Source organism: Salmo salar, chromosome ssa04, assembly GCF_905237065.1.
Source record: "Salmo salar chromosome ssa04, Ssal_v3.1, whole genome shotgun sequence".
NCBI classification, from domain to species: Eukaryota; Metazoa; Chordata; class Actinopteri; order Salmoniformes; family Salmonidae; genus Salmo; species Salmo salar.
Window position 1 is genome coordinate 83,505,416 of NC_059445.1, and position 288,358 is coordinate 83,793,773.

At 42.1% G+C, this 288,358-nt stretch overlaps 14 protein-coding genes, 4 long non-coding RNA genes, 4 other non-coding genes and 1 pseudogene across 33 annotated transcripts; 13 read left to right on the plus strand and 10 right to left on the minus strand.

The window, feature by feature from the left end:
• The first annotated feature begins 1,583 nt into the window (after window positions 1-1,583).
• On the plus strand, window positions 1,584-12,342 carry pitx1 (paired-like homeodomain 1). Of its 3 annotated transcripts, NM_001123681.1 has the most exon segments (5): window positions 1,663-1,760; window positions 2,900-2,954; window positions 7,905-8,057; window positions 9,263-9,465; window positions 11,095-12,339. In NM_001123681.1, coding segments are annotated over 4 exon segments (951 nt in total). In that variant the 5' UTR covers window positions 1,663-1,760; window positions 2,900-2,908; the 3' UTR covers window positions 11,644-12,339.
• LOC106603966 (cation channel sperm-associated protein 3) lies at window positions 11,780-40,253 on the minus strand. 2 transcript variants are annotated; one of them, XM_014198262.2, is made up of 7 exons: window positions 39,406-40,253; window positions 38,986-39,225; window positions 38,643-38,825; window positions 38,023-38,163; window positions 19,131-19,250; window positions 17,766-17,911; window positions 11,780-14,840 (listed from the first exon to the last, which is right to left on the minus strand). In XM_014198262.2, the coding sequence occupies exons 1-7, from the start codon at window positions 39,487-39,489 to the stop codon at window positions 14,726-14,728; spliced, it is 1,029 nt and encodes a 342-aa protein (XP_014053737.1). In that variant the 5' UTR covers window positions 39,490-40,253; the 3' UTR covers window positions 11,780-14,725. The 2 variants fall into 2 exon arrangements, with proteins under 2 accessions (XP_014053737.1, XP_014053739.1); XM_014198264.2 differs by lacking the exons at window positions 38,643-38,825; window positions 38,986-39,225 and having other exon boundaries at window positions 39,406-39,559; window positions 39,813-40,245.
• Window positions 40,254-42,778: 2,525 nt separating this feature from the next.
• pcbd2 (pterin-4 alpha-carbinolamine dehydratase 2) lies at window positions 42,779-57,088 on the minus strand. 2 transcript variants are annotated; one of them, NM_001141852.2, is given in 4 exon segments: window positions 42,781-42,944; window positions 44,016-44,096; window positions 53,056-53,187; window positions 56,804-56,928. In NM_001141852.2, coding segments are annotated over 4 exon segments (408 nt in total). In that variant the 5' UTR covers window positions 56,903-56,928; the 3' UTR covers window positions 42,781-42,848.
• Window positions 57,089-58,123: 1,035 nt separating this feature from the next.
• On the minus strand, window positions 58,124-62,557 carry txndc15 (thioredoxin domain containing 15). The gene is given in 5 exon segments (NM_001141366.1): window positions 58,124-58,766; window positions 60,213-60,343; window positions 60,654-60,817; window positions 61,410-61,858; window positions 62,403-62,557. Coding segments are annotated over 5 exon segments (1,038 nt in total). The 5' UTR covers window positions 62,500-62,557; the 3' UTR covers window positions 58,124-58,569.
• Window positions 62,558-68,837: 6,280 nt separating this feature from the next.
• On the minus strand, window positions 68,838-70,628 carry LOC106603976 (UPF0461 protein C5orf24 homolog). Of its 2 annotated transcripts, none has more exons than XM_014198293.2 (2): window positions 70,365-70,628; window positions 68,838-69,700 (listed from the first exon to the last, which is right to left on the minus strand). In XM_014198293.2, the coding sequence occupies exon 2, from the start codon at window positions 69,695-69,697 to the stop codon at window positions 69,086-69,088; it is 612 nt and encodes a 203-aa protein (XP_014053768.1). In that variant the 5' UTR covers window positions 69,698-69,700; window positions 70,365-70,628; the 3' UTR covers window positions 68,838-69,085. The 2 variants fall into 2 exon arrangements, with proteins under 2 accessions (XP_014053768.1, XP_014053769.1); XM_014198294.2 differs by having other exon boundaries at window positions 68,838-69,703; window positions 70,365-70,619.
• Window positions 70,629-71,160: 532 nt separating this feature from the next.
• Window positions 71,161-95,643, minus strand: ddx46 (DEAD (Asp-Glu-Ala-Asp) box polypeptide 46). Its single transcript, XM_014198249.2, has 23 exons — window positions 95,390-95,643; window positions 94,528-94,719; window positions 94,288-94,407; window positions 94,106-94,193; window positions 93,839-94,007; window positions 93,467-93,699; window positions 93,202-93,312; window positions 92,784-92,949; window positions 89,983-90,103; window positions 87,781-87,956; window positions 87,396-87,517; window positions 84,285-84,363; window positions 83,144-83,226; window positions 82,813-82,977; window positions 81,138-81,300; window positions 80,478-80,671; window positions 77,364-77,501; window positions 76,923-77,072; window positions 75,355-75,576; window positions 75,057-75,275; window positions 72,209-72,353; window positions 71,990-72,063; window positions 71,161-71,715 (listed from the first exon to the last, which is right to left on the minus strand). The coding sequence occupies exons 1-23, from the start codon at window positions 95,404-95,406 to the stop codon at window positions 71,668-71,670; spliced, it is 3,195 nt and encodes a 1,064-aa protein (XP_014053724.1). The 5' UTR covers window positions 95,407-95,643; the 3' UTR covers window positions 71,161-71,667.
• Window positions 95,644-96,187: 544 nt separating this feature from the next.
• Window positions 96,188-100,548, minus strand: camlg (calcium modulating ligand). Its single transcript, XM_014198248.2, has 4 exons — window positions 100,243-100,548; window positions 97,961-98,436; window positions 97,726-97,791; window positions 96,188-97,593 (listed from the first exon to the last, which is right to left on the minus strand). Exons 1-4 carry the CDS (start codon window positions 100,379-100,381, stop codon window positions 97,393-97,395), a joined length of 882 nt encoding a protein of 293 aa, XP_014053723.1. The 5' UTR covers window positions 100,382-100,548; the 3' UTR covers window positions 96,188-97,392.
• Window positions 100,549-103,485: 2,937 nt separating this feature from the next.
• Window positions 103,486-105,294, plus strand: LOC106603960 (proline-rich extensin-like protein EPR1). The gene has a single exon (XM_014198246.2). The coding sequence runs from the start codon at window positions 103,486-103,488 to the stop codon at window positions 105,292-105,294; it is 1,809 nt and encodes a 602-aa protein (XP_014053721.2).
• Window positions 105,295-105,458: 164 nt separating this feature from the next.
• On the plus strand, window positions 105,459-108,767 carry LOC106603962 (uncharacterized). Its single transcript, XR_001328547.2, has 7 exons — window positions 105,459-106,175; window positions 106,732-106,815; window positions 107,118-107,162; window positions 107,381-107,423; window positions 107,678-107,695; window positions 107,929-107,985; window positions 108,510-108,767. It is a non-coding gene; the product is annotated as an uncharacterized lncRNA (long non-coding RNA).
• On the plus strand, window positions 106,957-107,023 carry LOC123742591 (small nucleolar RNA SNORD49). Its single transcript, XR_006769745.1, has one exon. It is a non-coding gene; the product is annotated as a small nucleolar RNA SNORD49 (small nucleolar RNA).
• Window positions 107,230-107,304, plus strand: LOC123742601 (small nucleolar RNA SNORD65). The gene has a single exon (XR_006769754.1). It is a non-coding gene; the product is annotated as a small nucleolar RNA SNORD65 (small nucleolar RNA).
• LOC123742602 (small nucleolar RNA SNORD65) lies at window positions 107,500-107,574 on the plus strand. Its single transcript, XR_006769755.1, has one exon. It is a non-coding gene; the product is annotated as a small nucleolar RNA SNORD65 (small nucleolar RNA).
• Window positions 107,771-107,845, plus strand: LOC123742600 (small nucleolar RNA SNORD65). Its single transcript, XR_006769753.1, has one exon. It is a non-coding gene; the product is annotated as a small nucleolar RNA SNORD65 (small nucleolar RNA).
• Window positions 108,768-123,852: 15,085 nt separating the features above from the next.
• Window positions 123,853-127,548, minus strand: LOC123742363 (uncharacterized). The gene has a single exon (XM_045716267.1). It carries the CDS (start codon window positions 126,934-126,936, stop codon window positions 123,853-123,855), a length of 3,084 nt encoding a protein of 1,027 aa, XP_045572223.1. The 5' UTR covers window positions 126,937-127,548.
• A 26,754-nt stretch (window positions 127,549-154,302) lies between these two features.
• LOC123742504 (uncharacterized) lies at window positions 154,303-155,509 on the minus strand. The gene is made up of 2 exons (XR_006769688.1): window positions 155,121-155,509; window positions 154,303-154,894 (listed from the first exon to the last, which is right to left on the minus strand). It is a non-coding gene; the product is annotated as an uncharacterized lncRNA (long non-coding RNA).
• Window positions 155,510-172,068: 16,559 nt separating this feature from the next.
• LOC106591345 (uncharacterized) lies at window positions 172,069-175,032 on the plus strand. Of its 2 annotated transcripts, none has more exons than XR_001325276.2 (3): window positions 172,069-172,206; window positions 173,651-173,790; window positions 174,418-175,032. It is a non-coding gene; the product is annotated as an uncharacterized lncRNA (long non-coding RNA). The 2 variants fall into 2 exon arrangements; XR_001325277.2 differs by having other exon boundaries at window positions 174,422-175,032.
• A 6,248-nt stretch (window positions 175,033-181,280) lies between these two features.
• LOC106603987 (verrucotoxin subunit beta-like) lies at window positions 181,281-192,675 on the plus strand (annotated as a pseudogene).
• On the plus strand, window positions 191,793-194,286 carry LOC123742364 (uncharacterized). Its single transcript, XM_045716268.1, has 3 exons — window positions 191,793-191,800; window positions 192,103-192,475; window positions 192,578-194,286. The coding sequence occupies exons 1-3, from the start codon at window positions 191,793-191,795 to the stop codon at window positions 193,997-193,999; spliced, it is 1,803 nt and encodes a 600-aa protein (XP_045572224.1). The 3' UTR covers window positions 194,000-194,286.
• A 9,503-nt stretch (window positions 194,287-203,789) lies between these two features.
• Window positions 203,790-215,137, minus strand: LOC106591344 (uncharacterized). 6 transcript variants are annotated; one of them, XM_045717419.1, is made up of 5 exons: window positions 214,969-215,132; window positions 214,256-214,306; window positions 213,745-213,897; window positions 211,105-211,209; window positions 203,790-208,557 (listed from the first exon to the last, which is right to left on the minus strand). In XM_045717419.1, the coding sequence occupies exons 4-5, from the start codon at window positions 211,196-211,198 to the stop codon at window positions 204,863-204,865; spliced, it is 3,789 nt and encodes a 1,262-aa protein (XP_045573375.1). In that variant the 5' UTR covers window positions 211,199-211,209; window positions 213,745-213,897; window positions 214,256-214,306; window positions 214,969-215,132; the 3' UTR covers window positions 203,790-204,862. The 6 variants fall into 6 exon arrangements, with proteins under 6 accessions (XP_045573375.1, XP_045573374.1, XP_045573371.1 ...); XM_045717418.1 differs by having other exon boundaries at window positions 213,745-213,901; XM_045717415.1 differs by lacking the exon at window positions 214,256-214,306 and having other exon boundaries at window positions 213,745-213,901; window positions 214,969-215,137.
• Window positions 215,138-223,016: 7,879 nt separating this feature from the next.
• Window positions 223,017-224,894, plus strand: LOC106598766 (uncharacterized). The gene is made up of 2 exons (XR_001327282.2): window positions 223,017-223,218; window positions 224,283-224,894. It is a non-coding gene; the product is annotated as an uncharacterized lncRNA (long non-coding RNA).
• A 1,693-nt stretch (window positions 224,895-226,587) lies between these two features.
• On the plus strand, window positions 226,588-230,276 carry LOC123742365 (stonustoxin subunit beta-like). Its single transcript, XM_045716269.1, has 3 exons — window positions 226,588-226,808; window positions 226,982-227,086; window positions 229,813-230,276. Exons 2-3 carry the CDS (start codon window positions 226,993-226,995, stop codon window positions 230,274-230,276), a joined length of 558 nt encoding a protein of 185 aa, XP_045572225.1. The 5' UTR covers window positions 226,588-226,808; window positions 226,982-226,992.
• A 16,916-nt stretch (window positions 230,277-247,192) lies between these two features.
• On the minus strand, window positions 247,193-259,252 carry LOC106597247 (neoverrucotoxin subunit beta-like). The gene is made up of 4 exons (XM_045716270.1): window positions 258,523-259,252; window positions 254,654-254,758; window positions 249,086-250,878; window positions 247,193-248,692 (listed from the first exon to the last, which is right to left on the minus strand). Exons 2-4 carry the CDS (start codon window positions 254,745-254,747, stop codon window positions 247,193-247,195), a joined length of 3,387 nt encoding a protein of 1,128 aa, XP_045572226.1. The 5' UTR covers window positions 254,748-254,758; window positions 258,523-259,252.
• Window positions 259,253-274,991: 15,739 nt separating this feature from the next.
• On the plus strand, window positions 274,992-278,827 carry LOC123742505 (uncharacterized). The gene has a single exon (XM_045717421.1). The coding sequence runs from the start codon at window positions 275,002-275,004 to the stop codon at window positions 278,266-278,268; it is 3,267 nt and encodes a 1,088-aa protein (XP_045573377.1). The 5' UTR covers window positions 274,992-275,001; the 3' UTR covers window positions 278,269-278,827.
• Window positions 278,828-288,358: the final 9,531 nt, after the last annotated feature.

The window sequence follows — 288,358 nt, forward strand, 5'->3', positions numbered from 1 at the left end:
CCGTCATTGAAAATAAGAACTGGTTCTTAACGGACTTGCCTAGTTAGATTTTTTTTATTTTTTAAATGGCTTCTATATTGTGCTCTTGTTTATTTAGGCCTACTAATTGACACTTTGGCAGGGGTAATAGATTAGGCCTATTAATAAATAGGACAAAATACAACAAAATAACCACATTACAGGGAATAAATGATGTCACCAGAAAATCCTATTTGGAGTAACAAGGTCTACTGACCAAATAAGCGACAGTAAAATGACGGAAGTCAATGTGTTTATACCTATTCAACATTCCTTAGAAACTGTTTGTTGGATATTTTTTCGGTTGTGATTATTAGTCTCAACAGAAGACACTGTGTCCAATTAGCCTGTAGATGCAATCAGTAGGAATCATGAAGTAGGCCTGTACTCTATGCATACGTTACTGTATATTCTTCTCACGCGTCTGTATATCGAATGTTTATTTCCAACAGGCAACAATCATTTGAATACGAATAGCTAAATTGGGAAAGCATAGGAAATACAATTCAAAATATAAAATGTAAAATAAATGTTCCTGCTGTTTATGACTAATAAATAAACTAGTTAGGCTACATTTCATTGGCCTACAGTTAATCTGTTATTTTTTTGGTTTTTTTTTTATACTTTGAAAATGTATAGTAACAAACAGAATCATGTATTTAAATGTTTCTGGTAGAAAACATTTGATGCAGAAAGTGAATATGTTTACGTAGCTTGACAATAGCCAAGCCGAGCTTCGTGTACTTCATTAAGGCTATAGGATATTTAAAGTATTAATGCTCAGCAAGCGTTTATTTTCTAGGTTAGACCTATTACTTGTTTATGGAGCGAAAACAAGAACGGGCTGCAACTAAAGCAATGTTGAGCGTAAAGTCACATAAACACAAATACCATTGGCTAATTTTAGATTAAGGCCTATAAAAATTGAGCAGCTAGCATAAATTATGAAATTTTGCGTTTTGAACAAGTTTAATCAAATTAAATAACGTATTTATCAGCGGTATATAGTGTGTGGTTTGAAACAGAGGGTAAATATTGTCTAATAGCGTTTTGTTTAAATATATGCAACTGAAAAATTCAGCTATAAAAGCAATATGCGTATCTGCTCCAAGCATAATTGCTTTTAATTGAGATTTGTGCTTTATTGAGGAATTCTAATGATAGCTATATGCCTACCCAAACCAAAAGACCTAAAACACTTTTTTAAAATTATTGTTATTGTATTATCTTTTCAAAATTAATTGTAACTGCTTGCATAGGCTATATTGTTAGTATCGCATAATATTTTGTCCAACATGTAGAGTAGACTACTATATAAAATAGAAAGTAAAACCCCCCTAAATATTTTACACACGCCGAAATTTCTAGCCTATATCTTTTTCACCATAAATGTACAAAAAATAATAAAAAAATAAAAAATGTCATCATATATTCCACTAAACATATTAATATTCTTAACCATTTATTTAGGCTGTTCTCAGGCTTCCAAAAGACCGGTTTGCTTGTACACCCCCCTCACGTCACATGCGCATCCTGTATCGAGTTGCTGTCGAGGATTCGCTGGCGTGACGTCACCGAGACACGCGAAAGGTCTCCAGAAGAAAAACCCGGAGCAACGCGGAGAAGCTATCAAAGCGCATATTTGGACACAGCATATGCCAGCACTTATGTGGATATGTTTCACACCTGCATGTGGACATATTAACGACTCATTTTTTTCTGTCTTTGCTGGGAATTAACTGGTGAGTAGGCTATTCGAGTTGTGTGGAAAATATATGCCTTTCAATGTGTTTACTATAAGAACGAACGATCTGGCTGTGAGCATCTGGAGCGATATGCATTGAGAGCGTTTGTGTTTGCGCGGCAGTTCTATAGAGTAGACAGTTGCGTTTTACAAATGGCATTAGATAGTCTGGGAGATCGCTGAACATAACCATCCAAACGCTCTAGCAATAACGCAGTCTTAACACATTGGTGGACATTGTGTAGCCTCTCCTGTCCGTGTCAAGTGGATAGATACATCGAGGCTTCGAGTATTACGCATTGTCATGACATCGCTTTCAGGGTGGTTACCTGACTGTTGCAGAAGAACAACCTTGGCAGGGTATATAGGGTGTTGTTGGATATTGAAATAAAACATGTTACATTTGATGATATTTTCATAAGTGCATGGATGAGAAGACTTTAGGCTATGACTGTGTTTAGGCTATGGCCGTCTGAAAAAGAACGATATCGCATGAGAGGTAAAACGACAGAAGTAATGCGCCCTCGTATCATTAGATGTAATACACATTTTTACTTCTCAAAAGCCTCTTAATGAATATATTTTGTGTATGTGCTCTTGAATATGTTACTAATCTGACATATCACAACTGTGTGTGTGTGTGTGTGTGTGTGTGTGTGTGTGTGTGTGTGTGTGTGTGTGTGTGTGTGTGTGTGTGTGTGTGTGTGTGTGTGAGTGACATCGGTGTGAAGAATGGGAACCATGTATTACGTCACGATTTATTATGGACATAAAGCGAGCAAAGGGATTCCTGAAGATAAGAGAGGTTGTGTGTATACATCACGATAAAGACTTTTAGGCAACGGTATCTCTGAACGAAAGGTCAACATAATTCCCATTGGTTAATAAGTGCCGCCAAAAAGGACTGTATTATTGAACGTTAAGTTGTGCACGCATTTCTTTCGTTATATTTTCATGTAGCCTAAGCAAAGGGGCAAGTGCGTGCACGCTATTCACTTGGGCCAATATAGGCCTGTTTTATGTCTGTTTTATGCCTGCTTTAAAATGATTTATCAATAGAGGTAGGAAGGTTACAATGACGAACCTGTATAAAAGTGAATGATGTTGAATGCACCGTTGTTATTTTGTTTTTTTCAGGCATCTGAAATGGAACTTAATTTGTCAAAGAATGTAATCTCCTGCGGAGATCCAGGTATGCATGCTTCACTACTTCTTTCAGACTTTGGTAACAATTTACTGGTCAAACGTGGTTTATTCTGCATTCATAAAGACGTGGTAAAGGCTAAATTAATGCATTGTCAGTACACAAGCAGATTATAAATGAACACGGTGTTTGAGAACGTATGCCTAGTTGGGGTTTTTTATGCACCATTGACAGCTTATAAATGCATAATAAAGCCTTTATTATGCCCGTCGGCTACATATTATATTTGTGTAAGCTTCTTGCATCTGAATAGTTCATGCTTGGTTATGAAGGATTTGTTATTTGCTTTGTTATACCTTTATTACGCAAAAAAATATAGGCTACTTTTATTGTTTGCCTAACCGTAGCTTAAATAAACTTGTTGAAAGCATGTTGGGATAACAACTTAAAAAATACCACAACAATAACGTTTAGAGATCTAGGATCTTTAATTGGTTTCTGTCGTGTATGTGTAATAAGGCGGTGAATGTGAAAAACGAATGATAGCCTTAACTGATATTCCATATAAAAGGCTATTTGACACAGAGCTTGAATCTGTAGGCTGTGCAAACCACGCGAATAAATTCAAACAGGCATTTTTGAACAATACTTAGCCTGTCCAATCTATAAAGTAACGCTGACCCTGGAATTTAATTATAACGATGTAATTTGCATTTACGCAATCAATGGGTTAGGCTATATTTGATAAAGAAATTGATATTGTAGCCTACCGATACTGATGAGGACTTCACTTTTGAATTGGCCTATGGACTGTTGAATAGAACATGTGGCAATAGTGATATAACCTCAATTCACCTCAAGCTATTATGAACCAATATGGTACAAAGTAGCCTAGTATCCATTCATTCTAATATCCATTCATTCTAATATCCATTCATTCTAATATCCATTCATTCTAATATTCATTCATTCTAATATCCATTCATTCTAATATCCATTCATTCTAATATCCATTCACTCTAATATCCATTCATTCGTAGGTGAAATGATGGAGACATTTCGACTGAAACACTTGTTCAGATGTCAGGGTGGTTATCGGGAACCGGTCACGCAGACCTTTGACCAAGTTTCCACTGTAGATGGCCAAGATATGACGATCACTGAAGAAATAATGTCTTTATATATCCATACCTTTTCCAATGACGCAGCCTGTCCAATTACATTCAAACCCCATTTATTTATTCCCTTTGAATCTAAGGCAACGTTTATTTTTATGTTTTCGTTTCCCCTTCGGTAGTTTGTTTTGGGTACGACAAATAATACAAATAAAAAAAAACATTAGGCCTTGCTTGAATTCCAGTTTTTATTTTTTGTTTTGTTTGTGATGATTAACGACGGTCGTTGAGTTTATTTTCAGTCCTCCGAGAAAATATGAGTGTTTATCTTGCCTCTGCCCTGTAACCCGTCTTGGTGAAGGAAAAAAAACTTCTGTAAACTATCCGTCACGCAAGTGCCTTATATTTGAAAACGCATTATCAGACCACGCCGAGCCAACAATGCCGCAGTCCAATATGAACGATAAAGGACAAAATTGACATGATTGTCCCTCTTTCACCGTATATGCATGAGATCAACAGATCTAGTAGGCCTATGACATAGATTGTCAAGGAGGTAACAGCACCAGTCCAGTCTCGCCTCTAACATACGAGCCAAAGCCCAAAGGGATGGTGACAACATCTCTATTGGTCATTCATTATGACGAGCATCTTCATTTGGGTTGTGCGTAATTGCGCGTATTGTAGGCCAATTATGTCACGCCAAGGGCACTTTAATTGGGCTTTTTAGGTGCCCTCAAAACTATTAGATAGTAGGAACCTACTACTTTAAGTAGTAGAGATTAGCTTACATGTCTTCATTCACTGAGACGCTTGTGTGTCAAATGGTGTTTGCCCTTGATTTTATGTTCCTATCTCAGTTCTTCACTATTACCAGGATCGAATCCTTTCCATCCACGTTCCAGTCAACTCGGGAGAGTTAAAAGTCAATAGCAACATTAATTGAACATCTTTGGTTTGTATCTGGATTAGTTTAAATTCAGTTGGCCAAGACGCACAGCCAAGAGTGCACGAACCAATAAGGAAAGCAAATACCAAAGCACTTTGTTGGTTTATATTATTCTACTTCTAGGAATGGGTAGACCTGTAGGCGTTATTTCGTGTGACAGCGTGGCGTGCATTCAAGTGCTCAAGAAAACTCATTTTACAAAGCGGGTTCAATAACATAAAAACAATATTACATTACTCTTGCGAGGAAACAGCACAAATGAATGAAAAAAAGAAAGTGATTGTTGAGAGGTTGCACAATTGCCTTCTGAAAGGCCCTGAAGGAAAGCTTTACAGTTCGACGGGGTTCTCATGTTAAAAGTTAATGTCATACAATGACCTAAAGCGTTTAGGATTGGCGCCGGTGACATGGCTTGGAGACGGTGCACAGCGGAAGCTACATACACTACCTGGCCAAAGTCATTATAATACTGCATTGTTATTGGGACCATTTGGAAGCATGGAATAAAACAGGCCTAACATCAGTTACTCATTATTATTAATTTTTTTATTGACGATGATAAAACGTTGAATCCATAAAATAATTCAAAAATAAATAATGAATGCAGATATAGGAATCCAGGTTGACACAACAGGGCGGCGCGCCTTGCCTCGTCTTCATTCCTTTACATTTACTCGGCTATCAACTTAAAAACGAGTTTGCATTGTTATTGCATATTGTGTTGATAACTACAGTGACAGGTGATTGATAATGGTGTTGATTTCCCAGTATTGTTTTACTATTTTCTATTTATTGTAACGCTGCAGCAGTGACATACATTTCGCTTAAAGGACAGACGAATATATGCTGGCCAGGGATCATCAACTAGATTCAGCCGCGGGACGATTTTTCCTTGAGCAGATGGTCAGGGGGGACCGGAACATAATTACAAATCATTTGTAAACTGCAAATTGACCGCAAGAAGCCCAAACGGAAAAATAATATTTAACTAAAACAGAATCATGTCAAACATTGCTTACATTTTTTTTATGATCACAAACTGTATATCTCTCAATTATGCGTTGTAATACTTTGGAACAGACTTCCAGAATTAAAACCACTTGGAGCTTATTTGCTGATGTTTTCAGTCTTTTATGGCCACAAATAAATATAAATATTTTTTGGGGCCAAATAAGGGCCGCCAGTTGGAGAACCCTGGCCTAGTCTATATATTTCTTTAAAAAAAAAATGTTTTATTTTTTATTTAAAATATATTGAAATGATTCACAGAAAATCAATTCAAGTGGCCGGTGACGTTTCATCTCAGTCATGTCTTACCAGCAGGCGCCGCTGATTTACAGTAGGCCGGTATGATTGTCCAAAACAGTCTCTAAACTCAAGCAACTCAAACTCGATGCCATTATTTAGGCAATGTGTTTTTTTTAATATCAAGTGACATAAGGCTAGTCTATCTGAATGCAAAATATAAATCGTTAGTTCCAACAAATTTAATAAAGTTAGAAACTGTCACGAGACGAATTTATGTGTAGAGGCCTATGGCCTAGTGTATCTGAATGCCATAGGCTACCGTTACTGTTGTAAGTAGCACAAATCGGTCGAGTAAACGAGAATATTTCCAGTAAAAAAGTTTATGCAAATATTTTAGTACATTTGTATGTAAAAGATTATAATTTCAGTTTTTTGGGGGCTTTATCCGCTGAGAAATGTCATGTGTCATATTTGTTCATTCAGTGTTGTATTTAGAAGGACTAACTAAAAGATTGATAGTGCTGCCATTTTTTTTTTTCTTCATTAACATCTAAAAACAAATAATTGCTTAAGACATAGCTATGTAGTTAGTATATGCAAGTTGTTATAAAACTATAAATAATAGTTAAATCAAAGTGTACAAAATGAAAGCCTCAAATAAATATAAAGGTTCTACACGCATCATCATCATCATTTGTAGCCTACTTTATGCAGTCATTTCTCATGAGGTTGTAATTTTCATAGTTCAGATTATTTCTCTTATCTTTGACAGTTACAAGTAGCGAGAGATGATTGTAAAAGGCTACACGCGAAGATGCCTGAATCAGTGCAGTGACACGCGCGCGCACACACGCACGCACACGCACACACACACAAACACACCACTTCATTCTTTTGACACAAGGTCCACCTCACTTGCTTTTAATCCGTGATTGTTTAGAAGACCTGTAAAAAAAGAGAGGTCATTAAAAGTGCCCCATACATGAATTTATAGACTATTACGGTACACAATACACTGCTGCTGCATTAAGCTTCTTTCATATACATACTTAAGTATAAATTAGGTACTTTCCATTTATATTTGGCCTTGAAAATAACATGGGCAGGTCTATATTCAATGTTTATTCAGCTCCTTTCATATCCGAGACATACATTGTGTGCGTGTGTATATAAGCGCACCCAGCTGTCGGGCCGTTCCATTGCGTTGGAGCATATTTCAAACATGTCTGAATAAAGGGCCCATTTTCTTCCAAACTTTCCAATGCAACTCAACTCGCCGTTGCCTCATGCGCTCCCCTGAGATAAATCCCCACCAAAAATCCTCTCCTGTAGTCAGATTGAATGCTCTTTGTGGGTGGGAGGGACTCCTGATTTCGGGGAGGTTTTAACGCAGAAGATGGGTGGGTCACATCCCTTGGTTCTGCTGCGAGCGCTTCCATTCGGTCACACAGGGCATATCCGCACCAGCGGAAACTGAAAGCATAACGCACTGTCACTGCTGCGACGAAAAGTGGGTTTGTTTTTCCGGAGAATAAATTCGTGGAAGTCTGTTTTAATATTATTATTTTTTTGCAATGGCAAGTGTTTTGCTACGGATGGAAATCTAAGAATTCGTGTTGAATATTGAGAAAGCTCGAATATACAGGATTGAATATTTATTTTTAATACGGCATCATTCTTTTCAAGGTGGAATGAATTTGGACAGAATTGCAGAGACCGTGAGACCCCCACCGACGCGCGACATGCAGGCTTCTACGCTTCACTTGCCGAGAACTTCGAACAACACTCGAGAAACCTTAGAGAACTCGAGCAGCGAGTCATCCGATACTGAAATAGCAGGTACATTTACGGTGCAATAGCATTGCATTAGGCCTACCTACTATCATTGTCGCTAAGTATAATTAAAACACGGCTTTTCCTGTTAAACTTCTGTGCGTAAGGTTTTCGATAAAAATAAACGTAGATATGTAGCATGCAGCGTGCCGAATGCATTGAGTTTTGGACTAAAACACACATAGACCATAGGCTATATGAAAGAGAAGTGTCCCACTGTTAAAACAAACTGCGTTTTTATTTGTAAAAACTTGCAGGTAGAATGTGCATTTTACCCAATATGAATGAATGGGAATTCTTCAGCGTCATATTATTCATTTCATTATTCATTTCCGTAGACTAAATGTCGTGTCTTAAAACGCTTCGCTGAAGTGTTTGCCTATATCACCGCCATGCTATTAAAACATTATCGAGCATATTCTCAAATAAATACTTTTTAGTGTTTTAACACTTTCCACAGGATAACAGGAAATAGCCTACGGGTTGATGAGTTTTTTTCCTGCTGCAGGACGGTGTGTGTCTTTATCCCACCTCTTCATCAGTCATACTAAAGAGATGATGAGGACGTAGGCCTAAGGAGAATAGCGCTAACCAATACAGTCAGCTATTAAAATATGGCGAGTTTTGTTTTGAACTGACCCCTTTCTTCTTAAAGTATTGCCCTTCTTACGTCTAGCTATTTTCAAGGTATAAAAACAAGCATTGGCAAGATAATGGACGTTGGATAAGACTGGACAAACGTTGCAACAAAAGGGAATGTTGGTTTATGCAGGTAGAGGCCGATAAATGTTTACTAGAGCTTCTAAAATAATCGATATTGAACCAGGAGCAAATCCGTAAATGTTTGACGACCACGAGCACGTGATACTTGTGGTGTTTTTAATAGGCTTTTGAAACTGGTCATTTACTTTAGTGATTTATAGACACTTCAAACACTGCTAGGATTATCCTGCCAGGTACGGCCTGTTATGCGTTTCTGCTGCAGAACTAAACTATTTTATAGTTTGTACAAAACTGTACATGTTTTTTGTTGTTGTTGTTGGCCTATCTAAACTAATGAGTTGAGTTGGACTGAGATTGTACAGAACCACATGGGGGTGGGGGGGCGGGGGGCACCCCTCTATGTAAAAATGTAAGAATGTTTGGCTCAGTATACGCTACATTACAATAATCATAATTTATATATATTTTTTTGTGGGGTTTTTTCGCAGAGAAAGAGAGGATCATAGAACACAGAAGTGACGATGGCAACGCAGACGACCCCAAAAAGAAGAAAGCGAGACGGCAGAGGACTCATTTCACCAGCCAGCAGCTGCAAGAGCTCGAGGCCACCTTTCAGAGGAACCGCTACCCGGACATGAGCACAAGAGAGGAGATAGCCGTGTGGACCAACCTCACCGAGGCCAGAGTCAGGGTAAGTCTCTAGGCGGTGGGGTGTGGGGGCGGTGTGTAAAACATACATAAAGTCTATTCAGAGGGAAACCATAAAGATGTGAATGAACGGATTCTACAGTAAAAACTTTTCCGTTGAAACTTGTTCGGGGTTTTATTACTTTACTTCAAGCCTACACTCGAATATCACTTGGATGATTTCGTCGCAATAATTACCAGTGATTACTTAACGTTATGACGTGGAACTGACGCCATAATTCTCCTCCCCCAAGCGTTTTAAAGTTGCTCATTGTGATCCCCACTCAAACTAACTGGTTCTCCCACCAATTACATTTTCGCTAGCATCTTTCGGGGGGTGACAAATGAACACAAATGTGTCCACTTTTTTGTGACTTTGCATCTACTATGATTTAAGTATAGCCTGTAGCCTGTACCCTATATATACTGCGCCAATCCATTTATAAATATTTATTTCGCTTAACAGTTTACTTACATGTATTATTAGTGCTGTAATGTGTATTGTTCGACTACACTCCACTGTAAACGTGTTACTCTAGAAACCTTTTTACAGCAACAAAATGTTTAGTGAAGTGCAATGAGTAATTTACATATTTACTATACATATACACTCCTCTTGCGAGTATAATTTCACAGTAGGTCTATTGGAAACCCTTTTTGCAAAATTCAACCTAAACCACCATAAACAAATCAGGTGTTTTATTTGTAATATAGGCAAGAAACAAGATAAGCTTGAGTTTGTGTCCTAGGCTTACAATTAGGCGTATGTCCATGTGTACATGTATCAATATTTTCAAGCCTACATATCCAAACAACAATGCACCCCAGTTAGCAACAAGTCGACATGATGTCAAAACCCAATAAGAGATGTTCATTTCGTTTTTCGATGGCAAGAAGATAATATTACTATTATCCACAGCCTACGTCTGTATAATACTTTTAAACAGTTTGAAGAAGATCACAAAGTGTTAACTAACGCCCAATTGCAGTCGATTATCAAACTGTATCGTTGACTTTATTAGCCAACAGTACGGATTTACTCACACACTCAATAGACGATTAACATCATATTTTTTTTAATTCAGTGGTCTCGCGAAGGGGCCGTGCAAAAAAAAAAAAAAAACGTATTGATAATACAACTGTTGATAATAATGAATGTGATAATTCGACTAGTAGGCTTAGTTAATATGCCTAAAATCTGGTTTATTTTTGACATATAAGGCCTACACCTAAAAGACAATGACGAGAAGACGTTTGTAATTATATAGCCACCGACAATTTATCATTAGCCTACAACCGTGTACCCCGGAACATAGCCGCGGCACCCCCAGAAAAACCGACAAAAAAAAAATCTATAAATTATTTATTAAATATATAATACACCGGATGTTCCCATTGTAAAGTAATTACGAGGTGTTTCTTATTAGACAAACAGAGCCAATTTTGTCAATATTGATATTCTAGGATTTCCATCATTCATAGCCTCGTTATGCCTAGCTATATATTTTACATCGGACTGTTATGGATTGTATTGTGCATGTGGCAAATAATAATACAACTATTATTATCATTAAATTACATTATTGTTATAGATATGTTGAATACATCTTTTTTTCCCCCCTTTGATATTTAGGTGTGGTTCAAAAATCGCAGAGCCAAATGGAGGAAGCGTGAACGCAACCAGCAAATGGACCTGTGCAAGAACAGCTACCTTCCCCAGTTCAGTGGGCTCATGCAGCCCTACGACGACATGTATCCCGCCTACACCTACAACAACTGGACCAACAAAGGACTGACCCCGGCCCCTCTGTCCACAAAGAACTTCACCTTTTTCAACTCAATGAGCCCACTCACATCCCAGTCAATGTTCTCGGCTCCTAACTCCATCTCTTCTATGACTATGGCCGGAGGTATGGGCCACTCCGGTGTACCGGGGATGCCGACTGCTGGCCTGAACAACATCAGCAATCTTAACGGCATCGGCACCTCTACAATGAACTCAGCCATGTCCTCCTCCGCATGTCCGTACGGACCTCCCGGTTCCCCTTACAGCGTATACAGAGACACATGTAACTCTAGCCTGGCGACTCTGAGACTGAAATCGAAACAGCACCCAACCTTTGGATACAGCGGGTTACAAAGTCCCGGGTCTAGCCTTAACGCCTGCCAATACAACAGTTGACCGATCAGCCGCGATGAAAATAATTTGCCGACAGCTGTGGGCCTAGTGGGCCTACCTGCGAATGGGGCGAAAGACAACTAAACTGGACTAGTTGCAATCATTTTTCAAATGGATTATGCGGGTTGTATGTGTTTACCATTGAACTTGCACAACAATTTAAATGCTTTTTTTTTTTTGATTTAAAAAGTGATGAAGACGTGTTACATTGCAACATTGAACATAAGAAACAAAGGAACTTCTGTGTATTTTTCGCTTGCTTGCTTTGAGGACTCAAACCAATTTTAAACGTGACTTGTATAGGCCTAGGCCTATATACTCCTGGTCTTGGATTAGGAACAAGAAGTGCAACAAAAAGGCGTATCCAGACTCGGTAGAAAAATAATTATATTGTACATAGCTTATATTGCTCATGTGTGCTTTACCGTCTATGCAGGGGGTGCCACGGGCCCGGTTATGTGTCAATTCTTTTTTTAGCGTGAATTTCATTTTTATAGCCTGCTTTGTCTGGAGTATTTTCTCATTTTTTATGTGCTGAAAATAGAAATCCCGCATGCTTTAACTTCAGTGCAACGTGTTTTGTACAAGTTGATAATTATGTAAGATAAAGCAAAGTCCATTATACTGTATACAAAAGGTGATTGAAAAGTAACTTCATGTGTTTATGATCTGTTTGAATACAATAAAGCAGATAGTAGTTTATTTCAGGTATCTATTTAATAAAGGGAAAAGGTATAAACGAACACAAACATTTTCCAAGTTTATGGAATAAAATGGGAGTTGGTAGTATTTTTTTATTTAACCTTTATTTTGGCAGGGAGTCATGACTCATGCTAGTAAATAGCCTATACCGGCTTAGAATACATGATTTAATTGATGACAACTCAGACCAATCTTGACCTGTTTAACACAGTTAACATCCATATTCTGCCAGTCAATGAGCATTCCGACGACTGCTGTCTGTGCTTTCCGTTCGACTGGATATTTCACATTACAGATCGTATTCTGTTGACAATGCGTTGTGGTTTGAATGATGTGGGCTGAACCACAGATGAGAAGCAGGCTACTGCAAGAGCATTTAGACCAGGCAACTCCTTTAAGTAATCAAACTCGCTATGATGAAAAGCTGAGACTTGCTACTGGCGAGCGACTTGGCATCTCCCCCCCCCCTTCCAGCTTGGTTTCTTCATCACTTATTTTTCAGCCTAGGCTATTCGTTTTTAGACTTTTCTTTTTTACTGTCGAGAAAATGCTTCAGCGGGGATATACACTCATACTGTTAGGCTTACGAGCTGGAATTGGATATTGTGAGGCCAAATTCTCACAATATCCAATTCCAGCTCATAAGCCTAACACACTTTAATACAGGCCCCTACCAATATAGCAAAATTAAACCGCATCGCGGAATAACTGTGATAACGCGAATAATCAGCGAGATTTTACAACGACTATGAGTGTTTGCAGTTGTCAAGCGAGATGTTTTTTTCTCTTTACAGTTATTACGAGAGGAATCAATACGATATCTCCCAGGTTCACACCTTCAGCCAATCCCATAACTATAGTACTGACCCATTAGGATGATATTCACGCCATACTATCCTGTAACTACAATGTTTATGTACTTTCAATGATTGATAATCTGCCTTTTACAGGGGTCATCGCGTTTTAGTCTTTCTTCATTTAAAAAATAAATATATTATTATTCTACTTTTATGTCACTGGTCACAAACATCAATGTATTATTTTTGAATGCAATAGGCTATATATAAAGAATCAAATAACTTATGTAAAATATTATACAAATAAATCAAGATACAACAAATTACATATTGGCAGAGTTTGCTAAGGGCTGATCAAGTGTTTGACGATCAGATAACACCCATGGGCCTAACCCTTGACAAACGCTTTCCTAACTCAAAGCGTGTAAACCAAGGACTGATGTCAATGGGAGATTCATACACCCGTTGTTTGTTTGTTACGTTGTTCATGACATCATAATAAAAACAAGACACTGTCAAAAACAATCATATATTTTCCCCGAATTAGCCCACACCCCAGTCTTTGTATATCATTGAAGAGCAAATGCTAAGGTTTTAATTTTTATAGCCTGTAAATATTCAAACAGGTATTTCTATGCATAAAGGGGAAGCCTATTACTGGGGAGTCTACTTCCCTCTGAACATGTCTTATAGCAATAGTGTCTTACTACTCCAAAACAGAGAGAAATGCATTGACAACCAATGCTTGTACCAAACAGGTTTGCAACTAGTGAGAAGATAGTTTACATTTTAGTCATTTAGCAGATGCTCTTATCCAGAGCGACTTACAGTAGAGTGCACACATTTGTCATTTGAGTCATTTAGCAGACACTCTTATCCAGAGCAACTTACAGTAGAATGCATACATTTTTATTATTATTTTTTTTAAATACTGGTCCCCCGTGGGAATCGAACCCACAACCCTGGCGTTGCAAGCGCCATGCTCTACCAACTGAGCTACAGTGGGCCTATAGTTCATGACCCATGTATTGAGTTGGGAGAATGAATCATCCAGAACTCCATATAAAGTCCCTGTGTAACAGATGACGTGTTGTGCCTGTCTGTGGCTGTTCAGACAGAGGGGTTACATGGGCCTCCAGATTCTACAGATAGTAGTTTACCTCACAGTGGCCCCAAACCTCAGTACAGACATCACTATGTGGGCCATCTGGACTGGACTCTCCCTGCCTGGCTGACAGCCTGGTCTGGGGGGTGCATCCCAAACGGCACCCATTCCCTACTTAGTGCACTTATTTAAACATGGTCCTTGGGGCTCTGGTTAAAAAGTAGCGCACTATCTAGGGAATAGAGTGGCATTTGGGATGGATCCTGGAGACATTTTGAAGACCATTGTCTGCCAGCTCTAGGCTAATGGACTGGACATCACCATAGCCAACCCACAACAAAGACAAAAACCCTGACAGACAGACAGACAGCTTTATAAACGTGCCAACATATGTCCTCTTTTTAATTTGAATACCAGTATGCAAATGAACAAGGATTTCAGCTCTCAGTAGCTCTCAGTCAGATCCCTGTTCCTGTACCTGTTACGCCCTCATTTTGATGTTACTCTCTCTCAGTGCTTTCTGTTCCATTTCAATCAAGTCTTCTTCCAGTAAGTCACTCAGAATCAGAATGGCCTCAGAGTACAGCTGCTGCAGCCTGCAAGAGGGACGCTCTTTTTTTAATTGTATATCTCTCTTCATCACACTTTAGTTACCTTACTTTTCATAATTATAGCCTCTAGAATTACCAGTCATTACAGTAGCTAGATATCAGCACGCACACACACACACACACACACACACACACACACACACACACACACACACACACACACACACACACACACACACACACAAATGCTTTCTTTACAAATGAGATATCACCCTTTCATTTGAGAATACATAAAGCAGCTTTATCAAGGCCTTATATCAACTGAAAGTGTTTTTACTATAAAAGACATAAACCGTGTGTACAGATTTATGGTCTATAGTCATTTAGTTGTAGATTTCTTAGGATGTGGTTTCATGATTTGAACCTGAAACAAAATGACAACCAAAACTGTTGGTTGTTTGGATGGTAAAAACGTGTAGAAGACTGGATAACGATGGTGCATGTTGTTACAAGCCCTACACCGACAAAACTACTATAATCACGCAGGTCCAGAGGAAAAAAATGTAGTAATTACCCAAATCATCATCTTTGCGTCAAACATAATTTTTGACGAAGTTGACACGTGACATTCATTTAAGGATTATGGCACCAAGTCTACTATCGTCAGGATGAAGCTTAGAAAAACATGAGACTTCATTATGCAAAATTCACATCATTAGATGTATCCATTTCTAAACTGGATATTCTAGAAAAACAGCTTAGAAATGTTTCCATAACATCCAGGTTTCTAGCATAAGACAAAAAAAACATAGTTCTGATTTGAAAAGTGACTCCGGTCCATGTATTGAAGAAGAAAGTCAATAACAGCAATTCAAACAGAGTTTTTAAATGGACATGTGGAATGTTATTTGTGATCCCTCTATCTCCACTTCATGGCTGTCATAAACCTCTCTCTCAAACCCTATTCTCTTTTCCTACTTTGCACAAACACTCAATTGAGTAAAAAAAACAAAAAAAGCAACAACATCTATCTGTCTTTCTAACTCTCGTTTACTGTCTGTTTGCCCCTCACAGAAGAATCATTAACCCTTTATAGGAGAGAGTCTGTTTGGCTGTGACCCAGATAGGACTCTGATTGTGTGTGTGTGTGTGTATGTGTGTGTGTGTGTGTCTACATAAAAGGTCTCTGAGACAGACGTTTGGTGGTAAGCTAGCTCAGTTAACAATACATTTAGTGCTTGGTTAACTGGGTCCCAAATTCCATCATGCACTATATAGGGAATAGGGTGCCATAGGGCTCTGGTCTATAGTAGTGCACTATATAGGGAATAGGGTGCCATAGGGCTCTGGTCTATAGTAGTGCACTATATAGGGAATAGGGTGCCATAGAGCTCTGGTCTATAGTAGTGCACTATATAGGGAATAGGGTGCCATAGAGCTACTTGTTCAGACTGTAGGGTGCCTACTTGTTAACATTGTAGGATATTGTAGGGTTCCTACTTGTTCAGACAGTAAGGTGCTGTGGGTCTCCTACTTGTTCAGACTGTAAGGTGCTGTGGGGTTCCTACTTGTTCAGACTGTAAGGTGCTGTGGGGTTCCTACTTGTTCAGACTGTAAGGTGCTGTGGGGTGTCTACTTGTTCAGACTGTAAGGTGCTGTGGGGTTCCTACTTGTTCAGACTGTAAGGTGCTGTGGGGCCTCCTACTTGTTCAGACTGTAAGGTGCTGTGGGGCTCCTACTTGTTCAGACTGTAAGGTGCTGTGGGGTTCCTACTTGTTCAGACTGTAAGGTGCTGTGGGGTTCCTACTTGTTCAGACTGTAAGGTGCTGTGGGGTTCCTACTTGTTCAGACTGTAAGGTGCTGTAGGGATCCTACTTGTTCAGACTGTAAGGTGCTGTAAGGTGCTGTGGGGTTCCTACTTGTTCAGACTGTAAGGTGCTGTAAGGTGCTGTAGGGATCCTACTTGTTCAGACTGTAAGGTGCTGTAGGGTTCCTACTTGTTCAGACTGTAAGGTGCTGTAGGGTTCCTACTTGTTCAGACTGTAAGGTGCTGTAGGGATCCTACTTGTTCAGACTGTAAGGTGCTGTAGGGTTCCTACTTGTTCAGACTGTAAGGTGCTGTAGGGATCCTACTTGTTCAGACTGTAAGGTGCTGTAGGGATCCTACTTGTTCAGACTGTAAGGTGCTGTAGGGATCCTACTTGTTCAGACTGTAAGGTGCTGTGGGGTTCCTACTTGTTCAGACTGTAAGGTGCTGTGGGGTGTCTACTTGTTCAGACTGTAAGGTGCTGTGGGGTTCCTACTTGTTCAGACTGTAAGGTGCTGTGGGGCCTCCTACTTGTTCAGACTGTAAGGTGCTGTGGGGCTCCTACTTGTTCAGACTGTAAGGTGCTGTGGGGTTCCTACTTGTTCAGACTGTAAGGTGCTGTGGGGTTCCTACTTGTTCAGACTGTAAGGTGCTGTAGGGATCCTACTTGTTCAGACTGTAAGGTGCTGTAAGGTGCTGTGGGGTTCCTACTTGTTCAGACTGTAAGGTGCTGTAAGGTGCTGTAGGGATCCTACTTGTTCAGACTGTAAGGTGCTGTAGGGTTCCTACTTGTTCAGACTGTAAGGTGCTGTAGGGATCCTACTTGTTCAGACTGTAAGGTGCTGTAGGGATCCTACTTGTTCAGACTGTAAGGTGCTGTAGGGTTCCTACTTGTTCAGACTGTAAGGTGCTGTAGGGTTCCTACTTGTTCAGACTGTAAGGTGCTGTAGGGTTCCTACTTGTTCAGACTGTAAGGTGCTGTAGGGATCCTACTTGTTCAGACTGTAAGGTGCTGTAGGGTTCCTACTTGTTCAGACTGTAAGGTGCTGTAGGGATCCTACTTGTTCAGACTGTAAGGTGCTGTAGGGATCCTACTTGTTCAGACTGTAAGGTGCTGTAGGGATCCTACTTGTTCAGACTGTAAGGTGCTGTAGGGTTCCTACTTGTTGGCAGTGGTGTCCTGGTGATCCAGGGTGGTCAGGTAGATGTCTATGAAGGACATGCTGGTACACAGGTCCTCCATCACAGTGTAATCAGTGTGACGCAGAGACTTGTTGAACTGTTCCACTAGCTTGGTGAAGTTGCCTGTCTGTATGGAGGGAGGAGAGCAGACTGGGGTTCAAACGCTATTCGAAATCTTTAAAATAGCTTTAGCATTTCCTTTAGCCTGTGACTAATTATATTGGTTCCATTGCGCCAGGCATGCTCAATCGAGCCCAGATTAAGTATTTTAAATGATTTCAAATAGTTTTTGAACCCAGGTCTGGAGAAGAGCGTGTTAAGTAGGTCATGTTTGGATGTCTGTCGCAAGTGTCATTCACAAAATGGCTAGTGGTGTCAATCACTCACAAAATGGCTAGTGGTGTCAATCACCACAAAATGGCTAGTGGTGTCAATCACCACAAAATGGCTAGTGGTGTCAATCATTCACAAAATGGCTAGTGGTGTCAATCACCACAAAATGGCTAGTGGTGTCAATCATCCACAAAATGGCTAGTGGTGTCAATCATCACAAAATGGCTAGTGGTGTCAATCACCACAAAATGACTAGTGGTGTCAATCACCACAAAATGGCTAGTGGTGTCAATCACCACAAAATGGCTAGTGGTGTCAATCATTCACAAAATGGCTAGTGGTGTCAATCACCACAAAATGGCTAGTGGTGTCAATCACCACAAAATGGCTAGTGGTGTCAATCACCACAAAATGGCTAGTGGTGTCAATCATTCACAAAATGGCTAGTGGTGTCAATCACCACAAAATGGCTAGTGGTGTCAATCATCCACAAAATGGCTAGTGGTGTCAATCACCACAAAATGGCTAGTGGGGTCAATCACCACAAAATGGCTAGTGGTGTCAATCACCACAAAATGGCTAGTGCTCCAGGATGTGGGCACACAGGGTGAAAAAGTCAAGAATCAAGTCAACACCTGTTAGTGCATGCATCGGTATCCCACAACGTAAACCAACCTTAGTCCTAACTAACATTAGGGGCTCCTGAGTGGCGCAGCATTCTAAGGCACTGCATCTCAGTGCTAGGGTATCGGCACTACATACCCTGGTTCGATTCCAGGCTGGGTGGTGCACAATTGGCCCATTGTTGTTAAGGTTTGGCCAAGGTTGGTCGTCATTGTAAATAAGAATTTGTTCTTAACTGACTTGCCTAGTTAAATAAAGAGTAAAATAAAAAATTAAATAGTCTCACCGTAAACCTAACCTGCATGTCCCAAATACCACCCTATTCCCTTTATAGTGCACTCCTTTTGACCAAAGTACACAGTATAGGGAGGGGACAGAGTGAGTGTCACCTGGCTCTGGATCAGATTCCTGATCTCATTCTTCTGTCTCTGGATGATGGCGTGTTTCTTCTGCGTCAGCGAAGCCTCCCGTTCACTTTGTACCTCATTCTCGAAACGCTTCGTTGTATGCTGAAGAAAAAAACACATGAAAAAGTATTGGATTCCTAGCTATGATTTTTACAACTGGTTTTCAAATCTGTAAATGCATAATTCCTAGTGCACTGTATATTAACCCCTAAAAGTCGATTGCACTTTTAATGCATGGGTGTGTCATAGTTCATATTAAGACCAACACGTACATGAATTACAACATTATTTGAAATACAAATTGTCTTTTGTTTTTTTGCATTTAAGAACTTTTTCTATATAAAAACTGGTAGCTTTTTCCTTAAACCAGTTGCTAAAAGCCGTCCACGGAGCTTAGGAGCAGAGGCTAAGATCCGTATTTATTTTCAATTACCTTGTTATGTTTATTCAGAGATCCATTACAACCAGCACCCCCCCCCCCATGTTAGAGGACGGAAATAACACTTCACACACTAGCTAAGAAATAGGTTACATTATCACATTATAGCAGCTACCCAAAGGAAACCCAGAGGGTCTCCCTATCCATCCATCCCCTCCCATCACTCTGGATGTGTCCCAAACGGCACCCTATTCACTCACACACACACGCACACACATGCACACGCACGTCAAAAGATTGGACACACCTACTTATTGAAAGGTTTCTTTATTTGTAGTATTTTCTACATTGTAGAATAATGACGAAGACATCAAAACAATGAAATAACACACATGGAATCAGGTACTAACCCCAAAAAAAGTGTTAAACAAATCAAAAGATTTTATATTTGAGATTCTTCAAAGTAGCCACCCTTTGCCTTGACAGCTTTGCACACTCTTGGCATTCTCTCAACCAGCTTCATGAGGTAGTCAACTGGAATGCATTTCAATTAACAGGTGTCCCTTGTTAAAAGGGAAGGAAATACTCCACAAATTAATGCATTTGAGCCAATCAGTTGTGTTGTGACAAGGTAGGGGTGGTATACAGAAGATTATGGCAAGAACAGCTCAAATAATCAAAGAGAAACGACAGTCCATCATTACTTTCAGACATGAAGGTCAGTCAATGCAGAAAATTCCAAGAACTTTCAGTTTCTTCAAGTGCAGTCACAAAAACATCAAGCGCAATGATGAAACTGGTTCTCATGAGGACCGCCACAGGAAAGGAAGACCCAGAGTTACCTCTGCTGCAGAAGATAAGTTCCTTAGGTACCAGCCTCAGATTGCAGCACACATAAACACTTCAGAGTTCAAGTAACAGACACATCTCAACATCAACTGTTCACAGGAGACTGCACAAATCAGGCCTACATGGTCGAATTGCTGCAAAGAAACGACTATTAAAGGACACCAATAAGAAGAAGAGACTTGCTTGGGCAAAGAAACACGAGCAATGGACATTAGACCAGTGGAAATCTGTCCACCGGTCTGATGAGTCCAAATTTGAGATTTTTGGTTCCATCCGCTGTGTCTTTGTGAGACGCAGAGTAGGTGAACAGATGATCTCCGCATGTGTGGTTCCCACCGTGAATCATGGAGGAAGAGGTGTGATTGTGATTTGCTGGTGACACTGTGATTTATTTAGAATTCAAGGCACACTTAACCAGCATGGCTACCACAGCATTCTGCAGCGATACGCCATCCCATCATTTGTTTTTCCAACAGGACAATGACTCAACACACCTCCAGGCTGTGTAAGGGCTATTTGACCAAGAAGGAGAGTGATGGAGTGATGGTTTGGGATGAGTTGGACCACAGAGTGAAGGAAAAGCAGCCAACAAGTACTCAGCATATGTGGGAACTCCTTCAAGACTGTTGGAAAAGCATTCCATCTGAAGCTGGTTGAGAGAATGCCAAGAGTGTGCAAAGCTGTCATCAAGGCAAAGGGTGGCTACTTTGAAGAATCTCAAATATATTTTGATTTGTTTAACACTTTTTTGGTTACTACATGATTCCATATGTGTTATTTCATTGTTTTGATGTCTTCACTATTATTCTACAATGTAGAAAATAGTACAAATAAAGAAAAACCCTAGAATGAGTAGGTGTGTCCAAACTTGACTGGTACTGTATGTATATATGTACACAGTGCATTCGGAAAGTATTAAGACCTCTTTCCATTTTAAACATTTTGTTACAGCCTTATTCTAAAATGGACTAAATAACAATTTTTCCTCATCAATCTACAGACATATTTTTTGCAAATGTATTAAAATAAACAGCAATACCTTATTTACATAAGTATTCAGACCATTTGCTATGAGACTCGAAAATTGAGCTCAGGTGGATCCTGTTTCCATTGATCATCCTTGAGATGTTTCTACAACTTGATTGGAGTCCACCTGTGGTAAATTCAATTGAATCGACATGATTTGGAAAGGCACACACCTGTCTATGTAAAAGGTCCCACAGTTGACAGTGCATGTCAGAGCAAAAACCAAGCTGTGAGGTCAATGGAAATGTCCGAGACAGGATTCTGTCAAGGCACAGATCTGGGGAAGGGTACCAAAAATATTCTGCAGCATTGAAGGTCCCCAAGAACACAGTAGCCTCCATCATTGTTAAATGGAAGAAGTTTGGAACCACCAAGACTCTTCCTAGAGCTTGCCGCCAGACCAAACTGAGCAATCGGGGGAGAAGGACCTTGTTCAGGGAGGTGACCAAGAACCCGATGGTCACTGACAGAGCTCCTCTGTGGAGATGTGAGAAACTTCCAGAAGGACAAACATCTCCGCAGCACTCCACCAATCAGGCCTTTATGGTAGAGTAGCAAGACGGAAGCCACTCCTCAGTAAAAGGCACATGACAGCCGGCTTGGAGTTTGCCAAAAGGCACCTAAAGGTCTGTCAGACAATGAGAAACAAGATTCTCTGGTCTGATGCCAAGCTTCACATCTGGAGTAAACCTGGCACCATCCCTATGGTGAAGCATGGTGGTGGCAGCATCATGCTGTGGTGATGTTTTTCAGCAGGAAGGACTGGGAGACTAGTCAGGATCAAGGGAAAGATGAACAGAGCAAAGTACAGTGAGATCCTTGATGAAAACCTGCTCCAGACCTCAGACTGGGGCGAAGGTTCACCTTCCAACAGGACAACGACTATAAGCCCGCAGCAGAGACAACACAGGAGTGGCTTCGGGACAAGACTATGAATTTCCTTGAGTGGCCCAGCCAGAGCCCTGACTTGAACCCCATCGAACATCTCTGGAGACATGAAAATAGCTGTGCAGCGATGCTCCCCATCCAACCTGACAAAGCTTGAGAGGATCTTCAGAGAAGAATGGGAGAAACTCCTTAAATACAGGGGTGCCAAGCTTGTAGCGTCATACCCAAGAAGACTCGAGGCTGTAATCGCTGCCAAAGGTGCTTCAACAAAGTACTGAGGAAAGGGTATGAATACTTACGTAAATATTTTCAATACATTTGCAAAAATGTCTGAAAACCTGTTTTGGCTTTGTCATTTTGGTGTATTGTGTGTAGAATGATGAAGGGGGAAAAAATGCTATTTAATTCATTGTAGAATAAGGCTGTAACGTAACAAAATATGGAAAAAGTCGAGGGGTCTGAATACTTTCCGAAAGCACTGTATTTTTTATTTTTTTTATTTAACAAGGAAAGTCAGTTAAGAACAAATTATTATTTACAATGACGACCTACACCGGCCAAACCCGGACGATGCTGGGCCAATTGTGCGCCGCCCTATGGGACTCCCAATCACAGCCGGTTGTGATACAGCCTGGATGTGTGTGTGATATATACAGTGGGCTCCAAAATTACTGGCACCCCTGACTGACAATGCACAAACAATACTTTAAAAAATATAAACAATATAATTATAGAGATGAACTCAAAATACCAACGTGAGAAATACTGTACTTTATTAATGTTTCAATGGAACCAACCAAAATCATACAATTCTTTAATACAAAATAAATTTAACAAAAATCAAGGTTTCATAATTATTGGCACTCCTCATTTAGTACTTAGTGCAACCACCTCTGGCAAGGATAACAGCATGGAGTCTTTTCCTGTAATGTTTGACAAGGTTAAGGAACACATTTGGAGAGATTTTGGACCATTCCTCTATGCAGATCCTTTCAAGATCCTTCACATTCTTGGGTTTGTGCTTATCAACTGCCCTCTTCCACTCAGCCCACAGGTTTTCTATTGGATGAAGGTCCGGCAACTGAGATGGCCATGGCAGAACATTGATTTTGTTGTCACAGAACCATTTCTGTGTGGATCTTGAGGTATGTTTTGGATCATTGTCTTGTTGGAAAGTCCACCTACGGCCAAGTCCTAGCCTTCTGGCAGAGGCAACCAGATTGTCAGCCACAATTGCCTGATACTTGAAGGAATTCATTATGCCATCAATCTTAACCAGTGCCTCTGGACCTCTGGAATTAAAACAGCCCCAAAACATCACTGACACCCCTCCATATTTCACCGTGGGTATGAGGTTCCTCTCCTTGTATGCATCTCTGTTTCGACGTCAAACATGCCGATGCTGTATCTGACCAAAACGTTCAATTTTGGTCTCATCTGACCAGAGCACCTTCTTCCAGTCATAATTGAAATGACATTTGGCGAACTCCAAGCGCTTGCGTCTGTGTCTTGGGGTCAGAAAGGGCTTTCTTCTGGCAACCCTTCCAAAGAGCCTGTGGTTGTGGAGGTGGCATCTGATGGTGCTTTTTGAAACCTGGTGACCCCAAGACGCCACCAAGGCCTGCAATTCTTTCACAGTGATTCTTGGGGATTTTGTTGCTTCTTTCACCATCCTCCTCCCTATCCTGGGGGGGCAAAATGCATTTGCATCCTCTATCCGTGAGGTTTTCAACTGTTCCATATCTTTTGAATGTTTTTATAATTGCCCTGACAGTGCTCAGTGGTATATTCAATCGTTTGTGGATCTTCTTGTAGCCATTACCAGATTTATGAAGGTCTACGACCATCTGTCTGTTTTAAACTGCCAGTTCTTTTGTTTTCTTTATGGTGTTGGATGACAGCGGGATATTGCATGTGTGTTACCTCATTTTTATACCCTAGTGAAACAGGAAGTGATGTAATGGCTCAATATAGTTCCTTAAGACTTAGATAAACTTAAAATAAGTGGAATTTAATTTGTGGTTTAATTTTGGTAGATGTTATTTACAATAATCTTTAAGGGTGCCATTAATTGTGAAACCTTGATTTGGAGAACATTGATTTTTAATTAAATCAATAAATAATTTTGGTTGGTTCCATTGAAACCAGCCATTATTTCTCACATGTTGGTATTTTGAGTTCATCTCTATAATTATATTGTTTATATTTGTTTAAGTATTGTTTGTGCATTGTCAGTCAGGGGTGCCAGTAATTTTGGATCCCACTGTATATATATATATATATATATATATATATATATATATATATATATATATATATATCTATGGGCCCTGGTTGAAAAGTAGTGCACTATAAAGGGAATAGGGGGCTATTTGAGATGCAACCAGCCAGCCGTGTCTCACAACCAGGAAGTTCACTGGACATTTTATGCTTTAGAGAATTATAATTTTTCTATGTAGAGGAATAAAAGAAGGTGGACAATGTTAACTCCCCTGCCGTCCTCTACCTCTTCTCTCCTTCTTCTCATTCACACACACACACACACACACACACACACACACACACACACACACACACACACACACACACACACACACACACACACACACACACACACACACTCTCTCTGGGGTATTTGGATTGCAGAGTGCTGGCGGTGCAGTGCTATGTGAAGCTGAAGTTGTAGGGAGTGAACAAATTATATCCTGAGGCCGCATTCATTGTAGCTGGGGACTTTCCGAATTTCCTCCTGAAATTCTATCAACACATCTCCTGTCCTACACGCGGAGAGCATACGCTTGACAATTGTTACTCTCCCCTCCGGGACGGCTACAAGGCCCTCCCCCCGCACTCGCTCTGGCAAATCAGATCACGCTCCATCTTGCTCCTCCCCTCCTATAGGCAGAAACTTAAGCAGGAAGCACCAGTGGTAAGGACTGTTCAACGTTGATCTGACCAATCAGAATCTATGCTTCAGGACGGTTTTGATCACACGGACTGGGAAATATTCCCGGGTCGCCTCTGAGAATAATATAGTAGGACTCGGTTCATCAGGAAGTGCATAGAGGATGGTGTTCCCCCTGATGATTAGAACTTATCCAAAACAAAAACCCGTGGATAGATGGTAGCATTCGTACAAAAAACTTAAAGCGCGAACCACCACATTTAAAACACGCAAGGTGACTGGGAACATGGACAAACAGACCAGCTATGACCTCCGTAAGGTGATCAAAGAGGCAAAACAACAGTACAGAGATGATTTGATTCGCAATTCAACAGCTCATTTACATTTGAGTCATTTAGCAGACGCGCTTATCCAGAGCGACTTACAGTAGTGAATGCATACATCTCATTTCATACATTTTTTTTTCTGTGCTGGCCCCCCGTGGGAATCGAACCCACAACCCTGGCGTTGCAAACACCATGCTCTACCAACTGAGCTACAGCTCAGACACGAGACCCATGTGCCAGGGACTCCAGACAATCATAGATTATAAATGGATAGCAAGCCAAGTCGCAGACACTGACGCCTCTCTCCTGGACAAGCTTAACACCTTCTCCCACTTCGAGGAAAACAACACAGAGCAGCCGACGTTTGCCCCCATCGCTCACGAGGAATGTGTGCTCCCGATCTCCGAGGTTGACGTAAGAAATTCAATCTTGTTAACCCTCGCAAGGCTGCCAGCCCAGATGGCATCCCAAGTCGCGTCCTCATTGCATGTACAGACCAGCTGGCTGGAGTGTTTACGAACATATTCAATCTCTACCTATACCAGTCTGTTGTCCCCACTTGCTTCACGATGCCAACCATTGTTCATATACCCAAGAAAGCTAAATGTAACTGAACTAAATGACTATCCCCTAGTATTACTCACTTCTGTCATCATGAAGTGCTTTGAGAGACTAGTTAAGGTTCATATCACCTCCACCTTACCTGACACCCTAGACCCAATACAATTTGCATACCGCCCCAACAGATCCACGGACAACGTAATCTCCATTGCACTGCACACTGCCCTATCCCACCTGGACAAGAGGAATATATATGTAACAATTCTGTTCATAGACTACAGCTCAGCCCTCAACACTTCAGTGCTCTCCATGTTCATCACTAAGCTCTGGGCCCTGGGTCTGAACCCCTCCCTTTGCAACTGGGTCCTGGACTTCCTGACAGGCCGACCTCAGGTGCTGAAGGTAGGCAATAACACCTCCGCCACACTGATCCTCAACATGGGGGCCCCACAAGGGTGTGTTCTCAGCCCCCTCCTGTACTCCCTTGTTCACCCATGACTGTATGGCCACGCACGTCTCCAACTCAATCATCACGTTTGCTGACGACAACAGTGGTAGGCCTGATTACCAACAACGATGAGATTCCTGGAAAATAACCTCTCCCTCAGACGACAGCGTGGTGAAGAAGGCGCAATAGCACCTCTTCAACCTCAGGAGGCTGAAGAAATTTGGCTTGGCCCCTAAGACCCTCACAAACTTCTACAGATGCACCATCCTGTCGGGCTTTAACACCGCCTGGTACAGCAACTGCACCACAGGGCTTTCCAGAGGGTGGTGCGGTCAGCCCAACACATCATCCAGTGCACACTACCTGCCATTCAGGACATCTACACCACCCGGTGTCACAGGAAGGACAAGAAGATCATCAAGGACCTCAGCCACCCGAGCCACGGCCTGTTCACCCCGCTATCATCCAGAAGGCGGAGACAGTACAGGTGGCATCAAAGCTGATAGAATCTGTTTATCTCCAGGTCATCAGATTGTTAAACAGTCATCACTAGCTGGCCTTCGCCCAGTATCCTTCCCTGAACCTTAGACATTGTCACTAGTCAGATACCAGCCAGTAATCTACCCTGCAACTTAGAGACTTAAGAGTCATTAAACACTGGACACTTTAAATGTTTACATAATGTTCACTGAGTACTGCCCCTATATATAGGACCATCCACCCCTACCTGGGATATGGATGCATGAAGACCTGAGGGTGGAAACGTTGTAACAATAAAAAATAAAAAAAATCACCTGGGAGCATGAATGCATTCAACTGAAATGTGGCTTCCACATTTAACCCAACCCCTCTGAATCAGAGAGGTGCAGAGGGCTGTCATAATCCACATCAACGGCTTTGGCACCCGGGGAACAGTGGGTTAACTGCCTTGTCAGCGACAGATTTTTACCTTGTCAGCTCAGGGATTCAAGTCAGCAACCTTTCAGTTACTGGCTCAACGCTCTAACCACTAGGCTACAGCAGTGTTTAGAATTTTCCATTTAATTTTCCATACTGTTTTACCCACTTTATACTGTATGCCTATACTGTTTTCTAGTCATGGCTCCTCCTATATAACTGCTGCAGTAAACACATTTTCTATTCACATACACACCATTCATATGCATCGGCTGTCCCCACTAGGTATTTTATTTGTATTTTTTTGGTATTTGATTAGGATCCCCATTAGCTGTTGCAAAAGCAGCAGCTACTCTTCCTGGGGTCCACACAAAACATGAAACATAATACAGAACATCAATAGACAAGAACAGCTCAAGGACAGAATGACATACATTTTTTTTTATAAAGGCACACGTAGCCTACATATCAATGTATACACACAAACTATTTAGGTCCAATAGGGGAGAGGCGTTGTGCCGCGAGGTGTTGCTTTATCCGTTTATTGAAACCAAGTTTGCTGTTTATTTGAGCAATATGAGATGGAAGGAAGTTCCATGCAATAAGGGCTCTATATAATATGGAATGTTTTCTTGAATTTGTTCTGGATTTGGGGACTATGAAAAGACCCCTGTTGGCATGTCTGGTGGGATAAGTGTGTGTCAGAGCTGTGTGTAAGTTGACTATGCAAACAATTTGGGATTTCCAACAAGAAGTGATGCAGTCAGTCTCTCCTCAACTCTTAGCCAAGAGAGACTGGCATGCATAGTATTTATATCAGCCCTCTGATTACAATTAAGAGCAAAACGTGCTGCTCTGTTCTGGGCCAGCTGCAGCATAATTAGGTCTTTCCTTGCAGCACTGGACCACACGACTGGACAATAATCAAGATTAGACAAAACTAGAGCCTGCAGAACTTGCTTTTTGGAGTGTGGTGTCAAAAAAAGCAGAGCATCTATTTATTTTACGGACAGACCTCTCCCCATCTTTACAACCTTTGAATCTGTATGTTTTGACCATGACGGTTTACAATCTAAGGTAACGCCAAGTAATTTAGTCTCCTCAACTTGTTCAACAGCCACACCATTCATTACCATACTCAGCTGAGGTCTAGAGCTTAAGGAATGATTTGTACCAAATACAATCCTCTTAGTTTTACAGATGTTCAGGACCAGTTTATTACTGACCACCCATTCCAAAACAGACTGCAACTCTTTGTTAAGGGTTTCAGTGACTTCATTAGCTGTGGTTGCTGATGCGTATATGGTTGAATCATCAGCATACATGGACGCGCATGCTTTGTTTAATGCCAGTGGCAGGTCATTGGTAAAAATAGAAAAGAGTAGAGGGCCTAGAGAGCTGCTGTGTGTTACACCACACTTCACATGTTTGACATTAGGGAAGCGTCCATTAAAAAAAAAAAAAAACTCAGATCTATTAGATAGATTGCCATATCGTGGATTCAGAGCTGAGGTTGAAAAGCCATAACAAGTTTTTTTCAACAAGTCATGGTCAATACAATCAAAGGCAGCACTGAAATCTAACAGTACAGCTCCCACAATCTTCTTATTATCAATGTCTTTCAACCAATCATCAGTCATTTGTGTCAGTGCAGTACACGTTGAGTGCCATTCTCTATAAAACATGCTGAAAGTATGTTGTTAATTTGTTTACAGAGAAGCATTGTATTTGGTCAAACACCATTTTTTCCAACAGTTTGCTAAGAGCTGGCAGCAAGCTTATAAACTCAGCAAAAAAAGAAACGTCCTCTCACTGTCAACTGCATTTATTTTCACCAAACTTAACGTGTAAATATTTGCATGAACATAACAAGATTCAACAACTGAGACAAACTGAACAACAAGTTCCACAGACGTGTGACTAACAGAAATGGAATAATGTGTGCCTGGGTCAAAATCAAAAGTAACAGTCAGTATCTGGTGTGGCCACCAGCTGTATTAAGTACTGCAGTGCATCTCCTCCTCATGGACTGCATCAGATTTGCCAGTTATTGCTGTGAGATGTTACCCCACTCTTCCACCAAGGCACCTGCAAGTTCCCGGACATTTCTGGGGGGAATGGCCCTAGGCCTCCCCTCTGATCCAACAGGTCCCAGAAGTGCTCAAAGGGATTGAGATCCGGGCTCTTCGCTGGCCATGGCAGCTCCAGAGTACAGGCCTAGGGGTAACGTTCATTCCTTCCTTATTTGGATTTTTACGAATTATCTTTGAAAGACAGGGTCCTGAAAAAGGGACGTTTCTTTTTTTGTTGTTGCTGAGTTTAGGTCTGCTATTAGAACCAGTAAAGGCCACTTTACCACTCTTGGGTAGCAGAATTACTTTTGCTTCTCTCCAGGCCTGAGGCCAAATACTTTCCTCTAGGCTCAGATTAAAAATATGACAGATAGGAGTGGCTATAAAGTCAGCTACCATCCTCAGTAGCTTTCCATCTAAATTGTCAATGCCAGGAGATTTGTCATTATTGATCATTAACAATTTTTCCACCTCTCCCACACTAACTTTACAAAATTCTAATTTGCAATGCTTTTCTTTCATTATTAGTTTTTTTTATGCATGAATATAATTGCTCACTGTTCGTCGTTGGCATTTCCTGCCTAAGTTTGCCCACTTTGAAACAAATCATGAAATAATTGGCAACATCAAATGGTTTTGTGATGAATAAGCCATCTCATTCAATGAAAGATGGAGTTGAATTTGTCTTTCTGCCCATAATTTCATTTAAAGTACTCCAAAGTTTTTCCCCCCCATTATTCTTTATATCATTGATCTTGGCTTCATAATACAGTTTCTTCTTCTTTTTCTTGAGTTTAGTCACATAATTTCTCAATTTGCAGTAAGTCAGATGTGCAGCCAGACTTATTAGCCACTCCTTTTGCCCCATCTCTTTCAACCATACCGTTTTTCAATTCCTCATCAATCCATGGAGCCTTAACAGTTCTAACAGTCAGTTTCTTCACAGGTGCATGTTTATCAATAATTGGAAGAAGCAATTTCATAAATTAATCAAGGGCAGCATCTGGATGCTCCTCATTAATCACATCACACCAACAAATATATTTAACATCATCCACATAAGAGTCACAGCAAAATCTTTTGTATGATCTCTTATACACTATTTAAGGCCCAGCTGTTGGAACTTTCCTGGATATAGCCACTATATTGTGATCACCGCATACAATGGGTACGGATACAGCTTTAGAACAAAGTTCTACAGCATTGGTAAAAATGTGATCAATACATGTGGATGATCTTGTTCCTTTAGTGTTTGTAAAAACACCCTGGTAGGTTGATTAATAACCAGATTACAGTAAGACGTTTCCTCTTAAGCAGACAGCTTGATGAAAACCAGTTAATATTCAGGTCCCCAAGAAAGTAGACCTCTCTGTTTACATCGCATACACTACCAAGCATTTCAGATATATTATTTACATACTGACTGTTAGCACTTGGTGGCCTATAGCAACACCCCAAACGGAAAGATGTGCCAAGTGAACCTGCAACCACAACACTTCAATAACACTTGACATAAGATCTTCTCTAAGCATTACAGGGATATGGCTCTGAATATATACAGCAACATCTCTCCCATAAGCATTTCTGTCTCTTCTATAAATGTTATATCCTTGTATTGCTACTGATGTATCATCAAATGAATTATCTAAGTAAGTGGCTAATATATGAATGTTATCTGACGTTAGCAAGTAATTGATTTCATGAACCTTATTTCTAAGGCTACATATATTAATATGGGCTATTTTCATCCCTTTCCTGGGTAGCTTATCAGATATAGACATACTACTGAAAAGAGCAAACAAAGCAAGAGAAAGAAAATACATTCAGCAGTCCATTAATCAGTTAGTGTGTGTGTGTGTGTGTGTGTGTGTGTGTGTGTGTGTGTGTGTGTGTGTGTGTGTGTGTGTGTGTGTGTGTGTGTGTGTGTTTGTGCTGAGGGGTTGAAGCTATGAACCCAAAGGCTTGGCTCTCTCATCCCTTCCAGGCTTCTGGGAGGGAGGGTGAACAATGAGCCTGTCATAGCAGATGTAAGCAATGTCCCCACGCGCTCTGGCAGCTTTCATGGCTGGGATCAGTTCTTTCCTCTTCTGGCACACAGCTTCAGGATAGTCCTCATTGAGGAAGATATACGTTCCTCTCGAGTTCTTGGCGCTTTCCAGAACAGCTACCTTGTCCTTGAACCTCAGGAACTTGACCACTATCGGCCTGGGCCTGTCACCTGGGCCGGTGGTGGGTTTTCCAGTCCTGTGGGCGGGCGCTGCACCTCAATCTTCCTATGGTTCATCTACAATTTCTCAGAGATCATTTCTCTCACTTTGTCCTCAGACTCCGTCCAGGTCTCATGTGGAGATTCTGCAATTCCGTCCACAACCATGTTGTTCTGCCTTGATTGTACCTCGAGATAGTCTGATTTATCTGTCATTGTTATCATGGATTAACACACAGAACTGATGTCATCTCTCAATGACTTACAGATTGCTGTTATCTTGCCCTTCTGTTTCAACTCATTGAGCTGACCCTGGGAGAACTGCAAACTGTTCTTCAGGTCCTGGACCTCTCTGGTCAGGTTGTCCATTCTTTTATTAGTAGAATCCATGGGTATTTGGACTAAACTCTTGAAACTATTTTCTTGTTGTTGTAACAACTGCTTATAGGTCTCTTTTTGTTTGTTTAAAAGATCCTTCACGTGTGATAGAGAGATACCACTGTCCTCAACGGTTCTCCCACCGGCTTTGGTCTTTGTCATGGTAGCTAGCAACGTATGTTAGGCTGTTACTCCTCTCAGTTCCAGACAGGGCAGGTCACGGGGAAGATTGAAAACAACAAACAGCAGGGATCTAGACAGCCACAAACCCAAAACAATCCGCGGTGCCAGCCACAATTGTTAACCTCTCTAGGGTAGGGGGCAGTATTTGCACGGCCGGATAAAAAACGTACCCGATTTAATCTGGTTATTACTACTGCCCAGAAACTAGAATATGCATATAATTGTTTGATTTGGATAGAAAACACCCTAAAGTTTCCAAAACTGTTTGAATGGTGTCTGTGAGTATAACAGAACTCATATGGCAGGCAAAAACCTGAGAAGATTCCAAACAGGAAGTGCCCTCTCTGACCATTTCTTGGCCTTCTACCCTCTCTTTATTGAAAACTGAGGATCTCTGCTGTAACGTGACACTTCCTACGGCTCCCATAGGTTCTCAGAGGGCGCCAGAACGTTAAATGATTACTTTGCAGCCCATGGCTGAAAAACAGTAGCGCATTTGGTAAGTGGTCGATCTGAGAACAATGAGACGGGGGCGCGCGTGCACATGAAGAGTCCATTTTAGATTTTTAGTCTTTGAACGAAAACAGGGTTTCCCGGTCGGAATATTATCGCTTTTTTACGAGAAAAAAAATCGCATAAAAATGTATTTTAAACAGCGGTTGACATGCTTCGAAGTACGGTAATGGAATATTTAGAATTTTTTTGTCACGATACGCGAGAACCAAACCAACATTTGTTATTGAAGTAGAAGTCCTGGGAGTGCATTCTGACGAAGAACAGCAAAGGTAATCCAATTTTTCTTATAGTAAATCTGAGTTTGGTGAGTGCCAAACTTGGTGGGTGTCAAAATAGCTAGCAGTGATGGCGAGCTATCTAATCAGAATATTGCAAAATGTGCTTTTGCCGAAAAGCTATTTTAAAATCGGACATAGCGATTGCATAAAGGAGTTCTGTATCTATAATTCTTAAAATATAGTTATGTTTTTTGTGAACGTTTATCGTGAGTAATTTAGTAAATTCACCGGAAGTTTGCGGTGGGTATGCTAGTTCTGAACGTCACATGCTAATGTAAAAAGCTGGTTTTTGATATAAATATGAACTTGATTGAACAAAACATGCATGTATAACATAATGTCCTAGGAGTGTCATCTGATGAAGATCATCAAAGGTTAGTGCTGCATTTAGCTGTGGTTTGGGTTTATGTGACATTATATGCTAGCTTGAAAAATGGGTGTCTGATTATTTCTGGCTGGGTACTCTGCTGACATAATCTAATGTTTTGCTTTCGTTGTAAAGCCTTTTTGAAATCGGACAGTGTGGTTAGATTAACGAGAGTCTTGTCTTTAAAATGGTGTAAAATAGTCATATGTTTGAGAAATTGAAGTAATAGCATTTCTAAGGTATTTGAATATCGCGCCACGGGATTCCACTGGCTGTTGAGTAGGTGGGACGATTTCATCCCACATACCCTAGAGAGGTTAACCACATCGCAGGCTGCGTACAAGAAAACCCAGCTAGCTTGATATGCAGCTAGCTAGCAGCTAGGCTAGCTGCGAAGCCAAATAGCTCCTCAGACCCGTCCTTGGTCGGCAGGATCACTGGAAAGATACAAGCGCTCCCAGCAACTGATTCCAACTGCGTTGCTGGTTCCAAACTAAGACGCTAGATAGCTACCAAGGACCTTCCAATACACTTTCAAACAACAAACTTTTCAAACAAATAAAAACTGAGCTCTTCGGTTAAAGAAGGATTTTAAGCCTTAAGACAATTGAGACATAGTGTGCCATTCAGAGGGTGAATGGGCAAGACAAAATATGTAAGTGCCTTTTATATGGGGTATGGTAGTAGGTGCCAGGCGCACCAGTTTTAGTGTGTGCTTCAAGATGTCCACCATTATTCCTGGACCCAAGAAAGAAAACGGTAACTGAACTCAATGACTATCGCCACGTAGCACTCACTTCTGTCATCATGAAGTGCTTTGAGAGGCTAGTTAAAAATCATATCACCTCCACCTTACCCGACACCCTAGACCCACTTCAATTTGCATACCGCCCCAATAGATCCACAGACAATGCAATCGCACTGCACTATTCCATCTGGACAAGAGGAATACATATGTAAGAATGCTGTTCATTGACTATAGCTCAGCCTTCAACACCATAGTACCCTCCAAGCTCATCATTAAGCTCGGGGCCCTGGGTCTGAACCCCGCCCTGTGCAACTGAGTTCTGGACTTGCTGACGGGCCGAGCCCAGGTGGTGAAGGTAGGAAACAACACCTCCATTTCACTGATCCTCAACACAGGGGCCCCACAAGGGTGCGTGCTCAGCCCAAGCCACAGCCTATTCACCCCGCTACCATCCAGAAGGCGAGGCCAGTACAGGTGCATCAAAGCTGGGACCGAGAGACTGAAAAACAGCTTCTATCTCAAGGCCATCAGACTGTTAAATAGCCATCACTTGCCGGCTACCACCTGATTACTCAACACTGCACCTTAGAGGCTGCTGCCCCAAGTACATAGACATGGAATCACTGGTCACATTAAAACTGGAACACTAGTCACTTTAATAATGTTTACATACTGCTTTACTCATTTCATATGTATGTACTGCATTCTATTCTACTGTATTTTAGTCATTGCCACTCTGACATTGCTCGTCCTAATATTTATACATTTCTTAATTTCATTCTTTTACTTTTAGAGTTGTGTGTATTGCGAATTGTTAGTTGGGAACACAAGCATTTCATTACACTAGCAATAACATCTGCTAAATGTGTGTATTTGGCCCCAAAAAATGTATTTGGTTTAAAGACTTATATATTCCGGACTCTGATCCAGAAGCTAATTCCATGCAATTTTATCCATTTTGCTATGGGATTTTGTATTTAAAATAGCGCATTCTAATATTTATACTATTGTGCATTCCATTTTAGTTACACTGTTTATACACACAGCTTATTTATTTATATACTGGATCATTGACATAGCTCATTATATATATATATATACATACATACATACATACATACATACATACATACATACATACATACATACATACACAGTTGAAGTTGGAAGTTAACATACACCTCAGCCAAATACATTTAAACTCTGTTTTTCACAATTCCTGGCATTTAATCCTAGTAAAAATTCCCTGTCTTAGGTCAGATAGGATCACCACTTTATTTTAAGAATGTGAAATGTCAGAATAATAGTAGAAAGAATGATTTATTTCAGATTTGATTTCTTTCATCCCATTCCCAGTGGGTCAGAAGTTTACATACACTCAATTAGTATTTGGTAGCACTGCCTTTAAATTGTTTAACTTGGGTCAAATGTTTTGGGTAGCCTTCCACAAGCTTCCCACAATAAGTTGGGTGAATTTTGGCCCATTCTTCCTGACAGAGCTGGTGTAACTGAATCAGGTTTGTAGGCCTCCTTGCTCGCACACGCTTTTTCAGTTCTGCTTGCAAATTTTCTATAGGTTTGAGGTCAGGGCTTTGTGATGGCCACTCCAATACCTTGACTTTGTTGTCCTTAAGCCATTTTGCCACAACTTTGGAAGTATACTTGGGGTCATTGTCCATTTGGAAGACCCATTTGCAACCAAGCTTTAACTTCCTGTCTGATGTCTTGAGATGTTGCTTCAATATATCCACGTACATTTTCCTTCCACAAAATAGATGGCATCATGAGAAGTGCACCAGTCCCTTCTGCAGCAAAGCACCCCCACAAAATGATGCTGCCACCCCCGTGCTTCACAGTTGGGATGGTGTTCTTCGGCTTGCAAGCCTCCCCCTTCTTCCTCCAAACATAACGATGGTCATTATGACCAAACAGTACCATTTTTGTTTCATCAGACCAGAGGAACATTTCTTCAAAAAGTATGATCTTTGTCCCCATGTGCAGTTGCAAACCATAGTCTGGCTTTTCTATGGCGGTTTTGGAGCAGTGGCTTCTTCCTTGCTGAGCAGCCTTTCAGGTTATGTCGATATAGGACTCGTTTTACTGTGGATATAGATACTTTTGTACCTGTTTCCTCCAGCATCTTCACAAGGCCCTTTGCTGTTGTTCTGGGATTGATTTGCACTTTTCGCACCAAAGTACGTTCATCTCTAGGAGACAAAACGTGTCTCCTTCCTGAGCGGTATGACGGCTGCGTGGTCCCATGGTGTTTATACTTGCGTACTATTGTTTGTACAGATGAACGTGGTACCTTCAGGCATTTGGAAATTGCTCCCAAGGATGAACCAGACTTGTGGAGGTCTACAATTTTTTTTCTGAGGTCTTGGCTGATTTCTTTTGATTTTCCCATGATGTCAAGCAAAGAGGCACTGAGTTTGAAGGTAGGCCTTGAAATACATTCACAGGTACACCTAGAATTGACTCAAATGATGTCAATTAGCCTATCAGAAGTTTCTAAAGCCATGACATCATTTTCTGGAATTTCCCAAGTTTAAAGGCACAGTCAACTTAGTGTATGTAAACTTCTGATCCACTGGAATTGTGATACAGTGAATTATAAGTGAAATAATCTGTCTGTAAACAATTGTTGGAAAAATTACTTGTGTCATGCACAAAGTAGATGACCTAACCGACTTGCCAAAACTATAGTTTGTTAACAAGAAATTTGTGGAGTGGTTGAAAAACGAGGTTTAATGACTCCAACCTAAGTGTATGTAAACTTCAGACTTCAACTGTGTATGGCTGTTCATATCCTTATTATATCTACAGCTGTACATATAATTCCTAGTATATCTACTGCTGTACATATAATTCCTAGTATATCTACTGCTGTACATATCATTCTTAGTATATCTTCTGTAAATTCATCCGGTGTCGATACTGTACATATAGGTTGCATTTGGATTACTGTTACAGTGCTATTTGGGTTGTTAACCTTTTACTGTAGTGAGTTAATCAGAGTCACACAGTGTTTTTTGGTAGTCTTAAACAAATCTACTTTGGAACAAAAATGAATACATCTCATACACGGTTAGGGGTTTAACAAAAATAAGACACCTGTACCAAGTCAGATATAGAGTGGAAATGTATTACATTGAGTTTGCATCCAAATATTACATTTTATATACACATCACAGAAGACTGAAATATAACAAAACCATTTGACATAGAAACACTGGATTTTCAGCTGTTTAAAAAATATGTTTAATAATTATGAAATTATGAAGCATATTAATAACATTCCACCCATGAAGCCACTAGGTCACTTGACTGCAGGAAACTTGGATTCGTTCCGACATTTCTTGATTTCGTATATATATATTTTTTTAGTGATTATTTGTGTACTTATTTGACATTTTACTCCGTTGTTAGGAGCTAGTAACATAAGCATTTCGCTGACCCCGCTATAACATCTGCTAAACTGTGTAAACTTTGATTTGATTTTAAAGAGGTGGCCTGGTCGCTTGCTCTCTCCAGGGCGTCAGCTGTGCATAATTATATGAAGGGTCACATGTAGCCCAGCCTGAGAGCCGCCGTCCGGACATCACATCTGACTAAACCCCACAGAGACAGTACAGCACTGAGCTGAGCTGGCTTTGGCCCAGGAAGACAGGACGCATACAAAATGGAACCCTATTCCCAATACAGGGCACTACTTTTGACCAGGCAGCGTACACTATGTATGGGAATAGGGTGCAATGCCATTTGGGACTCCCATGAGGACAGGGAGCAGAGGGGTTCAACCTCAGTAGTAGTAACAACAACGGTAGTAGTCCAGTATAGTACGTACCTGGATCTCCATGATGACCACGCCGATGAACATGTTGAAGAAGATGAAGTAGCCGATAAGGATGAAGACGATGGTGAAGATGCGGCTGGAGTTCATCCCCAGGTCATCGAGGTTCTGCTGCAGATCAGTCCAACCATCTACCTGAGGAGAGCAGAGACGATAGGATAAGAGTTGAAAAATTCCAGTAGTTTTCCCAAAATGCCCAAGTTTTCCCAGAAATCACAGTTGGATGATTCCTGGAATCAGAAGGGAATATGGAAAACCTGGGAATTTGGGGGAAATTACCAGAATTTTGTAACCCTAGATGTTAATTATGTATGTTTCCTCAACATGCGCACTAAACAGACAGCATGTTGGGATATTGCGATGAAAGATACTGTTGTAGGAACATAACGTTGACATATTTCATACACGGCAGCACAACAAAAATGGCACTGACGTGAGAATACGACTGTCGACTGAACTGACAGTCTGGTGCAGGGGTTCTTTTTCAGCCTGGGACCCAAATGAGAAATGCACTGTTTTCCTGGGACCCAAGCTCATACACCCCCCCCACCCCTTTGGGGTACCTTAAGTAAGATTTCCACCAGGATAGGTAGGTTATTCTTATTCATACTCACGGTCACTAAACTGAAAAGTGTGAAGAGTGCACAGCCCAGGTCTCCCCAGTTCTCAGGATCTCCAGTGTTAGGGTCTCCAAAGTAGTAATATCCAATTATGGCAAAGATGAACATGAGGAGAAACATCAGGCCCAGTACATAGACCACACTCTTCATGGTCTTGAACAGAGCTACAACCAACGCCTGTCAATCAAACAAAACAAATCTGACACCTGAGTGACCCCAAGAGATAACTGACTAACATGTATTATCCACCATCAACTCTAAAAAGGTATCCAAAGACCAACGTAACAGACACATGTGTATGGGCCTAGTATTGTAGGCCTAATGACGTCATTTTCACCTGTAGGCCCCGAATGAACGACACAGTCTTCAGCACGCGCAAAGAGCGAAATGCGCGGACGATGCGCATGGTCCCCATTGCACTGGAGTCCCCTCCATCAGAGAACATGGGAATGAATGAAATGACCAAAATAATAGCATCGAAAACATTGTAGCCATTTTTCCAGTAAACCCCGGGGTTAACGTACACCTTCATCAAGAACTCCATGGTGTAAATGGCCATGAAGAATTCGTCTGCAATCTGTTTGATGAAAATAGAGTGAAGGGAGGACTGGATTTGAGTAGAGGACATATTTGCATACAACAACTACTACTACAAAGCTTAGGCTTTGGAACTGTTACATTTTCCCTAAACGTAATTTGTGTATGCTTCTATGTCAGTGTTCGCAGTTTTGCTAATTGCAATCAGCAAATTACCCACCTCAAAGAATCCAAAAAGTTTGTATTTCAAATCATAGTCCGTCTCCAAAGCCATGAACAGAGCGTTGAGGATAATCGTGACCATAATCAAGCCATCGAACAGTGTTCTTTCAGTAATGTTGGCAATGTAATCGTAGAATTCGGTATCTTTTCTCCTGAATACAAAAAAAAATATTTAAAAAAAAAAGCACAGTAGCCTAGCTAATAACAACTCTACATTTCAAATGAATTAGTCATAAACATCTGCAAAAAAACATGTTTTAGTGGGCCAGCTGCATTGACGGGTAAACAGGCCTCAGGGTCAGACAAGTGTGTGTGTGTGTGTGTGTGTGTGTGTCCGATAAAGAGTTATGACATCTAACGTTTAAATTGAACAACAACAAAAAATGTGGTTTTTCTTTATCCTACACATTCGAACCCGCCGCTGTTGCTGCTGCTCTCCCAACAGCGTCCCAGTCAGATAATCTTCGGAGCGCTATCTGATTTGCTCCCTTTTGAATGATGAATCTAAAATATCCGCTTCCACTTTCTTTGACATCTTCATTTTGCTCCATCTTCATTCACAAAATCCTGAGGTAAAAGCATTGACTCTCGTCGAACTCCTTGGAAAAGGGAAAATAACCAGGTAGCACTCAACAACAATGACATCACAATGAAATGGAACGTATAAATTAAATAAAAACGTTGTTGTTTACACATCACAATGAAATGGAACGTATAAATTAAATAAAAACGTTATTGTTTACGCATCACAATTGACACTTCGCTAAGCCCCGCCTAATCATTTTGGGCAACCAATCGCAGCGCTCCGTTGGAGTGCAACATCTCTAGCATATTAGCCTCTTACGAGTCCCCAACAACCGGATGTTCCGGTTTTCAGGAGAAATGGAAAGTGAGCCTGTGACACAACTTCCGGACTTTAACAAGGTGACACCCCTGAGGTCTAATAAGAAACTGGAGACTGCTTCCAAGATGTCCAACCTTTGTTTCAAGGTAATCTACTTATATTTGCATACAGAGTGCTAATTACAGAATTACACCATGATATTTGGGAGGATTGCATGCACTAATCTTTTTTATAGACCCAATAATAAAGCCATCATTTAAATAGTACAAATGAATTACCTTTTAATGTGGCAGAAACACAACCAGTCATGATATTTTCATATGATTGTCAAACAAATCACTTAAAAAAGTAGGCTACCTGTGCATGTTTGTCCACTCCAAAATAATTCCAGCATCCAAACTGCATGTAGGCCTATGCTCTAACCATTTGATGAATGGAAATAGACTTCTGTTACAAAACACCCAAAGGTGTGCCTAATGACATTCAGCGATTGCCATTGATTATGTCTATATTGATTAGGTCTACATTGATTAGGCCTACAAATTGATGCGTCTTGCTGACAAAATTGAACTTTTTTTTTTGTTCCCTGAAAAGTCAAGATACCTGAAATGTTGCTGAAACTGTACCAGGAGAAGTGGGATGGTCACCCTAAGACACAGGTCAATTTACGAGACCAGGCTACAATGTGTATTACCATGAACATCAAATAGGTCTACCGGTAGCACGTGATGTAGTGGTAAAAAAAGAAAAGTGGATAAACTCTGATTGCCGGTCGCGGTAAAAATAAATAATGCTCCTTATACATCCAATGTAATTTTTTTAAAGGTGGGACAACGTCACCTCCACCAGGCTTACACCACCGCCAGTAGTCTACCCTCTCAACCAAGGCAATTTCACACACTTGAACACACGCAGAACACAGGCAGCCTACATTCAATTTTATTAATACATGAGTTGAATCAAAACATGTTTTACACCCTAGTTCATGAGTTGTCCACAATTCACGAGATAATGATTAGAGTCTTCACAGATCGTGTGACATAAAACACTACCTTTCTTTGCATACATTAATTACAATGTTATTTGTAATTATTAGCATTTAACAATTCAATTTGAAGATTGAAGTTAAACCCTGTACTAATCATGGATCGTGGAGATCTCGGGAAACCGCACTGTACGTGTAGCTATGCCAACGGAACATTTCAATATGTTTTGCCGTGAAAACAGTTGTCATGGGAACAAAAGTCCAAAATAATGTAGGCCTATGCCATTGCAAAATCAAATTTACATTTACATTTAAGTCATTTAGCAGACGCTCTTAACCAGAGCGACTTACAAATTGGTGCATTCACCTTATGATATCCAGTGGAACAACCACTTTACAATAGTGCATCTAAATCTTTTAAGGGGGAGGGGGGGTTAGAAGGATTACTTTATCCTATCCTAGGTATTCCTTAAAGAGGTGGGGTTTCAGGTGTCTCCGGAAGGTGGTGATTGACTCCGCTGTCCTGGCGTCGTGAGGGAGCTTGTTCCACCATTGGGGTGCCAGAGCAGCGAACAGTTTTGACTGGGCTGAGCGGGAACTGTGCTTCCTCAGAGGTAGGGGGGCCAGCAGGCCAGAGGTGGATGAACGCAGTGCCCTTGTTTGGGTGTAGGGCCTGATCAGAGCCTGAAGGTACGGAGGTGCCGTTCCCTTCACAGCTCCGTAGGCAAGCACCATGGTCTTGTATCAAATGCTTGTAACTGAACGTTAACCTCTTCTAACAGAAATAATCACCTTATTGGCCTACTGTCATTAATGTATAGCCTACTTGTTGGATAGTATTCCCTGTGGCTCAGTTGGTAGAGCATGGTGTTTGCAACGCCAGCGTGGTGTGTGCAACGCCAGGGTTGTGGGTTTGATTCCCACGGGGGCCAGTTCCAAAAAAAATGTATGCATTCACTACTGTAAGTTGCTCTGGATAAGAGTGTCTGCAAAATGAGTAAAATGTAAATGTAACTTGGATGTGCATTGGTGTCTAGTGATATTGGTGTCTAGCTGTAGGCTAGTGATATTGGTGTCTAGCTGTAGACTAGCTGTCTAGTGATATTGGTGTCTAGCTGTAGGCTAGTTGTATACTTTGAGGGGAATAGGTCTGAGTTGAAAAATGTATAATTGGTGGAGTACTGTGGATGCCAATATCCCTGTTGGCTTCCCAGGCCCATGATGCCTAGGGTTAAGTACATTAACAATATTACACTGTATTACACACCAACTTATTACAGGGATTGCTTGGCCAAAAGTCATTTAATCTGGTAGTAACATTCTTTAAAAAATAAAAAATAAAAAAAATAAATGTAAAGCTATACAAATATTTTTGGAGCTGGCCGCAGACACCCTGCACTACCTCCAGGGACCTGCAGTGGTCCGCGGACCCCACTTTGAGAACCCCTGGCCTAGGCAGTGCTCTATTTAATGATAAATTCCAACTGTAAGATAGAACCACATCATGAATGTGCATTTCATAAAAATGATTAGGCCCACACATTATAATGAATACATTTTATTTGAAATAAAAGGTTGTACAAAAATCATGTGACATATACAGGAGGAACATCTACATGGACAATGTCACTTTGTCAATAAACTTGGCCATCTTGATATCCCGTTTGGATAATCCTCCACAGTCATGAGTAGTTAGTGTTATCTGGACCTGAAAACAAGAGAGAGTGGGAAAAAAAAAACTAAGTATGAAGAATGACATATGAAAACAAAACAACTAAAATGTTCCTCTAAACAAGATCATAGTTACAACACATCCATATCACAGCCTACACATCCATATCACAACCTACACATCTATATCACAGCCTACACATCCATATCACAGCCTACACATCCATATCACAGCCTACACATCCATATCACAGCCTACACATCCATATCACAGCCTACACATCCATATCACAGCCTACACATCCATATCACAGCCTACACATCCATATCACAGCCTACACATCCATGTCAGCCTACACATCCATGTCAGCCTACACAGTGGCGCAGCGGTCTAAGGCACTGCATTACAGTGCTAGAAGCGTCACTACAGACCCTGGTTCGATCCCGGGCTTGATCGGGAGTCTTATAGGGCGGTGCACAATTGGCTCAGCATCGTCCTGGTTAGGGTTTGGCTGGTGTAGGCCGTCATTGTAAATAAGAATTTATTCTTAACTGACTTGCCTAGTTTAAATAAAGGTTAAAATAATAACCTACACATCCATATCAGACTACGTATTCAAGTCATATCATGTGTTTTTTTTATTTTATTTTTCAGAGCACAGTGGAAAGTATTGTGAAGGCCCAAAAAACCTGTAGACACTTTAATAAAGAGAGGATTAATGTTGAATTCTTCTCAGCGCAGTTGGTCCGCCACACAGTAACTCAGTGGCTAAAGCTTAATGCTGAGAGATTTTCAGGGGCTGTTTTGTCATATCAACCGTGACTTATTTCTAAGAGGGGGAAAATACACTTATTAGCTGAGATTTTCTCAAGAAAATGTCTGAATTACTGTTGAAAGCTACTGCTTTCCCCCTGCTCATCAGTTTGACTTGTGCGCGATGGCCCCTGAAACATAAGAAAGCCCTCCCTGTAGCCTAACAATTGTTTCACATGGCAAATTCAACTCTAGCAAATGCCAGTTTGTGAAGGATATCAAACCATAGCTAATATAAAATACGTATTCAGCAGTTCAACTCTTAAAATAAGGCAACAGCAGAGTTGTTACTACCTTGTTATAAACGTTGAACCACTCTGGATGGTGGTTCATCTTCTCTGCTTGCAAAGCCACTCGGGACATGAAGCCAAAGGCCTAGGTGAGTGAACCAGGAGAAAACAGAGTCAGTAAGCTGCTGGCCTCATGCTTTCTGAAATGCAGGAAGAACCCACACCACCAACACGCGTACAGACACACACACACACACACACGGTCTCTCTCTCTACATCTTTCTCCATATTTCTGGTGGCATGTGTGCACTCCAATCAGAGTCAGCCATGAAGGGAGTGATTATGGTTTTTCTAATCTACAAAGAAGGGTGCAATCCCTCGCTCTGCACCGTGTTCCCACTGTGAATAAATCAGGCAGAGTCATTTCAGAGCAATTTCCCACTGCAATCTCAATTAAGCCCCTAAATACTTCCTCCTCAGTTAATTACATAAACTGAAACGCCATTGTTTACAGGCCATCTCTGCAGCCAAATCTGTAGCTCCACCCACCTACTGACATGACAGGTGTGTCTCAAATGACACCCTATTTCTTATGGGCCCTGGTCAAAAGTAGTGCACTATGTAGGGAATAGGGCCCTGGTCAAAAGTAGTGCACTAAATGAGGAATAGGGGCCTTGGTTAAAAGTAGTGCACTATATAGGGAATAGGGCTCTGGTCAAAAGTAGTGTACTATATAGGGAATAGGGGCCCTGGTTAAAAGTAGTGCACCATTTAGGGAATATGGCTCTGGTCAAAAGTAATGCATTATATAGGGAATAGGGTGCCATTTGGGAGGCATCCGACTAAGCAGAATCAGAGAGAGAGGAAGTCACGTTTAGTCTTTAGTGTGTTGTAACCAATTTGGAGACCTCCTTTTTCTCCCCGGCATGATGTAACACGATCGGCGAACTTGATCAAATTGGTTATCAAGGAAACCATCTCCTGATCAATTTAAGTAATTGGCATATTCCTGCAACTTGACCCCTTGGCACCAATTTAGGTTTGCAGTCAGTCTGCTTTTTGTCAACTCTCATTGGCAATAATGGAGATTATTAAATAGGCCCGCTGCCAGGTCAGGTGTTGTCTAAATATTTCCCTCCCTGTGCTAACCAGAACTAATCTGCACCCTGTGACTGACTGACTAGTCTCCAAAACCCGACCCTAGGCAACAGTGACTAGGGTCTGGTTTCAATGACGGACTCTTTTGGCATAGAGAAACTACGTCACTACCTACTTCACCACCTTATCCGCTTGAATGAAATACTAAATAGTAGCTAGCAAGATGGAGTTTATATTATCTACAGAGTGCAGTTCACAGGTGGCTAGTTTGCATCAACTACCTTCACTGCAATGTTTTGTCCTGCAAACTTTGGTTTCGAATCACAACGTTTTGGCATGTCTGCCTCATGATTTGTTGGGAGACTCTCTAGAATAGTTTTTTCCCTCATCGACGTAGACGGTGACGTACTGTAGTTCCTCTATGCCAAAAGAGTCCATCATTGAAACCAGATCTTAGTCACTGTGTTGCCCAGGGTCGGGTTTTCCCCGACTAGTGACTGACAAGTATACAGTCAACCGTGATCATGTTAATTATTACTTAACTAAGTCTAGTGTTCCTTTCAATGACATTCACACAGTGGACTACTTACACTGAACAAAAATATAAATGCAACATGTAAAATGTCAGTCCCATGTTTCATGAGCTGAAATGTAAAAAAATTCCAGACATTTTCCATATGCAGAAAAAGCTTATTTATCTAAAATTGTGCACAAATTTGTTTACATCCATGTTAGTGAGCATTTGTTCCTTGCCAAGATAATCCATCCACCTGACAGATGTAGCATATCAAGAAGCATGATCATTAACAAGGGTCCACCTAAAATCTGCAGTTTTGTCATACAACACAATGCCATAGATGTCTCAAGTGTTGAGGGAGCGTGGAATTGGCATGCTGACTGCAGGAATGTCCACCAGAGCTGTTGCCAGAGATTTGAATGTTAATTTCTCTAGTATAAGACCCCTCCAACGTAGTTTTAGAGAATTTGGCAGCACGTCCAACCGGCCTCACAGCCGCAGACCACGTGTAACCACGGCAGCCCAGGACCTCCACATCTGGCTTCTTCACCTGCGGGATCGTCTGGGGGGGGGGGATGCTGAGGAGTATTTCTCTCTGTAATAAAGCCCTTTTTGTGGGGAAAAACTCATTCTGATTGGCTATGTCCTCAAAGGCCCACCCATGGCTGCACCCCTGCCCATTCAAGCGAAATTCATAGATTAGGTCCTAATGAATTTTTCAATTGACTGATTTCCTTATATGAACTGTAACTCAGTAAAAATCTTTGAAATTGTTGCATATTGCGTTTATATTTGAAATATATTTTATATATAAAATACGCAACCTTTTTGTAGGCTATAGAATTTGGCCTATGTGTGTAAAAGGTATGTTGTAACTTCTGTGGCAAGGAGGGAGGTCTCTTAGGGCAGTAAAATAAGTGTGCGTCCCAAACAGCACCCTTTTCCTTGTATAGTGCACTGCTATTGACCAGAGCGATAGGGTTCCTCTACTACATAGGGTACATAGAGACACAGCCCAGTGTGGTTTAACCAAGGTCACCCAGAGGTCATCCCAACACTCCTCAGACAAGAGAAGGCACAACCCTCAGCTCCGACTGACACCAAAAGGTCAGAGGTCAAGGACTCTCCCGCTCTGGACTGTGTGTTTACCTATCGTGAAGCCTACCATTGGGACACACAACGCACCGGCCCGTTGGCCACACTACTACAACATACATACGAGCTGTCAGTGTCTGCTAATTTGACGTGACACAGCACAGACCACCATCTCAAATAATCAGAAACACCCAACAGACGGGCCAGTAGACCCTGGTTCCCCACGTACCGCTTTTTGACTGGCATTTTTGGGCTATTACCGCCGTGATTGTCATAAAACACTGGATGAGACCATTTGACGTCGGAGAGCTTTTCCCTCGTTGCGGCCGGGGCTGAAACACAGCTCTAGCTTCAAACACATGTGCCTGACATTTACAGATCGTTTTCCACCGCCTCGCGGTCCAAGGCTTAGGGACGCCTGGACTCTCTGCCAGGAGTAAGTGCATGCAGATTGTGCCACTGACCCCCCTCCCCTCCCGCTCCTCTACTCTCTCTCTCGCTCTCTCTGGTGATTACATTACCATCCAAGACCCATCAACACTAACGCTAGCTTCAAAATGTTCAGAACTCCACACACATAGACAGACAGACACAGAGAGAGAGAGACAGCGACAGAGACAGAGAGAGACAGCGACAGAGAGACAGAGAAACACACAGAGAGAGAGAGGTCACAAACGGAATGATGGTGCTGATGACCACACCACCTTACATTTCCCCTCCTCTAGGTCGGAAGATGCATTCCATTGCCTCATAATTGGCTTCACATTGGCTCTCTCTATGGTACAGTAGTGCATCAACATTGTGTTGTAATCAAGACTTTCAAAGGACACATGATCCATACTTATCCCCTGGGATTAACGTTCATAACATCAAACTTGAAAATAAACGTAATTCTATCGCACTGACAAAAGGTGCAGCATATCTATGACCCTATGAAACAAAACAAAAAAAAATGTGTAAAGCAAATATCATATGGAACAAATGTTCATAAAAAAAACGTCAACTCCTATTTATGTAAGGCGTCGTGTAATTGTCTTCTACTACAGGGTTACCAGACGCTCCATAACTAAAAAGTCATTGGCTCCACCTCAATAGACAGCAAACGTCATGGCCATCTTGTCTTACCAAGACTGATAGGCCGATTATCTAACCACCTCCGCTTGGGCGCCACACCTCGCAGGTCCCCTCCAGCCATTTCACAACACAAGCAGCTCATATCAGATCAATGGAAGACTGCCTTCAGTTCCCAGGGAAAGTGCCATTTCATTTTCCAGACGACACGAAGGGTGGGGGGGACTGTACTCCACTGAGCAGATTAAGCTGGTTTAGTTGTACGAAAACTTACTGAATACAAACAGAGCCCTTAATGAGAGGGAGGCAGGGAGCCCCTCTCAGAATATAAAGACGGGGGATCAGCCTCGTACAGAGTGGATCTGGGGGAAATCTCAGCCTCGTACAGAGTGGATCTGGGGGAAATCTCAGCCTCGTACAGAGTGGATCTGGGGGAAATCTCAGCCTCGTACAGAGTGGATCTGGGGGAAATCTCAGCCTCGTACAGAGTGGATCTGGGGGATATCTCAGCCTCGTACAGAGTGGATCTGGGGGAAATCTCAGCCTCGTACAGAGTGGATCTGGGGGAAATCTCAGCCTCGTACAGAGTGGATCTGGGGGAAATCTCAGCCTCGTACAGAGTGGATCTGGGGGATATCTCAGCCTCGTACAGAGTGGATCTGGGGGAAATCTCAGCCTCGTACAGAGTGGATCTGGGGGAAATCTCAGCCTCGTACAGAGTGGATCTGGGGGATATCTCAGCCTCGTACAGAGTGGATCTGGGGGATATCTCAGCCTCGTACAGAGTGGATCTGGGGGAAATCTCAGCCTCGTACAGAGTGGATCTGGGGGATATCTCAGCCTCGTACAGAGTGGATCTGGGGGAAATCTCAGCCTCGTACAGAGTGGATCTGGGGGAAATCTCAGCCTCGTACAGAGTGGATCTGGGGGAAATCTCAGCCTCGTACAGAGTGGATCTGGGGGAAATCTCAGCCTCGTACAGAGTGGATCTGGGGGAAATCTCAGCCTCGTACAGAGTGGATCTGGGGGAAATCTCAGCCTCGTACAGAGTGGATCTGGGGGAAATCTCAGCCTCGTACAGAGTGGACCTGGGGGATATTGAGGGAGTTGTCAGAGTGGACCTGGGGGATATTGAGGGAGTTGTCAGAGTGGACCTGGGGGATATTGAGGGAGTTGTCAGAGTGGATCTGGGGGATATTGAGGGAGTTATCAGAGTGGACCTGGGGGATATTGAGGGAGTTATCAGAGTGGACCTGGGGGATATTGAGGGAGTTATCAGAGTGGACCTGGGGGATATTGAGGGAGTTATCAGAGTGGACCTGGGGGATATTGAGGGAGTTATCAGAGTGGACCTGGGGGATATTGAGGGAGTTATCAGAGTGGACCTGGGGGATATTGAGGGAGTTATCAGAGTGGACCTGGGGGATATTGAGGGAGTTATCAGAGTGGACCTGGGGGATATTGAGGGAGTTATCAGAGTGGACCTGGGGGATATTGAGGGAGTTATCAGAGTGGACCTGGGGGATATTGAGGGAGTTGTCAGAGTGGACCTGGGGGATATTGAGGGAGTTATCAGAGTGGACCTGGGGGATATTGAGGGAGTTATCAGAGTGGACCTGGGGGATATTGAGGGAGTTATCAGAGTGGACCTGGGGGATATTGAGGGAGTTATCAGAGTGGACCTGGGGGATATTGAGGGAGTTATCAGAGTGGACCTGGGGGATATTGAGGGAGTTATCAGAGTGGACCTGGGGGATATTGAGGGAGTTATCAGAGTGGACCTGGGGGGATATTGAGGGAGTTATCAGAGTGGACCTGGGGGATATTGAGGGAGTTATCAGAGTGGACCTGGGGGATATTGAGGGAGTTATCAGAGTGGACCTGGGGGATATTGAGGGAGTTATCAGAGTGGACCTGGGGGATATTGAGGGAGTTATCAGAGTGGACCTGGGGGATATTGAGGGAGTTATCAGAGTGGACCTGGGGGATATTGAGGGAGTTATCAGAGTGGACCTGGGGGATATTGAGGGAGTTATCAGAGTGGACCTGGGGGATATTGAGGGAGTTGTCAGAGTGGACCTGGGGGATATTGAGGGAGTTATCAGAGTGGACCTGGGGGATATTGAGGGAGTTGTCAGAGTGGACCTGGGGGACATTGAGGGAGTTATCAGAGTGGACCTGGGGGATATTGAGGGAGCTGTGCAGATAGACAGATAATATCCTCTGGAACTGAAATGCAAATGTCTTCCACTCACAGCTCATGTCTGTGACCCAGGACAACCATAGAGACAAACAAACTATTTTGAAGGTATTTTCTGATTTTATTGAACAGATAAGAGGCTAACTGTGGGGAAAGACAGCGAGGTTGGGTCAATGGGCAGTAGGCGGGATTTGAACCTACACCAACACTGTAGACGTGTGTGCCGCAGTCGGAGGCTGTGACATTACTGTTAGACCAGCCAGGCCAGAGATAGATAGCTGTATCTCTATGGAGACAACCCTATGGGACAACCAGGTGGCCAGGCCTCCCTGATATTACATAGAAGCGTCTAGACATGCCAGTGATTTAAACCTTTACCAATGGCACCGCCTTGTTGACAAACACATACAACCAAAAAAAAAGTTTGTGAACTTTGAACTTTGTCTCATTGGCTGAAAATAAAGAGAGAAGATTTCTCATTCCTTAGCGGTTTGGCAGCAGCTCCTTCTGAAGAGAGAGAATCATCACCAGCCACCTTGTAAGTTTGAAAATAACATCCATTTGGCTTTAATGCGTGGTTACAGCTTTTATAGAGAGATTCTGGGGTCATGTCCCATATGGCACCTGATTCCCCCCCAGAGCTCTGGGGAAAAGTAGTGCACTAAATAGGGAATAGGGTGCTATAGTAGTGCACTAAATAGGGAATAGGGTGCCTATTTGGGATGTAAGCTTGGACTTTTATCAAGGCTCGGAGATAAAAGCTTAGACTTTTCTCCTTGGTGGATGAAAGAATGTTAAGAGGTTGATGGAATGTGTCATTGATTTACCTCCAGGTCACAGGTCATGGAACAAAACGATACAGCTACTGCCTATGTTGCCTCTTAAATTCAGACATTAAAATACTGTCATATGTATCCATCTGCTTCCCACTCCTCAATGAAAAACAGATGACTGTTAAATTATTATTTTTTTTAAATCAAATCAAGGAGTTTAGATTTCTAAATATTAATGACTACAGCTATAAAAACATATAAAAAAACGTACATACTGTATAAACAATTATCTGAGTATAGAAATATAACAAGAGACATTTCCACATGAGACTGTTTGGATGCCAGTCAACAAGCACTGGTCCAGAAAAGGGATTTCAACGTTCAAACTGATTACATTTTTCTCCGCTTGACAAGGAAAATAACTCACATTTACTTCTCTGACTATTACAAATAAGAATGTGCTGTACCCTACTCTCTGCAGATAAATTACTACTGGTTTGGTTACAGTATTATTTATGACAAGACTTCCACTTGCTGCTGTAATCAAAGTAATAAACATGAAAACTAAAACCCCACTGTCTTGTTTATTCCTGATTGGCAACTGTGAGTGGCATACAGCCTTCACTGTGCTCCATTGTCCATCCTCTCTGTTTTACACATGAATTGATGGGTAAAATACTAGCTCCCCCCAGAGGACAAGTGTGGAAGGGATCCCTTTATGGAAAGGGATGTGTGACTCATTAAAAACTCATGGGGATCTGATTTCGTCAAGCCCATCACTTGGAGATAAGTGGCAAATGGAAATCAGCCAGCATGTCACTCTTCATCTCCATCCCCCCTCTGGTAAAAGGCCCTAAAGAACAGCCATGAAAAACGAACAACACAAATTGTGAAAATATATAAAAGAAAGGAGGGAGAACAAGGGAGGAAAAATGGACGAGATGTCAAATTGGAACAACTGAAGCTCGTCCCCATTCACCATGAGGCACAAACAAGGAACGTGGAGGGAGGGAAAGTTCCAAAGCGGGATTGTGAGCAGGAATGGTGGGATTGTTAGTGGTTTCTGAAGCAGATGAAACATTTTAACCAATTTGATTGTTTGTGAAAGAAATAATTCTGATCAAAATCTCAATTGCTGCCAAATGCCCCTCTGGTCTGCCTCATGTTAATGTGTTGTGACATGTGGAGGTAAGAGGAGAGGCTTTAGAGCCAGAGAGGGAGACGGCGGAGGTCAGAGCCCAGCCTGTGACTTCAAACGCAGCAAAGTGTAAAAACAGAATATGTTAGGGGCTAAAACAGCTAACCACTGGATCAACGTCCGCTAAGTGGCCTTGAGATGCTGCACTTTACATCTGGAAGAACAAAAAGAGACAAATTTACAAAAACGGTAAAACATGGACCTTGTGAAAACACAACTTCACATTTCCATTTTCTTGTCTTGTCCTTGTTCGAAGGGGGCAGATGGATTTTAACGTCACTCTGCTGATTGACATACATGCATTTGCACTGCTCAAAATACTTCTAAATTCACTCCTTACTCATTGAGAAAATGCTGACTCGAGGTGTAAAACAAATTAAGAAGAGAGACTACTTATCTAGTATGGAGGTTGGAAATAGGATAGTATTATTACACAAAAGTAGCTCACACACCTGTAGGCCGTCATTGTAAATAAGAATTAGTTTTTAACTGACTTGCCTAGTTAAATAAAGGTTAAATTAAAAAAATTATATAATAATTCTCTAAGGGATTACATACTCCAGACAGGACTGATTGAAATGGGGGGGCAAAAACCTGTCCCTCCCTCACTGCACCTGCAACCAATCAGCTACAAAATACACATGAATTTGTCCGTTTCCGATAGTAACTATTCCAGCTGTCTTTCTCCTGATCCTCATGTAACAAGTCTGAAGTCCACCACCCCCAAAAGAGCAGTATAACAGGACTAGGAAGTCACTACCTTTAGTGGAGGGAGACACACACCACACCATGTACCAAACTAAGCGGGATATCGCACTCCAACTGTCTCTACAGAGCTCCTCTACTACGAATGCCATGGAAGGTGTAACCATGACTTTTATTAACTTCTACTGGCAGGGGGAATAGACTCCAGGTGTAGCAGCGGGTGTCACCTGCAATAGCACGGTGAGATAGTGCTATTCCATTGGCTGTAAGTGTAGCTGCCAGTTTACCCTTCCCTACGGAAACGCAGGGCCATATATATATATAATACATACATACATAGTGACAATAACAGTGGATCATGGAAATAATAACAGAACAAAAAAAGGTTTACATCCTGCTCCATGCAATGGGGGCTAAAGATGTCAGGGGTCAGACACACACACACACCTGATTAAAGGTTTTGAAGTGGAGCTCTTTGTAGATGGCATCCCGCTCCTCTACCTCTACCCAGCCAGTAGCCTTCAGCTCCATTAGCAGCTGTTCTCTGTCAGCTGGGGGCAGCCAGTTGGGGTCACCAGACTGAAGGGACAACAGAGAGAAAACACAATGTCTGTATATAGAATAAATGTGTAAAACGACATCCCTTTTAAAGTGACCTCTCGGGTGCATTCAGTGAAGTTAAAATGTTCACAACATTGCCTATAGAAATGTTACGAACAGACACATCAGTTCAACACAATACATTCTATACGGCCAGTGGAGGTCTCCAGTTGGCTGTCAATGTAAATATGAATTTGTTCTTAACCTCTATGGGCTATGTCCCACCTACTCAACAGCCAGTGTAATCCCGTGGCGCGTTATTCAAAAACCTAAAAAATGCAAAAACTTAAATTTTTCAAACATATGACTATTTTACACCATTTTAAAGACAAGACTCTCGTTAATCTAACCACACTGTCCGATTTCAAAAAGGCTTTACAACGAAAGCAAAACATTTGATTATGTCAGCAGAGTACCCAGCCAGAAATAATCAGACACCCATTTTTCACTAACCTTTGATGATCTTCATCAGATGACAACCCTAGGACATTATGTTATACAATACATGCATGTTTTGTTCAATCAAGTTCATATTTATATCAAAAACCAGCTTTTTACATTAGCATGTGACTAGCATTCCCACCGAACACTGCCGGTGAATTTACTAAATTACTCACGATAAACATTCACAAAAAGTATAACAATTATTTTAAGAATTATAGATACAGAACTCCTCTATGCACTCGATATGTCCGATTTTAAAATAGCTTTTCGGTGAAAGCACATTTTGCAATATTCTCAGTAGATAGCCCGGCATCACAGGGCTAGCTATTTAGACACCCAGCAAGTTTAGCACTCACCAAAGTCAGCTTTACTATAAGAAAAATGTTATTACCTATGCTGTCTTAGTCAGAATGCACTCCCAGGACTTCTACTTCAATAACAAATGTTGGTTTGGTTCAAAATAATCCATAGTTATATCCAAACAGCGGCGTTTTGTTCGTGCGTTCAAGACACTATCCGAAAGGGTAAATAAGGGTGACGAGCATGGCGCAATTCGTGACAAAAAATGTCTAAATATTCCATTACCGTACTTCGAAGCATGTCAACCGCTGTTTAAAATCAATTTTTATGCCATTTTTCTCATAAAAAAGCGACAATATTCCGACCGGGAATCTGCGTTTAGATAAACAGACAAAGGAAAAGAAACCGTTCGGTCGAAGCGGGCACGCGCCTAAGCCCATAGTACTCTGAGTGGCCACTTGCCAAAAGCGATAAAGTGTTTCAGCCAGAGCCTGCCTCGATATCGTTCAACGTTTTCCCGGGCTCTGAGACCCTATGGAAGACGTAGGAAGTGTCACGTTATTGCACAGATCCTGAGTCTTCAATAGAAAGAGCCAAGATGAAACACTACTTCTCAGACAGGCCACTTCCTGCTTGAAATCTTCTCAGGTTTTGGCCTGCCATAGGAGTTCTGTTATACTCACAGACACCATTCAAACAGTTTTAGAAACTTTAGGGTGTTTTCTATCCAAAGCCAATAATTATATGCATATTCTAGTTACTGGGCAGGAGTAGTAACCAGATTAAATCGGGTACGTTTTTTATCCGGCCGTGTCAATACTGCCCCCTAGTCCTAACAGGTGACTTGCCTAGTTAAATAAAGGTGAAATTTAAATAAAATAAAAAAATGATATGAGCATTCTGTTACGAAGTACACCCCTAAACTCTGGTCTGACCGATTTCATTAGGTGAAAATCAGTGGTGTAAAGTACTGAAGTAAAAATACTTTAAAGTACTACTTAAGTAGTTTTTTGGGGTTAACTGTACTTTACTATTTATATTTTTGACTTACTTTTACTTTACTACAATCCTTAAGAAAATGTTGTACTTTTTACTCCATACATTTTCCTTGACACCCAAAAGTACTCGTTACATTTTGAATGCTTAGCAGGACAGAAAAATAGTCAAATTCACACTAATCAACAGAACATCCCTGGTCATCCCTACTGCCTCTGATCTGGAGGACTCACTAAACAGAGAACATCCCTGGTCATCCCTACTGCCTCTGATCTGGAGGACTCACTATACAGAGAACATCCCTGGTCCCTCCCTACTGCCTCTGATCTGGAGGACTCACTAAACAGAGAACATCCCTGGTCATCCCTACTGCCTCTGATCTGGAGGACTCACTATACAGAGAACATCCCTGGTCATCCCTACTGCCTCTGATCTGGAGGACTCACTAAACAGAGAACATCCCTGGTCATCCCTACTGCCTCTGATCTGGTGGACTCACTAAACCGAGAACATCCCTGGTCATCCCTACTGCCTCTGATCTGGAGGACTCACTAAACAGAGAACATCCCTGGTCATCCCTACTGCCTCTGATCTGGTGGACTCACTAAACCGAGAACATCCCTGGTCATCCCTACTGCCTCTGATCTGGAGGACTCACTAAACAGAGAACATCCCTGGTCATCCCTACTGCCTCTGATCTGGCGGACTAACTAAGCACACATGCTTCGTTTGTAAATTATGTCTGAATGTTGGGGTGTACCCATGGCTTTCTGTAAAAATTTAAAATAAACAAGAAAATGATGCCATCTGCTATGCTTAATATAAGGAATATGAAATGATTTATACTTTTACTTTTGATACTTAAGTATATTTTAAACTAAATACTTTTATACTTTTACTCATGTAGATTTTTACTGTGTGACTTTTACTTGAGTCATTTTCTATTAAGGTATCTTTACTTTTACTCCAGTATGATAGCAGGGTACTTTTTCCACCACTTGTGAAAATGATCAGATAATGGTTGGTTTAATACGTCTGAGAGGTATAAGATATGGTTATAACCGTTCTCCCCTGTACATTCCCTAATCTTTGAGTAGTTTGTACCAGCCAGTGTATATTCAATGACATTATGGGAAATATAGCTACTACTATTTAGCAGTGCAACAGGTTGCATGAGAAAGACCCATAAATGTAACTCAGCAATGTACCACTTAGCGATGTACCACTCAACAGCGTGCCGCTCAGCAATGTGCCGCTCAGCAATGTGCCGCTCAGCAATGTGCCACTCAGCAATGTACCACTCAACAGCGTGCCACTCAACAATGTACCACTCAACAATGTACCACTCAACAATGTACCACTCAACAGCGTGCCGCTCAGCAATGTGCCGCTCAGCAATGTACCACTCAACAATGTACCACTCAACAATGTACCACTCAACAGCGTGCCGCTCAGCAATGTACCGCTCAGCAATGTCACTACTCCACCTGCTGGAGAAAATAAAGTATGACGTGCATTTAGCCACTCCCCCTACGTGCCTTTAGCCACTCCCCCTACGTGCCTTTAGCCACTCCCCCTTCTTCATGGCGTACAGTATTTTGCAACAAAGGTGAAAAGTGTTACACTGTTGAAACATAGTGATAGTCAAGCTCTTTCACGATAAAGATATATTGTTGACAAAAAAATTTTTAAACGGTTGCACAATGACACATAAAACGCTATCACGGTTCTCATTGAAATAGTATTGGGCCAGATGCAGCTGTCACGTTGCAAGTCTAACGATGCTATTTGCTGCAATGTACTCAACGACTACTAAATTAGTATTAATTTTATCCACCCAGCCAACAGCACTTACCATTTTAGATATATATCTGGACAGTAGTACGTTGCCCAGTCTCTGGTATGCACACAGCCATACACTGCTAGCCCTGAGAGTAAACATTAACCCATGCATACCATTTGGTCAACAGATGGTATGCCGCTCACAAGTAGTCAATGTAGCATTTTTAATCATGTTCCACTAGATAGCACAGCCACAAAGTCAAAATTGGCTATATCGTCAATAATTATAAAACTAAAATGTATCTTTTTGTTCTTAATTTAAGGTTATGGTTAGGCATACGGTTAGCAGCGTGGTTAAGATTAGGGTTTAAAGGTTTAAAATGACATCAAGAAAATAATTTGTAGAAATAGGCGGGGTTTATGACTTTGTGGCTGTGGTAACTAGTGGCGACCATTTAAAAACGGTGGCTGCCTGTGAAGTTGCCTGATTTAAAAATTGTAAAAAATCAACTCTAATCTCCAAGTCCTCTTCAAAATCCAGGTTATTTCAAGTCATAATGTAGGCAGGATTCCTCTGCACATCTTGATATGTATTGTAAGGGGTCTCTTAAACTGTGCCCCTACCTTCACATGTATAACCTGGTTAAAGTTAGCCCAAGAAGTACTCTTAAGGAGTCTACGGTTACTCCTGAACGTCCAAGGACCTTATATGTTATTTTCAGAGGTAGACTGGTTTTTGCAGCTAAAGCAGCAAAATACTCAGAATCGATTCACAATTGCAATACGGTTCTAGTAACATCAACAATCATTTTTTACAAATACTAAATATAAAGCTACTGTGTACACTGTTTTTAACCGGCTTTATCATAGTTGCAGCCAACGTTTTTCAGTGACAACACGTTTCTGGCGGCCTTCCGTTACACACAGGTGTTAGCAGCATGCTAGACAGCTAATTAGCACAGGTGTCTTCCGTAAACGCGCTGTATTATGGAGATATGAAAACACTAATCCTATAAAAAAGTTTGTAGCAATTTAACCTTTAGTTGTTTTTTTTTTGCATCTGATATAAAAGATATGGTCCTTGTGCTTCCAAAACCTTAACGCAAGCGCTGCGTGTTAATGTTCAGACCGAGCATCTGGGCTCTTATTTAATTGAACCCTTATTTTACCGGGTAAATTGACGAAGAACACATTCTCGTTTACAGCAACAACCTGGGTAATAGTTACAGGGGAGGAGGGTGATGAATGAGCCAATTGTAAACTGGGGGTGATTAGATGACTGATGGTATGAGTGACAGATTGGGACTCTTAACAGAATACGACTAAATCCAATTACTCTTATGTGTAATGTAATGAAAAGTCATGATCAAGGGCTAGGTTAAACCCTGCATTTAAAACATGTTTAATTTGACACTTTTAATCACAACACCATCAAAACAGTTGCAAATAAACAGCATGTCACTCTGACTCATTGGACATGTGTGTTCAAACATCCAAGGGGTAATTCATTCTGCAAACAATTATGTATATCCATATCACAGTAGCTATGTTACAGCGAAGCCAGAAGTTAACAGCGACAACCATCATGGCACTGTGTCTTGGGCTGTCTCCAAAATCTGGGTCCGTATTCGTAAAGGGTCTCAAGTGTATGAGTGCTGATCTAGGATCAGGTCAATCCAATTTTATTCATTATGAGCGGAGACAAAAATGATTCTAGATCAGCGCTCATATATCTGAGACACTTTCTGAATACATGTCCAGATTTACCACACTTATGCCCAACAACTCTCACGTTGAGAGGAACTTTATTCACAGGGCTTACAGTCTCTGGGTTGTATATTAGTCCTGGTGCTCATGCTCTTGGCCTGGGATGAGCCAGCGGATGCTGTCAGTCCGTAGGATGGCATAGGTGGTAAAGCCGGAGATGAACAAGATGGAGAACACCAGCAGCCAATCAATACTCTTCACTGGGACATTGGGAAGAGGTCCAGATAAATCCTCCTCTGTTACATTCTGATCTGGGCTCACTTCGAAACCTCAAGAAACAGATTGAAAAACAGTTTTAATGAATTCCAATGACCTGTCTTTCAAATATTGGAAGTACATTTATGAGAATGTAACAGTATAGCTTCTGTCCCTCTCCTCACCCCTACCTGGGCTCGAACCAGGGACCCTCTGCACACATCAACAACTAACACCCACGAAGCATCGCTACCAATCGCTCCACAAAAGCCGCGGCCCTTGCAGAGCAAAGGGAGCAACTACTTCAAGGTCTCAGAGCGAGTGACATCACCGATTGAAGCGCTATTAGCTCGCACGCCGCTAACTAGCTAGCCATTTCACATCGGTGACAAGAACAAGCAGATGAGTCCCCAAGTTTACATTCTGTCAGGCAGGGGGGAAATGCATCAGATGGGCAGTGCAGTTAAAAACTAGATTTTCCTGTTTTTTTAATGATATTTCCACACTATGATTTGATTTATGGAGGTCGAAATAGCACTCTAAAATTGTGAAAATTATGATAATTTCCTTTTTGTGTAAGAGCTGTTTGAAAATGCCTGGAATTTCAGACTGTTCAGGTGGGATGGAACTTTTGGCCCACATCATGATGTCACAATGTGGTTGATTATAATAGACCAATGACTGTTCATCTGGGTAAGGGGTGGGCTCCAGACAAAAATGTGTTTCCCAACGCCCACACAATCAGACTGAGCATTTCACAAGGGCCAAATTTGGCTGATTAAAATAAATGATAAAATATATTTTGGAGTTATTTTCATTAAATAAAACAATGATTCATTAGCAATGATTTATAAAATAAAAGTACAAAGACTGCATGGGGGCTTTAAGGCTTACAACACCAAATCAAATTGTATTTGTCACATCCGCCGAATACAACAGGTGTAGACCTTACCGTGAAATGCTTACTTACAAGCCCTTAACCAACAATGTAGTTCAAGAAATACAGAGTTAAAAAAATATTAGCAAAATAAACTAAAGTAAAAAATTTAATTAAAACACATTAAGGTTACAAAACAATAACGAGGGTATATACAGCGGGTACCTGTACCGAGTCAATGTTCGAGGGTACAGGTTAGTCAAGGTAATTTGTACATGTAGGGGTAAAGTGACTAAGCATCGATAATAAATAGTGAGTAGCAGCAGTGTAAAAACAAAGGGGGGGGTAAATGTAAATAGTCCGGGTGGCCATTTGATTAATTGTTCAACAGTCTTATGGCTTGGGGGTAAAAGCTGTTAATGAGACTTTTGGACCTAGACTTGGCACTCGGTACCGCTTGTCGTGCAGAAGCAGAGAGAACAGTCTATGACTTGGGTGACTGGAGTCTTTGACAATTTTTTGGGCCTTCCTCTAACACCGCCTACTATATAGGTCTTATCCTGCACTGTCTTTAATTTTGAAACATTATACATCCAATACTAAATGATCGGGGACTGATGCCTCGTTGCCTTTGTTTACATACCTGTCTGATTAGCTATGAAAGACACCAGAGTCTCCAGGGTTCTGTCAGTCTGGTTGAATCTGGCCATTGGTTTCACACCTTGAAACAGGAGAATGTTGGGAACTGCTACAGTTCCAAACCTTGTGGAGAGACTGGAGAGAAACGCGTTACAGAAAGAAAACATGTTATTGTTACGCTCAACACACCGACAGAAAACTAAAGTGACCTTTCTCATTGTGTTGGATACAAATGAAGACATATTGATACACTGGTGCAGAGCTACCCTCCTGTAGGGTTTTTGCTCCAACCCCAGCTGTAACTAACCTGGTTCAGTTTATCTGCCAGCTAAATTGTTAGAATCAGGTGGGCTAGTTTAAGGTTGGAGTGAAAACCTACAGGACTAGCTCTCCAGGAACAGGGTTGGAGAGCCCTGCACCGGTGTAAAGTACTTTGGTAGTTTACCTGCTATGCTGGGAGGCATCCAGTGCCAAGAAGTGCATGCCAGGGAAGACACGGGGCAGTGCGTTGAAGTGAGGTGCCAGATTGGCAGAGAACTGGCACCAGGTAGTGAAGAACAATACCAGAGAGCACTCTGTGCCGTTTACATTCAGGAACTCCATCAAGTCCTGTAAGGGGGGGGGGGGGGATCCCATTGGACATAGATAACAAGTTATGTTTGAGGTCTATGGCAGGGGTGTCTCTACCAGATCCTGAATGGCTGCAGTGTGTGCCAGGCCTTTGTTCCAGTCTGGACCACACCATGATTAGTTAAATCAAGCTTAACTAGAACAAAAACCTACACAAACGGTTGCACCCCAGGACTGTGTTTCAGACACCCTGGGAGTGTTTTAGACACCCGGGAGTGTGTTTCAGACACCCCGGGAGTGTGTTTCAGACACCCCGGGAGTGTGTTTCAGACACCCCGGGACTGTGTTTCAGACACCCCGGGAGTGTGTTTCAGACACCCCGGGAGTGTGTTTCAGACACCCCGGGAGTGTGTTTCAGACACCCCGGGAGTGTGTTTCAGACACCCCGGGAGTGTGTTTCAGACACCCCGGGACTGTGTTTCAGACACCCCGGGAGTGTGTTTCAGACACCCCAGGAGTGTGTTTCAGACACCCCGGTCTAGGGAATATCAGGGCAGTGGGACCTACTATTTCAGGCACATTTGTTCATGTCATGAATCATATAGTTAAACAAACCCAGACATATGATTACCTGTGAGGCATTTAGGACCTGCACTGTGAAGTTGTCCATCCCTGTTATGTTCCTTTTATCACAATTGACTTTGTAAGTCTTTGTAGTTTCTGTGGAGTTCTGTTCTTCATTTGCCATGGCGTCTACGTGGACCATCCCCAATATGACTGGTTCCATGGGTTCTGCATTCTTGGACTCCTCTTGGGTCAAAGGTGAGGGACATTTTGCCTCATCGTCACAGAGTGGCGAGAACCCTGTCTGAAAGTCTTTCACATTCTTGGGGATCAGTGACTCGATTCCTGCTGGGTCGACAGGTAGTTCGGTTCCCATTACCGCGTCTGCGATCTCTGCAGTCTTGTACTGCCTCTTTGGCTGAGACTCAAGGTCCTCCATTCCCACAAATTTGGGAATATTTTCCATATCAGAGCCCATGTCCTCAGAGAACTTGAATTCTGGTATTTCATCATTCTCTGTAAATAAAACAGGTAAATATTATTACATTATTTCAGAAGTTGTAACTGTAGAAACAACATTATGAAATCAACCTACTAGATGTGTTCAGTTGGTTCTAATAATTAGGCTATTAAAACAGATGAATACACCATCACTGTAGACGAGGTAGAACGAATAAGAGCCATCATACACATGTATACCACTGATCCAGCTTGCATGTGCTTGCTTGTCAAATACGACCAGAAATGTTGGAATATGTTTCGCCTCTTCCTCTCTGACAACCAACTAACGTTACTAACGTTAGAACATTTTTGACCTGCACAAGATACTGGGGGGTAAACATGTACCTAACTATGTAACAACAACAAAAATAGCTACAGTTATGTGACCAGGTAACATTTTGGACTCCTTTACACAAGAGCAAGTAGTAAGATAGTTAGCCTGTCACCTGTCAACTTTGCTGGCTTTATAGTTGAAACTAAACAGTTAACGTTATAGCTTGCTCGCTAACTAGCTACATCAAAAACAGCTAACCTAACCGCTGGCGTCCCCTTCTCTTACCTTGAGCTGTTACTGACGATGCTTTCTTTATTTCAGAAACATACATCGTAAACCATACAATACATGTCAACATGAGCCTATTTGATATTCTGGACATAATTACTATTAGCTACAACAATATATATAAGTTACGGGCATTTATAATAAGTGGAACTAATGTTGTGAGTCGCTGTCGGAATATCAAGCGATGCACTACTGTAAAAACTTCCGGGTCAATACATAGACATTGTGCACGTTTGATATTGTAGCCGATTTGAAAAGCGAGTCGAGACTGACTGATCTGCAAATCACCTTGCATCATAAATAATTACTCAATATGATTTGTAGATCAGTCAGTCACAATTTTCCCATGTTTCATCACGGGTTTGATGCTCTCGAATGTTGCCAATGACAAGAGGCAAAGACAAGTTCTGACAAATGACTGTATGTTTCTGACTCACAGAGAATGATAAAGGCCTCTAGTGGCCAAAATATCGTATTGGGTGTGGTATTAGCAAATACTTTTTAAAACTAACCCTCATTGTTCTATCTGTGGTATTAACACGGGCAGCGCCATTGAGGGCTTCCACCATGAAATGTAGTCAACTGGGTGGGACTCCCAACTTCATTTGCTGATCCAACCTGATAGAGTCATGTCCAACTGGGTCATCAGGAGGGATCAGCCAATTGTGAAGAAAATTGACTACTTCAAAATGGAGATGGCATCAGTGGCGCTACACACCATAACGGGAAATATATAGCGATGCATTCGTTATCATGCCATCGTCGGACCATAGAAATAGAATGGCCTTGGAACCTCTAACCCTGGCAATTTGACTGTTAAACTCATGGGTCTATTCACAATGTCTGCTTGGTATTGTAATGCAATAATTTCCATGGTAATGTAGAATGTTCATTTAAATGATGCTAACTGATGTGGCTTATGCAACGGAATGTATTTTTTTGCAATGTCAGTTGAGTTGTTTCAAAAAATCACAGCACAGATTGATGGGTACACTTCCTGCTTTTACATCGTGCTCCAGGTCATCTACAAGACCCTGCTAGGTAAAGTCCCCCCTTATCTCTCAGCTCACTGGTCACCATAGCAGCACCCACCCGTAGCACGCGCTCCAGCAGGTATATCTCTTTGGTCACCCCCAAAGCAAATTCCTCCTTTGGCCGTCTCTCCTTCCAGTTCTCTGCTGCCAATGACTGGAACGACAAAAATCTCTGGAACTGGAAACACTTATCTCCCTCACTAGCTTTAAGCACCAGCTGTCAGAGCAGCTCACAGATCACTGCACCTGTACATAGCCCATCTATAATTTAGCCCCAACAACTACCTCTTCCCCTACTGTATTTTATTTATTTTGCTCCTTTGCACCCCATTATTTATATTTCTGCTTTGCACTTTCTTCCACTACAAATCTACCATTCCAGTGTTTTACTTGCTATATTGTATTTACTTTGCCACCATGGCCTTTTTGCCTTTACCTCCCTTATCTCACCTCATTTGCTCACATTGTATATAGAATTATTTTTCTATTGTATTATTGACTGTATGTTTGTTTTACTCCATATGTAACTCTGTGTTGTTGTATGTGTCGAACTGCTTTGCTTTATCTTGGCCAGGTTGCAATTGTAAATGAGAACTTGTTCTCAACTTGCCTACCTGGTTAAATAAAGGTGAAATAAATAAATAAAAATAAAAGTATGGGCAGCGACAGAACAGGAAGCGACAACCCACTCACTGTTTTTTTTCTGATTCAATGAAAGTCAATTAACTAAGTAGACCAGACCCAGCTGCTATTGCATTGGTGTCTATGGGAGACCCACCCCGTTAAGTAGACCAGAACTGACCATTTTTAATGGTAAACGGCATGAGTGAACTATCTGCCTTTATCCACCAGCATTGCTATAGGTACTCTCACAATGGCCGCCCGTTGACCCATTCAGAGAATTAATGTAGCAGGTTAGGATAATTAAGTGAAGGTTAGGGAAATGGTTAGGGAAAATGCTCTCCTAACATGCTACGAAAAGTCACTGCCGGTCGTAGCTTAATCAAAGTGCCGTGTTTTTAGGGAGTCCCTTGTGCCGTCATTGACTTGAAAGGGGATGTCTGTTCTAAGTATTCTATTTCTATGCTTTGGAATTGGTCAATACCACAGAGGAAGAAGACATTTTGTCAATACTGGGCTGTGTTTGAAATCAGAATAATTTTGAAATGTTTATATCATATTGTAAAGCATAATCTAGTATACACACCCAATGTAGGCTGTATTGCGAAGCACGATACATCTAATGACAGCCTATCATTCAATAAATATATTTATAATTAGTTTATTACACAACTTTCAACACTCAACAATCATGCAGGGATAGTAAAACAATTAATACAAATTCCTATCATAGTGATTACAATGTGTTCGTAGCATGGGCCTTACAATTCCATTGAAATAAATACTTAAATGTTCTGAGAAGGAAATAAAACGTTCTGAGAAGGAAGTAAATTGTTCTGAGAAGGAAGTAAAACATTCTGAGAAGGAAGTAAAACGTTCTGAGAAGGAAATAAAACGTTCTGAGAAGGAAATAAAACGTTCTCAGAAGGAAGTAAATTGTTCTGAGAAGGAAGTAAAACGTTCTGAGAAGGAAGTAAAACGTTCTGAGAAGGAAGTAAAACGTTCTGAGAAGGAAGTAAAACATTCTGAGAAGGAAGTTTGTCGTCGCAATAAGTTGCTAGAAGATATTGCAACAGATCCACGGGTATCTAGCAGAAACTGTGGCAGGGAAAAAAATACAGTAAAAGAGAACCCCATGTAAACAGTTTGACATAGAAATGATTAATAATGATCATCAATTTCCAAATGGGTAAAACAAATCTTCCCAGCCATTCATTTTTTTTTTTTCACCTAAAAAAAATGTCCGTTTCATATTTTGGACTGATTGGATGCAGTGATAGGCCTAAGTAATTACAAGTAAATGATTGCCTCTAATGATACAATATAAAGGTTCAGATAAATATACAAGATTAAGGTTGACAAGATAAATGTTCAAAATGTCCTATAACTGAAGTGCAACTAACTCAATGTTATAAATGCATTATTGCATTTGATGCAGACAGAATGCAATAAAATGAATACCCCATGTGGATAAAACTTTGTGTTCACAAACATATTTCAAGCAGAGTGATGAAGCAAGTATTTCAAATAGAGGACTCTGGTATAGAAATCAAGTATACTCTTATGTAACCTGCACTTATGTAGACATGGGTGTAACCTATGCATGAATAACAAGAATATTCACAAAACACCAAAGCAGAATGTACAATTCCCCCCCCCATTATACCATAAAATAACATTGTGAACTTGAACTAATATATTTATATTTCTTACCAAACATTAGTTTTTATAATGTCAATACCTAACCCATCGCAGTAAAGGGAATGGTATGTTACAATACATGTAATAACACAGTAGAACATTATAATATTGTGAATACTGTATGGCAATCAACAGTGAATGTAATATAAAACATTGCTACATAAGCACTACCTAAAAGGCTTTTGAATGTTTTGCAATGCAAAATGAAAAGCTCTTCTTCGCTTTTTGACTAGTTACGCAACTATTGTTTCTGTGTTCAAAAACTATAATGCATGTACTTCGATGCGCAGGGTACGTACTGTATACAACTTCAAACAGAAATTGAGTAGCAATTGTATTGATTATACCTGTAGTAGACATATCAGATTTAAATACGTGGGGGGGGGGGGTTCTCCAAAATACAAGTTACAGAATTGTATATGTTAAGAGGATTCATGTTTATATTTGTCCAAAAGATCTGATTAGTTGTTATGGGCTACTCTAGCATGCATTCACTTAAACATCTCAAACTGGAAGGCAGAAAACATCTGATTCTTTGGTTAAGATGATACAACACTGTAGATTGATTTGAACATAGTAGTACCCTATGTCATCATTATTCAATAAAAAAAGGAATAATTTATTTTACATCCAAATGCAACTAATCTCTCCAATGGACAAAGCATCAATTATTGTGTGGGTCTTCAATGAAAAGGCCTCAAGTGCTGTACACAATTCAATAATAAACATTATCATATTTGAAAGAATAGTATTCTATTATGATGTAAAGCAATTTGTAACTTGTATTGAAAAGCACTATACAAGTTGTTATTATTATTCTTCTTCAAGATGGTGATAGAGAATAAATCATAACACAAAACATTGCACTGAAAATTGACAACACAGGACAGCTGACACTATCCTTGCTCCGAGGTAAAACAGGGGGAAAAAAGACCAAGTTAGAGGAAGTGTTTCAGGTATATACAAAACACAATAACCCAGCCACCCCCCAAAATATACCCTACTCAAAAATACCTTGACTCTCCAAAACATCCCATGGGTTCCCCTCAGAAATCACAGCACAAAAAAAAAACTATGAAGCAAGTATGCCTCTATTATTTTAACTGCATGGAAATGTTAATATGTAATTGGGATTACAGTGACATGTACTATATTGATGTGTATTCTTCATAGCTATCAAAAATGATCAATAATTCCAAAAGTAAATCAAACGTAACAGGTAAACAACACTCCGTACCTATAGAGACACCTAGTTTCTGATTGTCTGATATTCAAATTATAAGACAAATAATAATTCAAATGGTGTAAAATGTTGTGTTTTAGTACGAAGGGAACCCAACGAAACGGACTGGAGGATCTCTTCCTGTGAGGAATTGTGCTGGCATATTTGGTGTAGTACTAGACCAACACATACAGACACCACTATGACACCAGCAACAGGTCACATTCAGTAGTCAAAACGTTCTGGAACCTAGCAGATAGAAATAAAATGTTAGGGAACCTAGCAGATAGAAATAAAACGTTCTAGAACCTAGCAGATATAAATAAAATGTTAGGGAACCTAGCAGATAGAAATAAAACGTTCTGGAACCGAGCAGATAGAAATAAAATGTTAGGGAACCTAGCAGATAGAAATAAAACGTTCTGGAACCGAGCAGATAGAAATAAAATGTTAGGGAACCTAGCAGATAGAAATAAAATGTTAGGGAACCTAGCAGATAGAAATAAAACGTTCTGGAACCGAGCAGATAGAAATAAAATGTTAGGGAACCTAGCAGATAGAAATAAAATGTTAGGGAACCTAGCAGATAGAAATAAAATGTTAGGGAACCTAGCAGATAGAAATAAAACGTTCTGGAACCGAGCAGATAGAAATAAAACGTTCTGGAACCGAGCAGATAGAAATAGAGCTGACACAAGGCCTTATTCTACATGTCAGAGAGGCACGTTTGTTCTACATGCTGTTTTTCTATCTGAACGTTGAACAACGTCCTGCTGAACGCACCCCCGGGCCATGTTTAGTCACGTGTAGACCTATTAATAGAGTGGTTGATATGAAACAATAGTTTGCTCTGCAGCCGTAATAGAAACCATGTCAATACATTCTGAGATACATAGCACCTTCAGGATCTGTTGATTTAAAAACAATAGCCATTTAAACAGTACAAAACTATCTACAGAGACTTCGTAGTAGGACAGCCTCAATACGTAGCCATTCTGACAGTAACAACAAAGACTGACCATCTGCTGTGATTTGTATCAACAATGTTATACCCCATGTTCAAATTCAAATATAGATTCATTTGTGTAGACTCATAACATACTAATTAAGGGATAGTTCTGTATTTTACTGTTAACATCAGCATAAAATTCATACTGTATTAGTTAATCGAGAAAAGACACTGCAAACAATAGAGATTGGATTAACAGGAATCATTTTCTTAGGTGAATTACAGTTCTGTGGAAGAAGTTCAGTGGGAAATAATATGTTCACTTTCTCATGTCAAACAATAACTACTCTAGTGTACTGTACACCCGCATTTCTTCATTACATAATGTATAAGCTATACCTATATCACATACACCGAGAATAAAAAAAACATTAAGAACACCTGCTCTTTCCATGACACAGACTGACCAGGTGAATCCAGGTGAAAGCTATGATTCCTTATTGATGTCACTTGTTAAATCCACTTCAGTCAGTGTAGATGAAGGGGGAGGAGACAGGTTAAAGAAGGATTTTAAAGTCTTGAGACAATTGAGACTTGGATTGTGTATGTGTGCCATTCAGAGGGTGATAGGCAAAGACAAAGTGCCTTTGAACGGGGTATGGTAGTAGGTGCCAGGCACACCGGTTTGTATCAAGAACTGCAACGCTGCTGTTTTTCACACTCAACAGTTTCCTGTGTGTATCAAGAATGGTACAACACCTAAAGGACATCCAGCCAACTTGACACAACTGTGGGAAGCATCGGAGTCAACATGGGGCCAGCATCCCCGTGGAACGCTTTCGACACCTTGTAGAGTCCATGCCCCCGTTGAATTGAGGCTGTTCTGAGGGCAAAAGGAAGGGGGGGGGGGGGGCAACTCAATAATAGGAAGGTGTTCCTTATGTTTTGTCCACTCAGTATAGTGTATAAGCTATACTCTATATTACAAAGAAATCCGGTTTGGATAGAAGCATGCACACTGAGGAGGCACATGCCAGTAATAGTACATCTGTACACTCAACCAGGGAAACGGTACAAAACAACCCCTCTATTTGACAGCACTTAGGACATGCAACCTTCTATTTCTCCAACAAGCCATGAGAAAAGTAGGACTTTACTCGTTGGTCTCCTTTTCCTTGCACGAGGGTTCGCAGAGGCTGCCTTTGTTCATCATATTGTAGGGGAATGCTGCGGCGCTACACGTACCATAGCCTAGTTTGTTGAGGCGAGACAGGGTCTTGATACTGCCAGGGGGCCTACCAGGGCTGACCTTATATCCCGCTGCCTTGGTCGTTCCCAGGGGCCTCCCTGGGCTGGTCTTGAACCCGGCAGCCTTGGTGGTTCCTAGAGGCCTCCCTGTGCTGGTCCTGTAACCTGCTGATTTAGTGGTCCCCGAAGGTCTTCCTCTCCTTCCAGACCTCCCCGGGTTTTTCTTTTTCTTGGAGTCCTCTGGCTTTTCATTGTTCGTGATTCCAACAGCTTGGGGGTGAGGTTCACTGAGGCCATTCTGCCTCTGACAGGGCATGGTTTTCAGGGTGTTCTGGGGTGGCAGGGGTAGAGGGGGCAAGGTCATTTGCAAGGGAGGGGGTGGGGAAGCTTGGTAGAACTTGTTGGATTGGGCAGTGCATAGGTCAAAGTGACTGGTGGGGTGTCGGCCATCCTCTGCCAGGCATGACGGCCTGCCACTCATGCAATAGTCATTGTTGTTGGTCACCTGACGCATCATCTTCTGCTGGAGAAAACAATGGGATAGACGAGATGTATTGTTGAGAAAATGCAAAACTACTTCAAATGTAATGAATAACCTTTTTTTTTTTACAGGTCTAACGCTTAACGCAAGTTAGAGTAGACACAGGAATCCTATTCCAGTCTCATCCACAAACTATTTGACTAGTCAGTAGTGGCATATTGTGTTTCGGCTGTTCTGTTACAAATCAATGCTGGTGTAGAATACTTCAAATGACAGACAACTTCTGTACTGCACCCATAATGAATTATTAAAACTATAAAAGTATAGAATATCTTGACTCTTGTAATGGTCTATTGTCAACATCCAATGCTAGCTTCGTTGAACGTGCAGGGGTGGTGCAGCTCGTCATGATTAAGACTCAATGTTACAATGGGAGTTAAAATGACTAGCCTTCCCACATCACAGTTGCCTAGTAATGCCTACTCTCTTTCTCAGCGAAATATATTAAATCAGTTAGTTGTTCGTTGTATTTTACAGACAATCCTGACACACAAAAAAAAAGCTTTCGTTTTCGCAACAAATTTAGGAAATCACTTACCACACGCTCATATACAAGTAATATGTTCAGAAATTGATGGTTCGATAACATAAAAAAAAACATGGCAAATTAAAGTAATTCATAAAACCAAAGCAATTACTGTACCTCGATTGTTTGTGGATCATGGAATGCAAAGGGTTAAAAATGACAGATCTTCTATCTTCAAATTCTACAGCCGATCCATTTTTCGTAGATCACAATCGATCGATTACTATTACTAAATCGATAACGCCTTTTGTCAGAGGTGTAAAGAAATGTCGTATTTATAGGTTTGTTGTTTTGCAGGAGAGGTTTTAGATGAGAAACGCAGCCATTGCCATTAAAAATTAATAAGGTACAGGGGACAGACTGCGCATGCGCGGTACTCCAAAAGGGAATTGCAGCAACTCCAAGCAAATTATGACTTACATTTTTCATCGTGTTTACGCCAGTTCTTGAATACATTCGCAAATTGTAATATCAACTAATTTCCTCACAATATCAATTTGTTCTATTATTTGCATGCGCAGTAAAGCTACGTCATACACTATTCCTCCAAAGACCCGAAACACTATTTGGAAAGTAGCAAAATTGATCAATGGACCATGAAATAGTTTCAACTACTTTTTCTGCAGACTAAATAATTTAGTCCAAAGGAAAAAAATCCGTTGTGCTGGTTCTTTCCACAGTAGGCTATACGTAATTATTAAACCTCCATTGTCGTCATGGTTAAGCTTGAATTCTGTCAATAAGGGGTTTCATCTTGTAGTTCACATATAATATCCCCTGTTTTTTTAAGCCACTCAAAACCCAAATCATAGCCCGATAGGATTGTCACTACAATGTATAGAACATCAAATCCAGATGTAACACACAAACCATTGGTATATCATTTATCTAACACAGACCAGTGACAACATGCTCCTTGCCAACACATTGTTTTATTAGAGGGAAAGAAGTAAAAACACATGACATCATTCAAGGGCTGTTAAAAAAAAAAAATCAACTTGCGATTCCTTACTTGTTCAGATGACTGCAGACCAGTGACCCAAAATATTATTTTACACACAGAAATAATACAGGATCTATAACTACTTATGCTTAATGTTTAAGGACAAAAATAAGCAAATGTTTGAATCATGGCGGTAGAGAGCCCGTTACATTTCAGCTGGTATATTATAGAACGGATATCAGATACATTTTGCGCCGTGAAACCAAATTAAAAATTTTAACAAAAATCACGACTAAATCTCCACTTAAAATACAGAGAGGAAACTTTGTCTAAAAGAGAAAGTACTCTCACGAGAACAATCCCTTCTGGAGGTCACTGGTCTTACAGTGAAAAATATATATACTAATACATTCTGAAACAAATATGATGAAACGTTGGAGAAAGAAGTCAATGCCTCTGAGCCCAATCTCATCGTCACTACAAAACCTTGTATCTTCCTTTGCTGGTGGGTTGGTAGGAGTTTTGCTAAAATGAGAGAGAACATTTATTGAGCAATGAGATTTTTTTTTTTTTTATATACTTTTTTTCCCCCACTAAGTTAATTACTTTCAATACTTTTAAAACATTCCATGTTTATTACCGGCGTTCATACAATGATGCAACCAACATGTAGACTGACACGAACGATTATAGAATGATTCCCTAGGCCTAGCATCAGTAAATAAATAGATAGGATAGATCTGAGATAACAGAGGACAGAACCATACATATGGATTCTATTTCTATGGACAGAACTTACTAATCTGATAAGCTCCTCCTTGATGAGACGAGTGATTTCAGCCTTGGCCTTCGTAACGGCCAGCTCATTTGCACCTGTCAATCGAATACGTCAAAATATTACGACAAGTGACATCCATCAACAACAACAACAACAAAAAACACTCACTACTGCTAACACTGAACTCTCCAACATTGGTAAAGACTTGAAGTGATCATTGCAAGTAGAATAGCTGCTTACTCTCAATAGCCAGGTAGATCTTGCGTTCTCCCTCTTTGGGCTCTTTGCCTGGAGGGAAGTAGGTTCCTCTGATGGTAATGGCTGCCTCGGAGTATTCTCCGATCCTCTGGAGGGCCTCCTTAGACGTGACCTTCCACCTCGCAGTCTGGTGGAACACAGGAAACAGACATTAACATCTTCCTGTTCGCTTAGGCCGTATTCACAAAGCGTCTCGGAGTAAAAGTGCTGACCTAAGGATCAGTTTTGCCTTTTTTAGATCATAATGAATAATATTATATGGACAGATCTTAGATCAGCACTCCTACTCTGAGACCCTTTGTGAGGTCAATTCCACCTACCACTTGTGTGGGATAAACTACTTAAACCACAATCACTTTGTTGATAGGACAAACAAATGTCAAACAAATGTGACTTGTTTCAGGAAACTAGGCGTATGTCCACGGCACTACTTCACAGAAGAGGCATTTGCACGTAAACCTTTTTTGTTGTTGATCTAAATGCGTTTTTTTGTTGTTGCACAAATGCCTTAGGGAATATGTGAACTTTCATGTGCCTTAACACACTTCTATATCATCTGTAAATGCGAATAAAATAGTTAAATTACAAGCCTAGTTGGTTTAGCCAAGGAAAAAGATCCGGAATCTTCCTGCTAGCCATGATTGGCTGAGATAATGAATGGGCTGGACATGCCGAGAGATGAGTTGGGATTGGTCTGCCATGTAGCACACTTCTGTCTATAACATGAGCTGCTCAGTATGTGTAGATACTCCTTTCTAACGCAGATTTTTTTGAAAGACACCATGAAGAACAGCAAAAGTGTTGCTAATTCTCACCACTTCCTGGAAAACGAACGTGCTATGCTGACTCTTAAAATGAATCAGACGATGAGGAAATCCCTGATTTGTCAACAACAACAAAAAGTTTTCATTGAACCAAACATTGTGGTCTTCTGAAACACGGATCAACAGTGCTGTTGTCACGGAAGAAATCAGTGTCGTGCCCGGTGGAAGCAGAGTATGAGGAAAATTCTGGCGTTTGATTGCAAATATGCGGAGGGAGTCGAAAAGAGAACACACAGAAGACTGTTGTATAAAACACTTGTCTTTTCAAATTAAGGGCAAGAAGCGTTCATCCATGTATACGGGTAAGAGTCTAGCTAGCTACATTTTCAGATATTATATGTTTCTTATTTAGTCAGAAAGTCATTTACATTGCAAGTTAAAGGGTACTGCTAGCTAGCTAATGTTAGCTGGCTGGCTCGTTAGATAATGTTATGCGTTTGATCTGTGTAGTAATATTATTTGGATCTCAGAAATCCACTTGCATTGCTAGTTATAGCCTAATGTTAGCTAGCTAACATTGAAACTAGTTGGTTAGCTTTAGCTACTTGCAGATTCATGCATGGAAGTAACGTTATGAGTTGGGATTATGGTTCATTGTTTGGCTAGCTAGCTACATGTCTAAAAAAAAAAAAAAAAAGACTCCACTATGCAAGTAACCATTTCACTGTACCGTTCACACCTTCTGTATCCTGTGCATGTGACAAAATCGTTGATTTTATTTGATATAGTGTGTGTTTACCAGAGACGTTAATGTGAAGAACATGACCTGCACCAAAGTCAAATTAGGATATAACGTTAGGCCAACGAGACAGTGTCCAAGTTATAAAATTCTCAGGTAAGAATGCCCTGCTTTTATTTCGTCACACTCACAACCGTAAGCTATTTTCTGTAATTAGCTCGCCATTAACTTGTAAATATCATTATGAGATTATTTTCCTATAATAATGAATAACAATTTGCTGAAGATGTTATCAGCTATGATATGGTCATTATTTGAACAGGCTAGCCATCTAACAACGTTAGTAACATGCTAGAAACAAACCAAAACATTGTTTAGAAAGTTGCATTTAGTTGCCTGGTTTGTTAGATTGACATCTACTAAATTCATTTTTTAAAACAGATGGGTTTATTGGTGTTAACATGCAAAAGTTATGATATTTTGGACCACCAGCCAGCCTGCTGATGTCATGCATGGTTTTTGTGTTTATACGTTTTTTCATAACGACAACTTTGATGATCGGACGACAACAGAATGTTCACGTCACTACGACAACCGTCTACAGACATGTCAATAGATGTAGTATAAACCAGCCTTTAGTCTTGAAATCTTTGGTTGTTTAGTACACTATCGTATCCACTCTGTGAAGCCTCACATGTGAACCCTTAAAGAGATGTGTGGGGGCTACGGCTTAAGAGGGTGTGAACAAGGCTGAATGGATGTAGATAAAGAAGAACTCTCCAATAGGTGTACCAAAACAAGTTGATCAACTTTCAAAGCAGAATTACTTACCCCTTATTCCTCAACTGTACGATATACCATTTTCGAACTCTGAGTCTCTACTTTAATGTAAAAAAAATAAACAATAAAGTTAAAAATAAAAACACAATTTCTAATTTTGCTACATAAAACCGAATCGAGCCGGTCGGTCACGAATACGATTAAGATCTACCAGCTAGTGTTTCACCGTAAGCTCCGCCCGTCAAGGAACAGACATTGTAAAAAGACCATCCAATGTTCAACTGAAAGAGAATCAGCATGATAAAGTAAAGCATAGTTCATATAGCAATGGTGAATACCTTTCATTTAGAGATTCAATGAGCAGTCCTCCACCTACACCCTAGTGTTAAGTCCCAAATGACAACCTATTCCCTATGTACTTTACTACTATTGACCAGGGCCCATAAGACAGTAGTGCACTGTCTAGGGATTAGGGAATAGGGTAAAAGTAGAGCACTATATAGGGAATAGGGTGGCATTTGGGATACAAACCCATATAAAAACTGACCTGAGGGAAATCATTGATTTCCAGCTCCTCTTCGTATCTCTTGACGGTCTCGGCCTGTTCAGCTGCCTGCCTCTCCTCCTCCAGCTTCTCCACAGGGATGTAGTTGAGCTTGGCGTTGATTTTCTCAGCCAGCTGCTCGGCGATGGTCTTAGCCGAGACGGAGGGGGCCATGATGGTGCCTCCTCTCAGGATGGCATTGGTGGCCTGTTGCATCACATCCTGTCCAGAGAGAGCAATGGATTATGTCAGGAACGGAAGGTTGAAGACTACTAAAACTCACACAGAAACAAAGACCAACCTGAGCCTCAGCCCCCAAGTTCTTCTGGGCGTTGATCCTGAGAGCCAGTCTCTTGGCCATCTCCAGTTTCTGGATGTTTCCAGCAGAGGGGGCACCGAGGTTGGCAAGGCCCCCTGCTGCTGCAGCCGCCACGGCCGCAGCGCTGGGCGGCCCTCCCCCTGGAGCCGACAGATCCTTCACCCTCTTCTTGGAGTTGAACATGCTCTCGATCTGCTCATCAATCTGTAAGGACAGGGTGAGACATTGTGTCAATATTGTACGTATTCTATGAGGTTTTAGAAATGTATTGTTTGACCACAACGGATGGGATGCGATATACATTATCAAGAGTCTGGAATCAGGTGAGTGTTCCCTACATAACCCTAGTCTGGAACCAGGTGAGTGTTCCCTACATAACCCTAGTCTGGAACCAGGTGAGTGTTCCCTACATAACCCTAGTCTGGAACCAGGTGAGTGTTCCCTACATAACCCTAGTCTGGAACCAGGTGAGTGTTCCCTGCATAACCCTAGTCTGGAACCAGGTGAGTGTTCCCTACATAACCCTAGTCTGGAACCAGTTCGTTGGAACCAGGTGAGTGTTCCCTACATAACCCTTGATAACCCTAGTCTGGAACCAGGTGAGTGTTCCCTGCATAACCCTAGTCTGGAACCAGGTGAGTGTTCCCTTCATAACCCTCTATAACCCTAGACTGGAACCAGGTGAGTGTTCCCTACATAACCCTCTATAACCCTAGTCTGGAACCAGGTGAGTGTTCCCTACATAACCCTCTATAACCCTAGTCTGGAACCAGGTGAGTGTTCCCTTCATAACCCTCTATAACCCTAGTCTGGAACCAGGTGAGTGTTCCCTACACAACCCTAGTCTGGAACCAGGTGAGTGTGTATGTCCCAAATGGCTCCCTACATAACCCTATTGGGCCCTGGTTACTTACAAGCCCTTAACCAACAATGCAGATCTAAGAAAAATAAGTGTGAAGTAAAAATGTTTTAATAAAAATAACTAATTAAAGAGCAGCAGTAAAATAACAGTAGCGAGGCTATATACAAGCCATAGTTGGCATTCTACTCTAAGCTTTATGAGAGTGTGGAACCTGTACTCACATCCAGGGCCCTAGTCACATGATCAGAACCTGTACTCACATCCATGGCCCTAGTCACATGATCCGAACCTGTACTCACATCCAGGGCCCTAGTCACATGATCCGAACCTGTACTCACATCCAGGGCCTTAGTCACATGATCAGAACCTGTACTCACATCCAGGGCCCTAGTCACATGATCAAAGCTGTACTCACATCCAGGGCCCTAGTCACATGATGCGAACCTGTACTCACATCCAGGGCCCTAGTCACATGATCCGAACCTGTACTCACATCCAGGGCCCTAGTCACATGATCAGAACCTGTACTCACATCCAGGGCCCTAGTCACATGATCAGAACCTGTACTCACATCCAGGGCCCTAGTCACATGATCAGAACCTGTACTCGTATCCAGGGCCCTAGTCACATGATCAGAACCTGTACTCGTATCCAGGGCCCTAGTCACATGATCAGAACTTGTACTCACATCCAGGGCCCCATCCTCGTCGTCAGAGTCCTGCAGACCCAGAGCAGCCTTCTGCAGCTTCTTCCTCTCATTAGCCAGGGCATGCTCCGTCTCGTCAAACTTGAAGCCCTTCCCTGAGAACCCGCTGCTGCTCTTGATGCTTTTACCCTCCTGGGGAAAGAAAAGGCCGTTATAGAGAGGGTGTGTTGCATTCACCTACTGATGACACAGTGCTAGCAGCAATGGGAAGTAAGCCAGCGACATAACCGGTCTAATCTTGTTGAATAGGAGTTGAATAAAAAAAAAAATTTTTTTTTAAAAGGACACAGAATATAATATTGTAATTCGTCGCTGAAAATCATCAGCTCTAATGCACAGTTTCTTTGTTGCTGGGCACACATTCTGCATACAACGACCGGGTAGCTTCCATGACAACGCCGGAACAGCACTACTTCCTCTTACCGCTTGCCGTTGGTTTTTGAAGGACAGCCACAGCTGCTCCAGCTCCTTAGGCACAGGGGACCCTGAGAGCTCCAGGGCCTTGATGATGTCCCCAGCGTAGCGTGCCTGCTCATCTGTGATGAAGGTGTAGGCAAAGCCCTGGGACACAACAAATCAGGGTGGTTTTAAAATTAGGGTTGTAACGGTACACATATTTGTTCCTGAACCGTTTTTTGTTGTTACGGGACCTGGGTCCGGTCTTCGCGGTGAACCCTGAAAAAAAATACTTAACATACGGAAACAATTAAAAACACAAGGCCCATCTAGGCCTTACACTGAAATGTGTCTACCGCAAGCGATGCATGCCTCGTGTAAATCTGAGCTGAAAAAAAAACAAACATTCATAATACATTTCAGGCCATTCCCGTTAAAACGACACATTGTAATCAAAAATCAAGACTTAAATTGTCGCATTTCAAAACTGTTCTTTTGTGAGGCGCAGCGGGGAACTAGTTCTGTACGATGGAGAGTGGTTGGCTGGATAAAACCGGAGGATTCTCCAGCATCGTTTAAATATCCAGTTTGGGAACATTTTTGGCTTCCCAAGTAGATTACAATGGCGATGGACAGAGAGTGTATATGTCACCACTGCTCGACGAGAATAGCCTATGCAGATGCCAACACCTCAAACATGGTGACACATTTAGGCCGACATCACCCCATTATTCGTACCAACGGAAGAAGACGTAATATATATATATATATGCCTTCAAGCTGCCCTTGGTAGCTGATTCTGACCAAATCAATTAAAAGAGTGATAGGTATGTTCATAGCCGTGGATATGCACCCATTCTCGGTGGCTGAGAAGAATAGGGAGTTTTAGCATCTTGTGAAAGTGCTCGAGCAACGTTACGAACTTCGACCTCTCTGACATATTTCAGCAAACAGGAGGTACCCGGCTCTAAATAAGCAAGCTAAAGCCGAATTGGCCAATGCACCCTGTATTGCGCTAACTACAGATGGATGAACCTCCCACGGCTACATAGCTAGTTAACAGTGACAGCCCATCATCAAATTCCCCCTGATTTGGGAAATGTGAAGTACCATGCTACAGACACGGCCCTTTTTTGATAGTCACACAAGTGTGAATATTTTTCTCTTTGTAAGGAAACATAGTGTAGGCCTATACAATGTCTGAGCATTGTTTACATGATGGACTTTACAAGCATATTTCACTTTATTTTATTGTTCTTGTTGATGAGTAATTGTTTTTTCCCCCCCTTTTAACCTCTCTTGGGTAGGGGGCAGTATTTTCACAGCCGGATGAAAAACGTACCCAAATTAAACGGCCTACTACTCGGGCCCAGGAACTAGAATATGCATATTATTAGTAGATTTGGATAGAAAACACTCTGAAGTTTCTAAAACTGTTTGAATGATGTCTGTGAGTATAACAGAACTCATATGGCAGGCAAAAACCTGAGAAAAATCCAACCAGGAACTGGGAAATCTGGTTCTTGTAGTCTTTTCAAGTCATTGCCTATCTAACACACAGTGACTTAGGGTTCATTTTGCACTTCCTAAGGTTTCCACTAGATGTCAACAGTCTTTAGAAAGTTGTTTGAGGCGTCTATGGTGAAGAGAGAGCGAACAAAGGAAGTTGGAAGTTGTTGACTCAGGAAAGCACATGAGTTCATTGGCGCGCATTCACGTGAGGGGTAGCTGTGTTCCAACACGTTTTTCTAGACATTGGAATCGTCCGGTTGGAATATTATTGAAGTTCTAAGTTAAAAAGGCCCTAAAGATTGATGCTATACAACATTTGACATGTTTGAACGAACGTAAATATTACTTTTTTGACTTTTCGTCGTGACATTTTGGCCGCGCTTCCTACACTTGGAGTAGCTTACTGAACGCGCAAACAACAAGGAGCTATTTGGACATAAAGTTCATGAACTTTATCGAACAAAACAACATTTATTGTGGACCTGTTTTTGGATATAAATATCAACTTGACCGAACAAAGAATGCATGTATTGTGTAACATGATGTCCTAGGAGTGTCATCTGATGAAGATCGTCAAAGGTTAGTGCATAATTTTAGCTGGTTTTCTGGTTTTTGTGACGCCTGTCCTTGCTAGGAAAATGGCTGTGTGGTTTTTCTTGTGTTGGAACTGTCCTAACATAATCTAACTTTATGCTTTCGCCGTAAAGCCTTTTTGAAATCGGACAATGTGGTTACATTAAGGAGATGTGCATCTTTAAAATTGTGTAAAATAGTCATATGTTTGAGAACTTTGAATTATGACATTTTGTGGTTTTGAATTTGGCGCTCTGATTTTTCACTGGCTGTTGAATAGTGTGAACCGTGGCTCGCGTCCCACCTGCCCAAGAGAGGTTAAGAAAATCCAAAGTGCTGGTTATTTCTGATAGTGCTCTCATCAGGAGTTATATGACTCATGATCAAATATGGATTCAGGAATACCAACACTTTGGAATTTATTGGTGGGGCAAAAATCAAGAGTTAATATTTTAGATTGATTGTGGGTTCTATCAATGTAATTGTCTGCATAATTTCCAATAACCCATTTTTTTTATTAAAAATAAATACATATTTTCCTTCTTTATTATTATCCCGTAACCTTACCATCTCTCCCCTAATTGGAGTAAACTAAATGGACAACAATACTTAGGCTTCTACTTCCAGCTATTCATTTTACAGACACGGTATATTTTACATTAGCTCTTTCTTATTTTTTATAGTCTCACCCTTCAGCTCAAACCCCTCCCATCCATCTCTGAAAACCATCCAGTTTTAAATACCAACACTATGTATTTTCTTAAATAAACTCAAAACTACAGTAACTATTGGCATTACATTTCCCCGCTGTAGCTAAACCGAACCGTGGCCCCAAACCAGCAATACGTACCAAACCGTTATACCCCTAGTTTTAAATTAACGGTTTCTACATAACAATCAAATGTATCTTTTTTTCCTAATATGGTTGTAGAATAACATTTTTCCCCCAGTGATTTGTTCCATTTTAGTGATCAGAATTCCTGGAATTCTTGATAAACCAGTAACAATTAATTCGTTTGATGGACTACTAGTGTATCCTACAGGACCACTACTCACTTTGTTCCCGGCTCTCCCTGTACGTCCAGCCCTGTGGACATAGTCCTCGTAGTGGTTGGGACAGTTGTAGTTGACGACCAGGATCAACTGCTTGATGTCCAGCCCCCTGGCCGCCACAGAGGTGGCCACCATTAGCCGACACGCCCCGTTCTTAAAATCATTGATGACACTATCTCTGTCGTACTGGTCAATGCCTACAGGGAGGGGAAGGAGATAAACAAACGCTTGTTATCAAATGATATAGTTCAAAACAACTAACATGATAACCATTTCGTCTCTATCTGCCATAAACATGGTTTAATTAGAAGATAAAATAAGGAAAATGGTCTAGGACACGATGAGCTCAGCCCGGTCACTTTCAAACCCTGGACTAACTCAATGTGTGTCCCAAATGCCACCCAATTCTCTACATCAGGGGTATTCAACTCTTACCCTACGAGGTCCGGACCCGGCTGCTTTTCTGTTCTACCTGATCATTAAAAATTGCACACACCTGGTGTCCCAGGTTTAAATCCGTTCCTGATTGGAACTGTCTTCAAGGACCAGAGTTGAGTTTGAAGGTGCTACTTAATGCCCTACTTTTGACCAGAGGACCAATTTTTTGTGGGTGGAGCCTCAGACTAGTGACAATAGAACACTGGTGTGTTTGTATGACATCACCTCCGTGCAGAGACATGCAGGGGTAGGAGGCCTTCATCAGGTCTTTGAGCAGCCCGTCAGCATGCTCCTGTTTGTCCACAAAGATGATGACCGAGCCCTTCTCCTGGTAATGGCCAAGGATCTCTAGCAGCTTCAGGAACTTCTGGTCCTCCTCAATTACCAGCTAGATGGAGAGAATACATGATGAGGAGGGGGAAAAACATGGATGTCTGTGTGACTTCAGCTAGACAAGAGAGAAATGGCAGCAACACTAATTTAACAAATGACCAATATGGAATATGTAAAAGATGGATGGTGGTGCTATTGACAAAATAGGAGATATATTCGTATTCATGGTGAATAGTTACGGACTCAAGACATTTCCACTTTTCATTTCTATTTTTTTTCTTCTAAAAACATAATTCCACTTTGACATTATGGGGTATTGTGTGTAGGCCAGTGCCACAACATCCAAAATCTAACATTTTTTAAATTTAGACTAAGACTAACACAAAAATGTGAAATAAGTAAAAAAAAAAGTTGTGAATACTTTCTGAAGGCACCAAACAACAAAAAAATCTTTAAAAAAAATGCTAAACGTGTAAAGTGTTGGTCCCATGTTTCATGAGCTGAAATAAAATCCCAGAAATTGTCCATACTACACAAAAAGCTTATTCATCTCAAATGTTGTGCACAAATTTGTTTACATCCCTGTTAGTGAGAATTTCTCCTTTGCCAAGATAATCCATCCAGCTGACAGGTGTAGCATATCAAGAAGCTGATTAAACAGCATGATCAATACACAGGTGCACCTTGTGCTGGGGACAATAAAAGGCCACTCTAAAATGTGCAGTTTTGTCCCATAAACACAATGCCACAGAAGTCTCAAGTTTTGCGGGAGTGTGCAATTGGTATGCCGACTGCAGGAATGTCCACCAGAGCTGTTGCCAGAAAAAATAATGTTCATTTCTTGACCATAAGCCAGACAGCTGATGAAACTGTTGGTTTGAAACATCAAAGAATTTCTGCATAAACTATCGAAAACCGTCTCAGGGAAGTTCATCAGCGTGCTCGTCGTCCTCACCAGGGTCTTGGCTGCAGTTTGGCATCGTAACCGACTTCTTCAGCGGATGTTCAGGGGGCCGGAACATAAATTACAAATAATTTGCAAACTGCAAATTTACCGCAAGAAGCCCAAACAGATATAATATTTGAATAAAACACAAATTTCAAACTGTTCTTACATTGGTATATACACGATCACATACAGTATATACTGTATCTGTATTATGCGTGGGAATACTCTGGAACAGATTTCCAAAATCTTAAATCATCTTGAGCTGATTCGCTAGTGTTTTTACTGTCTTATGTCCAAAAATAAAAACATTATTTTTTTGCTCACAAAACTTTAGGAGCAAAATAATATCACCGGCCTTCAGGCCGCCAGTTGCGTAACCCTGTACTGACGGGACGGAGTAGAACAAGAGTTTTTCCTCACTACATGACTGACTGACCAGGAACAACTCCTGGGCCTATCCACAGGGCACCAAAAAAAGTTAAGAGATGGAAGACGCACACTATTCCCTTTATAGTGCACTACCTTTGACCAGAGCTCTATGGTCCTTGGTCAAAAGTAGTGCACTATAAAACGGTAACATTTAGGACACACAGAGAATGTAAAAAAGGCTAGTCTTACCACATGTTGCTCCACATCAGAACACACCACGCTCCTGCCTCCAACTTGCACCTCGATGGGCTTGGACAGTATCCTTCTGGCCAGTGCCTCCATGGCCCGCGGAAACGTAGCTGAGAACATGACCGTCTGCCGGTCTGGACGCACGTTGTCCATGATACGCATCACCTGGGGGAAGGAACATTACAGGAGAGGATATGACCTATTATTCTGGTGCCAGGGTCACGTCTAAATAGCTGCTATAAACACGAATTGACGCAAGTCTATTTTCCTTAAGAACACCTCCTTGGATTAATTATTTATAAAGTAATGATAATAACGTGTGTCTATTTACCTGCGGCTCAAAGCCCATGTCGAACATTCTATCCGCCTCGTCCACCACCACGTACGTGGCTCGCCGCAGGTTTGTGACTCGACCTGCACACCCAAGGAAAGTATAGTGACACAGGAAAACAATGTTACTCTCTGGAAAGTGGGCTCACCCAAAGCTTTCACACAAAGTTCCTGAACCTCCTGGTAAATTTACCTCAACAAGCCTAAAAAAAATACAAAAATACAAAAAAATAAAAAGTATTTATTTTTTCTAAGGCATTAAATACTTCACTTCAATTCACACAATTGCCATTTATTGTGTTCAGGCCTACTTTTAAGCGGGCCAAATTATTAGGTTTCTATATTTGTCTTGTCTTGCGTACCATCTCAGGGGCACGAGGAACCTGTGTAAAATGTCAGAAAACAACCAATACAATAAAAGAGATGAGGCCACATCAAGCACTATGTGACCGCCTTTTCACCTACAAAACGAAACAGAGAGATTACCTGGCATGTGCGGAAGGATAGAACGCTAAACTGTCCCATTTCAATACACGTTTCTATTTTAAATTTAGCATTTACACAGTCATAAAACAACACTGACTTTTAAATACGAATGTAAACATATTCACACTTTTCGGACAACCATCTTCTACTTTTAAAAGGTTCAAATGTTATTCAAATCCATACATGAGTGAAATGTCTGACTTTTTTACATGACTAACAAGGAAACTTGACTTGGGATAAAGGTTTGTTGAAAGCTTGACTTACGCCTCTGAACGTGAGGACCACCCACGGAGGCAGTATCGTCTCTTCACCTACTTGTAGCTGATCATTATTCTTCAGGGAACACTTCAAAAACGGTCGGATACGATTCCCAAGGCGGTCAGATAACGTTTACAGTTTTAGTAAAAGTGGTACTGACTTGACTCTCGTACGGAAACATTTCATGCAAAGCAGGACATTTACATCTCACTTTCTATCAGTACCTGCGCTGCTCGTGTTTTCAGGGTCAGAAAGTGACATTTTTAAGTCAAAATAATTATAACACTGGACATTGCACACACACACTGCAGGTTTATCACATATCAGAAATCCCTATCATTATATGTTCACTGGATACAATAATACAAGAGAGCTATGAGACAAGGTGTGTCACTCACCGCTGTTGGCACCTAACATGTCAATCATTCGCCCTGGTGTGCACACAATGATCTCTGCTCCCCTCTTCAGCTCAGCAATCTGCACCACAAGCAAGAAACAAACTATTTAAAAGATAGCCATATTCAACCAATGTACAATCCTGTTTGCTTTTTCCTAACTGATTACAGGGCTTGACATTTACTTTTTCTAATATTTACTTGCCCAAAAGCTCAAGGTCACTTGTCGCCCCGCCAAAAAATGGTCTGTAACACCATGTTAATCTGTGTATGATGCAAGGAACAACTTTACAAAAATAAAATGTATTACTAATCTTTTTACATTAGAGAATCAGACCGAATTGGAGGTTACACCATGCCTGCTGGGCTTCTCTGCATATTCAAGCCTGTCTCAAAATACAACACTGCCCCTTTAAAAAGGCTCTCCTGGAGGATGATAGGCTACCAAATGTGGCCAATCAAATATAGCAACATTACAACCAAATACTTTTTAATGTCTTTTTAAAATAATTCCCTCCAGGGGATCAAAAATTAAGGGGGAACCGTTGATTTAAAAAATAATAATATGTTGACGGTTCAAAACAGACTCTGGGGCAGTTCTGGGACGACATATCCAAAATTCATTCAACCACTGCACTTTAAAACATTTTTAAAAAGCAAATTAGTTTTATTTCTGGTATGATCTGTTGCCTCAGCCTCATCGTTTTAAAAAATAAATAAAATATGAAAACTAAATGCAACTGGCAGGAAACTCCCGTTCTCAAAAGCACACTCGAGGGGTTTCATGTGACAGATAAAAATATCCTGTTAAAAATTAAGAGGAGATCTAAAGATGTATAAACTAGCACGGGTTGCTAATAAGACCAGGACTATGGGTTGCTAATAAGACCAGGACTATGGGTTGCTAATAAGACCAGGACTATGGGTTGCTAATAAGACCAGGACTATGGGTTGCTAATAAGACCAGGACTATGGGTTGCTAATAAGACCAGGACTATGGGTTGCTAATATGACCAGGACTATGGGTTGCTAATATGACCAGGACTATGGGTTGCTAATATGACTAGGAATATGGGTTACTAATATGACTAGAGATATGGGTTACTAATATGACTAGAGATATGGGTTACTAATATGACTAGGGATATGGGTTACTAATATGACTAGGGATATGGGTTACTAATATGACTAGGGATATGGGTTACTAATATGACTAGGAATATGGGTTACTAATATGACTAGGGATATGGGTTACTAATATGACTAGGGATATGGGTTACTAATATGACTAGGGATATGGGTTACTAATATGACTAGGGATATGGGTTACTAATATGACTAGGGATATGGGTTACTAATATGACTAGGGATATGGGTTACTAATATGACTAGGGATATGGGTTACTAATATGACTAGGGATATGGGTTACTAATATGACTAGGGATATGGGTTACTAATATGACTAGGAATATGGGTTACTGATGACTAGGGATATGGGTTACTGATGACTAGGGATATGGGTTACTGATATGACTAGGAATATGGGTTACTAATATGACTAGGAATATGGGTTGCTAATATGACTAGGAATATGGGTTGCTAATGACTAGGGATATGGGTTACTAATATTACTAGGAATATGGGTTACTGATGACTAGGAATATGGGTTACTAATATGACTAGGAATATGGGTTACTAATATGACTAGGAATATGGGTTACTAATATGACTAGGAATATGGGTTACTGATTGACTAGGAATATGGGTTACTGATGACTAGGAATATGGGTTACTGATGACTAGGAATATGGGTTACTAATATGACTAGGAATATGGGTTACTAATATGACTAGGAATATGGGTTACTAATATGACTAGGAATATGGGTTACTAATATGACTAGGAATATGGGTTACTAATATGACTAGGAATATGGGTTACTAATATGACTAGGAATATGGGTTACAAATGACTAGAAATATGCATTTGGTTGCTGGACAATAAAATGTTAATTTGAAACCCAATAGAACATGAGAATATGCCATGGCAACCAGCATTTAAAGTGTTTATAAAATAATTCCCCTCAACATTACTATTGTCAGATTTTGGCTAGGCCACTTTGAAACAAAGACATGTTTCATAAAATGATAAAAACGTCTAGGTTTTAAACAATTAAGTTTATGGTTAAATCGTTTTGTTGTTTTTTATTTATGCTGACCGCCTCTGCTCAGATTCAAGGTGGGTGACGTGCGGTGTACAACAGCCACTGTCCTTCACTCTCCTGGTCTTGAGACTATTTAATCTGGACGAACCGTGCTTCCAGTATGTCTGACAGAATCAAGCCTTTAGACATTAACGCTACTTATCCTTCATTATAATAGCCAAACATGAATACCGTTTAGTCTATATTTTTATACTTAAAAAGTCTCAAAGTTTGGCATCATTTTATGGCGCCTCCCTCACGTCAGCATCGGTTTGGACATGAGGCTGTAGCCAATATGCATATCACCTACATGTATTTTGTACATGAAAATTAGATTTGAATATTATTCTAATGTTGGCGCCTCTGATCCAATTCTGATTGGAGTAGGTTAAATGTTTGATAGTGATGTTTTTTTAAATTGTCCATTCAGACACCTTAAACCTATATTCTTCTTATCTGATTTAAAAAAAAATGTTTTTAACTTGTCCCAGACAAGAGAACAAGCATTCATGCTGTGTTTTCATGTGTTGCTGCCACGCTATGGTCTTAGGTCTCTCTTTATGTAGTGTTATGGTGTCTCTCTTGTCGTGATGTGTGTTTTGTCCTATATTTTATGTTTAATCCCAGCCCCTGTCGCCGCAGGAGGCCTTTTGCCTTCTGGTAGGCAGTCATTGTAAATAACAATGTTCTTAACTGACCTGCCTAGTTAAATAAAAATTTTTAAAAAAATGTATGTCGAGCCCTGTATTATTCAAAACCTACAACCCAGGATTTCTTTAAATACAATGTACAATCTTTTTTTCCCCCATCATGGTAAATTGTAATTACAACCAGGTAACACTACTCCCATGATGAGGTACTGGTTATCAATAACCCCCCGACCCTACAGCGTTAGAGGAAGTGGTTGTACCTGTTCACTAATCCCAGTGCCTCCATATACACACACCACCCTCAGGTTCAGGGGCTTGGAGAACTTCTTGCACTCCTTGGTGATCTGCAGAGCCAGCTCTCTAGTGGGAGTCATGATCACAGCTGAATGGGATGGGGGGGAGAGAACGGACAAATAGAACTCAGACAACATACTCTCGCCGTTTATTTGCCCTTTCAAAATACAGCACCTTCATTGAACAGCTTTCATATCGTCTGATAGGACCATTCTGCTCAGCAGATTAAAATTGTGATTTACACATAGAACTCAGAGACGGCAGCGTTCAGGTTAATTTAGGTGTAATTGATATGGGGTGGTATGACAGAAAACTAGTAACAAAAAAAAATAATTAAAAGGGGGCCCTTACCGATGGGTCCCTCAGCCTCCTCCAGGGGCCTCTGGTCCATGATGTGACGGTACATAGGAAGGAGGAAGGCGATGGTCTTTCCACTGCCGGTCTTAGCGATGCCAATGAGATCTCTCCCAGACATGATGGCTGGAATGGCCTGGGCCTGGATGGGGGTGGGCTTCTCATAGCTGTGTCTGCAGACGTGAAGACAACATCACTTAAACACACCTATCTAGAAGTGTACGGCAAGTGAATCACAGGCGACATCCGCACTGAGCTAAAAGGCTAGAGCTGCCGCTTTCAAGGAGCGGGACACTAATCCGGACGCTAAGCCCTGCGACGAACCATCAAACAGGCAAAGCATCAAACTATCGCGGATCACAAATGGAAACCCAGCCGCGAGCTGTTCAGTGACGCAAGCCTACAAGACAAGCTAAATACCTTCTATGCTTGTGTCGATGCTAGCAACACTGAACCATCCATGAGAGCCCCAGCTGTTCCGGAAGACAGTGTGATCACGCTCTCCGTAGCCAATGTGACTAAGACCTTTAAACAGGTTAACATTCACAAGGCTGCAGGGCCAGACACATTACCAGGACGCGTACTGAGAGCATGCTCTGACCAGTTGTCAAGTGTCTTCACTGACATTATCAAGCTCTTCCTGACCCAGTCTGTAATACCTACATGTTTCATGCAGACCACATTAGTCCATGTGCCCAAGAATGCCAAAGTAACCTGCCTAAATGACTACCGTCTCATTACACTCTCAAAGCATTTCATGGCTACAGATGTAAAGCTGGTCATGGCTCACATCAACACCATCATCCCAGACACCCTGGACCCAATTCGCATACTGCCCCAACAGATGATAATCTCCATTGCACTCCACACTACCATTTCCCACCTGGACAAAAGGAACACTTATGTGAGAATGCTATTCATTGACTACAGTTCAGCGTTCAACACCATAGTGCCCTCCAAGCTCATCACTAAGCTAAAAGACTCTGGGACTAAGCATCTCCTTCCGCAACTGGATCCTGGACTTCCTGATGGGCTGCCCCCAGGTGGTAAGGGAGACAACAACACATCCGCCACGCTGATCCTCAACACAGGGGCCCCTCAGGGGTGCATGCTTAGTCCCCTCCTGTACACCCACGACTGCGTGGCCACGCACGACTCCAACATCATCATTGAGGTTTGCTGACGACACGACGGTGTTAGGCCTGATTACCGACAACGATGAGACAGCCTATAGGGAGGAGGTCAGAGACCTGGCAGTGTGATGCCAGGACAACAATATCCTCTCCCTCAGCATCAGGAAACGGAGAGCCGAGAATGCCCCCATCAACATCGATGGGGTTGTAGAGGCGCCTCTTCATTTCAGGAGTCTGAAAATATTTGACATGGGCCTCTCAGATCCTTAAAAAAAGTTCAACTGCACCATTGAGAGCATCTTGACTGGCTGCATTACCGCTTGGTATGGCTACTGCTTGGCATCCTACCGCAAGGCGCTACAAAGGGTAGTGCGTACAGCCCAGTACATCACTGGGCATGAGCTCCCTGCCATCCAGGACCTCTATACCAGGCGGTGTTAGAGGACCTCTATACCAGGCGGTGTAGAGGACGGCCCTAGAAGATGTGCATCAGTAAGTGATACTGATGCACCAAGTGTGGAACCAACAGGAACCTGAACAGCTTCTACCCCCCAAGCCATAAAACTGCTAAATAGTTAGTTAAATAGTTAACCAATAGTTACCCAGACTATCTGCATTGACCCTTTTTGCACCAACTGTTTTGGCTCATCACATACGCTGCTGTTACTGTATATCATCTATCCTGTTGCTTAGTCACTTTATCCCTACCTATATGTACAGTACATATCTACCTCAATTACCTCGTACCCCTGCATATCGACTCGGTATTGGTACCCGTGTGTATATAGCAAAGTTATCGTAACTCATTGTGTATTTATTCCATATGTTATTTATTTTTTAAATATTATTTCTTACTTTTTGTTTCTCTGCATTGTCGGGAAGGACCCGTAAGTAATTAATTCACTGTTAGTCTATAGTCTGTTGTTTACGAAGCATGTGACAAAACATTTGATTTGATCAAACTGCAGATTACATAACAAAATGTATGTTAAGATCCTATTCATTTGGACCAATACGTGACTTACTTATATCTGCTACAATGTAAAACTTTGTCTGTGACACTCACCTCTTCAGTGCACTTAGAATCTTCATAGACGTGCCACACTGAACCCATGACTTGATAGGCTTGGGACAACCCTTTCCTTTGACTGCGATTCCCTCCAGGTCCAACCTGTGGACATTCACCTCTGTATGCATTCACCAAACAAAACCAAAAAGAGACGAGTTAGATCAATGATGGGCAACTTTGATAAGGGTGGGGGACACACAAAACAAACGGAACTCATCATGACAGACCGCAGCGGCTCGCAGGTCTGCGTTCATTTCCTGAAATTCTACACATTTTGCCGTGGGGCGTAGAGAAATATTTGCAAATAAAAATATGATTTCCGAGTGAGAAATTGACTAACAAAGTCAATGCCACCCCCAGCTGGAAATTCGACCATGATTACTACAAGTTTCGATAGCTGTCCACTAGACTCATTTACCAATCTAACATTTTTCTTTTTTGCTAACGTGCTAATTGAGTGACTGTCAGTAACTGACAGAAGAGAAAAACAGCTGATGCACAACAACATTTTGAAATTGCACTTTGTATATTCCACCATTCTCTCAACATTAGGTTGAGACCCCAATCGAGTTCCTAAATTGTAAAAAAAAATATATATATATGTGAGGGGGGGGGGGAAATCGATCTGAGGACCTACAATTGGGGGGGGGGCAGTTGCTCATCAACAAGCAACATTGAAACTTGTCATTTAGCAGACAAAAGCAACTAAAAATATCCACACCAAGGTTTCCGTGAGCCGGTATTAGCCAATAAATTAAATTGGCACCGGACAGGAAAAGAAAAAAATCCCATTGGGATGGAAATACATTTGACCGGTCAAGCTTACCGGTCAACAGGGTAATTTGCAAAACTAAGTGGAATTAAACTTGACTTACCTCCCTACTCTTCTACATTTGCACACACTGTACATAGATTTTTTTTCTATTGTGTTATTGACTGTACATTTATGTGTAACTCTGTGTTGTTGTTTTTGTCGCACTGCTTTGCGTTTATCTTGGCCAGGTCGCAGTTGTAAATGAGAACTTGTTCTCAACTGGCCTACCTGGTTAAATAAAGGTGAAATAAAATAAATAAAAACTGTCCCGTGTAAATATTTGTTATGCATCTTATTTACACAGCATACAGATACAGAGATTTTGAGAGGAATATCTGTCAGACAGCGTGAGAGCTGCTACTAAAACATCTCAAACAATTAATACACAGGCAACGGAAGGCAGTCTTCATCAGCACGTCACACACCCCTTTGCAATGAGCTGGAGGCAGTATGCATTTTGAAAACATACTTTAAATAGTTTGAAATAGTTTAAAACATGCCTCATAATATGTTTTTACTACATATTATGAGGCATGTTTTACCTTGCTTCAAAGTAGCCTAGCCAAAATCAGACCCTATCCATGGAGGCAATTATTTTGAGATATATATATCAACTTTATTTCATTGTCCAGTAGTCAAAACGCACAATCCTAGTTATATTAGCAACCCATGCTAGTTGTTGCACATTATAGCTCCCCTCTTTCTAAATATCAAAACTGATATTTCAATCTCTGTCACAGGAAACCGCTCGCTTTTGACAACAGTGTTTTCCGGTTAACTGCATTATGGAACGAACATTCGCACGTAGCCTAGTGCCTTGTGCGCATTGCTGCGCTTATAAATGTGAAGAAAAAAATGGTTTACCGATTCTATTGGTCAGTTTGTCAAGAAAGAAACAAACTATTCCAAACACACTCTGGAACAGTTGCGGGATGATAGATCCAAAATTCATACATCCAGTAGGCATAGGCTACATAAAAATAAAATAAAACGTTAAAAAGCAAATGAGTCTGGTGCAACAGATCAGAATGTTTAGGCTAGTAATTTTGCTGTTCGTTACTCATCTTGTTGGCTGAGGAAAAGTAAATGTGGGCATCGGAATTCAGTAAGGACCACAAATTGTTGTATCCTCGATTTGCATGATCTGTTGAGATTAATTACCATAATCTAAATGTGATTTGTCATTCTGAGCACCGTGGTTGGACGCCCTAATCAGGTTACACATCCAATGGTTATGGGTCCAGTAAATTGAAATGCTGCTGGTCAAATTTCCTGCGCCACAATTTCCTAATGGAAACCCTGCCACAAACATTGGTTCGGTTTGCTTTTGGCAGAACTCGGCTAGGCGACCATCTGTGCTCATACTCCTCAAAGTCCTTTGCTTGAAAAACTAGAAAATAAATTGCAATATTAGTGTTGTTTGTCCCTTTTGAGCCACCGTAGCAACAACATAGCCAGATACACTTCCTCAAAATAGTCAAAATTAATCAAAGATAAATAAAGAAATGTGATACATTTTTGTCTTTTGCAAAGGACTTAGTCGCGCAATTTTACATCTAGCTAAGAGGTTTGGTGCAGCATTTCTCATGTGAAAAAATGTGCATGAAAACTAGTCGTCTCTCATTGAATGACAATTCTTGTTCTCACTCCTACTAGGATTAGTACAGTTGACTAATCACTGATGAAGGGGCGTAGACTTTGGCTACCGAACATCGACTTGCCTCAAGAAAAACATTTGTGTGCGCAAACAGCTGGAAAAACTTGCAAAGGCCAAAGTGGAAAAAACATCACAAAAAGTATTAATGATATACACGCAAACAGTTTCGACTGGGAAGTATACGGTAAGCTTTAGAGTTAGTTCAGTCAACTAAGTTTTACGGGGAAAACGTCACTATCACAGTCATTGCAAATAGACCCATCCTCAAAAAATAAGCGATTTTTTTTGTTGTGTTTTTTCTTTTTTTTAACAAATACATGTACACACCCTCTGGAGACATCTTGGCCAGCTCCGGCACCTCTACATAGAAGTCCTTGCGGTACGGTTCGTACTCAATCTTCTGGTGATCCACTGGCTCCAACACCTTCCTCTGTTTGGTCTGGTAGCCAGTCAGGGCTGTGGCCAGATCCACTTCCTCTTCCTCTGATGAGTACTGGGAAGACAGTGACACAACATGTAGGAACCTGCTCTCTTTAGGTGAAAAAAAACTTTGAGATAAGTTCTTGAGACTTTTGGAAGTTTCCGAGGGAGATGGACTGCGTACCAAAATGGCACCCTATTCCCTATATAGTGCACTACTATAGCACCCTATTCCCTATATAGTGCACTACACTTGACCCCATGAGCCCTATACATTTACACAAACGATCACAACGAGAGCATGACGAGGACAAAAACTGCTTACCTCCATTGCATCCTGGTCATTCTCCATCAGCTCACCCTTCTTTTTGTGGACATTTGGTCCCCTCTTAGTTTTGCATACGGTGACAACTTTGGATACGTTTACTCCTCCCTTCTGTTTGTGTGAAGGGCAACAAAAAAAAAATAATAATAAAAAGAGATTGCATCACACACAAAAAGACCAAAGCAGCACATACTGACAAGCAATGTTTCCAATGAGCTAGATAATGTATGTGTGAAGGAAACTATCGGGGGATGGTCTAACTTACCTTGTCGTTCCCTTTAGACTGGGGGCCCATGTTGAACTTCTTGACTTCCTCCTTGACCTCCTCCATGTAGGCGTCTAAGGTATCCAGCTCATCCTCTGCCTCCTGCTCCATGGGAGTAACCTCCTCTTCCTCTTCCTCCTCCTCCTCTTTCTTTTCCTCCTTCTCCTCCGGCCCCTTACCCTCCTCGCCTTCTTCAGCCTCTTCCTCGGGAGCTGTCCCTTCCTCATCGTCATCTGAAAGGAAGAGAAGTCTGGTGAGACCCTGTGTTGGCAGTTATCTAAATCAGTCTTTGAAAGTGGAAACTAATGCATTTAGGTACATATTAACCCACAACACAACCATGAAAAGTAGAAGTCTGAACTTGTTCCTCACCGTCATCATCCTCCAGACTCCACTTCTTTCCCTGCTTCATCTCCTCAATCTCTCTCTTGATCTCCTCGATGTTCCCTAGGGCCTTCTTCCTTTGGTCCTCCCTCCACTTCTCCACTCGCTCCTTCCTCTTCCTCATCTCTTCCTCCAGCTTGTTCTGGTCAAAGTCTTGCTGTGGGGACAACACATAAAGAATGCGCAAATATTCAACTGTCATATTTCGGTCAGTGTTTCCAAATTGCTGAACATCTACAGCGGAATAGGACTCACATCCTCAACAACCTCCTCTTGCTCTTCTTTGATTTTCTTCTTCTCTGCAGAGGCTTCAGGGTTGTCTTTTTCCTTGCTTTTAGACAGACTGGCAAACCAAAACAGACAAAGGAGAACAAGTTAAGGTCGGGTGTAAGTAAGATTTATTTAGGGGGGGGTATAACCCTTTGGTAAAAACTCACGTCTCATCAGTTTTCCTGCTTTTGCTGGGGCTTGCGGATTGTGATCTGCGTCCTCGGCTCCTAGACCTTCTATTCCTGTCACGGCTCCTGGAGCGCCTCTTCTCCCGACTCCTAGAGCGTCTGGATCACATCAGACCAATTCAATAACAATATCAGACCAGGTATTTATTTCACATTCAAAAGACACACCCTTACTCTGATGACTTTGATCAATCACTCACTCTTTCACACACAGCTCACCTGGGGCGCTTCCTGTCTCTGGACCTTGATCGGCGGCGGTCACGGCTGCGTGACCTCTCTCCCCGCCTGTTGCGGTCCCTGTCTCGGTTTCGTGAGGCGGCTCCATCATCCTTCTTGGAGCGTTTGTCCGGGGAACGGCTCTTTGATCGACTCCCGGACCGACCCCTTGATGCCGACCGTTTCCTGTAATGCCTAACAAACATTGCCAAAAATGATTTAAAACACTTCAAAAATTTTAATCACTTAACTAAAACGACTGACATAAAATAGAACAGGCTGAAGGAGTCCAACGTGTGTGTGTGTATATATATATGTGTGTGTGTGTTTTAAAATCGTCGTTAGTGCGAGAGAGTAATGCCGCGTTGGGGACAACTGGGGACTCGGAAAAGTACGACTTCATTACGTTCAAGACAACTGGGAATTCTGAGGGGGAAAAAAGCAAAATCGGACAGGGAAAATCGTTTCGAACAATCATCCAATTCAGAATTGCACGTCGGGAACTCGGCCATCTATGCACAAATCTTTGGCCTCCGACTTCCCGACCCGAAGATCACGAACGTCATGATTTGACCCCCCCCGAGTTACTAGTTGTCTTGAAAGCACCATATACAACTGCACAGCACATGGTCAATGTGTTTGAAATAATTGTGTCGTTTGTGAATGCATTATCAAGTATTTTTACTTTGGCTATTAAGTTAACTAGCCAGCTAGCTAGATGTCACATTCAATGGTCTGTAAACGTTAGCTAGCTTGTTAGCTAGCGCGTTGGATCAACGTTGCAGATTTGATAGCTAGCTCGGTTTTTTTTATCCTTCAAAACAGATAAAAAATAATACAAGAGACCCTTAAACTCCTCACTTACCTTGACTCGCGCCCCATGTTTACGTTGAGTCCACAAAGAGATTAAATATCAATATTTTATTGTTAAACTTCGTGCATTTGTTTTCATGCGTGATCACGTTAGCCGTTTCCTGGAACGTAATCAAAAAGTGACCGTTCTTCTTAGATTACGGAGCGACATTGAATGTGTGCGCCTCAAGTGGTGGGATGATTATTTTAACGTCATATTGTATAAATATTGTTACTAAAAAGTTGTACAAAAATATTAGCATTTACTCTCCTTGTGCATAAACACACCATAAGACATAGTTGACATAAACCCAAATGTACAAGGTCACTGCCTTTATCTAGGAGTTTATTTATTTTATTATTTTATTTCACCTTTATTTAACCAGGTAGGCTAGTTGAGAACAAGTTCTCATTTACAACTGCAACCTGGCCAAGATAAAGCAAAGCAGTTCGACACATACAACAACACGGAGTTACACATGGAGTAAAACAAACATACAGTCAGTAATACAGTAGAACAAAAGAAAAGAAAAAGTATATATACAGTGAGTGCAAATTAGGTAAGTTAAGACAATAAATAGGCCATGGTGGCGAAGTAATTAGAATATAGCAATTAAACACTGGAATGGTAGATGTGCAGAAGATGAATGTGCAAGTAGAGATACTGGGGTGCAAAGGTAAAGCAAGATAAATAAACAAATAAATACAGTATGGGGATGAGGTAGGTAGATAGATGGGCTATGTATAGGTGCAGTGATCTGTGACTGATCCGTTTAATGACAGATCTAAAAATCAACCAGAAACAATTGTGAAATGTTCCAAGGTTTTATTTGTTTAACACAGCATATTCATTACAGCATGTTGTTAGCAGAACTTAAACACCACTATAAGATGCAACATTCCCATCTCTTTATCTTTGATATTGATTCCAATATTTCACATACAATAAATAAAGCATTTACCCTTAACAAAATTATAATTTTCAAAATTATGAAAATGAATCAAGTCGATCTGACATACAAAGATCACACCAATGAATACAAAGAAAGGAAAATAAAGTCTCACATCAACTGAATAAATTAATTTGGATGCCATGTAGGATTTGGGGAGGCAGGTAGCCTAGTGGTTAGAGCGTTTGACTAGTAACCGAAAGGTTGCTAGATCGAATCCCCGAGTTGACAAGGCAGTTAACCCACTGTTCCTAGACCTTCATTGAAAATAAGAATTTGTTCTCAACTGACTTGCCTTGTTAAATACATTTTTTTGGTTTGTTTAATTAACAGATGATGTAGCATGCTACAGAAAGACAGTATCAGTGAGGCTGGGATAACTAGGAGAGCAATACATGACATTTCCACAAATCAGAGTTATTCAGCACAGATAATATACAAGCTTATAAGACCCCACCGCCCAACACTGAATAGCAGTGACAAAACACACTTTCCAAAAAGACAATCCTAAGCAATTATTCTCCTAGTTCAGATGACACAATTGACCTCTTGCACATGTATAGATAAAGTCAACCATGTCTTTAAGCATAAAAGGGTGCAAAAAAAAAACATTTAAAAAAAAGACAAGTGCTTCTCCTGTCTTCCATACGAGATAGATGAATTCACTTGAAACAAACAAAATCGCAAAGTAACTGAACCCCTTATGTAAACACTGTAGGAAACTACTTAAACAGTAACTTAAAGCAGCTCCTATGGACAAGATTAATATGTAAGATGTTTAATATACAACAGATAGGTGCAGTGAAATGTGTTGGTTTACTGGATAGTAGGAGGGCCAGAACACAAATGCATGTTATGTTACCTTGTTTAACCAGTTAGTTCTGTCTTCCTCTCTTATCCACCTGCGGACCCTGCACCTCGAACACCCTCCTCTATGGGGTGTACTGACTCAGGATGGGACATGGTTGGGAGGTAGGGTGAAGGATCACTATCAGGGGTCATGCCTTCCTCTGTCACCCAGAGGGGGTGACATTTACAGCGCCATAGCACGGCGACCTCCAGTCCATCAGGGAGTATCAGTCTCTTCTGAACTAACCAACAGCAGGATCTCGTGACTGAGGATGAAGGTGAAGAAGTAGACACAGAGGTCGGCGAAGACGTCAGCCATCTTCCTGTAGGTGTCCATGAAGCGGTTGATGACCTCAGCAGGGATACCAGACAGCAGGAGGGCGGCGGTCAGCACTGTGGTCTGCATCTTCTTCTCAACCTGGTGGAAAGTTATTACACGTTTACGTATATGCATAATAATACTGCACAGGATATGACAACATACATCTGACTCATTTGTTATAGCTGTGCTCCATTCACTACATAGTAACGGTGTAGATGTATCTCAAACCTTTGGAAAATACTTGTACAACCCCATGTAGGCCAGTTCGAGGGTGAGAAACGGTGCGAATATGGACTGCAAAAGAAGAAAAAAAAAGAAGAGTATAGCCTAGTTAGTGAACTGCTACAGGTCTACTCTCATATCACAATCAGTGCAGCTGAATCGAAGACGGAATAGGTCAGTGGTATTGAACAAATTGAAAAACCTCAAGGGAAGATGCAACACTTTTTCTGATCCGACTCACCAGATACTTGCAGACAAAACCTCTGACAAAGACGGCGAGGAGGACACTGCCGACAAGCCTGAAGAGCCTGAAGGAGTCCAACTCTTCTGGGTCTGAGCCGTCCGCATCCTGGGCTTGATTCTCATTGGCCAGTTGGCCTCTGAGCTTCATGGCGTCATCAAAGCGGGACAGATACTTCTGCAACCCTCTGCGTGGGGATTCGGAATGGCTGGGCTCATCAGCTGCCAACTGGGCCTCTCCCCGTGGCCTATGTCGGACCCCTGGAGTCACATCCTTGTCTACACCAACCCCACCCAGCACCACACTGCTGCCTGGCAGGGGAGACCCTTTCCTCTCTGGAAGATCGCTGTAGGGGTGGCTGCTGCCTACTGCCTCTGGGAGGAATGGAGACAGTCTTGGGGATGAGGATGCTGACCACGGCTTGTTCCTGTCCAAGTCCAGATGGAACCTAGGCTCTGTGACACGACTTGACGCTCCTGTATGAGACGGCATTGTCAGTTTAATGGATTAGGCTAACTAGACTTCTCTGTGAAGTGAGATCCAAACATAGAGATTCTATATATGGATATACACAGTACCAGAATCTTATTCAAGAGTTTTTATTTTTACTATTTTCTACATTGTAGAATAATAGTGAAGACATCAAAACCATTAAATAACACATATGGAATCATGTAGTAATCAAAAAAAGAGTTAAATCAAATTATATTTTAGATGATTTTAGATTCTTCAAAGTAGACACCCTTCGCCTTGATGACAGCTTTGCACACTCTTGGCATTATCTCAACTAGATTCACCTGGAATGCTTTTCCAACAGACTTGAAGGAGTTCCCACATATGCTGAGCACTTGGTGATGCTTTTCCTTCACTCTGCGGTCCAACTCATCCCAAACCATCTCAATTGGGTTGAGGTCAGGTGATTGTGGAGGCCAGGTCATCTGATGCAGCACTCCCCTTCTTGGTCAAATAGCAAACCAGATAGAATGGTGTATCGCTGCAGAATGCTGTGGTAGCTATCCTGGTTAAGTGTGCCTTGAATTCTAAATAAATCACAGACAGTGTCACCAGCAAAGCACCCCCACACCGTCACACCTCCTCCTCCATGCTTCCCGGTGGGAAACACACATGCGGAGATCATCCGTTCACCCACACCGCGTCTCACAAAGACACAGCGGATGGAACCAAAAATCTCAAATTTGGACTCATCAGACCAAAGGACAGATTTCCACCGGGCTAATGTCCATTGCTCGTTTTTCTTGGCCCAAGCATGTCTCTTCTTCTCATTGGTGTCCTTTAGTAGTGGTTTCTTTGCAGCAAATCGACCATGAAGGCCTGATTCACGCAGTCTCGTCTTTACAGTGGATGTTGAGATGTGTCTGTTACTTGAACTCTGAGAAGCATTTATATTGGCTGCAATCTGAGGTGCAGTTACTTGCTGATTTTTGAGGCTGGTAATTCTAATGAACTTATCCTCTGCAGCAGAGGTAACTCTGGGTCTCCCTTTTCTGTGGCGGTCCTCATGAGAGCCAGTTTCATCATAGCGTTTGATGGTTTTTGCGAAGGCACAAATGTTCCACATTAGCTGACCTTCATGTCTTAAAGTAATGATGGACTGTCGTTTCTCTTTGCTTATTTGAGCTGTTCTTGCCATAATATGCACTTGATCACCCCTAACTTGTCACAAAACAACTGATTAGCTGAAACGCATTAAGGAAATCAATTCCTCAAATGAACCATGAAGCTGGTTGAGAGAATGCCAAGAGTGCAAAGCTCTCATCAAGTCAAAGGGTGGCTACTTTGAAGAATCTCAAATATATTTAGATTTGTTTAACACTTTTTTGGTTACTACATGATTCCATATGTGTTATTTCATAATTTTGATGTCTTCACTATTATTCTACAATGTAGAAAATAGTAAAATAATGAAAAACCCTTGAATGAGTAGGTGTCCAAACTTTTGACTGGTACTAATATATATATATATATATATATAAATAAAAATGCACATTTATAAGCTTTTTATATATTACAGACGGGCACTGAATTGTCATGACTACAGTACATTCCACACTGACGCAAGGTTTCTCTTCAACTCACTGCACCATTATGGTCCCTAGCTAGCTCAGTAAGTGTGTACTGTGCAGCTAACATTTAGATGGTAACAAGCTACCGTTAGCTGCCAGTTTCGATGGTAGAGCTGCAAGCTAATAAACTAACAGGCAATGCAATCTGCTTGTCTGATCAGCCAGCAAACCATTTACCATCAGTTAGATTTTCCTTACCGTTCTTTTCAGCTTCAGCTTTGGTGAAACCCACGATTCTGTTCATTCTATCTTCGGAATTCATGAGCAATTTTCGCCTCCGAATTTCTGCTCTTCTTTGCGCAGCAGAAAGACTAATTTTCTCTTCGGGGGCGTCCATAGTTTCAGAAATATTAAGATTATTTAATATATAAGACACACTATTTTCTGATCTGTGTAACCGTGCACACAAATCCTTAGATTATTACAGCAGAGAACAGCGAACACTAAATGAGACACGTCATAATGGGCCCTATTGTCTGTGTAAGTGCGCACGTTGATGATCTCATGCCGCGTTCATGTCCTACCGGAAACTCAAAGTATCCGAGTTAAAATGAACTTAAGTTATTTGCTTAGAGACTCTTCTCTTTCTTTTTCTTTTTGGTGTGAATTTCCAGCAGACGAGGTGCTGTGTTATGTATTTCTGCCTTTCGCAGGTCGGAGTGTGGATTGCACATTTTGGTCACAAGAAAAGGGGAAACATTTGAATTGCACCACCATCTAACCCTGCACCTATACACAACAGGAGGCTGCTGAGTGGAGAACGGCTCATAATAATGACCCGGAACGGAGCAAATGGAATGGGTTCAAACATCTGGAAACCATGTTTGATGTATTCGTAACCATTACACTAATTCCATTCCAGTCATTACCACAAGCCCATTCTCCCCAATTAAGGTGTCAACAACCTCCTGTGTTATACACTATCCCCCCAAAAAACAACCACCCCATCCCACTACTTTGGGCCTAAATGATCCTACAACAGACCGTCGGCCTGGAAGGATGGAACCCCTACTCTCAAAACTCCCTGTAGATCATCTGCACTAAAATCTCACACCCAAATGTTTCTCTGCTGCTGCAACTACCTCATCTATCTTCTGTGATTTCCGCTCCATCATTGCAGTTGTGCAGTTGATCACCATGGCTATAAACGCAAGAAATACAGCCTTACTAAAACTCATCCCTTCAGGCCTACTCACCAGTTGAATCCCTCACCCTTTGGCTATCCTCTACTGTCCTTTCTGCTTCAGCATATGAAACCTTCTTCCCCACTCAAACTCTGGAAATCTCAACTTGTCTCTCTCGTACAGGGCACTTCGGATCTCCAGCTGCATGTGTGCCCTCCACAGCTTTCCCAACCCCATCTTCATACTGCCCTCTGACTATGCCCTTCTGATCTCCTGAGTACAAACCAAATGGAGTTACTTTTAGGGCTACCGAGTGGCGCAGCGGTCTAAGGCACTGCATATCAGTGCTAGTAAGCATCACTACAGACCCTGGTTCAATTACAGGCTGTATCCCAACCGGCCGTGATTGGGAGTCCCATAGGGCGGCGCACAATTGGCCCAGCGTCGTCCAGATTAGGGTTTGGCCGGGGGTAGGCTGTCATCGTAAATCAGAATTTGTTCTTAACTGACTTGCCCGGTTACAAAATAGTAGGTAGAAACTCCATATCAAAGCTCAACGAGACAAACAGGGTATCCTCCATCTCACCATTTCCACAGATTCTGCATCTCACGAAATGCTGGGCATCACAAACACCAGTAATATTCTATCTCATCTTATCACCCCACTGATCATTATTTTGAGTGACGCCCTGTTCCGGAGAGCCCAAGCACGACCCAGGTTGACCCCCGGAACACGTGATGCGGACCACCTGCTGCCTCTGGACAGACGATGCAGAAAAAAAAAATCAACACAATTCCATTTCCCGAGACTTTGACAAATGTAACAGTTCCCAGTTTGTTCTTCACCCAGCTTCACACAAAAATATGTATCGACCCAAAAAAACATGGATCCACTTTCTGCAAAGATCTCACTCCTAACGGTCCATAATCATTTCTGGTTTGTTCGTCAAGGCAAAGCTAGGAAGTCTCCGCCACACCTGTTGCCACAGGTAGGCCGACCTCATCTTGGTCAGGCTCAACTTCAGAGCACTAATACCGGCTCACTCCACCTCGAGATCCTTACGGTTCTCAAGAGAGTAAGTAAAAGTAACTCCACTTGGTTTGTACTCAGGAGATGAGGGTCTGTACTTACATTTACATTTACATTTTAGTCATTTAGCAGACGCTCTTATCCAGAGCGACTTACAGTAGTGAATGCATACATTTCAATTCATTAGGAACATACCCGGCCAAAAACAAAGAAATAGACAACATAGAATGCCCACCCCACATCACACCCTGACCTAACCAAATAGAGAAATAAAACGGCTCTCTAAGGTCAGGGCGTGACAGCTGGCAGGATATATGATCTATTTATCACATGATCTAATCCATGATGCTTCTTCCCTTTAAAATTCCACTGGATTCAATTAAATCTAATTTTATTGGTTGCATACACGTATTTAGCAGATGTTACTGCGGGTGTAGCGTAGCAAAATCCTTGTAAATGAGTAAATGAGTTGTAATGTCATCAGATCAGGGACTGCACATGTCTCATATAAGGCTGTCAGCTGTCTAATTCTTTAATCTGGTTAGTACCTTATTCAGGCAGGTCACCCATGATACTGGTAGGGCATTGTGGACGGGGGATGGGGATGGGCGTAAGCATCTAGCTCTGGTTCAAAAGGAGGCATGTTTGAATCTAGCGATAGAAAGTTGTTTTTGATATTTTTGTTTTAAGCCAACCCCAAACCTTAACCCTTACCTTAACCATTCGGAGTTAATGCCTAAACTTAATCTTAAACACTTTGAAATTTAACGCTTGGAACAAGTTCGAAATTTGACATTTGAGAAACATGGATGAACGTCAAATTCTAACATGAGACTGTGATAGCGTGTTGCCTTATTACCTTAGTAACTTGTTGAACTACTGTCAACAAAGTCAGATATTTTCTGAGTGAGAATGATTGCACCAGAGCTGAAAGACAGCAGCAAACATATTGTCTGTTTCTTTTGCTGCTGCAGGCTACAGACAAGTGAGTGTCAGTAACCATAGAGCCAGTTTATCTTTGAACACTGACTTTCAGCTGCCACCTTGTGGCATAATTAATGAACACCACACTGTTTCTAAATGTAATTATAAACTGGGTGGTTCGAGCCCTGAATGCTGATTGGCTGACAGCCGTGGTATATCAGATCGTTTTTACTGCACTAATTACGTTGGTAACCAGTTTGCAATAGCAGTAAGGCACCTTCGGGATTTGTGATATATGGCCAATATACCCTGGCCAAGGGCCGTGTCCCAGCACTCTGCGTTGCGTGACTTTGCGCCATTCTTATGTCCTCGTGTCATTGCACTCCCTACCTTCTTCCCAGCCTACCTTCCTCCCTACCTTCCTCCCCAGGCTACAGACTCCTACCTTCCTCCCCAGGCTACAGACTCCCTACCTTCCTCCCCAGCCTACAGACTCCCTACCTTCCTCCCCAGCCTACAGACTCCTACCTTCCTCCCCAGGCTACAGACTCCCTACCTTCCCCCCCAGCCTACAGACTCCCTACCTTCCTCCCCAGCCTACAGACTCCCTACCTTCCTCCCCCCAAAGGCCCCTACCTTCCTCCCCAGCCTACAGACTCCTACCTTCCTCCCCAGCCTACAGACTCCCTACCTTCCTCCCCAGCCTACAGACTCCCTACCTTCCTCCCTACCTTCCTCCCCAGCCTACAGACTCCTACCTTCCTCCCCAGCCTACAGACTCCCTACCTTCCTCCCCAGCCTACAGACTCCCTACCTTCCTCCCCAGGCTACAGACTGCCAACCTTCCTCCCCAGGCTACAGACTGCCAACCTTCCTCCCCAGGCTACAGACTCCCTACCTTCCCCCCCAGCCTACAGACTCCCTACCTTCCTCCCCAGCCTACAGACTCCTACCTTCCTCCCCAGGCTACAGACTGCCAACCTTCCTCCCCAGGCTACAGACTCCCTACCTTCCCCCCCAGCCTACAGACTCCCTACCTTCCTCCCCAGCCTACAGACTCCCTACCTTCCTCCCCAGCCTACAGACTCCCTACCTTCCTCCCCAGCCTACAGACTCCTACCTTCCTCCCCAGCCTACAGACTCCCTACCTTCCTCCCCAGCCTACAGACTCCTACCTTCCTCCCCAGCCTACAGACTCCCTACCTTCCTCCCCAGCCTACAGACTCCCTACCTTCCTCCCCAGCCTACAGACTCCTACCTTCCTCCCCAGGCTACAGACTCCCTACCATCCTCCCCAGCCTACAGACTCCTACCTTCCTCCCCAGCCTACAGACTCCTACCTTCCTCCCCAGCCTACAGACTCCCTACCTTCCTCCCCAGGCTACAGACTCCCTACCTTCCTCCCCAGCCTACAGACTCCTACCTTCCTCCCCAGCCTACAGACTCCCTACCTTCCTCCCCAGCCTACAGACTCCCTACCTTCCTCCCCAGCCTACAGACTCCCTACCTTCCTCCCCAGCCTACAGACTCCCTACCTTCCTCCCCAGCCTACAGACTCCCTACCTTCCTCCCCAGCCTACAGACTCCCTACCTTCCTCCCCAGCCTACAGACTCCCTACCTCCCTCCCCAGCCTACAGACTCCCTACCTTCCTCCCCAGCCTACAGACTCCCTACCTTCCTCCCCAGCCTACAGACTCCCTACCTTCCTCCCCAGCCTACAGACTCCCTACCTTCCTCCCCAGGCTACAGACTCCCTACCTTCCTCCCCAGGCTACAGACTCCTACCTTCCTCCCCAGGCTACAGACTCCCTACCTTCCTCCCCAGGCTACAGACTCCTACCTTCCTCCCCAGCCTACAGACTCCTACCTTCCTCCCTACCTTCCTCCCCAGCCTACAGACTCCTACCTTCCTCCCCAGCCTACAGACTCCTACCTTCCTCCCCAGGCTACAGACTCCCTACCTTCCCCCCCAGCCTACAGACTCCCTACCTTCCTCCCAGGCTACAGACTCCCTACCTTCCTCCCAGCCTACAGACTCCTACCTTCCTCCCCAGCCTACAGACTCCCTACCATCCTCCCAGCCTACAGACTCCCTACCTTCCTCCCCAGCCTACAGACTCCTACCTTCCTCCCCAGCCTACAGACTCCTACCTTCCTCACCTACAGACTAGAGGAGCTTACTATTAGTCGATTCTGGTACTTTCAAGTGGGAAACTCGGAGCTCATGTTTCTTCAACGAATTTCCAAGTCAGAAATTTCCGAGTTTCGATTAGCACATGAACGTGTCATCGCCCTCTCAATATAATGCCCGGAGACCAATGGTGAGTTCTCGAAAATTCGTAACTTCAACCTAGATCCGAACTCGGGAATCTCCAACCTCCGACTTTAGTGCGTTCAGAACAATTGGGAACTAATAAAAAACAATCCTTTAACTGGAAAAATGTGTTTTGAACGGTCATCCAATTTGGAATTACTTGTCGTAAACTCGGTCGTCATGCCGCTTTCAAAACAACTGCGAACTCTGGATAAAATGACATCGGACTGGGAAAAATCATTTTGAATGGTCATCCAACTCGGAACTCTTTCTACTTCGTGATTTTACCTCGTTTTTTCCCGAGTTCCCAGTTGTCATGAAAGCGCCATCACCCTAGAACTCCAACTTCTCTGACCTGAAGGTCACTGACTTCACGATTTTGAGAATTTTTTTCTCTCCACATTCTGAGCTCGTTTTTTCCGAGTCCCCAGTTCTCTTGAATGCACCAAGAGAGTTTATATAACGCAATGGACTGACCAGCCACATGCTCGCTCATTCGATTAGTCTTGTGATCGGCCTGTAGACGCATGACGACTTTCTCAATGTCGAAGTTATATCTTAGAAATGCTTCATTCGTGTTTAACGTTAGTTATTGGTACACTGCTGCCACTTGAGTCTTGCAACCCTCCTGAACTGGTCATTAACGTTAGCTCCAAGTAGCTAGATTGGTAGTTGTGGAGGGTTTGGCCTTGCAGAACCATACACGTGGGGAACTGGAGAAACGTAAACCATGTCGGGGTAAGTCTATGTTTGGCGTTGATGTTACTGAATTAATTGCTAATGCATAACTAACGTGGTCGATTTTGACAATTTGTAGATGTGATCTAGTAAGACGAAGAGTCCTTAACTGTTAGCCATCTGTTAAGTTTGCTTGCTATCCATCGGATCCACGAACACGGAAAACCAGTTTACGCAATGGAAATTAGCGTAGTTAACTGTAGCCGATTAAACTTAACTCAATCATAAAGCGTGGAGTTGAGGGACGGCTAGTGTGGACGAACTGGAGCTCCTACATGACATAAAATGGAAGTTAACTACTGATTTCAGCAACCATAGAAGATCCCGAAATTACACACAAACATGTCGTTTGTAATTGCGGCCTGTTTTTTTGGGGTCGCTGAAGTCAGTCGGTTTTTCTGTAAACGTCATTTTGTGGCGTCGGAGCTCCAGTCCGCCCATAGGCTCAACTCTTATCTTAAATCGAGGCGTTTAGTTGGCTAAGCTAGCTAGCCCTCATATATTTTTTAAATGCAAGGCCTGTTAGTCCTCATGCATTAACCAAAGTGTACATCAGTTCTAGATTCGGGAGACCAGTCCTTCTGGACCTGGCCAGTGTGGAGTGAACCGGCACATACACCATTGACTGTGCACATGGCTGGTAAATTCAACTGGCTATTGAGGCCTGACTTGTAATGTCTAGTTGAGTATTAAATGGAAAATTGAATGAGGATCGTTTATAATTTTAAACGATCTAGTCCTCTGATCAATGATTTTGAATAGAGGCACCATAGCCACAGCTGTCGGTGATGAAAGCTTGAATAGGAAGAGTTTGATGCAATAACTGATGATTTCAACTACTTCTGAGCAACAGCTGTGTTTAGAGAACTTCAGTCATGTTCAGGAGATAATTGCTTTTATATAGATTCTCATAACCCCCCCCTGTGATTGTTTTTTGAACAGGAGTGACACCGCCCCAATGAGTTGATGACTAGGAGATTTGAAAAGGTAAGACTACCACACCCACTTCACCTAGACTTCACTGACATTTTATCTCGGTATCTGTCTAGTCTTGTTGTGATGAATACTAAACTGAAAATAGCTGGAATTACCGTCAGATTGTACAGTGGTGATATTCGGTTTTCTGAACATGACTGGCAGTGACTTTGAACTTGCCCATTGGTACATTTCCACAAATTGTAATCTTAGATTCTCTACTTTTTCAGGTGGTGTCCCTTTAAAATAACATCCCTTTAAGGTCTCCCTGAGGTAAGGACATTCACTCTGGGCTCAAACTACCTTAGCTTGGTCAGCTGGAAGAAAGGAATACTTGCCTGTGTTTATGCTATGATGAATACTAAACTTAAAATAGTTGGAATTACCTGTAGAATGTATAGTGGTGACATTTGTTTTTCTGAAACATTTGAGCATGTTTTAATTGGACGGCTCTAGGTGTCTTTCGACTAATTATTATTTATTTTCGGTCTTCCTCGTCTGTTTGGTCGCCCCTTGCTGATTCCCAGCTCCCACCTATCCTTCATGTGAGTAGTCACTTTCACAATCTATGAAACTATTCTCTATCTAAGCTGTGAGTTTCTTTATGCGTCCTGGTGTGGTAATGATGAATACTAAACTGAAAATAGCTGGAATTACCGTCAGATTGTTTAGTGGTGATATTCGGTTTTCTGAACACATCAAGTGGGAGTTATTGAATTGACCTGAGTTCAATGTGATAAAATGGGAATTAACTCTTACAATACTCATACATTTTCAGATTCTCTTCCACGTGGCCGGAGTTTCCAAGATGGTCAGCGCTTCCTTTCTTGCTCTGGTAACTTAACACAGAACTGCCACTAGAGGCCAGTGTAAAGATCAACAATGATTTTTTTTTTTTTACATATCAATTTATTCTACTATCCTCAAGGCACAATTTCTGCAGCAGCCCTGGCTTTAAATGATATAGTAAATACTATGGATAAGAAAGTGTATTGTGCTGATCATTTTATTGATTTCTTTAAGGCTGTATACTGTTGATCATTCTTTATTGCATAGACTCCTGTAATGGGTTGGGTATAGCAGCATTTAACTGGTTCCATAACTACTTGACGTATTACTGCTGATGGTCTTAAGTTCCTCGAGGTTTTATTTTTAGGACTCTTCTTTTAATTCTATTGACATGATGGTAAAATAATGGTACAGACCCTGCTTGTGGAGGGTTGTAGTTTAGACTTTGATTTACTGAAATGTTTGTTCTGTATGGTAGGCAATTATATAATATATGATCATATATTTTGATACATTGAATGTTAATATTGTTAAACTCTTATACATTTTGTTTTTTACCTCCTGTTTCAGGAAGTGATCAACTGGAAGAAAGGAATTGTGTGGTAGCCCATATGGGACTCACCTGGGACATGGATACCTGAAGACCTGAGGCTCAAAACATTGTTGTAAATAAATATCACCTGGGAGCATGAGCAGCAGTGTGTTTTCCTTTCTCTTTTCCATGCGTGTTCTGCTTTGTTTTGAGGTTTTGCTGAGTAATGATGGTTTTTGTCTGTGATTATAGAAAAGAGTCATTCTTTTAACTTCAATAAATAGGTTTTAACCCTGGTCTTTGTTTATCTGCAGTTAATTTGTGCATGAATGTGAAATAATCCTGTGAGTGTTCTATGGATGTCAGGTAAGCAATGACTTTATCAACAACATGAGTGCAGGAGTTCTGTCAGAATGCTGTGTTTCCCATGCCGCTGAATAAAATTGCACGGCCCTGGTCCTCAACGGACCCCGGTATAGGATTGTAAAAATCGACAGTTTAAGTCAAATGGCAAATTGTTCCTCGCAGCAGAATGAGAGGATCTGGCCTATACACGGAAGAGGATCAGCATCTACACAGAGCTCAGTGCTGAGCTGTAGAAACAGAGCGAGCTTCAATGATATGAGATTCCAACTAAACCTGCCAACATTCTTCTTGACCTACCAGAATACAATGTTTTCCACTGTCAAGGAGGCTCAAGACTTCGAGGAAAAACATCAAGCCCAGCGGACAAGGGGACGAGCTGACAGCTCTGGGATTGGCTCAATATTCAGGTACGCTATCATGCACAAACACAACTAAGCCTATGGCTATGATGCTTCCCTCCATAAGACGATGAGGACACCCCTCAATTGGGTAAAAGGAACACTATTGCATAACATTGGACTTCGTTATATTGTTCTATGGTCCAGGACATTCGGACAATGAACCAATGGACAATATATTGAAGCGTCATAAAGACTGGGGCTGCTTCCTGGTGGGGCTATAGTGTTGCATAACTATATGGCAATATAAATGAATGCTAGTGTTTTTTATATATTTTTTTGTATTATGGTTTCGGAAAGATGGCCAGTCCCGTTAGAGCTACCACACAATTCCTTTTTTTCTTCCTGTTGATGGCTGTTCCCCTCTGACGCTATGGAATTTATCTCCCAGGGAGGACTTGGCCTACAGGCCACTAATTATTGTGAGGATCTATATTTGACTGCATTTCTTGTGCAAACCCCTGTCTAATTTTGTTGGTTTAGAGCATGTCTCTCCAGTGCAGTTCCTGGAGAGCTACTGTCCTGTAGGTTTTTGTTCCAACCCCAGTTTTATCTGACCTGATTCAGCTTCTCAACCAGCTAATTATTAGAATTGGATGCTCTAGATTAGGATTGGTGCAAAATCCCACAGGACGGTAGCTCTCCAGCTACAAGGTTGGAGAGTCCTGGTATGAAGCACAAAGGCTTAATACAAATTTAGGGTACATTTTGTTTCATTTAAACCCATATTGATGATAATGAGGCTAATGGATCAAGACCTAATACTCATTTGCAGAGGAGTACAGCGGAGAAGTGGCTACTCTTAGCACACAAGTAGCGAACCTACACAAGCTACTGTGAAATCCATGCCCGCATACTTTTTTTTTTCTTTTCTACCCCAGTAGCCGGATGCCGCTCTGACCTGGTTGAAGTGTTGCCTGCCGTGTCGGCTCTTCACAGCCTACTGGCCGGGAACTCTGCAGGGATCCCTTCCCAAAGGGGTCTCCCCCGTCCCTGGAGTTAATAGGATGCTCCTGGATGACTTGGTGGAAGTCACTCGCCGTGGAAGTCGAAAACAGCGACCTCTGGCAACAGGGGCCCACCTTGGCGAAGTTAAGCCCGGGCCGGACACGGACTAGAAATGGCTTCGCCGCTCTAGATCAAGAGGTTCAAGTGCCTTATTCCCTGGGGGCTAAGACTCCGGACATTCATCATCCACAATGGATACTAAAGCTAGTTCGGGTCCATCGGGCGCCACCGCCCTTCGGTCCACAAGGGGTTTGCGAAACCACTCAAGGCAAAAAAAACAGCTGTTGTCATTGGCAGGTCTATGGTAATCAACATCTTGGTTCCTGGGGCAAAAACCCTGTGCGATCTTGTAGCATGAGTACAGGACATAAAAAGCCTACTTCCGACCGTTCTGCGACAGCTACCGGGAGCTGACGCTGCCGTGGTCCACGTAGGGTCAAACAACTCCTCTCTTCAGGATCGGTGACCCACCCATGGGACGGTTGAGCTAACGTGCACTAATGTGGTTAGCAAGACGTAAGGAACAAGAGAATCTCCCATGACATAGACATGTCTTATATCGATAGAAAGCTTAATTTCTTGTTAATGTAATTGCACTATCCATCTTACAGTAGCTATTACAGTGAAAACATACCATGCTATTGCTTGAGGAGAGTGCACAGTTATGTACTTAAATATATATATATTGACCAATTAGGCACATTTGGGCAGACCTGACACATTTTCAACAGAAATACAATGGTTCATTGGATCAGTCTAAAACGTTACACACACACTGCTGCCATCTAGTGGCCAAAATCTAAATTGCGCCTGGAGTCCTAAATCAGATAATGGCCTTTCTCTTGCATTTCAAAGAAACAAAAAAAAGACATGTTTGTTTCGTTACCTTTTACCAGATCTAATGTGTTATTCTCCTACATTGTCACATTTCCACACGTGAAAGTGTTTCCTTTCAACTGATATCAAGAATATGCATGTTCTGAGCTACAGGCAGTTAGATTTGGGTATGTCATTTTAGGCAAAAATGGAAAAGAACTGCCCGATACTTAAAACCTCTTAAGTATTCAGACCCTTTGCCATGAGACTCGAAATTGATTGATCATTCTTGATGTTTCTACAACTTGGAGTCCACCTGTGGTAAATTCAATTGATTGGACATGATTTGGAAAGGCACACACCTGTCTATATAAGGTCCCACAGTTGACAGTGCATGTCAGAGCAAACACCAAGCCATGAGGTCGAAGGAATTGTCTGTAAAGCTCCAAGACAGGATTGTGTCGAGGCACGCATCTGGGGGAGGGTACCCAAAGAATGGCTGCAGCATTGAAGGTCCACTAGAACGCAATGGCCTCCATTCTTAAATGGAAGACATTTGGAACCACCAAGACTCTTCTTAGAGCTGGCCGCCCAGCAAAACTGAGCAATCAGGGGAGAAGGGCCTTGGTCAGGGAGGTTACAAAGAACTTGATGGTCACTCTAACAGCGCACTGGAGTTCCTCTGTGGAGATGGAAGAATCTTCCAGCCACTCCTCAGTAAAAGACACATGACAGCCCACTTGGTGTTTTCCAAAAGGCACCTAAAGACTCTCAGACCATGAGAAACAAGATTCTCTGGTCTGATGAAACTAAGATTGAACTCTTTGGCCTGAATGCCAAGCATCACGTCTGGAGAAAAGCTGGCACCATCCCAATGGTGATGAATGGTGTTGGCAGAATCATGCTGTGGGGATATTTTTTAGCTTCAGGGATTGGGAGACTAGTCAGGATCAAGGGAAAGATGAACGAAGCAAAGTACGGAGATCCTTGATGAAAACCTGCCCCAGAGCACCCAGGACCTCAGACTGGGGCGAAGGTTCACCTTCCAACAGGACAACGACCCTAAGCACACAGCCAAGACAACGCAGGAGTGGCTTTGGGACAAGTCTCAATCTCCTTGAGTGGCCCAGCCAGAGCCCGGACTTGAACCCCATCGAACATCTCTGGAGAGACCTGAAAATAGCTGTGCAGCGACGCTCCCCATCCAGCCTGACAGAGCTTGAGAGGATCTGCAGAAAAGAATGGGAGAAACTTGCCAAATACAGGTGCGCCAAGCTTGTAGCGTCATACCCAAGAAGACTCGAGGCTGTAATCGCTGCCTAAGGTGCATCAACAAAGTACTGAGTAAAGGGTCTGAATACTTATTTAATTGTCATAAATGTGGAAAAAGTCAAGGGGTCTGAAAACTTTCCACATTTCCTGTAGTTCATCTAGGAAAACTAAAGTTCCCGAAGACTGGGCCTAATATAGTGTATAAGAGGTCATACAAGAAGTTTTGTAGTGATTCCTATGTTGTTGATGTAAAGAATATTTGCTGGTCTGTGGTGTGTAATGAATAGCAACCAGACACGGCACTTGACATATTTATGAATTTGCATATTCCAGTTACTAGGCAGTATGCACCCATTTAGAAAATGTAAAAACTGTTAAATCCCTGTATTTGTATTTATTATGGATCTCCATTAGTTCCTGCCAAGGCAGCAGCTACTCTTCCTGGGGTCCAGCAATATTAAGGAAGTTGTACAAATGTAAAAAAAACATTACAATACATTCAACAACAGATTGATGAGGAATTCAAAACATTGTATGGTTAATAAGAGGGATGAGGCAAAAGGAACGGCTAATAAGTCTGGCTGCATTACCGATTGGCAAACGTATTGCAAATTGAGAAAATTGTGACTCAACAATAAAAAATAAACTACTATGAAAGCAAGATATTTGATATAAAGAATGATGGTAAAAAGCTTTGAAGCACCTTCAATAAAAACTCGTCTCCATTCATTGAATCAGATGGCTCATTCATCACAAGACCCACTGATATTACCAACTACTTTATTGATTTTTTTAATTGGAAAGATTAGCAAATTTAGGCATAATATGCCAGCAACAAACGCTAACACAGAATTATATCTGATCAAATTATTGAAAGACAAGAATAGTCATTTTTTAATTCTGTAAAGTGAGTGTGGAAGAGGTGAGAAAATTGTTGTCTATCAATGATGACAAGCCACCTGGGCCTGACAACTTGGATGGAAAATGACTAAGGATAATAGCGGACGATATTGCTACTCCTATTTGCCACATCTTCAATTTAAGCCGACTAGAAACTGTGTGCTCTCAGGCCTGGAGGGAAGCTAAAATCATACCACTTCCCAAGAATAGTAAAGCCCCCTTTACTGGCTCAAATAGCCGACCAATCAGCCTGTTACCAACCCGTAGTCAACTTTTGGATCTCTTTTTTTATACAATGCTAATTTACAGTAAACAAATTGACAACAGACTTTCAGCACGCTTAGCGGGAAAGACATTCAACATGTACGGCACTTACACTGATAATTGGCTGAGAGAAATGGATGATTGTAGGAGCTGTTTCAGTTAGACTTCAGTGTGGCTTTTGACATTATCAGGTCATTATTCAATATATCTTTTAGACAAAAAACAAAAACGTTTAATTTTATTTAACCAGGCAAGTCAGTTAAGGACAAATTCTTATTTACAATGACGCCCTACCCCGGCCTACTCCTGCCCTAACCCTGACGAAGCTGGGCCAATTGTGTACCGCACTATGGGACTCCCGATCACGGCCGGTTGTGATACAAACACTCAAACTAGACAGTTTTATCTCAATCTCTTCATTCAAAGACACAATCATAGACACTCTTACTGACAGTTGTGGCTGCTTTGAGTGATGTATTGTTGTCTCTAACTTCTTGCCCTTTGTGCTGTTGTCTGTGCCCAATAGTGTTTGTACCATGTTTTGTGCTGCTGCCATATTGTGTTGCTACTATGTTATTATGTTGCTACCATGCTGTGTTGCTGCCTTGCTATGTTGTTGTCTAAGGCCTCTCTTTATGTAGTGTTGTCTCTCTTGTAGTGATGTGTGTTTTGTCCTATATATACAAAAATGTAATCCAGCCCCCATCCCAGCAGGAGGCCTTTAGCCTTTTGGTAGGCCAGTAACCGAAAGGTTGCTCGATCGAATCCCCGAGCTGACAAGGTAAAAAATCTGTTGTTCTGCCCCTGAACAAGGCAGTTAACACACTGTTCCTAGGCCGTCATTGTAAACAAGAATTTGTTCTTAACTGACTTGCCTAGTTAAATTAAGGTTAAATAAAAAAGTAAAAATAAATACAGCCCAGGATCGACCCAGGGTCTGCAGTGACACCTCTAGCACTGAGATGCAGTGCCTTATACTGCTGCGCCACTCAGAAGCCCAACGAATTGTTTGATATCAGATTCAAATCAAATAAAGAGGAACAACCCTTTACTAATTTTTTTATCTTGTCATGTAATAAGAAGTATCAATTAGCCAAAAAATACACAGACCTCTGTTCTCATATGTAGTTAAGGCCATGCTTCCATACGCAATAGTCTATGCTACACAATTGCGCCCAGTCGACTCTGTCCAATAAAACTTTAACTCATTACCTTGACTCGTTCTCTGTTCAGTCTAACGTGACCCTGCTGTAAATCAAGCAGACAGATGATCAACATCAATTATCTGCTAGGGATGTTAGATCTAATATGGACCACGGCACAATGGTCTTCATCGGGTTAACGAAGGAGACAAAACATTATGGACATTCCTAACAATATTTTCCCTGCACTTTGGCTGTTGCATCGAGTGCTGTATCACAACAGCTGTTTGTCACTTGACTGTCATTCAGAAAATACATTTGATATGTCAAAATATCACAACGTAATTAAAACAGCTGGACAAATGCACAACCAACCAACAAGTATTATACAGAATTATTGAAGAACCACGTTAATGACTATCGATTTAAAATATCAAGTTAAGAATATATCAGTTAGAAGCATTCGATTTTGTAATCACATACATTTTTGATTTGTGTGCCCATGAAAATTATACTCACACCATAACATAAGGAAACACTAAATGTTAATAACCTCTCTTGGGTAGGGGGCAGTATTTAGAAGTTTGGATGACAAACGTGCCCAAAGTAAACTGCCTGTTACTCAGGCCCAGTATTGGATAGAAAACACTAAGGTTTCCAAAACTGTTAAAATAATGTCTGTGAGTATAACAGAACTGATATGGCAGGTGAAAACCTGAGGAAAATCCATCCAGGAAGTGGGACATTTTTGATGTGGGTACTTTTCTATTGAATGCCTATACAGTATGTATTTGGATAGGACCCAAATTGCAGTTCCTATGGCTTCCACTAGATGTCAACAGTCTTTAGACATTGTTTCAGGCTTGTATTCTGAAAAACAAGGAATAATGAGAACATTATTTCAGTGGACTCTAAATGAACCAGAACTGTTTTGAGCGCGTGACTGATTGCGTGCCGTTCGTTGTTTTTTTTTCTATTGAAGACGCTATTGTCCGAATGAAATATTATTAATTATTTAGACAATCTGAGGATTAATTATCAACATCGTTTGACAAGTTTCTACAAACTTTACAGGTACTATTAGGATGTTTTCATCTGCATGTCGTGACCGCCTTTGAGCCAGTGGATTACTGAACAAAACACGCCAACAAAACAGAGTTTTTGGGACATAAAGAGGGACTTTATCGAACAAAACAAACATTTATTGTGTAACATCGACTCTTGTGACTGCAAACATATGAAGATCATCAAAGGTAAGTGATTCATTTTATCGCTATTTCTGACTTTTGTAATTCCTTTACTTGGTTGTAAAATGTTTTTAATGCTTTTGTGTGCTGGGCGCTGTCCTCAGATAATCGCATGGTATGCTTTCGCCGTAAAGCCTTTTTGAAATCTGACACAGCGGCTGGATTAACAAGAAGTTCATCTTTAAGCCGATGTATACTGCTCAAAAAAATAAAGGGAACACTTAAACAACACATCCTAGATCTGAATGAAAGAAATAATCTTATTAAATACTTTTTTCTTTACATAGTTGAATGTGCTGACAACAAAATCACAAAAATAATCAATGGAAATCCAATTTATCAACCCATGGAGGTCTGGATTTGGAGTCACACTCAAAATTAAAGTGGAAAACCCCACTACAGGCTGATCCAACTTTGATGTAATGTCATTAAAACAAGTCAAAATGAGGCTCAGTAGTGTGTGTGGCCTCCACGTGCCTGTATGACCTCCCTACAACGCCTGGGCATGCTCCTGATGAGGTGGCGGATGGTCTCCTGAGGGATCTCCTCCCAGACCTGGACTAAAGCATCCGCCAACTCCTGGACAGTCTGTGGCGCAACGTGACGTTGGTGGATGGAGTGAGACATGATGTGCTCAATTGGATTCAGGTCTGGGGAACGGGCGGGCCAGTCCATAGCATCAATGCCTTCCTCTTGCAGGAACTGCTGACACACTCCAGCCACATGAGGTCTAGCATTGTCTTGCATAAGGAGGAACCCAGGGCCAACCGCACCAGCATATGGTCTCACAAGGGGTCTGAGGATCTCATCTCGGTACCTAATGGCAATCAGGCTACCTCTGGCGAGCACATGGAGGGCTGTGCGGCCCCCCAAAGAAATGCCACCCCACACCATGACTGACCCACCGCCAAACCGGTCATGCTGGAGGATGTTGCAGGCAGCAGAACGTTCTCCACGGCGTCTCCAGACTCTGTCACGTCTGTCACGTGCTCAGTGTGAACCTGCTTTCATCTGTGAAGAGCACAGGGCGCCAGTGGCGAATTTGCCAATCTTGGTGTTCTCTGGCAAATGCCAAACGTCCTGCACGGTGTTGGGCTGTAAGCACAACCCCCACCTGTGGACGTCGGGCCCTCATACCACCCTCATGGAGTCTGTTTCTGACCGTTTGAGCAGACACATGCACATTTGTGGCCTGCTGGAGGTCATTTTGCAGGGCTCTGGCAGTGCTTCTCCTGCTCCTCCTTGCACAAAGGCGGAGGTAGCGGTCCTGCTGCTGGGTTGTTGCCCTCCTACGGCCTCCTCCACGTCTCCTGATGTACTGGCCTGTCTCCTGGTAGCGCCTCCTTGCTCTGGACACTACGCTGACAGACACAGCAAACCTTCTTGCCACAGCTTGTATTGATGTGCCATCCTGGATGAGCTGCACTACCTGAGCCACTTGTGTGGGTTGTAGACTCCGTCTCATGCTACCACTAGAGTGAAAGCACCGCCAGCATTCAAAAGTGACCAAAACATCAGCCAGGAAGCATAGGAACTGAGAAGTGGTCTGTGGTCCCCACCTGCAGAACCACTCCTTTATTGGGGGTGTCTTGCTAATTGCCTATAATTTCCACCTGTTGTCTATTCCATTTTCACAACAGCATGTGAAATTTATTGTCAATCAGTGTTGCTTTCTAAGTGGACAGTTTGATTTCACAGAAGTGTGATTGACTTGGAGTTACATTGTGTTGTTTAAGTGTTCCCTTTATTTTTTTGAGCAGTGTATTTTATGAATTTTTATAATGAGTATTTCTGTATTTTGAATTTGGCGCTCTGCAATTTCCCCGGATGTTGGCCAGGGGGGACTTTAGCGTCCCACCTGCCCATAAGAAGTTTTAAGTAAGCCTAGTTACAGTGCATTTCCAAAATCGCCATACAAAGAACTGTCCGAGCAAGTTCCAGGATTCTTACCGGGTTCAAGTTCAATGTCTCATTTAACTGATAAATGCTTAATATATGATATAACATCAAACACGGCCATAAATGCACGGTAAGAAATGTAGTGATTTATGTCACACGATTTTGGACAAATTTGTCAAGACACCAACCATGAGAAAGGGTTAAACTGAGTTTGTTAAATTAACTTGTGAATTTTATTGAATGTTCCTTATATCAATTACTTATCAACAGCTGTATCTGTCAGTTGTCTACCGCAGGAAATCCTCACTGGTACTCTAGCTTATAGAAAGACCCGTAGGCGATGTCAGAGGTGTTACTGCTGTTGTAGCTGTCAAATCGGCATGTCAGTAAATGCTAGGAGTGGTGGTAGGAGTCAGGCGCAGAGAGCAGAGGTAAGGAGATAATGTGTTTATTCCGTAACACAACAAAAACGGTCGACGCCAACACAACCGGCGTGAAATGCGAGGTTCCCAAAAACAACAGGTACACCGCACGCACATAAAACAACACTATACGATCGCCAGCACATCCAATAACAAAACACACTGACGCAAATAATCCCGCAGAAACCTGGGCCGGCTAAACAGGCTTAAATAACCATAAATCAAGAGAACCAAATGGGGAACAGGTGCAAACAATAAGACATACCAAACGAAAAGGAAAAAGGGATCAGCGGCGGCTAGTAGGCCGGTGACGACGACCGCCGACCGAGCAGACAGGGGAGCCACCTTTGGTGGAATTCGTGACAGTACCCCCCTCCTGACGCGCGGCTCCCGCAGCGCACCGCCACCGGCCTCGAGGGCGACCCGGAGGACGAGGCGCAGGGCGATCCCCATGAAGGCGGTGGAATTCCCTCAGTAGTGGGGGGTCCAAAATGTCCTTCCTAGGTACCCAGCACCTCTCCTCCGCGCCGTACCCCTCCCAGTCGACGAGGTACCCCCCCCCGAAGTCTGGAGTCCAGAATGGCGCGTATCTTTTCCGCCGGGGACCCCCCAATGTCCAGCGGGGGTGGAGGAACCTCCGGCACCTCACCTTCCTGCATGGCACCAGCCACCACCGGCCTGAGGAGAGACACATGAAACGAGGGGTTAATACGGTAATAAGATGGAAGTTGTAACCGGTAACACACCTCGTTTATCCTCCTCAGGACTTTAAACGGCCCTACACACTGTGGGCCCAGCTTCCGGCAGGGCAAGCGGAGGGGCAGGTTTCTAGCCGAGAGCCAGACTCGATCCCCTGGTGCAAACACAGGGGTCTCACTGCGGTGCTGGTCAGCGCTCTTCTTCTGCCATCCACTCGCCTTAGTGAGCGCGTCTTGGACGGCTCTCCAAGTGTCCTTCGAGCGCTGCACCCAATCCTCCACCGCAGGAGCCTCGGTCTGGCTCTGGTGCCATGGAGCCAGGACCGGCTGGTAGCCCAACACGCACTGGAACGGTGACATGTTGGTCGATGAGTGACGTAGGGAATTTTGGGCTATTTCTGCCCATGGAACGTATCTCGCCCATTCCCTGGGCCGGTCCCGGCAATACGTCCTTAGAAACCTACCCACCTCTTGGTTCACTCTCTCCACCTGCCCATTACTTTCAGGGTGGAAACCCGAGGTCAGGCTGACCGAGACCCCCAAACGTTCCATGAACGCCCTCCAAACTCTGGACGTGAACTGGGGACCCCGATCAGAAACGATGTTCTCGGGCACCCCGTAGTGCCGGAAGACATGGGTAAACAGGGCCTCCGCAGTCTGCAGAGCCGTAGGGAGACCGGGCAACGGGATGAGACGGCAGGACTTCGAGAACCGATCCACAACGACCAGGATAGTGGTGTTCCCCTGAGAGACGGGAAGGTCAGTGAGGAAGTCCACTGACAAGTGCGACCACGGCCGCTGTGGAACGGGGAGGGGGTGTAATTTCCCTCTAGGCAGGTGTCGAGGAGCCTTGCTCTGAGCGCACACCGAGCAGGAGGAAACATACAACCGTACGTCCTTGGCCAAGGTGGGCCACCAGTACTTTCCCCTCAGGTTCCGCACTGTCCTCTCGATCCCAGGGTGACACGAAGAGGGGAGATTATGGGCCCATCGAATCAATCGATCACGGAGACCAAGCGGCACGTACTGAACACCTGCCGGACACTGCGATGGTGCAAGTTCCAACCGTAACGCCCGCTCGATCTCCGCGTCCAACTCCAATACCACCGGAGCTACCAAGCACGACGCTGGAATGATGGGAGCCGGATCGATGGCCCTCTCCTCGGTGTCATATAGGCGGGACAGTGCGTCGGCCTTCGTGTTCTGTGCACCTGGCCGATAAGAGATCGTGAACCGGAAACAGGTAAAGAACATGGCCCACCTGGCCTGACGCGGATTCAGTCTCCTAGCTGCCCGGATGTACTCGAGATTACGGTGGTCAGTCCAGATGAGGAAAGGGTGCTTAGCCCCCTCAAGCCAATGTCTCCACAGCTTCAGAGCCTTGACCACAGCTAACAACTCCCGGTCCCCCACGTCATAGTTCTGCTCCGCCGGCCCTAGCTTCCTAGAAAAGAAAGCGCACGGGCGGAGTTTGGGTGGCGTGCCCGAGCGCTGTGATAGCACGGCCCCCACCCCAGTCTCGGACGCGTCCACCTCCACTATGAATGCCAAAGAGGGGTCCGGATGAGCCAGCACGGGAGCGTTGGTAAACAGCTCCTTCAGGCGACTGAACGCTCTGTTCGCCTCTGCTGACCAGCGCAAGCGGGCCGGACCCCCCTTCAGCAGTGAGGTAATGGGAGCAGCAACTTGACCAAAGCCCCGGATAAACCTCCGGTAGTAATTGGCAAACCCTAAAAACCGCTGCACCTCCTTTACCGTGGTCGGAGTCGGCCAATTACGCACGGCTTTAACGCGGTCATCCTCCATCACCACCCCCGAGGTGGAAATGCAGTACCCCAGGAAGGAAACGGCTCGTTTGAAAAACTCACATTTCTCAGCCTTAACGTACAGGTCATTCTCCAGCAGTCGCCCAAGCACCTTGCGCACCAGGGAGACATGCGCGGCGCGGGTGGCGGAATAGATCAGGATGTCATCAATATACACCACCACCCCCTGCCCGTGCAGGTCCCTGAGAATCTCGTCAACAAAGGATTGAAAGACGGCTGGAGCATTCTTTAACCCATACGGCATGACGAGGTACTCATAGTGGCCCGATGTGGTACTGAATGCGGTTTTCCACTCGTCTCCTCCCCGCATACGCACCAGATTGTATGCGCTCCTGAGGTCCAATTTCGTGAAAAAACGCGCGCCGTGAAATGATTCCACCGCCGTAGCGATGAGAGGTAGCGGGTAACTAAACCCTACTGTGATAGAATTTAGACCTCAATAATCAATGCACGGACGCAGCCCTCAATCCTTTTTCTTCACGAAAAAGAAACTCGAGGAGACGGGTGTCATGGAGGGCCGAATGTACCCCTGTCTCAGAGATTCCGTGACATATGTCTCCATAGCCAACGTTTCCTCCTGTGACAATGGGTACACGTGACTCCTGGGAAGTTTAGCGTTTACCTGGAGGTTTATCACGCAATCCCCTCGTCGATGAGGTGGTAATCGGGTCGCCCTCTTTTTACAGAAGGCGATAGCCAAATCGGCATACTCTGAGGGAATGCGCACAGTGAAAACCTGGTCTGGACTCTCCACCGTCGTCGCACCGATGGAAACTCCCTTACACCTGCCTGAGCACTCCTCTGACCACCCTCTGAGAGCCCCCTGTCTCCACGAAATATTGGGATTGTGATTGGCCAGCCAGGGAATCCCCAGTACCACCGGAAACGCAGGCGAATCAATGAGGAAGAGACTAATCCGTTCCCCATGATCCCCCTGCGTTACCATGTCCAGTGGCACCGTGGCCTCCCTGACCAGTCCTGACCCTAATGGTCGGCTATCTAAGGAGTGCACGGGGAAAGGTTGGTCCAACGACACCAGGGGAATCCCTAGCCTTAACGCGAGCCCACGATCCATAAAGTTTCCAGCTGCACCTGAATCGACTAGCGCCTTATGCTGGAAAGAGGGAGAAAACAAGGGGAAAGTTACTAAAACTAACATATGACCAACAGGGAGCTCTGGGTGAGGTTGGTGCTTACTCACCTGAGGTGAACGAGGAGTGCTCCGCCTGCCATCCCGATTCCCAGAGGAGCTCCCCCAGCACCGGTCGGTAGTGTGTCCTCTCCGACCACACTGGGTACAGGAGGAGCCTCCTCCTCCAGTTCCCCTGGACGCGGCCCCCCTTAGCTCCATAGGTACGGGAGCTGGAGGACCTGGAGGTGGAACCAACAGGGCCCGGTCCGGACGCCCGCGAGCAGCCAGCAGGTTGTCGAGACGAATGGACATGTCTATTAGTTCATCCAGTGAGAGGGTAGTGTCCCGACAGGCTAGCTCCCGGCGGACGTCCTCCCGGAGGCTACACCGATAGTGGTCCATCAGGGCCCTGTCGTTCCATCCCGCTCCAGCAGCCAGGGTCCGGAACTCCAGAGCAAAGTCCTGTGCGCTCCTCGTCTCCTGCCGCAGGTGGAACAGCCGTTCACCCGCCGCCCGGCCCTCTGCTGGGTGGTCGAACACGGCCCGGAAACGGCGGGTGAACTCGGGGTAGTGATCCCTTGCCGAGTCTGGGCCATACCACACTGCGTTGGCCCACTCCAGGGCACGTCCCGTTAAGCAGGAGACGAGGACGCTTACGCTCTCCTCTCCCGAGGGAGTCGGACGAACGGTAGCCAGGTACAACTCCAACTGTAGCAGGAACCCCTGGCACCCAGCCGCCGCTCCATCGTACTCCCTGGGGAGAGCCAGGCGCAAGGCTCCGGGTCCGGACGCCGGTGGAGGGGTAGCTGTTGGGGGGGGGAGTAGGTGCGGGGGATGCGGTAGGGAGGCCACTCCTCTCCCATCGGTCCATCCTCTCCATCATCTGATCCATCACTGAGCCGATTCGGTGGAGAATGGTGGTATGATGGAGGACCCGTTCTTCCATCGATGGGAGAGGAGGGGAGGCTGCTCCTGCTGACTCCATAGCTGGTGCGGGATTCTGTCAGTAAATGCTAGGAGTGGTGGTAGGAGTCAGGCGCAGAGAGCAGAGGTAAGGAGATAATGTGTTACGGAATAAACACACAAAAACGGTCGACGCCAACACAACCGGCGTGAAATGCGAGGTGCCCAAAAACAACAGGTACACAGCACGCACATAAAACAACACTATACGATCGCCAGCACATCCAATAACAAAACACACTGACGCAAATAATCCCGCACAAACCTGGGCGGGCTAAACAGGCTTAAATAACCATAAATCAAGAGAACCAAATGGGGAACAGGTGCAAACAATAAGACATACCAAACGAAAAGGAAAAAGGGATCAGCGGCAGATAGTAGGCCGGTGACGACGACCGCCGAGCGCCGCCCGAGCAGGGAGGGGAGCCACCTTCAGTGGAATTCGTGACACGGCAAGCGTTTCCCAGCTTTATACCTATCGCTATCGCGGACATTGCCATTCGATACACTGAGTCGCATTATTAGAAATCTCATGCATTCGTTTGACAAGTTTGAACATAGTAATGTGTGTTGTAATATACAGCACACCTCCATTAGGATGATATCAATCCTTACTCCTTATTTTAAATTATTTTCTTCTTATTTGAGTGTCTATATAGCCAACACTTGCTAGTTCTGAACTTCTAACATGGGTAGGATGGGTGTGGCTTTGTGACAATGACCACAAGAACAACCACTCAGTGATTTGATGCAATTACACCTCTGACATTGCCTGAACAAAGACAATGATTTTCTATAGAGTTCTGATTTAATCTAGGCCCTAATATTTGTTCAGTTACCTTGGGGTGGACAAATTAACATAAGGCTTTACACAAGGCTAAGAGTTTTATTTACAAATCCAATTAACCCCACATCTCAGTTGGATCTTCCCAGCAAACGCAAATGTTCCTACAATATCGGGAAACTTCATGTTCAAATGGAGACCCAATTTTGTTTCCAGATAATGTTAGCAGGACAACATCCCTGACTTATGTTGGAACCTCCTGCTGTCTATCCTTCATGAATTTTCGCTCATTTGGGAGTAAATCTTCTCCTTTTGCAATCTTGTCCAGAATCTCAGACTCTTCCTTCATTTTCTTCAACCCAACGATCCGATCCTCGAAGCCTGGCTTGCATTCGTCCTCCTCTGTGCGAATGAGTATCTCAATGTACTCCATAGTGGAGAGAGCGCTTGGTTTCAGGGCAACATCATTAAGTCTCTTGAGACAGTCAGAAGACTGCTTGATCAAATTCATCAGCGCGTCCTGGATCATGCGAAACTCATCCTCAAGCTTATCCAGCATCTCCTTGGTTTCCATAGATTTGCCCCACGCCTTCATGAAGTTGTCCTTCAGTTCTTGAATAGTCTTTTTCTCAGTCTTTGTTTCATATGTCAACAAGACTTGTTCCCTGTCGTGGTCATTGGAAGAGCATTTTTCTGGACATATGGTGCAGTTGCCATCATCATCCATCACGGCACAACTGTTGATGTCATCCTCAATTGGGAGGAAGCAGCAGGTGTGACATGTAAAATTGCATATCCTGCAGTTTGTCACAAAGTCCTGGGCTAATTTGCTTCTCTTCACCTGCAGCACATTTACCTCGGTCTCAAAATTTTTGTTCTGTTTCATGTTCTCGTCCTCGTTCTCCAGACACTGTTTGAAGCTTTTGATCTCACTTAGCTTTGACAGACCTGCTGTGATCTGAGGGGTCAGGCATGTCATGGTCTTCTCCAGAAGCTCACGTTCTTCCAGAACTTTCTTTGTCAGGGTCAGATCTTTACTCTCAATGCTTTCCAGTGCTTGGAAAAATTTCTTCATCTCCTTGAAAGTTGACTTCCATTGCTCTGGACACTGGGCCTTATGATCACCATCAGTATCATCCTCTTCAGAGCTGCTCTCCGTCTCCTTTGAGAACAGAATTGAACTGTTGAATTTGAAATGGGTTGGTCGCCCCTTCTTGTCTTTCTTACAGGGCAGATTTGCAGCTTTGATGGCCTCTAGCACCGGTATTTGCTTCCCATCAACAAATGTCACAAGCATCAGGATGTTTTCAGCAACATCCTTTCCAAAGATGGACAGGATGGAATCAAAGATGTATCTCTGGGAAGTACTGAGACGAACAAGTGTTGCCTGCAATACAAAGCAGACTGCATCAATGTGATTAATACCTAAAGGGTTACACAAGAAATCCTTCACCTTTTGGGTGACCAATTTATCATGAGCCATTCCTCTGGTGTCTCCGAACCCTGGTGTGTCAATGATGGTCAGAGAATAAGGAATCTGAAAGCCTGGCTGGTTGTAGAGCTCGTATGATGTCACAACCACAGTCTGGCTCTCAGCCTGTGACCTGTTGGTCACCTCATGGATGAGCTTAAAGCGGTAACATTCCTCCCACTTTACCCCAAGAATGTAGTTTATCATGGCATTGACCAGAGTTGTTTTTCCTGAACCTGTGGCCCCCAGAAGCAATATCACCTTGTTATTCCATTGCTCAACTTTCTTCCCAAATCTGTACTGGTCAAAACGTTCATTTCCACCCAACTTCAGTTCCAGATTCAGCCAGTGGATTGATGGGTTGCCCTTTTCCACCTTCTGGGATTTTGTGAGGAATTCCTCACTTTTTGCTCCTGTTGATTTGCTCGTCTTCGGTTGGGGATCAGAGACTCTAAGGGTAGTCAGCACAGTCTCAGGACTGGGTAGACTATTCCCTGCTTTGCCACAGTTAGCAGAGACTCTGATGCTGTATGCAGTGTCAGCCTTTAGTCCATCCAGTGCACTCTCTCTAGTGGTGGTTTTGATGGCGTGCCACATCTGATTGTTTATAGCATTTACACTCTTTCTGTATTCAACCACATAACCAATGACTTCAACATCATCGCCCACCATGGTAGGAATGTCCCAGTTCACTCTGATACTTCCTGACTCTATCCTCTTCTCTGTGGGTGGTCCAGGAGGGCTACATGGGAGGGTCCTGAAATATTCTGTCCAGTCACTGGAGAGGCTCACACCAGGTCTGCACACCGCCTTGCAGCTAAAGCGGTACTTTTTGTAAGGGTCCAAATGACTGATGGTGACCTGGTTAGTTGTAGCATCCGATTTGATCTCTGTCCACTCAGAGTCAGCCTGCTCAGCCTGGTACAAAACCTGGTACGACTCCACAGAGGTAACACCAAGGTTGGGAGGGTTGACTTGCAAGTGGACACAGTCATGCTCCAGACTCTTGATAGTGGGAACACCTGGCTTTGATGGCAGCTCAAACTGTGGACTCAAAAGTGTCCCTCTTTCATAGACATGGATGGAGGATGCAGTGAGGCGTTTGTTTGGAATTGATGCAATGCAGAATGCAAGATTTTCTCTGCCTTTGTTAGACTCTTTAAAGTCTAGGAACAGATTTATGGTTTGCCTGGTTAGGGTGGTTACCTCCCCCGAGCGAAACCACTTTTCTGCTGTAGTCTTCCCGGCTGCGTTGGGATTGTAAGGTATCAGTGAAAAATCACTTTTTGATTCTTCCAGCAAGTAGTTCTCCAAGACTACCTCATAGTCTTCTTTCTCCTTCAAATAGGAAAATGCAAAACACACTACATAATCATTAGCTTGATCAAGCACTATTCCATCCAATTCACTGCTTGAGTACACAACTTGTACCTCTTTCATTATGTCAAGGTAAGAGCTGACAACATTCATCTCTCTCTCTCTGTCATCCAGGTACGTGATCATGAGGTCATTCTGGAATGGAGAACATTCTTTGCTGTTGAGAATTTTTACCAGCTCTTCCTCCTCCATTCCTCCTCCTCTTATGTTGGGAAGAACCTTGCAGAGACCTTTCTGGAACACCAGCTTGTACTCTGAGCACAAGTTCCTGAAAGTGTTGAGCTTGGCTTTGAGTTCAGGGAACTTGATAGCCATGTCTTCCTTCATCATGTCCTGGCATTGTACATCAGTATTGTCCAGTCCGTCCAAGATTCGCTGTGCGCGACGCACCAGGCTAACACTGATCTGCCTGACTAGCTGGGTAGCTGCAGAGTCCAGGTTCTTGAGAGGATAGAGCCAGACGGTCATGGGGCACAGCATGTTCTCCGTTCTCCCCTAGACGACTTGGCAGGCCAGCATACACCTTGATGGCATCTTCAAATGTGACAGTGTTGTTTTCTAGTGCAAAATCACCATGGAAGGTGCAATTGAATTTATTGGCCTTTTTCTTCTCTTCCTCACTCATCTTCAAATTTCCCTGCCCTTCTATTGACATTTGAGGGATCTTTTTTATTGTGGCCTGCAGGGTTCCCTGGATGTCCTGCTGGTTTTCTCCTGAGGAAACCTCTTGGTCAAAAACGAAGAAGGCCTGTGCTCCGTAGAGCAGTGCAGTCACCACATGGGTTGCAGAGCCCTCTTGGAAGACATTACAGTGTTTCACATTTCCTGTCCCCAGGTGGTCCATGGTCAACTGCTCGAAGCGAGTGGTGGCACGGTACTGCAGAGAAACCCTAGACTGACGCTTTGAGGTCTTTTTGTCATGTAGGAATTCAGCAGAACCCTTCACACTGACTAAGCCACCAAGGAAACTGGCCTCAAGAAATGCAGACACATTCAAAGCCTCTGACTTGGCTTCACTTGAGTCTGAAACAATGATTTTGAAGTCAGTGTTCGGTTGTGGACGAATATTGATGTGTTTCTGCAACACCTCAGAATCCCAGAGAGTGATACCTGCAGTTTAAAGAGAATGACCAAAGATCGTTATTGTGAAAATAATACTCCAACATGTATATGTAAACATGGTTTCATTCAAATAACTTATTAAAGGTAAATATTTAACTCAAACCCATAGTTAGAAAACCTACACCTCCTACACTCCCATTTGAACCAGTCTGGAAATGGGTTCTATCTGGAGCTTCTTTCAGGTCAAATAGAACCTTTGTTCCAAATAAAAGGTGCTATTTGGAATCAGAAAGAGTTCTAGCTAGAACCTTTTTTCAGATGGTTCCCTACAGGGACAAATGGTGCCACATTACACTCTCAGAAGAAGAAAAAAAGCCATCTTTGCCATTGACAGCATTACTACTATATGAACACTTCAAAAACAACCTGCATGACATCACTCTTTTGTCCCAAGTGCGTCCTCTAGCTTTTCTTACTCTGTGGTAACCATAGAGATGCACCAGAAAGCTCATCTCTCTCTGCAATGGCCGATTCTGTGACAGCATCATAGAGGACTTAAGTGCCCAAAAGCCTGTTTTAGCATGGGCAGCTCCATTCAGGACTTTCACCATTTTGAAGTAGTCAACTGGGAGATACTTCCTTTGGGTTAAGGAAGGATTACATAATTCAATCTGGGTCCTCGGGAGGGATCAGACAGAATATAATCGCTGCCAACTGGTGAGGTTTGCATAGGGCTAACGTATGCCATGTTATTTGATGGGACAAGCTACAATTTAGCGTTCTGTCACATGCAAGTAAATCAACTATTTTAATTAGCTGAGACTCATTTAGAGCTGGAGAAACTGTTTAAATTTAAATGGTTGCTTATGTTCACAAGTATGTCCCCAATGTCTTCAACTTCTATGAGTGTATTAGCAGTTTGTAAATAAACTGAAAAGGTGCATACCACCACCTACTGTGTGAAGTGTGTACAGTATAGTCTGAACAGGTATAAAGCCAAGGTTGGTGATTTACTGACATCTGCAGTTATGGAATATTTGCTGGGGAGTGCAATTCATTGGCTGACCCCTCCTGCTGATTATTGCTTAATCCATAGAAACTACTTTAAAATGGTGAAAGCCCTCAATGGTGTTCCCTGTGCTGGAACAGCGTGCCCTCTATCAAAGTCAATGGTGGAAACACTGTCAATGAATTTAAGATAATGCACACTGATTACCTCCAAACCAAAGAGGAATCGTTTCCTGTACCTGGAATGAGGACATCTCTACGACAGTCATACAGCATCCCCAGCTGGAAGGGTCGGCCCAGAGCAGCTAGCTCGCTGGTCTCCAAGTCAGACATGACTCAGTGTTCTGAAAACATATCAGAACTGGGGTTACTTCAGCAGCCCCAGTATTAGAACATTTCAACAGATAATTTGGCTGTTAACATAAATACTTGGGGTTTTTTTTGCTCATTGCCCAGGCAATGCAGCGTGTGTAAAATATCACTGATACAGTATGTTATGCAAACATCTGAGTCACTCACATTTTTGGCCCCCAGTCTTCCGTTGGATTGTTTATTTTAATGACGGTAAAAAATTATAATAATACTGCATAGCGCAAGTGATGCGTGGTTATGGAAACTGAGACTGAAATGTAAAAAAAATAATAAGTTATAATACCATCAAAAGGGGCGGTACTGGACCAAATATATCCAGGGCTGAAGCCCCGGATGCCCAGGCCTAATGACGCCACTGGCCAACATACTTCCTCTGGTCAAGGCACATGTACATTTTACAAAAAACATGCCTTGCATTGAATGCTGGTGTTATAAATTGCATTGTGGCAACAAGGATAGTAGACAGAGAGGTGGGCATAATAAGCCTGTCATGAATATGTAACTGCAATGAGGAAATGTGTTAAAGAAAGACAGAAAGACAGAAAGACAGACAAAAAGAAAGACAGAAAGAAAGGAAAGATGGGAAGGAAAGAAAGATGGTTCGAAATAATAAAATAAAGACAGAGAATGACAGCACACCACCCGGCAAAATGTTAAAGGCAGTGAAGCAGGTGAAGTTGCAGAACAAATCAATCAGGAGTACAGCAAAGGATTTTTGACTTAAATTACCATACTCTGACTCGGTATTGTCAAAAGGTTACCAGAGAAGAAGTTGAAAGTCAGACAGCCACACCAACAACAGTGGTTGGCTATACAAAGCCACGGCAGGTTTCTTCCACCTGATTTGGAGATGCAGCTTGTTCAGTATATTACTAGGCCAGCTGACATTTATTTAGGTCTGTCACCAAGTGAGGTCAGAAGACTTGCCTACCAGTTTGCTGTGGTACACCAGCTGAAGTTCGAGCCAATGTGGGCAGAAAGCAGGCCAGCTCGGAGTGGTTTACAGGCTTCTTAAAGCGGCACCCAACGCTGTCACTGAGAAAGCCAGAGGCAACTTGCCTTGCCAGGGCAAGTAGTTTCAACAGAGAAAATGTTAATCCTTTCTTCGACAATGTAGCAGAAGTGCTACAGAGATATCAATTTGGAGCAGGAGACATATGGAATGTTGATGAACCTGAGAACCGTCGTCACACTGGCCCCAGGCCCCAGCACCATTTCAGCCCTGCCAGGCCCCAGCACCAACCTGCCAGGCCCCAGAACCAACCTGCCAGGCCCCAGAACCAACCTGCCAGACCCCAGCACCATTGAAGCAGGCACTAGAAATGGAAAAGAATAAGGCACAATCTAGCAAAAGGCTGTTTCCGAAGAAAAGGAAGCAAGGTGGGGGAGTCACAATCTGGATCTGCAAAGAACAAGAAGGCAGCTAAAAAAAAGAAATTGTAGAAGTGTCATCATCAGATGAAGAAGGAGAGGAGTGATTCTGCTTCGTCTGTGTGAAGCCAATTTCAAACAACCTTCCAAAGGAGACTTGGGTGAAGTGTGTGAGATGCAACAAATGGGCCCATGATACTTGCACCTCAGGCCAGGCAATTTATGTGTGCCAGAACTGTGACTCTGAAGATGAGTCTGATTAGTCAGATACAGATGTAAGTCATATAGGCTGTTACAAAACAGTGCATGAGTGTGTTTAAACACCAAGTCTGTTTTGTTAAGACTTTAAACATTTAAGCAAGTTATCTGCAGCATTACATTCCATTCCAACAAATAACCATGGATCTATGTGCATGCCAGAGAACGTTCGATTTCAAAGTTCGTAGTAAAGTGGTTGTGCCAATTAATTAATGTGTGCTCTGCCAGCATTATTGTTTTGATTGAAAGGCATGATTTGCCAGATTCTCTAGGCATGACTGTTTTTATTTTGAGTTATTTAATGAAGTTGAATTTGGTTTTGAATTTGAAATTAAAATCAATATTCACAATTAATTAGTTGTGTTTTTATTTGTTGATAATCCAATGTGACAATTTAACAGTCAGAGAGTGTGACAATTTACCCGCTGATGGGGGCAAATTGTCACAAGTGCACACTCTATTTAACGGTCTACAACTCCGTACTGAAATAAGATATGAAGATGTAATTAATACAAAATATGTGCCCAAGACTTCCGTCTTTCATTTGTTATGACATTTATACAATTGTGATGTATTGTGCCCAGTAAATGTTTTACAGCGTGAAAAGTGTGACAACATACAGTGAGGGAAAAAAATATTTGATCCCCTGCTGATTTTGTACGTTTGCCCACTGACAAAGAAATGATCAGTCTATAATTTTAATGATAGGTTTATTTGAACAGTGAGAGACAGAATAACAACAAAAAAATCCAGAAAAACGCATGTCAAAAATTTTATCAATTGATTTGAATTTTAATGAGGGAAATAAGTATTTGACCCCCTCTCAATCAGAAAGATTTCTGGCTCCCAGGTGTCTTTTATACAGGTAACGAGCTGAGATTAGGAGCACACTCTTAAAGGGAATGCTCCTAATCTCAGCTTGTTACCTGTATAAAAGACACCTGTCTACAGAAGCAATCAATCAATCAGATTCCAAACTCTCCACCATGGCCAAGACCAAAGAGCTCTCCAAGGATGTCAGGGACAAGATTGTAGACCTACACAAGGCTGGAATGGGCTACAAGACCATCGCCAAGCAGCTTGGTGAGAAGGTGACAACAGTTGGTGCGATTATTCGCAAATGGAAGAAACACAAAAGAACTGTCAATCTCCCTCGGCCTGGGGCTCCATGCAAGATCTCACCTCGTGGAGTTGCAATGATCATGAGAACGGTGAGGAATGAGCCCAGAACTACACGGGAGGATCTTGTCAATGATCTCAAGGCAGCTGGGATCATAGTCACCAAGAAAACAATTGGTAACACACTACGACGTGAAGGACTGAAATCCTGCAGCGCCCGCAAGGTCCCCTGCTGAAGAAAGCACATATACATGCCCGTCTAAAGTTTGCCAATGAACATCTGAATGATTCAGAGGACAACTGGGCGAAAGTGTTGTGGTCAGATGAGACCAAAATGGAGCTCTTTGGCATCAACTCAACTCGCCGTGTTTAGAGGAGGAGGAATGCTGCCTATGACCCCAAGAACACCATCCCCACCGTCAAACATGGAGGTGGAAACATTATGCTTTGGGGGTGTTTTTCTGCTAAGGGGACAGGACAACTTCACCGCATCAAAGGGACGATGGACGGGGCCATGTACCGTCAAATCTTGGGTGAGAACCTCCTTCCCTCAACCAGGGCATTGAAAATGGGTCGTGGATGGGTATACCAGCATGACAATGACCCAAAACACACGGCCAAGGCAACAAAGGAGTGGCTCAAGAAGAAGCACATTAAGGTCCTGGAGTGGCCTAGCCAGTCTCCAGACCTTAATCCCATATAAAATCTGTGAAGGGAGCTGAAGGTTCGAGTTGCCAAACATCAGCCTCAAACCCTTAATGACTTGGAGAAGATCTGCAAAGAGGAGTGGGACAAAATCCCTCCTGAGATGTGTGCAAACCTGGTGGCCAACTACAAGAAACGTCTGACCTCTGTGATTACCAACAAGGGTTTTGCCACCAAGTACTAAGTTATGTTTTGCAGAGGGGTCAAATACTTATTTCCGTCATTAAAATTTATAACATTTTTTACATGCGTTTTTTCAGGATTTTTTTGTTATTATTCTGTCTCTCACTGTTCAAATAAACCTACCGTTACAATTATAGACTTATCATTTCTTTGTCAGTGGGCAAACATACAAAATCAGCAGGGGATCAAATACTTTTTTCCCCCTCACTGTACCTCGCTCTCCCCTACAACGTTTGAACGTTTCCTTATGGCGCTACAAGAGGTACAAGATCTACAGGGGAATCATCCTTTTATGAATGTCTCCTTTCTCTCTCTGACCACATCTGATTGAACCAATATGTTTGATAGATTTATTGATCGTCTATAGGTGAATAAAGGTGGATTCTGGAAGGCAGAATTTAAAGAGGAGTCTGATAATAGTATGTGCCAATGTTGATTAACAACAGGCTTGATGCCATTATGGCCATCACTGAACGTGAGTATATAGTTTACAGAAAACAGTTTCATATGTTCTTGTTGGATTTATTAGGTAACTGGCTTCTGTTCAAGCTTTTAACTTGTTTATGAGCTTTATCAAGCCAGGAATCGGTGTATCCTCTCAAGTGGAAACGCTCTAGGAGAGAATTTGATTGTCCATCATATTCTTCTCATTACACACAGTGCATTCAGAAAGTATTCAGACCCCTTGACTTTTTCCACATTTTGTTATGTTACAGCCTTATTCTAAAATGGATGAAATAAAATACAAATCCTCATCAATTTAAACACAGTAACCCCATACTGACAAAACTAAAACCGAGTTTTAGACATTTTTGCAAATGTGTTCAAAATAAATAACAGAAATATAATATTTCCATAAATATTCAGACACTGCTATGAGACTTGAAATTGAACTCAGGTGAATCCTGTTTTCATTGATCATCATTGAGATGTTTCTACAACTATGATTGGAGTTCACCTGTGGTAAATTCAATTGATTGGACATGATTTGGAAAGGCACACACCTGTCTATGTAAGGTCCCACAATTGACAGTGCATGTCAGAGCAAAAACCAAACCATGGTCGAAGGAATTGTCCGTAGTGCTCCAAGACAGGATTGTATCGAGGCACAGATCTGGGGAAGGGTAACAAAACATTTTCTGCAGCTTTGAAGGTCCCCAAGAACACAGTGGCCTCCATCATTCTTAAGTGGAAGAAGTTTGGACCACCAAGACTCTTCCTAGAGCTGGCCGCCCGGCCAAACTGAGCAATCAGGGGAGAGAAGCCTTGGTCAGGGATGTGACCAAGAACCCGACGGTCACTCTGACAGAGCTCAAGAGTTCTTCTTTGGAGATGGGAGAAACTTCCAGAAGGACAAACATCTCTGCAGCACTCCACCAATCAGACCTTTATGGTAGAGTGGCCAGACGGAAGCCACTCCTCAGAAAAAGGCACTTGACAGCCTGCTTGGAGTTTGACAAAAGGATTCTCAGACCATGAGAAACAAGATTTTCTGGTCTGATGAATCCAAGATTGAACTCTTTGGCCTTAATTCCCCACTTCATTAAATAGTACCCGCAAAACACCAGTCGACTCCGGGATGCTGAGTTGTAAAGAAAAAGCCATATCTCAGACTGGCCAACAAAAATAAAAGATTAAGATGGGCAAAAGACCACAGACACTGGACAGAGCAACTCTGCCTAGAAGGCCAGCATCCCGGAGTCGCCTCTTCACTGTTGACGTTTGAGACTGGTGTTTTGTGGGTACTATTTAATGAAGCTGCCAGTTGAGGACTTGTGAGGCCTCTGTTTCTCAAACTAGACACTCTAATGTACTTGTCCTCTGGATCAGTTGTGCACCGGGGCCTCCCACTCCTCATTCTATTCTGGTTATAGCCAGTTTGTGCTTTTCCGTGAAGGGAGTAGTACGCAGCGTTGTACGAGATCTTCAGTTTCTTGGCAATTTCTCACATGGAATAGCCTTCATTTCTCAGAACAAGAATAGACTGACGAGTTTCAGAAGAAAGTCCTTTGTTTCTGGCCAATTTGAGCCTGTAATCGAACCCACAAATGCTGATGCACCAGATACTCAACTAGTCTAAAGAAGGCCAGTTTTATTGCTTCTTTAATCAGGACACAGTTTTCAGCTGTGCTAACATAATTGCAAAAGGGTTTTCTAATGATCAATTAGCCTTCTAAAATGATAAACTTGGATTAGCTAACACAACGTGCCATTGGAACACAGGAGTGATGGTTGCTGATAATGGGCCTCTGTATGCCTATGTAGATATTCCATTAAAAAAATTAGCCGTTTCCAGCTACAATAGTCATTTACAACATTAACAATGTCTACACTGTATTTCTGATCAATTTGATGTTATTGAAATGAACAAAAAATGCGCTTTTATAAAAAAAAACAAGGATATTTCTAAATGACCCCAAACTTTTAAACGGTAGTGTGTGTATATAGGGATGTGACCAATATATATATATATATATATATATATATATATATATGTGTGTGTGTGTGTGTGTGTGTGTGTGTGTTTTATTAATTAGCAACATTTAGTAAAAAACAGTTTTTTCTTTGTCATCATGGGGTATTGTTTGTAGATTGATGAGGAAAAAATGTAAGGCTGTAACGTAACAAAATGTGGAAAAAGTCAAGGGATCTGAGTACTTTCCAAATGCACTGTACCTATTTGAAGGTTCATGTCAAATTTGAAGAGGGGTTTTATGGTGGCGCTAGTGTTAGCTTCACAAGATAAGTTGAAGTTGGAAGTTTTAATACACCTTAGCCAAATACATTTAAAAATACAGTTTTTCACAATTCCTGACATTTAATCCGAGTAAAAATTCCCTGTCTTAGGTCAGCTAGGATCACCACCTTATTTTAAGAATGTGAAATGTCAGAATAATAGTGGAGAGAATGATTTATTTCAGCTTTTATTTCTTTCATCACATTCCCAGTGGGTCAGAAGTTTACATACACTCAATTAGTATTTGGTAGCATTGCCTTAAAATTGTTTAACTTGGGTCAAATGTTTCGGGTAGCCTTCCACAAGCTTCCCAAAATAAATTCACAATAAATTGGGTGAATTTTGGCCCATTCCTACTGGCAAAGCTGGTGTAACTGAGTCAGGTTTGTAGGCCTCCTTTCTCACACACACTGTTTCAGTTCTGCCCACAAATTTTCTACAGGATTGAGGTCAGGGCTTTGTGATGGCCACTCCAAAACGTTGACTTTGTTGTCCTTAACCTATTTTGCCACAACTTTGGAAGTATGCTTGGGGTCATTGTCCATTTGGAAGACCCATTTGCGACCAAGCTTTAACTTCCAGGCCTTCCCTGTAGCTCAGTTGGTAGAGCATGGTGTTTGCAACGCCAGGGTTGTGGGTTCGATTCCCACGGGGGGCCAGCACAGAAAATAAAAAAATAAAATAAAAAAACATGTATGAAGTGTATGCATTCACTACTGTAAGTCGCTCTGGATAAGAGCATCTGCTAAATGACTAAAATGTAAATGTAAATGTAAATGATGTCTTGAGGTGTTGCATCAATATATCCACATCATTTTCCCCCCTCATGATGCCATCTATTTTGTGAAGTGCACCAGTCCCTCCTGCAGCAAAGCACCCCCACAACAGGATGCTGCCACCCCCGTGCTTCACGGTTGGGATGGTGTTCTTCGGCTTGCTAGCACCCCCCTTTTTCCTCCAAACATAACGATGGTCATTATGGCCAAACAGTTCTATTTTTGTTTCATCAGACCAGAGGACATTTCTCCAAAATGTACGATCTTCGTCCCCATGTGCAGTTGCAAACCGTAGTCTGTTTTTTTAATGGCGGTTTTGGAGCAGTGGCTTCTTCCTTGCTGAGCGGCCTTTCAGGTTATGTCGATATAGAACTCGTTTTACTGTGGATATAGACAGAACATGTCTCCTTCCTGAGCGGTACGACGGCTGCGTGGTCCCATGGTGTTTATACTTGCGTACTATTGTTTGTACAGATGAACGTGGTACCTTCAGGTGTTTGGAAATTACTCCCAAGGATGAACCAGACTTGTGGAAGTCTACAAATCTTTTTCTGAGGTCTTGGCTGATTTCTTTTGATTTTCCCATGATGTCAAGTAAAGAGTAAAGAGTGAGTTTAAAGGTCGGCCTTGAAATACATCCACAGGTACACCTCCAATTGACTCAAATGATGTCAATTAGCTTACCAGAAGCTTCTAAAGCCATGACATCATTTTCTGGAATTTTCCAAGCTGTTTAAAGGCACAGTCAACTTAGTGTATGTACACTTCTGACCCACTGGAATTGTGATACAGTGAATTATAAGTGAAATAATCTGTAAACAATTGTTGGAAAAATTACTTGTGTCATGCACAAAGTAGATGTCCTAACTGACTTGCCAAAACTATAGTTTGTTAACAAGACATTTGTGGAGTGGTTGAAAAACGGGTTTTAATGACTCCAACCTAAGTGTACGTAAACCTCCGACTTCAAGCCTGTCACGGCTTTTGAGAGTCCTGACAGCTCGCAGTGATGATGCAAAAAATATATTATTGATTGAATTAACTACTGTGTTGATGAACTCACGAGTAATTAACGTTACACTCACTGCTGATAATGTCTAGATAAATAAATAAATACAGTTTTAATTGCTGAATTACACAAAGTAGGGAACTTTATTTTCAGAGAGGAAGGATGTGATTCTGTTCAATGAGAGATGAATGAACATAATGTTGCTTTATATAATGTTAATGGACAAAGCATGAGAATGATTAGGGTTAATATTATAAATTCCAATAGCACGAGATAAACTATGTAACATTAAATACATTAATGTATAAAACATCAATATTAACATATAAATATAACAACTACCAACAGTTGGATCACCAACTGACCTCTGACCTCTCCCTCCATCATATATACTGAGTACTAACAGTTATGAACACCTGCTCTTACCATGACATATGCTATAAAGTTATGTTGGATTACATGGAAATGATGTCCACATTTGTGAGTCCATTTCCTTGGAACTATCTTAAAAAATGAGGTTGCATGAACACAAAAGAAATAACGAAACTAATTTGATTTTGAGAGGAAATGTCGGTGTTCACTACCAACGCGGCACCCCTGGGCCTGGTGCTGGGGGATGTTGTCATAGGCGTGAAACACTTCTCTGCCATGCAGCACCAGCCCTACCCCAGGGTGGTGAGCAGTAAATACATCAAGGGTGGGTTCAGGAAGGCTTGGATTTCCCCCCTGAACCGGACGGTCTATGACCACACCCAGGTGGTGAGGATCACAGCAGCGGCCCCCATCGCTGCCCCCACAGCAGTGACCACCCCAGCCCCATAGCAGCGACCCCGGCAGCACCTACAGCAGCTCCCTGTGCAGTGAACACCACCACTGCCCCCATAGCAGAGCCCACCGCAATTCCAGCAGCAGCAACCCCATCCCCTGTGTGCTGTCCTACCTACAAGCAGGTCACCCCAACCAGCCCTCTGGTGACCACAGGCATTGTCTCAGTGAGGCTGGAAAACATCCTGATGCCTCCCATCTTGGCAAACAAGTTTGGTCAGCAGAAGCAACCGACCGTGAGGCATAGACTTCTTCTGCTAGCTTAGGTCATCACCGCTGACGACTTCAATGAAATGCTCATCCGGCAGGACCAGGAGAAGAAGGACAAGGAAGAGGCAAAGCAGAGGAGGCAGGAGGAACTGCACAGAAAGAGGGAGGAACTGCACAGGAAGATGGAGGAACTGCACAGGAAGAGGGAGGAGTTGCAAAGGAAGAGAGAGAACAGGAAACGCAAGGCTGAGGCACCAGGTAGCAGACCTCGCCGGAGGGGCACTGTGCCATCTGCCGCAACATCAAGCCACCGATTGATGAGGATGACATTGACGAGTGGGTGCAGTGTGAGTTCTGCCAGCTCTGGTTCCATCTCCAGTGCCTGGAGTTGCAGGGTTGCTTGTGTAAATGCAGATCAGATTGGCACAGTGGTATTCTTTGTAAGATACTGCACATCAAAGTGCCATGCAATTCAATATCGATTGATTCAGTGTTTGTTATTGATGACCACATTTCTATTAGCACCCTACTCATGAAAAATGTGTTTAATATTAATACTAATTTAAATGAAGATCATGAATAATGAAGTTTTCTTTCAAGCGTTTTTGGTTAAGCATGTTCTTGATCTGAGAGAGAAGCGCTAACCCTGTTGGAAAGACGGCACACAATGAGTTGCATCATTTTTTTATTTATCCTTTATTTAACTAGGCACGTCAGATAAGAACAAATTCTTATTTTCAATGACAGCCTAGGAACAGTGGGTTAGGTTAACTGCCATGTTCAGGGGGCAGAACGACAGATTTTTACCTTGTCAGCTCGGTGATTCAATCTAGCAACCTCTCGGTTACTAGTCCAACGCTCTAACCACTAGACTACCTACCCCCTCTACACTCTAACCACTAGACTACCTACCCCCCTACACTCTAACCACTAGACTACCTACCCCCCCTACACTCTAACCACTAGACTACCCCCCTACACTCTAACCACTAGACTACCTACCCCCCTACACTCTAACCACTAGGTTACCCACCACCCCTACACTCTAACCACTAGACTACCTGCCCCCCCTACACTCTAACCACTAGGCTACCTACCCCCCCTACACTCTAACCACTAGGTTACCCACCACCCCTACACTCTAACCACTAGGCTACCTACCCCCTACACTCTAACCACTAGACTACCCCCCCTACACTCTAACCACTAGACTACCTACCCCCCACACTCTAACCACTAGGCTACCTACCCCCCTACACTCTAACCACTAGACTACCTACCCCCCTACACTCTAACCACTAGACTACCCCCCTACACTCTAACCACTAGACTACCTACCCCCCACACTCTAACCACTAGGCTACCTACCCCCCCTACACTATAACCACTAGACTACCTACCCCCTCTACACTCTAACCACTAGGTTACCTACCCCCCCCTACACTCTAACCACTAGGCTACCTGCTGTTCGTTACGTCGTGACACAACACGATGTAACGTACAGCATCAGAGGGGTCCATTTTTTTCAGATTTTCTCTAATACTTTTATTTATTAACCTTTATTTAAACAGGGAGTCACATTGAGATAAAACTATTTTTAACAAGAGGGCCCTGTATATGTTTACAAATAACACACAAAACATAAATAAAACACAACAGCCCTACAAAACACACTATAATAAAACACATACACAATCCTAAACATATTTAAGAAAAGCAATCGCATTCTGTAACATAAGTCTCCAATCAATAATTCAAAATGCTTTTGTATAAGGGGCAAAAAAAAACTAAAAGGAGATTTTCCCAATTCTGTGGAGACCAAATGGATCTGTGAGAGAGTTATCCATCCCTGAGAACGGTTTGGTAATTTCTACGTCTAATATTTAAGTCAATGAATTAATGTACTGTAACGTAGACGCAGGAAGCAGGTGTAGTTTGTGAGTTTAATAACAACGAACATTGACCGCCACAAAAACAAGAGCCGCGTCTGACATGGAAACACAAACAATACTAAAAAGTGCTATATAAAGGGTAAGTAATCCTGGAGTAATGAAGTCCAGGTGTGACTGATGATGAGACGCAGGTAAAGATGGGTTGCCAGAACCGGTAGTTAATAGACTGGTGACGTCGAGCGCCGGAGCGGGAGTGGACGTGAAATGTACAGAGGACGTTTCTGCAAGACTGCTTTGTAAATAAATAAATAAAAGAGAATGCAGCTCTCTTCTTACAGACAGAGCGGTCCATCCCACATGTTTGTAAAGAATACAATTGACAAGAGTAGTGGGCTAAAGGTCAGTTGTCTGTGACATTTTAGAGACACACTTGTTAAGATAATAATCAAAAGGTTACATATGTTGAAAGCATGGTGAAACATACAGTGGGTATATTAAAGGGTGATGGGGTAATGCAGTAAAATGGTTAACAATGCTCTAATGTTGTTTGCTTTAAGGTATGATGCATATAGACTGTTTGTTAAGCTTAGAGGAACAAGGCCTTAGGGCCTGTAGGAGGTTGATAATGAAATGTTTAAGTTGGTGGATGTTTTAAGATGTAATGGAAGTGATAAATTAGGTTAGAGTGGGATTATAACTGAGTGGAGTAGGGAATGTTAATGATTAAAAGTGAATGATAATGTAATGTACTAAGCTTGCGTTGGAAATCCCCTGGTCATAGCGGCCCGGAGGAGACATTCTGTGAAAAGCAAGCGGCCTGCCTAGGCGAGGAAAGGTTGGGGTTAGTGGGTAGCTTTTTAGCATAAAATGCATTTATTTTTTATTATACTTGTTTTTAAAAAGTAAAATTCTAGGAGGAACCCTTATGGTTACCTCATTGATAGAAGTGTGTTAAAGTAGTTGTTAAGAGTTTTTAGACGCTGTCTGAGTGACTGGTCATCCTGAGGGGGAGACAAAAAACTGTTTATAGAATTGTAGAAGGTAAGAAAACAATTTTTCTTGCTAACGTAACAGTATAACTTCCATCCCTCTCCTCGCCCCAACCTGGGCTTGAACCAGGGACCCTCTGCACACATTAACACCTGACACCCACGAAGCATCGTTACCCATCGCGCCACAAATGCCACGGCCCTTGCAGAGCAAGGGGAACAACTACTTCAGGTCTCAGAGCGAGTGATGTCTCCGATTGAAACGGTATTAGCGCCGCACCACCGCTAAGACAACAGCAGGTAAGACAACAACAGCGGGTAACCAGCTAAGGCAACAACAACGGGTAAAAGGCGATGAATGCGCAGAGAGCTAGGTAGGTTAGGTACACACAGGACCTGAGTTCGAGGCTGGGGCCGATAGACAAACAAAATGAATTACCGTCTTAGTGAACAGTCCCGGAGGAATCAGCTGTGTAGCCGAGTGATCATAAGGTCCAATGAGCAGCAATAGGTGAGACGGAGCCGTTCGGTAGTCACTACTACGCTAGCAGGCCGGGAGACACGGCGTTCAGAAAGCTAGCGGGCCGGGAGACACGGCGTTCAGAAAGCTAGCGGGCCGGGGATAGCAGATGGGTCTTCTGCGTCATCGCAACGAAAAAGCCTGCTCCTGCTCCAAAAAAAACTGTTAGACCCCCTGAATTAGCCATGATAAATTGAACTACAATATGTAGGTAGCCAGTCATTTATGGGAGAGAATTATGTGGGAATAGCTGGTTGACTGTTCTAAAATTCAGAAGGCCTTAAACCAAAGTTTAGACTGACCCCTTGGAAAATTGTGAGAAAAATGGGTAAAAACAAAATGTGAAAATAAGTATAGCGCCAGGACAGGATAAATGGATTTTGTACATTTGGCAAAATGAAACAGAGGAACCATGAACAATCAGTATTGTTTGCAGTGGAATCACACTGGGCCTATGGTAACACCACAAAAGGGGCTTAGATCCCATTGAGGGTTCTGGTGACAGGGTGAATGGCTACTGTGAGGATAATATAAGATTAGGCAGTGAGTATGGGATGAAGAAAGATAAATAAAGGTTAATCGCAGTGGTGGAAAAAGTACCCAATTGTCATAGTTGAGTAAAAGTAAATATACCTTAACAGAAAATGACTCAAGTAGAAGGGAAAGTCGCCCAGTGAAATATTACTTGAGTAAGTCAAAAAGTATTTAGTTTGAAATATACTTAAGAATCAAAGTCAATGTAATTGCAAAAATATACTAAAGTATCAAAAGTAAAAGTATAAATAATTTTAAATTCATTATATTAAGCAAACCAGGCGGCACCATTTTCTTTATTTTCAAATGTATGAATAGCCAGGGGCACACTCCCAACACTCTGACATGATTTACAAATGAAGTTTGTGTTTGGTGAGTCTGACAGATCAGAGGCAGTACCCAGCTGATTTGTACGGGTCCAGGTTTTGCAGCTCTTTCAGAACATCTGCTATCTGGGTGAAGGAGAAGCTGGGGAGGCTCGGAAAAGTAGCTGCGGAGCTGGGTTAGCCAGGAGGAAAGCACGGCCAGCTGTAGAGAAATGCTTATTGAGATTTTCGATTATCATGGGATGTTTACATTTTTACATTTTCGTCGTTTAGCAGACACTCTTATCCAGAGTGACTTACAGTAGTGAATGCATACATTTCATACATTTTTCCCCCCCGTACTGGTCCCCCATGGGAATCGAACCCACAAACCTGGCGTTGCAAACACCATGCTCTACCAACTGAGCCACAGGGACCATATGTTCTCTTGATAAGTGTGTGAATTGGTCCATTTTCCCATCCTGCTAAGCATTCAAAATGTAATGAGTACTTTTGGGTGTCAGGGAAAATGTATGGAGTAAAAAGTACAATATTTTCTTGTAGTGAAGTACAAGTTGTTAAAAATATAAATAGTAAACTACAGATACCCCCCAAAAAACAGTTAAGTAAAACATACTTTAAAATACTACTTAAGTACTTTACAGCACTGGTTAATTGAGAACTCTCCTGAAAATTGCACTAAAGAGCACTTTATGTTATCTAGGGTGAAGAAGCTGGTTTGAGCCACTCATAAACCACGGGTTTAGGTGCGATATATTGCGCTAAATAAAAAGCTAGAGAAACATGTGCTAGACGAAAAAGATCAACTGAAATAGCAGTTGTGGTTAACGCTGGGGGCACCCAATCTATGACGTAGAATATGAAGACACCAGAGGCTCTAAAGCAAAAACATAAAATACTAAGAAAAAACCCCCCATAAAATACTAAGAAAGAAAACCGGGGCCTCGAATCTGATATAAAGATTAGCCGCTTGTGACGTAGGCCTAAAGAAAAGAATGGGCCAATCATATCGAGTGTGTTGCCATGACGAATTTGACGCTATCCACTTCAAAACAGTCTGAATGGCATTAATGAAGCCTATGGATGGAGTAGATTATAGTATAACTTTATTGTGCTAAGGATGGAAGTAATATATACATGTAGTTATTACCAAACATGAGATCCCCACATTGTAGCCTGTACATTGAATATATTCACTGATCATGTACTCTACCTTGGCAAATAAAGGTGTGGTTCAGGTATGAATGTCTGTGACATTCTTTTTGAGTCATATCCAATACCAAGAGTAAACTCCAGTCTTTGAATGATGCTGTGTCTGCATGTATGTATTACAATTATATACTTCAACAGTGTTTACCAATCCTGGTCCATCTATGGTTACACATTGTAACTATGCAATAGACTAGAAACATGATTTAACTAATTAAAGACTGGTTTGTAATTCATATATATAGAAACAGAATTTTTAAAAAGTACACTATACTTCCTATGCATCATGTAAATACTTGAAAAAACAGTTAATCTCTATCTAATTTCCTTCATCTGCACTGATCTGAGGACACAGGATAGGTGTAGTATTTCATCAAATGAGAGACTTTATTTCAACCAGTAGAGAATTTGAAACGCTTTGAAAAAAGTTTCAAGTGTTATAAATACTAGAGGTCGACCGATTAATCAGAATGGCCGATTAATTAGGGCCGATTTCAAGTTTTCATACCAATAGGAAATCGATATTTCTGGACGCCGATTTGGCCGGGTTTTTTTTTTTTTTACATAATTTTTTTTTACACCTTTATTTTACTAGGCAAGTCAGTTAAGAACACATTCTTATTTTCAATGACGGCCTAGGAACGGTGGGTTAACTGCCTTGTTCAGGGGGCAGAACGACAGGTTTTTACCTTGTCAGCTCGAGGATTCAATCTTGCAACCTTACGGTTAACTAGTCCAACGCTCTAACCACCTGCTTTATATTGCACTCCACGAGGAGCCTGCCTGTTACGCGAATGCAGTAAGAAGCCAAGGTAAGTTGCTAGCTAGCATTAAACTTAGCTTATAAAAAACAATCAGTCAATCATAATCACTAGTTAACTACACATGGTTGATGATATTACTAGTTTATCTAGCCTGTCCTGCGTTGCATATAATCGCTCAGGTACACGTTGCTTCAATGCCTTTCTTAAAATCAATACACAAGTATATATTTTTAAACCTGCATATTTAGTTAATATTGCCTGCTAACATGAATGTCTTTTAACTAGGGAAAATGTGTCACTTCTCTTGCAACAGAGTCAGGGTATATGCAGCAGTTTGGGCCGCCTGGATAGTTGCGAACTGTGAAGACTATTTCTTCCTAACAAAGACAGCCGACTTCGCCAAACGGGGGATGATTTAACAAAAGCACATTTGCAAAAAAAGCCCAATCGTTGCACGACTGTACCTAACCATAAACATCAATGCCTTTCTTATAATCAATACACAGAAGTATATATTTTTAAACCTGCATATTTAGCTAAAAGAAATCCAGGTTAGCAGGCAATATTAACTAGGTGAAATTGTCACTTCTCTTGCATTCATTGCACGCAGAGTCAGGGTATATGCAACAGTTTGGACCGCCTGGCTCGTTGCGAACTAATTTGCCAGAATTTTACGTAATTATGACATAACATTGAAGGTTGTGCAATGTAACAGGAATATTTAGACTTAGGGATGCCACCCGTTAGATAAAATACGGAACGGTTCCGCATTTCACTGAAAGGGAAAACGTTTTCTTTTCGAGATGATAGTTTCCGGATTCGACCATATTAATAATGACCTAAGGCTCGTATTTCTGTGTGTTTATTATATTATAATTGAGTCTATGATTTGATAGAGCAGTCTGACTGAGCGGTGGTAGGCAGCGGCAGGCTCATAAGCATTCATTCAAACAGCACTTTCGTGCGTTTTGCCAGCAGCTCTTCGCTGTGCTTCAAGCATTGCGCTGTTTATGACTTCAAGCCTATCAACTCCCAAGATTAGGCTGGTGTAACCAATGTGAAATGGCTAGTTAGCCGGGTGCGTGCTAATAGCGTTTCAAACGTTACTCGCTCTGAGACTTGGAGTGGTTGTTCCCCTTGCTCTGCATGGGTAACGCTGCTTCGAGGGTGGCTGTTGTCGATGTGTTCCTGGTTCGAGCCCAGGTAGGAGCGAGGAAAGGGTCGGAAGCTATACTGTTAGACTGGCAATACTAAAGTGCCTATAAGAACATCCAATAGTCAAAAGGTATATGAAATACAAATCGTATAGAGAGAAATAGTCCTATAATTCCTATAATAACTACAACCTAAAACTTCTTACCTGGGAATATTGAAGACTCATGTTAAAAGGAACCACCAGCTTTCATATGTTCTCATGTTCTGAGCAAGGAACTTAAACGTTAGCTTTCTTACATGGCACATATTGCACTTTTACTTTCTTTTCCAACACTTTGTTTTTGCATTATTTAAACCAAATTGAACATGTTCCATTATTTATTTGAGGCTAAATTGATTTTATTGATGTATTATATTAAGTTAAAATAAGTGTTCATTCAGTATTGTTATTGTCATTATTACAAATAAATGCATTTAAAAAAAATAAAAAAAACGGCCGATTAATTGGTATCGGCTTTTTTTGGTCCTCCAATAAATCGGTATCGGTATAGGCGTTGAAAAATCGTAATCGGTCGACCTCTAATAAATACATAATACATTTATTATAATTGTAATATTATGAATAAAAGTTCTGGTGTGCATTATAAAAACAGAGGAAGAAAGAGGAGGTAGGGAGAGGTGTGAGAGTGTGAAAGGGAAAGAGGTAAGAACAGAGGAGCAGGGAAGGCAGCATATGATTAATGAATTACAATGCTACTAAACTTAATATTCTCTCAGTTCATCACAATTACATAATATTGTCTCCTAACCAGCCTTGGGCTCCCAGTCGGCCTGAAGGTTATCTTAAGAGCGGGTGATGTGGCGATGACGGGACTGGGGGTTGGCATCCTCTCTCACATCAAAACAAAGCTGCAGATGAGAGACAGATGGAGAAAATAGATGTATTAATTAATTCTAAGGCTTAATCTTGCTAACACGGTCAGTCATCATAATCATCAGGAGGTGAAATGCAAAACTGACCAAGGATCATTAACTCTGGGACTACTACATCTCTAGCTGTTTTTCTTTTAATAATACTTCCAGTTGACCCGACCATGACCCGACCATGTGACCTCTGATCATGCTGTGCCCTCTATGGAGCCAGTTCAGATGCAGCAGGGCTTCACCAACACAGCTGATATAACCCAGAGGACTTAGGGAGAAGGGGGGAGAGGGATGAGGTGAAGGAGAGAGACTTATTTAAAAAATATGGTTGTTGAAGAGACTGTGTTCAACAGGAATCTGTGTGTGTTGCCTCACCTGCTGTCCACACTAAGTGGCTGGAGAGTACTTTATACTGAAAAACATACAAGGACAAACAATATAGCGTAGTTATATAAATAATGAAGATTATTACTATTCTCCATGGTTGGTCCTATTGCCTATTCTTTGAAGGTGGAAGGAGCCACAGTTACAGTGCTTTCGGAAAGTGTTTAGACCCCTTCCCTTTTTCCACATTTTGTTACATTACAGCCTTATTCTGAAAACATTTCATCAATCTACACACAATATCCCATAGTAACAAAGTGAACAGGTTTTCAGAAATGTTTACACATTTATAAAAAATAAAAAACATTTACATAAGTATTCAGACCCTTTGCAGTCGCCTCTTCACTGTTGACGTTGAGACTGGTGTTTTGCGGGTACTGTTTAATGAAGCTGTCAGTTAAGGACTTGTGAGGCGTCTGTTTCTCAAACTAGACACTAATGTACTTGTCCTCTTGCTCAGTTGTGCACCAGGGCCTCCCACTCTTTCTATTCTGGTTAGAGACAGTTTGCGCTGTTCTGTGAAGGGAGTAGTACACAGCGTTGTTCGAGATCTTCAGTTTCTTGGCAATTTCTCAAATGGAATAGCCTTCATTTCTCAGAACAAAAATAGACTGACGAGTTTCAGAAGAAAGTCCTTTGTTTCTGGCCAATTTGAGCCTGTAATCGAACCCACAAATGCTGATGCTCCAGATACTCAACTAGTCTAAAGGCGGCCAGTTGTATTGCTTCTTTAATCAGAACAACAGTTTTCAGCTGTGCTAACATAATTGCAAAAGGGTTTTCTAATGATCAATTAGCCTTTTAAAATGATAAACTTGGATTATCTAATACAACGTGCCATTGGAACACAGGAGTGACGGTTGCTGATAACGGGCCTCTGTAAGCCTATGTAGATATTCCATTAAAAATCTGCCGTTTCTAGGTACAATAGTAATTTACAACATAGAAATGGACCAACAAAAAAAATTGCTTTTCTTTCAAAAACAAGGACATTTCTAAATGACCCCAAACTTTTGAACGGTAGTGTATGTACAGTTGAAGTTGGAAGTTTACATAAACAAGTTTTAATGACTCCAACCTAAGTGTTTCAACCACTCCACACATTTCTTGTTAACAAACTATAGTTTTGGCAAGTTGGTTAGGACATCTACTTTGTGTATGACACAAGTCATTTTCCCAACAATTGTTTACAGACAGATTACTTATAATTCACTGTATCACAATTCCAGTGGGTCAGAAGTTTACATACACTAAGTTGACTGTGCCTTTAAACAGCTTGGAAAATTCCCCAAAATGATGTCATGCCTTTAGAAGCTTCTGATAGGCTAATTGACATCATTTGAGTCAATTGGAGGTGTACCTGTGGATGTATTTCTAGGCCAACCTTCAAACTCAATGCCTTTTTGCTTGATATCATGGGAAAATCTAAATAAATCAGCCAAGACCTCAGAAGAAAAATTGTAGCCCTCCACAAGTCTGGTTCATCCTTGGGAGCAATTTAAACGCCTTAAGGTACCACGTTCATCTGTACAAACAATAGTATGCAAGTATAAACATCATGGGACCACACAGCCGTCATACCGCTCAGGAAGGAGACGCGTTCTGTCTCCTAGAGATGAACGTACCTGGGTGTGAAAAGTGCAAATCAAACCCAGAGCAACAGCAAAGGACCTTGTGAAGATGCTGGAGGAAACCGGTACAAAAGTATCTATATCCACAGTAAAACGAGTCCTATATCGACATAACCTGAAAGGCCCCTCAACAAGGAAGAAGCTACTGCTCCAAAACCGCCATAAAAAAGTCCGACTACGGTTTGCAACTGCACATGGGGACAAATATCATACTTTTTGGAGAAATGTCCTCTGGTCTGATGAAACAAAAATAGAACTGTTTGTTCTCCCCGAGCTGACAAGGTAAAAATCTGTCGTTCTGCCCCTGAACAAGGCAGTTAACCTACTGTCCCTAGGCCGTCATTGAAAATAAGCATTTGTTCTTAACTGACTTGCCTGGTTAAATAATGGTACATTTTTTTAATATTTTTTTTTAACTTGAATATGTTTGAGGCCATTTTGATACACTGACTTGGTATTACTGCTTGCGTTTAGTATGTTAATCGCAGGACCCACTCTGCCATTGTCCTGGACCCTACTGGTTCCCCTAATTCGGAGCGCCATATGAGTGAAAATCTGGTCAAGCACATCAGGTATGATAAATCTCTATTCTATTGTCTGGCAAAACGATTGTTCAGCTATTTCTCTAATGTCCGGCATAGTATTCACAATTCATTAAGTTGACCTGTCAATGATGTTGAGACTATTCTTACATTTATAGTCCAGTTGCATACTGAAGACTCAATTAGTTGTATTCATGCTATGAAGAATTATTGATCTCCGTTCAAGCATGCCATCTCAGTCATGAGCAGCCATTGTTCATGTGTTATGCAATGCAGGTGTATGAATATTGTTGGACCTAGTGAGGAGAGAATGTCATGGTATATGTATAAACAAGTCATGTTTCACTCCCCAACCAGATACTGGTTTGAGCAATGAAACCCATAAAACCAGCACAGAATCTTTGTTCAGCAATGTTCCCTGCCAGGTGACAACAATACCTCACACCAAGCAAAGAGATGACTACAATTGTGTCGCTTATGTGCTTCTGGTGAGTTCATATGCTAATTAGTTCCCAGGATAATTCAGTAGGCAAATCTATGATATGTTAGAAATCTGTGTGTAACCCTTAAGGGTAGGCCACCCAAAAGTGGGCCAAAAACAAATTCACCCAATGTTCACATGCAGAGATCTTTGAGGGTTTAGCCAAAGTCATTCCATTGAAAGGATTAGATTAGCATAACACGTTCGTATATATATGTTTCACACTGGTCATGTGCACACCAAAGAAAATTGTATTTTTCTGTTGCTAACCGATGTGCTATGTTGTCCACTAATGAATATGACCCAGGTCAATGAAGAACCTGGTTGCTATGACCCAGGTCAATGGAGAACCTGGTTGCTATGTGACAAATTCTATATGAAATGTTGGTGCACCATCTTCAAATCAGTGGAGCTTCAACATCACCAGTGTTCTGGCTTGTTCACATGATTACAGTCAAGCAACAAAGGTTTTCCAAAGTCTAAGTCTATCACAAGAAATCAGATGATCATTATTGTTAAGATGACAAGGCAGTTGGAGGCCCTGCTTTTCACATTTTCATATTTCCTCCAATGGCTCTATAGATGGTAGACATGATTTGTCCCATCGTCTGTTTACATACTACCTAGATGGCCAGAGAGTTAATGCAGAGGGAGAAGGTACTAAGTGACCCAACTGTCCCAATGCATGTTAACATCAGTGGGGCCAGAATGGTGGTGGCGAAAGATCCTGGACAAAGGTGAGATTGTCTTTCACTTTTTAAAATCTGACAATGTAAAGCTGAAGGATTGTAGCCTAGTCTATATCATACACTGTAGCATGTGTCATTACCGTGTGATGGGCTATAAGGTGCTGCAGCCCAAGTCACTGCTGCCTTATCTCATTTAGTGTTGCTACATTGGGCCCCTACTTTTATAGACTATTGATAGTGTTTTGATGGCACTATTGTTCAACTTGCCATGTTTGAGGTTGGCAACGTTTTGCTGTAGTTTCAGCCTACATGGAGGTCAAAGTAGCTGACCGACTACATGAGAAATCCTAAGTAGCCTTATAACCTAACATAACTTCCCCCATGTTGGATTGGAGGGCGGTTGTTTTCTTTGAATGATTCATTTGGTTGTTGGTAAATATAGAAAGACCTGAAAGAGACAAAGACCGACTGAACTTCTCAAAACACACCTAAAACATCTTTTTTTCATCTTAGTTTAGAAGAAATGGGGAATTATTCAAGAAAATTGTAAGGGTGACCATATATTTGGCCAGAACTGTATATAGTATATCATCTTAAGGCCTTATGTGATATAGCTGACATGCTTTTTTTTTTTGTTCTTTCAGAACTTGACAGGAAACTCTATTGCAGTTTCTGTGCAACAGATGAGGGGAGGGGGGGGGGCTGGGTGATAATTATTGTTACACGGGCAAAAGCAAACCCGAGTGCCCATCAGTTTGCATACCAGCTCCATGTCACACAGTTGACGTGACAATTCCATAAGAACTTTAATCTTTCAATGTTTGACCGGGGCCCAAACATGTCCGTTGCTCTATAAACAATGGTCGGAGTCTAGGCAATTTGCTGTGGTCTGAGAGGTGTTGACTTTTGTCATAATTCTATGTCTAACCTTAAAGGGATGGATTAGTAATTTCACTCGTTTAAACAGTTTTCTTACATTTAAAACAGGTAGTGACTTCAATCTTCAGGTTTAACTAGCCACTGCCAGAAAATGCCAACTGTCATTTCTTTACCAAACTGGATTGTCGGTCAATGATTTCACCTGGAATTGAATGGCAGTGGCTAGTTAAACAAAACCAAATCGTGTATTGCTGAGCTATCCTTTTAACTGTGACATATCATGGAATCAATGGCCTAATTGACATTTACTTTCACAGAGGGAGTGCTCCAGTTGGTACCACACCACCTATGCTGGTGTATCAACACAGAGCTAATCCTGCCTTACAATGGATGTGCCCACCCTGCCACCATTGAAGGCCTGCACACCAAGGCTACTATTGCGTCAGTATGTTTCAAGGATGGGGTCCAACAACGCAGCAAGAGAGGCAATCCGTGTGTGGGAGATCTTCACCTACTTCTTCGAAGAGGGTGCTGTTCCCTGGCAACACCATAGACTACACTATGCACAACCAAAGGCTCTTTTAAGAGCCATCCACACTGCAATAAGAGTATCCTTCCAAGGTACTCTTAATAATGAATTAAAATGCCTTTATTTGAATGCCATGTTCAATTGAAGGCCATGCAGTTTAAACGCGTCGGATTTTTAAAACTTTGTTTCTATTGAACATGCCATAGAAATAAAGGCATTTTAATTCATATGAAAAGTGCCTTGGTTCTCCTTCTTGATGACCAATCTACCTTTTTACCAAAGAGCCCCTTCTGTCTACCAAAATGTACTATTGTGTACCTTAGTAGCGCTTCCCTTCCACTTCTTTCTAAGAGTATTCTTCCATTTACTTAGCTAATGTCAAATGCAGTTATTCAATTCCAAGTTTCTCTCCCGTTGATTTCTACTTCTCAGGTGAGGGTGCTGTTTAGGTAAGGGTGTGATGTCTGTATAAAAACAGGCTTTTTTAAGTCACCCATATTGAAAACAATTAGACACCTTATAACCCACACCTTCACGTTCATGTATCAATATGTTTGATGGATTGTGTTGTGCAGTAAGTAGGCTCAGATGTCTGTGGCTCCTTCAAAAGAATAGGCAAGAGGAAACTAAATTATTTATATAACTACGCTATATTGTTTTTCCTCGTGTCTGTGCATGTTTTTCAGTATAAAGTACTCTGCAGCCACTTAGTGTGGACACCAGGTGAAGCCACACAGAGATTCCTGTTGAACACAGTCTCTTCAACTACCTTATTTTCTAAATAAGTCTCTCCTTCACTTCATCCCTCTCTCCCCTTCTTCCTAAATCTGGTAGGTTATCAGCTGTGTCGGTGAACCCCTCCCGCATCCGAACTGGCTCCATGGAGGGCACAGCATGGTGAGAGGTCACATGGTCAGGTCAACAGGGAGTATTATTAAAGAGATGCTTTACATTGAAATACAGATAGATGTAGTAGTCCCAGAGTTAATGATCCTTGGTCATTTTTGCATTTCACCTCCTGATGATGACTGGCAGTGTTAAAATAAAACAAGGCTTAAACATCTCTCTCCATCTGTAGGTATGTTTTGATGTGAGAATTCCAACCCCCAGTCCTGTCATCGCCACCTCACCCGCTCTTAAGATAACCTTCAGGTCGACTGGGAGCCCAAGGCTGGTTAGAAGACACCACTAGAGACTATATTATGTAATTGTGATGAACTGAGAGAATATTAAGTTAAGTAGCATTGTAATTCATTAATCATATGCAGGTCTTCCCTGCTCCTCTGTTCTTACCTCTTTCTCTCTTTCACACTCACACCTCTCTCCCCACCTCTCTCTTCCTGTTTTTATAATGCACACCAGACATCCAATGAAGTACAGATTTAACTTATTTATATTACAATTATAATACTTATAATTTATGCATTTACAACACTTGAACTTTTTTCGACACATTTCACATTCTCTACTGGTTGAAATTAAGTCTCATTTGATGAAATACTACACCTATCCTGTGTCCTCAGATCAGTGCAGATGAAGGAAATTAGAGTATTTGAGTATTTACATGATGCATAGGAAGTGTAGTGTACTTTCTTTTAAACTCTATTTCTGTATATATGAATTACAAATCAGCCTTTAACTAGTTAAATAAATGTTTCTAGTCTACAGCCTAGAGGGAGGAGGTCAGAGAACTGGCAGTGTGGCGCAGGACAATAACCCCTCCCTCAATGTGAGCAAGACAAAGAAGCTGATTGTGGACTACAGGAAAAGGTGGGCCGAACAGGCCTCCATCAACATCGAAAGGGGCTGTAGTGGAGCAGGTCGAGAGTTTCAAGTTCCTTGGTGTCCCCATCACCAACAAACTTTTATTTAACTAGGCAAATCGGTTAAGAACAAATTCTTATTTCCAATGACGGCCTAGGAACAGTGGGTTAACTGCCTTGTTCAGGGGCAGAACGACAGATTTTCACCTTGTCGCCCCAATCATGGTCTAAACATACCAAGACAGGCGTGAAGAGGGCACGACAAAACCTTTCCCCCTCAGGAGACTGAAAATGTTTGGCATTTGTCCCCAGATCCTCAAAAGGTTCTACAGCTGCACCATCAAGAGCATCCTGACCTGGTATGGCAACTGCTCTGCATCTGACCGTAAGGCGCTACAGAGCATAGTGCAAATGGCCCAGTGCAACACTGGGGCTAAGCTTCCAGCCATATAATAGGCGGTGTCAGAGGAAAGCCCATAAAATTGTAAGAGACTCCAGTCACCCAAGTCAGATTGTTCTCTCTGCTACCGCACAGCAAGTGGTACCGGAGTGCCAAGTCTAGGACCAAAAAGCTCAACAGCTTCTACCCCCAAACCATAAGACTGCTGAACAATTAATAAAACCACCACTGGACAATTTACACTGACCCCCCCCGTACACTGCTGTTTATCTATACACAGTCACTTCACTTCTATGCATAGTCACTACATGTACAAATGACCTGAACTAACCTGTACCCCAGCACGCTGACTTGGAACCAGTTCCCCCTCTATATAGCCTTGTTATTGTAACTTTTTATTATACATTTTTATTTTAGTCTACTTGGTAAATATTTTTTCAACTCTTCTTGAACTGCACTGTTGGTTAAGGGCTTGTAAGTAAGCATTTCACTGTAAAGTCTACACATTGCATAGTTACAATGTGTAACCATAGATGTCACATGACCAGGATTGGTAAACACTGAAGTGTATAATTGTAATACATACATGCAGACACAGCATCATTCAAAGACTGGAGTTTACTCTTGGAACTGGATATGACTGAAAAAGAATGTCACAGACACTCATACCTGAACCACAAATGTATTTGCCAAGGTAGAGTACATGATCAGTGAATATATTAAATGTACAGGCTACAATGTGGGGATCTCATGTTTGGTAATAACTACATGTATATATGACTTCCATCCTTGGCACAATAAAGTTATACTATATTCTACTCCATCCATAGGCTTCATTAATGCCCTTTGGCTGTTCTGAAGTGGATACAAACAGCTATGATAGCTGACGTTCATAACTAGGTTCTGAATTAATATTTATACCAAACGTTTTAGGGTCCATACACAGATCAGCTACATAGCTAGCTACACATCCATAGGCATACAGGTATTTTTATCCTCCACTACACAATAAGCAAGAAAATGGTTAGCTAGCCAAGTTACGTTACTTCAGCTGCATTTCATGGCAAATATCAGCAAGGCAAGCATACAAAATTGTACATTCAATTGGCTGTAAATGCTTTAGCTAGCTAGATTCTTTACATCCACTGTTTCACAAGTCGACAGCCTGGTTTGGTGTTTTTCTCAGGAGTCCCTAAAACATTAAACACGAATTACAATTTCATAGTCATGTCACAACACCCATAAAGCTAGCTAGCTGGCTAATGTTAGCTAGTCAGCTAGCTACCTAGCTAAATATCGATTTTCGTAAATTAAACGTATGACCAAAACATATTTCTAATCGTTTGTCTCTACATTAACTAAACATATTCCTCTCAACTGTGCATATGTTGCATGATTCGTTATGGCGTTATAATTACCTAACATTTGCTTCGCAGTATTTTTGTCAGCCATCTTTGTTGAAGGAAGTCTCCAGCGGTGGGTCGCATAGCGTCAAATTCGTCATGGCAACACACTCGATATGATTGGCCCATTCTTTTCTTTAGGCCTACGTCACAAGCGGCTAATCTTTATATCAGATTCGAGGCCCCGGTTTTCTTTCTTAGTATTTTATGGGGTTTTTTTTCTTAGTATTTTATGTTTTTGCTTTAGAGCCTCTGGTGTCTTCATATTCTACATCATAGATTGGGTGCCCCCAGCGTTAACCACAACTGCTATTTCAGTTGATCTTTTTCGCTTAGCCCTTGTTTTTCTAACTTTTTATTTATCGCACCTAAACCCCGGTGGTTTAGGACTAGCTCAAACCAGCTTCTGCACCCTAGCTGGCATAGGGCTCCTGAATTCAATTTTCAAGAGTCCTCGATTTAACCAGTGGTGTAAAGTAGTTAAGTAAAAATACTACTTAAGTAGTTTTTGGGGTATCTGTACTTTACAATTTATATTTTTTAGTACTTTTACTTCATTACAAGAAAATATTGTACTTTTTAGGGAAAATGTATGTAGTGGCACCAAAAGTATTCATTACATTTTGATTGCTTAGCAGGATGGGGAAATGGACCAAATCAAATGTTATTAGTCACATGCGCCGAATACAACAGTGAAATGCTTACTTACGAGCCCCTAACCAACAATGCAGTTAAAAAAAAGGGTTCAGGAGTCTTGTGGCTAGAAGCTGTTTAGAAGCCTCTTGGACCTAGACTTGGCGCTCTGGTACCGCTTGCCGTGCGGTAGCAGAGAGAACAGTCTATGACTAGGGTGGCTGGAGTCTGACAATTTTTAGGGCCTTCCTCTGACACCGCCTGGTATAGAGGTCCTGGACGGCACGAAGCTTGGCCGCAGTGATGTACTGGGGCGTTCGCACTACCCTCTGTAGTGCCTTGCGGTCAGAGGCTGAGCAGTTGCCATACCAGGCAGTGATGCAACCAGTCAGGATGCTCTCGATGGCGCAGCTGTAGAACCTTTTGAGGATCTGAGGACCCATGCCAAATCTTTTTAGTTTCCTGAGGGGGAATAGGCTTTGTCGTGCCCTCTTCATGACTATCTTGGTGTGCTTGAACCATGTTAGTTTGTTGCTGACACCAAGGAACTAGAAGCTCTCAACCTGCTCCACTGTAGCCCCGTCGGTGAGAATGTGGATGTGCTCGGTCCTCTTTTTACTGTAGTTCACTATAATCTCTTTTGTCTTGATCACGTTGAGGGAGAATTTGTTGTCCTGGCACCACACGCCCATTCTCTGACCTCCTCCCTATAGGCTGTCTCGTCTTTGTCGGTGATCAGGCCTACCGCTGCTGTGTCACCGGCAAACTTAATGATGGTGTTGGAGTCGTGCCTGGCCGTGCAGTCATGAGTGAACAGGGAATACAGGAGAGGACTGAGCACGCGCCCCTGGGGGGCCCTGTGTTGAGGAACAGCGTGGCGGATGTGTTGTTACCTACCCTTACCACCTGGGGGCAGCCTGTCAGGAAGTCCAGGGTCCAGAGGGGAGGTGTTTAGTCCCAGGGTCCTTAGCTTATTGATGAGCTTTGAGGGCACTATGGTGTTGAACGCTGAGCTGTAGTCAATGAATAGCATTCTCACACAGGTGTTTATTTTGTACGGGTGGGAAAGGGCAGTGTGGAGTGCAATAGAGATCGCATCATCTGTGGATCTGTTCACACACTTATCAAGAGAACATTTCTACTGCCTCTGATCTGGCGGACTCACCAAACACAAATGCTTCATTTGTAAATGATGTATGAGTGTTGGAGTGTGCCCTTGGCATACATAAAAAAATTAAAAAAATTAAAAATCAAGAAAATGGTGCCGTCTGCTTTGCTTAATATAAGGAATCTGAAATTATTTATACTTTTACTTTTGATACTTAAGTATATTTCAAACCAAAAACTTTTATACTTTAACTCAAGTAATATTTAACTGGGTGACTTTCCCTTTTACTTGAGTCATTTTCTATTAAGGAATCTTTACTTTTACCCAAGTATGACAATTGGGTACTTTTTCCACCACTGCAATTAACCTTTTGTAAGAGAAATGACAAGATTGTTATAAATACTTTTATTGCATTAAATTTTTGTTTTATGCAACAGAAGAGGGTTCTTAGAACACTGTCATCTGTGTGTGTTCTGAGAATGGGCCTCTGGGGGCTTAATGCTGACAGAAGATTTACGATGCCTTGGGTGATAAATCTTAACAAGACTGCATTCTATAGCATGAGTTGGTGTTTCTGTTCTGAGGTACCAGGTTCGAGATGGCTGCAGTTTGACGCCTAGACCCTGGTTTCTACACATAATGAGAACAGTCTTTTACACCAGATACTGTCTGCTGTGAATTATTAGTATCTTTCATATATATCCTAACCTTGTGACCCATTCCATACATCTGTTGTTTGTCATGAACATTCGGGAGGGTGTATCTTTGGTTTTTAACATGTTTACTAAACTGCCTGCAGACTCTATGACCTTTCCTCCACCAGTGTAGTAGGCCCTAGTTATCATGTTAGCCTCTTGCTCTTCATATACTTGCCAGAACAGCTTCACTATCTCAGGTCCATTTTCTGTCTGTTCCCATAGAAACCCTGTTGTACACTTTTTCGCTACTCCATTAATTTCCTCCTTAAGTTGCAGCGATGAATCTGCCAACCCTGTCTTATTCGGACATATGTTCAAACAAGTCACTACTATTTTCAAATTCTACTCCCTTTAACCATTTATTTAGCACTTCTCATCCTTTTATTACCTGTCCTCCGAAACCTGAGCACTCACCTTGTCACGTCTACTCCTGCTCCTCCTCCTCCTCTGCAGCATTCAACGTTGCCGGTTTACTAATCACTGGCTCTGACAACCATCATTATGCACACCTGGCAACATCGTTATGCGCATCTGTGCCTCATTATGAGACACACCTGGACTCCGTCACTTCACTGATTACCTCCACTTTTTCTGTCACTCCCTTAGTTCCATTCCCCAGGCAGTATTGATTATGTGTTTGATGTCCAGACACTAATTTTGTCTTGTATCGTTCATTGCATTATTAAACTCACCACCTGCACTCGACTCACAGCGTCTGTTACACACATTCTATATCTATTTTAGTTGTGCATTCCTCCTTTAGTAAATCGTTTCGTTTAGCGTACACATTTCCTTTCCAATATTTTTTTTTTATCCCTGTTTTAACACCCACGCATAACAAGCAGGACCCTACAGCAATAGCAGGCATCAAACGAAAGCAAAACTTTAAACTACTCATCCAATCCTTTTGCTTCAGCGTCCGACCTCTGCTCTCCCCATTCAAAATGTTTATTTTGTAAGGATTCCAGGGATCCATTACCCTAAATTATATTTTTGGCACCCATAGGTCGCTGAAGGCATCTACCAGCATTCCTTTAACCCCTTCACTTGTAGCCTGGCATGTTAGCCTAGCCACAGTAAAGCCTGTGCATGCGTCAAAATCACAATAACCACAATAAGTATGCGTCCATGCATAGGCTTCCCCATAGGACCGTACTCTTTGTTAATAATCCTGGAGACCACATTTTCCTACAAATATTGTACTCCTGACAAACGTCACACCAGAAATATAACTGATTACTTATTTTCATTACATTGGGTACGTAGTATTTCCCTGATGCATGGCTCTTCACATTGGCTTCTATGTGACTTGTCTCCTTCTGTACCTCAACAGCGGGGTCAAAACTCCCTCTACACATACACAGGGGCGGCAGGTGGCCTAGTGTTTAGAACGTTGGCCCAGTAACCGCAAGGTTGCTAGATCAACTCCCCAAGCTGACAAGGTAAAAATGTGTCGTTCTGCCCCTGAACAAGGCCCCTGAACTGTTCCTAGGCTGCCATTGTCAATATGAATTTGTTCTTAACTGGCTTGCCTAGTTAAATAAACATTGTTGAGGTACAAGTCTCTTTCCCCTGGGATCTATTTATTCACCGCCTCCCATCATTAAACAAACTTCCCCCTTGCCAACCGGTCAGCGGTTCATCTCTTGGTTTTCTGTCCATGCGCCCTTTTGGTGGGCCTTAACATGCACTATTATATAATCCCCAGATTTTAGTATACCTGCTATTCTTTTTCCACATGTGGCCCTAGGTTTCAACTTAGTCTGTTTTCAAAGTCAAATCAAATCAAATCAAATTAATTTTTATATAGCCCTTCGTACATCAGCTGATATCTCAAAGTGCTGTACAGAAACCCAGCCTAAAACCCCAAACAGCAAGCAAAGCATGTGAAAGAAGCACGGTGGCTAGGAAAAACTCCCTAGGAAAAACTCCCTAGAAAGGCCAAAAACCTAGGAAGAAACCTAGAGAGGAACCAGGCTATGAGGGGTGGCCAGTCCTCTTCTGGCTGTGCAGGGTGGATATTATAACAGAACATGGTCAAGATGTTAAAATGTTAAAATGTTCATAAATGACCAGCATGGTCAAATAATAATAATCATAGTAGTTGTCGACGGTGCAACAAGCACGTCCGGTGAACAGGTCAGGGTTCCATAGCCGCAGGCAGAACAGTTGAAACTGGAGCAGCAGTACGGCCAGGTGGACTGGGGACAGCAAGGAGTCATCATACCAGGTAGTCCTGAGGCATGGTCCTAGGGCTCAGGTCCTCCGAGAGAAAGACAGAAAGAGAGAAAGAGAGAATTAGAGAGAGCAAATTTAAATTCACACAGGACACCGGATAAGACAAGAGAAATACTCCAGATGTAACAGACTGACCCTAGCCGCCCGACACATAAACTACTGCAGCATAAATACTGGAGGCTGAGACAGGAGGGATCAGAAGACACTGTGGCCCCATCCGATGATACCCCCGGACAGGGCCAAACAGGCAGGATATAACCCCACCCACTTTGCCAAAGCACAGCCCCCACACCACTAGAGGGATGTCTCCAACCACCAACTTACCGTCCTAAGACAAGGCCGAGTATAGCCCACAAAGTAATTCCTCTATTCATCCACTACATTGGAAGATCTTCAAATACTAATTCCAGTACATATTTAGAATCCGTCACTCTTTTCTGTACATCTTGGTGCTTCTATCTGGGCCTCTACTTCTCCTACTGGTGCCGAGCCTGCCACTTCACCTCTGGCCCTGCTTATGGCTCCACTTTTTCCTTTAATTATATAACCCCATCCGGCGTCTACCTTCTTATTTCCATCAGTGCATTTGGAAAGTATTCAGACCCCTTGACATTTTCCACATTTTGTTACATTACAGCCTTATTCTAAATCTACACAAAATACCCCATAATGACAAAGCAAAAACAGTTTTATTTTTTTTAAACAGAAATACCTTATTTACGTAAGTATTCAGACCATTTGCTATGAGACTCGAAATTGAGCTCAGGTTTATCCTGTTTCCATTTATCATCCTTGAGATGTTTCTACAACTTGATTGGAGTCCATCTATGGTAAATTCAATTGATTGGACATGATTTGGAAAGGCACACACCTGTCTATATAAGGTCTCACAGTTGACAGTGCATGTCAGAACAAAATCCAAGCTATGAGGTGGAAGGAATTGTCTTTAGAGCTCTGAGACAGGATTGTGTTGAGGCACAGATCTGGTGAAGGGTGGCAAAAAAATTCTGGGGAGAAGGGCCTTGATCACCAAACAGGCCTTTATGGTAGAGTGGCCAGCCTACCTGGAGTATCACAAAAGGCACCTAAAGGACTCAGACCATGAGAAACAAGATTCTCTGGTCTGATGAATCCAAGATCGAACTCTTTGGCCTGAATGCCAAGCGTCACATCTGGAGAAAACCTGGTACCATCCCTACGGTGAAGCATGGTGGTGGCAGCAAGAGGCTGTGGGGATATTTTTCAGCGACAGGGACTGGGAGGCCAGTCAGGATCGAGGGAAAGATAAAAGGACAAAGTACAGAGATCCTTGATGAAAACCTGCTCCAGAGCGCTTGGGGCCTCAGACTGGGGTGAAGGTTCACCTTCCAAAAGGACCACAACCCTAAGCACAAATTCAAGACAATGTTGGCTTTCGGGCAAGTCTCTGAATGTCTTTGAGTAGCCCAGACAGAACCTGATTGAACATCTCTGGAGGGACCTGAAAATAGCTCTGCAGCAACGCTTCCCATCCAACCTGACAGAGCTTGAGAGGGTATGCAGAGAAGAATGGGAGAAACTCCCCAAATACAGGTGTGCCAAGCTTTTAGCGTCATACCCAAGAAGACTCGAGGCTGTAATCGCTGCCAAAGGTGTTTCAACAAAGTACTGAGTAATGGGTCTAAATACTTATGTAAATTTAATATTTCATTTTTTTTTATGTTTAAAAATGTCTAAAAAACAGTTTTTGTGTCACGTCCTGACCAGTATAAGGGTTAATTGTTATTGTAGTTTGGTCAGGACGTGGCAGAGGGTATTTGTTTTATGTGGTTCGGGGTGGTGGTTGATTTAGTAGGGCATTTGATTTATGTATTCCGGGGGTTTTGGGCACTGTTTATGTTTATGTATTTCTATGTTTAGTCTAGTGAATCTGTTTCTATGTTTAGTTAATTGGGGCAGGGACTCTCAATTGAAGGCAGGTGTTGTCTATTTGCCTTTGATTGAGAGTCCTATATATTAGGGTGTGTTTGTAATTGTGGGAGATTGTTTAGCGTGTGTGAGCCTGACAAGACTGCTGTGTTGATCGTGAGTTCGTTGTGTTTATTATTTTGGTGTTCACTTTTGAGTTAAATAAACGTCAAGATGCGCATCCACAATCCTGCTGCATTTTGGTCCTCCTTTCCCGACGACAACCGTGACATTTTGCTTTGTCATTATGGGGTATTGCCAGCCTGCCACGTTCTCCTACTTCTTTCACTAATTCTATTTATTTTCCCCCTTAATCCTAAAATCTAATATTTTCTTCATGGGGAACCCACCCTTTCTCTCTGCTTCCACCATTCCTCATGTGTTCATGCAACCTCATTTATTAAGATAGTTCCAAGGAAATTTACACAAATGTTGACATCATTTCCATGTATTTCAACATAACTTTATTGCATATTTACATTTACGTCATTAAGCAGACGCTCTTATCCAGAGCAACTTACAAATTGGTGCATGCATTCACCTTATGATATCCAGTGGAACAACCACTTTACAATAGTACATCTATCTTTTGGGGGGGGGATGTCATGGAAAGAGCAGGTGTCCATAACTGTTAGTACTCAGTATATATGATGGAGGGAGAGGTCAGAGGTCACTTGGTGCTACAACTGTTAGTTGTTATTTATCTCGTGCTATTGGATGTTGTAGTATTAACCTTCATCATTCTCATGCTTTCTTCATTAACCTTATATAAAGTCACATTATGTTCATCTCTCATTGAACGGAATCACATCCTTCATCTCTGAAAATAAAGTTAACCTACTTTGTGCAACTCATACATTTGATGGTATTTATTTATCAAGACATTATCAATGGTGAGTGTAAAGTTAATTACTTGTGGATTCACCAATACAGTAGTTCATTCAATCAATAGGACATTTTTTTTGCGTCATCACTGCGAGCCATCATGACTCTCAAAAGCTGTGACAGCCGCAGATACAGTTGAAGTCGGAAGTTTACATACACCTAGGTTGGAGTCATTAAAACCCGTTTTTCAACCACTCCACGGAATTCTTGTTAACTATAGTTTTGGCAAGTCGGTTAGGACATCTACAATGTGCATGACAAGTAATTTTTCCAATAATTGTTTACAGACAGATTATTTCACTTATAATTCACTGTATCACAATTCCAGTGGGTCAGAAGTTTACTGTGCCTTTAAACAGCTTGGAAAATTCCAGAAAATGACATCATGGTTTAAGAAGCTTCTGATAGGCTAATTGACATCATTTGAGTCAATTGGAGGTGTACCTGTGGATGTATTTGAAGGCCAACCTTCAAACTCAGTGCCTCTTTACTTGACAAAATGGGAAAATCAAAAGATATCAGCCAAGACCACAGAAGAAAAAATTGTAGACCTCCACAAGTCTGGTTCATCCTTGGGAGCAATTTCCAAACGCCTGAAGGTACCACGTTCATCTGTACAAACAATAGTACGCAAGTATAAACACCATGGGACCACGCAGCCGTCATACCGCTCAGGAAGGAGACACGTTCTGTCTCCTAGAGATGAACGTACTTTGGTGTGAAAAGTGCAAATCAATCCCAGAACAACAGCAAAGGACCTTGTGAAGATGTTGGAGGAAACAGGGACCAAAGTATCTATATCCACAGTAAAACGAGTCCTATATCGACATACAAGCTGGATGCAGTCTATCACAGTGCCATCTGTTTTATCACCAAAGCCCCATATACTACCCACCACTGCGACATGTACGCTCTCGTTGGCTGGCCTTCGCTTCATAATCGTCGCCAAACACATTGGCTCCAGGTCATCTACAAGACCCTGCTAGGTAAAGTCCCCCCTTATCTCCGCTCACTGGTCACCATAGCAGCACCCACCCGTAGCATGCGCTCCAGCAGGTATATCTCTCTGGTCACCCCTAAAGCCAACTCCTCCTTTGGTCGTCTCTCCTTCCAGTTCTCTGCTGCCAATGACTGGAACGAACTACAAAAATCTCTGAAACTGGAAACACTTATTTCCCTCACTAGCTTTAAGCACCAGCTATCAGAGCAGCTCCCAGATCACTGCACCTGTACATAGCCCATCTATAATTTAGCCCAAACTACTACCTCTTCCCCTACTGTATTTATTTATTTTATTTATTTTGCTCCTTTGCACCATATTATTTATATTTTAACTTTGAACTTTCTTCAAATAACAAATCTACCATTCCAGTGTTTTACTTGCTATACTTTATTTACCTCCCTTATCTCACATCATTTGCTCACATTGTATATAGTCTTGTTTTTTTTCTACTGTATCATTGATTGTATGTTGTTTTACTCCATGTGTAACTCTGTGTTTTGTATGTTGTCGAACTGCTTTGCTTTATCTTGGCCAGGTCGCAATTGTAAATGAGAACTTGTTCTCAACTTGCCTACCTGGTTAAATAAAGGTTAAATTAAAAAATAAATAAAAATACCCTGAAAGGCCGCTCAGCAAGGAAGAAGCCACTGCTCCAAAACCGCAATATAAAAGCCAGACTAAGGTTTGCAACTGCACATGGGGACAAAGATTGTACTTTTTGTAGAAATATCCTCTGGTCTGATGAAACAAAAATAGACTGTTTGGCCATAATGACCATCGTTATGTTTGGAGGAAAAAGGGGGAGGCTTGCAAGCCGAAGAACACCATCCCAACCGTGAAGCATGGGTTGGCAGCATCATGTTGTGGGGGTGCTTTGCTGCAGGAGGGATGGTGCACTTCACAAAATAGATGGCATCATGAGGGGGGAAAATTATGTGGATATATTGAAGCAACATCTTAAAACATCAGTCAGGAAGTTAAAGCTTGGTCGCAAATGGGTCTTCCAAATGGACAATGACCCCAAGCATACTTCCAAAGTTGTGGCAAAATGGCTTAAGGACAACAAAGTCAAGGTATTGGAGTGGCCATCACAAAGCCCTGACCTCAAACCTACAGAAAATTGGTTGGCAGAACTGAAAATGGGTGTGAGAGCAAGGAGTTCTACAAACCTGACTCAGTTACACCAGCTCTGTCAGGATGAATGAGCCAAAATTCACCCAACTTATTTTAGGAAGCTTGTGGAAGGCTACCCGAAACGTTTGACCCAAGTTAAACAACTTAAAGGCAATGCTACCAAATACTAATTGAGTGTATGTAAACTTCTGACCCACTGGGAATGTGATGTAAGAAATAAAAGCTGAAATAAATCATTCTCTCTACTATTATTCTGACATTTCACATTCTTCAAATAAAGTGGAGATCATAACTGACCTTAGACAGGGAATTTTTACTCTGAATAAATGTCAGGAATTGTGAAAAACTTTGTTTAAATGTATTTGGCTAAGCTGTATGTAAACTTCCAACTTCAACTGTTCTTGTGAAACTAACACTATCGCCACCATAAAACCCCTCTTCAAATTCGACACACACCTTCAAATAGGTACAGTACATTTGGAAAGTATTCAGACCGCTTGACTTTTTCCACATTTTGTTACATTACAGCCTTATTCTAAAATGGATTAAAAAAAACATTTTTTGCCTTATCAATCTACACACAATACCCCATAATGACAAAGCAAAAACTGTTTTTTTAGAAAATATTGCTAATTAATAAGACCAAAAAAATATATCACATTTACATGTATTCAGACCCTTTGCTCAGTACTTTGTTGAAGCAGCGATTACAGTCTCGGGTCTTCTTGGGTATGACGCTACTAGCTTGGTACACATGTATTTGGGGAGTTTCTCCCATTCTTATCTGCACACCATCTCAAGCTCTGTGATGTTGGATGGGGAATGTTGCTGCACAGCTATTTTCAGGTCTCTCCAAGGATGTTCGATCGGGTTCAAGTCCGGGCTCTGGCTAGGCCACTCAAGGACTTTCAGAGACTTGTTCTGAAGCCACTCCTGCGTTGTCTTGGCTGTGTGCTTAGGGTTGTTGGCCTGTTGGAAGGTGAACCTTCCAGTTTGAGGTCCTGAGCGATTAGGAGCAGGTTTTCATCAAATATCTCATACTTACGAACTCTTAGAAACATGTCGCTAGCTTCGGAGGACTCAAGCATTGTTAAGGACAACCAACCCAATCAACAAAACAAACCAAAATCAGGTTGGACAATTGGTATCAACGATGGAACCAAACCATCCCCTAGTAAGAGGGCGCGTGTGGCGAGTGGGGAGAGGTTTACAGATATTTACATTTACATTTAAGTCATTTAGCAGACGCTCTTATCCAGAGCGACTTACAAATTGGTGCATTCACCTTATAATATCCAGTGGAACAACCACTTTACAATAGTGCATCTAAATCTTTTAAGGGGGGGGGGGTTAGAAGGATGACTTTATCCTATCCCAGGTATTCCTTAAAGAGGTGGGGTTTCAGGTGTCTCCGGAAGGTGGTGATTGAAACGCATTTAGATGCATCTGTAAATGATGGGCAGATATGGATGTTGAATTGTTAAAATCCATCAATGAAAGGCTTGCCAAACTTGATATCTTGGATATATTATGAGAGGACATCAATGCATTATGTGCTAGTCTAGAATTTAGCCAACGTCAGATTGATGATCTAAGGAAAGAGAACGCGGAGCTGAAAGGTACTGTAGACTCTATTCATAGCAAGGTGGAGGTGGTACAAAGGGAGAACAAACAACTTAAAGAAACCTTGCTTGATGTACAGTGTCGATCAATGCGGGACAATCTCATATTTTCAGGGATACCGGAGAATGACAACAGCAGAAGCTGTGAGGACACAGTCCGAGATTTTATGTCAACTCAAATAAAACTGTTTTATTAATATTCATGGATATAGTCTACTTAGAAGGGACAGGAATAGGAATGGTGGGGGTGTAGCACTGTACATTCAGAATCATATACCTTTTAAGACGAGGGATGACCTTAATGTATGTCAAGTAGAGGCACTATGGGCTCAGGTACATCTGCCTCACCAGGCAGCCATATTGGTGGGATGTGTGTATAGACCTCCTAGCTCTAAGGTGTCCTATTTGGATGACTTATGCACTGGGTTTGACAATGCCACAGATCGCAACAGAGATGTATTTATCTTGGGTGATTTTAATATAAATTGGAAGGATCACAATAATTCGAATAGAACAAAATTGATGAGATATGCTGAGAACTGTGGTTTGAAACAAATGGTTAATGATACTACTAGATCATCAATTAAGTTGGGTCATCGTTCAGACACATGCATTGATCTGATTTTCTGTAATATACCATCGCAATGCTTAAAAGCCAGATCAATGCCAGTGGGCTGGACAGACCATAATATTGTGACCATAACCATGAACACCAAGGTTCCAAAGAAACCCCCTAGGATTGTGGTCAAGAGAAATGTTAAAACATTTAATTATGAGCTATTTCTAAATGATTTGGCTGCTGTACCCTGGGAGCTGATTTATCTAGAGGATGATTTAAATCACGCTACAGAATGTTTTATTGATTTGCTCACTGAGGTAATGGACCATCATGCCCCAGTAAGAAAGAGTACAGTTGGTCCATCTCCATGGATTGATGATGAACTGGGTGAGGCTTTTTCTCAAAGAAATATGTTAAAAGTCTTAGCAGCCAAATCAAAATCACAAATTGATGAACAGAATTATAGAACATTGCGTAATTATGCAGTTAAATTGAATCGAAGGGGAAAAAAAGCTATTTTTCAACAATGCTTTTATTGATTGTAAAAATGATTCTAAAAAGGTATGGAATACAGTTAAGGGTTTACTTGGTACATCTATCTCATTGCCCATCTAGTGTGGAGGTGGACGGGAGAATAATAACAAAACCAGTTGATATTGCCAATCATTTTGCAGAATTTTTCACAAAGAAAATTAATTTACTGAGCAACAATGTAAACATACATTCTTCCGAACAAGCTATTGTCCAATGGATTGATTATCATATTATGAGCAACAAGGTCTGCTCTTTTAGTCTGCAAACGGTGTCAGTGGAGGAGGTGTTAAACCTTTTGAAGTCATTACCTGATGGGAAATCTACAGGTTATGATCTTATGGACAATTTTTGCTTCGCTGTGCTGCTCCCCAGATTGCAGTTCCACTGAGATACATATTTAATTGGTCACTGGAAAAGGGGATGTTTGCAAATGTATGGAAGCATGCGAAACTGTGTCCTATTCCGAAAGACTGCAAAGAACCCGCTACTCCTGCCAATAGTCGACCAATTAGTCTACTCCCTACACTCAGTATGATATTGGAGGGTATTGTGAGTAGACAAATATGGGAGTACATGGAAAATAATGATCGGATTACAGCCAATCAGCATGCTTATCGCAAAAATCATTCCACTACCACTGCATTGGTTGACATGACTGACCAGTGGCTCAATGCTATGGATAATGGCAAGTTTGTGGGGGTACTATTTTTAGATTTCAGTGCAGCATTTGATTTAGTGGATCATGAAATAATTTTGACAAAATTAATGCATTATGGTTTTAAGGAGGTAGCATTGAATTGGGTACAGTCATATCTAACTGACAGGAAACAGTCCACCTATATCAATGGTTCATTTTCTTCCCCTCATGTGTTAAACTGTGGAATACCGCAGGGCAGCTGCCTTGGGCCACTTCTTTATTTAATATATACCAACGACCTTTCCTATGCCCTAGCTGAAACTCAAGCTACTATATTTGCAGATGATACTACAATTTATGCAGCAGGACAATCGGTTCAACAGGTACAGCAAGCTTTACAAGGAGATTTGGAGAATATCAGGGAGTGGGTTTGCCAGAATAAACTTGTTTTAAACACCAAGAAAACCAAAGTTATGTTGGTCTGTTCCACTAGGAAAAGGCCAAAACAGCATGGGATTCAATTAAGTATGGGAGGAGTACAAATTGAAGAAGTGGCAGAAACCAAACTATTAGGAGTGCAGCTAGACAACTGCTTATCATGGTCATCTCAAATAACTAACATATGTAAAAAAAAAAATTAAAACAGCATGTATAAATCAGAAGGATAGCTAAATATTTACCAGCAAAAATTCTTAAGCAAATAACACAAGCTTTAATTGAGAGTCAGGTGAACTACTGTTCTGTGGTCTGGGGAAATGCATCATCAAGTGAAGTTAGGAGGCTGCAGATTGCACAGAACAAAGCAGCAAGGATTGTTTTACGGTGGAGATATGGTTTTTCTGTTGCAGTCATACGCAATGTTCTTGGTTGGTCATCAATCGACAAGATAATTGAAAAAACATGCTTATTTTATTTCACAATATACATAATTTAAAACGGCCAAGTACAATTCACAACGGTAATCAGTTTGTAAGAGACAGACATTCCGTAAATACTAGGAATAGATTGTCCACCATCTATGCGTTATCCAGACAGAAAAGAGAAATAGGCAAAAGAACATTTCGATTTAGAGCAATAAAGAAATTGAATAAATTAACTGAGCAAACCAGAAACCTTTCAATATATAAATTTAAACATTATTTTAAAACAATTTAAATATAATACACAGACATGTTGTGGGATTACAGTAGATGAAGAATCCATATTTTTTAGATTGATTATTTATTTGTTTATTACGTTAGTATATTATGTATGTTTGTAATAGTGTGCTATATGTGAAAATGTGTTCGTATATACATTGTATTTTAATATTTAAGGACTCTTGGAAGATTTGTCCAAATGGGGACTAAAAGAGATCCAAATAAAATCAAAACAAAAAATAAAATCTCTCTGTACTTTGCTCTGTTCATCTTACCCTCGATTCTGACTAGTCTCCCAGTCCCTGCCACTGAAAAAAACATCCCAACAGGATGATGCTGCCACCACCATGCTTCAATATAGGGATGTTGCTAGGTTTCCTCCAGAGGTGACGTTTGGAATTCAAGCCAAAGAGTTCAATCTTGGTTTCATCAGACCAGAAAATCTTGCTTCTCATGCTGAGTCCTTTTGTGAAACTCCAAGCAGGCTTTACTGAGGAGTGGCTTCCGTCTGGATACTCTACCATAATGGCCTGATTGGTGGAGTGCTGCAGAGATGGTTGTCCTTCCAGAAGGAAGGACCTCAAACTGGAAGGTTCACCTTCCAACAGGCCAACAACCCTAAGCACACAGCCAAGACAACGCAGGAGTGGCTTCAGAACAAGTCTCTGAAAGTCCTTGAGTGGCCTAGCCAGAGCCCGGACTGGAACCCGATCGAACATCCTTGGAGAGACCTGAAAATAGCTGTGCAGCAACACTCCCCATCCAACATGACATAGCTTGAGATGGTGTGCAGATAAGAATGGGAGAAACTCCCCAAATACATGTGTACCAAGCTAGTAGTACATGTGTACCAACCTTCCAGAAGGACAACCATCTCTGCATCTCCACAGAGGAACTCTGGAGCTCTGTCAGAGTGACCGTCGGGTTCTTGGTCACCTCCCTGACCAAGGCCTTTCTCCCCGATTGCTCAGTTTGGTTGGGCGGCCAGGTCTAGGAAGAGTCCTGGTGGTTCCAAACAGTTTCATTAAAGAATGATGGAAGTCACTGTGTTCTTCGGGACCTTCAAAGCTGCAGAAAATGTTTGGTACCCTTCCCCAGATCTGTGACTCGACACAATCCAGTCTCGGCGCTCGACGGACAATTCCTTCGAGCTCATGGCTTGGTTTTTGCTCTGACATGCACTGTCAACTGTGGGAACTTACATAGACAGGTGTGTGCCTTTCCAAATCATATCCAATCAATTGAATTTACCTCAGGTGGACTCCAATCATAGCTGTAGAAACGTCTCAATGATGATCAATGAAAACAGGATTCACCTGAACTCAATTTCGAGTCTCATAGCAAAGGGTCTGAATACTTATGTAAATATGATATTTCTGTGTTTTTTTTATGTCTAAACTCTGTTTTAGTGTTGTCAGTATGGGGTTACTGTGAGAAGATTGAGGATTTGTATTTTACTTAATCCATTTTAGAATAAGGCTGTAACATAACAAAATGTGAAAAAAGTCAAGGGGTCTGAATACTTTCTGAATGCACTGTACATTACATCCTTCCTCTTCAGGACATGGAGCCATTTCTTCAAAAGTTGTGGGTCCTTGGGTAGGCCGATGTTAGCTTACCGAGGAATTGTTGTTGGAGCCAATTCATACAGCCTGGCGCTATACAGTTTGTGTTTGAATTACTACTTGTTATTGTCATCTTCGTTGTCTACACCTAACCTCATTCTCTTTGATTCACTCTCTGCGCGTAAACTCAATACCACAGACAATTTGCTGATTCCTGCCAGTGACACACTGGAGTCAGTCATTACTATGGCAATAAAATGGCGCTGACCATAGCTCAAATAAACCTTGTTGACGATCAAAATACTAAATATAGAGATGTTTTTATGTTAAATGCACATGTTTAAGATTAGTGGACTGAATACATCTCTGTGTTTATATTTACTTCCTGAAGTGTTTCCATTCCCATTGAAGTGATGCTCTGTTTCTGTTATTTCTCATGGTTTTCTATTTGATGAGGAGGCCCTATTGGAATTTATTTCCCCAACTGAAGCCATCCATTATTCACAGTTCACCAATGATTACATTGTTATTCTGTACCAACATGAATGTCAATCAAAACTTACTATGCAGTAAGGACAATGTAATAAAGTTTATATTCACCTTCACCCACCAGTGAACGGGCATTGTACTGGAGTTGTACTGTACTCAAAGTAGCATACAGATCAGATCAACTCCATGACCACCAGTAGGTTACTGTAGCAGTCTGTATCCACTAGGATGAGCTCTGTCTCCAATATTACAGTTTAACAGCCACAGAGACTGACTTGTAGTCATGTAAATTACAAGTTGAGTGTAGGGGTGGTTTTACAAGAGAGATTTTGTCAAAGACAGTATGAAGATAGGGTAAAACTGCTTCTTCAATAGAAATCCCGGGTAACACTTGTTGGCTAGTAAAGCTCAGGGTAGAGAAGCAAGTCGTCGGGTCGAATGGTCGTCTCACGCCGATCTGCGCATGTGCAGGCCGTCAACTCAAAGGCACTGCTTCGATATAAACTTGTTTTTGACGAAAATGAAAACGTGTCAGTTCATCACTTTCACGAGGTTGTTGTAATAACATATTCAACTACTTAAAAAAACTGTCTTGTCGAATTTTGTGCCTTTTGATTTCGAGAAAATGACCAACTAGGGAAGATTTTTTCACTTCTCTCATTGACTTCTCAAGCACCAAATCCCGGCCTGTTCTGTTCAGTCTGTTTCAGAAGCGTTCCTGGAAGTCTCGCGATGTTGCGCCTCTGGGTTTAGAAACTCTGTGATTTGGTCTATAAAACAGGGTGTAACACCCCGGTCTACATCTTGGCAGAGACACATATACGTATGTTGTATACCTGGTTCCTATTTTGAACATCTACGTGTACTTTTTGTCTTTTTGACATCCATCAGCTAACTTCGTTGATTTAAGGTAGGCTACTAACCCTTATTTCAACGGTAGACCTAAATGGTTGCTTAGCAAAACCTGTACTGTCCAATCATTAAAGCTATAATCCGTATTTGGTGAAACTGGCACGTCTGATTGTGATATTACAACAACGAAGAAGTTACTTCAAACAAAGAACACCGTTTTTTCTCCATCGGACATCATTGCAAAGAAAATCCTACTGCTGGACGCTCCTCTCCTCCGTTTCATCACTGAAACAATATCAAAGGCGCTGGTGCTGTTTCACCAAATGTAGATTCTAACTTTAATTGATCTTTGAGAAATAACATTGTCCGTCCCTCCACTTATTGTGGTCTACAACTGAGGGATGGGGCTAGGGAAAGCCAGGACTGACAGTCCATGACATCTGCATTATAGTTTTAACCATGTTTTGAATCTACACATTGCTTTTTTACATTTACAAACAAATAAGCGTTTATTTCGCTTATTTTATTTCGATTATTTTGATAGCCGCAATGGCATCAAGTCTGTTAATCAACACTGGCATATTATTATCAGACTCCTCTTTAATTCCTGCCTTCCAGAATCCACCTTTATTCACCTATAGACGATCAATAAATCTATCAAACATATTGGTTCAATCAGATGTGGTCAGAGAGAGAAAAGAGACATTCATAAAAGGATGATTCCCCTGTAGATCTTGTAGCACCATAAGGAAATGTTCTAACGTTGTATGCCCTCAGACTTCTAGGACCTATGAGATAAAGTCATGTATAACTTTCACTACTAAAGGATTTATTTATATGTTAGTGTTCTTGTAATGAGAAATATTTTGGCTAAACATCTCGCGCCTTGAAAGTACGTCTTGGAGAACATAAATCCACGATTAAACGTCAAGACATCGCCTCGACATGAAAGATACTTTATAGAACACAATCATTCTATTAATGAATTGCGTTGCGTTGGGATCAAAAACGTTCATCCACCAAGTAGAGGTGACTGACAACAAATTACTCCAAAGAGTAGCCACGAGGATATATAAATTAAATTCTGTATCTCCACACGGTTTAAATGAAGAGTTAAATTTCCCCACATTTAGACTGCTATACAAGAACACTGTCCATATTAGACTTTGCATATAGTTTATGAATTGCCCAACATATTTCTTAATGTCCTTTGTGGTGGGCTATTTCATGAGTTGACATTATGTAACAGTGTAGGTTCCGTCCCTCTCTTCGCCCCAACCTGGGATCGAACTGTTCCATCGCGCCACAGCCGCGGCCTTGGGAACCCTCAGTCTCAGAGAAACGTCACGATTGAATGCTATCCGCACACCGCTAACTAACTAGCCATTTCATATCGGTTACATTTAGTGGGGCGATTTGATTTGTGAGTTGCCCATCATGCCCTCCCCCCTCCCCCATACCCTATAATTCTGTATTTCTTTGTGATTGTAACTTGTATACAGGTAGACCAGAAAAGCCACATCCCTGATTGGCAGATGAGCGGCAACCCTGATTACAAGCACCTGCTGCTCATCGGTTCCTTACAAAATGCTGTTTTGAATTAGAATAAAGTTGTACCTAAACACCGAAGAAGGCTGTAAAGGTGAAACACTTGTGTATGCTATCCCTGATGCAGTGAAAATAATTTAAAACATTGAGTGATATTTATGCTATAATTTACTGAAACATTATTGTGACTTCAAAAGCACTTGAACAATCATGTCATATTTACACCTTCCCCAACTTGGAAAGAGATTCAGAGGAAGACAGCATGACTACTACTTTACACTCCCAGCGCCATTTCACTTGAACAGACAGATGAGAAAATAGATTTTCACCATCAATATTTTTTTTATTTCAAACCTTATTTAACTAGACAAGTCAATTAAGAATAAATTATTTACAAATGTTTATTTACAGTGTTTGTAGATTAGAAACACAGAGGCTGGTGGCAGTTATATTGTCTCAAGGTATTAAAAAAACATTAAAGTTAGCCTTGTTCGACCATCCTGTTTAGTCACGCTGGTGGGTCAGAGATGAGATGCATGTTTGATCACAAATACCGTAATAGCTTCTACTGAGCCTAAGAACACATTGAACAAAATGTAGTCGAAGCAGGCACACACACTTTCTTCAGGAAACAGTATCAAATATACAGTAAAAAATTACTGTTTTGAGAGCAAAAGCATTCACTGTCTGTTTTTGGTTATTTTCATATCTCATCTCTAAGAAAGTCAGACCAACAAGATCAACAAGAGAATGGGTGGAGATAAATCAAAAAACCGAGTGGATAAGGCAGAGAAAGACCTCGATCAAGCCAAAACGGGAAAAAAGAAAGTGAAGAAGGGAAAGACGACTGAAAACGATTACAACCAACTCCTTGCTAAGAACGTGAGACTGGAAACAGAACAAAAGATGGAAGAAGAACGAAGACAGGAGCTCGAGAAGGAAAGACTACAATTAATGGAACACAATAGACAGCGAGAGAAAGATGAAAGGACCAGGATTAAGCAGGAAAAAGAGATTGCAAAAGGAGATCAGAACACTGTATAAAAAAAGGGCATAAACTGGGGCATAAACTGTTTAATTTATCCACAAAATGTATTATTGAACAAAGCACACAATCATTGTAAACTTTTAATATCTACAATTGCACTGCCTGTTTTATTTTCCTCAAATGATGTGCTTAAAGGGATAGTTCACACAAATTACAGTGGTTTTATAACCCTGTTAGCAGTCTTTTGGTTTTGTTTACCTGGCTGCTGTCGCCAAATGCTTTTCAAAACCAATGCCTGTCAATATCTGAGAATCCTCTGTAACGTTGCAATAAATAGATTCTATTGATGCCTTGTTGTCCGATCTCTTCTGACACTTCACACCTGAGACAGAAAAATCCAGACAGTTTATTCAGGATGTATTTACATTCAACTCTTATAGGCCAGCATTCAATGCAAGGCATGCTTTATATAAAAAGTACATGTATCTTGACCAGAAGCAGTATGTTGGCCAGTAGCGTAATTAGGCCTGGGCTTGTTGTTGTTTTTGGTCCAGCTCTGACCCTTTTGATGGTATTATTATTATTATTATAAAAAAATATATACATTTCAGTCTGAGTTTTCATAACCACACATCAGTTGTTCTATTGACATTTTAATGACTAAAATAAACTATCCAATATACTTTGCTAGGCAGTAGCAGGCACTGCAAGAAGCCCCTGGTGTGACTCAGTGTCTGCTGTGTTTGGTAGAGATATAACACAGTGGACCACTCCTGTCCCTTAACCCCCACCTCTACAGCACCGGTTAGATGTCAATGTCATCACTCAGTAAAACACCTCAGCATAAAACAGCAAATATGGATACTCAGAATTTCTTCCGAAAGGCAAATAAAGTGAGCAGGTTGAGGCAGTAATGAATGCGGTAGAACAGCCAGAAAGGCAGTGCAGCAGCAGAGTTAGCCACAGGTTTGGCAGTAGCTAACTAGTTCCCATCAGCATAAGTGTAGGCTAATGCTAATAAGTTAGCGTTCAGTATCCTAAAGGTATTGGATGTCAGTCTGAGTTATTTAACAGTATATTTAGTGAATGGGCAAGCTAAGGATGTTGCTAGAAGTCATGATATTAGGAAAAGTAATTATTTCCAGCGAGTGTATTGGATGGGTTTCGTTTCTGTAGCTAGCTAAATAAATAAATAAAAATAAAAGCTGAGACCGAAGAGATGAGCAAATGTTTTTCTGACTGAAGCACTTATCTTCTGACAGTGACACAGCGCCACCCTGTGGACTGAAGCTGAACTTCACTACAACATATTTAACCCTTTATAAAATGAGCAATGCTGAGGTGGTAGAACTGATTAAATGAATCATAGGTCGTATAACCTATATCATTCTACATGTAAACATGCTTGGCTCGTGTTATTTCCATATAGGCTATTTGTGGCGCTCTGCATTAGTATCGAATAGCCCCCGCGGTATGCAACTTCTCAGGGAAGTCAGGAACCAATATACTCAGTCAGTTAGGAAAGCTAAGGCTTACTTTTTCAAACAGAAATTTGCATCCTGTAGCATTAATTCCAAAAAGTCTTGGGACACTGTAAAGTTCATGAAGAATAAGAGCACCTCCTCCCAGCTGCCCACTGCACTGAGGCTAGGAAATACTGTCACCACCGATAAATCTACGATAATCGATAACTTCAACAAGCATCTTTCTACTGCTGGCCATGCTTTCCACCTGGCTACCCCTACCCCGGCCAACAGCTCAGCACCCCCTGCAGCAACTTGCCCAAGCCCCCGCCCCGCTTCTCCTTCACCAAAATCCAGACAGCTGATGTTCTGAAAGAGCTGCAAAATCTGGATCCCTACAAATCAGCTGGGCTAAAAAATCTGGACCCTCTCTTTCTAAAATGATCCGCCGAAATTGTTGCAACCCCTATTACTGGCCTGTTCAACCCCTCTTTCGTATCGTCTGATATCCCCAAAGATTGGAAAGCTGCCGTGGTCATCCCCCAAACTGTTATAGACCTATATCCATTCTGCCCTGCCTTTGTAAAATCTTTGAAAGCCAAGTTAACAAACAGATCACTGACCATTTCGAATCCCACCGTACCTTCTCCACTGTGCAATCTGGTTTCCAAGCTGGTTATGGGTGCACCTCAGCCACGCTCAAGGTCCTAAATGATATCATAACCGCCATCGATAAAAGACAGTACTGTGCAGCCATCTTCATGGACCTGGCCAAGGCTTTCGACTCTGTCAATCACCGCATTCTTATCAGCGGACTCAACAGCCTTGGTTTCTCAAATGACTGCCTCGCCTGGTTCACCAACTACTTCTCAGATAGAGTTCAGTGTGTCAAATTGAAGGGCTGTTGTCCGGACCTCTGGCAGTCTCTATGGGGGTGCCACAGGGTTCAATTCTCAGGCCGACTCTTTTGTCTGTATATATCAATGATGTCGCTCTTGCTGCTGGTGAATCTCTGATCCACCTCTACGCAGACGACACCATTCTGTATACATCTGGCCCTTCTTTGGACACTGTGGACACTATTTTGCAACAAAGTCTCCTTCACTCATGCTGCCAAACATACCCTCGTAAAACTGACTATCCTACCGATCCTTGACTTCGGCGATGTCATTTACAAAATATCCTCCAACACTCGCCTCAGCAAACTGGATGTAGTCTATCACAGTGCCATCCACCAAAGCCCAATATACTTCCCAACACTGCGACCTGTATGCTTTCGTTGGTTGGCCCTCACTACACATTTGTTGCCAAACCCACTGGCTCCAGGTCATCTATAAGTCTTTGCTTGGTAAAGCCCCGCCTTATCTCAGCTCACTGGTCACCATAGCAGCACCCACCCGTAGCACGCGCTCCAGCAGGTATATTTCTCTGGTCATCCCCAAAGCCAACACTTCTTTTGGCTGCCTTTCCTTCCAGTTCTCTGCTGCCAATGACTGGAACGAATTGTAAAAATCACATCCTCATCTGCACATCTATCACTCCAGTGTTCACGCTAAATTGTAATTATTTCACCTCTATGGCCTATTTATTGCCTTACCTCCCTACTCTTCTACATTTACACACACTGTACATGGATTTTTCTATTGTGTTATTGACTGTACGTTTGTTTATGTGTAACTCTGTTGTTTTTGTCGCACTGCTTTGCTTTATCTTGGCCAGGTCACACCTGGTTAAATAAAGGTGAAATAAAATAAAAATAACTGCCCATTATTAAATTGAAATAATTATTTTAATTATTAATTTAGCTACTTACTTTTTCTATTGTTGCATTGTCGAGAGGTGAACCTGCAAGCAAGCATTTCATTGCACTGTGCTCCATGTATATGACAAATAAATCTCAGCTCACTCGTCACCATAGCAGCACCCAATCATAGAACGCGCTCCAGCAGGTATATCTCACTGGTCACCCCCAAAGCCAATTCCTCCTTTGGTCGTCTTTCCTTCCAGTTCTCTGCTGCCAATGACTGGAATGAACTGCAAAAATCTCTGAAGCTGGAGACTCATATCTCCCTCACTAGCTTTAAGCACCAGCTGTCAGAGCAGCTCACAGATCACTGCACCTGTACATAGCCCATCTGTAAACAGCCCATCTATCTATCTATCTATCTATCTATCTATCTATCTATCTACCTACCTCATCCCTATACTGTATTAATTTATCTTGCTCCTTTGCACCCCAGTATCTCTACTTGCACATTCATCTTCTGCACATCTACCATTCCAGTGTTTAATTGCTATATTGTAATTACTTCACCACCATGGCCTATTTATTGCCTTAACTTACCTCATGTGCACTCACTGTATATAGACTTTTTGTTTTCTTTTGTTCTACTGTATTATTGACTGTATGTTTTGTTTATTCCATGTGTAACTCTGTGTTCTTATATGTGTCGAATTGCTATGCTTTATCTTGGCCAGGTCGCAGTTGCAAATGAGAACTTGTTCTCAACTTGGTTAAATAAAGGTGAAATAAAAAGAAATTTAAAAAAATAAACAAACTTGAATTTAGACCAGAGGGAGGGCAGCCAGACAGAGAGGGGAAAAGATGGCCAGCTTTGTGGTTATATTGTACGCTGAACAAAACTATGAAAATACATAGGCCTTAAATTGTGTCCTCAAACGTTTTGTAATCTAAAAATCTCACATTAGCAGGTAGAATTGAAGAGGTCTTATAAATCATTCCATTCTACAAGTACATTTGGCTTATATCCATAAAGCCTAGGGGGCTATGCAGCTTATCTGTCGTGTTTGGAGTTGTGTTGCGCTGTTATGTGAACACTTGCATTTGTCTTTAGTTGAGTTGGCCTGGTTGTGTCTGTATACTAGGATAGGGCTGTAACTGTACAGGTATACCTACCAAACCGTTCGGCACAGGGACCACTGTTCGGTCCGCACTGTGAACCTGAATGAATACTAAAAACATTTTTTTAAATAATAAAAACGCCATGCCTACGCTGCGTTGTATGCCACTGCTTCGTGAGTAAAGCTGAAAAAATACTGTAGGTTATTCGGTTAAAACAACTACAATTTATGCACACATTAATCAAAATGTGAATGTTAACTGTCGGATTAAAAATTCTCCTTTTGTGAGGTGCAGCTCTGTAGATGGCGAGTGGTGGGATCGATAAACCAGAATTGGAGGATCCTCCATCGTTTAAATCTCCCGATTGGAAACATTTTGGTTTCACTGTCGATTATAACAGCGATGGACAGAGTTGTGGATAAAATGTTAATATGTTCTCTACTGCTCGAAGAGAATAGCCCAGAGTTGCACGTGTACCACAGTCAGTCATAGAGCCTCCGTGTGGTACCATAATAATCATATTGGCTGATAAATACCCTTGCTATGACAAGATACAAGTTTGTATTCTAGCACAAATCGGCTTGTTATGATTGGTTTCTATTTCTCCCTGCCTCCTCCTTCTTCTTCTGTGCGTTTTATGGCAGTTTACACACCAAAAGGTGTACTGCTGCCACCAACTGGACAGTTTGAAAATCAAAACATTTAAATAAAATAATGTAGTAAATAAATCCATACGTAATAGTGAAACTAAGTCAATCCACCCTAATAAAAATAGTACATTGCCAAAACTAACAAAACTCCCACTTCCTTCCTTCTTTTAATTCTCCATATCTCCCTTCTCAGGCTTGAGGACCTGATAGGGTGGTACGGCTTGTGCCAATATTCCATGTAACTCCTTCGCTGAGAAATCTTTCAGCCCTGGGAACCGCTCCGCGGCAATCACTATGATTTCTATCTTCCTGGAACTTCTCTCCACCTTGGCAGTGCCATTAATTACCACAGCTATAAAAGCCATACAATCCACCTTCTTAATCTTTAAAATGTCAGCATTCTGCAGCCTAGGCCTATCCACTAAAATTGACTCTTCTGATGCACCATTCAAACCCTCAACCCTCTTCACAGCTGCTGCTTATGAAATGCTCTGTACAACCCCGACTTTTGGCCACCTCATTCTCTTTCACCCTTGTAAAGTATTCAGAAGATGTGGCTTCATGGTTCCCACCGCAATTGCAACATGTCACATATTCATCATTTTTATAACACATAATATGATCTTTTCCACAACTTGGACATCTCGGCTTCTCCCAAACACTTGCTACTTGACCAAAAGTTTTACAATGATCCCATAGTTAATATACCCTAATTGCACTTGAGTAGGGAGAGACTCCATATCAAAAAAACAAAAGAACAGATAAACTCTTCACTTTTTCTTCAATCACCACACGATTCATCCGACGTGCATCAATCACTCTCTTCAACATCTACTTCCCTCGATACACCAGATATTACCCCCTTGATAGGGTACGCTGTTCCTAAAAGACACACACACACACACAACACTTCAAACTTATCAAAATCGGGTGAGAAGCAACACAAGCCCGCCTCTAGTGATCCGTTCAGCCTTCACTCTACCCAGCACTCTCTCCACCAGTTTGGATATCTCAAATGGATTCCTCAAGATTGGTCATTCGTTTAGCTGCTCCTCATTTACAAACGGTATTCCTACAAGATACGAAGTGACATTCTCTTCTCTGTACTCTACTTTGCTCCTTTTTCCATTCTTTTGGACAATATTCCAATTCTCCTTGATTCTACCGCCATCAGATTCAGAATCCACTTCATCATCTGCTTCCGCCATCTTTTTCACTAATTCACATCCTAGTGACGCTTTCTCTGTTACCAGGCAAACTGAGGTCACCTGTCAGCCTTTTCTCCAAAACAAATGTCAGAAAAATACTTCCCGCTCTCCCTGCCTCCTTGCTCCCGTGTCACTCGCTCACAGTACATATACCGCAAGGCCCCTCCTCCGCCCATTCTCCCATACGCTGTATCAGCTCTGGTTAACAAAGTAGCAAACAAATGGACTTTTCTGCTCTTCCCTCACTCGGATCAGATCATGTCTATACGGAACTGGTTGTCCTCGGGTCAACCAGCTGCACACATCCCATTCGTAATTTGGGTTGACTTTGGATATCCCTATGGGTCTAGTTAGGGACCATCGGTACATTTATTTATTGACAGTCCCTAACTAGTCCCGGAGCTAGGCTATCCAAAGTTAGGTGGTACACCAGCCACCTGAAGCTAATTGGCAAACTCTTCACACCTGCGAACACACACACACACAAATCAAACCACACCCCGAAACTAACTCACAGTTGAATTCAGTCATGGCCGCTAGCAGTTCTTAATGAACCAAATATGAAACGAGGCCAAATCAGGATTGGCAGTCACCGTTTAAATCTATCTGATGACATGTTGCACCTCTTCCTTGCTACCTTTCAGAGCCGAGGAGGATGGATGAGAACAGCAGGCCAATGTAGCACTTAGTACAGCAGCAGCCAGGGGCAAATGGTAGGGAAGAGGAGGATTTAGGTGACCTAGACACAGGCCCAAAACAAGTTAAGCTACCTCAGTATCCCCTTGGCCATTCTGGATGGCAGAACTAAAGAGACCCAGCAGACAAGACACAGAGATAGATGGCAACAGAAGACTAAATGATGGAGGGAAAACCCAGAAGAACATAACAGGCCATAACAGAAGAGGATAGAGACCGTAACAAACAAGAACCTGAGACGGCAACAGACGAGACACAGAGAAAGTGACAGAGGGTGGAGAGAGAACAAAGGTGGGTTGAACACACAGTAGACTATCACTTTAAGCTGCTCTATGGATTCTAATTTGTTTTATTTATTTGCACAAATGAGATGAAATACAGATAGCGAGAAAGTAAAACATGGTTTACAAAGAATTGCAGGGGAGGTGAGAGAGCCTGTGAAATTCCTATTAAAACAATTGTGTACTTTTATACTTACAACCAGGACAGGATTAGAGAGGACAAAAGACGGCAACAGAAGAGGGCAGAACGAGTCACGAGAGACAGCAACAGACAACGCAGAGAAAGTGATGGCGATAGGCAGAGGGGTGAACACACAGTAGACTATCACTTAAAGCTGCTGTATGTATTCTAATTACTGCACTGTGTGTGTGTGTGGGGGGGGGGTGTTTGGATACTGTGGGATTCTTTAATCAGTTTGGCTCATTGAACAAGTCAGTCTGTTTGAAGGTTTTTGGCAATACACTGTAGATCAAAAATGTAATCATATCAAATTGTATTTGTCAGATGCGCTGAACACAACAGGTGCAATACAACCTTACCGTGCAATGCTTACTTACAAGCTTTTAACCAACAATGCAGAGTTTTAAAAAGTAAGACATTTGCTTAATAAACGAAAGGAAAAATATGGTTTTCCAGACTAGACCCACAGTAGCTACTGTAATTGAGTACTGGCAGTACTGGCTGTGGGAAGGTGCAAGTTAACTGAAACATGTAATCGCTCAATGTTGCTTCCAGAGAGACATCAGAGATTGTAACATACTCTGTTTCACGGAAACATGGCTCACTCGGGATATGTTGTCAGAGTCGGTACAGCCAGCCAGTTTCTTCATGCATCGCGCCGACAGAAACAAACATCTCTCTGGTAAGAAGGGCGGGGTGTATGCCTGATAATTAACGACTCATGGTGTAATCATAACAACATACAGGAACTCAAGTCCTTTTGTTCACCTGACCTAGAATTCCTTACAATCAAATGCCAACTGCATTATCTTCCAAGATAATTATTTTCGATTATAGTCACAGCCGTGTATCTCAAGGCCATCAGACTGTTAAAAACCTCTCTGGGCTAGGCGGGACGAATTCGTCCCACCTACGTAACAGCCACTTGCAGCCTGTGGCGCGATTTTCAAAACCTTAAAAATCCTATTACTTCAATTTCTCAAACATATGACTATTTTACAGCTATTTAAAGACAAGACTCTCGTTAATCTAACCACACTGTCCGATTTCAAAAAGGCTTTACAACGAAAGCAAAACATTCGATTATGTCAGCAGAGTACCAAGCCATAAATAATCAGACACCCATTTTTCAAGCCAGCATATAATGTCACCAAAACCCAGAAGACAGCTAAATGCAGCACTCACCTTTGATGATCTTCATCAGATGACACTCCTAGGACATTATGTTATACAATACATGCATGTTTTGTTCAATCAAGTTCATATTTATATCAAAAACCAGCTTTTTACATTAGCATGTGACGTTCAGAACTAGCATACCCCCCGCAAACTTCCGGGGAATTTACTAACAGTTTGCTAAATTACTCACGATAAACGTTCACAAAAAGCATAACAATTATTTTAAGAATTATAGATACATTACTCCTCTATGCACTCGATATGTCCGATTTTAAAATAGCTTTTCGGATGAAGCACATTTTGCAATATTCTAAGTACATAGCCCGGCATCACAGGGCTAGTTATTTAGACACCCACGCAGTTCAGCCTTCACCAAAATCACATTTCCTATAAGAAAAATGTTCTTACCTTTCTTGTTCTTCGTCAGAATGCAGTCCCAGGACTTCTTCTTCAATAACAAATGTAGGTTTGGTCCCAAATAATCCATCATTATATCCAAACAGCAACGTTTTGTTCGTGAGTTCTAGACACTATCAGAATGGTAATCCACGGTCACGAGCATAGCGCATGGCGTGACAAAAAATGTCTAAATATTCCATTACCGTACTTCGAAGCATGTCAACCGCTGTTTAAAACCAATTTTTATGCCATTTATCTCGTAGAAAAGCGATAATATTCCGACCGGGAATCTGCAATAAACTAAACAGCCGAATTAAAATACTCCACGGGGGCTAATCGCGCACGCGCCTCACTCCATTGTCACCTAATGGGACACTTGAATAAGATGATAATCTGTTTCAGCCTGAGGCTGCCTCGTCAACCTTCATGATTTTCCCGCGTCCTGAGAGCCTATTGGAGCCCTGGGAATTGTCACGTTACAGCTAAGATCCTTACTTTTCAATAAACAGATGCAAGACGCACGACTCCTTGTCAGACAGGCCACTTCCTGCATGAAACCTTGTCAGGTTTTTGCCTGCCATAGGAGTTATGTTATACTCACAGACACCATTCAAACAGTTTTAGAAACTTTAGGGTGTTTTCTATCCAAACCTGAACAATAATATGCATATTCTAGCTTCTGAGTTGGTGTAGGAGGCATTTAAAAATGGGCACATATTTTTTCCAAAATTCTCAATACTGCCCCCTAGCCCAAACAGGTTAACCTGTTTAGGATAGGGGGCAATATTTTCACGGCCGGATAAAAAACATACCCGTTTAAACTGGTTATTCCTCCTGCCCAGAAACTAGAATATGCATATAATATAATTGTTTGATTTGGATAGAAAACACCCTAAAGTTTCTAAAACTGTTTGAATGGTGTCTGTGTATAACAGAACTCATATGGCAGGCCAAAATCTGAGAAGATTCTATACAGGAAGTAACCTCTCTGACCATTTCTTGGCCTTCTATAGCCTCTTTATCGAAAACAGAGGATCTCTGCTGTAATGTGACATTTTCTAAGGCTCCCATAAGGCGCCAGAACGGGGAATGATGACTCTGCAGTCCCTGGGCGAAAAACAGTAGGGGTTTTGGAAAGTGGTCGATGTGAGAACAATGACACGGGTGCGCGCGTGCATGTGAAGAGACCATTTTCTTCTTTCAGTCTTTGAACGAAAACAACGTCTCCCGATCGGAATATTATCGCTATTTTACGAGAAAAATCGCATAAAAATAGATTTTAAACAGCGTTTGACATGCTTCGAAGTACGGTAATGGAATATTTAGAAATGTTTTGTCACTATACGTGCTGGCGCTTCACCCTTCGGATAGTGTCTTGAACGCACGAACAAAACGCCGCTATTTGGATATAACTATGGATTATTTGGAACCAAAACAACATTGGGTGTAAAGTAGAAGTCCTGGGAGTGCATTCTGACGAAGAACAGCAAAGGTAATCCAATTTTTCTTATAGTAAATCTGAGTTTGGTGAGTGCCAAACTTGGTGGGTGTCAAAATAGCTATCCTGTGATGGCCGGGCTATCTACTCAGAATATTGCAAAATGTGCTTTCCCCGAAAAGCTATTTTAAAATCGGACACCGCGATTGCATAAAGGAGTTCTGTATCTATAATTCTTAAAATAATTGTTATGTTTTTTGTGAACGTTTATCGTGGGTAATTTAGTTAATTCACCGGAAGTTTTGGGTGGGTATGCTAGTTCTGAACGTCACAAGCTAATGTAAAAAGCTGGTTTTTGATATAAATATGAACTTGATTGAACAAAACATGCATGTATTGTATAACATAATGTCCTAGGAGTGTCATCTGATGAAGATCATCAAAGGTTAGTGCTGCATTTAGCTGTGGTTTTGGTTTTTGTGACATTATATCCTCTTGTCGGTCGCCTAGGATAGGGGGCGCTACAGCGATTTTTGAAAAAAATTCATGCCCATTTTAAACGGCCTCCTACTCAAACTCAGAAGCTAGGATATGCATATATATAATACTTGTGGATAGAAAACACCCTAAAGTTTCTGAAACTGTTTGAATGGTGTCTGTGAGTATAACAGATCTCAAATGGCAGTCAAAACCCCGAGACAGATCGTAACAGGATGTGGAATTCTGAATTGCGGACTCAACTTCATCACTTTGCCTATAAATCACACCGTGAGCAATGGTTCATTGAGCACTTCCTATTGCTTCCACTAGATGTCCCCAGTCTTTACAAAGTGGTTTGAGTCTCCTACTGTGAAAACTGACAGAATGAGACGCTGTGGAAAGTGGTCACATGGAGAGGGCCATCACCATTATGACGCCAGCGCCCCTGGCTACCCTCCCCCTTCGAAACGTTTAGAAAGACAATGCAATCGTCCCCGTTGAATCTTATTGGAGCTCTGGTTGAAAAAGGCCCTAAAGATCTGTTATACAACGTTTGACATGTTTGAACGAACCTAAATAAAAAAAAAAAAAGCATTTTATTGAAAGAGGAGTCCCGCGGCCGACGGAAGTTTTGGAGCAGCCTTCAGAACGCGCTAACAAGAACAAGCTATTGGGACGTAAAGGATTAACTTTTTCGAACCAAAATACATTTGTTGTGGACCTGGGAATCCTGGAAGTGCTTTCTGATGAAGATAATCAAAGGTAAGGGATTATTGACAATAGTATACAAGAGTAGATTTGATATGCGATTGTTCCAAGATGGCGCTGACCTGTAACGGTAGCCTATTTTTCTGAGTATCGCATCCCCTTTTATCGCAAAGTGTGATTACCCAGTAAAGTTATTTTTAAATCTGGCATTACAGGTGCTTTCAAGAGATATTCATCTATAAATCTTAGAATGACAATATTACATTTAAAAAATGTTTTCGAATAGTAATTTAGTAAATTGTAGCGCTGTTTCACCGGATGTATTTGAGGGAAAATAGTTAGTCAACGTCACGCGCCGACGTAAAATGCTGTTTTTATATATAAATATGAACTTTATCGCACAAAAGAATTCATGTATTGTGTAACATGATGTCCTAGGAGTGTCATCTGATGAAGATTGTCAAAGGTTAGTGCTGCATTTAGCTGTTTTTTTGGTTATTTGTGATGCATGTGGTTGGTCGGAAAATGGCTATGTGGCTACTTTTACGATATACTCCTCTAACATAATGTAATGTTTTGCTTTTGCTGTAAAGCCTTTTTGAAATCGGACAACGTGGTTCGATTCAGGAGAGGGGTATCTATAAAACGATATAACATAGTCCTATATTTGAAAAAAAAAAAATCTTAAATGTTGTTATGCTAATGGTGATAGGATTTTTCGCTGGATGTCCCGAGCCCGACGAGGTTTTAAGCTAGCTTGAAAAATGGGTATCTAATTATTTCTGGCTGGGTACTCTCCTGACATAATCTAATGTTTTGCTTTCGTTGTAAAGCCTTTTTGAAATCGGACAATGTGGTTAGATAAAGGAGAGTCTTGTCTTTAAAATGGTGTAAAATAGTCATATGTTTGAAAAATTGAAGTTTTGGGATTTTTGAGGAGTTTGTAATTCGCGTCACGCCCTATCATTGGATATTGGCTAGGCGTTCCGCTAGCGGCACATCTAGATGTAAGAGGTTAAACAGCCATCACTAACATAGAGGTTGCTGCCAACATACAGACTCAAATCTCTGGCCACTTTAATAAATTAACTTAAAGGTAAAGGTATCACTTGTCACTTTAAATAACGCCACTTTAATGTCTACATATCCTACATTACTCATCTCACATGTGTATATATACTGTTTCTACACCATCTACTGCATCTTGCCTATGCCACACAGCCATCACTCATCCATATATTTATATGTACATATTGTTATTCATCCCTTTACGTGTGTGAATAAAGTAGTGATGTGAATTTGATAGATTACTTGTTAGATATTACTGCATTGTTGGAACTAAAAGCACAAGCACTTCGTTACACATGGTTAGCAGATGTTAATGAGAGTGTATGTGATTTGATCAAAATGAACCAAATTCAGCTGTTGAAATTCCTTATTTTTGCCAGGGGAGAATGCATACGGACCCCCCTGCTAGCTTTGGGCTAAGCCTCCAATGTCTTCAAATCCTAAACACCTCATGATGTTAGCGTGGCTTGTAGTTATATAAATTATGTAATCTTCTATTTAGACTATGACGTAAGGTTTTATTTCTCCATTCTTTACAAACAAGAACGTAAACCATGGTTTCCAAATACATTTCAAACTATCTTGTGAATATTATGGACTGTCACTCCTTCTAGAGTGCTGTCTATGAATTTGAGAGGGTTTACCAGCCTCATCTAAAAGCTAAGTTGTATGCCAAAACAAGAGGTGTGGCTGCCATTTTGATGAAGAATGAATCCAGAGTGTAGAGAAACTTTTAGGTGTTTTCACAATTGTAATATGTCTCCTCTATTACTTAAGTCAACTGTTAAGGTGGATTGTTTAAGACTGTATTATGTCCACCAGAAAGACATCAACATACAGTGCGTCTTTGTTTTGTTTCTGCAGTTCGTTTTTTCCAAAGAAATAAGAGCACCAATCGTTAGGGCTCCAGAGTCCTCTTCCTCTTCAGAAAGAACAACAAGACTGGAGAACAAAGATGTGAGTGACTCAAATGTTTGCATAACATACTGTATCAGTGATATTTTACACACGCTGCATTGCCTGGGAAATGAGCAAAAAAAAAACATGATTTTATGTCGACGGCCAAACTTTGTTGCAATTTTCTAATACCGTGGCTGCTGAAGTAACCCCAGTTCTGATATGTTTTCAGAACACTGAGTCATGTCCGACTCGGAGACCATCGAGCTAGCTGCTCTGGGCCGACCCTTCCAGCTGGGGATGCTGTATGACTGTCGTAGAGATGTCCTCATTCCAGGTACAGGAAACAATTCCTCTTTGGTTTGGAGGTAATCAATGTGCATCATCTTAAATTCATTGACAGTGTTTCCACCACTGAGTTGGAGAGAGGGCACACTGTTCTAGCACAGGGAACACCATTGAGGGCTTTCACCATTTTAAAGTAGTTTCTATGGATTAAGCAATAATCAGCAGGAGGGGTCAGCCAATGAATTGCACTCCTCACCAGACATTCCATAACTGCAGATGTCAGTAAATCACCAATCTTGGCTTTATACCTGTTCAGACTATACACACTCCACACAGTAGGTGGTGATATGCACCTTTTCAGTTTATTTACAAACTGCTAATACACTCAGAAGTTGAAGACATTGGGGACATAATTGTGAACATAAGCAACCATTTACATTTAAACAGTTTCTCCAGCTCCAAATGAGTCTCAGCTAATTAAAATTGTTGATTTACTCGCACGTGACAGAATGCTAAATTGTAGCTGGTCCCATCAGATACCATGGCATAAGTTAGCGCTATGCTAACCTCACCAGTTGGCAAGCGATTATATTCTGTCTGATCCCTCCAGAGGACCCAGATTGAATTATGTAATCCTTCCTTAACCCAAAGGAAGTATCTCCCAGTTGACTACTTCAAATGGTGAAAGTCCTGAATGGCGCTGCCCATGCTAAAACAGGCTTTTGGGCAATAAAGTCCTCTATGATGCTGTCACAGAATCGGCCATTGCAGAGAGAGATTAGCTTTCTGGTGCATCTCTATGGTTACCACAGAGTAAGAAAAGCTAGAGGACACACTTGGGACAAAAGAGTGATGTCATGCAGGTTGTTTTTGAAGTGTTCATATTGTAGTAATGCTGTCAATGGCAAAGATTACCCTTTTTTTTCCTTCTGAGAGTGTAATGTGGCACTATTTGTCCCTGTAGGGGAACATTCTAGATAGAGTTCTATCTCGAATCTTTCTGGTTCCAAATAGCAACCTTTATTTGGAACCCAGGTTCTATTTGACCTGAAAGAAGCTTCAGATAGAACCCATTTCCAGACTGGTTCAAATGGGCCTATAGAGCACTCTTTACTTCTGAGGGTGTAGGTTTTCTAACTATGGGTTGACACCTATAATACACTGCTCAAAAAAATAAAGGGAACACTTAAACAACACAATGTAACTCCAAGTCAATCACACTTCTGTGAAATCAAACTGTCCACTTAGGAAGCAACACTGATTGACAATAAATTTCACATGCTGTTGTGCAAATGGAATAGACAACAGGTGGAAATTATAGGCAATTGGCAAGACACCCCCAATAAAGGAGTGGTTCTGCAGGTGGGGACCACAGACCACTTCTCAGTTCCTATGCTTCCTGGTTGATGTTTTGGTCACTTTTGAATGCTGGCGGTGCTTTCACACTAGTGGTAGCATGAGACGGAGTCTACAACCCACACAAGTGGCTCAGGTAGTGCAGCTCATCCAGGATGGCACATCAATGCGAGCTGTGGCAAGAAGGTTTGCTGTGTCTGTCAGTGTAGTGTCCAGAGCATGGAGGCGCTACCAGGAGACAGGCCAGTACATCAGGAGACGTGGAGGAGGCCGTAGGAGGGCAACAACCCAGCAGCAGGACCGCTACCTCCGCCTTTGTGCAAGGAGGAGCAGGAGGAGCACTGCCAGAGCCCTGCAAAATGACCTCCAGCAGGCCACAAATGTGCATGTGTCTGCTCAAACGGTCAGAAACAGACTCCATGAGGGTGGTATGAGGGCCCGACGTCCACAGTTGGGGGTTGTGCTTACAGCCCAACACCGTGCAGGACGTTTGGCATTTGCCAGAGAACACCAAGATTGGCAAATTCGCCACTGGCGCCCTGTGCTCTTTATCGTTGATAAATTGGATTTCCATTGATTATTTTTGTGCGATTTTGTTGTCAGCACATTTAACTATGTAAAGAAAAAAGTATTTCATAAGATTATTTCATTCATTCAGATCTAGGATGTGTTATTTTAGTGTTCCCTTTATTTTTTTGAGCAGTATATTTACTTTGAGGTAAAAAATGTACCTTTTAATTAGTTATTTGAATTAAACCATGATAATATATAGAAATATTTACACATGTACACGTTGGAGTATAATTTTCACAATAACGTTCTTTGGTCATTCTCTTTAAACTGCAGGTATCACTCTCTGGGATTCTGAGATGCTGCAGAAACGCATCAATGTCCGTCCACAACCAAACACTGACTTCAAAATCATTGCTTCAGACTCAAGTGAAGCCAAGTCAGAAGCTTTGAATGTGTCTGCATCTCTTGAGGCCAGTTTCCTTGGTGGCTTAGTCAATGTGAAGGGTTCTGCTGAATTCCTACATGTCAAAAAGACCTCAAAGCATCAGTCTAGGGTTTCTCTGCAGTACCGTGCCACCACTCGCTTCGAGCAGTTGACCATGGACCACCTGGGGACAGGAAATGTGAAATACTCTGTCTTCCAAGAGGGCTCTGCAACCCATGTGGTGACTGGCCTGCTCTATGGAGCGCAGGCCTTCTTCGTTTTTGACCAAGAGGTTTCCTCAGGAGAAAACCACCAGGACATCCAGGGAACCCTGCAGGCCACAATAAAAAAGATCCCTCAAATGTCAATAGAAGGGCAGGGAAATTTGAAGATGAGTGAGGAAGAGAAGAAAAAGGCCAATAAATTCAACTGCACTTTCCATGGTGATTTTGCACTAGAAAACAACACTGTCACATTTGAAGATGCCATGAAGGTGTATGCTGGCCTGCCAAGTCGACTAGGGGAGAACTGAGAACATGCTGTGCCCATGACCGTCTGGCTCTATCCTCTCAAGAACCTGGACTCTGCAGCTACCCAGCTAGTCAGGCAGATCAGTGTTAGCCTGGTGCGTCGCGCACAGCGAATCATGGACGGACTGGACAATACTGATGTACAATGCCAGGACATGATGAAGGAAGACATGGCTATCAAGTTCCCTGAAATCAAAGCCAAGCTCAACAAGTTCAGGGACTTGTGCTTAGAGTACAAGCTGGTGTTCCAGAAAGGTTTCTGCAAGGTTCTTCCCAACATAAGAGGAGGAGGAATGGAGGAGGAAGAGCTGATAAAAATTATCAACAGCAAAGAACGTTCTCCATTCCAGAATGACCTCATGATCACGTACCTGGATGACAGAGAGAGAGAGATGAATGTTGTCAGCTCTTACCTTGACATAATGAAAGAGGTACAAGTTGTGTACTGAAGCAGTGAATTGGATGGATTAGTGCTTGATAAACCGAATGATTATGTAGTGTGTTTTGCATTATCGTATTTGAAGGTGAAAGAAGAGTATGTGGTAGTCTTGGAGAACTACTTGCTGGAAGAATCGAAAAGTGATTTTTCACTGATACCTTACTACTCCAAAGCAGCCGGGAAGACTGCAGTAGAAAAGTGGTTTCGCTCGGGGGAGGTAACGACCCTAACTAGGCAAACCATAAATCTGTTCCTAGGCTTCAAAGAGTCAAACAAAGGCATAGAAAATCTTGCATTCCGCACTGCGTCAATTCCAAACAAACGCCTCACTGCGTCCTCCATCCATGTCTATGAAAGAGGGACACTTTTGAGTCCACAGTTTGAGCTGCCATCAAAGCCAGGTGTTCCCACCATCAAGAGTCTGGAGCATGACTGTGTCCACTTGCAAGTCAAACCTCCCAACCTTGGTGTTACCTCTGTGGAGTCGTACCAGGTTGTGTACCAGGCTGAGCAGGCTGACTCTGAGTGGACAGAGGTGAAATCGGATGCTACAACTAACCAGGTCACCATCAGTCGTTTGGACCCCTACAAAAAGTATCGCTTTAGCTGCAAGGCAGTGTGTAGACCTGGTGTGAGCCTCTCCAGTGACTGGACAGAATACTTCAGGACCCGCCCATGTAGCCCCCCTGGACCACCCACAGAGAGGAGGATAGAGTCAGGAAGTATCAGAGTGAACTGCGACATTCCTACCATAGCGGGAGATGATGTTGAAGTCATTGGTTATGTGGTTGAATACAGAAAGAGTGTAAAGGCTATAGACAATCAGATGTAGCACGCCATCAAAAGCACCACTAGAGAGAGTAGACTGGAAGGACTTGAGGCTGACACTGCATACAGCATCAGAGTCTCTGCTAACTGTGGCAAAGCAGGGAATAGTCTACCCAGTCCTGAGACTGTGCTGACTACCCTTAGAGTCTCTGATCCCCAACCGAAGACGAGCAAATCAACAGCAGCAAAAAGTGAGGAATTCCTCAAAAAATCCCAGAAGGTGGAAACCAGCAACCCCTCAATCCACTGGCTGAATCTGGAAAAGAAGTTGGTTGTAAAGGAAAGTTTTGACCAGTACACATTTGGGAGGAAAGTTGAGCAAGGGAATAACAAGGTGATATTGCTTCCGGGGGCCACAGGTGCAGGAAAAACATCCCTGATCAATGCCATGATAAACTACATTCTTGGGGTAAAGTGGGAAGACTGTTACCGCTTTAAGCTCATCCATGAAGTGACCAACAAGTCACAGGCTGAGAGCCAGACTGTGGTTGTGACATCATACGAGCTCTACAACCAGCCAGGCTTTCAGATTCCTTATTCTCTGACTATCATTGACACATCAGGGTTCGGAGACACCAGAGGAATGGCTCAAGATAAATTGCTCACCCAGATGTTGAAGGATTTCTTGCGTAATCCTTTAGGGATTGATCACATTGATGCAGTCTGCTTTGTAGTACAGGCATCACTTGTTCGTCTCAGTCCTTCCCAGAGATGCATCTTTGATTCCATCCTGTCCATCTTTGGAAAGGATGTTGCTGAAAACATCCTGATGCTTGTGACATTTGTTGATGGGAAGCACATACCGGTGCTAGAAGCCATCAAAGCTGCAAATCTGCCCTGTAAGAAAAACAAGAAGGGGCTACCAACCCATTTCAAATTCAACAGTTCAATTATGTTCATAAAGGAGACGGAGAGCAGCTCTGAAGAGGATGATACTGATGATGATCATAAGGCCCAGTGTCCAGAGCAATGGAGGTCAACTTTCAAGGAGTTGAAGAAATTTTTCCAAGCACTGGAAAGCATTGAGAGTAAAGATCTGACCCTGACAAAGAAAGTGCTGGAAGAACGTGAGCTTCTGGAGAAGACCATGACACGCCTGACCCCTCAGATCACAGCAGGTCTGTCAAAGCTAAGTGAGATCAAAAGCTTCAAACAGTGTCTGGAGAACGAGGATGAGAACATGAAACAGAACCACCATTTTGAGACTGAGGTAAATGTGCTGTCGGTGAAGAGAAGCAAATTATCCCAAGACTTTGCAACAAACTGCAAGATATGCAATTTCACATGTCACACCTGCTGTTTCTTCCCAAATGAGGATGAAATCAAAAGTTGTGCCGTGATGGATGATGATGGCAACTGTACCGTATGTCCAGGAAAATGCTCTTCCACTGACCACGACAAGGGAAAAAGTCTTGTTGACGTATGAAACAAAGACTGAGAAAAGGACTATTCAAGAACTGAAGGACAACTCCATGAAGGCGTGTGGCAAGTCTATGGAAACCAAGGAGATGCTGGATAAGCTTGAGGATGAGTTTCATATGATTGAGGAATTTGATCAAGCAGTCTTCTGACTGTCTCAAGAGACTTAATGATGTTGCCCTGAAGCCAAGCTCTCTCTCCACTATGGAGTACATTGAGATACTCATTCGCACAGAGGAGGACGAACGCAAGCCAGGCTTTGAGGATCGGATCGTAGAGTTGAAGAAAATGAAGGGAGAGCCTGAGATTCTGGATAAGATTGCAAAAGAAGAAGATTTACTCCCAAATGAGCGAAAATTCATGAAGGATAAAAAGGATAGACCGCAGGAGGTTCCAACATAAGTCAGGGATGTTGTCCTGCTAACATTATCTGGAAACAAAATTGGGTCTCCATTTGAACATTAAGCTTCCCGATATTGTAGGAACATTTGCGTTTGTTGGGAAGATCCAACTGAGATGTGGGGTTAATTGGATTTGTAAATAAAACTCTTAGTCTTGTGTAAAGCCGTATGTTAATTTGTCCACCTCAAAGTAACTGAACAAAAATTAGGGCCTAATTTAGATCTAGATTAAATCAGAACTGCATAGCAAATCATTGGTTTTGTTTAGGCAATGTCAGAGGTGCAGGGCCGGCCCTCCCATTAGGCAAGATTAGGCGGCACTTGATTTTGGGGTGCCATTTTGACAATTGGCTGCTGCCCTCCAGCGCCCCTGATCGGCTACTACACCGCCAGCGGCACCCCAGCCACCAGCTCATAGCGTTGCTGCAGTTCCCGCCCCACCCCATTCCCGCTTCTCCCGAAGTGCATTCCCACTATCCTTGGTAGCTATGTTGACGTGTGTGTGTTTTATGTGGGAATATCCAATTGTGAAACAATAATAAAAATTAATCTGCCAATTCAATTATTGCTTGGTTTTGTATTTTGTGAGTGACAAAGACGATTAGCGATTAAGGCAGTAGCCTAACCTAGCCTGTTAACCTTAGCTAGCTACTACTAGTGGATTTAATTTTAGCTAAAAGTAATCTATAGAGATTTGAAACAATTTGCTACCATGTCTAAGAGACGACAACTACCAGGAAGCCTGTGTGGAGAATTACAAAAATAAATAAATAATAAATAAATATCTTATATAAGTGTTATTGTAATTGTAACAATTATGTAGTCGTGCCATGTATGATAACAGGTGGCATATTATTAATAAGAAACTCGGTTTCCTACTACAGGTAGTTGGCTGCATAGTGATAGCAACATTGTAACTCTCCGATGCAGGGGTTAAAGTGAAATTCCCTTCTGCCTGTTAAGGGACTTCCTATATGTGCCCGCGTGCACCAAACATTTTTATGGGCATAATCATAGAATTACATGTACAATTGGAGCCTATACGTTTGCGTTTACTGAGTAGAGTAAAGCCAACTGAGATGTGGGGTTCACTGGATTTGTATTAAAACTCTTAGCCTTGTCTAAAGCCTTATGTTAATCTGTCCACCCCAAGGTAATTTAACAAAAATTAGGGCCTAGATTAAATCAGAACTCTATAGAAAATCATTGTTTTTGTTCAGGCAATGTCAGAGGTGTAACTGCATCAAATCTCTGAGTGGCTGTTCTTGTGGTCATTGTCACAAAACCACACCCATCCTACCGGTGTTAGAAGTTCAGAAGGAGAAAGTGTAGGCTATATAGAAATAATGACACATTGAAAATGATTAAATGAAACAATAAGGATTGATCTCATCCTAATGGATGTGTACTGTATATTACAACACACATTACTATGTTCAACCTTGTCAAACGGATGCATGAGATTTCTAATAATGCGACTCAGTGTATCGAATGGCAATGTCCGCGATAGCGATAGGTATAACGCTGGGAAACGCTTGTTGATTTGACAGCTACAACACAGTAACACCTCTGACATCGCCTACGGGTCTTCCTATAAGCTAGAGTACCAGTGAGGATTTCCTGCGGTAGACAACTGGACAGATACAGCTGTTGATATGTAATTGATATAAGGAACATTCAATAAAATTCACAAGTTAATTTAACAAACTCAGTTTAACCCTTTCTCATGGTTGGTGTCTTGACAAATTTGGCCAAAATCATGTGACATAAAACACTACATTTCTTACCTTGCATTTATGGCTGTGTTTGTTATGTCATATATTAAGAATTTATCAGTTAAATGAGACATTGAACTTGATACAGCAGGGTTCTAGGTTCTAGTTCAAGCCGTGAAAATAGGGCCGGATTTAGAAATCATAGACCCCGGGGCTTTTTAAAAAAAAAAATAATGCACACTGACTCACATAATGATGGAGATGAAGCCATAGGCTACCCACGGTGATGGCCATTGTGCTTGCTGTGGCAATAACCCATCTCAAGATGAGTGACTTTGAATAACAGTCCTGCTGTTAGCTAGAAATTGGGAGTTGAGATTTTTTAAAATATTTTATCTATATACAGATTAGTCATCTCTTTTCAGCAGTAGGCATTTGCTTTCCAAACTACATTTTTCCCAGGATTGTATTTTGAAATCTGCAAAAGGCAAACAGACAGTTACATCCAGCCATAGAAATATACTGAACAAAAATATAAACGCAACATGCAACAATTTCAGACTTTACTGAGTTACAGTTCATATAAGGAAATCAGTCAACTGAAATAAATATATTAGGCTATAATCTATGGATTTCACATGACTGGGAATACAGATATGCACCTTTAAATAAAGAAAGATAAAAGGGTTACGGATCAGAACCAGTTTTGCGCTGCCTCATGCAGCGCGACACATCTCCTACCCATAGAGTGGATCAGGCTGTTGACTGTGGCATGTGGAGCATGGTTCCACTCCTTTTCAAAGGCTGTGCGAAGTTGCTGGATTTTGGCGCGATATCAGATACTGTATCAAGGTAAGACACAGATGCAGACCACGTTGAATAAACAATGGCTTAATAATCCAACAGGAGCAGGCAATAGACAGGTCAAGGCAGGCAGGTGTCAGTAAATCAGAGGTGGGGCAACGATACTGGACTGCAGGCAGGCTCAGGAGCACGCAGAGTGGTCAGGCAGGTGGGGTCAGAGTCAGGACAGGCAAGGGTCAAGAGGGCGAGAAAGGAGGGTGAGAAAAAGAGACTGGGAAAATCAGTAGCCGAGACAAAAAGATGCTGGTTGACTTGACAAACAAGATGAACTGGCAACAGACAAACAGAGAACACAGGTATAAATAAACAGGGGTTAACGGGTAGCCTAGTGGTTAGAGCGTTGGACGAGTAACCGAAAGGTTGCAAGATCGAATCCCCGAGCTGAGTAGGGAAAAGCTGTCATATGCCCAGTTAACCCACTGTTCCTAGGCCGTCATTGAAAATAGGAATTTGTTCTTTAACTGACTTGCCTAGTAAAATAAAGGTACAATTTAAAAAATGGGGAAGATGGGTGACACCTGGAGGGGGATGGAGACAATCACAAAGACATGTGAAACAGATCAGGATGTGACACGGGAACTGGAACACGTCGATCCAGAGCATACCAAACATGCTCAATGTCTGACATGTCTGGTGAGTATGCAGGCTATGGAAGAACTGGAACATTTTCGGCTTCCAGGAATTGTGTACAGATCCTTGTGGCTGTGCATTATCATGCTTAAACATGAGGTGATGGCGTCGGATGAATGACACGACAATGGGCCTCAGGATTTCGTCACGCTATCTCTGTGCATTCAAATTGCCATCAATAAAATGTGATTGTGTTCGTTGTCCGTAGTTTATGCCTGCCCATACCATAAACCCACCAGCACCATGGGGCGCTCCGTTCACAATGTCAACATCAGCAAACCACTCGCCCACACTACGCCATTCTCGCTGTTTGCCATCTGCCCGGTACATTTGAAACTGGGATTAATCTGTGAAGAGCATACTTCTCTAGCGTGCCAGTGGCCATTGAAGGTGAACATTTTCCCACTGAAGTCGTTACAACGCCGAACAGCAGTCAGGTTAAGACCCTGGTGAGGATGACGAGCACGCTGATGAGCTTCCCTGAGACGGTTTCTGAAAGTGAAAGTGCAGAAATTCTTTGTTTGTGCACAGCCTCAGTTTCATCAGCTGCATGCCAATTGCACGCTCCTTCAACTGGAGACATTTGTGGTTTGTGTTGTGACAAAATTGCACATTTTAGATTGGCCTTTTTATTGTCCCCAGCACAAGGTGCACCTCTGTAATCGTCATGCTGTTTAAACAGCTTCTTGATATGACACACCTGTCAGGTGGATGGATTATCTTGGCAAAGGAGAAATGCTCACTAACAGGGATGTAAGGAAATTAGCTTTTTGTGCATATGGAGAATTGATGTGATATTTTATTTCAGCTCATAAAACATGGGACCAAGACTGTATATTTTAATTCAGTGTACAATCCATAGATGGCTGTTCCCATTCAAGTCAGGACTGGCATCCGTTGCTAGTGTACCCATGAGTTTAACAGTCTAATTTCCAGGGTTAGAGATTCCAAAACCATTCTATGGATTATATGTCTATGGCCACAATGCAACAATCTGTAATCTGTATATTTGACATGCATTCTGACCAAATTGCGGCCTTCCCAACTGTAGGCAACTGGTAACTGCCAAAATAAAGGAAACACTTGAGTAAATGAGGGCTACAAATAATGTCATGGTGTACGGTGCATTTTCCTGCCATGGTTTAGGTCCACAAGTAGAATCTATGCCAAGGAACATTGAAGCTGTTCTGGCAGTTTGTGGTGGCCAAACACCCTTAGGACACTACAGTGCATTCGGACAGTATTCAGACCCCTTCACTTTTTCCACATTTTGTTACATTACAGCCTTATTCTAAAATTAACCTAACAAAATGTGGAAAAAGTCAAGGGGTCTGAATCAATGGGACATCCATCTCTGCAGCACTCCACCAATCAGGCCTTTATGGTAGAGTAATCTCAGATAAAATCAAGATTGAACTCTTTGGCCTGAATTCCAAGCGTCACGTCTGGAGGAAACCTGGCACAATCCCTACGGTGAAGCATGGTGGTGGCAGCATCATGCTGTGGGGATGTTTTTTAGCAGCAGGGACTGGGAGACTAGTCAGGATCGAGGGAAAGATGAAAGGAGCAAAGTAAAGTGAGCGCTGTAACCTTCAAGTAGGTTTTGATTTTGCTAGGACACTGTGGACAGAGATGGTGGATGGGCGTAGGCTTCTGTCTCTGAATCCAACGGTTGCAAGTTAAAATCCAGTGATTGAAAGTTGTTTTTGAGTTTTTTGTTTTAAGCCTTATCCAAACCTTATTCCTTACCTTAAACCTTTTGTAGTTAATGCCCAAACTAAACCCTAACATACAATTCTGAGTTAATGCCTAAACTTAAACTTCACCTTAAAGGTAAGTTAATTTTTATAAGGCTATTTATGTGTTTAGATGACTCCAAGATGGCCAGTGTCTATAATTGCCTGAGAAATTGAAATTAGATTTTTTGCTGTTTTGAATTTCTCCCATGTATCTTGTCAAGCAATCCCGTTACCGGGATCCGAACGGGAAGGGGTGTCCCCAATAAGTTTTTATATAATCCATAGAATGGTTTTGGAATCTCTAACCCTGGAAATTAGACTGTTAAACTCATGGGTACACTAGCAATGGAAGCCAGTCCTGACTTGGGAACGGCCACCTATGGATTGTACACTGAACAAAAATATAAAGTCTTTGTCCCATGTTTTAAGAGCTGAAATAAAATATCCAATACATTTTCCATATGCACAAAAAGCTCATTTCTTTACATCCCTGTTCATGAGCATTTCTCCTTTGCCAAGAAAATCCATCCACCTGACAGGTGTGGCATATCAAGAAGCTGATTAAACAGTATGATCATTACACAGGTGCACCTTGTGCTGGGGACAATAAAAAGGCCAATCTAAAATGTGCAATTTTGTCACACAACACAAGCCACAGATGTCTCAAGTTGAGGGAGTGTGCAATTGGCATGCTGACCTCAGGAATGTCCACCAATGCTATTGCCAGATAATTGAATGTCCATTTCTCTACCATAAGCTGCTTCGATTGTCATTTTAGAGAATTTGGCAGTACGTCTAACCGGCTTCACAACCGCAGACGTGTAACCATGCCCGTCTAGGACCACCACATCCATCTTCTTCACCTGCGGGATCATCTGAGACCAGCCACCCAGACAGCTGATGAAACTGAGGCTGTGCACAACACAATAATTTCTGCACAAACTTTCAGAAACCGTCTCAGGGAAGCTCATCAGCGTGCTCGTCATCCTCATCAGGGTCTTAACCTGACTGCAGTTCGGCGTTGTAACCGACTTCGGTGGGAAAATGCTCACATTCAATGGCCACTGGCACGCTAGAGAAGTATGCGCTTCACAGATTAATCCCAGATTCAACTGTACCTGGCAGATTGCAGACAGCGTGTATGGCGTTGTGTGGGCGAGTGGTTTGCTGATGTCGACATTGTGAACGGAGCGCCCCATGGTGCTGGTGGGTTTATGGTATGGGCAGGCATAAGCTACGGACAACGAACACAATTGCTTTTTAACGATGGCAATTTGAATGCACAGAGATACCGTGGCGAAATCGTGAGGCCTATTATCGTGCCATTCATCCGATGCCATCACTTCATGTTTAAGCATGATAATGCACAGCCCTATGTCGCGAGGATCTGTAAACAATTCCTGGAAGCCGAAAATGTTCCAGTTCTTCCATAGCCTACATACTCACCAAACATGTCAGACAATGAGCATGTTTGGGATGCTCTGGATCGACATGTTCCAGTTCCCGCCAAAATCCAGCAACTTCGTACAGACTTTGAAAAGGAGTGGAACAATGTTCCACAGGCCACAATCAACAGCTTGATCCACTTTGTGGGAAGAAGATGTGCCGTGCTGCATAAGGCAGAGCAGGACTGGCTCTCTGATCCACACCCATTTTTTTTGTTTTGAAGGTGCATATCTGTATTCCAGTCATGTGAACTCCACAGATTAGAGCCTAATTTATTTGTTTCAGTTGACTGGTTTCCTTACATGAACTGTAACTCAGTAAAGTCTGAAATTGTTTCATGTTGTGTTTATATTTTTGTTCAGTACATTTCTATGGTTGGTTGCGACTGTCAGTTTGCCTTTTGAAGCTTTCAAAATACAATCTTGGGAAGAAATGTATAGTTTGGAAAGCAAATGCCTACTGCTGAAAAGAGAAGACTAATCTGTATGTAGAAACAGTACAAAAAAAAATAAAAAATAAAATAAAATAAACTCCCATTTTCTAGCTAATAGCAGCACTGTTTTTCAAAGTCGCTCATCTTGAGATGGGCTATCGCCACAGCAAGCACAATGGCCATCACTGTGGGTAGCCTATGGCTTCATCTCCATCATTAGGTGAGTCAGTGTGCATCATTTTTTATTAAACCCTGGGCCTATGATTTCTAAATCCGGCCCTGTGCACGGGCTGAACTAGAACCAATAATTACAAAAACACAATAATCATTATTTAATGTTGCCTTTAGACAAAAAACTGTTATAAATTGTTTGATTTCAGATTAAAATCAAATAAACGTGGAACGACCCTTTACTCATTTTTTATCTTGTCGCGTAATAAGAAGTATCATTTGGCCAAAAAGTACATGGACCTCGGTGTTCTAATATGTAGTTAAGGCCATGCTTCCATACGCAATAGTCTATACTACACAATTGCGCCCAGTCGACTCTGTCCAATAAAACTTTAACTCATTACCTTGACTCGTTCTCTGTTCAGTCTAACGTGACCCTGCTGTAAATCAAGCAGACAGATGATCAACATCAATTATCTGTTAGGGATGTTAGATCTAATATGGACCACGGCACAATGGTCTTCATCAGGTTAATGAAGGAGACAAAACATTATGGACATTCCTAACAATATTTCCCTGCACTTTGGCTGTTGCATCGAGTGCTGTATCACTGAAGAATATAAAATCTATTTTGATTTGATTAACACTTTTTTGGATACTACATGATTCCATAGTTTTGATGTCTTCACTATTATACAATGTAGACGATAGTAAAAATAAAGAAAAACACTGGAATGAGTAGGTGTGTCCAACATTTTTACTGGTACTGTACATTTTGGATTTGTGTGCCCATGAAAACTATATTCACACCGTAACATAAGGAAACACTAAATGTTACATAAGCCTAGTTACAGTGCATTTCCAAAATTGCCATACAAAGAACTGTCCGAGCAAGATTCAGGATTCTTACCGGGTTCAAGTTCAATGTCTCATTTAACTGATAAATGCTTAATATATGATAGAACAACAAACACGGCCATGAATGCAAGGTAAGAAATGTAGTGTTTTATGTCTCACGATTCTGGACAAATTTGTCAAGACACCAACCATGAAAAAGTGTTAAACATAGTTTATTAAATTAACTTGTGAATTTTATTGAATGTTCCTTATATCAATTACTACTTATCAACAGCTGTATCTGTGAGTTGTCCACCGCAGGAAATCCTCACTGGTACTCTAGCTTATAGAAATACCCTTAGGCGATGTCAGAGGTGTTACTGTGTTTCCCAGCGTTATACCTATCGCTATCGCGGACATTGCCATTCGATACACTGAGTCACATTAGTAGAAATCTCATGCATCCGTTTGACAAGTTTGAACATAGGAATGTGTGTTGTAACACACAGTACAGTCGTGGCCAAAAGTTGAGAATGACACAAATATTAATTTTCACAAAGTCTGCTGCCTCAGTTTGTATGATGGCAATTTGCAAATACTCCATAATATTATGAAGAGTGATCCGATGAATTGCAAAGTCCCTCTTTGCCACGCAAATGAACTGAATCCTAAAAAAAACATTGCCACTGCATTTCAGCCCTGCCACAAAAGGAGGCTTCAGGGCGCCCAAGAAAGTCGAGCAAGCGCCAGGACCGTCTCCTAAAGTTGATTCAGCTGCGGGATCGGGGCACCACTAGTAAAGAGCTTGCTCAGGAATGGCAGCAGGCAGGTGTGAGTGCATCTGCACGCACAGTGAGGCGAAGACTTTTGGAGGACGGCCTGGAGTCAAGAAGGGCAGCAAAGAAGCCACTTCTCTCCAGGAAAAACATCAGGGACAGACTGATATTCTGCAAAAGGTACAGGGATTGGACTGCTGAGGACTGGGGTAAAGTCATTTTCTCTGATGAATCCCCTTTCCGATTGTTTGGGTCATCCGGAAAAAAGCTTGTCCGGAGAAGACAAGGTGAGCGCTACCATCAGTCCTGTGTCATGCCAACAGTAAAGCATCCTGAGACCATTCATCTGTGGGGTTGCTTCTCAGCCAAGGGAGTGGGCTCACTCACAATTTTGCCTAAGAACGTAGCCATGAATAAAGAATGGTACCAACACATCCTCCGAGAGCAACTTCTCCCAACCATCCAGGAACAGTTTGGTGATGAACAATGCCTTTTCCAGCATGATGGAGCACCTTACCATAAGGCAAAAGTGATAACTAAGTGGCTCGGGGAACAAAACATTGATATTTCTGGTCCATGGCCAGGAAACTCCCCAGACCTTAATCCCATTGAGAACTGGTGGTCAATCCTCAAGAGGCGGGTGGACAAACAAAAACCCCAAAATTCTGACAAACTCCAAGCATTGATTATGCAAGAATGGGCTGCCATCAGTCAGGATGTGGCCCAGAAGTTAATTGACAGCATGCCAGGGCAGATTGCAGAGGTCTTGAAAAAGAAGGGTAAACACTGCATATATTGACTCTTTGCATCAACTTCATGTAATTGTCAATAAAAGCCTTTGACACTTATGAAATGCTTGTAATTATACTTCAGTATTCCATAGTAACATCTGACAAAAATATCTAAAGACAGTGAAGCAGCAAACTTTGTGAAAATGTATATTTGTGTCATTCTCAATTTTTGGCCACGACTATACACCTCCATAAGGCTGATATCAATCATTATTCTTGAATTAAATGATTTTCAATGTGAGTGTCATTATTTCTATATAGCCAACACTTTCTCCTTCTGAACTTCTAACACCGGTAGGATGGGTGTGGCTTAGTGACAATGACCACAAGAGGAGCCACTCAGAGATTTGATGCAGTTACACCTCTGACATTGCCTGAACAAAGACAATGATTTTCTATGCAGTTCTGATTTAATCAAAGCCCTAATTTTTGTTAAGTTACCTTGGGGTGGACAAATTAACATAAGGCTTTACACGAGGCTAAGAGTTTTAATACAAATCCAAATCAGCCCCACATCTCAGTTGGATCTACCCAGCAAACGCTCCTACAACATTGGGAAGCTTAATGTTCTAATGGAGACTGTCATAAACTTCGTCGTCTGAAGAGGAGAAATCGGACCAATATGCAGCGGGTATATGAATCATCTTCTTGTAGATTTGAAGAAAAATGAACACTGAACAAAAGAACGACGAAAAACAGTCCTGTAAGGTACTCTGACTATACACGGAAACAACCACCCACAAAACACAAGCTGAAAACCTCTACTTAAATATGGCCTCCAATTAGAGGCAACGAAGAACATCTGCCTCCAACTGAAGGCCAAACCAAAAACCCGAACATAGAAATTGAAATTCTAGAAATACAAACATAGAAATACATGACATAAAACTATACCCAAAATCGCAACATACTCAAAACAAACACACCCTGCCACACCCACACCAAACTACAATCACAAATAACCCCTTTACTGGTCAGGATGTGACAGAGACCCAATTTTGGTTTCCAGATAATGTTAGCAGGACAACATTCCATGACTGATTTGTTGGAACCCCCTGCCATCTATGCTATTTTTCCTTCAGGAATTCTCGCTCATTTGGGAGTACATCTTCTCCTTTTGCAATCTTATCCAGAATCAAAGACTCTTTCTTCATTTTCTTCAACTCTACGATCCGATCCTCGAAGCCTGGCTTCCGTTCGTCCTCCTCTGTGCAAATGAGTATGTCAATGTACTCCATAGTGGAGAGAGAGCTTGGCTTCAGTGCATCATCATTAAGTCTCTTGAGACAGTCAGAAGACTTCTTGATCAAATTCATCAGCGCGTCCTTGATCCTATGAAACTCATCCTCAAGCTTATCCAGCATCTCCTTGGTTTCCATAGACTTGCCCCACGCCTTCATGAAGTTGTCCTTCATTCCTTGAATAGTCTTTTTCTCAGTCTTTGTTTCATATGTCAACAAGACTTTTTCCCTGTCGTGGTCAGTGGAAGAGCATTTTCCTGGACATATGGTACAGTTGCCATCATCATCCATCACGGCACGACTTTTGATTTCATCCTCGTTTGGGAGGAAGCAGCAGGTGTGACATGTGAAATTGCATATCTTGCAGTTTGTCGCAAAGTCTTGGGATAATTTGCTTCTCTTCACCTGCAGCACATTTATCTCAGTCTCAAAATCTTGGTTCTGTATCATGTTCTCTTCCTCGTTCTCCAGACACTGTTTGAAGTGTTTGATCTCACTTAGCTTTGACAGACCTGCTGTGATCTGAGGGGTCAGGCGTGTCATGGTCTTCTCCAGAAGCTCACGTTCTTCCAGAACTTTCTTTGTCAGGGTCAGATCTTTACTCTCAATGCTTTCCAGTGCTTGGAAAAATTTCTTCATCTCCTTGAAAGTTGACCTCCATTGCTCTGGACACTGGGCCTTATGATCATCATCAGTATCATCATCTTCAGAGCTGCTCTCCGTCTCTTTTGAGAACAGAAATGAACTGTTGAATTTGAAATGGGTTGGTAGCCCCTTCTTGTCTTTCTTACAGGGCAGATTTGCAGCTTTGATGGCTTCTAGCACCGGTATTTGCTTCCCATCAACAAATGTCACAAGCATCAGGATGTTTTCAGCAACATCCTTTCCAAAGATGGACAGGATGGAATCAAAGATGTATCTCTGGGGAGGACTGAGACGAACAAGTGATGCCTGCACTACAAAGCAGACTGCATCAATGTGATCAATCCCTAAAGGATGACACAAGAAATCCTTCAACATCTGGGTGAGCAATTTATCGTGAGCCATTCCTCTGGTGTCTCCGAACCCTGGTGTGTCAATGATATTCAGAGAATAAGGAATCTGAAAGCCTGGCTGGTTGTAGAGCTCGTATGATGTCACAACCACAGTCTGGCTCTCAGCCTGTGACCTGTTGGTCACCTCATGGATGAGCTTAAAGCGGTAACGTTCTTCCCACTTTACCCCGAGAATGTAGTTTATCATGACATTGACCAGAGTTGTTTTTCCTGCACCTGTGGCCCCCAGAAGCAATATCACCTTGTTATTACCTTGCTCAACTTTCTTCCCAAATCTGTACTGGTCAAAACTGTCACTTACACCCAACTTCGGTTCCAGATTCAGCCAGTGGATTGATGGGTTGCCCTTTTCCACCTTCTGGGATTTTGTGAGGAACTCCTCACTTTTTGCTCTGGTTGATTTGCTTGTCTTCGGTTGGGGATCAGAGACCCTAAGGGTAGTCATCACAGTCTCAGAACTGGGTAGACTATTCCCTGCTTCGCCACAGTTAGCAAAGACTCTGATGCTGTATGCAGTGTCAGCCTCAAGTCCTTCCAGTGTACTCTCTCTAGTGGTGGTTTTGATGGTGTGCCACATCTGATTGTCTATACCCTTTACATTCTTTCTGTATTCAACCACATAACCAATGACTTCAACATCATCTCCCGCTATGGTAGGAATGTCCCAGTTCATTCTGATACTTCCCGATTCTATCCTCTTCTCTGTGGGTGGTCCAGGAGGGCTACATGGGCGGGTTCTGAAATATTCTGTCCAGTCACTGGAGAGGCTCACACCAGGTCTGCACACTGCCTTGCAGCTAAAGCGATACTTTTTGTAAGGGTCCAAATGACTGATGGTGACCTGGTTAGTTGTAGCATCCGATTTCACCTCGGTCCACTCAGAGTCAGCCTGCTCAGCCTGGTACAAAACCTGGTACGACTCCACAGAGGTAACACCAAGGTTGGGAGGGTTGACTTGCAAGTGGACACAGTCATGCTCCAGACTCTTGATGGTGGGAACACCTGGCTTTGATGGCAGCTCAAACTGTGGACACAAAAGTGTACCTCTTTCATAGACATGGATGGAGGAAGCAGTGAGGTGTTTGTTTGGAATTGATGCAATGCAGAATGCAAGATATTCTCTGCCTTTGTTTGAATCTTTGAAGTCTAGGAACATATTTATGGTTTGCCTAGTTAGGGTCGTTACCTCCCCCGAGCGAAACCACTTTTCTGCTGTAGTCTTCCCGGCTGCGTTGGGGTTGTAAGGTATCAGTGAAGAATCACTTTTTGATTCTTCCAGCAAGTAGTTCTCCAAGTCTACCACATACTCTTCTTTCTCCTTCAAATAGGAAAATGCAAAACACACTACATAATCATTAGCTTTATCAAGCACTATTCTATCCAATTCACTGCTTGAGTACACAACTTGTACCTCTTTCATTATGTCAAGGTAAGAGCGAACAACATTCATCTCTCTCTCTCTGTCGTCCAGGTACGTGATCATGAGGTCATTCTGGAATGGAGAACGTTCTTTGCTGTTGAGCATTTTTATCAGCTCTTCCTCCTCCATTCCTCCTCCTCTTATGTTGGGAAGAACCTTGCAGAGACCTTTCTGGAACACCAGCTTGTACTCTGAGCACAAGTCCCTGAACTTGTTGAGCTTGGCTTTGAGTTCAGGGAACTTGATAGCCATGTCATCCTTCATCATGTCCTGGCATTGTATATCAGTATTGTCCAGTCCGTCCATGATTCGCTGTGCGCGACGCACCAGGCTAACACTGATCTGCCTGACTAGCTGGGTAGCTGCAGAGTCCAGCTTCTTGAGAGGATAGAGCCAGGCAGTCATGGGCACAGCATGTTCTCCGTTCTCCCCTAGCAGACATGGCAGGCCAACATACACCTTGATGGCATCTTCAAATGTGACAGGGTTGTTTTCTAGTGCCAAATCACCATGGAAAGTGCAGTTGAATTTATTGGTCTCTCTCTGCTCTTCCTCACTCATCTTCAAATTTGCCTGCCCTTCTATTGACATTTGAGGGATCTTTTTTATTGTGGCCTGCAGGTTTCCCTGGATGTCCTGGTGGTTCTCTCCTGAGGAAACCTCTTGGTCAAAAACGAAAAAGGCCTGCGCTCCAAACAGCAGGGCAGTCACCACATGGGTTGCAGAGCCCTCTTGTAAGACATTAGAGTATTTCAAATTTCCTGCCCCCAGGTGGTCCATGGTCAACTGCTCGAAGCATGTGGTGGTACGGTACTGCAGAGAAACCCTAGACTGATGCTTTGAGGTCTTTTTGTCATGTAGGAATTCAGCAGAACCCTTCACACTGACTAAGCCACCAAGGAAACTGGCCTCAAGAGATGCAGACACATTCAAAGCTTCTGACTTGGCTTCACTTGAGTCTGAAGCAATGATTTTGAAGTCAGTGTTCGGTTGTGGACGGACATTGATGCGTTTCTGCAGCATCTCAGAATCCCAGAGAGTGATACCTGCAGTTTAAAGAGAATGACCAAAGAACGTTTATTGTGAAAATTATACTCCAACGTGTACATGTGTAAATATTTCTATATGTAAACATGGTTTAATTCAAATAACTAATTGAAGGTAAATATTTAATTCAAAGTAAACATTCTAGGTGTCAACCCATAGTTAGAAAACCTACACCTCCTACACTCAGAAGTAAAGAATGCTCTGTAGCACCATTTGAACCAGTCTGGAAATGGGTTCTATCTGAAGCTTCTTTCAGGTCAAATAGAATCTGGGTACCAAATAAAGGTTGCTATTTGGAACCAGAAAGGTTCGAGATAGAACTCTATCTAGAATGTTCCCCTACAGGGACAAATAGTGCCACATTACACTCTCAGAAGGAAAAAAAAGGGTAATCTTTGTCATTGACAGCATTACTACAATATGAACACTTCAAAAACAACCTGCATGACATCACTCTTTTGTCCCAAGTGTGTCCTCTAGCTTTTCTTACTCTGTGGTAACCATAGAGATGCACCAGAAAGCTAATCTCTCTCTGCAATGGCCGATTCTGTGACAGCATCATAGAGGACTTTATTGCCCAAAAGCCTGTTTTAGCATGGGCAGCTCCATTCAGGACTTTCACCATTTGAAGTAGTCAACTGGGAGATACTTCCTTTGGGTTAAGGAAGGATTACATAATTCAATCTGGGTCCTCTGGAGGGATCAGACAGAATATAATCGCTGCCAACTGGTGAGGTTAGCATAGCGCTAACTTATGCCATGTTATCCTGTTAGGGCTAGGGGGCAGTATTGACACGGCTGGATAAAAAACATACCTGATTTAATCTGGTTACCACTCCTACCCAGTAACTAGAATATGCATATACTTATTACATATGTATAGAAAACACCCTAAAGTTTCTAAAACTGTTTGAATGGTGTCTGTGAGTATAACAGAACTCAAATGGCAGGTCAAAACCTGAGAGATTCCTTTACAGGAAGTGGCCTGTCTGACCATTTCTTGAACTTCTTTTCCATCTCTATCTTTTACTAAGGATCTCTGCTCTAACGTGACACTTCCCACGTCTTCCATAGGCGCTCAGAGCCCGGGAAAAAACAGAATGTCGTCATCCCAGCCCCAGGCTGAAACACATTATCGCCTTTCTCAAGTGGCCGATCAAGGGACTCTGGGCTTATGCGCGTGACCCGACCGCCCCCGCCTTTGTGATTTTTTTCCTCTGTTTGCCGAAAAGGAGATTCCCTGTCGGAATATTATCGCTTTTCTACGAGAAAAATGTCGTAAAAATTGATTTTAAACAGCGGTTGACATGCTTCGAAGTACGGTAATGGAATATTTAGAATTTTTTTGTCACGAATTGCGCCATGCGCGCGACCCTTCTTTACCATTTCGGATAGTGTCTGGAACGCACGAACAAAACGCCGCTATTCGGATATAACGATGGATTATTTTGGACCAAACCAACATTTGTTATTGAAGTAGCAGTCCTGGGAGTGCATTCTGACGAAGACAACAAAAGGTAATCAAACTTTTATAATAGTAAATATGATTATGGTGAGTGCTAAACTTGCCGGGTGTCTAAATAGCTAGCCCGTGATGCCTGGGCTATGTACATAGAATATTGCAAAATGTGCTTTCACCAAAAAGCTATTTTAAAATCGGACATATCGAGTGCATAGAGGAGGTCTGTATCTATAATTCTTAAAATAATTGTTATGCTTTTTGTGAACGTTTATCGTGAGTAATTTAGTAAAATGTTAGCGAATTCCCGGAAGTCGCAGTCATAATTATAAGCTTTTTTTTAAAACTTCCTAGGTTGTCATCTATGAAGATCTTGCTTTAGCTGTCTTCTGTTAATTTCTAACCTTCTCTTCAATTTTTTAAAGCGAAATCGGACAGTGTGGTTAGATGCTTTAAATAGCTGTAAAATAGTCATATGTTTGAGAAATTGAAGTAATAGGATTTTTAAGGTTTTGAAAATCGCGCCACAGGCTTAAAGTGGCTGTTACGTAGGTGGGACGAATTCGTCCCGCCTAGCCCAGAGAGGATATTATCTGATGGGACCAGCTACAATTTAGCATTCTGTCACGCGCAAGTAAATCAACAATTTTAATTAGCTGAGACTCATTTTGAGCTGGAGAAACTGTTTAAATTTAAATGGTTGCTTATGTTCACAATTATGTCCCCAATGTCTTCAACTTCTATGAGTGTATTAGCAGTTTGTAAATAAACTGAAAAGGTGCATATCACCACCTACTGTGTGAAGTGTGTACAGTATAGTCTGAACAGGTATAAAGCCAAGATTGGTGATTTACTGACATCTGCAGTTATGGAATGTCTGTTCAGGAGTGCAATTCATTGGCTGACCCCTCCTGCTGATTCTTCCTAAATCCGTAGAAACTACTTTAAAATGGTGAAAGCCCTCAATGGTGTTCTCTGTGCTACAACAGTGTGCCCTCTATCCAACTCAGTGGTGGAAACACTGTCAATGAATTCAAGATGATGCACACTGATTACCTCCAAACCAAAGAGGAATAGTTTCCTGTACCTGGAATGAGGACATCTCTACGACAGTCATACAGCATCCCCAGCTGGAAGGGTCGGCCCAGAGCGGCTAGCTCGATGGTCTCCGAGTCGGACATGACTCAGTGTTCTGAAAACATATCAGAACTGGGGTTACTTCAGCAGCCCCGGTATTAGAAAATTGCAACAGATAATATGGCTGTCAACATAAAAATCATAGTTCTTTTGCTCATTGCCCAGACAATGCAGCGTGTGTAAATTATCACTGATACAGTATGTTATGCAAACATTTGAGTCACTCACATCTTTGTTCTCCAGTCTTGTTGTTCTTTCTGAACAGGAAGAGGACTCTGGAGCCCTAACGATTGGTGCTCTTATTTCTTTGGGGGAAAAAAACAAAGACACTGAACATGTTGATGGTTTTCTGGTGGACATAATACAGTCTTAATTAAAACAATCCACCTTAAGTTGACTTAAGTAATGTACCAAACTGAAAAAAATAGAGGACATATATTACAAATGTGAGTAGAAAATACAAAAGTTTCTCTACACTCTGGATTTGTTCTTCAGCAAAACAGCAGCCACACCTCTTGTTTTGGCATACAGCTTAGCTTTTTGATGAGGCTGGTAACCCTCAAATTCTAGAAGGACTGTCAGTCAGCGCTCTAGATGATATTCACAGGAGTTTTGAAAATGTATTTGGAAGCTATATATGGTTTACATGTTAACAGAATAACCTACAATGTTTTTTCAGCTTTACTCACAGGACAATGGCATTCAACCCAGCGTAGGCATAGCCTATAGGCCTAGTGTTTTCATTTTTAGTTGAAATATTTTTTGTATTCATTCAGGTTCACAGTGCGGACCAAACCAAGGTCCCCGTGCCCAACGGTTTGGTAGGTATACCTGTACCGTTACAGCCCTATCCTAGTATACAGACAGGTCAACTCAACTGTAAAGAAACATTTTAAATGTTCACATAACAACGCAACACAACTCCAAACACGACAGACAAGAAGTTGCATAGCCCCCTAGGCTATATGAATATAAAGAGACTTGAGCCAAAGAAAAATGGACTTGTGGAATGGAATGAGTTATCAGACCTCGTCAATTCTACCATTACGTAACATTTGAGGACACAATTTAAAGGCCTATGTATTTCATGTTTTGTTCACTGTACAATATAATCGCAAGGCTGACCATCTTTCCCCCCTCTTTCTGGCTGCCCTCCCCCTTCTTGCAGGTTCACCTCTCAAAAATGCAACAATAGAAAAAGTAGCTAAATGAATAAAGAGTAAAAATAAAAGCACAATTACATTATTTCACCAATTTAATAATGGGCAGTTCTTCACAAATAGTCACATAGACTATATGGAAATAACACGAGCAAAGCATGTTTACATGTAGAATGATATAGGTTATAAGACCTATGATTCATTTCATTAGTTCTACTACCTCAGCATTGCTCATTTTATAAAGGTTTAAATATGTTGTAGTGAAGTTCAGCTTCAGTCCACTGGGGGCGCTGTGTCACTGTCAGAAGATATGTGCTTCAGTCAGAAAAACATTTACTCATCTCTTCGTTCTCAGCTAGCTACAGAAACGAAACCCATCAAATACACTTGCTGGAAATAACTACTTTTCCTAATATCATGACTTCTATCAACATTCTTAGCTTGCCCATTCACTAAATATACTGCTAAATAACTCAGACTGACATCCAATACCTTTAGGATACTGAAACCTAACGCTCACTTATTAGCATTAGCCTACCCTTATGCTGATGGGGACTAGTTAGCTACCGCCAAACCTGCAGCTAACTGCTGCTGCACTGCCTTTCTGGCTGTTCTACCCTCTCCACCTCATTCACTACTAACTCAACCTGATCACTTTTTTTTGCCTGTTTCAGAAGAAATTCTGGAGTATCCATATTTGCTGTGTTATGCTGAGGTGTTTTACTGAGTGATGACATTGACATCTAACCGGTGCTGTAGAGGTGGGGGTTAAGGGACAGGAGTGGTCCACTGTGTTATATCTCTACCAATCACAGTAGACTCTGAGTCACACCAGGGGCTTCTTGCAGTGTCTGCTACTGCCTAGCAAAGTATATTGGATAGTTTATTTTAGTCATTAAAATGTGCATAGCGCAAGTGATAAATCCTGAATAAAATGTGTGGATTTTTCTGTGTCAGAAGAGATCCGGCAACAAGGCATCAATAGAATCTATTTATTGCAAAGCTACAGATTCTCAGATATTGACAGGCATTGGTTTTGAAAAGCATTTGATGGCAGCAGCCAGGTAAACAAAACCAAAGACTGCTAACAGGGCTATTAAATCATTGTCATTTGTGTGAACTATCCCTTTAAGCACATCATTTGAGGAAAATAAAACAGGCAGTGCAATTGTAGATATTAAAAGTATACAATGATTGTGTACTTTCTCCAATAATTCATTGTGGATAAATTAACTGTTTATGCCCTTGTCTCTCAATATTTGAATACATTTATACAGCTCTGTGATCTCCTTTTGCATTTTCTTTTTCCTGCTTTATCCTGGTCCTTTCATCCTTCTCTCGCTGTCTATTGTGTTCTATTAATTTTAGTCTTTGGATCTCAAGCTCCTGTCTTCGTTTTTCTACCATCTTTTTTCTGTTTCCATTCTCACTTTCTCCGCAAGGAGTTGCTTGTTTTCCTCTTCAGTCCTCCTCTTTTCCTCCTCCACTTTCTGTTTTTCAGTTTTGGCTTGATCGAGGTCTCTCTCTGCCTTATCCGCTCGATCTTTTGACCAGTCTCCACCCATTCGCTTGTTGGTCTCTGACTTTCTTAGAGATGATATGAAAATAACAACAAAAATAGACAGTGAATGCTTTTGCTCGCAAAGCAGTAATTTTGTACTGTCTGATTTGTGAGTTGACCTTGGTGCCCGCTCCCATCCCCTACTATTCTGTATTTCTTTTGACTCATTTGAATACAGGCAGACCAGAAAAGCCACATCCCAGAAGGGCAGATAAGCGGCAACCCTGATTAGAAGCACCTGCTGCTCATCTGTTTCTTTACAGATGTTGTCACTACACACTGAAGGCTGTAAAGCCGACACATCTGTGTGCGCTATCCCTGATGCAGTGAAAATTACTAAAAACATAGAATAATGAAGAAAGATTTATGCGACAACTTACACCAGCGGGTTTTACGCACCAGCCAAGCCTCTGGGAGAGCGCGATGGTTCTCTTTTGTTCAATAAAGCATACACATTATTACAGCTATTGTCCGGGATTGGTACATACATATTTAAAAATATATATAATTACATTTAAATTAATGACACAGTATAACCAGCAATTTGAAGAATACAACTTATAAATACGTCATGAGCTTACACGATTGTTTATTTTGGGTTCTAATGGGGAAAAAGACACTTATTTTACTCCATTGTTTATAAATATAAAAAAGCTATGTATAGATTCAAAAAGATGGTTAAAACTATAATGCAGATGTCATGGACTGTCAGTCCTGGCATCTGGAGCACCGTCTTGAATTTGAGAGGGGTTACATTTCCCTAGCCCCATCCCTCAGCTGCGGACCACAATAAGTGGTGGGACGGACAATGTTATTTCTCAACTATCAATTCAAGTAACAATTAAAGCTACAATTAAAACTACATTTGGTGAAACAGCGCCTTTGATATTGTTTTAGTGATGAAACGCAGGAGACAAGTTGTGTCAGATGGAAGAAAGGTGTTCTTCCTTTGAAGTAACTTCGTTGTTGTAATATCCCAAACGGACGTGCCAGTTTCACCAAATGCGGATTGTAGCTTTAATGATTGGACAGTAAAGGTTTTGCTTAGCAACCATTTAGGCTTATCGAAATGAAATAAGGGTTAGTAGCCTACCTTAAATCAACGAAGCTTTCCGATGGATGTCAACCAGACAGAAATCACAAGTAGATGTACAAAATAGAAGCCAAGTAGAGCCCATAGGTCGGGATGTATCTCTACCAAGATGTAGACCGGGAGTGACACCCTGTTTTATAGACCAAATCACAGAGTTTCTAAACCCAGAGGTGCAACATCGCGAGACTTCCAGGAACGCTTGTGAAACAGACTGAACAGAACATGCCGGGATTTGGTGCTTGAGAAGTCAATGAGAGAAGTGAAAATATCTTCCTTAGTTGTTCATTTTCACAAAATCAAAAGGAAAAATCTAGATTCGAGACAATTTCTTAAGTAGTTGAACATGTTATTTCACCAATCTCGTGAAAGTAATAAACTGACACGTTTTAATTTTAGTCAAAAACAAGTTTATATCGAAGGACTACCTTTGATTTTCCTGCTTGCACATGCGCAATTCGGCGCAAGATGACCATTAGACCCGATGACTTGCTTCTACGCCTGAGCTTTGACAGCCAACGTCACTCTTCTTGTAAATCACATGACTAAAGGTAAGCCTCTGACTGCAGTCCGAATTCAAAGCGTGCATTCCAAACATGTAAAAAACACCCTCTCCCCTCAAATTAAGTGGACACTTCAAATCAAATCAAATGTATTTGTCACATACACGTGTTTAGCATATGTTATTGCTGGTGTAGCGAAATGGGTTGTTTTTACACGGTCAGCCATAGTAGTGCGGCGCCCCTGGAGCAAATAAAGGTTAAGTGCCTTGCTCAAGGGCACATCGACCGATTTTTCACCTGGTCGGCTTGATTATTCAAACCATCAACCGCTCGGTTACTGGCCCAACGGTCTAACCGCTAGGCTACCTGCCGCCCTGATGACATATCATGACGAATGATGAGTTGACACTTGCAGGGCAAGGGGCGAGAGAAGAATGAATACATTTTAAATGGACGCCGCCCTTGCCCAGAAATGTGTCACTAGTTCGTCCCACGGTTGTGTTTTCTGTCATCATGGAACCACCGGTAGCTGTTGTGTGTGCCTTATATGCGACACAGTGAATGATGATTGCATTTCATGTTTTGGCTAGAAGACAACACATCCGCAGACATCGAATGCTAGCCCTCGGAGGATATCACGTAAATCGAAAACTACAATGTATAAATGTGATGCCAGGACAAGTTGTATGCTCTAGCTAACGTTTCCAAAAGCTAACCAAACAAAAACATCATTACTTTTCCGATATGTGCTTGTGCTGTCGTGAATTAGTCGCACAATTTCTAACTTATTTACATTCATTTTTACTTATACTTGTATTTTGACCTCTCCATTTTGATGTTGGTTTCACGTTTTGGCTGCCTTTTCTTAGCGGATGATTAATCATCACAAATTTAATAGTGGCTACTCCAACACTCGAGGTGCTAAGTGGTTTTTAGAGGGCGTATACCTCTCCACGTGCATATTGTCACTTCTCCGCACGTTCCTGCTGTGTCAGAGGTGAACTGGACTGCTGTACCTAATTATTCTATATCGACATTATCGAAAATGAATCTAAACGTTTTTATATCGTTATTGAGGGATATTGATTTTTATCGCCCAGCCCTAGCCTACATCATATCAAATTCAAAAATCAAGAAAAATTACAGAAACAGAGCATCACTTAACCTGTTGTGGTATAGGGGGCAGTATTTTCACGGCCGGATAAAAAACGTACCCAATTTAATCTGGTTACTACTCCTGCCCAGATACTAGAATATGCATATAATTTGTAGATTTTGATAGAAAACACTCTAAAGTTTCTAAAACTGTTTGAATGGTGTCTGTGAGTATAACAGAACTCATATTGTAGGCCAAAACCTGAGAAGATTCCATACAGGAAGTGCCCTGTCTGACAATTTGTTGTCCTTCTGTTGCATCTCTATCGAAAATACAGCATCTGTGCTGTTACGTGACACTTTCTAAGGCTTCCATTGGCTCTCTGAAGCCGCCAGAAAGTGGAATGGTGTGTCTGCTGTCTCTGGGCAAAGTACAGCAGCTCTGTTTGTGAGTGGTCAGCCTGGGGACATTGAGACTGAGATGCGCATTCACGAGACTTCTCAATTTTTTCTTTCAGCCTTTGAATGAATACAACGTTGCCCGGTTGGAATATTATCGCTATTTTACGAGAAAAGTTGCATAAAAATTGATTTTAAACAGCATTTGACACGCTTTTAATGGTTAAATATCTTGAATTTTTTTTGTCACGAAATGCGCTCGCGCGTCACTGTTTGGATAGTTACCTGAACGCACGAACAAAACGGCGGTATTTGGATATAACTATGAATTATTTGGAACCAAAACAACATTTGTTGTTGAAGTAGAAGTCCTGGGAGTGCATTCTGACGAAGAACAGCAAAGGTAATCCAATTTTTCTAATAGTAATTCTGAGTTTAGGTTGTCCCAAACTTGGTGGGTGTCAAATTAGCTAGCCGTGATGGCCAAGCTATCTACTCAGAATATTGCAAAATGTGCTTTCGCCGAAAAGCTATTTTAAAATCGGACATAGCGATTGCATAAAGGAGTTCTGTGTCTATAATTCTTAAAATAATTGTTATGTATTTTGTGAACGTTTATCGTGAGTAATGTAGTAAATTCACCGGAAGTTTTCAGTGGGTATGCTAGTTCTGAACATCACATGCTAATGTAAAAAGCTGTTTTTTGATATAAATATGAACTTGATTGAACAAAACATGCATGTATTGTATAACATAATGTCCTAGGAGTGTCATCTGATGAAGATCATCAAAAGTTAGTGCTGCATTTAGCTGTGGTTTGGGTTTATGTGACATACAGTATATGCTTGCTTGGAAAATGGCTGTGTGATTATTTGTGTCTATGTACTCTCCTAACATAATCTAATGTTTCGCTTTTGCTGTAAAGCCTTTTGGAAATCGGACAACGTTGTTCGATTCAGGAGAAGTGTATCTATAAAATGGTGTAAAATAGTCCTATGTTTGAGAACTTTGAATTATGACATTTTGTGGTTTTAAATTTGGCGCTCTGATTTGTCACTGGCTGTTGAATAGTCTGGGACGATTTCGTCCCACCTCCCCTAGAGAGGTTAAAAGGGGAATGGAAACACTTCAGGAAGTACAGTTGAAGTTGGAAGTTTACATACACTTATGTTGGAGTCATTAAAACTAGTTTTTCAACCACTCCACACATTTCTTGTTATCAAACTATAGTTTTGGCAAGTCGTTTAGGACATCTACTTTGTGCATGACACAAGTAATTTTTCCAACAATTGTTAACAGACAGATTATTTCACTTATAATTCACTGTATCACAATTCCAGTGGGTCAGAAGATTACATACACTAAGTTGACTGTGCCTTTAGTCGGCTTGGAAAATTCCAGAAAATGATGTCATGGCTTTAGAAGCTTCTGATAGGCTAATTGACATCATTTGAGCCAATTGGAGGTGTACCTGTGGATGTATTTCAAGGCCTACCTTCAAATGCAGTGCCTCTTTGCTTGACATCATGGGAAAAATCTAAAGAAATCAGCCAAGACCTCAGACAAATATTGTAGACCTCCACAAGTCTGGTTCATCCTTTGGAGCAATTTCCAAACACCTGAAGGTACCACGTCCATCTGTACAAACAATAGTACGCAAGTATAAACACCATGGGACCATGCTGCCGTCATACCGCTCAGGAAGGAGACGCGTTCTGTCTCCTAGAGATGAATGTACTTTGGTGCGAAAAGTGCGAATCAATACCAGAACAACAGCAAAGGACCTTGTGAAGATGCTGGAGGAAACAGGTACAAAAGTATTTCTATCCACAGTTAAACGAGTCCTATATCGACATAACCTGAAAGGCCGCTCTGCAAGGAAGAAGCCACTGTTCCAAAACCGCCATAAAAAGCCAGACTTTGGTTTGCGACTGCACATGGGGACAAAGATTGTACTTTTTGGAGAAATGTCCCCTGGTCTGACAAAACAAAAATAGAACTGTTTGGCCATAATGACCATCGTTATGTTTGGAGGAAAAAGGGGGAGGCTTGCAAGCCGAAGAACACCATCCCAACCGTGAAGCATGGGGGTGGTAGCATCATGTTGTGGGGGTGCTTTGCTGCGGGAGGGACTGGTGCACTTCACAAAATAGATGGCATCTTGAGGATGGAAAATTATGTGGATATATTGAAGCAACATCTCAAGACATCAGTCAGGAAGTTAAAGCTTGGTCACAAATGGGTCTTCCAAATGGACAATAACCCCAAGCATACTTCCAAAGTTATGGTAAAATTGCTTAAGGACAACAAAGTCAAGGTATTGGAGTGGCCATCACAAAGCCCTGACCTCAATCCGATAGAACATTTGTGGGCAGAACTGAAAAAGCGTGTGCGAGCAAGGAGGCCTACAAACCTGACTCAGATACACCAGCTCTGTCAGGAGGAATTCACCCAACTTATTGTGGGAAGCTTGTGGAAGGCTACACAAAACGTTTGACCCAAGTTAAACATTTAAAGGCAATGCTACCAAATATTAATTGAGTGTATGTTGTCATTGTCTCCGACCGTGGCCCCCAATTCACATCACGAATATGGAGGACCTTTGTGGAGAAGCACGGGGTCACGGTCAGCCTCACTTCCGGGTACCGGCCTCAGTCAAACGGGCAGGTGGAGAGTTTGAACCAGGAGCTCGTGAGGTTCCTGAGGATTCACTGTCAGGACCGGCAGGATGAGTGGGCACGATTTCTTCCATGGGCAGAGTACGCCCAGAACTCACTACGTCACTTCTCCACTGGGTTGACCCCCTTCCAGTGGGTTTTGGGATTTCAGCCGGCTCTGGCTCCGTGGATCCCGGGCCAGACCGAAGCTCCTGCGAAAGATGAGTGGTTTCGGCGCGCAGAAGAAGTGTGGAGCGATGCTCACGTAAGACTCCATCATCCCGCTCCAGAGTACAGGCCTCGGTGTAACGCTCATTCCTTTGACGATAAATGATGCAGAATAATGTATCCACGCTTTTGGCACTTCTAGATTAGTCGACTGCAATGCTCTACTTTCCGGCTACCCGGATGAAGCACTAAATAAACTTCAGTTAGTGCTAAACACGGCTGCTAGAATCTTGACTAGAACAAAAAAAAATGTATCATATTACTCCAGTGCTAGCCTCTACACTGGCTTCCTGATTAGGCTAGGGATGATTTCAAGGTTTTACTGCTAACCTACAAAGCGTGACATGGGCTTGCTCCTATCTATCTTTCTGATTTGGTCCTGCCATACATACCTACACGTATGCTACGGTCACAAGATGCAGGCCTCCTTATTGTCCCTAGAATTTCTAAGCAAACAGCAGGAGGCAGGGCTTTCTCCTATAGAGCTCTATTTTTAAGGAATGGTCTGCCTACCCATGTGAGAGATGCAGACTCGGTCTCGACCTTAAGTCTTTATTGAAGACTCATCTCTTCAGTAGGTCCTATGATTGAGTGTAGTCTGGCCCAGGGGTGTGAGGTGAACGGAAAGGCACTGGAGCGACGAACCACCCTTGCTGTCTCTGCCTGGCCGGTTCCCCGCTCTCTGCCTCTAACCCTATTACGGGGACTGAGTCGCTGGCTTACTGGTGCTCTTTCATGTCGTCCCTAGGAGGGGTGCATCACTTGAGTGGGTTGAGTCACTGACGTGATCTTCCTGTCCTGGTTGGCACCCACCTCGGGTTCGTGCCGTGGGGGAGATCTTCATGGGCTATACTCGGCCTTGTCTCAGGGTAGTAAGTTGGTGGTTTGAAGATATCCCTCTAGTGGTGTGGGGGCTGTGCATTGGCAAAGTGGGTGGGGTTATATCCTGCCTGGTTGGCCCAGTCCGGGGGTATAGTCAGATGGGGCCACAGTGTCTCCCGACCCCTCCTGTCTCAGCCTCCAGTAATTATGCTGCAATAGTTTGTGTCGGGGGCTAGGGTCAGTCTGTTATATCTGGAGTATTTCTCCTGTTTTATCCGGTGTTCTGTGTGAATTTAAGGATGCTCCCTCTAATTCTATCTCTCTCTTTCTCTTTCTCTTCTCTTGGAGGACCTGAGCCCTAGGACCATTCCTCAGGACTATCTGGCCTGATGATGCCTTGCTGTCCCCTGTCCATCTGGTCGTGCTGCTGCTCCAGTTTCAACTTTTCTGCCTGCGGCTATGGAACCCTGACCTGTTCACCAGACGTGCTACCATGTCCTGGAACTGCTGTTTCAGCTCTGTCTCTCTACCGCACCTGCTGTCTCTACCTCTGAATGATCGGCTATGAAAAGCCAACTGACATTTACTCCTGAGGTGCCGACCTGTTACATCCTCTACAACCGCTGTGATTATTATTATTTGACCCTGCTGGTCATCTATGAACGTTTGAACATCTGGGCCATGTACTGTTATAAACTCCACCCGTCACAGCCAGAAGAGGACTGGCCACCCCTCAGAGCCTGGTTCCTCTCCAGGTTTCTTCCTAGGTTCCTGCCTTTCTAGGGAATTTGTCCAAGTCACCGTGCTTCTACATCTGCATTGCTTGCTGTTTGGTGTTTTAGGCTGGGTTTCTGTATAGCACTTTGTGACATCGGCTGATGTAAAAAGCGCTTCTTAAATACATTTGATTGATTGAAACACAAAAGACACACCCTCCTCCACTTACCCTCGGGGGAATCCCTGCAGCCATCTTTGCCTTCGGTCCAAACAATTAGCCAAGCAAGGGAAGTTGACAACGTAAACGCCCCATAATTCAATTTGTGATGATTATACATCCGCTAAGAAAAGTCTGCCAAAACATGAAACTAACATCAATATGGAGAGGTCAACATACAAGTAAAAATGAATGTAAATAAGTTAGAAATTGTGCTACTAATTCACGACAGCACAAGCACATATCGGAAAAGTAATGATGTTTTTGTTTGGTTAGCTTTTGGAAACGTTAGCTAGAGCATACAACTTGTCCTGGCATCACATTTATACATTGTAGTTTTCGATTTACCTGATGTCCTCTGATGGCTAGCATTCGATGTCTGCGGATGTGTTGTCTTCTAGCCAAAATATGAAATGCAATCATCATTCACTGTGTCGCATATAAGGCACACACAACAGCTACCGGTGGTTCCATGATGACAGAAAACACAACCGTGGGACGAACTAGTGACACATTTCTGGGCAAGGGCGGGGTCCATTTAAAATGTATTCATTCTTCCCTCGCCCCTTGCCCTGCAAGTGTCAACTCATCATTCGTCATGATATGTCATCAGGGCGGCAGGTAGCCTAGCGGTTAGACCGTTGGGCCAGTAACCGAGCGGTTGATGGTTTGAATAATCAAGCCGACCAGGTGAAAAATCGGTCGATGTGCCCTTGAGCAAGGCACTTAACCTTTATTTGCTCCAGGGGCACCGTACTACTATGGCTGACCCTGTAAAAACAACCCATTTCGCTACACCAGCAATAACATATGCTAAACACGTGTATGTGACAAATACATTTGATTTGATTTGAAGTGTCCACTTAATTTGAGGGGAGAGGGTGTTTTTTACATGTTTGGAATGCACCCTTTGAATTCGGACTGCAGTCAGAGGCTTACCTTTAGTCATGTGATTTACAAGAAGAGTGTTTGGGTGGGGTGGTCACATATATTACAAGAAAGAGAGATTTGGTCAAAGACAATACAGTATGAAGATAAGCTAAAAATGATTATCCTATTCAAATCCGCGACTACAGTTGTAGGTGATGTCATGGCGACGTTGGCTGGCAAAGCTCAGGCGTAGAAGCAAGTCATCGGGTCTAATGGTCATCTTGCGCCGAATTGCGCATCTGCAAGCAGGAAAATCAAAGGTAGTCCTTCGATATAAACTTGTTTTTGACTAAAATTAAAACGTGTCAGTTTATTACTTTCACGAGATTGGTGAAATAACATGTTCAACTACGTAAGAAATTGTCTCGAATCTAGGTTTTTCCTTTTGATTTTGTGAAAATGAACAACTAAGGTAGATATTTTCACTTCTCTCATTGACTTCTCAAGCACCAAATCCCGGCATGTTCTGTTCAGTCTGTTTCAGATGCGTTCCTGGAAGTCTCGCGATGTTGCACCTCTGGGTTTAGAAACTCTGTGATTTGGTCTATAAAACAGGGTGTCACTCCCGGTCTACATCTTGGTAGAGATACATCCCGACCTATGGGCTCTACTTGGCTTCTATTTTGTACATCTACTTGTGATTTCTGTCTGGTTGACATCCATCGGAAAGCTTCGTTGATCTAAGGTAGGCTACTAACCCTTATTTCATTTCGATAAGCCTAAATGGTTGCTAAGCAAAACCTTTACTGTCCAATCATTAAAGCTACAATCCGCATTTGGTGAAACTGGCACGTCCGTTTGGGATATTACAACAACGAAGTTACTTCAAAGGAAGAACACCTTTCTTCCATCTGACACAACTGTCTCCTGCGTTTCATCACTAAAACAATATCAAAGGCGCTGTTTCACCAAATGTAGTTTTAATTGTAGCTTTAATTGTAACTTGAATTGATAGTTGAGAAATAACATTGTCCGTCCCACCACTTATTGTGGTCCGCAGCTGAGGGATGGGGCTAGGGAAATGTAACCCCTCTCAAATTCAAGAATGTGCTCCAGATGCCAGGACTGACAGTCCATGACATCTGCATTATAGTTTTAACCATCTTTTGAATCTATACATAGCTTTTTTATATTTATAAACAATGGAGTAAAATAAGTGTCTTTTTCCCCATTAGAACCCAAAATAAACAATCGTAAGCTCATGACGTATTTATAAGTTGTATTCTTCAAATTGCTGGTTATACTGTGTCATTAATTTAAATGTAATTATATATATTTTTTAAATATGTATGTACCAATCCCGGACAATAGCTGTAATAATGTGTATGCTTTATTGAACAAAAGAGAACCATCGCGCTCTCCCAGAGGCTTGGCTGGTGCGTAAAACCCGCTGGTGTAAGTTGTCGCATAAATCTTTCTTCATTATTCTATGTTTTTAGTAATTTTCACTGCATCAGGGATAGCGCACACAGATGTGGCGGCTTTACAGCCTTCAGTGTGTAGTGACAACATCTGTAAGGAAACAGATGAGCAGCAGGTGCTTCTAATCAGGGTTGCCGCTTATCTGCCCTTCTGGGATGTGGCTTTTCTGGTCTGACTGTATTCAAATGAGTCAAAAGAAATACAGAATAGTAGGGGATGGGAGCGGACACGAAGGTCAACTCACAAATCAGACAGTACAAAATTACTGCTTTGCGAGCAAAAGCATTCACTGTCTATTTTTGTTGTTATTTTCATATCATCTCTAAGAAAGTCAGAGACCAACAAGCGAATGGGTGGAGACTGGTCAAAAGATCGAGCGGATAAGGCAGAGAGAGACCTCGATCAAGCCAAAACTGAAAAACAGAAAGTGGAGGAGGAAAAGAGGAGGACTGAAGAGGAAAACAAGCAACTCCTTGCTGAGAAAGTGAGAATGGAAACAGAAAAAAAGATGGAAGAAAAACGAAGACAGGAGCTTGAGAACCAAAGACTAAAATTAATAGAACACAATAGACAGCGAGAGAAGGATGAAAGGACCAGGATAAAGCAGGAAAAAGAAAATGCAAAAGGAGATCACAGAACTGTATAAATGTATTCAAATATTAAGAGACAAGGGCATAAACAGTTAATTTATCCACAATGAATTATTGGAGAAAGTACACAATCATTGTATACTTTTAATATCTACAATTGCACTGCCTGTTTTATTTTCCTCAAATGATGTGCTTAAAGGGATAGTTCACACAAATGACAATGATTTAATAGCCCTGTTAGCAGTCTTTGGTTTTGTTTACCTGGCTGCTGCCATCAAATGCTTTTCAAAACCAATGCCTGTCAATATCTGAGAATCTGTAGCTTTGCAATAAATAGATTCTATTGATGCCTTGTTGCCGGATCTCTTCTGACACAGAAAAATCCACACATTTTATTCAGGATTTATCACTTGCGCTATGCACATTTTAATGACTAAAATAAACTATCCAATATACTTTGCTAGGCAGTAGCAGACACTGCAAGAAGCCCCTGGTGTGACTCAGAGTCTACTGTGATTGGTAGAGCTATAACACAGTGGACCACTCCTGTCCCTTAACCCCCACCTCTACAGCACCGGTTAGATGTCAATGTCATCACTCAGTAAAACACCTCAGCATAACACAGCAAATATGGATACTCAGAATTTCTTCTGAAACAGGCAAAAAAAAGTGATCAGGTTGAGTTAGTAGTGAATGAGGTGGAGAGGGTAGAACAGCCAGAAAGGCAGTGCAGCAGCAGTTAGCTGCAGGTTTGGCGGTAGCTAACTAGTCCCCATCAGCATAAGGGTAGGCTAATGCTAATAAGTGAGCGTTAGGTTTCAGTATCCTAAAGGTATTGGATGTCAGTCTGAGTTATTTAACAGTATATTTAGTGAATGGGCAAGCTAAGAATGTTGATAGAAGTCATGATATTAGGAAAAGTAGTTATTTCCAGCAAGTGTATTTGATGGGTTTCGTTTCTGTAGCTAGCTGAGAACGAAGAGATGAGCAAATGTTTTTCTGACTGAAGCACATATCTTCTGACAGTGACACAGCGCCCCCAGTGGACTGAAGCTGAACTTCACTACAACATATTTAAACCTTTATAAAATGAGCAATGCTGAGGTAGTAGAACTAATGAAATGAATCATAGGTCTTATAACCTATATCATTCTACATGTAAACATGCTTGGCTCGTGTTATTTCCATATAGTCTATGTGACTATTTGTGAAGAACTGCCCATTATTAAATTGGTGAAATAATGTAATTGTGCTTTTATTTTTACTCTTTATTCATTTAGCTACTTTTTCTATTGTTGCATTTTTGAGAGGTGAACCTGCAAGAAGGGGGAGGGCAGCCAGAAAGAGGGAGGGAAAGATGGTCAGCCTTGTGGTTATATTGTACAGTGAACAAAACATGAAATACATAGGCCTTTTAAATTGTGTCCTCAAATGTTACGTAATGGTAGAATTGACGAGGTCTGATAACTCATTCCATCCACAAGTCCATTTTTCTTTGGCTCAAGTCTCTTTATATTCATATAGCCTAGGGGGCTATGTAGCTTCTTATCTGTCGTGTTTGGAGTTGTGTTGCGTTGTTATGTGAACATTTAAAATGTTTCTTTACAGTTGAGTTGACCTGGTTGTGTCTGTATACTAGGATAGGGCTGTAACGGTACAGCTATACCTACCAAACCGTTCGGCACGGGGACCTTGGTTTGGTCCGCACTGTGAACCTGAATGAATACAAAAAATATTTCAACTAAAAATGAAAACACTAGGCCTATAGGCTATGCCTACGCTGGGTTGAATGCCATTGTCCTGTGAGTAAAGCTGAAAAAATATTGTAGGTTATTCTGTTAACATGTAAACCATATATAGCTTCCAAATACATTTTCAAAACTCCTGTGAATATCATCTAGAGCGCTGACTGACAGTCCTTCTAGAATTTGAGGGTTACCAGCCTCATCAAAAAGCTAAGCTGTATGCCAAAACAAGAGGTGTGGCTGCTGTTTTGCTGAAGAACAAATCCAGAGTGTAGAGAAACTTCTGTATTTTCTACTCACATTTGTAATATATGTCCTCTATTTTTTTCAGTTTGGTACATTACTTAAGTCAACTTAAGGTGGATTGTTTTAATTAAGACTGTATTATGTCCACCAGAAAACCATCAACATGTTCAGTGTCTTTGTTTTTTTCCCCCAAAGAAATAAGAGCACCAATCGTTAGGGCTCCAGAGTCCTCTTCCTGTTCAGAAAGAACAACAAGACTGGAGAACAAAGATGTGAGTGACTCAAATGTTTGCATAACATACTGTATCAGTGATAATTTACACACGCTGCATTGTCTGGGCAATGAGCAAAATAACTATGATTTTTATGTTGACAGCCATATTATCTGTTGCAATTTTCTAATACCGGGGCTGCTGAAGTAACCCCAGTTCTGATATGTTTTCAGAACACTGAGTCATGTCCGACTCGGAGACCATCGAGCTAGCCGCTCTGGGCCGACCCTTCCAGCTGGGGATGCTGTATGACTGTCGTAGAGATGTCCTCATTCCAGGTACAGGAAACTATTCCTCTTTGGTTTGGAGGTAATCAGTGTGCATCATCTTGAATTCATTGACAGTGTTTCCACCACTGAGTTGGATAGAGGGCACACTGTTGTAGCACAGAGAACACCATTGAGGGCTTTCACCATTTTAAAGTAGTTTCTACGGATTTAGGAAGAATCAGCAGGAGGGGTCAGCCAATGAATTGCACTCCTGAACAGACATTCCATAACTGCAGATGTCAGTAAATCACCAATCTTGGCTTTATACCTGTTCAGACTATACTGTACACACTTCACACAGTAGGTGGTGATATGCACCTTTTCAGTTTATTTACAAACTGCTAATACACTCATAGAAGTTGAAGACATTGGGGACATAATTGTGAACATAAGCAACCATTTAAATTTAAACAGTTTCTCCAGCTCAAAATGAGTCTCAGCTAATTAAAATTGTTGATTTACTTGCGCGTGACAGAATGCTAAATTGTAGCTGGTCCCATCAGATAATATCCTCTCTGGGCTAGGCGGGACGAATTCGTCCCACCTACGTAACAGCCACTTTAAGCCTGTGGCGCGATTTTCAAAACCTTAAAAATCCTATTACTTCAATTTCTCAAACATATGACTATTTTACAGCTATTTAAAGACAAGACTCTCGTTAATCTAACCACACTGTCCGATTTCAAAAAGGCTTTACAACGAAAGCAAAACATTAGATTATGTCAGCAGAGTACCAAGCCAGAAATAATCAGACACCCATTTTTCAAGCCAGCATATAATGTCACCAAAACCCAGAAGACAGCTAAATGCAGCACTCACCTTTGATGATCTTCATCAGATGACAACCCTAGGACATTATGTTATACAATACATGCATGTTTTGTTCAATCAAGTTCATATTTATATCAAAAACCAGCTTTTTACATTAGCATGTGACGTTCAGAACTAGCATACCCCCGCAAACTTCCGGGGAATTCGCTAACATTTTACTAAATTACTCACGATAAACGTTCACAAAAAGCATAACAATTATTTTAAGAATTATAGATACAGACCTCCTCTATGCACTCGATATGTCCGATTTTAAAATAGCTTTTGGTGAAAGCACATTTTGCAATATTCTAAGTACATAGCCCAGGCATCACGGGCTAGCTATTTAGACACCCGGCAAGTTTAGCACTCACCATAATCATATTTACTATTATAAAAGTTTGATTACCTTTTGTTGTCTTCGTCAGAATGCACTCCCAGGACTGCTACTTCAATAACAAATGTTGGTTTGGTCCAAAATAATCCATCGTTATATCCGAATAGCGGCATTTTGTTCGTGCGTTCCAGACACTATCCGAAATGGTAAAGAAGGGTCGCGCGCATGGCGCAATTCGTGACAAAAAAATTCTAAATATTCCATTACCGTACTTCGAAGCATGTCAACCGCTGTTTAAAATCAATTTTTACGACATTTTTCTCGTAGAAAAGCGATAATATTCCGACAGGGAATCTCCCTTTCGGCAAACAGAGGAAAAAATCACAAGGGGGGGCGGTCGGGTCACGCGCATAAGCCCAGAGTCCCTTGATCGGCCACTTGAGAAAGGCGATAATGTGTTTCAGCCTGGGGCTGGGATGACGACATTCAGTTTTTTTCCCGGGCTCTGAGCGCCTATGGAAGACGTGGGAAGTGTCACGTTAGAGCAGAGATCCTTAGTAAAAGATAGAGATGGAAAAGAAGTTCAAGAAATGGTCAGACAGGCCACTTCCTGTAAAGGAATCTCTCAGGTTTTGACCTGCCATTTGAGTTCTGTTATACTCACAGACACCATTCAAACAGTTTTAGAAACTTTAGGGTGTTTTCTATACATATGTAATAAGTATATGCATATTCTAGTTACTGGGTAGGAGTGGTAACCAGATTAAATCAGGTATGTTTTTTATCCAGCCGTGTCAATACTGCCCCCTAGCCCTAACAGGATAACATGGCATAAGTTAGCGCTATGCTATCCTCACCAGTTGGCAGCGATTATATTCTGTCTGATCCCTCCAGAGGACCCAGATTGAATTATGTAATCCTTCCTTAACCCAAAGGAAGTATCTCCCAGTTGACTACTTCAAATGGTGAAAGTCCTGAATGGAGCTGCCCATGCTAAAACAGGCTTTTGGGCAATAAAGTCCTCTATGATGCTGTCACAGAATCGGCCATTGCAGAGAGAGATTAGCTTTCTGGTGCATCTCTATGGTTACCACAGAGTAAGAAAAGCTAGAGGACACACTTGGGACAAAAGAGTGATGTCATGCAGGTTGTTTTTGAAGTGTTCATATTGTAGTAATGCTGTCAATGACAAAGATTACCCTTTTTTTTCCTTCTGAGAGTGTAATGTGGCACTATTTGTCCCTGTAGGGGAACATTCTAGATAGAACTCTATCTCGAACCTTTCTGGTTCCAAATAGCAACCTTTATTTTGTACCCAGATTCTATTTGACCTGAAAGAAGCTTCAGATAGAACCCATTTCCAGACTGGTTCAAATGGTGCTACAGAGCATTCTTTACTTCTGAGTGTAGGAGGTGTAGGTTTTCTAACTATGGGTTGACACCTAGAATGTTTACTTTGAATTAAATATTTACCTTCAATTAGTTATTTGAATTAAACCATGTTTACATATAGAAATATTTACACATGTACACGTTGGAGTATAATTTTCACAATAAACGTTCTTTGGTCATTCTCTTTAAACTGCAGGTATCACTCTCTGGGATTCTGAGATGCTGCAGAAACGCATCAATGTCCGTCCACAACCGAACACTGACTTCAAAATCATTGCTTCAGACTCAAGTGAAGCCAAGTCAGAAGCTTTGAATGTGTCTGCATCTCTTGAGGCCAGTTTCCTTGGTGGCTTAGTCAGTGTGAAGGGTTCTGCTGAATTCCTACATGACAAAAAGACCTCAAAGCATCAGTCTAGGGTTTCTCTGCAGTACCGTACCACCACATGCTTCGAGCAGTTGACCATGGACCACCTGGGGGCAGGAAATTTGAAATACTCTAATGTCTTACAAGAGGGCTCTGCAACCCATGTGGTGACTGCCCTGCTGTTTGGAGCGCAGGCCTTTTTCGTTTTTGACCAAGAGGTTTCCTCAGGAGAGAACCACCAGGACATCCAGGGAAACCTGCAGGCCACAATAAAAAGATCCCTCAAATGTCAATAGAAGGGCAGGCAAATTTGAAGATGAGTGAGGAAGAGCAGAGAGAGACCAATAAATTCAACTGCACTTTCCATGGTGATTTGGCACTAGAAAACAACCCTGTCACATTTGAAGATGCCATCAAGGTGTATGTTGGCCTGCCATGTCTGCTAGGGGAGAACGGAGAACATGCTGTGCCCATGACTGCCTGGCTCTATCCTCTCAAGAAGCTGGACTCTGCAGCTACCCAGCTAGTCAGGCAGATCAGTGTTAGCCTGGTGCGTCGCGCACAGCGAATCATGGACGGACTGGACAATACTGATATACAATGCCAGGACATGATGAAGGATGACATGGCTATCAAGTTCCCTGAACTCAAAGCCAAGCTCAACAAGTTCAGGGACTTGTGCTCAGAGTACAAGCTGGTGTTCCAGAAAGGTCTCTGCAAGGTTCTTCCCAACATAAGAGGAGGAGGAATGGAGGAGGAAGAGCTGATAAAAATGCTCAACAGCAAAGAACGTTCTCCATTCCAGAATGACCTCATGATCACGTACCTGGACGACAAAGAGAGAGAGATGAATGTTGTTCGCTCTTACCTTGACATAATGAAAGAGGTACAAGTTGTGTACTCCAGCAGTGAATTGGATAGAATAGTGCTTGATAAAGCTAATGATTATGTAGTGTGTTTTGCATTTTCCTATTTGAAGGAGAAAGAAGAGTATGTGTTAGACTTGGAGAACTACTTGCTGGAAGAATCAAAAAGTGATTTTTCACTGATACCTTACAACCCCAACGCAGCTGGGAAGACTACAGCAGAAAAGTGGTTTCGCTCGGGGGAGGTAACGACCCTAACTAGGCAAACCATAAATATGTTCCTAGACTTCAAAGATTCAAACAAAGGCAGAGAATATCTTGCATTCTGCATTGCATCAATTCCAAACAAACACCTCACTGCTTCCTCCATCCATGTCTATGAAAGAGGTACACTTTTGAGTCCACAGTTTGAGCTGCCATCAAAGCCAGGTGTTCCCACCATCAAGAGTCTGGAGCATGACTGTGTCCACTTGCAAGTCAACCCTCCCAACCTTGGTGTTACCTCTGTGGAGTCGTACCAGGTTTTGTACCAGGCTGAGCAGGCTGACTCTGAGTGGACCGAGGTGAAATCGGATGCTACAACTAACCAGGTCACCATCAGTCATTTGGACCCTTACAAAAAGTATCGCTTTAGCTGCAAGGCAGTGTGCAGACCTGGTGTGAGCCTCTCCAGTGACTGGACAGAATATTTCAGAACCCGCCCATGTAGCCCTCCTGGACCACCCACAGAGAAGAGGATAGAATCGGGAAGTATCAGAATGAACTGGGACATTCCTACCATAGCGGGAGATGATGTTGAAGTCATTGGTTATGTGGTTGAATACAGAAAGAATGTAAAGGCTATAGACAATCAGATGTGGCACACCATCGAAACCACCACTAGAGAGAGTACACTGGAAGGACTTGAGGCTGACACTGCATACAGCATCAGAGTCTTTGCTAACTGTGGCGAAGCAGGGAATAGTCTACCCAGTTCTGAGACTGTGCTGACTACCCTTAGGGTCTCTGATCCCCAACCGAAGACAAGCAAATCAACCAGAGCAAAAAGTGAGGAGTTCCTCACAAAATCCCAGAAGGTGGAAAAGGGCAACCCCTCAATCCACTGGCTGAATCTGGAACCGAAGTTGGGTGTAAGTGACAGTTTTGACCAGTACAGATTTGGGAAGAAAGTTGAGCAAGGTAATAACAAGGTGATATTGCTTCTGGGGGCCACAGGTGCAGGAAAAACAACTCTGGTCAATGTCACGATAAACTACATTCTCGGGGTAAAGTGGGAAGAACGTTACCGCTTTAAGCTCATCCATGAGATGACCAACAGGTCACAGGCTGAGAGCCAGACTGTGGTTGTGACATCATACGAGCTCTACAACCAGCCAGGCTTTCAGATTCCTTATTCTCTGACTATCATTGACACACCAGGGTTCGGAGACACCAGAGGAATGGCTCACGATAAATTGCTCACCCAGATGTTGAAGGATTTCTTGTGTCATCCTTTAGGGATTGATCACATTGATGCAGTCTGCTTTGTAGTGCAGGCATCACTTGTTCGTCTCAGTCCTCCCCAGAGATACATCTTTGATTCCATCCTGTCCATCTTTGGAAAGGATGTTGCTGAAAACATCCTGATGCTTGTGACATTTGTTGATGGGAAGCAAATACCGGTGCTAGAAGCCATCAAAGCTGCAAATCTGCCCTGTAAGAAAGACAAGAAGGGGCTACCAACCCATTTCAAATTCAACAGTTCATTTCTGTTCTCAAAAGAGACGGAGAGCAGCTCTGAAGATGATGATACTGATGATGATCATAAGGCCCAGTGTCCAGAGCAATGGAGGTCAACTTTCAAGGAGATGAAGAAATTTTTCCAAGCACTGGAAAGCATTGAGAGTAAAGATCTGACCCTGACAAAGAAAGTTCTGGAAGAACGTGAGCTTCTGGAGAAGACCATGACACGCCTGACCCCTCAGATCACAGCAGGTCTGTCAAAGCTAAGTGAGATCAAACACTTCAAACAGTGTCTGGAGAACGAGGAAGAGAACATGATACAGAACCAAGATTTTGAGACTGAGATAAATGTGCTGCAGGTGAAGAGAAGCAAATTATCCCAAGACTTTGCGACAAACTGCAAGATATGCAATTTCACATGTCACACCTGCTGCTTCCTCCCAAACGAGGATGAAATCAAAAGTTGTGCCGTGATGGATGATGATGGCAACTGTACCATATGTCCAGGAAAATGCTCTTCCACTGACCACGACAGGGAAAAAGTCTTGTTGACATATGAAACAAAGACTGAGAAAAAGACTATTCAAGGAATGAAGGACAACTTCATGAAGGCGTGGGGCAAGTCTATGGAAACCAAGGAGATGCTGGATAAGCTTGAGGATGAGTTTCATAGGATCAAGGACGCGCTGATGAATTTGATCAAGAAGTCTTCTGACTGTCTCAAGAGACTTAATGATGATGCACTGAAGCCAAGCTCTCTCTCCACTATGGAGTACACTGACATACTCATTTGCACAGAGGAGGACGAACGGAAGCCAGGCTTCGAGGATCGGATCGTAGAGTTGAAGAAAATGAAGAAAGAGTCTTTGATTCTGGATAAGATTGCAAAAGGAGAAGATGTACTCCCAAATGAGCGAGAATTCCTGAAGGAAAAATAGCATAGACGGCAGGGGGTTCCAACAAATCAGTCATGGAATGTTGTCCTGCTAACATTATCTGGAAACCAAAATTGGGTCTCTGTCACATCCTGACCAGTAAAGGGGTTATTTGTGATTGTAGTTTGGTGTGGGTGTGGCAGGGTGTGTTTGTTTTGTGTATGTTGCGATTTTGGGTACAGTTTTATGTCATGTATTTCTATGTTTGTATTTCTAGAATTTCAATTTCTATGTTCGGGTTTTTGGTTTGGCCTTCAGTTGGAGGCAGATGTTCTTCGTTGCCTCTAATTGGAGGCCATATTTAAGTAGAGGTTTTCAGCTTGTGTTTTGTGGGTGGTTGTTTCCGTGTATAGTCAGAGTACCTTACAGGACTGTTTTTCGTCGTTCTTTTGTTCAGTGTTCATTTTTCTTCAAATCTACAAGAAGATGATTCATATACCCGCTGCATATTGGTCCGATTTCTCCTCTTCAGACGACGAAGTTTATGACAGTCTCCATTAGAACATTAAGCTTCCCAATGTTGTAGGAGCGTTTGCTGGGTAGATCCAACTGAGATGTGGGGCTGATTTGGATTTGTATTAAAACTCTTAGCCTCGTGTAAAGCCTTATGTTAATTTGTCCACCCCAAGGTAACTTAACAAAAATTAGGGCTTTGATTAAATCAGAACTGCATAGAAAATCATTGTCTTTGTTCAGGCAATGTCAGAGGTGTAACTGCATCAAATCTCTGAGTGGCTCCTCTTGTGGTCATTGTCACTAAGCCACACCCATCCTACCGGTGTTAGAAGTTCAGAAGGAGAAAGTGTTGGCTATATAGAAATAATGACACTCACATTGAAAATCATTTAATTCAAGAATAATGATTGATATCAGCCTTATGGAGGTGTATAGTCGTGGCCAAAAATTGAGAATGACACAAATATACATTTTCACAAAGTTTGCTGCTTCACTGTCTTTAGATATTTTTGTCAGATGTTACTATGGAATACTGAAGTATAATTACAAGCATTTCATAAGTGTCAAAGGCTTTTATTGACAATTACATGAAGTTGATGCAAAGAGTCAATATATGCAGTGTTTACCCTTCTTTTTCAAGACCTCTGCAATCTGCCCTGGCATGCTGTCAATTAACTTCTGGGCCACATCCTGACTGATGGCAGCCCATTCTTGCATAATCAATGCTTGGAGTTTGTCAGAATTTTGGGGTTTTTGTTTGTCCACCCTCCTCTTGAGGATTGACCACCAGTTCTCAATGGGATTAAGGTCTGGGGAGTTTCCTGGCCATGGACCCGAAATATCAATGTTTTGTTCCCCGAGCCACTTAGTTATCACTTTTGCCTTATGGTAAGGTGCTCCATCATGCTGGAAAAGGCATTGTTCATCACCAAACTGTTCCTGGATGGTTGGGAGAAGTTGCTCTCGGAGGATGTGTTGGTACCATTCTTTATTCATGGCTACGTTCTTAGGCAAAATTGTGAGTGAGCCCACTCCCTTGGCTGAGAAGCAACCCCACACATGAATGGTCTCAGGATGCTTTACTGTTGGCATGACACAGGACTGATGGTAGCGCTCACCTTGTCTTCTCCGGACAAGCTTTTTCCGGATGACCCAAACAATCGGAAAGGGGATTCATCAGAGAAAATGACTTTAACCCAGTCCTCAGCAGTCCAATCCCTGTACCTTTTGCAGAATATCAGTCTTTCCCTGGTGTTTTTCCTGGAGAGAAGTGGCTTCTTTGCTGCCCTTCTTGACTCCAGGCCGTCCTCCAAAAGTCTTCGCCTCACTGTGCGTGCAGATGCACTCACACCTGCCTGCTGCCATTGCTGAGCAAGCTCTTTACTAGTGGTGCCCCGATCCCGCAGCTGAATCAACTTTAGGAGACGGTCCTGGCGCTTGCTCGACTTTCTTGGGCGCCCTGAAGCCTCCTTTTGTGGCAGGGCTGAAATGCAGTGGCAATGTTTTTTTTAGGATTCAGTTCATTTGCGTGGCAAAGAGGGACTTTGCAATTCATCGGATCACTCTTCATAATATTATGGAGTATTTGCAAATTGCCATCATACAAACTGAGGCAGCAGACTTTGTGAAAATTAATATTTGTGTCATTCTCAACTTTTGGCCACGACTGTACTGTGTACTACAACACACACATTCCTATGTTCAAACTTGTGAAACGGATGCATGAGATTTCTACTAATGTGACTCAGTGTATCGAATGTCCATGATAGGTATAACGCTGGGAAACACAGTAACACCTCTGACATCGCCTAAGGGTATTTCTATAAGCTAGAGTACCAGTGAGGATTTCCTGCGGTGGACAACTCACAGATACAGCTGTTGGTATGTAATTGATATAAGGAACATTCAATAAAATTCACAAGTTAATTTAATAAACTATGTTTAACACTTTTTCATGGTTGGTGTCTTGACAAATTTGTCCAGAATCGTGAGACATAAAACACTACATTTCTTACCTTGCATTCATGGCCGTGTTTGTTGTTCTATCATATATTAAGCATTTATCAGTTAAATGAGACATTGAACTTGAACCCGGTAAGAATCCTGAATCTTGCTCGGACAGTTCTTTGTATGGCAATTTTGGAAATGCACTGTAACTAGGCTTATGTAACATTTAGTGTTTCCTTATGTTACGGTGTGAATATAGTTTTCATGGGCACACAAATCCAAAATGTACAGTACCAGTAAAAATTTTGGACACACCTACTCATTCCAGTGTTTTTCTTTATTTTTACTATCGTCTACATTGTATAATAGTGAAGACATCAAAACTATGGAATCATGTAGTATCCAAAAAGTGTTAAACAAATCAAAATAGATTTTATATTCTTCAGTGATACAGCACTCGATGCAACAGCCAAAGTGCAGGGAAATATTGTTAGGAATGTCCATAATGTTTTGTTGTCTCCTTCATTAACCCGATGAAGACCATTGTGCCGTGGTCCATATTAGATCTAACATCCCTAGCAGATAATTGATGTTGATCATCTGTCTGCTTGATTTACAGCAGGGTCACATTAGACTGAACAGAGAACGAGTCAAGGTAATGAGTTAAAGTTTTATTGGACAGAGTCGACTGGGCGCAATTGTGTAGTTAGCTATCGCGTATGGAAGCATGGCCTTAACTACATATTAGAACACCGAGGTCCATGTACTTTTTGGCCAAATGATACTTCTTATTACGCGACAAGATAAAAAATGAGTAAAGGGTCGTTCCACGTTTATTTGATTTTAATCTGAAATCAAACAATTTATAACAGTTTTTTGTCTAAAGGCAACATTAAATAATGATTATTGTGTTTTTGTAATTATTGGTTCTAGTTCAGCCCGTGCACAGGGCCGGATTTAGAAATCATAGGCCCAGGGTTTAATAAAAAATGATGCACACTGACTCACCTAATGATGGAGATGAAGCCATAGGCTACCCACAGTGATGGCCATTGTGCTTGCTGTGGCGATAGCCCATCTCAAGATGAGCGACTTTGAAAAACAGTGCTGCTATTAGCTAGAAAATGGGAGTTTATTATTTTTTTTTTTATTATTTTTTTAGTACTGTTTCTACATACAGATTAGTCTTCTCTTTTCAGCAGTAGGCATTTGCTTTCCAAACTATACATTTCTTCCCAAGATTGTATTTTGAAAGCTTCAAAAGGCAAACTGACAGTCGCAACCAACCATAGAAATGTACTGAACAAAAATATAAACACAACATGAAACAATTTCAGACTTTACTGAGTTACAGTTCATGTAAGGAAATCAGTCAACTGAAACAAATAAATTAGGCTCTAATCTGTGGAGTTCACATGACTGGAATACAGATATGCACCTTCAAAACAAAAAAAATGGGTGTAGATCAGAGAGCCAGTCCTGCTCTGCCTTATGCAGCACGGCACATCTTCTTCCCACAAAGTGGATCAAGCTGTTGATTGTGGCCTGTGGAACATTGTTCCACTCCTTTTCAAAGTCTGTACGAAGTTGCTGGATTTTGGCGGGAACTGGAACATGTCGATCCAGAGCATCCCAAACATACTCATTGTCTGACATGTTTGGTGAGTATGTAGGCTATGGAAGAACTGGAACATTTTCGGCTTCCAGGAATTGTTTACAGATCCTCGCGACATAGGGCTGTGCATTATCATGCTTAAACATGAAGTGATGGCATCGGATGAATGGCACGATAATAGGCCTCACGATTTCGCCACGGTATCTCTGTGCATTCAAATTGCCATCGTTAAAAAGCAATTGTGTTCGTTGTCCGTAGCTTATGCCTGCCCATACCATAAACCCACCAGCACCATGGGGCGCTCCGTTCACAATGTCGACATCAGCAAACCACTCGCCCACACAACGCCATACACGCTGTCTGCAATCTGCCAGGTACAGTTGAATCTGGGATTAATCTGTGAAGCGCATACTTCTCTAGCGTGCCAGTGGCCATTGAATGTGAGCATTTTCCCACCGAAGTCGGTTACAACGCCGAACTGCAGTCAGGTTAAGACCCTGATGAGGATGACGAGCACGCTGATGAGCTTCCCTGAGACGGTTTCTGAAAGTTTGTGCAGAAATTATTGTGTTGTGCACAGCCTCAGTTTCATCAGCTGTCTGGGTGGCTGGTCTCAGATGATCCCGCAGGTGAAGAAGATGGATGTGGTGGTCCTAGACGGGCATGGTTACACGTCTGCGGTTGTGAAGCCGGGTTAGACGTACTGCCAAATTCTATAAAATGACAATCGAAGCAGCTTATGGTAGAGAAATGGACATTCAATTATCTGGCAATAGCATTGGTGGACATTCCTGAGGTCAGCATGCCAATTGCACACTCCCTCAACTTGAGACATCTGTGGCTTGTGTTGTGTGACAAAATTGCACATTTTAGATTGGCCTTTTTATTGTCCCCAGCACAAGGTGCACCTGTGTAATGATCATACTGTTTAATCAGCTTCTTGATATGCCACACCTGTCAGGTGGATGGATTTTCTTGGCAAAGGAGAAATGCTCATGAACAGGGATGTAAAGAAATGAGCTTTTTGTGCATATGGAAAATGTATTGGATATTTTATTTCAGCTCTTAAAACATGGGACAAAGACTTTATATTTTTGTTCAGTGTACAATCCATAGGTGGCCGTTCCCAAGTCAGGACTGGCTTCCATTGCTAGTGTACCCATGAGTTTAACAGTCTAATTTCCAGGGTTAGAGATTCCAAAACCATTCTATGGATTATATAAAAACTTATTGGGGACACCCCTTCCTGTTCGGATCCCGGTAACGGGATTGCTTGACAAGATACATGGGAGAAATTCAAAACAGCAAAAAATCTAATTTCAATTTCTCAGGCAATTATAGACACTGGCCATCTTGGAGTCATCTAAACACATAAATAGCCTTATAAAAATTAACTTACCTTTAAGGTGAAGTTTAAGTTTAGGCATTAACTCAGAATTGTATGTTAGGGTTTAGTTTGGGCATTAACTACAAAAGGTTTAAGGTAAGGAATAAGGTTTGGATAAGGCTTAAAACAAAAAACTCAAAAACAACTTTCAATCACTGGATTTTAACTTGCAACCGTTGGATTCAGAGACAGAAGCCTACGCCCATCCACCATCTCTGTCCACAGTGTCCTAGCAAAATCAAAACCTACTTGAAGGTTACAGCGCTCACTTTACTTTGCTCCTTTCATCTTTCCCTCGATCCTGACTAGTCTCCCAGTCCCTGCTGCTAAAAACATCCCCACAGCATGATGCTGCCACCACCATGCTTCACCGTAGGGATTGTGCCAGGTTTCCTCCAGACGTGACGCTTGGAATTCAGGCCAAAGAGTTCAATCTTGATTTTATCTGAGATTACTCTACCATAAAGGCCTGATTGGTGGAGTGCAGCAGAGATGGATGTCCCATTGATTCAGACCCCTTGACTTTTTCCACATTTTGTTAGGTTAATTTTAGAATAAGGCTGTAATGTAACAAAATGTGGAAAAAGTGAAGGGGTCTGAATACTGTCCGAATGCACTGTAGTGTCCTAAGGGTGTTTGGCCACCACAAACTGCCAGAACAGCTTCAATGTTCCTTGGCATAGATTCTACTTGTGGACCTAAACCATGGCAGGAAAATGCACCGTACACCATGACATTATTTGTAGCCCTCATTTACTCAAGTGTTTCCTTTATTTTGGCAGTTACCAGTTGCCTACAGTTGGGAAGGCCGCAATTTGGTCAGAATGCATGTCAAATATACAGATTGTTGCATTGTGGCCATAGACATATAATCCACAGAAGGGATTTGGAATCTCTAACCCTGGAAATTAGACTGTTAAACTCATGGGTACACTAGCAACGGATGCCAGTCCTGACTTGAATGGGAACAGCCATCTATGGATTGTACACTGAATTAAAATATACAGTCTTGGTCCCATGTTTTATGAGCTGAAATAAAATATCACATCAATTCTCCATATGCACAAAAAGCTAATTTCCTTACATCCCTGTTAGTGAGCATTTCTCCTTTGCCAAGATAATCCATCCACCTGACAGGTGTGTCATATCAAGAAGCTGTTTAAACAGCATGACGATTACAGAGGTGCACCTTGTGCTGGGGACAATAAAAAGGCCAATCTAAAATGTGCAGTTTTGTCACAACACAAACCACAAATGTCTCCAGTTGAAGGAGCGTGCAATTGGCATGCAGCTGATGAAACTGAGGCTGTGCACAAACAAAGAATTTCTGCACTTTCACTTTCAGAAACCGTCTCAGGAAAGCTCATCAGCATGCTCGTCATCCTCACCAGGGTCTTAACCTGACTGCTGTTCGGCGTTGTAACCGACTTCAGTGGGAAAATGCTCACCTTCAATGGCCACTGGCACGCTAGAGAAGTATGCTCTTCACAGATTAATCCCAGATTCAAATGTACCGGGCAGATGGCAAACAGCGAGAATGGCGTAGTGTGGGCAAGTGGTTTGCTGATGTCAACATCATGAACAGAGCGCCCCGTGGTGGTGGGTTTATGGAATGGGCAGGCATAAACTACGGACAACGAACACAATTGCATTTTATCGATGGCAATTTGAATGCACAGAGATACCGTGACGAAATCGTGAGGCCCATTGTCATGCCATTCATCCGACGCCATCTCCTCATGTTTAAGCATGATAATGCATAGCACCATGCGGCAAGGATCTGTACAGAATTCCTGGAAGCCGAAAATGTCCCAGTTCTTCCATAGCCTGCATACTCACCAAACATATCAGCCATTGGGCATGTTTGGGATTGTCACGCCCTGACCTTAGAGATCCTTATTATTCTCTATGTTTGGTTAGGTCAGGGTGTGACTCGGGTGGGAAAATCTATGTTTTCTATTTCTTTGTTGTTGGCCGAGTGTGGTTCCCAATCAGAGGCAGCTGTCTATCGTTGTCTCTGATTGGGGATCATATATAAGTTGTCATTTTCCTTTTGGGTTTTGTGGGATCTTGTTTTCTGTTTATTGTCTGTGCCTGACAGAACTGTGCACTTTCGTTTTTGCCTTTTGGTATTTTGTTTTAGTGTATTGTGAATAAAAGAATCATGAACACTTTCCACGCTGCGCTTTGGTCTACTCTTCCTACCACCAACGAGAGCCGTTACAGGGATGCTCTGGATTGATGTGTGTTGGAGATTTTCTAGTCATCTGATGATTCTCAGAACCTATACTGTTCTCTTTGAAGTAGAAAGAAAAATCGATATAAGTTTAAATATTAGACATGTGTACACAGAATGAAGGCTAAACCCATGTGAGTATACAAAGCTAGATCAACATCGAATTGACCAATGGACATGTAAAGAACAGAACGTAAGCAGAATCTGTGTAGATGAGGCAAGGTAAACTAACAAGACGTGACTGGTCTGGGCGATATCTGATCTTGTGAAGGCTACTGGACACGCAAATAAGTGAAGCATAATGTAAGTCCGAACTTGTAAAGACCTTTGGACAGGAACATTAGCTAAGGGGTATGCATGTCATGCCACCAATAGAATCTATGCCCCAATATCTGAGCCAATAAGAGAATGGAAACTATGTAACAAAGCAAGATTCGTGAAATGGGGTGATGATGTTATGTAAAGGTAAAAATGTATAAAAGCACTAAGAATGAGGAGGCAGTTCATCCATGGAGGTGCTCGGCTTTGTTGCTCTCTGCAATAAAAGTCTAATTGAATTCACAAGCTCCGGTATCTGAGTACTATTTGATTTAATATTTTCCACAACACGTGTTCCAGTTCCTGTGTCACACCCTGATCTGTTTCACCTGTCTTTATTATTGTCTCCATCCCCTCCAGGTGTCGCCCATCTTCCCCATCTTCCCCTGTGTATTTATACCTGTGTTCTGTTTGTCTGTTGCCAGTTCATATTGTTTGTCAAGTCAACCAGCATTTTAAGTCTCGGCTCCTCCTTTTCTCACCCTCCTGGTTTTGACCCTTGCCTGTCCTGACTCTGACCCCGCCTGCCTGACCACTTTGCCAGCCCCTGACCCTCAGCCTGCCTGACAACCTGTACCTTTGCCCCACCTCTGGACTATTGACCTCTGCCTACCCTGAACCTGAGCCTGCCTGCCGTCCAGTACTTCTGCCCCACCTCTGGTTTACTGACACCTGCCTGCCTTGACCGGTCTACTGCCTGCTCCTGTTGGATTATTAAGCCATTGTTTATTCAACGTGGTCTGCATCTGTGTCTTACCTTTATACAGTATCTGATATTCCGCCAAAATCCAGCAACTTCGCACAGCCTTTGAAAAGGAGTGGAACCACGTTCCACAGGCCACAGTCAACAGCCTGATCCACTCTATGGGAAGGAGATGTACGCAAGACTGTTTCTGATCCATACCCCTTTTTTCAAAGGTTTATATCTGTATTCCAGTCATGTGAAATCCATAGATTAGAGCCTAATTTATTTATTTCAGTTGACTGATTTCCTTATATGAACTGTAACTCAGTAACGTCTGAAATTGTTGCATGTTGCGTTTATATTTTTGTTCAGTACATTTCTAGGGCTAGTTGCAACTGTGTTTGCCTTTTGCAGATTTCAAAATACAATCCTGGGAAAAATGTATAGTTTGGAAAGCAAATGCCTACTGCTGAAAATAGTAGTAATCTGTATGTAGAAACAATATTTCAAAAAATCTCAACTCCTAATTCCTAGCTAACAGCAGCACCGTTTTTCAAAGTCGCTCATCTTGAGATGGGTTATTGCCACAGCAAGCACAATGGCCATCACCGTGGGTAGCCTATGGCTTCATCTCCATCATTATGTGAGTCAGTGTGCATTATTTTTTTTAAACAAAGCCCCAGTGCCTATGATTTCTTAATCTGGCCCTGTTTTCATGGGTTGAACTAGAACCAATAATTATAAAAACACAATAATCAAATTGAGCCTCTGGGGCGGCAGGGTAGCCCAGTGGTTAGAGTGTTCTGCCCCTGAACAGTTAAGGCCATGCTTCCATACGCAATAGTCTATGCTACACAATTGTGCACAGTCGACTCTGTGCCCAATAAAACTTTAACTCATTACCTTGACTCGTTCTCTGTTCAATCTAACGTGACCCTGCTGTAAATCAAGCAGACAGATGATCAACATCAATTATCTGCTAGGGATGTTAGATCTAATATGGACCACGGCACAATGGTCTTCATCAGGTTAACGAAAAAGACAACAAAACATTATGGACATTCCTAACAATATTTTCCCTGCACTTTGGCTGTTGTTGCATCGAGTGCTGTATAACAACAGCTGTTTGTCACTTGACTGTCATTCAGAAAATACATTTGATATGTGAAAATATCACAACGTAATTAAAACAGCTTGACAAATGCACAACCATCCAACAAGTATTATGCAGAATTATTGAAGAACCACGTTAATGACTGACGATTTGGGTTTTAAATATCAGGTTAAGAATATATCAGTTAGAAGCATTTGATTTTGTAATCACATACATTTTGGATTTGTGTGCACATGAAAACTATACTCACACCGTAACATAAGGAAACACTAAATGTTACATAAGCCTAGTTACAGTGCCTTTCCAAAATCACCATACAAAGAACTGTCCAAGCAAGATCCAGGATTCTTACCGGGATCAAGTTCAATGTCTCATTTAACTGATAAATGCTTAATATATGATACAACAACAAACACGGACATAAATGCAAGGTAAGAAATGTAGTGTTTTATGTCTCACGATTTTGGACAAATTTGTCAAGACACAAACAGAACTTTTAAATTAACTTGTGAATTTTATTGAATGTTCCTTATATCAATTACATATCAACAGCTGTATCTGTCAGTTGTCCAACGCAGGAAATCCTCACTGGTACTCTAGCTTATAGAAAGACCCGTAGGCGATGTCAGAGGTGTTACTGTGTTTCCCAGCGTTATACCTATCATGGACATTCGATACACTGAGTCACATTAGTAGAAATCTCATGCATCCGTTTGACAAGTTTGAACATAGGAATGTGTGTGTTGTAGTACACAGTACAGTCGTGGCCAAAGGTTTTGAGAATGACACAAATATTAATTTTCACAAAGTCTGCTGCCTCAGTTTGTATGATGGCAATTTGAAAATACTCCATAATATTATGAAGAGTGATCAGATGAACTGCAAAGTCCCTTTTTGCCATGCAAATGAACTGAATCCCCCCCCCCAAAACATTTCCACTGCATTTCAGCCCTGCCACAAAAGGAGGCTTCAGGGCACCCAAGAAAGTCCAGCAAGCACCAGGACCGTCTCCTAAAGTTGATTCAGCTGCGGGATCCGGGCACCACCAGTACAGAGCTTGCAAAGGAATGGTAGCAGGCAGGTGTGAGTGCATCTGCACGCACAGTGAGGTGAAGACTTTTGGAGGATGACCTGGTGTCAAGAAGGGCAGCAAAGAAGCCACATCTCTCCAGGAAAAACATCAGGGACAGACTGATACTCTGCAAAAGGTACAGGGATTGGACTGCTGAGGACTGGGGTAAAGTAATTTTCTCTGATGAATCCCCTTTCCGATTGTTAGGGGCATCCGGAAAAAAGCTTGTCCGGAGAAGACAAGGTGAGCGCTACCATCAGTCCTGTGTCATGCCAACAGTAAAGCATCCTGAGACCATTCATGTGTGGTTGCTTCTCAGCCAAGGGAGTGGGCTCACTCACAATTTTGCCTAAGTACACAGCCATGAATAAAGAATGGTACCAACACATCCTCCGAGAGCAACTTCTCCCAACCATCCAGGAACAGTTTGGTGATGAACAATGCCTTTTCCAGCATGATGGAGCACCTTGCCATAAGGCAAAAGTGATGACTAAGTGGCTCGGGGAACAAAACATCGATATTTTGGGTCCATGGCCAGGAAACTCCCCAGACCTTAATCCCATTGAGAACTTGTGGTCAATCCTCAAGAGGCGGGTGGACAAACAAAAAAAACAAATTCTGACAAACTCCAAGCATTGATTATGCAAGAATGGGCTGCCATCAGTCAGGATGTGGCCCAGAAGTTAATTGACAGCATGCCAGGGCAGATTGCAGAGGTCTTGAAAAAGAAGGGTAAACACTGCAAATATTGACTCTGCATCAACTTCATGAAACTGTCAATAAAAGCCTTTGACACTTATGAAATGCTTGTAATTATACTTCAGTATTCCATAGTAACATCTGACAAAAATATCTAAAGACACTGCAGCAGAAAACTTTGTGAAAATGTATATTTGTGTCATTCTCAAAACTTTTGGCCACGACTGTACACCTCCATTAGGCTGATATCAATGATTATTCTTGAATTTCATGATTTTCAATGTGAGTGTCATTATCTCTATATAGCCAACACTTTCTCCTTCTGAACTTCTAACATGGGTAGGCTGGGTGTGGCTTTGTGACAATGACTACAAGAACAGCCACTCAGTGATTTGATGCAGTTACACCTCTGACATTGCCTGAACAAAGACAATGATTTTCTATGCAGTTCTGATTTAATCTAGGCCCTAATTTTTGTTAACCTGTTAGGAATAGGGGGGCAGTATTGACACGGCTGGATAAAAACGTACCCGATTTAATCTGGTTACTACTCCTGCCCGGTAACTAGAATATGCATATAATTATTGGCTTTGGATAGAAAACACTCCAAAGTTTCTAAAACTGTTTGAATGGTGTCTGTGAGTATAACATAACTCAAATGGCAGGTCAAAACCTGAGAAGATTCTGTACAGGAAGTACCCTGTCTGACTATATCTTGGCCTTCTTTGCCATCTCTATCCAAAACAAAGGATCTCTGCTGTTACGTGACACTTCCTACGGCTGCCATGGGCTCTCAGAAGGCGGCAAAAAGCTGAATCGTGGCTTTGCAGGCTCTGGCTGAAAAAAAGTAGCACGTTTGGGTAGTGGCTGGTTACAGTACTGTGAGACTCAGGCGCGTGCCCGCGTCGACCGAATGCTTTGTTTTCTTTCCTCTGTTTACCTAAACGCAGATTCCCGGTAGGAATATTATCGCTTTTTTTTACGAGAAAAATTGCATAAAAATGGATTTTAAACAGCGGTTGACATGCTTCGAAGTACGGTAATGGAATATTTAGAATTTTTTTGTCACGAATTGCGCCATGCTCGTGACCCTGATTTACCATTTCGGATAGTGTCTGGAACGCACGAACAAAACGCCGCTATTTGGATATAACGATAGATTATTTTGGACCAAACCAACATTTGTTATTGAAGTAGCAGTCCCGGGAGTGCATTCTGACGAAGACAACAAAGGTAATCAAACTTTTGTAATAGTAAATCTGACTGTGGTCAGGGCTAAACTTGGTGGGTGTCTAAATGGCTAGCCGTGATGGCTGGGCTATCTACTGAGAATATTGCAAAATGTGCTTTCACCGAAAAGCTATTTTAAAATCGGACACCTCGATTGCACAAAGGAGTTCTGTATCTATAATTCTTTAAATAATTGTTATGTTTTTTGTGAACGTTTATCATGAGTAATTTAGTAAATTCACTGGAGGTTTGCGGGGGGTATGCTAGTTCTGAACTTCACATGCTAATGTAAAAAGCTGGTTTTTGATATAAATTTGAACTTGATTGAACAAAACATGCATGTATTGTATAACATAATGTCCTAGGTGTGTCATCTGATGAAGATCAAAGGTTAGTGCTGCATTTAGCTGTCTTCTGTGTTTTTGTGACATTATATGCTAGCTTGAAAAATGGGTGTCTGATTATTTCTGGCTGGGTACTCTGCTGACATAATCTAATGTTTTGCTTTCGTTGTAAAGCCTTTTTGAAATCGGACAGTGTGGTTAGATTAACGAGTCTTGTCTTTAAAATGCTGTAAAATAGTCATATGTTTGAGAAATTGAAGTAATAGCATTTCTAAGGTATTTGAAAATCGCGCCACAGGATTCAACTGGCTGTTGCGTAGGTGGGACGAATTCGTCCCGCCTAGCCCAGAGAGGTTTAAAATAACTTGGGGTGGACAAATTAACCTAAGGCTTTACACAAGGCTAAGAGTTTTAATACAAAGGCAAATCAGCCCCACATCTCAGTTGGATCTACCCAGCAAACGCAAACGTTCCTACAACATTGGGAAGCTTAATGTTCTAATGGAGACCCAATTTTGGTTTCCAGATAATGTTAGCAGGACAACATCCCATGACTGATTTATGTTGGAACCCCCTGCCGTCTATGCTATTTTTCCTTCAGGAATTCTCGCTCATTTGGGAGTACATCTTCTCCTTTTGCAATCTTATCCAGAATCGTAGACACTTTCTTCATTTTCTTCAACTTTACGATCCGATCCTCGAAGCCTGGCTTCCGTTCATCCTCCTCTGTGCGAATGAGTATGTCAATGTACTCCATAGTGGAGAGAGAGCTTGGTTTCAGGGCAACATCATCAAGTCTCTTGAGACAGTCAGAAGACTTCTTGATCAAATTCATCAGAGCATCCTCAATCATATGAAACTCATCCTCAAGCTCATCCAGCATCTCCTTGGTTTCCATAGACTTGCTCCACGCCTTCATGAAGTTGTCCTTCATTCCTTGAATAGTCTTTTTCTCAGTCTTTGTTTCATATGTCAACAAGACTTGTTCCCTGTCGTGGTCACTGGAAGAGCATTTTCCTGGACACATGGTACAGTTGCCATCATCATCCATCACGGCACAATTTTTGATGTCATCCTCACGTGGGAGGAAGCAGCAGGTGTGACATGTGAAATTGCATATCTGGCAGTTTGTCGCAAAGTCCTGGGATAATTTGCTTCTCTTCAGCTGCAGCACATTGACCTCGATTTCAAAATGTTGGTTCTGTTTCATGTTCTCGTTCTCCAGACACTGTTTGAAGCTTTTGATCTCACTTAGCTTTGACAGACCTGCTGTGATCTGAGGGGTCAGGCGTGTCATGGTCTTCTCCAGAAACTCACGTTCTTCCAGAACTTTCTTTGTCAGGGTCAGATCTTTGCTCTCAATGCTTTCCAGTGCTTGGAAAAATGTCTTCATCTCCTTGAAAGTTGACCTCCATTGCTCTGGACACTGGGCCTTATGATCATCATCAGTATCATCCTCTTCAGAGCTGCTCTCCATCTCCTTTGAGAACAGAATTGAACTGTTGAATTTGAAATGGGTTGGTAGCCCCTTCTTGTCTTTCTTACAGGGCAGATTTGCAGCTTTGATGGCCTCTAGCACCGGTATTTGCTTCCCATCAACAAATGTCACAAGAATCAGGATGTTTTCAGCAACATCCTTTCCAAAGATGGACAGGATGGAATCAAAGATGTATCTCTGGGAAGGACTGAGACGAACAAGTGATGCCTGTACTACAAAGCAGACTGCATCAATGTGATCAATCCCTAAAGGATTACACAAGAAATCCTTCAACATCTGGGTGAGCAATTTATCTTGAGCCATTCCTCTGGTGTCTCCGAACCCTGGTGTGTCAATGATAGTCAGAGAATAAGGAATCTGAAAGCCTGGCTGGTTGTAGAGCTCGTATGATGTCACAACCACAGTCTGACCCTCAGCCTGTGACTTGGTCACTTCATGGATGAGCTTAAAGCGGTAACAGTCTTCCCACTTTACCCCGAGGATGTAGTTTATCATGACATTGACCAGAGTTGTTTTTCCTGCACCTGTGGCCCCCAGAAGCAATATCACCTTGTTATTCCCTTGCTCAACTTTCCTCCCAAATCTGTACTGGTCAAAACATTCCTTTACACTCAACTTATGTTCCAGATTCAGCCAGTGGATTGAGGGGTTGCCGTTTTCCACCTTCTGGGATTTTTTAGGAATACCTCACTTTTTTCTCCTGTTGATTTGCTTGTCTTCGGTTGGGGATCAGAGACCCTAAGGGTAGTCAGCACAGTCTCAGGACTGGGCAAGGTATTCCCTGCTTCGCCACAGTTAGCAGAGACTCTGATGCTGTATGCAGTGTCAGCCTTTAGTCCATCCAGTGCACTCCCTCTAGTGGTGGTTTTGATGGCGTGCCACATCTGATTGTTTATAGCATTTACACTCTTTCTGTATTCAACCACATAACCAATGACTTCAACATCATCTCCTGCTAAGGTTAGGAATGTCCCAGTTCACTCTGATACTTCCCGATTCTATCCTCTTCTCTGTGGGAGCTCCAGGGGGACTACATGGGTGGGTCCTGAAGTATTCTGTCCAGTCACTGGAGAGGCTCACACCAGGTCTGCACACTGCCTTGCAGCTAAAGCGGTACTTTTTGTAAGGGTCCAAACGACTGATGGTGACCTGGTTAGTTGTAGCATCCGATTCGAACTCGGTCCACTCAGAGTCAGCCTGCTCAGCCTGGTACAAAACCTGGTACGACTCTACAGAGGTAACACCAAGGTTGGGAGGTTTGACTTGCAAGTGGACACAGTCATGCTCCAGACTCTTGATGGTGGGAACATCTGGCTTTGATGGCAGCTCAAACTGTGGACTCAGAAGTGTCCCTCTTTCATAGACATGGATGGAGGACGCAGTGAGGCGTTTGTTTGGAATTGACGCAATGCGGAATGCAAGATTTTCTCTGCCTTTGTTTGAATCTTTGAAGTCTAGGAACAGATTTATGGTTTGCCTAGTTAGGGTCGTTACCTCCCCCGAGTGAAACCACTTTTCTGCTGTAGTCTTCCCGGCTGCGTTGGGGTTGTAAGGTATCGGTGAAAAATCACTTTTCGATTCTTCCAGCAGGTACTTCTCCAAGTCTACCACATACTCTTCTTTCTCCTTCAAATAGGAAAATGCAAAACACACTACAAAATCATTTGGTTTATCAAGCACTATTCCATCCAATTCACTGCTTGAGTACACAACTTGTACTTCTTTCATTATGTCAAGATAGGAGCTGACAACATTCATCTCTCTCTCTCTGTCGTCCAGGTACGTGATCATAAGGTCATTCTGGAATGGAGAACGTTCTTTGCTGTTGAGCATTTTTATCAGCTCTTCCTCCTCCATTCCTCCTCCTCTTATGTTGGGAAGAACCTTGCAGAGACCTTTCTGGAACACCAGCTTGTACTCTGAGCACAAGTCCCTGAACTTGTTGATTTTGGCTTTGAGTTCAGGGAACTTGATAGCCATGTCTTCCTTCATCATGTCCTGGCATTGTACATCAGTATTGTCGAGTCCGTCCAAAAGTCGCTGTGCGCGACGCACCAGGCTAACACTGATCTGCCTGACTAGCTGGGCAGCTGCAGAGTCCAGGTTCTTGAGAGGATAGAGCCAGGCGGTCATGGGCACAGCATGTTCTCCGTTCTCCCCTAGCAGACATGGCAGGCCAGCATACACCTTGATGGCATCTTCAAATGTGACAGGCTTGTTTTCTAGTGCCAAATCACCATGGAAATTGCAGTTGAATTTATTGGTCTCTCTCTGCTCTTCCTCACTCATCTTCAAATTTGCCTGCCCTTCTATTGACATTTGAGGGATCTTTTTTATTGTGGCCTGCAAGTTTCCCTGGATGTCCTGGTGGTTCTCTCCTGAGGAAACCTCTTGGTCAAAACCGAAAAAGGCCTGCGTTCCAAACTGCAGGGCAGTCACCACATGGGTTGCAGAGCCCTCTTGTAAGACATTAGAGTATTTCACATTTCCTGCCCCCAGGTGGTCCATGGTCAACTGCTCGAAGCGAGTGGTGGTACGGTACTGCAGAGAAACCCTAGACTGACGCTTTGAGGTCTTTTTGTCATGTAGGAATTCAGCAGAACCCTTCACACTGACTAAGCTACCAAGAAAACTGGCCTCAAGAGATGCAGACACATTCAAAGCTTCTGACTTGGCTTCACTTGAGTCTGAAGCAATGATTTTGAAGTCAGTGTTTGGTTGTGGACGAACATTGATGTGTTTCTGCAGCATCTCAGAATCCCAGAGAGTGATACCTGCAGTTTAAAGAGACTGACCAAAGAACGTTTATTGTGAAAATTATACTCCAACGTGTACATGTGTAAATATTTCTATATGTAAACATGGTTTAATTCAAATAACTAATTGAAGGTAAATATTTAATTCAAAGTAAATATTCTAGGTGTCAACCCATAGTTAGAAAACCTACACCTCCTACACTCAGAAGTAAAGAATGCTCTGTAGCACCATTTGAACCAGTCTGGATATGGGTTCTATCTGAAGCTTCTTTCAGGTCAAATAGAATCTGGGTACAAAATAAAGGTTGCTATTTGGAACCAGAAAGGTTCGAGATAGAACTCTATCTAGAATGTTCCCCTACAGCAGTCCTTCTCAAATAGTGGGGCGCGCCCCCCTGGGGGGGCTCGGAGCGATGCCAGGGGGGCGCGTGACCCCGGGGAACATGCTTTTTCTTGCCGCGGGGAGTATTTTTTTTTAACCGAACAAGAGCACACAGCACAGAGCAGGAGATATGAAGTGCAGATAACAAACCCTTAAGAGACACCATGGAAAAATATTTAACAGGGATGAAAAGAAAGATGGAGAGAGACGGAGATAATGAGACAAACGTAAGTCTCCCGAAAGCTAAGACGAGGAAATATGACGAAGCGTATGTAGCGCTTGGCTTCACTGTGACTACGGTGGGAGACGAGGAAAGACCGGTATGTTTACTGTGTCTAAAAATGTTGGCAGCGGACAGCATGAAGCCAAATAAATTAAGGCGTCAGTTATAGATATTACACCCCAATCACGCTGATAAGCCGCTTGAGTTTATTCAGCGAAAACGTGCCGAATATTGTCAACAATCGTCCCGCTTTGTGAATGCTTCTTCAGTAAACCAGCGAGCACTGTTAGCATCATATAAGGTGGCGTACCAAATTGCTCAGTGCAAAAAACCCCACTCCATAGCAGAGGAGCTGATACTGCCTGCAGCATTAGACATGGTCTCTGTCATGCTGGATGACGCAAGTGCTGCAAACGACCAGTCCAATGACACTGTCGCCAGACGTATAAATGACATTGCTAACAATCTTAAAGAACAGCTGGTAGATAAACTCAAAGACAAACGTTTTGCCTTACAGTTCGATGAAGCAACTGACAGCAACAAAGACTGTTTGTTTATCACTTATGTACGTTTTGACATGACAAACTCCCTGTGTGAGGATCGACTTTTTTGTAAATATGTCAGAGACAGAGCCACAGCTGAACAGCTGAAGAGCTATTCAAAATGCTGGACTGCTTTCTGACTGAGAATGGGCTAAAGTGGGAGAACTGCATTGGTGTTTGCAGTGATGGTGCACAGACCATGGCAGGGATGAGAAAAGGACTTCGGGCACTCATCAAGAAGGCCTCACCTAATGCTGAGTGGACACACTGTTATACACAGAGAAGCACTGGCATCAAGGCACCTTTCCTCTGAATTAAGTGAGGTTATGACTGACATTGTAGGTGTAGTCAATTGTATAAAGACCAGACCACTAAAAACAAGAGTCTTCTCTGCCATCTGTGAGGAGATGGGAGCTGAACATCAAGCTGTGCTGTTTCACAGTGAAGCAAGGTGGCTGTCACGAGGAAAAGTCTTGTCCCGAGATTTTGAGCTCAGAGAGCAGATAAGAATGTTTTTGGAGCAGGAGCACAAGTATGACATCACAGAAACATTTAGTGATGAGAACTTCCTGGTAAAACTGGCCTACCTGAGTGACATATTTGGAAAGCTAAATTAACTAAATCTACAGCTTCAAGGGAAAGATAAACACCTCCCTCAGGTCACAGACAAGATCAGCTCTTTCACTCGAAAGCTTGCAATGTGGGGCAGGCGACTTGATGAAGGAAATACTGATTCATTCCAGAACCTGCATGAATTTGTTGACACTACTGACTATGATGCCACCTCAGTGATTCCATATATTAAGGAGCATATTTCATCACTGATGGGATTCTTTAAAAAGTACTTCCCTGAAAACAGTTCCCAATATGACTGGGTGAGAGATCCTTTCAATGCACCAGCTCCAACTGGTTTCAGCTCTGCAGAGGAGGACCAGTTCATTGATATGACGTCTGACTCCACATTCAGACTGAGGTTCACATCACAGACACTGAGTGAATTCTGGCTGAGTGTAGAGAGGTAGTATCCACTCTTAGGGCAGAGGGCCATGGGCATTCTTCTTCCTTTTGCAACATCTTATCTTTGTGAGACTGGCTTCTCTGCTGTTGCTGCACTGAAGACCAAGTACAGGTCCCAGCTAAACATTGAGCAGGAGCTGAGAGTTGCAGTATCATGCTTCAAACCCCGCTTGGAAAAGCTGTGCTCTGCAAAACGTGCTCATTGTAGCTATTAATCCTGACTTCCTCATTTTGATTTAAAAAAAAAAAATCAGCACAAATTGTTTTATTCATTTTTGTTTTATAGGTCAAAATGTTTCATATATTGTGCTCCTGAGTTAATGTTGCTGATCAATTTGAATTTATTATTATTTATTGATTATATTTAATTTTATTTTGCAGTATCAAATGGTCAAAACATTTTTACAGTTTAAATAAGGGTTGAATTTTTTTTTACATTTCAGGCAAATTGATGCACTTGAAGTCTTTTCTGTTACAAACTAAAAAAAACAATGTTAATAAAGTTATTCTTTGTTGTAAGTTGATCTATATATATATATTTTTTTTTCTTTAATGTTAATAAGGATACAATGTTATGCAGAGGTGTACTTATAACAATTTTATAGACAAATGATACTATTTACAGTCGCGGCGGAGAGTTGGGGGGGCGCGAAATGTTTACTTCTTCCTAGGGGGGGGCGTAACAGAAAATAATTGAGAAGCACTGCCCTACAGGGACAAATAGTGCCACATTACACTCTCAGAAGGAAAAAAAAGGGTAATCTTTGTCATTGACAGCATTACTACAATATGAACACTTCAAAAACAACCTGCATGACATCACTCTTTTGTCCCAAGTGCGTCCTCTAGCTTTTCTTACTCTGTGGTAACCATAGAGATGCACCAGAAAGCTCATCTCTCTCTGCAATGGCCGATTCTGTGACAGCATCATAGAGGACTTTATTGCCCAAAAGCCTGTTCTAGTATGGGCAGCTCCATTCAGGACTTTCACCATTTGAAGTAGTCAACTGGGAGATACTTCCTTTGGGTTAAGGAAGGATTACATAATTCAATCTGGGTCCTCTGGAGGGATCAGACAGAATATAATCGCTGCCAACTGGTGAGGTTAGCATAGCGCTAACTTATGCCATGTTATCTGATGGGACCAGCTACAATTTAGCATTCTGTCACGTGCAAGTAAATCAACAATTTTAATTAGCTGAGACTCATTTTGAGCTGGAGAAACTGTTTACATTTAAATGGTTGCTTATGTTCACAAGTATGTCCCCAATGTCTTCAACTTCTATGAGTGTATTAGCAGTTTGTAAATAAACTGAAAAGGTGCATATCACCACCTACTGTGTGAAGTGTGTACAGTATAGTCTGAACAGGTATAAAGCCAAGGTTGGTGATTTACTGACATCTGCAGTTATGGAATGTCTGTTCAGGAGTGCAATTCATTGGCTGACCCCTCCTGCTGATTCTTCCTAAATCCGTAGAAACTACTTTAAAATGGTGAAAGCCCTCAATGGTGTTCTCTGTGCTAGAACAGTGTGCCCTCTATCCAACTCAGTGGTGGAAACACTGTCAATGAATTCAAGATGATGCACACTGATTACCTCCAAACCAAAGAGGAATAGTTTCCTGTACCTGGAATGAGGACATCTCTACGACAGTCATACAGCATCCCCAGCTGGAAGGGTCGGCCCAGAGCGGCTAGCTCGATGGTCTCCGAGTCAGACATGACTCAGTGTTCTGAAAACATATCAGAACTGGGGTTACTTCAGCAGCCCCGGTATTAGAAAATTGCAACAGATAATATGGCTGTCAACATAAAAATCATAGTTATTTTGCTCATTGCCCAGACAATGCAGCGTGTGTAAATTATCACTGATACAGTATGTTATGCAAACATTTGAGTCACTCACATCTTTGTTCTCCAGTCTTGTTGTTCTTTCTGAACAGGAAGAGGACTCTGGAGCCCTAACGATTGGTGCTCTTATTTCTTTGGGGGAAAAAAACAAAGACACTGAACATGTTGATGGTTTTCTGGTGGACATAATACAGTCTTAATTAAAACAATCCACCTTAAGTTGACTTAAGTAATGTACCAAACTGAAAAAAATAGAGGACATATATTACAAATGTGAGTAGAAAATACAGAAGTTTCTCTACACTCTGGATTTGTTTTTCAGCAAAACAGCAGCCACACCTCTTGTTTTGGCATACAGCTTCGCTTTTTGATGAGGCTGGTAACCCTAAAATTCTAGAAGGACTGTCAGTCAGCGCTCTAGATGATATTCACAGGATAGTTTTGAAAATGTATTTGGAAGCTATATATGGTTTACATGTTAACAGAATAACCTACAATGTTTTTTCAGCTTTACTCACAGGACAATGGCATACAACCCAGCGTAGGCATGGCGTATAGGCCTAGTGTTTTCATTTTTTGTTGAAATGTTTTTTTGTATTCATTCAGGTTCACAGTGCGGACCAAACCAAGGTTTGGTAGGTATACCTGTACCGTTACAGCCCTATCCTAGTATACAGACACAACCAGGTCAACTCAACTGTAAAGAAACATTTTAAATGTTCACATAACAGCGCAACACAACTTCAAACACGACAGACAAGAAGTTACATAGCCCCCTAGGCTATATGAATATAAAGAGACTTGAGCCAAAGAAAAATGGACTTGTGGAATGGAATGAGTTATCAGACCTCGTCAATTCTACCATTACGTAACATTTGAGGACACAATTTAAAGGCCTATGTATTTCATGTTTTGTTCACTGTACAATATAACCACAAGGCTGACCATCTTTCCCCCCTCTTTCTGGCTGCCCTCCCCCTTCTTGCAGGTTCACCTCTCAAAAATGCAACAATAGAAAAAGTAGCTAAATGAATAAAGAGTAAAAATAAAAGCACAATTACATTATTTCACAAATTTAATAATGGGCAGTTCTTCACAAATAGTCACATAGACTATATGGAAATAACACGAGCCAAGCATGTTTACATGTAGAATGATATAGGTTATAAGACCTATGATTCATTTCATTAGTTCTACTACCTCAGCATTGCTCATTTTATTAAGGTTTAAATATGTTGTAGTGAAGTTCAGCTTCAGTCCACTGGGTGGCGCTGAGTCACTGTCAGAAGATATGTGCTTCAGTCAGAAAAACATTTGCTCATCTCTTCGTTCTCAGCTAGCTACAGAAGCTAGCTAGCTACAGAAACGAAACCCATCAAATACACTTGCTGGAAATAACTACTTTTCCTAATATCATGACTTCTATCAACATTCTTAGCTTGCCCATTCACTAAATATACTGTTAAATAACTCAGACTGACATCCAATACCTTTAGGATACTGAACGCTAACTTATTAGCATTAGCCTACCCTTATGCTGATGGGGACTAGTTAGCTACCGCCAAACATGCAGCTAACTGCTGCTGCACTGCCTTTCTGGCTGTTCTACCCTCTCCACCTCATTCACTACTAACTCAACCTGATCACTTTTTTTTGCCTCTTTAAGAAGAATTTCTGGAGTATCCATAGTTGCTGTTTTATGCTGAGGTGTTTTACTGAGTGATGACATTGACATCTAACCGGTGCTGTAGAGGTGGGGGTTAAGGGACAGGAGTGGTCCACTGTGTTATATCTCTACCAAACACAGCAGACACTGAGTCACACCAGGGGCTTCTTGCAGTGCCTGCTACTGCCTAGCAAAGTATATTGGATAGTTTATTTTTGTCATTAAAATGTGCATAGCGCAAGTGATGAATCCTGAATAAAATGTGTGGATTTTTCTGTGTCAGAAGAGATCCGGCAACAAGGCATCAATAGAATCTATTTATTGCAAAGCTACAGATTCTCAGATATTGACAGGCATTGGTTTTGAAAAGCATTTGATGGCAGCAGCCAGGTAAACAAAACCAAAGACTGCTAACAGGGCTATTAAAATCATTGTCATTTGTGTGAACTATCCCTTTAAGCACATCATTTGAGGAAAATAAAACAGGCAGTGCAATTGTAGATATTAAAAGTATACAATGATTGTGTACTTTCTCCAATAATTCATTGTGGATAAATTAACTGTTTATGCCCTTGTCTCTTAATATTTGAATACATTTATACAGTTCTGTGATCTCCTTTTGCATTTTCTTTTTCCTGCTTTATCCTGGTCCTTTCATCCTTCTCTCGCTGTCTACTGTGTTCTATTAATTTTAGTCTTTGGATCTCGATCTCCCGTCTTCGTTTTTCTTCCATCTTTTTTCTGTTTCCATTCTCACTTTCTCAGCAAGGAGTTGCTTGTTTTCCTCTTCAGTCCTCCTCTTTTCCTCCTCCACTTTCTGTTTTTCAGTTTTGGCTTGATCGAGGTCTCTCTCTGCCTTATCCGCTCGATCTTTTGACCAGTCTCCACCCATTCGCTTGTTGGTCTCTGACTTTCTTAGAGATGATGTGAAAATAACAACAAAAATAGACAGTGAATGCTCTTGCTAGCAAAGCAGTAATTTTGTACTGTCTGATTTGTGAGTTGACCTTCGTGCCTGCTCCCATCCCCTAATATTCTGTATTTCTTTTGACTCATTTGAATACAGTCAGACCAGAAAAGCCACATCCCAGAAGGGCAGATAAGCGGAAACCCTGATTAGAAGCACCTGCTGCTCATCTGTTTCTTTACAGATGTTGTCACTACACACTGAAGGCTGTAAAGCCGACACATCTGTGTGCGCTATCCCTGATGCAGTGAAAATTACAAAAAACATAGAATAATGAAGAAAGATTTATGCGACAACTTACACCAGCGGGTTTTACGCACCAGCCAAGCCTCTGGGAGAGCGCGATGGTTCTCTTTTGTTCAATAAAGCATACACATTATTACAGCTATTGTCCGGGATTGGTACATACATATTTAACAAAAAATATATAATTACATTTAAATTAATGACACAGTATAACCAGCAATTTGAAGAATATAACTTATAAATACGTCATGAGCTTACGATTGTTTATTTTGGGTTCTAATGGGGAAAAAGACACTTATTTTACTCCATTGTTTATAAATATAAAAAACCTATGTATAGATTCAAAAGATGGTTAAAACTATAATGCAGATGTCATGGACTGTCAGTCCTGGCATCTGGAGCACATTCTTGAATTTGAGAGGGGTTACATTTCCCTAGCCCCATCCCTCAGCTGCGGACCACAATAAGTGGTGGGACGGACAATGTTATTTCTCAACTATCAATTCAAGTAACAATTAAAGCTACAATTAAAACTACATTTGGTGAAACAGCGCCTTTGATATTGTTTTAGTGATGAAACGCAGGAGACAAGTTGTGTCAGATGGAAGAAAGGTGTTCTTCCTTTGAAGTAACTTCGTTGTTGTAATATTCCAAACGGACGTGCCAGTTTCACCAAATGCGGATTGTAGCTTTAATGATTGGACAGTAAAGGTTTTGCTTAGCAACCATTTAGGCTTATCGAAATGAAATAAGGGTTAGTAGCCTACCTTAAATCAACGAAGCTTTCCGATGGATGTCAACCAGACAGAAATCACAAGTAGATGTACAAAATAGAAGCCAAGTAGAGCCCATAGGTCGGGATGTATCTCTACCAAGATGTAGACCGGGAGTGACACCCTGTTTTATAGACCAAATCACAGAGTTTCTAAACCCAGAGGTGCAACATCACGAGACTTCCAGGAACGCTTGTGAAACAGACTGAACAGAACATGCCGGGATTTGGTGCTTGAGAAGTCAATGACAGAAGTGAAAATATCTTCCTTAGTTGTTCATTTTCACAAAATCAAAAGGAAAAACCTAGATTCGAGACAATTTCTTAAGTAGTTGAACATGTTATTTCACTAATCTCGTGAAAGTAATAAACTGACACGTTTTAATTTTAGTCAAAAACAAGTTTATATCGAAGGACTACCTTTGATTTTCCTGCTTGCACATGCGCAATTCGGCGCAAGATGACCATTAGACCCGATGACTTGCTTCTACGCCTGAGCTTTGACAGCCAACGTCGCCATGACATCACCTACAAGTGTAGTCGCGGATTTGAATAGGATAATCATTTTTAGCTTATCTTCATACTGTATTGTCTTTGACCAAATCTCTCTTTCTTGTAATATATGTGACCACCCCACCCAAACACTCTTCTTGTAAATCACATGACTAAAGGTAAGCCTCTGACTGCAGTCCGAATTCAAAGGGTGCATTCCAAACATGTAAAAAACACCCTCTCCCCTCAAATTAAGTGGACACTTCAAATCAAATCAAATGTATTTGTCACATACACGTGTTTAGCATATGTTATTGCTGGTGTAGCGAAATGGGTTGTTTTTACAGGGTCAGCCATAGTAGTACGGTGCCCCTGGAGCAAATAAAGGTTAAGTTCCTTGCTCAAGGGCACATCGACCGATTTTTCACCTGGTCGGCTTGATTATTCAAACCATCAACCGCTCGGTTACTGGCCCAACGGTCTAACCGCTAGGCTACCTGCCGCCCTGATGACATATCATGACGAATGATGAGTTGACACTTGCAGGGCAAGGGGCGAGGGAAGAATGAATACATTTTAAATGGACGTGCCCTTGCCCAGAAATGTGTCACTAGTTCGTCCCACGGTTGTGTTTTCTGTCATCATGGAACCACCGGTAGCTGTTGTGTGTGCCTTATATGCGACACAGTGAATGATGATTGCATTTCATGTTTTGGCTAGAAGACAACACATCCGCAGATATCGAATGCTAGCCATCGGAGGATATCAGGTAAATCGAAAACTACAATGTATAAATGTGATGCCAGGACAAGTTGTATGCTCTAGCTAACGTTTCCAAAAGCTAACCAGACAAAAACATAATTACTTTTCCGATATGTGCTTGTGCTGTCGTGAATTAGTAGCACAATTTCTAACTTATTTACATTCATTTTTACTTATACTTGTATTTTGACCTCTCCATTTTGATGTTGGTTTCACGTTTTGGCTGCCTTTTCTTAGCGGATGATTAATCATCACAAATTTAATAGTGGCTACTCCATCACTCGAGGTGCTAAGTGGTTTTTAGAGGGCGTATACCTCTCCACGTGCATATTGTCACTTCTCCGCACGTTCCTGCTGTGTCAGAGGTGAACTGGACTGCTGTACCTAATTATTCTATATCGACATTATCGAAAATGAATCTAAACGTTTTTATATCGTTATTGAGGGATATTGATTTATCGCCCAGCCCTAGCCTACATCATATCAAATTCAAAAATGAAGAAAAATTACAGAAACAGAGCATCACTTAACCTGTTGTGGTATAGGGGGCAGTATTTTCACGGCCGGATAAAAAACGTACCCAATTTAATCTGGTTACTACTCCTGCCCAGAAACTAGAATATGCATATAATTAGTAGATTTTGATAGAAAACACTCTAAAGTTTCTAAAACTGTTTGAATGGTGTCTGTGAGTATAACAGAACTCATATTGTAGGCCAAAACCTGAGAAGATTCCATACAGGAAGTGCCCTGTCTGACAATTTGTTGTCCTTCTGTTGCATCTCTATCGAAAATACAGCATCTGTGCTGTAACGTGACACTTTCTAAGGCTTCCATTGGCTCTCTGAAGCCGCCAGAAAGTGGAATGGTGTGTCTGCTGTCTCTGGGCAAAGTACAGCAGCTCTGTTTGTGAGTGGTCAGCCTGGGGACAGTGAGACTGAGATGCGCATTCACGAGACTACTCCATTTTTTTCTCAATTTTTTTCTTTCAGCCTTTGAATGAATACAACGTTGCCCGGTTGGAATATTATCGCTATTTTACGAGAAAAGTTGCATAAAAATTGATTTTAAACAGCGTTTGACACGCTTTTAATGGAATATCTTGAATTTTTTTTGTCACGAAATGCGCTCGCGCGTCACTGTTTGGATAGTTACCTGAACGCACGAACAAAACGGCGGTATTTGGATATAACTATGAATTATTTGGAACCAAAACAACATTTGTTGTTGAAGTAGAAGTCCTGGGAGTGCATTCTGATGAAGAACAGCAAAGGTAATCCAATTTTTCTAATAGTAATTCTGAGTTTAGGTTGTCCCAAACTTGGTGGGTGTGAAATTAGCTAGCCGTGATGGCCAAGCTATCTACTCAGAATATTGCAAAATGTGCTTTCGCCGAAAAGCTATTTTAAAATCGGACATAGCAATTGCATAAAGGAGTTCTGTGTCTATAATTCTTAAAATAATTGTTATGTATTTTGTGAACGTTTATCGTGAGTAATGTAGTAAATTCACCGGAAGTTTTCAGTGGGTATGCTAGTTCTGAACATCACATGCTAATGTAAAAAGCTGTTTTTTGATATAAATATGAACTTGATTGAACAAAACATGCATGTATTGTATAACATAATGTCCTAGGAGTGTCATCTGATGAAGATCATCAAAAGTTAGTGCTGCATTTAGCTGTGGTTTGGGTTTATGTGACATACAGTATATGCTTGCTTGGAAAATGGCTGTGTGATTATTTGTGTCTATGTACTCTCCTAACATAATCTAATGTTTCGCTTTCGCTGTAAAGCCTTTTGGAAATAGGACAACGTTGTTCGATTCAGGAGAAGTGTATCTATAAAATGGTGTAAAATAGTCCTATGTTTGAGAACTTTGAATTATGACATTTTGTGGTTTTAAATTTGGCGCTCTGATTTGTCACTGGCTGTTGAATAGTCTGGGACGATTTCGTCCCACCTCCCCTAGAGAGGTTAAAAGGGGAATGGAAACACTTCAGGAAGTACAGTTGAAGTTGGAAGTTTACATACACTTATGTTGGAGTCATTAAAACTAGTTTTTCAACCACTCCACACATTTCTTGTTATCAAACTATAGTTTTGGCAAGTCGTTTAGGACATCTACTTTGTGCATGACACAAGTAATCTTTCCAACAATTGTTAACAGACAGATTATTTCACTTATAATTCACTGTATCACAATTCCAGTGGGTCAGAAGATTACATACACTAAGTTGACTGTGCCTTTAGTCGGCTTGGAAAATTCCAGAAAATGATGTCATGGCTTTAGAAGCTTCTGATAGGCTAATTGACATCATTTGAGCCAATTGGAGGTGTACCTGTGGATGTATTTCAAGGCCTACCTTCAAATGCAGTGCCTCTTTGCTTGACATCATGGGAAAAATCTAAAGAAATCAGCCAAGACCTCAGACAAATATTGTAGACCTCCACAAGTCTGGTTCATCCTTTGGAGCAATTTCCAAACACCTGAAGGTACCACGTCCATCTGTACAAACAATAGTACGCAAGTATAAACACCATGGGACCATGCAGCCGTCATACCGCTCAGGAAGGAGACGCGTTCTGTCTCCTAGAGATGAATGTACTTTGGTGCGAAAAGTGCGAATCAATCCCAGAACAACAGCAAAGGACCTTGTGAAGATGCTGGAGGAAACAGGTACAAAAGTATTTCTATCCACAGTTAAACGAGTCCTATATCGACATAACCTGAAAGGCCGCTCTGCAAGGAAGAAGCCACTGTTCCAAAACCGCCATAAAAAGCCAGACTATGGTTTGCGACTGCACATGGGGACAAAGATTGTACTTTTTGGAGAAATGTCCCCTGGTCTGACAAAACAAAAATAGAACTGTTTGGCCATAATGACCATCGTTATGTTTGGAGGAAAAAGGGGGAGGCTTGCAAGCCGAAGAACACCATCCCAACCGTGAAGCATGGAGGTGGTAGCATCATGTTGTGGGGGTGCTTTGCTGCGGGAGGGACTGGTGCACTTCACAAAATAGATGGCATCTTGAGGATGGAAAATTATGTGGATATATTGAAGCAACATCTCAAGACATCAGTCAGGAAGTTAAAGCTTGGTCACAAATGGGTCTTCCAAATGGACAATAACCACAAGCATACTTCCAAAGTTATGGTAAAATTGCTTAAGGACAACAAAGTCAAGGTATTGGAGTGGCCATCACAAAGCCCTGACCTCAATCCGATAGAAAATTTGTGGGCAGAACTGAAAAAGCGTGTGCGAGCAAGGAGGCCTACAAACCTGACTCAGATACACCAGCTCTGTCAGGAGGAATTCACCCAACTTATTGTGGGAAGCTTGTGGAAGGCTACACAAAACGTTTGACCCAAGTTAAACATTTAAAGGCAATGCTACCAAATATTAATTGAGTGTATGTTGTCATTGTCTCCGACCGTGGCCCCCAATTCACATCACGAGTATGGAGGACCTTTGTGGAGAAGCTCGGGGTCACGGTCAGCCTCACTTCCGGGTACCGGCCTCAGTCAAACGGGCAGGTGGAGAGTTTGAACCAGGAGCTCGTGAGGTTCCTGAGGATTCACTGTCAGGACCGGCAGGATGAGTGGGCACGATTTCTTCCATGGGCAGAGTACGCCCAGAACTCACTACGTCACTTCTCCACTGGGTTGACCCCCTTCCAGTGGGTTTTGGGATTTCAGCCGGCTCTGGCTCCGTGGATCCCGGGCCAGACTGAAGCTCCTGCGAAAGATGAGTGGTTTCGGCACGCAGAAGAAGTGTGGAGCGATGCTCACGTAAGACTCCATCATCCCGCTCCAGAGTACAGGCCTCGGTGTAACGCTCATTCCTTTGACGATAAATGATGCAGAATAATGTATCCACGCTTTTGTCACTTCTAGATTAGTCGACTGCAATGCTCTACTTTCCGGCTACCCGGATGAAGCACTAAATAAACTTCAGTTAGTGCTAAACACGGCTGCTAGAATCTTGACTAGAACAAAAAAAAATGTATCATATTACTCCAGTGCTAGCCTCTACACTGGCTTCCTGATTAGGCTAGGGATGATTTCAAGGTTTTACTGCTAACCTACAAAGCATGACATGGGCTTGCTCCTATCTATCTTTCTGATTTGGTCCTGCCATACATACCTACACGTATGCTACGGTCACAAGATGCAGGCCTCCTTATTGTCCCTAGAATTTCTAAGCAAACAGCAGGAGGCAGGGCTTTCTCCTATAGAGCTCTATTTTTAAGGAATGGTCTGCCTACCCATGTGAGAGATGCAGACTCGGTCTCAACCTTTAAGTCTTTATTGAAGACTCATCTCTTCAGTAGGTCCTATGATTGAGTGTAGTCTGGCCCAGGGGTGTGAGGTGAACGGAAAGGCACTGGAGCGACGAACCACCCTTGCTGTCTCTGCCTGGCCGGTTCCCCGCTCTCTGCCTCTAACCCTATTACGGGGACTGAGTCGCTGGCTTACTGGTGCTCTTTCATGTCGTCCCTAGGAGGGGTGCATCACTTGAGTGGGTTGAGTCACTGACGTGATCTTCCTGTCCTGGTTGGCACCCACCTCGGGTTCGTGCCGTGGGGGAGATCTTCATGGGCTATACTCGGCCTTGTCTCAGGGTAGTAAGTTGGTGGTTTGAAGATATCCCTCTAGTGGTGTGGGGGCTGTGCATTGGCAAAGTGGGTGGGGTTATATCCTGCCTGGTTGGCCCAGTCCGGGGGTATAGTCAGATGGGGCCACAGTGTCTCCCGACCCCTCCTGTCTCAGCCTCCAGTAATTATGCTGCAATAGTTTGTGTCGGGGGCTAGGGTCAGTCTGTTATATCTGGAGTATTTCTCCTGTTTTATCCGGTGTTCTGTGTGAATTTAAGTATGCTCCCTCTAATTCTATCTCTCTCTTTCTCTTTCTCTTCTCTTGGAGGACCTGAGCCCTAGGACCATTCCTCAGGACTATCTGGCCTGATGACTCCTTGCTGTCCCCAGTCCATCTGGTCGTGCTGCTGCTCCAGTTTCAACTTTTCTGCCTGCGGCTATGGAACCCTGACCTGTTCACCAGACGTGCTACCATGTCCTGGAACTGCTGTTTCAGCTCTGTCTCTCTACCGCACCTGCCGTCTCTACCTCTGAATGATCGGCTATGACAAGCCAACTGACATTTACTCCTGAGGTGCCGACCTGTTACATCCTCTACAACCGCTGTGATTATTATTATTTGACCCTGCTGGTCATCTATGAACGTTTGAACATCTGGGCCATGTACTGTTATAAACTCCACCCGTCACAGCCAGAAGAGGACTGGCCACCCCTCAGAGCCTGGTTCCTCTCCAGGTTTCTTCCTAGGTTCCTGCCTTTCTAGGGAATTTGTCCAAGTCACCGTGCTTCTACATCTGCATTGCTTGCTGTTTGGTGTTTTAGGCTGGGTTTCTGTATAGCACTTTGTGACATCGGCTGATGTAAAAGCGCTTCTTAAATACATTTGATTGATTGAAACACAAAAGACACACCCTCCTCCACTTACCCTCGGGGAATCCCTGCAGCCATCTTTGCCTTCGGTCCAAACAATTAGCCAAGCAAGGGAAGTTGACAACGTAAACGCCCCATAATTCAATTTGTGATGATTATACATCCGCTAAGAAAAGTCTGCCAAAACATGACATCAATATGGAGAGGTCAACATACAAGTAAAAATGAATGTAAATAAGTTAGAAATTGTGATACTAATTCACGACAGCACAAGCACATATCGGAAAAGTAATGATGTTTTTGTTTGGTTAGCTTTTGGAAACGTTAGCTAGAGCATACAACTTGTCCTGGCATCACATTTATACATTGTAGTTTTCGATTTACCTGATATCCTCCGATGGCTAGCATTCGATGTCTGCGGATGTGTTGTCTTCTAGCCAAAACATGAAATGCAATCATCATTCACTGTGTCGCATATAAGGCACACACAACAGCTACCGGTGGTTCCATGATGACAGAAAACACAACCGTGGGACGAACTAGTGACACATTTCTGGGCAAGGGCGGGGTCCATTTAAAATGTATTCATTCTTCCCTCGCCCCTTGCCCTGCAAGTGTCAACTCATCATTCGTCATGATATGTCATCAGGGCGGCAGGTAGCCTAGCGGTTAGACCGTTGGGCCAGTAACCGAGCGGTTGATGGTTTGAATAATCAAGCCGACCAGGTGAAAAATCGGTCGATGTGCCCTTGAGCAAGGCACTTAACCTTTATTTGCTCCAGGGGCACCGTACTACTATGGCTGACCCTGTAAAAACAACCCATTTCGCTACACCAGCAATAACATATGCTAAACACGTGTATGTGACAAATACATTTGATTTGATTTGAAGTGTCCACTTAATTTGAGGGGAGAGGGTGTTTTTTACATGTTTGGAATGCACCCTTTGAATTCGGACTGCAGTCAGAGGCTTACCTTTAGTCATGTGATTTACAAGAAGAGTGTTTGGGTGGGGTGGTCACATATATTACAAGAAAGAGAGATTTGGTCAAAGACAATACAGTATGAAGATAAGCTAAAAATGATTATCCTATTCAAATCCGCGACTACACTTGTAGGTGATGTCATGGCGACGTTGGCTGTCAAAGCTCAGGCGTAGAAGCAAGTCATCGGGTCTAATGGTCATCTTGCGCCGAATTGCGCATGTGCAAGCAGGAAAATCAAAGGTAGTCCTTCGATATAAACTTGTTTTTGACTAAAATTAAAACGTGTCAGTTTATTACTTTCACGAGATTGGTGAAATAACATGTTCAACTACTTAAGAAATTGTCTCGAATCTAGATTTTTCCTTTTGATTTTGTGAAAATGAACAACTAAGGAAGATATTTTCACTTCTCTCATTGACTTCTCAAGCACCAAATCCCGGCATGTTCTGTTCAGTCTGTTTCACAAGCGTTCCTGGAAGTCTCGTGATGTTGCACCTCTGGGTTTAGAAACTCTGTGATTTGGTCTATAAAACAGGGTGTCACTCCCGGTCTACATCTTGGTAGAGATACATCCCGACCTATGGGCTCTACTTGGCTTCTATTTTGTACATCTACTTGTGATTTCTGTCTGGTTGACATCCATCGGAAAGCTTCGTTGATTTAAGGTAGGCTACTAACCCTTATTTCATTTCGATAAGCCTAAATGGTTGCTAAGCAAAACCTTTACTGTCCAATCATTAAAGCTACAATCCGCATTTGGTGAAACTGGCACGTCCGTTTGGAATATTACAACAACGAAGTTACTTCAAAGGAAGAACACCTTTCTTCCATCTGACACAACTTGTCTCCTGCGTTTCATCACTAAAACAATATCAAAGGCGCTGTTTCACCAAATGTAGTTTTAATTGTAGCTTTAATTGTTACTTGAATTGATAGTTGAGAAATAACATTGTCCGTCCCACCACTTATTGTGGTCCGCAGCTGAGGGATGGGGCTAGGGAAATGTAACCCCTCTCAAATTCAAGAATGTGCTCCAGATGCCAGGACTGACAGTCCATGACATCTGCATTATAGTTTTAACCATCTTTTGAATCTATACATAGGTTTTTTATATTTATAAACAATGGAGTAAAATAAGTGTCTTTTTCCCCATTAGAACCCAAAATAAACAATCGTAAGCTCATGACGTATTTATAAGTTATATTCTTCAAATTGCTGGCTATACTGTGTCATTAATTTAAATGTAATTATATATTTTTTGTTAAATATGTATGTACCAATCCCGGACAATAGCTGTAATAATGTGTATGCTTTATTGAACAAAAGAGAACCATCGCGCTCTCCCAGAGGCTTGGCTGGTGCGTAAAACCCGCTGGTGTAAGTTGTCGCATAAATCTTTCTTCATTATTCTATGTTTTTAGTAATTTTCACTGCACACAGATGTGTCGGCTTTACAGCCTTCAGTGTGTAGTGACAACATCTGTAAAGAAACAGATGAGCAGCAGGTGCTTCTAATCAGGGTTTCCGCTTATCTGCCCTTCTGGGATGTGGCTTTTCTGGTCTGACTGTATTCAAATGAGTCAAAAGAAATACAGAATATTAGGGTATGGGAGCAGGCACGAAGGTCAACTCACAAATCAGACAGTACAAAATTACTGCTTTGCGAGCAAAAGCATTCACTGTCTATTTTTGTTGTTATTTTCATATCATCTCTAAGAAAGTCAGAGACCAACAAGCGAATGGGTGGAGACTGGTCAAAAGATCGAGCGGATAAGGCAGAGAGAGACCTCGATCAAGCCAAAACTGAAAAACAGAAAGTGGAGGAGGAAAAGAGGAGGACTGAAGAGGAAAACAAGCAACTCCTTGCTGAGAAAGTGAGAATGGAAACAGAAAAAAAAGATGGAAGAAAAACGAAGACGGGAGATCGAGATCCAAAGACTAAAATTAATAGAACACAATAGACAGCGAGAGAAGGATGAAAGGACCAGGATAAAGCAGGAAAAAGTAAATGCAAAAGGAGATCACAGAACTGTATAAATGTATTCAAATATTAAGAGACAAGGGCATAAACAGTTAATTTATCCACAATGAATTATTGGAGAAAGTACACAATCATTGTGTACTTTTAATATCTACAATTGCACTGCCTGTTTTATTTTCCTCAAATGATGTGCTTAAAGGGATAGTTCACACAAATGACAATGATTTTAATAGCCCTGTTAGCAGTCTTTGGTTTTGTTTACCTGGCTGCTGCCATCAAATGCTTTTCAAAACCAATGCCTGTCAATATCTGAGAATCTGAGAATCTGAGAATCTGTAGCTTTGCAATAAATAGATTCTATTGATGCCTTGTTGCCGGATCTCTTCTGACACAGAAAAATCCACACATTTTATTCAGGATTCATCACTTGCGCTATGCACATTTTAATGACAAAAATAAACTATCCAATATACTTTGCTAGGCAGTAGCAGGCACTGCAAGAAGCCCCTGGTGTGACTCAGTGTCTGCTGTGTTTGGTAGAGATATAACACAGTGGACCACTCCTGTCCCTTAACCCCCACCTCTACAGCACCGGTTAGATGTCAATGTCATCACTCAGTAAAACACCTCAGCATAACACAGCAAATATGGATACTCCAGAAATTCTTCTTAAAGAGGCAAAAAAAAGTGATCAGGTTGAGTTAGTAGTGAATGAGGTGGAGAGGGTAGAACAGCCAGAAAGGCAGTGCAGCAGCAGTTGGCTGCATGTTTGGCGGTAGCTAACTAGTCCCCATCAGCATAAGGGTAGGCTAATGCTAATAAGTTAGCGTTGTCAGTATCCTAAAGGTATTGGATGTCAGTCTGAGTTATTTAACAGTATATTTAGTGAATGGGCAAGCTAAGAATGTTGATAGAAGTCATGATATTAGGAAAAGTAGTTATTTCCAGCAAGTGTATTTGATGGGTTTCGTTTCTGTAGCTAGCTAGCTTCGTAGCTAGCTGAGAACGAAGAGCTGAGCAAATGTTTTTCTGACTGAAGCACATATCTTCTGACAGTGACACAGCGCCACCCTGTGGACTGAAGCTGAACTTCACTACAACATATTTAACCCTTTATAAAATGAGCAATGCTGAGGTAGTAGAACTAATGAAATGAATCATAGGTCTTATAACCTATATCATTCTACATGTAAACATGCTTGGCTCGTGTTATTTCCATATAGTCTATGTGACTATTTGTGAAGAACTGCCCATTATTAAATTTGTGAAATAATGTAATTGTGCTTTTATTTTTACTCTTTATTCATTTAGCTACTTTTTCTATTGTTGCATTTTTGAGAGGTGAACCTGCAAGAAGGGGGAGGGCAGCCAGAAAGAGGGGGGAAAGATGGTCAGCCTTGTGGTTATATTGTACAGTGAACAAAACATGAAATACATAGGCCTTTAAATTGTGTCCTCAAATGTTACGTAATGGTAGAATTGACGAGGTCTGATAACTCATTCCATTCCACAAGTCCATTTTTCTTTGGCTCAAGTCTCTTTATATTCATATAGCCTAGGGGGCTATGTAGCTTCTTATCTGTCGTGTTTGGAGTTGTGTTGCGTTGTTATGTGAACATTTAAAATGTTTCTTTACAGTTGAGTTGACCTGGTTGTGTCTGTATACTAGGATAGGGCTGTAACGGTACAGGTATACCTACCAAACCTTGGTTTGGTCCGCACTGTGAACCTGAATGAATACAAAAAAACATTTCAACAAAAATGAAAACACTAGGCCTATACGCCATGCCTACGCTGGGTTGTATGCCATTGTCCTGTGAGTAAAGCTGAAAAAACATTGTAGGTTATTCTGTTAACATGTAAACCATATATAGCTTCCAAATACATTTTCAAAACTATCCTGTGAATATCATCTAGAGCGCTGACTGACAGTCCTTCTAGAATTTTAGGGTTACCAGCCTCATCAAAAAGCTAAGCTGTATGCCAAAACAAGAGGTGTGGCTGCTGTTTTGCTGAAAAACAAATCCAGAGTGTAGAGAAACTTCTGTATTTTCTACTCACATTTGTAATATATGTCCTCTATTTTTTTCAGTTTGGTACATTACTTAAGTCAACTTAAGGTGGATTGTTTTAATTAAGACTGTATTATGTCCACCAGAAAACCATCAACATGTTCAGTGTCTTTGTTTTTTTCCCCCAAAGAAATAAGAGCACCAATCGTTAGGGCTCCAGAGTCCTCTTCCTGTTCAGAAAGAACAACAAGACTGGAGAACAAAGATGTGAGTGACTCAAATGTTTGCATAACATACTGTATCAGTGATAATTTACACACGCTGCATTGTCTGGGCAATGAGCAAAAGAACTATGATTTTTATGTTGACAGCCATATTATCTGTTGCAATTTTCTAATACCGGGGCTGCTGAAGTAACCCCAGTTCTGATATGTTTTCAGAACACTGAGTCATGTCTGACTCGGAGACCATCGAGCTAGCCGCTCTGGGCCGACCCTTCCAGCTGGGGATGCTGTATGACTGTCGTAGAGATGTCCTCATTCCAGGTACAGGAAACTATTCCTCTTTGGTTTGGAGGTAATCAGTGTGCATCATCTTGAATTCATTGACAGTGTTTCCACCACTGAGTTGGATAGAGGGCACACTGTTCTAGCACAGAGAACACCATTGAGGGCTTTCACCATTTTAAAGTAGTTTCTACGGATTTAGGAAGAATCAGCAGGAGGGGTCAGCCAATGAATTGCACTCCTGAACAGACATTCCATAACTGCAGATGTCAGTAAATCACCAACCTTGGCTTTATACCTGTTCAGACTATACTGTACACACTTCACACAGTAGGTGGTGATATGCACCTTTTCAGTTTATTTACAAACTGCTAATACACTCATAGAAGTTGAAGACATTGGGGACATACTTGTGAACATAAGCAACCATTTAAATTTAAACAGTTTCTCCAGGTCAAAATGAGTCTCAGCTAATTAAAATTGTTGATTTACTTGCACGTGACAGAATGCTAAATTGTAGCTGGTCCCATCAGATAACATGGCATAAGTTAGCGCTATGCTAACCTCACCAGTTGGCAGCGATTATATTCTGTCTGATCCCTCCAGAGGACCCAGATTGAATTATGTAATCCTTCCTTAACCCAAAGGAAGTATCTCCCAGTTGACTACTTCAAAATGGTGAAAGTCCTGAATGGAGCTGCCCATGCTAAAACAGGCTTTTGGGCAATAAAGTCCTCTATGATGCTGTCACAGAATCGGCCATTGCAGAGAGAGATTAGCTTTCTGGTGCATCTCTATGGTTACCACAGAGTAAGAAAAGCTAGAGGACGCACTTGGGACAAAAGAGTGATGTCATGCAGGTTGTTTTTGAAGTGTTCATATTGTAGTAATGCTGTCAATGACAAAGATTACCCTTTTTTTTTCCTTCTGAGAGTGTAATGTGGCACTATTTGTCCCTGTAGGGCAGTGCTTCTCAATTATTTTCTGTTACGCCCCCCCCCCTAGGAAGAAGTAAACATTTCGCGCCCCCCAACTCTCCGCCGCGACTCTAAATAGTATCATTTGTCTATAAAATTGTTATAAGTACACCTCTGCATAACATTGTATCCTTATTAACATTAAAGAAAAAAAATATATATATAGATCAACTTACAACAAAGAATAACTTTATTAACATTGTTTTTTTTAGTTTGTAACAGAAAAGACTTCAAGTGCATCAATTTGCCTGAAATTTAAAAAAAAATTCAGCCCTTATTTAAACTGTAAACATTTTTGACCATTTGATACTGAAAAATAAAATTAAATATAATCAATAAATAATAATAAATTCAAATTGATCAGCAACATTAACTCAGGAGCACAATATATGAAACATTTTGACCTATAAAACAAAAATGAATAAAACAATTTGTGCTGATTTTTTTTTTTAAATCAAAATGAGGAAGTCAGGATTAATGGCTACAATGAGCACGTTTTGCAGAGCTTAGCTTTTCCAAGCGGGGTTTGAAGCATGATACTGCAACTCTCAGCTCCTGCTCAATGTTTAGCTGGGACCTGTACTTGGTCTTCAGTGCAGCAACAGCAGAGAAGCCAGTCTCACAAAGATAAGATGTTGCAAAAGGAAGAAGAATGCCCATGGCCCTCTGCCCTAAGAGTGGATACTACCTCTCTACACTCAGCCAGAATTCACTCAGTGTCTGTGATGTGAACCTCAGTCTGAATGTGGAGTCAGACGTCATATCAATGAACTGGTCCTCCTCTGCAGAGCTGAAACCAGTTGGAGCTGGTGCATTGAAAGGATCTCTCACCCAGTCATATTGGGAACTGTTTTCAGGGAAGTACTTTTTAAAGAATCCCATCAGTGATGAAATATGCTCCTTAATATATGGAATCACTGAGGTGGCATCATAGTCAGTAGTGTCAACAAATTCATGCAGGTTCTGGAATGAATCAGTATTTCCTTCATCAAGTCGCCTGCCCCACATTGCAAGCTTTCGAGTGAAAGAGCTGATCTTGTCTGTGACCTGAGGGAGGTGTTTATCTTTCCCTTGAAGCTGTAGATTTAGTTAATTTAGCTTTCCAAATATGTCACTCAGGTAGGCCAGTTTTGCCAGGAAGTTCTCATCACTAAAGGTTTCTGTGATGTCATACTTGTGCTCCTGCTCCAAAAACATTCTTATCTGCTCTCTGAGCTCAAAATCTCGGGACAAGACTTTTCCTCGTGACAGCCACCTTGCTTCACTGTGAAACAGCACAGCTTGATGTTCAGCTCCCATCTCCTCACAGATGGCAGAGAAGACTCTTGTTTTTAGTGGTCTGGTCTTTATACAATTGACTACACCTACAATGTCAGTCATAACCTCACTTAATTCAGAGGAAAGGTGCCTTGATGCCAGTGCTTCTCTGTGTATAACAGTGTGTCCACTCAGCATTAGGTGAGGCCTTCTTGATGAGTGCCCGAAGTCCTTTTCTCATCCCTGCCATGGTCTGTGCACCATCACTGCAAACACCAATGCAGTTCTCCCACTTTAGCCCATTCTCAGTCAGAAAGCAGTCCAGCATTTTGAATAGCTCTTCAGCTGTTCAGCTGTGGCTCTGTCTCTGACATATTTACAAAAAAGTAGATCCTCACACAGGGAGTTTGTCATGTCAAAACGTACATAAGTGATAAACAAACAGTCTTTGTTGCTGTCAGTTGCTTCATCGAACTGTAAGGCAAAACGTTTGTCTTTGAGTTTATCTACCAGCTGTTCTTTAAGATTGTTAGCAATGTCATTTATACGTCTGGCGACAGTGTCATTGGACTGGTCGTTTGCAGCACTTGCGTCATCCAGCATGACAGAGACCATGTCTAATGCTGCAGGCAGTATCAGCTCCTCTGCTATGGAGTGGGGTTTTTTGCACTGAGCAATTTGGTACGCCACCTTATATGATGCTAACAGTGCTCGCTGGTTTACTGAAGAAGCATTCACAAAGCGGGACGATTGTTGACAATATTCGGCACGTTTTCGCTGAAAAAAACTCAAGCGGCTTATCAGCGTGATTGGGGTGTAATGTCTATAAGTGACGCCTTAATTTATTTGGCTTCATGCTGTCCGCTGCCAACATTTTTAGACACAGTAAACATACCGGTCTTTCCTCGTCTCCCACCGTAGTCACAGTGAAGCCAAGCGCTACATACGCTTCGTCATATTTCCTCGTCTTAGCTTTCGGGAGACTTACGTTTGTCTCATTATCTCCGTCTCTCTCCATCTTTCTTTTCATCCCTGTTAAATATTTTTCCATGGTGTCTCTTAAGGGTTTGTTATCTGCACTTCATATCTCCTGCTCTGTGCTGTGTGCTCTTGTTCGGTTAAAAAAAAATACTCCCCGCGGCAAGAAAAAGCATGTTCCCCGGGGTCACGCGCCCCCCTGGCATCGCTCCGAGCCCCCCCAGGGGGGCGCGCCCCACTATTTGAGAAGGACTGCTGTAGGGGAACATTCTAGATAGAGTTCTATCTCGAACCTTTCTGGTTCCAAATAGCACCCTTTATTTGGTACCCAGATTCTATTTGACCTGAAAGAAGCTTCAGATAGAACCCATTTCCAGACTGGTTCAAATGGTGCTACAGAGCATTTTTTACTTCTGAGTGTAGGAGGTGTAGGTTTTCTAACTATGGGTTGACACCTAGAATATTTACTTTGAATTAAATATTTACCTTCAATTAGTTATTTGAATTTAACCATGTTTACATATAGAAATATTTACACATGTACACGTTGGAGTATAATTTTCACAATAAACGTTCTTTGGTCATTCTCTTTAAACTGCAGGTATCACTCTCTGGGATTCTGAGATGCTGCAGAAACACATCAATGTCCGTCCACAACCAAACACTGACTTCAAAATCATTGCTTCAGACTCAAGTGAAGCCAAGTCAGAGGCTTTGAATGTGTCTGCATCTCTTGACGCCAGTTTCCTTGGTGGCTTAGTCAGTGTGAAGGGTTCTGCTGAATTCCTACATGACAAAAAGACCTCAAAGCGTCAGTCTAGGGTTTCTCTGCAGTACCGTACCACCACTCGCTTCGAGCAGTTGACCATGGACCACCTGGGGGTAGGAAATGTGAAATACTCTAATGTCTTACAAGAGGGCTCTGCAACCCATGTGGTGACTGCCCTGCTGTTTGGAGCGCAGGCCTTTTTCGTTTTTGACCAAGAGGTTTCCTCAGGAGAGAACCACCAGGACATCCAGGGAAACCTGCAGGCCACAATAAAAAGATCCCTCAAATGTCAATAGAAGGGCAGGCAAATTTGAAGATGAGTGAGGAAGAGCAGAGAGAGACCAATAAATTCAACTGCACTTTCCATGGTGATTTGGCACTAGAAAACAACCCTGTCACATTTGAAGATGCCATCAAGGTGTATGCTGGCCTGCCATTTCTGCTAGGGGAGAACGGAGAACATGCTGTGCCCATGACCGCCTGGCTCTATCCTCTCAAGAACCTGGACTCTGCAGCTGCCCAGCTAGTCAGGCAGATCAGTGTTTGCCTGGTGCGTCGCGCACAGCGACTCTTGGACGGACTCGACAATACTGATGTACAATGCCAGGACATGATGAAGGAAGACATGGCTATCAAGTTCCCTGAACTCAAAGCCAAAATCAACAAGTTCAGGGACTTGTGCTCAGAGTACAAGCTGGTGTTCCAGAAAGGTCTCTGCAAGGTTCTTCCCAACATAAGAGGAGGAGGAATGGAGGAGGAAGAGCTGATAAAAATGCTCAACAGCAAAGAACGTTCTCCATTCCAGAATAACCTCATGATCACGTACCTGGACGACAGAGAGAGAGAGATGAATGTTGTTCGCTCTTACCTTGACATAATGAAAGAGGTACAAGTTGTGTGCTCAAGCAGTGAATTGGATGGAATAGTGCTTGATAAAGCTAATGATTTTGTAGTGTGTTTTGCATTTTCCTATTTGAAGGAGAAAGAAGAGTATGTGTTAGACTTGGAGAACTACTTGCTGGAAGAATCAAAAAGTGATTTTTCACTGATACCTTACAATCCCAACGCAGCCGGGAAGACTACAGCAGAAAAGTGGTTTCGCTCGGGGGAGGTAACGACCCTAACTAGGCAAACCATAAATCTGTTCCTAGACTTCAAAGATTCAAACAAAGGCAGAGAAAATCTTGCATTCTGCATTGCATCAATTCCAAACAAACACCTCACTGCTTCCTCCATCCATGTCTATGAAAGAGGGACACTTTTGAGTCAACAGTTTGAGCTGCCATCAAAGCCAGGTGTTCCCACCATCAAGAGTCTGGAGCATGACTGTGTCCACTTGCAAGTCAACCCTCCCAACCTTGGTGTTACCTGTGTGGAGTCGTACCAGGTTTTGTACCAGGCTGAGCAGGCTGACTCTGAGTGGACAGAGGTGAAATCGGATGCTACAACTAACCAGGTCACCATCAGTCGTTTAGACCCTTACAAAAAGTACCGCTTTAGCTGCAAGGCAGTGTGCAGACCTGGTGTGAGCCTCTCCAGTGACTGGACAGAATATTTCAGGACCCGCCCATGTAGCCCCCCTGGACCACCCACAAAGAAGAGGATAGAATCGGGAAGTATCAGAGTGAACTGGGACATTCCTACCATGGTGGGAGATGATGTTGAAGTCATTGGTTATGTGGTTGAATACAGAAAGAATGTAAAGGCTATAGACAATCAGATGTGGCACACCATGAAAACCACCACTAGAGAGAGTACACTGGAAGGACTTGAGGCTGACACTGCATACAGCATCAGAGTCTTTGCTAACTGTGGCGAAGCAGGGAATAGTCTACCCAGTTCTGAGACTGTGCTGACTACCCTTAGGGTCTCTGATCCCCAACCGAAGACGAGCAAATCAACCAGAGCAAAAAGTGAGGAGTTCCTCACAAAATCCCAGAAGGTGGAAAAGGGCAACCCCTCAATCCACTGGCTGAATCTGGAACAGAAGTTGGGTGTAAGTGACAGTTTTGACCAGTACAGATTTGGGAAGAAAGTTGAGCAAGGTAATAACAAGGTGATATTGCTTCTGGGGGCCACAGGTGCAGGAAAAACAACTCTGGTCAATGTCATGATAAACTACATTCTCGGGGTAAAGTGGGAAGAACGTTACCGCTTTAAGCTCATCCATGAGGTGACCAACAGATCACAGGCTGAGAGCCAGACTGTGGTTGTGACATCATACGAGCTCTACAACCAGCCAGGCTTTCAGATTCCTTATTCTCTGACCATCATTGACACACCAGGGTTCGGAGACACCAGAGGAATGGCTCAAGATAAATTGCTCACCCAGATGTTGAAGGATTTCTTGTGTCATCCTTTAGGGATTGATCACATTGATGCACTCTGCTTTGTAGTGCAGGCAACACTTGTTCGTCTCAGTCCTTCCCAGAGATACATCTTTGATTCCATCCTGTCCATCTTTGGAAAGGATGTTGCTGAAAACATCCTGATGCTTGTGACATTTGTAGATGGGAAGCAAATACCGGTGCTAGAGGCCATCAAAGCTGCAAATCTGCCTTGTAAGAAAAACAAGAAGGGGCTACCAACCCATTTCAAATTCAACAGTTCATTTGTGTTCTCAAAGGAGACGGAGAGCAGCTCTGAAGAGGATGATTCCAATGATGATCATAAGGCCCAGTGTCCAGATCAATGGAGTTCAACTTTCAAGGAGATGAAGAAATTTTTCCAAGCACTGGAAAGCATTGAGAGTAAAGATCTGACCCTGACAAAGAAAGTTCTGGAAGAACGTGAGCTTCTGGAGAAGACATTGACACACCTGACCCCTCAGATCACAGCAGGTCTGTCAAAGCTAAGTGAGATCAAAAGCTTCAAACAGTGTCTGGAGAACGAGGACGAGAACATGAAACAGAACAAAGATTTTGAATCTGAGGTAAATGTGCTGCAGGTGAAGAGAAGCAAATTATCCCAAGACTTTGCAACAAACTGCAAGATATGCAATTTCACATGTCACACCTGCTGTTTCCTCCCAAATGAGGATGAAATCAAAAGTTGTGCCGTGATGGATGATGATGGCAACTGTACCGAATGTCCAGGAAAATGCTCTTCCACTGACCACGACAGGGAAAAAGTCTTGTTGACATATGAAACAAAGACTGAGAAAAGGACTATTCAAGAACTGAAGGACAACTTCATGAAGGCATGGGACAAGTCTAATGAAACCAAGGAGATGCTGGATAAACGTGAGGATGAGTTTCATATGATTGAGGACGCGCTGATGAATTTGATCAAGCAGTCTTCTGACTGTCTCAAGAGACTTAATGATGTTGCCCTGAAACCAAGCTCTCAGTCCACTGTGGAGTACATTGAGATACTCATTCGCACAGAGGAGGACGAACGCAAGCCAGGCTTTGAGGATCGGATCGTAGAGTTGAAGAAAATGAAGGGAGAGCCTGAGATTCTGGATAAGATTGCAAAAGGAGAAGATTTACTCCCAAATGAGCGAAAATTCATGAAGGATAAAAAGGATAGTCGGCAGGAGGTTCCAACATAAGTCAGGGATGTTGTCCTGCTAACATTATCCGGAAACAAAATTGGGTCTCTATTTGAACATCAAGCTTCCCAATATTGTAGGAACGTTTGCGTTTGTTGGGAAGATCCAACTGAGATGTGGGGTTAATTGGATTTGTAAATAAAACTCAGCCTTGTGTAAAGCCGTATGTTAATTTGTCCACCTCAAAGTAACTGAACAAAAATGAGGGCCTAATTTAGATCTAGATTAAATCAGAACTGCATAGAAAATCATTGGTTTTGTTTAGGCAATGTCAGAGGTGCAGGGCTGGCCCTCCCATTAGGCAAGATTAGGCGGCACTTGATTTTGGGGTGGCATTTTGACAATTGGCTGCTGCCCTCCAGCGCCCCTGATCGGCTACTACATCACCAGCGGCACCCCAGCCACCAGCTCATTAGCGTTGCTGCAGTTCCCGCCCCCACCCCATTCCCGCTTCTCCTGAAGTGCATTCCCACTATCCTTGGTAGCTATGTTGACGTGTGTGTTTTATGTGGGATTATCCAATTGTGAAACAATAATAAAAAGGAATCTGCCAATGAAATTATTGTATTGTTTTGTATTTTGTGAGTGACAAAGATGATTAGCGATTAAGGCAGTAGCCTAACCTAGCCTGTTAACCTTAGCTAGCTACTACTAGTGGATTTAATTTTAGCTAAAAGTAATCTATAGAGATTTGAAACAATTTGCTACCATGTCTAAGAGACGACAACTACCAGGAAGCCTGTGTGGAGAATGACAAAAATAAATAAATAAATATCTTATATAAGTGTTATTGTAATTGTAACAATTATGTAGTCGTGCCATGTATGATAACAGGTGGCATATTATTAATAAGAAACTCGGTTTCCTACTACAGGTAGTTGGCTGCATAGTGATAGCAACATTGTAACTCTCCGATGCAGGGGTTAAAGTGAAATTCCCTTCTGCCTGGTAAGGGACTTCCTATATGTGCCCGCGTGCACCAAACATTTTTATGGGCATAATCATAGGATTACATGTACAATTGGAGCCTATACGTTTGCGTTTACTGAGTAGAGTAGAGCCAACTGAGATGTGGGGTTCATTGGATTTGTATTAAAACTCTTAGCCTTGTCTAAAGCCTTATGTTAATTTGTCCACCCCAAGGTAATTTAACAAAAATTAGGGCCTACATTAAATCAGAACTGCATAGAAAATCATTGTTTTTGTTCAGGCAATGTCAGAGGTGTAACTGCATCAAATCTCTGAGTGGCTGTTCTTGTGGTCATTGTCACAAAGCCACACCCATCCTACCCATGTTAGAAGTTCAGAAGGAGAAAGTGTAGGCTATATAGAAATAATGACACGTTGAAAATGATTAAATGAAAGAATAAGGATTGATCTCATCCTAATGGAGGTGTACTGTGTATTACAACACACATTCCTATGTTCAACCTTGTCAAACGGCTCAATGAGATTTCTAATAATGAGACTCAGTGTATCAAATGGCAATGTCCGCGATAGCGATAGGTGTAACGCTGGGAAACGCTTGTTGATTTGACAGCTACAACACAGTAACACCTCTGACATCGCCTACGGGTCTTCCTATAAGCTAGAGTACCATTGAGGATTTCCTGCGGTGGACAAAACACAGATACAGCTGTTGGTATGTAATTGATATAAGGAACATTCAATACAATTCACGAGTTAATTTAACAAACTCAGTTTAACCCTTTCTCATGGTTGGTGTCTTGACAAATTTGGCCAAAATCATGTGACATAAAACATTACATTTCTTACCTTGCATTTATGGCTGTGTTTTTTGTTATATCATATATTAAGCATTTATCAGTTAAATGAGACATTGAACTTGAACCCGGTAAGAATCCTGGATCTTGCTCGGACAGTTCTTTGTTTGGCGGTTTTGGAAATGCACTGTAACTAGGCTTATGTAACATTTAGTGTTTCCTTATGTCACGGTGTGAGTATAGTTTTTATGGGCACACAAATCCAAAATGTATGTGATTACAAAATCGAATGCTTCTAACTGATATATTCTTAACTTGATATTTAAAACCATAATCGATATTCACTTCCTATTTCGCAACAAAGCATCCTTCACTCATGCTGCCAAACATACCCTCGTAAAACTGACAGTCCTACCGATCCTCGACTTCGGCGATGTCATTTCCAAAATAGCCTCCAATACCCTACTCAACAAACTGGATGCAGCCTATCACAGTGCCATCCGTTTTGTCACCAAAGCCCCATATACTACCCACCACTACGACCTGTACGCTCTCGTTGGCTGGCCTTCGCTTCATACTCGTCACCAAACCCACTGGCTCCAGGTCATCTACAAGACCCTGCTAGGTAAAGTCCCCCCCTTATCTACGCTCACTGGTCACCATAGCAGCACCCACCTGTAGCACGCGCTCCAGCAGGTATATCTCTCTGGTCACCCCCAAAGCCAATTCCTCCTTTGGTCGTCTCTCCTTCCAGTTCTCTGCTGCCAATGACTGGAACGAACTACAAAAATCTCTGAAACTGGAAACACTTATCTCCCTCACTAGCTTTAAGCACCAGCTGTCAGAGCAGCTCACAGATCACTGCACCTGTACATAGCCCATCTATAATTTAGCCCAAACAACTACCTCTTCCCCTACTGTATTTATTTATTTTATTTTGCTCCTTTGCACCCCATTATTTCTACTTTGCACTTTCTTCTACTACAATTCTACCATTCCAGTGTTTTACTTGCTATATTGTATTTACTTTGCCACCATGGCCTTTTTTGCCTTTACTTCCCTTATCTCACCTCGTTTGCTCACATTGTACATAGACTTATTTTTCTACTGTATAATTGACTACGTTTGTTTTACTCCATGTGTAACTCTGTGTTTTTGTATGTTGTCGAACTGCTTTGCTTTATCTTGGCCAGGTCGCAATTGTAAATGAGAACTTGTTCTCAACTTGCCTACCTGGTTAAATAGAGGTGAATTAAAATAAAAAGAAATAAAAATTAATGTGGTTCTTCAATAATTCTGCATAATACTTGTTGGGTGCGCATTTGTACAGCTGTTTTAATTACATTGTGATATTTTCACACATCAAATGTATTTTCTGAATGACAGTCAAGTGACAAACAGCTGTTGTGATACAGCACTCGATGCAACAGCCAAAGTGCAGGGAAAATATTGTTAGGAATGTCCATAATGTTTTGTTGTCTTTTTTTTTTTTTTCCGACAGTTGCAACCAGCCATAGCAGTATACTGAACAAAAATATAAACGCAACATGCAACAATTTCAGACTTTACTGAGTTACAGTTCATATAAGGAAACCAGTCAACTGAAATAAATAAATTAGTCTCTAATCTATGGATTTCACATGACTGGGAATACAGATATGCACCTTTGCAGCGAGACACATCGCCTTCCCATAGAGTGGATCAGGCTGTTGACTGTGGCCTGTGGCCTGTGGTACCACTCCTTTTCAAAGGCTGTGCGAAGTTGCTGGATATCAGATATGAAGGTAAGACACAGATGCAGACTACATCGAATAAACAATGGCTTAATAATCCAACAGGGGCAGGCAATAGACCGGTCAAGGCAGGCAGGTGTCAGTAAACCAGAGGTGGGGCAGAAGTACTGGACGGCAGGCAGGCTCAGGGTAGGCAGAGGTCAATAGTCCAGAGTTGGTGCAAAGGTACAGGTCGGCAGGCAGGCTCAGGGTCAGCCAGAGTGTTCAGGAAGGCGGGGTCAGAGTCAGGATGGGCAAGGGTCAAAACCAGGAGAGCGAGAAAAAGAGAGACTGGGAAAGCAGGAGCCGAGACAAAAAATGCTGGTTGACTTGACAAACAAGATGAACTGGCAACAGAGAACACAGGTAGAAATACACAGGGGATAATGGGGAAGATGGGCGACACCTGGAGAGGGATGGAGACAATCACAAAGACAGGTGAAACAGATCAGGATGTGAGACGGGAACTGGAACACGTCGATGGCTGTATTGTCTGGTGATTATGCATTCAAATTGCCATCATATTGCCAACACCACGACGCCGTTGCCATCTGCGCATACTAGCCTGCCAGGCTACTAGCCTGCCAGCATACTAGCCTGCCAGTGACCATTAAAGGTGAGCATTTTCCCATTGAAGTTGGTTAGAACGCTGAACTGCAGTCAGGTTAAGACCCTGGTGAGGATGACGAGCACGCTGATGAGCTTCCCTGAGGTGGTTTCTGAAAGTGAAAGTGCAGAAATTCTTTGGTTGTGCACAGCCTCAGTTTCATCAGCTGCATGCAAATTGCACACTCCCTCAACTTGAGACATCTGTTGCTTGTGTTGTGACAAAATTGCACATTTTAGATTGGCCTTTTTATTGTCCCCAGCACAAGGTGCACCTGTGTAATCGTCATACTGTTTAATCAGCTTCTTGATATGCCACACCTGTCAGGTGGATGGATTATCTTGGCAAAGGAGGAATGCTCACTAACAGGGATGTAAAGAAATTAGCTTTTTCTGCATATGGAGAATTGATGGGATATTTTATTTCAGCTCATAAAACATGGGACCAAGACTGTATATTTTTATTCAGTGTACAATCCATAGATGGCCGTTCCCATTCAAGCCAGGACTGGCATCCACCCATGAGTTTAACAGTCAAATTGCCAGGGTAAGAGATTCCAAATCCCTTCTGTGGATTATATACCTATGGCCACAATGCAACAATCTGTATATTTGACATGCATTCTGCCCAAATTGCAGCCTTCCCAACTGTAGGCAACCGGTAACTGCCAAAATAAAGGAAACACTTGAGTAAATGAGGGCTACAAATAATGTCATGGTGTGGGGTGCATTTTCCTGGCATGGTTTAGGTCCACAAGTAGAATCTATGCCAAAGAGCATTGAATCTGTTCTGGCAGCTTGTGGTGGCCAAACACCTGTAAGACACTACATTGCATTCGGAAAGTATTCATACCCCTTCACTTTTTCCACATTTTGTTACATTACAGCCTTATTCTAAAAATTAACCTAAAAAAATGTGGAAAAAGTCAAGGGGTCTGAATCAAGGGGACAACCATTACATTTACATTTAAGTCATTTAGCAGACACTCTTATCCAGAGCGACTTACAAATTGGTGCATTCACCTTATGATATCCAGTGGAACAACCACTTTACAATAGTGCATCTAAATCTTTTAGGGGGGGTTAGAAGGATTACTTTATCCTATCCTAGGTATTCCTTAAAGAGGTGGGGTTTCAGGTGTCTCCGGAAGGTGGTGATTGACTCCGCTGTCCTGGCGTCGTGAGGGAGCTTGTTCCACCATTGGGGTGCCAGAGCAGCGAACAGTTTTGACTGGGCTGAGCGGGAACTGTGCTTCCTCAGAGGTAGGGGGGCCAGCAGGCCAGAGGTGGATGAACGCAGTGCCCTTGTTTGGGTGTAGGGCCTGATCAGAGCCTGAAGGTACAGGAGGTACCGTTCCCCTCAGCTCCGTAGGCAAGCACCATGGTCTTGTAGCGGATGCGAGCTTCAACTGGAAGCCAATGGAGAGAGCGGAGGAGCGGGGTGACGTGAGAGAACTTGGGAAGGTTGAACACCAGACGGGCTGCGGCGTTCTGGATGAGTTGTAGGGGTTTAATGGCACAGGCAGGGAGCCCAGCCAACAGCGAGTTGCAGTAATCCAGACGGGAGATGACAAGTGCCTGGATTAGGACCTGCGCCGCTTCCTGTGTGAGGCAGGGTCATACTCTGCGAATGTTGTAGAGCATGAACCTACAGGATCGGGTCACCGCCTTGATGTTAGTGGAGAACGACAGGGTGTTGTCCAGGGTCACGCCAAGTTTCTTAGCACTCTGGGAGGAGGACACAATGGAGTTGTCAACTGTGATGGCGAGATCATGGAACGGGCAGTCCTTCCCCGGGAGGAAGAGCAGCTCCGTCTTGCCGAGGTTCAGCTTGAGGTGGTGATCCGTCATCCACACTGATATGTCTGCCAGACATGCAGAGATGCGATTCGCCACCTGGTTATCAGAAGGGGGAAAGGAGAAGATTAATTGGGTGTCATCTGCATAGCAATGATAGGAGATACCATGTGAGGATATGACAGAGCCAAGTGACTTGGTGTATAGCGAGAATAGGAGAGGGCCTAGAACAGAGCCCTGGGGGACACCAGTGGTGAGAGCACGTTGTGCGGAGACAGATTCTCGCCACGCCACCTGGTAGGAGCGACCTGTCAGGTAGGATGCAATCCAAGCGTGGGCCGCCCCGGAGATGCCCAACTCGGAGAGGGTGGAGAGGAGGATCTGATGGTTCACAGTATCAAAGGCAGCAGATAGGACTAGAAGGATGAGAGCAGAGGTGAGAGAGTTAGCTTTAGCAGTGCGGAGAGCCTCCGTGACACAGAGAAGAGCAGTCTCAGTTGAATGACCAGTCTTGAAACCTGACTGATTTGGATCAAGAAGGTCATTCTGAGAGAGATAGCAGGAGAGCTGTCCAAGGACGGCACGTTCAAGAGTTTTGGAGAGAAAAGAAAGAAGGGATACTGGTCTGTAGTTGTTGACATCGGAGGGATGTAGGTTTTTTCAGAAGGGGTGCAACTCTCGCTCTCTTGAAGACGGAAGGGGCGTAGCCAGCGGTCAAGGATGAGTTGATGAGCGAGGTGAGGTAAGGGAGAAGGTCTCCGGAAATGGTCTGGAGAAGAGAGGAAGGGATAGGGTCAAGCGGGCAGGTTGTTGGGCGGCCGGCCGTCACAAGACGCGAGATTTCATCTAGAGAGAGAGGGGAGAAAGAGGTCAAAGCACAGGGTAGGGCAGTGTGAGCAGGACCAGCGGTGTCGTTTGACTTAGCAAACGAGGATCGGATGTTGTCGACCTTCTTTTCAAAATGGGTGACGAAGTAATCCGCAGAGAGGGAGGAGGGGGGAGGGGGAGGAGGATTCAGGAGGGAGGAGAAGGTGGCAAAGAGCTTCCTAGGGTTAGAGGCAGATGCTTGGAATTTAGAGTGGTAGAAAGTGGCTTTAGCAGCAGAGACAGAAGAGGAAAATGTAGAGAGGAGGGAGTGAAAGGATGCCAGGTCCGCAGTGAGGCGAGTTTTCCTCCATTTCCGCTCGGCTGCCCGGAGCCCTGTTCTGTGAGCTCGCAATGAGTCGTCGAGCCACGGAGCAGGAGGGGAGGACCGAGCCGGCCTGGAGGATAGGGGACATAGAGAATCAAAGGATGCAGATAGGGAGGAGAGGAGGGTTGAGGAGGCAGAATAAGGAGATAGGTTGGAGAAGGTTTGAGCAGAGGGAAAAGATGATAGGATGGAAGAGGAGAGAGTAGCGGGAGAGAGATAGCGAAGGTTGTGACGGCGCAATACCATCCGAGTAGGGGCAGAGTGAGAAGTGTTGGATGAGAGCGAGAGGGAAAAGGATACAAGGTAGTGGTCGGAGACTTGGAGGGGAGTTGCAATGAGATTAGTGGAAGAACAGCATCTAGTAAAGATGAGGTCAAGCGTATTGCCTGCCTTGTGAGTAGGGGGGGAAGGTGAGAGGGTGAGGTCAAAAGAGGAGAGGAGTGGAAAGAAGGAGGCAGAGAGGAATGAGTCAAAGGTAGACGTGGGGAGGTTAACTTTCTCTTTATCCCTGGTTGATGTACATTACACAGTGTTAACTTTCTCTTTATCCCTGGTTGTTGAACATTTCAGAGCATCTTCAGTGTGGATGGGTATAGCATACATTTTCAACAACAAAGACTGCACTTCCAGTTTGTGTTCTTTACTCTGTTGAACTCTTTTGTCTTCATTCCTAGTTACAGCACATGGAACCACCTGTCACGTTCGTGAGGAGAGACGGACCAAGGCGCAGCGTGATTAGATTTCCACATCTTTAATACAAAGTGAAACTTCAGCAAAACAATAAACGAACACCGAAACGTGACTAAGTGGTGCTACATGCACAATACACAAAACAATATCCCACAAACACTGGTGGGAAAAATGGCTACATAAATATGATCCCCAATTAGAGGCAACGATTACCAGCTGCCTCTAATTGGGGACCATACAAAACACCAACATAGAAAATATAAACTAGAACGCCCCCTAGTCACGCCCTGACCTACTACACCATAGAGAAACAAGGCTCTCTATGGTCAGGGCGTGACACCACCGTTGGCATGCAAAACATTCAATCTACAACAAAACAAAGCATAACACATTATAAATAATATCAAATATCAATGCAGTATGACGAATTAGCCATTGTGTTATATCATAAATTGTCTTACATGCCGTTACTGTTGTCAAAAGATTATAAACATGTTAAATAAAGTTACTAACCCAGTCAGTCTTTGGGCCACATCCAGGTTCTTTATCAGTGACACACAGGAAGCAGTTGTTGGCTTTGTTGAACTCTGAAATCATAGGCATGAACTGAACATATGGCTGTCTCACACAACTACATAAAAATAAAGAATTGTCATTTACTTTTAATTAAATTTCATTACATACCAGACATTTTTAGTATATCCTCAGCCATTTCTTTAGGCAGTTGCTCCATGTGTTTTTGTGAAGGTTCTATGCATTTTGGAGGGGAAGTTGGGGAAGTTCTGTGCAACTTCCTTGGCCATCTACACCAAAAAAGAAAATAGAGTTTTTGACCTAATTGTCACATATCAGCTAACCATTCATTATTGAAAATATAACTATCAAACCTGCATTACAAAGTCCCCACAGCTGAAGGTGTCCTGCTGCATGATGTGAGCTATTTCCCCTCCTTTCCACTTCATGTCCACCCAGCTGTCTTTTCCATGGCAGGATCTTCTCATTTTGAAGTATTCTCTTTTTTAACTTGGTAAGTCAGTTAAGATCAAATTCTTATTTACAATGACAGCCTAGGAACAGTGCGTTAACTGCCTTGTTTAGGACGACATATTTGTACCTTGTCAGCTAGGGATTCAATCTTGCAACCTTTCGGTTACTAGTCCAACGCTCTAACCACTAGGCTACGCTGCCACCCCATGTAAACATAATGGAATTCTGATTAGTTATAGGCAAATGAATACACAGGCCAAAACTGTATGCTGTTTTCCTTATCAGTATAATCTAGTAGAGGTCATTTCCTTTATGCCCATTCTACACACAGCCTAAATTATAGGCACTGAACCATTTACAGGACAACAATAAAAGTAGCATTGAGGATCCAACCCTATCAGAGTGAATAAATATAGCGTTTGTAGTCTTTAATAAAAAAATATGAAGTGACAGTTTCATCGGAACCTGCTTAAAGAAAGTCATATCACAAAGATCACAAATGACAGTGCCCACCAAATCTATGACAATAGAGAATTAATTGTAAGCACCAATTTAAAGTGTGTTTTGTCTAAATAAAATCTGAAAATGTCAGCTGTTGAACATAATACTTCTATTTGCTATAGCAATTGATGATATATGCAGTTGATGAATATTCCATGTACCAACACTACATGTAGGACGGACATTCCCACATACAGTATACACATACTGTACAAAGAGACATGTTTCAGCTATGTTTTTACCACTCAGAATCCAGAATGGATATGACAATGGGGCCAGCACAGGACGTAATACACCCTTACAACAATCTACTTTTGATCTTCTTGACTTCTTATCTGGAAAACTGCTACTGTGTGTCAAGAAAGGAGCCCCAATTAGGGGTTAGTGTACTCCAGTAAAAAAGGGTTGGTTTAGATTAGAAACTATTGCCCCGGGTCCCCGTTCATAGGGGTATGAGAGACTAGTCAGTGATACAATTGAGTTGGCACTTTATTGGCCCAAACACACAGACCCACAAGGTTGAGGTCAGTCATTGACACATTGTGTCTAACTGTCCAATAATAGGATCCAAAGTGTTAGGAAATATTTGTTCCCATAAATACAAAGGAGGATGTCTCTCCTCAAACCTCTGGCACTTTAGTCAGACTGCCAGACTGTGTAAAAACTTGATGTGGCCGGCAACGGAGTTCCCATTGGCCAAGCACCACGGGGACCAATCAGGAGAATACAGTCAGGTCAAGGGTGCCAACTGAAAATCAAGGGGTGTGTCTGTGCCTTTGGATGACTCTCTCCTTACAGAGAACCCCTGTGGTTCAAGTCAA

What these genes read in the sequence shown, in the direction of transcription:
- ddx46 (XM_014198249.2), bottom strand. An exon ending in GGAGGCTGAGGGACCCATCG is followed by an intron (nt 87,518 to 87,780) that starts GTAAGGGCCCCC and finishes CATCCCATTCAG; the next exon opens with CTGTGATCATGACTCCCACT. An exon ending in AAATCAATGATTTCCCTCAG is followed by an intron (nt 72,354 to 75,056) that starts GTCAGTTTTTAT and finishes GTGTTCCACCAG; the next exon opens with ACTGCGAGGTGGAAGGTCAC.
- LOC106603966 (XM_014198262.2), bottom strand. Translation starts at nt 39,489, where the DNA reads ATGGTCACGATTATCCTCAACGCTCTGTTCATGGCTTTGGAGACGGAC. An exon ending in AACTTTTTGGATTCTTTGAG is followed by an intron (nt 39,226 to 39,405) that starts GTGGGTAATTTG and finishes TTCATCAAACAG; the next exon opens with ATTGCAGACGAATTCTTCAT. An exon ending in CGTTCATTCGGGGCCTACAG is followed by an intron (nt 38,826 to 38,985) that starts GTGAAAATGACG and finishes TTTGATTGACAG; the next exon opens with GCGTTGGTTGTAGCTCTGTT.
- LOC123742364 (XM_045716268.1), top strand. An exon ending in TAGAGTCAGGAAGTATCAGA is followed by an intron (nt 192,476 to 192,577) that starts GTGAACTGCGAC and finishes AATCAGATGTAG; the next exon opens with CACGCCATCAAAAGCACCAC.
- camlg (XM_014198248.2), bottom strand. Translation starts at nt 100,381, where the DNA reads ATGGACGCCCCCGAAGAGAAAATTAGTCTTTCTGCTGCGCAAAGAAGA. An exon ending in AGCTGAAGCTGAAAAGAACG is followed by an intron (nt 98,437 to 100,242) that starts GTAAGGAAAATC and finishes CGTCTCATACAG; the next exon opens with GAGCGTCAAGTCGTGTCACA. An exon ending in TGTACAAGTATTTTCCAAAG is followed by an intron (nt 97,594 to 97,725) that starts GTTTGAGATACA and finishes ACTTTCCACCAG; the next exon opens with GTTGAGAAGAAGATGCAGAC.
- LOC123742505 (XM_045717421.1), top strand. Translation starts at nt 275,002, where the DNA reads ATGTCAATAGAAGGGCAGGCAAATTTGAAGATGAGTGAGGAAGAGCAG.
- LOC106603976 (XM_014198293.2), bottom strand. Translation starts at nt 69,697, where the DNA reads ATGATGCGTCAGGTGACCAACAACAATGACTATTGCATGAGTGGCAGG.
- LOC106603960 (XM_014198246.2), top strand. Translation starts at nt 103,486, where the DNA reads ATGTCCTCGTGTCATTGCACTCCCTACCTTCTTCCCAGCCTACCTTCC.
- LOC123742363 (XM_045716267.1), bottom strand. Translation starts at nt 126,936, where the DNA reads ATGCTGTGCCCCATGACCGTCTGGCTCTATCCTCTCAAGAACCTGGAC.
- LOC123742365 (XM_045716269.1), top strand. Translation starts at nt 226,993, where the DNA reads ATGTCCGACTCGGAGACCATCGAGCTAGCCGCTCTGGGCCGACCCTTC. An exon ending in TAGAGATGTCCTCATTCCAG is followed by an intron (nt 227,087 to 229,812) that starts GTACAGGAAACT and finishes TTTAAACTGCAG; the next exon opens with GTATCACTCTCTGGGATTCT.
- LOC106591344 (XM_045717415.1), bottom strand. Translation starts at nt 211,198, where the DNA reads ATGTCCGACTCGGAGACCATCGAGCTAGCCGCTCTGGGCCGACCCTTC. An exon ending in TAGAGATGTCCTCATTCCAG is followed by an intron (nt 208,558 to 211,104) that starts GTACAGGAAACT and finishes TTTAAACTGCAG; the next exon opens with GTATCACTCTCTGGGATTCT.
- LOC106597247 (XM_045716270.1), bottom strand. Translation starts at nt 254,747, where the DNA reads ATGTCTGACTCGGAGACCATCGAGCTAGCCGCTCTGGGCCGACCCTTC. An exon ending in TAGAGATGTCCTCATTCCAG is followed by an intron (nt 250,879 to 254,653) that starts GTACAGGAAACT and finishes TTTAAACTGCAG; the next exon opens with GTATCACTCTCTGGGATTCT. An exon ending in TAGAATCGGGAAGTATCAGA is followed by an intron (nt 248,693 to 249,085) that starts GTGAACTGGGAC and finishes TGTTTTGACCAG; the next exon opens with TACAGATTTGGGAGGAAAGT.
- pitx1 (XM_014198241.2), top strand. Translation starts at nt 7,910, where the DNA reads ATGAATTTGGACAGAATTGCAGAGACCGTGAGACCCCCACCGACGCGC. An exon ending in ATCCGATACTGAAATAGCAG is followed by an intron (nt 8,058 to 9,262) that starts GTACATTTACGG and finishes GTTTTTTCGCAG; the next exon opens with AGAAAGAGAGGATCATAGAA. An exon ending in TCACCGAGGCCAGAGTCAGG is followed by an intron (nt 9,466 to 11,094) that starts GTAAGTCTCTAG and finishes TTTGATATTTAG; the next exon opens with GTGTGGTTCAAAAATCGCAG.
- pcbd2 (XM_014198244.2), bottom strand. Translation starts at nt 56,902, where the DNA reads ATGCATGGGTTAATGTTTACTCTCAGGGCTAGCAGTGTATGGCTGTGT. An exon ending in CCAGATATATATCTAAAATG is followed by an intron (nt 53,188 to 56,803) that starts GTAAGTGCTGTT and finishes TTGTCCCTTCAG; the next exon opens with TCTGGTGACCCCAACTGGCT. An exon ending in ACTTCAAAACCTTTAATCAG is followed by an intron (nt 42,945 to 53,055) that starts GTGTGTGTGTGT and finishes TCTTGTTTTCAG; the next exon opens with GTCCAGATAACACTAACTAC.